We start from the raw sequence: 271,062 nt of genomic DNA on the forward strand, positions 1-271,062 counted from the left end.
TGATTTTTGAAATTCTTTCAAAATTAAAACAAACTGGAGCACAGGTGTGAGGATCGTTCTAGTCAGAGGTCGAAGATGAAGTAGAATTTAGACAAACATGGATTTTGGAATGAACAGAAGCAGCAGTATGGAATCAGCAACAGGACCCTTGGACGCAAACTTCAAAAAAGACGAAAAGAAACTGGAAATCTGGACCAGACAAGAATCCAGATACGAGTATGCAAAGCAAGGGTAGTACAGCTGTTTGCTAAAATCCCAGATCTCCATTTTGTACCAATAAGAATATCATTACTTAAGAAAATTTTATTATACAAATTCATATTTTACATATGTAATAATGTCTTAAATATCAGGTAATCTATTTTTTGTAATGGACAGTTAGCCAGTTATGCTAACATGTAGTTCTTATTTTATTTACATATGTTTGGGGAAGTAAGGTTTTTAAAACTGTAAATGATGGAATAAGGCATCTGTAGATTTTGAAGAATCACTTAGATAGACAATTTCAAAACCTTTTCTTCCCTTAAGTAATGTTCAGTTTACACAGTCTCTACACGGCAGATTTTTGGTGAAACTGCCGCCATTGTGCCGAACTTCACTCAACACTGTTTATCAAAATCTTACCGAAGCAGAAAAGGCAAGAAGGTTTTAATTACAAGACATAGATTTTAGTTTAATCTAAGCAGAATATATCTTATCATTGGGGCAATTTAAATCACTCGGGTCATGGTTATTCCAGTGTTTCCTAATTTGTGTAATGGAGTTAGTTCCCTTATTATGATAAGCCATCCTGTATAACTATCTACTGTAGTTACATAGTGATTGTCGTCTTTGAGAAAACAGAGAAAATAGACCAGCGCTTGGTGAAGCAGACCCTTGCAGTTTTGTTGTGAGCCGTGGTAAGCTGGGTATCTATAGACCACCTCTAGGGTTAAGAAAATGGTTCTGTTATTACTGTATTTTATCTTACAAAATATTCCTGACATTGGAATGTATTGTTTGGTGCATAAGCACTATCATACCAGGAAAGACTACTTTACTGGAAACGGCTGGCCTTCGTCCAAGATCAGATGAGTACGCAGGCAGTCAAATACAAGGCACCACCTACGAGCAATTCTGCTCCGGTTCCTTGCCTCACATTTCTTAAGCTCTGCTTCAGCCATACTTTCAAACAATGTAACTTCAAAGTCTTGTCAACTGAGCAAGAAGTAGGGTAATTATGACATTACTTTTAGCCCAAAAGTACGAGTACATCATATGAGCCGGAGGTAGTTATTTTTAATGGGCATTTACCACCAGTTTTACGAGAGACTATGGTCATTTTTGTGTTTACTTCCTTGTCCATTTATAAACCTAATTAATAAGCAAAACCCCTTAAACTAAAATAACAGACTTTACTAATACCTACAATAAACATGATTAATTACTGAGAGAACGAAACCGATGAAGTTATGAGGAAGTATGACTAATATTAAAACCCAAACGGTAAGTTGTCGATCTATGGACAGAACCTAAAATTATTATAAATGTAATATTATAACGTAAAATATTATAAAATAGTGTGTCGAAGTAGGTTTTGGGGGGTTTTAATATTCTATTTTTTTTACTTGGACAGCTGGTATTAAACTGAATAGCTGGGGAAATGTCTGACGTATCCATGCACGAAGTAAAAATATGAATATGACTTAGATTGCCTACCAAAAGATACTCATCTTCATTGTGGTTGCAGAATAGCTCCGCTTCTTTTATCATGTAGGTAAAAGGTTGCAAAGCTAAAGCAAATGATGACATTTTCATTGTCGTTTTCACTTTTGAGAGTTCTCATTTATTTTTATGTTTTTTTTAACAGAAAAGTCACGCATAGGTTTCAAAGGTACAATGATTCCTGTAAGAATCATTTTTAACTTTGAAATAGTACTCGCTCATACAAGGGCAACTTTTAAAACCACAACCGAAAATACGCTGGTAAAGACGTAAACTCTGAATAATCTATTGAATGACGTTTTTAATCTTGGTACTAAATCTTAACCTTGGTTAGCCTTCCTATTACGTCAAAGCGATATAGAACTAAGTAGTACAGCTTGTCTACATTATTATTAGCACTTCTGTTTTAAAAAATTAAAAACGGATACGGCGAACTTACTGTGATTTATAGGGACATTTACTTAATACTATTTTATACAATAAGTGTTTTTGTATACCCTAAGGGTACAATGCTGTCTTTGGGACTTGGTTCCATGGTCTCCAACTCCATGTTTTAGCAAGTTTTTGTACTCACAATGCCTACAAATCATTCTATCATTTCAACTGAATGAAAACAAAAATATATACTACAAATAAATAAAATCACTGGTCACATGTCATTTGATCACAGGCTTCTTTGGACGACAGCATGCACAGATATGTCACTGTCAACCGAATATCTTAATTTAGGCAGTGCATCTTCTCCATTAAGTCCACTGCACCAAGGCCGTAGCAATGGAGTCAACATTGGTGGTGGGGTGGGGGCGTAATTATAAAATATATTGGAGGACAATTGAATACTGGGGGGGGGGGTGTCTCCTCGGCCTTGCAGTGCACGATTGTTTAGGCCCTTTGCAGTATCCGTGAGCCCTCGCACGGCCATGATGGTGCCGCAGGTGACCGACCCCCCTCTTGCGGCCATGATGGTGTAGGACACGCACGACCCTCCTCCGCCCTCCTCGGCCGGAGGCCAGAGCGCCGGCGGAAGTGTCGCCTCACTCATTCAAGATGGCGGCGTTTATCCGGAAGTAAGAAAACGATTCGGGGCGAGAATTCCTGTTAAAAACCGCCACTTTCCATCGAATAATAAGAAGGGGCAGTGGCGGAACCCGTCCTTCGAAGGTGGCCGAGTCGGATAACCCGTGCGCCGGTTGAGGTGGGTACTTTGCGAGCCTTTCTTCTTAGCCCGACGCGGCTTGCCAGGTCGCTAGCAAACAGCTAGCCCGCTAGCTGCCCGTCTCGGACAGCCGACTTCGGCGAGTTATCCCGCGCGGTACCGCTATTTTTCTGTAAATATAGCCATTTTTACAAGCTGTTCCGTTTTATTCTAATTTCTTGGTGGTTATGTGAAGTAGCGGCAGTCACCGCTGCTCAGGTAGTTCGGGGTCTAACTTTTTCTTTGACGTGGTCGCGTCTCACCTGCGAGGCGGCGGCGGCGGCGTTGTCGGCGGTAACGTGGCGCTAGCGGAGTCACTCCACATTTGTCCTGTAGTTGTGGGTAAAAGTTACCGCCCGAGCCGCGCTAATGCCGAGACGCCGGTGGTGTTAAGTGACAGGGAGCCGTGTGACAGTCCGGCGCAGATCGACCTCCCCGGCAGCCAGTCTACGCTGCGATAAGCGCGGAGGCTGAAAGATTTTAATGACATTTTGTCGGTGAGGGAAAACACTTTATTTCCTTGTCTACCGTACTTGGTTCTTAAGTACCAGATCATTAATAATAATAATAATAATAATAATACGAATAGTAATATTAGTAATAATAATAATAATAATAATAGTTACTATTATTAGCGGTGATGATGGTGTTGCTGCAGAACCATACTTTGTTTTTTGTCCAGTCAGTAAAAGGCATAATCGACAAAGCCATCATTCTTGCCGGTGTTTTCCGCTTGATTTCCTAGTACATACCTATCCATGCACAATTGATAAATGTCACATTTCCTAAAATTCAGACATATAGTAGTGATAGCCGTGATCTGTGCAAAACCCGGGTGGGTATTTTCCCGATTCATTTTGCATATCATACATAACTAATATAATTCGTTTTTTTTTATTGCGTGTTTGCTTTTAGTTTTCCACCACATGCTAAGTAAACGAGGCATTAATGTGATTTGATACGTAAAGGGATTTTACACCCGCAAAAGGTTTATCTTTTTTATGCGCGAGGAAACAGTAAGCTGTTTTAGTTTATCTTCTGCAGGATTTTTTATTAGACGAAATCTGTGAAGTAGCCCAAATTAGGAAGGATTTATTACGAAACTGCAGTTTACTCGGTATGTGCTCAGTGTCAATGTATTTAAATAAATGTAGCAAAAATACAGTCATCTTTTCTGTTCTGCCTAACTAGATGAAAACCAAAACCTTGACATTCAAGCTGAAAATTACTTCTGATAATTGTTCAGAAGTAATTTTCCATCATAATGTTGGTTGTCTTCTACAAGCAAACTATATCTGACAGAAGATGAGAATGTATGGTAGACTATGTAGAAAAAACTTCTGGCTTCTTTCTCATGATTTTCTAGCTAAAGAAAAAATGCGAATTTTCCTTCGAATGCTGTCCTTTTTTTTTCTAAAATGTAAGTGACCTTGGCCTTTTTGTCTTGCTGTGTTTCGCTTTTTGTGTGTTCCTGCTCCTTTTGTCGGATAGGCGGATCCCCACACGGTCATTCTTCTAACATTGAACTTCCATTCAAGTTATGTTTCCGGTTGTAAGCGTACAAGACGGACTGGGATGTGCCTCTGGTCACACCTGCGTGAGATACCCAGATCAACTGTCAGTGAAAAGCTCTGTGGAGGCCAGCGACTCAGCTGGATGTCACGCAGTGCTGGGCTTGCCTGTACTTGCGGGTGTGGGTGTAGTGTGGAAGCCGTGTGTGTACTTTTCCCTCCGCTTGCTTTCTTTGGTCATGGCTTACTTTGTGCTGCTGTCTTGGGCTTCAGCTCCGCTGCGGTGATCCACGTTTCAGACTTGTTGGGGTTCGTGATGACATGGGGGGGCTTGTTTTGCTTTTGACTTGTGCTTACCCGTGGTGGCATGATTTATTTTCACCTCAGCCCAAACCACTATTTTATGTTGGGGGGGGGGTTCTGTTTTGAATTACATCAAATTAAGTGCCATTTCATTAAAAAATCTTTTCCCTACTGCTTATTTAAACCTCCCCCTCCCCTCCCCTCCCCAGTGGGCAGGCAAGAGAGGAGGGTAGGAAAGAAGCTCGGGACAAGTTGTTATGACCTGTTTTTTCAGTTCAGTCATTTCCTCCACCATTGGATTCCATTTGTTATTTATGCGGTGAATGTACCCAGTATGTCGGGTCCTGTGCACTGCAAAGCAGTAGCATCAGCCTCGTGCTTGAGGGTCAGCCTTGTCCTGGGGGTTTGCTGTTCAAACCGGAAATTGTTCAGCTACGGTTTAAACTCATAGGTTTGTCAGTTAAGGTGACCTCGCCATGTAAATTGACAGGAGAATATTAATAACCTTACTGGTCTCCGTCTCAGGGGAGGCTGCCTGAGCATTTCTGTGAAAGATGTCTTGTGAACGAAATTGTCACAGAAGGTGAAGTAAACCGAAAGCGAAGCTCTGCCCATGGCCACGCTCACTTAATTTGTTGAGAGACGCATTACAGTCCTGAAAGTCAGTCAGTGGCATGACGGATGGGCAGAAAGGGGTCTGCGTTTCATTGAAATCATGCTTCGCCGCCCTCTCTCTCTTTTTTTTTTTTTTTTTTTTTTTTTTTCTTCTTCTTACATGGGCACCTTCTCTGCAGCCGGGCCGGTGCGTAAATGAGCAGCCGGCATTGCCTGAGGCGAGTGACGAGCCCTTCTGCCTTTTGATTTCACCGCCCCATCTGCGCCGCGTCCTTTTGTGTTGATACTCTCCACCTCCAGCAAACTGGTGATAAATTTCATTTATGGCTTCTAGGCTGATTGGACTAAGAGAGAAAAATTCCTAAAATGGAGCATGGAGAGTTGTGGTGGTGGTGGTGGGGTGGGGGTCAGGATTGGGTTATGGTCTCAACTACATTTCTGCCTTCCTGGAATCCCTGTCTTCATTAGGTAATGGTTCATGTATTAAACATAAACTGACCCCCCCCCCCAAAAAAAAAAAAGATGACTGTAGAAAAAAGGGTTACTGTTGCTATTTTTAATAAGACAGTGATTTCTTTGTTCAGTGCATGAAATGTATTTTTTCTTTGTTCTGAGAAAGCGAATGTTAACAAAAGGTCTGTGTACAATAATTAAAAAAAAAAAAAAAATCTGAAAGTCTGTAGTAAACATTTGGATCAGATTCCAGGTTTAAATTCCCACACCTTTTACAGACATTGCTTTTGGTGTATGCTGAGAACGTTATGTAAATAATTCAGATTCAGAAACTTCAGATTAGATGTGGGGTGTGAATGCACACACGCTGGTCGAATGCTAATTACTTCCAAATGAGGCTTTTGACACCTGGATTTGTGGTTTCGGGGGTAATACCAGATGTATATGTAGAGGACTGATGTATATGTGTGTGTCTAAGGAGACAGAAAAGTCATCCTTCTTTTTGTCAAACGTTAATTTAGAGCAGTAACAACGTGGGGCGGGAAGAGAGGTGGTTGCTGGGAAGTCGGCTTTAGTCCTTAAAAATGGCCCTTGTCAGTTTTCCCCCGATTTGGAAGGACACCCAGCTGAGATGACACTTTAGCCTGACTCAGAACATCACGTACTGAACTGCGTTCGTACTGATACCAGGACTTTGTTTTTTTCCCATGTGAAGTCCTGAGCTGATTATTCTGCATTTATTCATTTTAAAACCTTGTTGCAGATTTACATGTCGACGTTAGTAGTGTCGGTTGTATTTCTTTCTTTTTTTTTTTTTTAATATTGTCAGCTGTTTAGTGAACATCGCAAGACCGACTTGAAATAAATTTCCCCCAGTGCTGAGAGGTGTTCATGTCTCTCTCACGTCATTCTCTCATTTCATTCACTGCCTGACCTGTAGATGCACCAATGGTGAATAAGTGTGGAAGTTTGAATCAAACTAGTCCAATTTAGCAAACATAGGCTCTCATTTCCTGACTCGGAATCCTAATTTTGTTTCTGTCTCGTTGTGATTTCATTTTTCTGTGTCACTTCTGCATCCTTTTTTCCCCTTTTCTATTTTCAAATTTTTGGTTAATGTAAGACAGTGTTTCTTTTTTAGTCTTTGGTGTTGCAGTTTTTTTCTTGTTTGTTTGAGTGCATGTTGTGAGGCAGCTAGACCTCAGTAACCTCATCGTTTATGTACTGCTCCTGTTTATGATACTTCGCTATAAGCAATGAGCACAAGGGATTCACCATGACTTACTTTCCAAGATTTGTGGGGGCATCCTTTTAGCAACTGCTTGTCGGTGGTATCTTGCTGCACGGCTCTCAGTGTTTGATCATCGATGTTCTGAAACTTTTCACGCAAAGTTCACTGTTCAGTACGCGTCTCAGTTTTGTGTCCACGGTGCAATCTCAGTACAGCAGAGAAGCAGAATTTTATTTAGAAGTCGTCATTAAAACTGCAAAAACAATTAGAAACCATTATAAACCAAACAAGGCAAAATGTCTGTTGACGTGTCTAAATAACAAAACCTGATAGAAGCTTATTTGTAAACTGTAAAAAATCAAAAGACAACCATAACAAACTGAATCCTGTGTTCTCTTGTGTATCTGTAGCAATAAACACTCTAGCCTTAGTAATTTTTTACTAAAAGTGCCTAAAATGCCGTGGGGAGACTAACTTGCAGAGGTGGTTTCTTATTACGGTCTTGGTCTTATCAACTGTTCTCTCCCTGGTGTTGGTGCAATCTATCAGGAAACCAAAATGTTCTTTAACTACTGATTTAAGTGATGTGGGAGGGTCTTTGAGCGCTGCAACACTATTCGTAACCAACCCACAGCCCCAATCACAAGTAGATCTACTTGCAAATTTAGGTTTCGCCAATGTCAAGAAGGGCATTTGTTCGTTTCATTATGCGTTCTGAACCGAAAATGATGTAATTGAATGGCACACAATGACTGCTGTTATTGCCCTATTTTAACATGTCATTTTTTTTTTTTGATTTCTTAATGCAGCCTACAGCAGATGGGTTGTGGTTCTCGTGATTGTGCAGAGAGAGAGAGAAAAAGAGAGAATGTGTGCCGGGTGTATGTATAAACAGACATACTGAAACAGTTCTCGTATTGGTGGTCTATGGGAACTCTTAGTGCTCTTTGAAGCTCTCATCAGTCAAAAGCAGTTTAATGTCAGGGGTCAGATGCGGGCGACTGAGAGGAGCTGGGAAACCAGATGACCCTAAGGCACACCTGTCTCCGCTGCCCTCGGCCTCTCAGTGTCTGCCTGCATGAGAGATGTCCCTTTGCATTAGAAATATCGCACACTTTTACTCTGTGTCAGTTTGGGAGCTACAGAATGGTGGTAAGCGCCTCCCCGTGCGTCCGGCTGGTTTCTGGCGGACGCTTCCCCACCCACCCTTTTCCCATCCTTTAGTGGTAAGTCCCCCCTCCCCCTGCTCCCCGTCAGCCGGCACGGCAGCTCCTCTGGCCATGTGACATCCAAGACCACCTCCAAATGTCACAGGCAATGGGTCATCGCGAAAGTGAAGCACCACACCAGTCTCCTCCTTAATCCGCCCCGTGGCAGGTTTATGGCAGGCAATGTGCTCTGATGTAACTTTAATCTTAAAACTTCCTTCTATTTGCAACATTCAGCTAATCTCAGGTGTTGCCTAATACTGGGATTGCGTCCATATTCTGAAAAGGCGGGTGGATTTTCTCTGCCATCGATGAAGTATCCCTTCCTCACATGTGGCTTCATGTCCAACAGCCTTCCTACCAGTGTTCCTTCCCCAGGCTGTACGTGTGGCCCTCCAGTAAGATGTAGGCAGGAAAAATGAAAGACGAATCGTTCTTTGTTATACGTATACGTGCAAGTTCCCCCCCCCCCATTAAAAATGAATTTCTGTAGAAAGTATTCCTTTTTTATTAAACATGCCAGACGAATCGTTTATGTAAAAACATTTAAATGGGTGTTTTGCATGCAGTGTGTCCGCCAACCGTCTCTAGGAGTTCGGCTGTTTCATAAGGTGCCCGGGGTATGTTACCTTGAGACGTGACAGCTTTGAGTTTTGTGGAATCTCCTTTTCCCAGTGTGTCCATGCTGGACTAATGCTGGAACTATGTCATAAGTACGCGCGATTAGTCCATTTGTGTCCCGATTCTGAAATTTCCTTGGGATTTCAGACATTGTTTATCCTTCTGCCCTTAGTCAGCAGAATGGCATCAGTGCTGAGCGTTGGCAGTTAATGCCTTCGGAGTAAATGCTGTTTTCACCTGCTTCTGGCATGCCGGTTCGAGCAGACGGATTCTCTTTCAGGCTGGCAGGATGCTGATGTATAATTTACATGGTGGGGAAAAGGGCTCCCAATTGAGAATATAGTGAGGCTGCTTCCTGTATCTTACCTCTCAGTTGCTTGTCAGTTTGGAGACGTCTTCAGTGCAGATCCGGTAAGATAAAGGCCAGTAACTGCTCTAAGGGAAAGTGCAATTTGGCAGCTTTTTACCTGCTAGCTGGGAGTCCCTCTTTACTTCTGTGTCAAATATGGCACTGTAATGGGTTGGATGGAATGGAAATCATTGAGGGAGCAGCTTGGTAAAAGTCTGGGCCTGTGGCTCAATTTTATAATTTTTTTAAATGCCCCTTATGATGCTAGAACTTGGGGTATTGTACCCTTGCGAGTTTCTGCTTAAATTCAGCTCCATGCTCCTGCTTATGTATGTTAATCGTTTCTAAGTGTTTGCTGCCTCTGGCCCCCGGTTCCCCCCCTAAATGGATTCTGTTTGCAGAACCTCCATTAAAACACCCGAAGATTAATGTGATACATCTGTGTTTTGCCAGCGAGCTAGCACTATTCTTTAATTTGTCTCTGATGGGTCATCATCATAATCAGGCTTGAGAGCTTTAAGTGTTATTAAAGGTGTGCCTTGATCTTGGAAATCTGTTGCGCGTGTGTTTGACTGGTTCATAAGTGGCAGAACATTTACAGTGCCAGGTTTGGCCCTCTAGAACTGGTGTCTTCATGTACAGGTACTTTCCACTACCCATGATTTTATCATCAAGGCAGCCATTGGGTAAGTCACCATTATAAACAGCATTGCTTGGGTTAGTGTTTCTCCTCGCCAGTCAAAGTCCTGCATGACCAAAGGGAAATGCTTCCGGTGAATGTGTAAGAGAGAATTAGTCTTGTTTTCTGAAATGTCATCCTTCAGTGTCTCTGGGAGACATTAACGTTCTGACTAGTGATTGAATCTAGGACTAGAATTGAATTCCACCTCTGCCCTCCGTATAAACATTCGTCATCATTTACTGCGGTGTTTACTTTAAGCCCATTCTGCCTCTTTCTTATGATTAATTCTTGGCCTGCCCAGTTGTTGGTGTCTCATAGCTTGGGAAATACGGGAATTTTCAGCGCGCGTTTCACTGTGTGGAAAGGAAAACTGAAATAATTTCTGTCTAGCCAGGCATGTGGAACAATGCGAAACGAAAACCTTCTAGTTTGCTCTAAAAGGAACCCCCCCCTGCCCCCACCTCTGGCCTCTTCCTTATGGTGTCTTAACGTTGCAGATTGGAGCAACCCCAGCCCTGAGGTGACTTCCGCGTGCGTCACTTGGCAGGCAGTCATGACATGACCTCTGAATCAAGGTGCGCTACCGGTTTTGTTTGTTTTTTTTGGGAAAAGCACGCACTGCAGCTTCTGAGTGGTGGCGGCTCATTGGATATTTTACATTACAAAGGTGAAACTAGTATAAAAGTTCAGTCAGTGTTATCTTACTGAGTAATCAGCACCGCAGTGTGCTGTGCGTCTTTAAAATGCTGCCTTTTGCACTGCATGTGGCAGTGGACGGCTCCCTACGTGATCGGGATGGGTGGGAGTGTGATTGATCGTGCAGTGAGACATTTAGCCCTGACGACCTGATCATTTCTCCTGACGCTAACCTGCAATCAGGAATAAGGCGTAAGGTTCTTAAAGTCTCGGCATTCTGTCTGTCAGTGGAGCGGCCATGTTTGCACTTCCTCAACACAGGAGCCTAATCAGAGTGGCTAGCAAAGTCTAAACATGGAAACAGTACGGAAATCAAACCAAACGTTTGCGTGAACTATTTTTAATGAATGAATGGTTATAGCTTGACATTACAGACACCAAGGACGTAATGGGAAACTGCTTCAGTTTTATATATATATATATTTTTTAAACGTATTTGGAGCAATATTCCCTTGGAAATACTCTACTGGATGCTGTTTTCAACATTTTTTTTTACCCCACTGTTTACCAGCAATGGTAATACAGCTTTACAGGAAGAAGACATTCCAGAGCCCAATAATGTCCATTATTGATCGTCTGCCTGCAGAAGGACACTCTGTTGTTCTGTTGCACACCCCGCTGCCTGGGGTACTGTTGAACGCAGAGAGGCAGGTGTGGGGGCTAGGCGGAAGATGGGCGGGGGCAGAGGGCTGCTGTTGCAGCCTGGGGTCACTCCGTGTCTGGGTCATGTCGTACAGGGAACTGCTTGCTTCTTCTGTCAAGGCGATCAGATCTCCAGCCAAACAGTCCACTCTCCCTCCCAGCTCCCAATGGACAGTCTGGGGGTCCCTGAGGACTGGGTTGGGAAACACTGGTGTAGATTTACGCCCCGGGCCCATAACGCTGAGAGGTTCATTACAGGCCGGCTTCCACTCTTGCTGTTAAATTTGGCAACGGAGAGTGTGCAGGGAATGTGGGAGCCCCAAGAAGCGAGTGCGTGGCCCTCGTAGCATGGGTGCGATCATCCCCAGATTAAACGCAGCGGCAGGGTCTGTGGCGTGATCCAGCTGGCCCGGTCGCTCACACTGTTTTTTTTTCCCAGCCTCTACCCTGCTCCCCACCCCCCCGTAATTCCGTCAGGAATAGCCGTGTCGAACACAGAGGCTGCTGGGCCAGCGTTAACAGGGCCATCTGTCTTTTGACTGTTGTTATTGTCAGGTATCCTCTAAATGTCCCACTAATATATACCTCAGTGTTGTGAGCTTTTATTTTCATTTTACTGTGTATGACTCTAACTAGGAAAGGAGACCCACAATGTTTTAAAGTGTTAAAAAACATTCTCGTAATACAGCGGAATTCACACATTTCTGTTTTCTAAGTAATAAGAAAGACGACGGTACGTCTCTGTGCTGATGTGAATGAAGTGTTTCTCACATTGATGTCATCTCGTGGTATTTGCTAATTTCCTCTCTCCCTCCTCAAATCTCACAGTGCTTATTCGATGTGCAAGTCTCATGCTCAGTTTCACTATGAGAATTTGTTTACTATTGATGCCATCCTGATTCCCGAGAAATTATGTGTGGGGGGGGGGAGCCGTGACCTCAACATGTCTTTATCTTTCTTAATCGATCGTAGTTTGTGGAGTACAGTGGTAGATCTTTTCTCTGTGCATCCTATACTAACTGGAATGTCACAAGCTCTATGTTCTTCTAAAAACCACAGCTGTGTGTGTGACGACGGTTGGATTCCTATGAAGTCATCTGATGCGAAATGCTTTTGTGTTTGTGTGGAAATTTTACGGCTCGTGCTGCTGCTCAGTGGCCGGCACTGTTGCATAACACCTGCTGTGCTGGAATCCTACCCCCTCTCCATATGTGTTGCATGGGGGTCCTTTCTGTTTCCTCACAAAGTCCTAAAACATGTTTTTCGGTAAATAGCATCCCAAAAACGTCGTGTGTGTGCGTGTGCGTGTGCGCCCTGCAGCAGACTGGCATCTTATCCTTTTGCCTGTGCTTTTTGGGATCAGTTCGAGGCTTTTTGTGATGGTGCACAAGATAACCAGTTGGAAGAGAGATGAATAGTGGAATGTCTTATGTTTTTTTTCTGCTGTTTTAAGAGCTATGATGCTTAAATAAATACGCAGATCCGGGGTTGGGGGTGTATCAAGGGGTGGCTATGGCCACCCTAGACTGAAACCTCCGACATTGGCCACCCCCCCATCGTATTAGCATTTCAGTTACATCAGACTGATTAAAAAAAACCTCTTTTATTACGTAACTGTTGCTCTCTGTCCCTGATGATATACTGATAAAGAATGAGCTCATGGTGCTGCTGAACTAAATGTGCTCTCAGAACAGGAGTCATGCAGAAGTTTGGGAGTCTTGTTCTTAGTGTAAGCCTGTTACCTTCACTGCAAGAAATTTATAAATGAAATGTGTATTTGATAATTCCACCACTGCCTGAATTATCAACAATGTCGAGCTGTAGCGTTTAGGGACCTTAAATATCCCCTTATTTTCTAGGTGCCTTATTTATTTTATTTATTTTTTATTTTATTTTTTCTGACTTAATGCCATGCTAGAACCGGCGTCTCATGTTTCCTGTTCTACTTGCCGCAGGCCATGGATGGTGTTCCGCCACAGTAAGGGCATGGTCTGAGAAGCTCCGTCAGCCAGCCATGCCTCGAGCCGGAGCCTGATGCACATCCAGCCCGCGCCTCCTGTCATGGACGGGGACGACTTCCTGCACCCGGAGGGCCCTCAGCTCGAGGGGGGCCTGTATGGCCTGGCCAGCTCGTCGCTGCTCCACATGCCCATGCAGGTATACCAGGAGTTGAACCATGGGCTCTGTCATGTTTGTAGTTAGAAATTGCAATTGGAAGCTCTTTAATTACCGGTGCCCACTGAAGGATAACTGAAGTGTATTTTCATATATTCTGTTCCTGGGAAGCCACGTGAACCGATTCTGGGTCAGAGTCTTCCTTGAATGCCAGGGGTTAATTTATTGAGCACATGAACACACAATAATGTTGTTTTAAACAATTAACAGAGTTATTCCAGAACCTGGGGTATTTGCCAGCCAAACGGCCTACTGGCCAGACTTTTAGAAGTAAAGGTCATACTGGTATCTTTGTTGTGGGCGCTACTAGCCTCTGGGTTGCGATGGTGGCTCCGAGAGAGAATCTGTGATTTTTTTTTGGGACAAATGGGGGCAGCGTGTGGCACAAGGTCACCGGTTTAAACCCAGCCTCAGCCCGTCTGTGGGTCCTTGAGCAAGGCCCTTAAGCCCCAGCTCCCTGGGCGCCCCAACAGGGGGCTGTCCTTCGCAGACAGCTTGCTCTACAAGAGCAAGTTGAGGGAGGCGTAAAGAATTTCCCCACAGGGACAATAAAGGATTTTTTTAAATTTTTTTTAATTATTATTATTATTATTATTATTATTATTATTTATTATTATTAAATAGCCTGCCTCTAGACACAATACAGCCAGCACCATGAAACAATTACAAACTTAGAAACTCATTTCTGAGAACGAATGCATTGCTCATGCAAACACAGCATAGGTGAACTTTTTTAAACATACTAGAAAATCTCGAAAAGTGATAATCATTAAAATTGCAATACTCAATTTTTTCTGTGACAGTAAAAATGTTTAGCGTAACTCCCTGTGCTGTAATGTTCATATATTGAATAGAAGGTAAGAAAAAGCCTGATCTTAATCTAGCTGACTAACGACATATGAATTGCATGTGCATAACATGCCCTACGATATACTACCCGTTTTTAGAATTCAGTACAAAATACCCCACCTCGCTTTGTGATGTCATTCATGAAGTACCATTTTTTACGCCAGTGGAATATCAGCATCTTGAAGTTCCATACTTCTGATTGCGCAGGATTAAATGCCAGGCCTTGTCTTGGGGCTCATAGTAGGTCAGAGGGTCTGTAGCCATCATTCATCTGCCAAAGCTGAGCTTCCTGGAACCCCCCACCCTGCGGTTATGGCCTGTTTCACTCATACCCTCCCACATGCCCTGGGTGTCCCTTTGTACCCCCTGTGTGCACTCTTCCCAGATTACGATGTTTTACTGCACGCTTTCTCTTACCTTAGCTCTCCCCAGCGTATCCGCAGTCCCAGTCGGTTCACGCTCTCTCTGGTCTTTGCCATGTCGTGCTTTAACCAGCTTTTTTTCCCCCACTCCAGAGTCAGATCTACCCCACTAATTCCTGGAGATTCCCGCCGCAATCTGCATACAACTTGACCAGTTCTATGCAATCTGGAAACCAGTAAGTATAGAGATTGTTCTGAAACTTGCTACCTCCATCGCCTTCGGTCTGTTTAGGGTATCTGCTTTCCCCTGCCTTAGTCTAAAAAACGGCGGCAGTATGAAGAGGTCTTTTTCTTGATGGCTGTCAAAAGCTTGTTTTACTGCCTGCGAACGTTTGGCTTTTGTAGGCGGTGTGAGTTACAGTCCGGTAATCGGCTACTTTTTTTGTGGCACCCGTGTGGATATCAGCGTATTGTCTCACGCATCATGCTGTCTCAAAAGTCTTATTTATGGAGAAAGAATGGGAATTACTGGGAGTTTCTTTTCGTCAGCTGGCCTTCAAGACACAGAGTGTCCTGATGAGCGAACTTTCACGATCAACCGGTCTGACACGTCAGGACCTTCGCTCTGGATACCTTGCAGTGGGATGTAACTACCCTCTTGCCAGTCTTGTGTCTTCAGTAACCTATTTTTTCATGGCACCCTGTCCTGGGTGTGATCGGCGACCTCCCCCACCCCTTCAAGTGGCACTACAGCCCAGTCATGCGATTTCTTCTTCTAGGTATGCGGAGAACATAAGGCCCCTGGTTTTGGGAATACATTAGTGGATTCAGGAGGTGGGCGTTTGTCCCAGATAGAAGAAGCCAAACTAAATGAGACACCAGTGCTTTTGTTCTTTGAAAATCTCCTGAGCTATTTTTCGTATTACAATAGTGATAGTTCGGAATTCTGTTCAGCACGGGAGCGTTTTTTGGCTCTTTGCTGCATTTTGCTTTCTCTGCCCCTGTATCTTCTTCTGCCCCCGCTTATTATTCTGCTCTGTTCTCTCTCAGCCCTGCATTCTCGAAACCCTTTCGGCTATTGGCTACACCAACTCCAGAGACTTAATCTCAGTACTGCATAGGAAAGCGTTTCGGTGAAGCGGCATAGACCTCAACCCAGACTGTCATGTTGTGGCCGCTGGTGTGGCCTCTGGCTTTAATGCAGGGCCTTCGGGTACATTACATTAAAGTGGTGTTCCAAATGCCTGGAGCAGATGGCAGTTTTAGACATTGCCCTGTGGACGTTGCCATCTGAGTGTTTTGACACGTCAGCCCCCCACAGGAACGGTGGCCGTACTGAAGCTGCACTTGGTTTTGACAAGAAGTTCACCAGCCTGACAGGTCAGCAGCGGGGCTGCTTCCTGAACCACAGTTGGATTTTCTTCCTCCTTCGATAATGACTTTATAACGACATTTTACCCCGGAAGAAGGGGGGATTGGCCATTTGTAGAGTTTGTCACAGAGGTAGGAAAGTATAGTGTGAAAGGGGTGTCGTCATTTGCCAAAATTCCTGCCCTTTAATGAAGAGTTATATCTCTAAAGGTTTGCTCAGGAGGTCATTGTATGAGCCAATGAAAAGGACGAGAGGTGTCCATTTGTTAGGGTGCTTAATCCCTATTGTTGTTAGAGAAGAGCCCGCAGACCTCCTCCTCGAGCAGTGCTTAAGCTCAATTTGGAGGCCAGAGAAGCATGTCATGGACCACCTTCAGGTGGAACCCAGAAGCTTGCATGTTCCTCCTTTTTATGTGTGAAGAGAACAACCTTCATGCGAAAAAGCCTGCAGTGTTTCGTGGTGACTTGCAACGCGGAAGTGTGCCAAGTGTAGTGATTTCTGAGCAGTGTTATCATGGTGTGATATTACTACCTTACCCTGATAGGCTTGTTTACCCTGAGTCAAAGCGAAACTACAGTCGCCTAGCTGCCTTTCTGCGGACATCTGACTGAGGTAATGGAAATTGCTCTTTTACGTTAATAAATACTCTGTAAATGGATGTAGGCTGTCACTGTAGCGCTTTGTTCCATCTTTCGGGGTAAAAATTGGACTTTCCTAAAGCTAGTTATTTTCCATGAGGAAGTGATTCTCTTAAACGATGCTGCAATTGTTTTCTGAGATGGCTGTCACGTGACCGGAGTGCTGGAAGATTACGACGTGGGGTGGCTCGCTGTGTGAATGCGAGGGGGTTGTCACAGCCAGAGCCCAGCAGAGGTGACCTCCCTGACCTATGGGGATGGGAAACGGTCATGATAGCATTGGGGTGACCGATGGCTGTCCTTGATTTGAGCCGGCATGTCACGTGACGTTAAGGGCAGAGTGACGTGCGGAATCAATTGGCAGCAATAAACTGGGAACCTTGTGAATCTGCAGTGCTATTTATAGGCTCAAGGCTTCGAGGTTATTGCCAGCCGGCTTGAATATTACGTAATGACAGGCAATAATGTGATGTGCCCCCAGGCTGAATGCTATTGTCAGTCTGGGAGGCAGCGGTAGGCAAGTAGGGAGTGCAGGGGATCGCAGGGGATCGCCTGGAGTCCACGGGGAGCAGTGAGGGCCCACAGGGCTGGCCATGCGGGCAACGTTGTGATGAAGGAACCTCTGTGCGTGTTTGCCACTCCTGCCTCGTGTGTTCCACGAGTTTTGTTGTTGCCAACGAGGGGCGTGTCCATAGGTCACACCAGCGCGACATGCCTGTGTCTGACCAGCTGTTCTGTTATGTGTCTCTCTCTTAGGCAATACCACTCAAGTCCTGCTTTGGATATGCACCCGGAAATATTAGACGACGTGGATTTCACAAACTTTAGCCTGCCCACCAACGGAGACTTTTCTCAGGTGAGTGCTGAGAGATCCTGCTCTCGCTCCCGCCGTCCATCTTTGGTGACTCATAATGCTCACTGACGCTTGCTGTCAGTCCCCCTCCTGTCCCTTGCAGAGAGTTTCTGACTCCTTTTGTTTTTTTTCCCCTTCTGGATTATAGAAGTGCTCTTAGGAAGCAATGTGGTCTGATTTATATTTCACCGCTATCCACCCACCCTCACCTTCCCTCCCACCTTGTACTAATAACGGTATTTACTGTAATAGCAGTCCCCATGCCAGCCTGAATTGTGGTCACTGCCTCTGGTTTGAACTATCTTTTTGCTGGCTTGACTTGTAGCGGTATTAATAGCTAATGTGTGCACGCTGTAGTTGGTCCTGAGCGCTGAACGGTGTGTAGGAAGGGAGATCACAGGGCGCTGATGCAGAGTTGTACCCAGTGCTTAACTGGTGCCAGATCCTGTCAGAATGCAGTCCAACTGCTCAGTTTTTGTGTGTCTGCATTCCGGCGTTTATTTGCATGGATCCAGCAGCACTGTGGTAAAAAAAAAAACAGACAATAACTTAAATAAAATAACCATGTGTTTAAAATTTCAGATCAATTTTCACTCGGTTTCGCATCTTTTATTAGTTTAGATGTATTCTTAAAAATACGTAGCATCTTTTCTACATTGTATTGTACGTGTTCCAGGACCTGTGCTTGCCTCAGTACCCCTCCTCTCTCATATGCTGTATGCATTCTGAATGACAAACGAAGCACTTACCATAGCGGGGGTCCCTCCTGATTGACTCCAGGCCTCCGTCCGCCAGGGCTCGCTGATTTGTGTGACACGTGGCATCATGAATCCGGCAGCTGGAGTCTTGTTTCCTTTCACCTTTTATTTTCTCTTTGCGGTGCCCAATCCGCACTTTAGTTTTTGCCATTTTCTGAGGCTGTATCTGTGATGAAGCGATCTGAATCCCCGGCTCGGTGGATGTCTCCATGCTCCTGCGGGTGCCCCGAGCCACATGGTTACTCCTTCTGCGTTCCCTACTCAAATGGACGCTTGCTTGGCTTGTTTTGTTTGTTGGCCTGCTATGCAAAGTGCAGGTCGCAGATGCACAGCTAAGTGGGTTCTTTTCTCCCAATGCCACCCCCCCCCCCCCCCCCAAGCGTGTCCTCAGAATCCAGGAAGTGATCAGCTGTGTTCTACCATGGGGCTCCGGGGCTCCTTTTGTGCATGGGAGCAACTCGATTCGGAACATGGCCTCGTGTGTATGCAGGTCATAGGGCCGGCCGCAGGGACCCCGACCCCTTTGTGGTTAAGCGGAGGCGACCAGGTTGGGCGTACTGCAGCTCAGTCACTCAGCTCAGTAGCATTTACACCTCTGCTACAGGTGTCGGCCTTTAACCGTCGCTGAGCGCACTCGTCCATGCAGAGGTGAGACCGCGTTGGTTGTGTGTGTTCTGTTTTTGATTCTCGCCCTGTTTTGTCATCTCACCGGTGTGAGAAGTGCACCAATGAATTGTTGCCCTTTGTTGTATGTGAGCGTGATGCTCTATCAGGATTTCCTCTTATTGTGAAGAGCCACTACGCACGCTGTTTACAGGATGTTCGCGCGCGCAGTGAAAACAGCCTCGATTAACCTCCATTTCAGCCTTAAGGAGTTGAGGTCGGCGTTTGCACATTCCGGTCATCTGCTCTCATGTATGTGAAGGGCCTCGCGTTTGCCTGGGAATTCTGGCTTAGCTGCAGGCCATAAGGGCGAGCAGGAGCAAGGCCAGAGGAGATGCCGGGCTGACTCATCCTGCCTGGTCGGCAGGGGGCCCTGTTCCCACCACAGGCCAGCATCTCGCTGCCAGTGACTCACCCCACTTTTCGCGGTATGCCTCCACTGTGTGCCCCTCTGCCCCGGGCTGGCTGTCGACTCCCCGGCAATGGCGAAAGCCACGGCTGATTCATGGTAACGAAATGACGGGTCGTGGCCTGGCGAGGGTGAGCACAGCGGGCAGGAAGCCGCTGAGTTTACCACGGAGGGGAGGAGAGCGAGAGGTAGCGTTTCAGGCAGCGACAAGCAGTAGTAATGTCAATAGTAACCGAGAATAGTGATCGAAAACACTGAGAAGCAGTCGCACCGTGGGAGTAGCGCGCTTGTGCTAAATGGTTTCACTCTGGAGGCACTCGGGTGACTTTCCGCGCACGTGCATCAGGCTTCATACTGCCCAGCCGGTGAAGATCAGGCTTAGGTGAGCCCACTGGTGCCCCCCAGTGCTTCCATCAGAGTACTGCTACAGGTAAATGCGTGGGTGCTGTGCCGAGTTCACGGAAGGTTTCTGGGAGTTCGCTGGCTGCTTGCTGCTGTGGTTTTCGATGGCTGTGATCTTTACGCGGCTGTGATGTTGTTTTCAAGCGTTAACATGAAGAAATGAGCTTTCACAGAGGTCCGGTTCTCTTCTCCCTCAACCCCCCTCCCCCCGGGGACAGTTCCATTGATCGTATGAGGGGAGGCAGTGACTCGTCTGCACGGAGGTTTGGACCGCGGTGGGGGGGGGGCTGCATTCCCGTCCGTGATGCTCCCCCGTCCTCGCCGCTGTGGCGCCGCATCCTGGCCTTCACTGAGTTATCAACTGAAATGACTCTGGCGGACTCTGAAGGGTCCGGTAAATTTACCGCATCTGGTAAATAAGAATCTCCCTCCCCCCAGCCGTGTTACTGGGTTCCCGTCCCTGACACACACACCTTTCTGTTAGGAGGGCCTGTCATCCAGGAAAGCCCCATGAATCCTGGAAGTAGCGACTGACCACGGGATGTGAGGCAACTTTCAGGCAAAGGGCAGCACCTGGCAGAGAGGAAGTCTGTCCCACGGAAGTCGGTGGCACATGGCACGGTTCATGGTCAAAAAGCAGCATCCAATAGGTGCTAAAGGGGTTTCTGACCAACTGTTACACCGTGTAGAAAAGGCCAGCCAAGGGCTTTAAAGATGGCAGAGTCACGCGTGAGGAGCCATGATTTAGGCGAGTGTAGGAGTCACGGGAACAGAGAGGGAGTCGCACTGTTTACACTAATAATGCGGTTGAGTTACACCATATTCAGAAAAATGGGCTTTACTGCCAGTAATTTCAGTCACTTACCAACGAAGGCATCATTTCCTGAAAGCTCCTCCCCTCCCCTCCCTCCCCTCCCTCCTCGGCTCACACTCACTGCCAGCGGGCCAGACCGCGCTCAGAGCGAGCGAGCAAGTGAGCCCCTATGCAGATAGCCGGCACTCCCCTGGCAGCAGGAAGCTTCCCGCAGGGCCGGCGAGGCAGAGGGGCTCTGTGCGCCGTGCGTGCGGCTGCGTGCCTGCCGGGACAGGACAGGACGGGGGGAGGACAGACCCCGGCAGAGAGAGAGGGAGAGACGCATGACTTCTCGCTCGCACTTTCACCCGCAGCTCGGCCAGCTTCCCAACAGCATTAGGACTCATGTCTCAGATGCAGCTTTGGAGTAAACTCTATTCTCAGCTGGGACTGCCTCTCCCTAAGGTACCGGCCGGCCTGCCTGCGGCGGCCTGCACTGCTCTGTCATTTGTGATCTTTCTCTGTAGCTGTTACCATGACGCTGACTGGAAGTTCATTAGGCATAGTTGTGTTAAGGCTCATATTGTGTCTTTTTCTTGTGGGGTGGGGGCGGGTGCTGTTTTCAGGGTTAATATCGAAGCTCGTCCTGACCGCCACTTTACTTCCTCGTTTGCCAGCTGGCAAAGAGCGAAGTTCACACGTAGCTAAATACATTAGTGCTTATTGAGCTCGGGCTACCTGCTTGTTATCGCAGCCGGCCGGCCAGCCACCAGGGGTAGGGGCAGCCGGTGCAGGACAGCGACCGCCGCACTCCCGCAGTAACCGGCCCTGAAAGTGCTGCATGTGACCGAGAAGGGACACGTCCCCCGGTTTTGCCCGTGGTTGAATTCCCAGTAGACAAAGCCTACTTCCCGTATGGAACCTGACGCGGGGAGTGGCCTGCCTCAGGCACGCTCGCTACTGTAAGACTGACGTGGGGTTTTCGTCGCAAATTTCACCTGACTGTCAGTTCTCATGAAGAGGGCAAACATGGGAGCCCCGAGATTGACAGTTGGCTGCTGGGAGGTATGGCCTCACTGCCTGAGAGATGCTGTGGTCTCTCCTTGGGCCTCGGGGCCCCTAAACTGTTTTAGCTGTGAGAGGGAGGAGGGCTCTGCATGTTCCTGGAAGCTGGAGGCAGCAGTTTCCACCGTTCCATCACACCCGTGACAGGGCACTTGGGGGGGCATTATCAAGGGCTGTTATTCGTCTGAGCGGGGGTCCCCAGGAATTCTGGCTGCAGACCTTAATTTACCCATAAAGGAAGCGGGGGGCGGGCATTTGATTTTGTCAATTTACAGTTTTAAGGTGTCATCTTCAGAAGGGGAGATGCAGGTTTTCATTTAGCTCTGGCAGATTTGAAAATATCATTTTTATAACTGTAGTTCTGTGTGTGTGTGGGGGTGGGGTGGATGTATGCGTGTGGAGAAATTAAGTTTCTGTTCTGGTCACTTTACCCATCCGTTAGTTTTGTTCACTTTTTCCTTTCCACTCTTAGCTTTAGAGCCTGATCTAATGATGTGTGTTCAGGGGTTACCTGCATGGAGACCACCATGACAACGTGGAGGGTTTAAAAAAAATCAGTCATGAAACATTGATTTACTGTAAACCAGTCAGAGTTTCCACCCGATCACGTCTTTACCCATCCGGTGGCATTGACTGCTCCCCTGGCCTTATCCGGCCAGCCACAAAGGGCAGCGAGTTCGTGTGTGTGTGTGTGCGCGCATGTCACAGCTGGCTCTGTGGTTGCTGTGACCGTTTGGTTTGCTGGAAGCGGGTCCCAGTCACTGCAGAGACACGCACACTGCGCCAGTGGCTTTTAGGGCTCTGCTTAAGAAGCGTGTCAGCCTGCTTGCCTGATCAAGCTGTCCAGCAGTATTGTCACAACAGCGCAGTATTATTCACTGGTGTCTCGCTGGCACAAAGATGGCAGAACCCGATTGCGTGAAGGAGCGCACAGGGTGATGTCATCAGAGTGCAGGGTGATGTCGCCGTAGCGTCGGTTGGGGAGCTTGTCGTCAAGGGGTGCGGCCTGGCAGCCGGGGCACAAAGAGTGCTCTGTCCTCAAACGGCACCGCTTACCCAGACGTGGCACCCTGGCACTCAGAGGCATGTGGCCCGGTCACGTAAGTGGGTGTCTGCCACACTTTCACAGTAGTAATGAAATGCATTGGCAGCGTTATAAAACTGCCTAATTTTCTCTCTCTATATTTACATACTGCAGACAAATATGTGTCAATATGTAAAATAAATCATTAGCAAGTTATTGTGCTGCCATTATTTTTCATGTGGCCATTATTTTAAGGACTGGATTTTAAAGCTCTGTATGAATGAAATCAGAATGTGTAGCCCATCTCCTGGAGGGGGGGCAGAGGGAGCTAAGTAGTAGCCCCGTAGTGTTGTGCAGCCGGTTTGTAGTCGCTGATCCATTTGGCTGCTTTGACGAAGAGGAGGGATCTGAGTGGGAGGTCCCCTCCGGGTCTTCCACACGCGCTACGTGTGCTGCCTCCCCTCCCCCCAGGGTGGCAACTGCCTGTTTGTCTCGAAGGGGGTGGCTGCTAACAAGCTACTTTCGGCTCCCACTTCCTGGCGGTGGAAGGCCTGGAAGGCGTGGTGGGGCCCCAGCAAGGGGGAGTCTGAGCAGCACTGGACCGTCCTGGTTCCCCATGTCGCCCCTCTGTGTTTTCTGTTTGCAAACATGTTGTCATGGTGATTGTTGGAGCGTAAATCAGTGTCCGTGTGAGGATCGGTGTATAGCTCGTTCGTTTTGAAGGTGTTGCGTGAAGCGTTTTCACTATGATCTCTCTCATCGATCAGCATCGGCATGGCGATTGACCTCTTGCTTATCCCCGAAACGACAGCTCTCTGCCAGGTATAGCCCCCCAGCCTCCCTGTCTCTTCACCAGGGATCGCAGGCTGGAAGCAGAGGGGCTAATGGCAAGTGATGACTTGGGGGAGGGGACAAAATGTAAATGAAGTGGCGATTAGCATCTGTCAGCTGGAGCTGCTTATCTCTCCTTCCCGAAGCAGCTATCATGCTCTGAGGATCTCTGCTCCATCGCTGGCACCAGACGCTTCTCATTCTTTCATTCACGTTTTTTAATTGTATGCAGAAGCCGCGGCTCCCAGATTCTGGGTCTCTTTCGAATCTCCATGATGATTTTTTTTTTTCTGCCATGCAACCACCCCCCCCCGCCCCTCGCCAATGTTTGTAGCATTTGTGTCATCAGAACAAGTATCGGCCGGGGGCAGGGGATGGTGGGGTTGGCTTACTTAGTTATTCCATGCTTCTGCCCTGGCGTCCCAAGTCACGAGCTGCTCCCGGCAGAACTCTGGTTTCTCGGAATGATGGCAGTGGGTCTGGGAAGTGAAGCTTCCAGGAAGACGGGCCTCCCTTCAGCTTCGGAAGGGCTTCAGCTCTCCTCTGAAGGTTGGGCAATATCAGCGGACTGGTCTCTGTCTGCTGGCTGCAATGGGCAGCGTACATGCCGATTGCACAGAGTTTCTCTAAGAGCACTATTGTTGTCTATGAAGCCAGCTGGAGTTGAGAGGGAAATCGTGTGCTTAGGGGAGCCTCGGTCCTGGGCAGTGTGGGCACCACCTTGCCCCTGTGCTCTCATACCGCCTGTAAGGCCTGAAAGCGTGGCTCTGACGTCTGTCTGTGGTGTGGCTACGCCGTATTTTCACTTTGGTACAGAATTAGAAAAGACTTCCAAGTCCCTATGGCAGGTGCTTCTTTCATTTTAAAAATAGTCGCTTGACGGGCTTTTGCTGCATCTTCACCACCTGATGATCCTGTAGGTCTGTCGTGGCACCATGGCAGAAATGACGCTCCTCTTCCTGCTGTGTGAAAGCGTCAGCAGGCCGCGGAACTGCTGGTGGGTCCGCTGGAAGGCAGCCGTGTCCTCAATAAACAGGCAGACATGCCCCCCACCGCCTCCACAGGGCTATGCAGTGTTTTGTTTTTCTGTTTTACCTTGTAGTGCTTAATTTCACATGGCGGAGAAGCAACTGAGCCCGCTGCCTCAGTGTCTGTATTTAAAGGCTGTTTGTACGAGACAGCAAGAGTATTCAACTCAGATTGGGGGGAGGATGAAAGAGCGTGAGCAGTTAACATAGGTGGTTGGGGGTATAAGAGAGTGTGTGTATTGCATGCAGATTGGCGGCAGTGAGAGAGAGCGTGTTAAATGCACGTTGGTGGTCATGTGAGAGTGAGAGTATGTGAGCATGTTCTGTCCCTTTTTGTAAATAAAAAAAATTTATATAATATATTAAGTACAATTTAATTGTTATTACAGTTTATACAGGTCACCTTATTTCGAAAAGATATATAAAAATTACTGTTTTCTCATTTGGTTTATAATTGCCAGAGTAACAAAGCAGGTGGAATGACAAACCATTTCAGCATGAAACAGTGTTTTATTTTTCATTTCAAATAAATCGTGGGGTTGGCAACTTTTGGTCAGCTGACTTGTCTCGAATTGAAAATGTCACGCCAGTATGCACATCCATTTACATGTATGTAATGATTTTATTGTCTAAGGTTTGCAAACTACCCATACGCTTTCGATGTAGCCAATTTTAGGTTTACAATGGAATAATGTAGATTTGACGTAAGATCACTATTGAAACGTACTTTTTTGTTTCACGTATGTTGAAACTGACGAACATGAAATCACCAATAAACTATGCCTATCCAATATTTTATAAAATACAATGTGTTTGACAACTTAAGCTGTACGATTTCATGACAGAGCAGCCACTATGATAGGGACGATACAGCCTTTTGGTTGAGATTTGCTGCTATTAACACTAGCAACACGTTAGTGCGAACAAAAGTGTATTAAACGCAGATAGGTGGGAGTAGGAGAGTGTGAGTATTAAACGCAGATTGGTGGGAGTAGGAGAGTGTGAGTATTAAACGCAGATTGGTGGGAGTAGGAGAGTGTGAGTATTAAACGCAGATTGGTGGGCATGTGTAAAGGCAGACTGGTGGTAACACTTGGCAGTGCATCTGCCACTCTGTTATCTCCCAGCTGGAGCAGCTCTCATGTAACACACTTCTCAGGAGGTATCGACCGGTTGTCTTCAGTCCCTTTAGCACATATATGCATTTGGAATTGAGTGCACTTCACTCGCAGATTGAAAATAAACCCAGTTGTAGGTTGCTCCCTGCTCGGGGGGCAGAATGTAACCCCTGGCTTTGTTTGCGACCTCGTTTGCCCCCCACCTGAAAGCGCATCGGCTGACCGTCTGGGCCTAGCCTGGGTTTTCAAACCTGGCACCGCAAAGTTCGGGAATATCATTTCAAATAATCCTTGTGGTGGGTGATACGGCCTGCCTTCGTCACCTAAGCTGGGATCCCCTGGCGCTGTAGGATGACTGTCACCCTGGTCTGCCACGGGCCGCCGCTCAGAAAGGTCATGCCTCCTATGTCCACAGGAACTCCCCTGCATCAATGACCTCTCCAACGACTCCCTGTTCTCCTCTCCCCCCGATTCGCTTTGCGATTACCCAGACGTGGGCTTCCCGCGGCCTGACAACGCGCCCACGTTATGGGACATAAACACGCCCACGCACAGCCAGCTGCAGGTGAGGCTTTCCACGCACCCGTCCGTACCAACGAAACCTCAAGCCGCAACCCCCCCCCCCACACACACACACACACACACACACACACACGATCCCTCTCGGTCTCAGTTTGGTGGTTGTTTTTTGCCATTAGGTGTTTGGTTCTGCCTCAGCAACCTACACACATATCTGTAGTATTGTATTTTTAACCACAATCCCCACCCCTGACCAGGCCATTAAACCATAACCTGATAACTGTTGCCGGCATCGGTGCTGCTGGTCCTGCTTCCTTCATTCTCACGCATTCTCTCCATTGTATGCATGTATGTGCATGTCAGCAGTTCTGTCTAACGTTTTGTTTCCTGTTTGATTCTGTCCTGTCTTTCCCCCTCCCCCAAGCAGCCAAACAGGTTTCAGGGATTGAACAGTTTTGAAGATGTTTCCGCCATTATCAACACCCCGTCTGTAGGATACCAGGTAACTCTGCCCACCTCCCTGCTGTGACTGTGCTCTATCTGGCTTTGACCTTGACCACAACTAACTTAGCAAGGAAGCCCATACCTTCTTTTTCAATAATGTTATCATGCCCGGGGGGGTTTGGACAGCTAATCGACCTTGGACCCCCAGAGGTTCCTGGTTCCTCTCCTCCATCGTCATCTGTCTCTCTCTTTCATTTCCTTGTCCTTCTTTGCTTTGTTTTTTTTGTGTCATTCTGTCTTAATGATGTTGGATTTATACACCCATGTGAAGCGCCTTGGGACGACTCTGTTGTGAAAGGCGCTATATAAAAATAAGTTGAATTGGAATGGGGGTGGGGGGGAATCCCATACTGGAGATTGAGATGACTTCCAGGGTATATTTATAAAAAGTGAAAATATTCCATTGTAACCACAGCCGTTGTATTGATATAAATCTCATGTACTGAGTAAATGTACTGAGGGGCCCCCCATCGGTTGGCAAAATGGGGGTCGCGAGTCCCTGGCACTGTTATTTTGGGGGGTGTTAACGGAAAATTGGGAACCCACGGCCTATAGAGGTGCCGTCCCTTTCACGATAAGACTGAAGCCTGACCTTAAAATGCCACGTGTTCCCATGCAGTCCCCGATCCTCGAATGCTCAGCTTTAGAGCTCTGTGTTGCTTTATTGCACACTCCTGCTGCCTTTTAACACCCGCAGAATGGCAGGCTTCTTCAGTGACAAGGCCTCCCTTTCCGCAGGAGCCCCCTGCCCCGCCTGAGGAGGAGGAGGATGCTGAGGAAGAGGAGTCTGAGGAGCTCGGGCACATTGATACCTATGCGGATTACAAGCCTTTCAAGTGTACGGCATGCCGCTCCGTTGCAGGCCAGGGGCCCCGTCAGGCCTGGGCCGTGGCCCCTCAGCTCTGTGGCGGGCCCCGTCAGGCCTGGGCCGTGGCCCCTCAGCTCCGTGGCGGGCCCCGTCAGGCCTGGGCCGTCCCTCACTTAGCTCTCTATGCTCTCCGCAGCCACCATCGGGAAGTCCCACCCTGACATTGTCGTGGAGACCAACACCCTGTCCAGCGTGCCGCCGCCTGACATCACCTACACGCTGTCCATTCCCGAGAGCACCATCGAGAAGGGCCTGCTGTCCGCCCTGCAGCTGGAGGCCATCATATACGCCTGCCAGGTTCCCATGGGAGTTTCTGGGGGGTCTGAGCTCTGAGCCCACCCTCACCCCCACTAACCTCACACTCTCTCTCTGTCTGGTCACCTCCAGCAACACGAGGTGATCCTTCAGAATAACCAGAGGGCTGGTTTCCTCATTGGCGACGGGGCCGGTGTGGGCAAGGGCCGCACTGTGGCCGGTATCATCGTGGAGAACTTCTTAAAGGGCCGGAACAAAGCATTATGGTAAAGGCGGCCTCCCGTCCCACAGCCTTTCAGGAAACGACGGCTCTCCTTAGCGAGTTACAGGAGCGAGTGTACTGACACCCCCCCCAACCCCTCCAGGTTCAGCGTTTCCAACGACCTGAAGTACGACGCGGAGCGAGACCTCAAAGACATAGACGCTCCCGATATTCATGTTCATGCCTTAAATAAGGTTGGTGCTCTCAGCTAGTTCCTGTGCCCCCTAGGGCTGGCGAGTGGCCACGCTCACCTCTGCCTCTCTGCACCTCCCAGATTAAGTATGGAGACACCGCTACCTCAGAAGGAGTCCTGTTCGCCACTTACTCGGCGCTGATCGGGGAGAGCCAGGCGGGCGGCCAACGCCGGACCAGGCTAAAGCAGATCCTGGACTGGTGCAAACCGGGCTTCGATGGAGTCGTATCCCTTGCTGATGGTCGCCCCCCCCGATGGGGCCCCACCTCCATCTTTATGACAGAGTAGTTTTCGAGCTTGACACTTATGCCACCCTTCCCAACATGTGTTTTATTCCTTGACCACCTCCTCTGCCAGATCATATTCGACGAATGCCACAAAGCCAAAAACGCCACGTCCACAAAGATGGGCAAGGCAGTACTGGACCTGCAGAACAAGCTGCCGCTGGCCAGGGTGGTTTACGCCAGTGCTACAGGTCGGGCCCCTCACCTGCCCCGTACTGTCCTGCGCTAGCAACACTTGTGGTGACCTTGCTCCTGATTATCTTCCTAACACTGCCTTCTTCCAGGTGCTTCTGAGCCAAAGAACATGATCTACATGAGCCGTCTGGGAATCTGGGGCGAGGGAACTCCCTTCAAGATGTTCGATGACTTCCTGCATGCCATCGAAAAGAGGTTTGTCCCTTGCAATCTGTGTTGCCCTGGCTCTGGGTGTCTCATTGCTGAGGCGCCGCTGACAGGGGTTCCCACCTCTCTGCCGCAGGGGAGTGGGCGCCATGGAGATCGTGGCTATGGACATGAAGGTCAGCGGCATGTACATTGCCCGCCAGCTCAGCTTCCAGGGCGTGTCCTTCCGCATTGAGGAGATCAGCCTGGACAACAAATTCAAGCTGGTCTACAATAAGGCTGCCAGGCTGGTGAGGGCTTCAGGGAGTTTGGGGCCCGGGGAGCTCGTTTTGGTTGAATTTAAACATCGGGTCACGATTTGCCGTCAGGCACTTTGGGATGTCGCTAGTGTCGTTTTGTTTAGCTTTTTGGAATACTGTAGAGAGCTGTTTAATCAGCCTGTCTTTGCTGGCTGAGATCTCATGCTGGTGTCCTTGTAACTAACATTTGTTAGTGATGGGCAAATGAAGCATCATGAAATATTTGCTGTAATTTTTGACTAGATGGTGGCCGTTTTACTTTGGGACATGCTTTGAGGCTTTTATGAACATAGAGCACTATCTAGTGGGGTCAGACAAAGCAGCAAATGGTTCATGAAGTTTCATCCGGCCATCAGTAATATTTATTACCCAGTCAGTGTAAAGGGCGAGCTGCCTCAGGAGGTCGGATTCAGGGTGCTGTATGGCTCTATCTCACTGACGGAGGTCATGGAAGCATCTCCCTCATTTCCCACCCTCTCTATTTATGTGGACCTCAGTGGGCAGAAGCTCTGGAGGTTTTTACCAAGGCTGCCGACGAGCTGAGCCTGGTCTCCCGCAAAGCGCTGTGGGGCCAGTTCTGGTCGTCGCACCAGCGCTTCTTCAAATATCTCTGCATAGCCGCCAAGGTGCCGCGCCTCGTGGAGCTGGCCAACAGGGAGCTGGCGGCTGGCAAGGTGAGACAGTGAGCCTCATTGGGGGAGGAGCTGAGGGCGTGGCAGGAGGGCTGTAACCAATGCCATCTCTCCCCCCCCCAAAGTGCATTGTGATTGGCCTGCAGTCCACGGGCGAGGCTCGCACTAGAGAAGTCCTGGACGAGAATGATGGACACCTGGACCGATTTGTCTCCGCTGCTGAGTACGTACCATCCAGGAGCTGTGGTTCACCTGATGCTTCTGCTGCCAAGTCATAGAGCCATGTCAGTGTGGTGGAGCCCAGCTTCGGCAGAATGGTCACGTTTGTGGGCCCTTGAGCGAGGCCCTTAACCTCCAGCTCCATGGGCGTCACTGCAGCTGGCTGCCCTTTGCTGCCAAGCTCGCTCTCCTCCGCCTGATTTGGGTAATTCAGGTCCAGAGAGTAGAAGTTCAGACTGTGACTGTGACTCTTTATACTCTGGTAGTTGAACCAAAATCTTGACCTGGACATTTTACTCTCTGGACCTGAATTACCCAGCTCTGCTCTCAGCTACATATGTGTCTGTGTCATGGAGAGTGAGATGGGGATAGGCAAAAAGAGAATTTACCCATGGAGATCAGTAAAGTGTTGTCATTAAGAACGTGTGGTGCTTTCCACCATGATTCTAGTGAATCGCTTGTTTTGTTTGAGTGTTAAACCTCAGCCATTGATACGCCTTAAGCCAGGGGTGTCAAACTGCTGTCCTGGGGGGCCAGAGCCCTGTGTAGTTTAGTTCTTTCCTGGTTCTACCACAAATTATTCAGCTCAAGAGCGACGTGGTATTTAGCTATAGGAGTTTAAAAAATGTGCAGGGCTCTGCTCCCCAGGGCTGGATTTTGACACCCATGCCTTACACTGACACAGAGTCACTTGAACGTGAGCTCTTGAGCCCCCACGCGGGTGTGTGCAGCCTTCACAGGTGTCCGGCAGAGACAAAGACCAATTCGCGTGTTCATGTCTCGCCTGAACGAGCTCCCGCAGGCTTCCTTCAGCCGACTCGTGTTTAGAGAGATCCATGGTAACGCTGGCTTCTGTCTTTCAGGGGTGTGTTTCAGTCTCTGGTACAGAAGCATTTTCCGTCCGAAAAGCAGAGAAGAGAGAAGGGCAACGGGAACAAGAGAAAACGTAAGCATGACTACTTCCCTTCTGCGCTAATTTTTAGCAGAGTTGCCCCTGAATGAGAGCGATGGAGTCATTTTGTGATGGAACACGCTGGTATAACATTTTGGAAACTTTTTATGGATTATATAAAATGTTTGTTAAATTAGTACGGGGTTTTTTTTTTCATACAAGAATATTGAAATCTATGGGGAATGAGGATGTGAGATGGTCATTATCAATCTGCAGTGTAATCGGTTTGATCCTCCCTGTGGTGGAGTGTGCTTAGGGCTCAAACCGAAACGTGTTCTCCGCTGGTCTAGGAAAGCCCAAGGGACGGCAGCCCAAGTTCCCGAAGCACAGCGTGGACAACGGGGGCGTGATCAACATCAGTGACGACAGCAGCACTGACTCCGACGGTCTGGACAGCGACTCAAACTCCTCCCCCGACTCCCTCCAGGACAACGATGACGTCATCTTTGTTAACCACACCAACTGTCACACTGGTAGGTTGGACACAGACGGAATGGGACCCCGTGATTGGACACGGCGGCCCAGCTTATGGCCAACCAGCTTATGATTTAGCTGGAGTCCTGACCCTCCCACATACAACAGACAGACAGTGAAACCTTCACTCTGGCCTGCAGCGGACTCATCTGTCCTCGGCCTTTATGCACAGAAGGTGTTTTGCGGATCATGATTAATGTTTTACTTCGCATATTTTCACATTGGTTTGTTCACAGTACAAAAGACAGTGCTCATTTACATGGCCTTTTCAAATGATCTTTTACCTGTTCCCAAGTTTATGAAGCTGGGGGAAAAAAAATCTTCAGAATGTTTTTATATAAATCCAGATACTGAGAATAGCTGGATATGACTTATCAGGAAAGCAGGCACATTGTCAGCGCTGTTAATCTTTCCTTTCTGCCAAGTCAGTGTTTACATGTGCTGTTATTCTGACCTATTCTGATCTGGAAAAAAAAGTATTTTCCTGGAATTTCGGAAGTTACAGTATTAAGGGTGCAGTGCCCCATAGTGGTAGATGTACGTATTGTTTTTTGATGACTAATATCGGTATTTTTTGGATATAAAATGAAGAGTAGTTTATTAGTGGCTATTCATTACGCAATATTATTTCATAGAAAGGGATTTAAACTTTCCAAATGACACAGCGTTAGATACATGCACATTTTCTGGTCTTTCTACTCACCAGCAAAAATTGAAGAAATGAAGCAAGGCCTCCTGAACAAAATTTCCGAGCTGGGAAGAGAACTACCTCTGAACACTCTAGATGAACTGATCGACCGCTTTGGAGGGCCGGACAGAGTCTCGGAGGTGAGCCCCCTGAGGTTCACTGTGTTAGGCTAAAGCAGTGTTCAACAGTCCATTCCTCAGGGAACCCCGGACAGTCCACGTTTTTGTTCTCTCCCAGTTCCCTGCCAGTCAGGAACACCGAATCAGCTGGGAGCTGAGAGGAAGCAAAAACGTGGACTGTCCAGGGTTCCCCCGAGGACTGGGTTGTGAAACGCTGGGAGCTTTCTGGCAGCTCCCGCAGATCCCTAAGGTATTTCTGTCTTCTCCCAGATGACGGGCCGGAAGGGCCGCGTGGTTCGGCGGCCGGACGGCAGCGTGCGTTACGAGTCTCGTGCAGAGCAGGGCCTCACCATCGACTACGTCAACATCAAGGAGAAGGAACGCTTCATGAGTGGGGAGAAGGTGAGGAGAACATTGGGAGAATGTCTCGGGAATGTGAAGAGAACCTCTGGGAAAGCTAGGAAAAAGTTAAAAGAATGTCTTTAACACTGAGAGAATATAAGGGGAGTTTGAGGGAATGTCAGGGGAATGTTGGGATAGTCAGGAGAACCTCATGAGAAATGTTAAGAACATCGGGAGCTTGTCTGAGGAACATCAGGGAACTATTGGGAGCTCGTCTGGGGAACATCAGGGAACTATTGGGAGCTCGTCTGGGGAACATCAGGGAACCATTGGGAGCTCGTCTGGGGAACATCAGGGAACCATTGGGAGCTCGTCTGGGGAACATCAGGGAACCATTGGGAGCTCGTCTGGGGAACATCAGGGAACCATTGGGAGCTCGTCTGGGGAACATCAGGGAACCATTGGGAGCTCGTCTGGGGAACATCAGGGAACCATTGGGAGCTCGTCTGGGGAACATCAGGGAACCATTGGGAGCTTGTCTGGGGAACATCAGGGAACCATTGGGAGCTTGTCTGGGGAAGGTCAGGGGAAAGTCGGGAACCTGTCTGGGGACCGTCGGGAGCTTGTCTGGGGAACATCAGGGAACCATTGGGAGCTCGTCTGGGGAACATCAGGGAACCATTGGGAGCTTGTCTGGGGAAGGTCAGGGGAAAGTCGGGAACCTGTCTAGGGACCGTCGGGAGCTTGTCTGGGGAACATCAGGGGAAAGTTGGGAACCTGTCTGGGTACTGTCGGGAGCTCGTCTGGGGAACATCAGGGGAAAGTCGGGAACCCGTCTGGGGAATGTCAGGAGCTTGTTATGGGAGCTAGAATGTGCGTTTGATTAACGGATAAAATTCTATATGCAGTTTTGCCCCCCCCCCTGCTGGTTTCGACCTGATTTGTGCATCCTCCCGCCACCACATTATTACATCACCCGTTTATGTAAGCCCATGACAGCAGTGTAGTGGCGACTCATTTGAGATGCACCCTGTCCACAGCTCGTGGCCATCATCTCGGAGGCAGCCAGCTCCGGCATCTCCCTGCAGGCTGACAAGCGGGTGAAAAACCAGAAGCGGAGGGTGCACATGACGCTGGAGCTGCCGTGGAGTGCCGACCGCGCCATACAGCAGTTTGGTAAGAGCCACTTCCTGGCCGCTTTGTCAAGGACGCGTGATTCCGGGTTCATCGTGTCTTGCTTACGCTGGTGTCCTCATTTAGAAACCACAGTCTCACTGTGCTTGTCTGCCAGTTGGCGACATCTACTGAGTCAGTTGTAAAGCCACTTGTAGAGTTTTTGTTGTTTTTTTTACTCCACACTAATGCATTGATACTGTAAGGCATAAAGCAGTGTGTTACGAGCCTTTATTTATAGCTAGAGTTGTCTGCAAATGCTCCCCAATTCACAGTGGTTTGTCTTGTGGAATTTCAAGTTAATGTTAATGTGAAAACGGTGCCCATTAAGTCATTTCAATTTTGTTGTATACCTGAGCTAACTATACTTTGTAAATACGCCGGGTAATTGCAGCTGCCAGGCTTCTGGTCTCTGTAGTTAGTATAAACATCTCATAGTGTTTTTTTTATTCTGTTTAACCCAGTTAACTTGTATTCATGTATTTAATGTCCAGCCACTAATACTTAGTACAGTAGTGGTCATCATTTATTCAGTGACAGTATCTGTCTTTCTATATCATTCTGTGTTTCTCTCTGTCTATATCATTCTGTGTTTCTGTCTATCATATATTCACTTTTGAGTTGCGATACTTTCCATTTACGATGGGTTTATCGTAAAGTAGCCATGTCATAATTCGAGGAGCACCTGTATTGTCACCTTTTGGCTACAATAAAGGTTTGCAGTGTTGAGTGCTGCGCCATTGTCTCTGACGTCCCACTGCTTCCTGTCAGGTCGGACTCACCGCTCTAACCAGGTCACTGCCCCGGAGTACATCTTCCTCATCTCCGAGCTGGGTGGGGAAAGACGCTTCGCCTCCATCGTAGCCAAGAGGCTAGAGAGCCTGGTACGTCACCCTCTCGCTCCCAGACCGGCCTGCGCTCTCGCTCTCGTCCTGGTCACACCATGGGCGGCATCTCCACAGTCTAGCAGCTTCTCCTCAAAAACCAAATCAGTGGTTATCAGATGCACAGCACTACAGCAGGCAGTGAAATGTGTCTCCCTGAGAGCTATAGTTAAGGAATCATTTTAAAAAGGTAAATAAAATGGTTAACAAAAATTGGCTGATCTCCAGTCGCGTATACTTCCATTATCGGCATGGTCATTCTGCTGGTGAAAGGCTGCCTCCTTCAGGCGGGTGCCGCGTCAACAACTTCCCTCACTGGTACTTGGCTCCACGCCCCTAGCGGTCTGACTGCACCCTCCACAGACCGCCGTGCGAGTCCTTGCTTAGCTCCTGACCTCAAGCTGTGTTCTGCAGGGGGCCCTGACCCATGGCGACAGGAGAGCCACCGAGTCCAGAGACTTGAGCAAATACAACTTCGAGAACAAGGTAAGGACCCAGCCACATGCCGTGTACTTGAATCGCCCTGTGTTATACCTGGTTAAAGCCTTAAACCTTCTGTGCTCTGTAGTGCTTCCCCCGGTCAAAGTCAGGAAGTTTGGGGAAAGATAGTTTACCATCTTTTCTGGCCTCCTTTGCAGTATGGCACTAAGGCTCTGGACAAGATTACCAAAGCCATCCTGGGCCACATCGAGAGCAAGGTGCCACCTCCCAGGGATTACCCAGATGGCGATGCCATGTTCTTCAGAGGTGAACTCTCTCTCTCTCTCTCTCTCTCTCTCTCTCTCTCTCTCTCTCTCTCTCGCGCGCGCGCTCATAAGATCATGATGCTTTCTTTCAGACATGAAGCGTGGGATGATGGATGTTGGCATCTTCTGTAAAGAGCCTCGCTTTGGTCTCAGTACTGAGAAAGGTAAGGACAAGTGGCCTGCCATCATGTCTTTGATGCAAAATATAGTACACTTTGAGTATTCTTCATCACACCAGTCCTTATTTCACCCCAGAGACAGATCGCGGTGTGCAGCACTCTTTCTTTCTAGAAGCTTCCTTCAGTGGGGCCTTTTTTCCTGTTGCTCTTCACAGACTGCAGCATTACGAAGTTCCTTAACCGCATCCTGGGCCTGGAGGTGGATAAACAGAATGCGCTCTTCCAGTACTTCACTGACAACTTTGACTACTTGATAGAGAAGGACAAGAAGGAAGGGAAGTACGACATGGGGATCTTAGGTAGGCCGCATCTCTCAGGCTGCTCATGGCTCATGAATGTCAGTGTTTACCGAAGCCTGTAGTCTTTGAACAGTCAGTTTCCCGTAACTATATAGATTAGTAAAAGTAATGACCTACATCAGTGTTTCTCGGCTCAGTCCTCAGGAACCCCCCAGATGGTCCATGATTTTGCTTCCTCCCAGCTGCTACTGGGCCCGACTCATAAGGGAGGTCTTGTGGCCTAGTGTAACTGCACTGTGTTCCTCCTTGTAGACCTGGCTCCCGGTAATGACGAGATCTATGAGGAGACCCAGGAGAAGTTCCTCACTGCTGGGAACCCTCAGGATGGCCAGGTGGTGCTCTACAAGGTATGGTAGCTCCACCCATATCCCAGGGCCGTAACACTCCCAGATCTGCTATATACAGAGACGACTCCTTAACCTGCCATGCCTGGACCACATCCTTTTACTTGGCGTGTATGTGATTGACTGAGTTAGACGAGTCTAGCCGGCAGATATTTAGAGGGCTGTCATCCGAGACCCAGATCGCATACTTTTAATAATGAGGATGTGGTCCAGCTGCTCGTAGATAAAGCCAATGCCAGCCCCTGTGTGGGTGATAAGATGGGAGAGGGGTGTCACTTCAGCCAGAGTGACTGTCTTCTATGTCACCAGATCAGGGTAGACCGAGGGATGCCCTGGAAGGAAGCCTGCGACAAGGCCGAGACCCTCCAAGGCCCGGATGAGGGTTTTTACCTGTCACGAAAGGTGAGCCTTTTCATGTACTTGTGTGGGAGAACCTAGCCCTAGTATTTCAGTGCCAGAATTAACAGGAACAACTGTGTAGGTAGTAATAGCACAGCGCGTCTCCCCGAGCCTGGCTGACATCAGCGAATGAATAATAGCTTTTTGGTACTTGAGACAAAACGGGCGCCGTCCTCGCAAGAGACTGCAGCCCCGCCGGGATCCTCGGCGTCACGCACACACCCGGTGCGCCCTCAGAGTTTCCCGGACGGCCGGAAACGCACATCAGCTTCCAGGAATCCCGCCGTGCAAGTTAAGAGAACCTCGCGTATCGGTGACACGGCTGAAAAGGGGGCGGGGAGGACTTGAGTGAGACATGCTTCTGCACCGCTGGGTCCTTCATCAGCCAGTAGGGCGTGGTGGGGCTTTTACCCGAGACTGAGAAGACGGAAATGGTTACCTGAGGTTTTGATGGCTGGGAGTCACTCGTATCGGTGATCTTGGTGCAAAGGAGAGCTGAGAAGGTACCTCCCAGGCCCTCCCAGCCACCATTGGCATTCCCTGGTATTATTGCCATCATCACTGATGTCAGTTACCGTTTTGGCCTTGACGCTATCTTTAAACATTTTTACATTTTGCAAGTTTTTGTAAGAGCTGGTTGGAGATGGTTTCCTGTAACCACTTTTCCACCGTTTTTTCTGGTAATGCATTATTAATCCCACTAGATGGAGCACTTTTTAATGACCAAACTTGTGTGAGGGTTTTATCTGAAACTTACCAAAGAAATGCACAAAATGATAAATAGATTCTAGACAATGGATACATGCAGTATATAATTTGCTTAGAGAGAAATTCATATATATGCTGTTTTCTGTGCAGGTCATTCTAGCTCCGGGACATACATTAATATAATCGAATGTATAAATGGCACCCGGTATCCAGGAACTTCTATGGATATAGTGCCGTTACATGCCGGTAATACTGACCCCGTTGTGTCTTTGGGTTATGTTTGGTCCACTAGTTGCTTGGACCCTCCTCCTCTGCAATCTGATTGGTTATCTCTCTGAACCAATCGTTTTTCATTCTGCCCTCAGAACATTTTTATATAAGTAAAACTTGAGCGTTTAGTAGGGTTTAAACCGTAATAAAGCAGTGTTTAAAGGGGATTTCTGGTGAGTGGGTTGTTCTGATTTCTCACCCTCAGCCCTAGATGTCAGGCAGCAGCGGAGACGACGGTGCAGTTTGTACTGCTGACCAGATGAGGGCAGCACCAGTCATTAAACATACCATAGATCAGCTAGACTGCGTTGACTCTGACATGGTGGCACTCTCTTGTTTTCTCAGATGCGGGGAAACTATCCCTGTGTGCTCCTGGCTGAGCAAGGGCGCAACCGCAACGTCATCCTCTACAAGCCCAACATCGGCAAGCAGGCGCATCCGGAGAACCTGGACAACTTGCTGCGCAGGTACCGCAAGGTGAGCATCCGGCTGACGTGGGGAAGAGACTGCAGGGTCTGGGGGCGCCGTTGTGACGATGCCGCCGGTCTTTCCACACGCAGGTGACTGCAGACGAGGCCAGAGAGCCTTGGGAACATCAGTTTAAGTTCTCCTTCCAGAAATGCAGCCACGCTAATTGGTGAGTGTGCCCACTTGACCCCCGCCCCGAGCGCGGCCCGGAGGTGCGTGCGCCGTCGCCCCTGACCCACATGCCCTTCCCCGCAGGAACGGGAAGTGCAAGCAGATTGAGGAGGGCCACGAATGCTGGCTAGGCATGCGGCTGCGGCAGTACCACATGCTGTGCGGCGCGCTGCTGCGCGTCTGGAAGCGCGTCGCCGACGTGGTGTCCGACGTCACCAACTCCAGCATCCTGCAGATCGTCCGGCTCAAGACCAAGCAGCACAACAAGCAAGTCGGTGCGTAGCGGGGGGGCTTCACTCCTTCATAGCTCAACAAGAAGAGCCTTGCACTAACAACACAAAGGTAGCGGGTTCATATCTCACACAAATTGTGACCCTTCCCTGACTTCAAGCTGCTTTGGGGAAAAAAAGCATCAAATATGTCAAATGTAAGTGTCAGATGAGAGTTTACACTCTGGCGGGTTGAGAGACTGGCCTGGCCTTCCCCCGTTTCTGTGTACTGCTGTCAGTCCATACACATTCATTTTCAAGTCTGTGCCTATACATCTCATTGCTGACAAACCCATGGGTTCTTCCTGTAATTTAATCACCCTTGGCACTATTCTAAAGCACCATAATGCAGTTCTGAAGAATTCCCTTGGCTTTCCCCTGGGTGCCGTTCATTGTGTGATTTCTCTGTTCACCTGGCTTTCTCAATGGCTTAGAGGAGTTCAGCCACGCGTTGCCTGGCATCCACTCGTCTCCCGCTCGCCGTGCAGTAAGCAGGCGCACGTTTGGGGAGCCAGTTCTTGCCCTTGTTCTCCTCAATGGAGCAGGGCTGTTTCTGGGGGTCCTGATAATACCTAGTGACCGGGACCTGCTGTTTGTTCGAGGCGGGATCCGATCCTGCCGCTGGTTAGCATCCTGCCTATTGCTGGGCCTCCAGATGTGGACAGAAGACCTGACTTGTTTGTCATCCTCAGGCATCAAGATCCCGGAGAACTGCGTGGCGCGGGTGCGCGACGAACTGCTCCATATGGATGAGGAGGTGAAGCGCAAGCGGCGGGAACGGGAGCAGCGTGAGGAGGAGCAGCGGCGGGCCGACGACCAGGAGCAGCGGCGGAAGGAGATCATGGTCTCCAGCCTGTGCGGGTTCTCCACCCGGCAGTTCTTCCCCAGCCCAGCCCTGCAATGCCTGCCCGCCCAGAGGAACTCCGACGATGTGCTGGACCTGACCATAAGCAGTTCCTCGCCCTCCCCGGACGGCAGTCTGGGCCTGGGCCCGGGCCTGGGCTTGGGCCTAGTTCTGGACGGCTTCGTAGGCCCCGTTGGCGACGGCCAAGAAGACCTGTCCTTGGATGCTCTGATGCCGTCGGCGGCACTCAGTACTGCTCAAGTGCTGCGCACTCAACACTCGCAGCACTCCCTGCATGCGCAGCGCATGCTACAGCTACCACTTGCGGCAGTGCCACCGGAGGGCCAGGTGGATTACCAGAATTACCTGAATTTTAACAGTACCCCCCTAACCCTAACCCTACCCTACTCACCCATGCCCTCTTCTGTCAGAACCCCCTTTCCCCCTGTGCCCCGCTCCTCCCCCCTGTTCTCCTCCGTCCCCACCCCGACAGAACCACAGCCCCAGCCCTTGGTGAATGGGCACCCCAACACGGAGGGACCCATAAACGCACGGGAAGTTTTGGACAGTATGCTGGGAACCAACCCGAACAGACAGTCTGTCATCCAGTACCAGAATTGATTGGCAGGCAGCCGCTGGGTCGCCACAGCAATGCTAGCGGCGGCCCGGTGGTGTTCGGACCTCCTCCTGCTTCCAGCGCGCAGTTTTAGCTCGGCTCCTAATTTCTATAGAAATGCATTTCCCTCCAAGACAGATTGGAAGGAAACCCCTCTGATTTCATCGCAGAGAAACCGAAACCAAACAGATTCTATAGAACAACGTTGGGTCCAGAAGCGTGCCGCGTAACCTTTGGAGGATTCCCCACCATCTCCGGCAGCAGTCCCATCGGTAGCCCTTGGACCATACCACCAGTGCCGGGCGCAGGGGTCACGGTGCGGTAGCATATCTCTTTGGCCAGCGGAGCGGGTGAAAGTTGGATATTTGATATCGTCAGATGGTTTTGGTACCTCCACTAAGTCAGGCCTGCAGGGTTGGCGCCAGTGAGAAGGTTAAATAGCCTACTGTTGAGGTCAGAAGAGTCCATTTTATCTGCGGATATGTCCATTGCCGATATTGTCAGTTTGGCGTATCCCTGTCATCGCATTCGGTGAGCCTAAAGTAGGGGGTGCAGAATCAGCATTGCCTTCCCAGAAGCACCTTTTCAAATGTAGGTCAGGAGCCAGCTGCACCCCCACGGCGTAAAACCCTAACCCTACTGGTGCGTAGACGGGATGTCGCAAGTTAGGGTCGCGCTGTTTCCCTGCTCACTCTGCAGAGGTTTCTGTGCCTCTTCGTTTGCTGCGATGAACAGATCCCAGATTTGATGTAGTTGCTTTGAGAGAATGCCGCGCCCCCCCCCCACCCCCCGTCTACTCCCTACCTTCCCAACCCAAGTGCCGTGAAACTTAAATATCCCGTCGGAAAGAGGTACACCCACCAACGTGAAATCCCACATCCCGCTTGTGTCGCAATCGGGGGTGTCGGATTAATGATTCATTGGGCCGAACCTTTCATTTCACCACTTGGTATAGAGTAGCTGCGTGTGTGCCCGTCTCGCTTAAAGGGGAACGACATGATTAAACAACCTACTGTTGTAACAGTGCCTTCAGAACAAGGTGAGAAGTGAGCTAATTTAAACACCTGATCTTGTGTATATATTTATATTCTGTGGCATCTTATTTATTGGGTTATATTTAATTAGCCCCTTAGTCATGTGGTGGTGGTCATGTGATTCCCCCTCCTCCTCCCAACCTGAATTACTTCCTGTCATCTGTGTATGGCTCCCCGAATTCTTCCCAAGAAATAAAGTTCTGGTTGTTTAAGTCGATCATTTCACAAGTTCAACATGTTGAGAACTTCCGGTAAACCTTGTTTTTTTTTCCCCAAGTGTTTCGTTTTTTTCCTGCCTTTGTGACACATTACCTGATAATGTGATTCTTTAGTAAACTCTTCATTTTAAATCCTCAGGAAAGTTTCTGATTTTGCGGTCTGAATATACCGGTTTTGGCCCTTAGGATTCTCCATGTTTGCATCTGGGCCTGGCAGGATCACTGCATTGCTGCACTCTTAATCAGTCAGAGGTGGTGGCCCAGATCTCACACTCAGCCTCACCAAAAGCAATAAAATAAACATGGTGTAGAAAACGTGTCTAAGTGCTGTTTACGCTTCAGGGTCAAATTGGACTATTTTCCCCCGATTTATGTGTAGGTTGCTTGCACTGGCTACCAAATGTTTTAAGAAACTTAAATTGAGATCCTTTGTTTTTAGGATCGAGGCTCATGTTCCGTGTTGTAAGACAGAAATTGGATAAAAGCAATGTGTTTTTATGGGTGTTAATATTGTTATTGTTATTTATATTTAAGGGACATTTTAGTGGAAATAGTTTTTAATATTATAATCCGGTTCTGTAGTTGATAATACTTTAAAAAGTCAAATGTTTTGTCAGGGACTTTTTTAAAAAACAAAATTAATATACACAAAATATATCTATCGTAATCTCCCACCAAATATATTGCACTGTTGTGTACTGCTGTACAGGGTCGCTGGTGTGCGTGTGAGTGGGGTTTTTGTTTGTTTTGTTTGTTTTCTTCTGCAGTTTTGTCCTCCTGACTCTTGTACAGTTATTGTGACTGCTGAGTGATACCAAAGTATTTCCGCACCCGAAGTTACCGGCTACATCCGAATCTTAATCTCAGGAAAAAATTCTATATCAAAATATCCATTACAAATTATAATAAGATTATATATATAAGATCTGGTATCTGCGACAAATAAAAAAAATAATTAAATCCCTCGTTCTTTCCACCTCCATTCTGCACTGGAGGTGATTAGTTGTCTTTTTGATGTTTGAAACTTGATTCGAAGGTTTCGCCGTTCGTTACTGTGCTGAGTTCTGGTTATTTTTAAGTGTTTATGCCATCTTAGGGCAAAGATAAAAAGTGGTGTATGAAAAGAATGTCGACTTCTGTCATTTGTGGAAATGGGTGAATTTGCCAGCTTCCCAAAACCGTGGCCGAGGCACGGTCTCTCACGCCAGGCTCCTCCAAACACCCTTTAATGCACACTCGGCGGCCCATAGCAAAACGGAGAGGAGTACCGACTCGCTTCATTTCCGCCAGATAAACAGCCCGTACCGCAAACCAGTGACCACCACCACCACCACCACCTTTTCACAGTCACGCGGGTGGGGAGCCAGCCGCGCCGAGGGGCACATCCTCCTTTGCGAGGTACACATCCTCCTTTGCGAGGCACACATCTGTTCTGGAAAAGTATTATATGTCTGTCGCTCCAGAATTGTTTTCATCGCTGAATAACGAAACCAACTGGTATTCATTTCCCACGTTAGGCACCGTTTTACAAGCCGCTTGCGACTGGAATCCTCCACCCACCCCCGTCAGGCATACTTCCCCCCCCCCCCCCCAATTGGAAAATTAATTGGATAGTTAGATTATTTTGCTGTACTGCTCATCTTTTTAATTTGCACTAAGAATGGCATAATCCATTTACTGTTGCGTGTAATTCATGACCTGTCGTTCCCCCCGCATTCTTCACGGATATTTTTTGTATGCTGTTCCCATGTTAAGTCCCTTCACCTTGTCAGATGGAAAACCACCCCCCCCCCCCCCCGAAGTAATTTATTGCTAATAACAAAATCAACATGCTACTGGTTGTACTTTTTAAAAAAATAAATAAATAAAAAACAAACATGCTATTTTTTCTGTAAAACTGTTTAGCACTTTTCTGGGTTTTGCTTTTGTTATTTTCTATATATTTATAATTTAGATCGAACTGTATATATTGTAAAAATTGTGCCTTTCAACTAATTCTTTAAAAAGAAGTTTTCTACTCATAACAGAGCGAATATATTGTGATGCAATCTTGATTTTGTTAACAAATAAAAACTTGCAGAAGATCGCCGAATTGGATTGGTTTTCATTCTACCACAAACACTCCCTAAGTGCTTTGAGGTAAATAATGACGTTGCTTACGTTTTAATGCATTTTAATTAAGGGCGGGAGTGGTTATTTTATTAGAATGTTATTGAGAATGGAGAGCTATAAGCCTTTTTATGAGACATGGAAATGTTTATATAGGCCTAAATGCAGTCAAGAGCAATATATGCTGGCTAGACGCTTAAAAATACTTTATCATTATTGTATTACAGTGGCATTAATCTGATCATTTATCTAGCATGTCAAATTCTTTTTAAATCAATGAATCGAGTACTGGCTTGTTTTTACGGTGCTATGCCTTGTTCTTGATAAGAACCAAGATATTGTTCGTATTTCTAAAAATAACTTTAAAACGTTTAATCTTGCGCTGTGATGGACACTCTCGGCGCGTTACGGGCGTGTCGGGAAAGTTTCCCCCCGCTTTTAAGTGTAGTTTCAGCGCTGGGAGTAACGGGAGTACGTCGAGGAGCGTTATGACAGCCTGCTGGGTGCACCGCGTCTGATCCGTCAATGGAGGGCGCTATACGTGTGACGAGCACCTACCCACGCTCCTCCCCCGATCCTGCCTTTGCTTTCTGCCTTCAGGTGTGTTTTTCCCCCCAAATAACAGACTGGTAACTAAGGAAGTGCCAGCTATATATCCCTGACAGTGACACTATTCGGTTTAGTTAAACTTTCGGCGAGCGCTTGACGGTCTGTCAGTCAGCCTGCATGTTTTCGTAAAGGAGCCCATCTCGTCGTTTTCACTTTGTACCAACGTGCAGGTGAGTTTCTTTCTTTTTTAACCTCCAAGGCACTTAGTGTTTAAGTGTAACGTTCTATAAATTATTGCAGAAGTTTCCGTTTCTTAAGTACCCGGTTCATGTTTGGCTGTGCCCCGATGACTCAGTGTAATTTAATTTCAAAACTCTCATATCCGCATAAGAGGCACATACAGCCTGAGCGTTTTGTCCTGTTATAATGTTATAAAGGTTATAATGTCGATGGACAGTTAACTTCAAATGCTGTTTTATCGCTAATTGTTGAACTCAATACTTCTTCCTTTTCATCAATAGATTGCGCACCTTTGTAATAGGTCAAATCAGTAAAGACCAACAGGTGTCTCCCAAATATGGGAGAAGTTTAATGTAGCTTAAATGTGATTATACATGACAATTTGGCTTCTTTAACGAAACACATTTAAATGTACGATTAACCTTGGCCGGCTTATAAACATCGAAGAGGAAATGCGAAATTGTGTTCCATGTTTATTTTGTGCATGTATAAGAGGCTTGACTCACTGGTATTGGAACCAGGAAGATTATGGGTCTTAAATGGGAGGTGATTTAAGGTTTAATGAAGACAGTTGAAAAAGACACTTTGGTACTGGAAAAAACGACATAATTAAAATGAGATTCGGTTTATTAGTTTTATCGGGGCTAAGTTGTATGTTTAACCTATACTTGCCTGTAGATCTACAGGTTTTAAGAGTTTGAAATAAGTAAGACCTCCCTCACCACCCACCCACCCAAAACGATGTTACTTTGATTTTGTGACTGATGTGACGTCGCTGTATTCCAGGGTAAATGCTTGCTGTGTGGGGATTGCGGGTGTGGGGGTGATCTGAACATGGTATTCAGTGCCAAAGTGGGCGTGTGCGGCAGAGAGCTGCATTGTCCGGCCTCCATTCGCAGCTCCGCGACTCGCCTTTCAGGTTCCGCTGCTTCGGCGGCTCCCTGCCAATAAGCTGGTATCGCCGCAGTTTCGGCGCACTGCATTCCCGCACTGCTGCGTCTCTCGCTTCTCAATTCCCTTTGGCAATTTCTTTCTTTTCTTTTTTGTTAACCAAGTGTTTCAAATGGAGGGCGATCAGCCATGCACGAGCATCCCCTTGTGGGGAAGATCTGCATTGAAATGCTGAAATGGGTGTTTTTACATTTGTTAAGCAGGCTGGTGTTCGGGGGTCTCTAGTGTGCATAATTAAAGTTTTCTTTGATCACACATCTGCATGTAAGCAGCTGTAGGATTGTGTCGGATGCTGCTTAAAACATATTCAGTGTTTTGATCGGCGGTCTATTCTATGCGTTCACCGTGCATTTTTAAAAAGCGACTTCAGAATATGGACAGTCAGGCTTTGAGAAGCAAACAGCGGTCACTCTGCCGTGCCCTCGGTGCGGATGACAGTAGCTCATTGTGCACGAATGTTTACCTGCCGGGGGTCAATGAACACACCTGGGCGGTGCTGAAGCCGGCCGCTGGCGGCTGTTTGCCTCATGAAATCGGGCTGAATCCTACCTTCGCTGCAGCAGGTGATTCATTATTTAGTATTATTCGCGCTTATTAGTTTGATCGGCCCAGTATGTCATGCATCGGGTGATCTTTTGTACCGGCCTTTTACCGCCTGAGTTTATTTCTCGATGTTCTGAACGCACGATGGACTAAAGGACTTTGCACTTTTTTTGTCGCGTGACCGTGAAGCGTGCCGGAGTTTTGCATGGAGTAGATGGCCACAGTGAGAGGTATTAATGCAAGGCCTACAAAATATGCTTATAAAATTCGAAAGTTTATTCTAAGGGTGACACCAAACGAGGCTTCGTTCAGTGTCCTCAGTCCCAATGTTTTGTTGATTATTTAAGACGGAAAGGTAATGATTGCTTTGGTTAGCACGTGGTTTTTCATTACACGTGTTCCTTAATCTTCTAAATAAGCTGCTGAGAACTTATTTAGATGTAGGATATCGCCACTAGTCTATTCATTATGTCCGGGATGAAAATGTGATACTTTTTGCACATTTACCTGTAGAACATTGTCAGCAAATACAGTAAGCTGGGTATTCAGACCTGTGTTTGCTAGCAGGGGCTGGCGTATCAGTGACTGCATCATGTTGTGAAGGAGCGATACCACAGTGCACGAAACTGAACGCGACTCACCTACTGTTAGGACACCTTAGGATATCTGTGCTATGAACAACAACAGTCCGGTGTGACGTCACAGTACTGACACACGCCGATACTGGTGTCCACATTCCGGGTGACTAGTCTCTGCTACTTTTTGTCATTTTTGTAGAAGAATGTGACTTATGTTGGCGTTTCATGACATGTTTGTATGTTTTTTTTTTTTATTGTTGGGTGTATAGACTTTACCTGTTGACGCACAAGTGTTGATTTTCAGAACAAACTATAGTTGAGTATTCCTCTTGCTGCTAGCATGCTGCTCAGTACCATGGCCCATATGTCACTGAAAGCCTATTTTATCAATTTTGAAATGCCTGCTAAGACCTTCCCTCATGTCTGTGCACTGAAGGTTCGCCTGGATACATTTCTAACCTGCAGATCTTGAAGTTAGCCTGTCAACGATTAACTAGAACAGGATTAAACTATATGCCCTTAGCTAGCTCAGCTCGAGTGACCTATATAATGTTAAGGATTAATGTCAAAGATAACAGCACCCCTCACCCCCCCAGCCCCGCCACCCCTCACCCCCCACTCCCCAGAAAGATTGAATTTCACAATGGCACTCTATGCCAGTTAGAATAAGCAGCCGAGCTCTCTGATTGGCTGAGCCGTCCTTATTGGGCGACGCCTCCTTGGGCGTGCTCCTTTCGCCAGAGCTGGCCCCAGGCGCTCGTCCAGGTCCTGCTTGAGAGTGCCTGGCAACGCAAGGTAAAAGGAAGTGCTTATAAAAAGGGTGGACCTGAGGGTGGAGCTCGCTATTGACTAGGTGGGTTCTCTGCAAGGTGTTTCTGGTCTAGTGAAAACACCGCGCTTGTACCCACCTGCTGCCTTGAAGACAGTGTCCTGTTTCCATTTAGATCCGATTGGGTCCATTCATTTACGAAAGGTCAAAGGAGACATCCTTGGCTTTAATGGATTGTCTCGAATTCCTGGCATTCATTCTTTAATCGTAATTACACTGACAGTTTTTTCTTTGTGAGAGGTCAGCGTTGTTTTCCATGAGGTAATCTCATCAGAGGAATGGCAGTGCGATTCAGGGAGGAGGTGAGTAGATGCTGTTTGGGCTTCTTCCTTAGTATGTTTAGCCTTTTCCCTTAGTATACGGACATCCTGCAGTCTGTCCGTGTTCGGCTGTCCTGTTCGGTACATAGATTTTTGACTTGCATTTTAAATATGCAGTCAGTCTTGACTACACGTTGAGGTCGCTATGTCCCATCGTGCCCTGTTCTTGCGGAAATTATTCTTTGGCGCCTCAGATGCCGTCTCCAATGGTTACCGGGCCGTGCGCAGGGCAGTGGCGGTGTTAGGGGGCTGCCATCGTGCTTCTGTGTGCCTTGTCCTTTCTGCTGTCCTCTCTTCTTTCCATAAGCTCGAATGTTGGCTCTGTTTGCCTTTGAGGCTTTTCTCCCTGGTGCTCGGTCTCCTCTGGCTCCTCGTGCCACATGTGATAGGTCGTCTTCCTTTGTATCGGACAGAAACGGGGGGGCAGCCACACTGCCTCTGACAGGTAACTTGACCTCTTTACTAAGGTTTACATCGTTATTGCGGAGTCACTGTTTACACTGGTGTAGTATTCGATCTGAACAGGTTTCCTCTTTAGGGTGGCTTCTGTAATGACTGTATCCCATGTCAGCTTGGGAAATTAATGGTAATGAGGTGAATTTCATAACTTTTTCCCACGTTGCCTTTTTCAAAAAGCTGGGCCTCTCTGCATTTCACACCTTGCTCTGGTATGGTACAACCCACTGATCTTGCATCCAGCATTTAACCGGTTGGCACACCTTGCAAGTTTTTTTAATATGCCGTTTTTACACTGTAGTACCAGTATAATCTCTCTTTATGAGTTTGTTTTTTTTCCTTTCTCCATCTAGGGTAGCGTAAAAATGTTTCTGTTTATGATTAACTCACAAAAGTGGTCAGGTGGTTGGTGGGGGGGAGGGGGAACGGGGGAATTTTTGGCCTGGAGGAGTAACCTTGCTTTTGGGCCCTTGAGCAAGGCCCTTAACCGCCCATTCCAGAGCCACAGTACCTCGGCTGACCCTGTGCCACATCCCCGAATCTCTCCCCTGTATATCCTGCACTGTGCAGAATTCACAGAACATCTGTCAAGAAATCTATCTCTGTAGTAAGTGTGTATTTGCTTATAAAAATATTTAGCGTTAAAATATATGAAAATGAGCTAACAATAAAAATGCAAATATCTTATGTTACTGCTACCTTGCTGGATGGCTAGATGAACAGCGCTTCAGTTCCCAAACCTCTCCTCAGGGGCACCTCAGCCGTTCTATGGGCAGTAGCAACCGCTTGTAGTGATCATGTCTGTCTGGGTGAAATTGAACAGTACAAGCGGATGATCATTATAACCAATTTTTTCCTTTTTCAATGTCTCGGGTAGATTACAGTGTAATTGACATTTGTATATTTATTACATGCATATAAGGTAATAAAACAGAGTTGCTGTTTACTGAATTTTGACTGAATATTACTAATATTGAGAATAATAGTACAGCTGTTTCAAACGCTTATCAAATTACCGTACTGTACAAATTATTGTGTATAATTCAAATACGCTATAATACAATACAGTACTGTACTGTACATGAAATGTAGTTTTGCTGCTGCATCTCGATTGCTCATTTTTGAAAGTTTATCATAAGCTGTGATAAGCCTATATTTATCATTGAGTGAAAATGACACTCTTGTCCCTGTCATGTTTTCTGTGCACGCAGCATTAGCCTCAGGTAGCTAGCCATGTGTTGTCATGTATAAACTCCCCCAAAATGAACACTGTAATTAGACTGCTTGATTACTATAAGCGATTTGTACAGGATTGATTCTGTCACAAGATTTTTAATCTAAATAAGCAGTCGATGACAATATTTGTTAATTAATTGAGCTGGTGTTGAAATTTATTAACTTGATTAGTAAAATAACTCACTGAGGTAATGAATAGCCAAACAGGGGTAGTAGGCTTTTGCACAGTACTGTATGTCTGTGCCTGTGTGTATAATAAAAATAACAACAATATTATTAGTTGACAACTTGCCAATGTGTCTTCTGATCCACCTGCTGAACAATCTGGCATTTAAGGCTCTCGAGGCAGGCGTGGGTATTGCGATCTGGCTGACTTAAGACAGGGACAAACTCAAACCTGTCGACTTTATAAACATGTGGGAGGGTCGACTCTAGATAAGCCCTGAAAATCCCTGTCACTCGACACCTCCCCCTTACCCTCCTCTCGCAGTCGCTGACCGCTCTGCTCTCTTCTTAAAACAAACAGCATTCCTAGAAGGGAACACAGGGACCCCATTTGCGTAATATTTGGCAGGCCACTCCCATATCCAGTTCGGCAGGTAAATGTCTGCAGGATGTTTCTCTTGGATGTACCTGACATTGTCATGGTGTTTCGTGAAGCACTATAAAACAGGCCTCGTGAAAGGTGGACTATTCCATTCCCTGCTTTTTATTGCTGTGTGGTTTAGGTTTAGCTGTCATATTCAGAGGTGGAAATCCAAACCAGGATTTTGTTTCAGCCAACCAGTTGAGTATAAAGAGTCAGAGTATGCAACTGGTTGGTTGAGACAAAATCTTGGTCTGGGTTTTTACTTTCTGGACCTGAAATTTCCACCTCACTTGTTTTCCACTACAGGTGTAGATGTTAGTAAATTTAATGAATTTATTTTTGGAGCTTCAAGGTTGTGCCATGTGAAAGACTCTGAAAATTCCCTTTACTGCCCCCCCCCTGAATTTTTGGCATAGTTTAGCTTCTTGTTGACTTGTTAACTAGCTTTTTATCTCAAGTGTATGAAGTCCCAGGTTAAACAGGCTGAAGGGTGTGTCTGAGTAGCAGAACCTGTCTCATGCTATTCCAGGCCGTATCCTCTGGAGTGTAAAAGGGCGGATCAGCCCAGCGCTTACCTGTCAGATTGGAGGGCTGTCCTGAGGGGGCTCAGCGGGGTGCCTGGCATTAGTCTGCCTTGGTTAGATTTAATCTGACTGGTGGCAGATTTTGGTGACCATTCAGGGTTGGGGGCTAGGGTTCAAACGTAATTTTACTGGCTACTTACCCGAGATTGGTCTCCTTCCTCCTTTTGTCGCTGCACTTGGGTCTCTGGGACTTATCGGCAATTTGGAAGCCTTGGAGTTACCTCACAGCCATCTTCCAACGGGATATTCAGGGTCAGGCCATGAGAGCCTATTCAAGCAGGACTGGGCACAAGGCAGGGGGCACCTTAAATGTAGTATCAGGTCTCTGTCTACTGAACCCAAACCTTAACAATAGGTAACCAAACATAGTACAAGTCTTTTGGCATTTTTAGCTTTTTGATTGTAATCACAGATTTTTGTGAAATTGAGTTTTCTCTTGTGGATACAAAAAAAAAACAGTCCCCACAAGGTCAAAATAACAGGTTTTTAACGCATGTGCACTGTCACACCGTGGGCAATTCGAAGGTGCCATTTTTCCTGACTGCAGTTCTTGGGAAATCGAAGTGGCCGGAGATCTTGCTCAGCACTTGGAGAACATGCATTCGTACCTCCAACCCTGGAGGATCGAGACAACAGTGCGACCTTCAGTACTATCGTGCTGCTCCCTTACGCATCTGAGTTCAGAAAATTGTTTACACAAAAAGAAGCATATTCACACCCAGGGCTCTACCTGCAGCTGCTTTTCTCCCAGCCCTGCTGACTGATCTTCATGGATTGTCATGCCACACTCTTCTTTCTGCTGGCATCGTTGTCGCTCGATGGCCGACAGGAGACCAACGTCTCCCTATGAAAGCCGCATTGCGTAATGGCAAAATCAAATTTGCTCACAACGGCAAAGTGTTCGGACTTTAGCTATAGATATGTGTTTTCCGCAAGCTGCATACCAAAAACTTTGCAAAGTGTTCGGACTTTAGCTATAGATATGCGTTTTCCGCAAGCTGCATACCAAAAACTTTGCAAAAGATAAGTTATCAAATGATATTTCATTCCGAAGTATGAAACACGACGTTTTTGTGCGACCAGATGTGGGCAGGACATAAGACAATGTCATAGACATTTCTGTGTGAATATAGTTGCCTGATACAGTTTTCTGTAGGTCAATAGGTTTTATTTTGAGCTTTGTTGTGTATTTATGCTCAGATTATTATCATACGGACATTGTCATATGAAACCGTTCTTGGAAATGGAAAACCAAGAGACTGAGAAGCATCTGATCCTGTTTGGCTAATTCAGCGTGTTTCCACCGTTCCGGTAAAGTTGGGCTGCACTCGGTAGGATGCAGTGTAAACCAGCAGCTGTGAGCTGTGTCTTTCAGGGCCCTCACAACTCCACCTGAGGCGTGGCCGGCCGAGTGTGGCGTGACCCCTGACCCATTTTCTGCCTCAGTAGCGTAGTCTGTGGGCTATTGTCCATAACTGCCACAAAGCTAGGATTTGTAAGCATTCTAAAGAGTCTGTATTCTCCCCCCCCCCCCCCCCCCTGCTTGTAACCTTGTTGTTTGAGTCCATTCTCGTTTATATTGCTCCGTGTCGCTGTTTCTGTATGTGGAAATTTGAGGGTTGCACAGGACCTACGTAGTGGTCTATCTCGCCGAACGAGTTTTACGGAAAGATATCTGCTTATCTGCCAGGATGTCTGTGCAGCGTTTGTCAAAAAGGCTTCCGGAACTGATAAACCGCTTAATAGTAGTATTTGCTGGGCTCCAAGCAAAGCATCAGCCTGATCAGTCTCCATGTTAGCGCGGTATATTCTGGCTGACCAACTACCACGTAGGTCTTGAGAGCCTAGGAGGAGTTAAAGGAATTTATAGCCAAGACTCCTCCCTCCCCCAATGGTGCAGGAGAGAACATGTCATAGGACAATCCCATCGAGTCAGTCCTCCTGCCTCCTCACGCTTCTCATACGCAGGTGCAGCTTTCGCCCGACACTCCCCCTGCCGCCGTAGGATCGTTGCTCGCCACCAATACTCTCGGTTCGAGATTTACGTCGCTGTTTCAACACGTCTTTCTGAGAGCTGGTCATTTGGCTGGTCATTGTTGACTTTATGGTTTTTGTGACCTGTGTTCGTTTTAGGAAGCAGACATGGAGGAAATGACCATCTGGGAGCAGTACACGGTGACGCTGAACAAGGTTGGTCTCTCTCGCTCAGCCGGCGTGACGACTTCTCTTATCGACACTGGATCAGTTTTTATGGAAGCTGACGCAAATTCTCGAGCTTTGGAAGAAGCGCAAAGTTTCCGGGGAGTCGTAAGAAAATGTAAAAAATTCTCCCCGTTTTTTATTTGGAATGGAATCCTAGCAGGAAATGAGAGAGCAGAAGCTGTAGACCTTTCGGGTCATGTGACACCACGGGCAGGTGAAGGAATGCACTCTCGCTCACTGCCGCCTGCTTGCTCTACCCCACCCCCACCCCCTGCAGGATTCCAAGGTGGGCTTCGGTTTGGCGATATCCGGGGGGCGGGATAAGCCAAACCCGGACACGGGGGACATGGCGGTGGTGATCTCGGATGTGGTGCGCAATGGACCGGCTGCGGGGAGACTGCAGTGAGTCCCATCCCTCTACGTTTACGGGGCTGGTCTGCACGTACGCTCACAATCTCGATCTGTGTACCTTCGCTGTGTACAGAGAGAAGTCATTTTTTTGTACAAGCCTTTCCCTGACTCCTTATCTAGAACCAACAACGCAACTGAAACTGAGTGGGCCGTTTCTTACCCCGAGCGTTAATTGTACTGTTAATCACAAATGTCCATCCCCGCCCCCTCCGAAAGGGGCTGTAACCCTACACCCACTGACTGGTGCCTTCTGCCCCCCTCCACAGCACGAGGGACCAGATCGTCATGGTCAACGGCGTTTCGATGGAGAACGTGTCCTCCAACTTCACTATTCAGCACCTAAAGGGCTGCGGGAAAACTGCCAACATCGTAAGTGTTGCGGTGTTTGCCCTCCAGCGGCGCTGCAGGCCTGCTGCTGGTGCCCGCACCTGCCTTATTTACTAATTTTTATTAACTCTCTGTGTAAATTGTATGTCCCTTCGCCACATATTTGTTATGAAACCATTACATCAGAAAGGCGCCGGTAAAATAACAGGTGAGTCAGAAATGATGTAGTTGTTTGTTAGCTGAGCATTTATCTCTGCTCGGCCTGTGTTTTGGGGTTGCGTACGTCTTCCATCTGAACACACTGAACTTTTGCCTTCTACCCTGGGTGAGAGCTTCAGGTTGGAGCATAAGGTGAATTTCACCTCCTGGCCCTCTGATTGGTTTGAGGATTAGCTGATTAGATAAAAGAAAAGATAAAAGCCTTCACTCTAATCAATTATCGTGATGTCATCCGCATCATCCCAGAAGCGGCTCTCCGGACACCAGTAATTTTGCCGGATGCTGCTTCTGGGATGCTTCTGACAGTAGTTCAGTCTGCCAATCAGGTAACACTTTCCTCATTAATATTCATGAGTTTTCCCAGCCACCCTGCAAAGCACTCTGCTTCTGAACCGCTTCTGGTGGGGGGCTGAGGACGTGCACACGATGGAGCAAAACCTCGTCGCAGCCAGAAAGCAGTGTAGTTCTGGGGAAAGGAACCATGAAATTTAAACGTGGACCCCTTTGTCCCACTTTAGACTGTGAAAAGGCCCCGGAAAATCCAGATCCCACTGACCAACAGGCCAAACCGTTCTGCCTCCCATTCCAACCTGCTGGATGGCCCGTCTGCAAACAGGGGGCAGCGGCGAGGCTCCGACTCTGGAAGCGAGCCAGGCTATGGCCTACGGGGGCGCAGGGCACGCAGCCACACCCCCGAGCCCAATGGTCACCCCCTGGCCCTGATGTCGGGATTCAAGCGGCTGCCGAAGCAGGAGGGGTCTGACAAGCCCATAAAGGCCACACTGCTGAAGAAGAAGCCCAATGATGGTGAGTGGGGGAGGGCTATGATGACGAAGGATGTGTGACGATTCTGATGCCAATTTCTTTGATACTGAATGATCTCCCCGTCTCTGGCAGAGTACGGCCTAAAGTTGGGGAGCCAGATCTTCATCAAGCACATGACCGACACGGGCTTGGCAGCTAAGGAGGGAACACTGCAAGAAGGAGACCTCGTCCTCAAGGCAAGAGCCCCACTGCCCGTCATTCAGCTGTTGATCCAGTGCGGGAATACATCCCAACGGCCTAGATGGAAAGCCAGTCCATCAAGGGGTGCACACACAGTTGTGGACCATTTGGAGATGCTAGTTTGTCTAACTGCATGCCTGTGGAGAGTGTGAGGAACCCAGAGTACCCAAGGGAATGCTACAGAACATTATGAGAACATGCAAAGAGCAGTGGTAGGGAATCGGATCATTACCCACTGAATATCAACAAAGTCATCTGCCGATTCCCAGGACCAGCTTATCTGGTTTGGGTTTCAGGAAGCGGGGTGAACTGGGTAGGATGCAACCCAGGTAAGGTGGCAGTTCATTATGGGATATTTGCACAGTCACACACAAAGGAAGGTTTTCCATCTGAGGTTAGTAAACATCATGCACACTTGGACGTGGCTGTATTATGATTTGGATATTTAGTTTTGAGGAGGGAGTGATACCTAGAGCTGATGCAGGGCTGGTCCTCAAAGTCTCGTCCCTGCCTGTATGGCATGACCCTCGAACTCACTGTCTTCTGCAGATCAACGGGATGACCACGGAGAACCTCTCGCTGCTGGAAACTAAACATTTAGTGGAGAAATCCAAAGGGAAGCTCACCATGCTGGTGCTGAGAGACCAGAGGCAGTTCCTGGTCAACATCCCTGAGGTGGACGACAGTCCCAACAACAGCGATGACGACGACAGGCGTGATGACAGCAGCTCGGAGCTGGAGGGTGAGAGCGGCTGCCCAGAGAGTGGTCATGTGACTGACCTGCATGGAGTCGCTGGAGGGATGGCATGATGCTTCAAAGACTGTTTTCCTTAGGGTTCACGCTTATGGTGTGTGGGTGTTCTTTCCTTATCAGATATTTCGGATCTAGACATCCCCTCGACCAGGGGCCGGGTGTCCCGCTCAGAGGCCCGAGAGCGACGTATGCGCAGGTAGGCCCTTGTGAACAAATCTGGGTGTTGCGGGGTCAGCCAGATTCCCCCAGGCTCATGCACCCAGCTACCTCTTCTCCTCATTCTCTTAGGTCTCGTGCTGAAGCTGCCCCCAAGATCCGTGACTCCCCGCCCGTCCGGTCCACCGTAAACAGACCCCCCGCACAGGCCATGCCTACCCGAAGACGTGAGTGCCTTAGATGTTGAAGCAGCTGTTTGACCTTGGATTGGGGGCTCTCAAAATGTTTTTATATAGTGGCTTTTACTGAAAAGCTTTATAACATCTGGGGAATGCTGGGAAAGCCCCGCATGCCAAAAAGGATGCCTGCTTTGAGCTACAGTGGTTTACTTCCCTCACTTCCTGTTGTCCTCTTCCACTTCCTTTCTGCATATGTGGTCTAATTGATGGCCGCACAGTCCCTTCAAATCTGTCCAAGTTGTGAATTTCAGATATCCTTTTCAGTCTCTAGCTGAGCTTCCTGTAGGTGGCTGGAAATTAGTAGACTACGGTAGATTGAAATAGTCCACTTTGGGTCCAGACACCTGGATTTGGACGGCAGCCCCATGTTTTAAAGCTGAGAGGGATAAATTTGGATGGGCGTCTCTGTTTCTGCCCCAGTGCCGTCGGACTCTGAATCAGACCGGAGCACCTCGCCCCGCCCCCGACGAGACACCACAGACCCAAAGTACAGGTGATGCGATTGTCCTGCTTGTCAGTCACATGGCAAACTCAACGCCTGTCTTTCTCTTCGCCATTTTGTCCTTCACACTCCGTCTTCCTGCAGGACCTTGTCTGGCATCCCCGTGCCCAACCCACACACCGCCCCTGTCTCCTACAGCCTGAATCCCGCTGTCTGGGCACCTCCCCATGCCGCCTCCTCTTCCTCCAGGCCACGTAAAGGTATCAGATACCAGACATTGCGCCATTCTCACCATCCTTGCACACATGGCCTTTGTTCCCAGGCACATGATAATCACCCCTCTAGGGGCATGGGGCACGCTCCAGAACGAATTCTTCTACAGTCACATTTTTTAATTTAATTTTTTTTTTCCTTTTGTAGAAGTCTCAGAGTCAGACTCGGACCAGAGTGCTTCACCCCCTCCCAGACGGAGCAGCCCCAGGATGGACGATCCAAAAAGATACAGGTAGCTGTGCAGCTAGAGAAGGGGTGTGTGACACCAGGTATATCCCATGTGCTAACAGCCCTCCCCCATTCCTCACACAGGGTCCTCCCTGATATTACCCACCCTGGCATCTCCCTGCGGCCTACCCCTGTCAGCATCTCCTCTATGAGGTCCTCGCCTAAAGGTACATTTCAAAACTGAGTAGAAAACTTTCCACAAACTTTCCATTCTATGGAAAGTTAAGATGGGGGAATTTTCCAAAATTAATGGGTCATAACCCAGCCCCACCCCCCCCCCCCCCCATAAGGTATACACCCCTGGACTTCTAAGCTTAAAGCTAAAATCATGTAAAGTATGAGCATAAGCACGAGATTTAAAGTGTAAGCAAAGCCAGAGTAGGCTTGTGCTAGGCCGGACAGCTGGTCCAGGCCAGCACATCACCACCACCCGTTAATCTCACCTCTCCCCCCAGATGACTCGGAGTCCGACAGCAGCTCCAGCCCCCCCCGCAGGCAGGGTACCCCCACCAGCCCGGACTCCAGGAACCGATACAGGTACAGATGAGGGTCCACAGCCACACCCAAAACTGCCGTCTGAGGACGGAGCATTGGCAAGAGCCCGGAACCGGAAAAGCCGCGTTTGCCAAACTTCTGCTGGATTCATGTTTTTCTGTTTTCTTATCACATTTATTTTGTCTTTGTGGATTTGAAAGCCAGTTTTTTTTTTGTATTACGTTATTGTACATTTTCTGTTTTTGTTTTATATATACTTTTCTCTTTGTATTGTCTTTTTAATTGATAATAGCGTGTTCTGTTTTTCTGTTTCTTTCGTTTTTGTATTCTAATAAAACCTGACTAAACACACCAAACATGTTCCTCCGTATTTGGGTCAGTCTGGTGCCTCGATCTCGACATGCCATAGAGATGAGAAGGGGCAGAGGGCATATTTATGCTCTTTTACCCTCACTGTGCCAGGCTCTATTAAACAACAACAGCACCATTGTGATTTTTTACATTTTTTTTAAATGAAATTCCCAAACCACCCCCATGCCTGAATCAGATCAGGCCCAGTAGATTGAACATTTTAGCCGCAGATTTAGATTTAATACAACGTCTATAATATCCGCTTGTAAAAATGTTTAATCTTTTAGATTAGTTCATTTACCTTCATTGATTAGGTTGACCTTAATTATAATGCTGTCTGCTCCTCCCCACCGGGGCGGCGCTGTTCAGCAGACTCGCCTCTCTCTCACCTCTGCTGTGCATTTGTCTGGCTTTGCATGATGATGCTGCTTAGTGCCACAGGCAGTGCATCAATGGGATGATTCAGTCTCTGCTAAATTTGTGGGCATGATCAGGGGCCGTCGTGCCTCCCTCCTCCAGGGACCCCTGGCATATCGTTCACACTGCCTCATTCTTTTGCAGGGCGACTCCTGTGGGCTCCCCGCTGACCCCCCCTGCAGACCAGCCCCGGTGGATTGCTCCAGCAATGAGGGACTCACCGGTGCCTAAGAGTGAGTCTGCAGAGCATACCAAAAACGTCAAGGTGGGAGGGGGGGTTCGGTGCTGAATACTGCTAACTGCATTCTCAGTTTAGTTCATTTTTATATGGCACCTTTTCACAAAACAGTTGCCCCAAGGTGCTTAGCAAGAGTGCAGCGATACAGCATTAATACATGCAGCTCACAAAATCTTGGGACGCTTGCCGAATTCAGTAAAAATATTGCAAATTTATTGGTTTTATAACAAAAATAACTTTATTCATTTTACAAAAATATCAATTACCAACCAGTAGGTTTAAGTAAAACATTAATTTCAAGCAGTAATAAATTGAAACCCAAATTTTTAGATGATAATTATATAATTATTATTAGATTAGTATTTGGGTAATATAATAATTATCTAATGTTTTTACTTTTCTATATATGCCTTGCTGAACACTGAATGTTCTTTGTAATGTCTTGTAAAAGCACCACCCAGGCAGATTCCTTGTTTGGAAACATACTTGCCTAATAAAAAGGAATCTGATTCTGATTATAGTTCTAAAAGAGCTGTTCTGAGTTAAGAAGTTCATTGACAAGCATCATTGGGTGCTTTTGTAACATCTTTGCAATAACATAAAACACCAAACATTTGTGTTCAGTATCCCTTTGGGAGCCAGCGACCATAATTGTAATTAATAGCATAAATGGCAAAAACAGAACTCCAGTGAGTCATAAACAAATTGACTATAAAAAGAAAATGCTTGAGCAGAAGATAAGTGCAGATATGTTAAACATTATGCAATGGACTTTTGTAATGGAACCAATAAATTTGCAACATTTTTCTGTAATTTAGCATCTCAAGACTTTCTGTAAGCACTTTAGACACTAAATGTTGATACTTTGTGTGAGTCCGTATGTGCTCCGAGATGGACTGGCGTTCCATCCAGGGCGTCCATTGCCGTGCCTTGTGCTGCATGGGACAGGCTCCTGACCCGTGGATGAAAATGATAAAAATGTAGCTACAGCGTTTGTATCCATGTGAGGCACGACTGTATACTGAACTGAACCTTATGTTTATGCATGTCAATCAGGATCCGATTCGGAGGCCAGCTACACGTCTGTTCCAGAACAAAACGCCCCCCAAACAAGAAACGCCTGGCAAGGCAAGGATGGATACAGGTAAGTCTGGAGGAGTAATCACTGGACAGTAAATAGGGTGAATTTAAAAGCCCCCAGATGGGCCTGATAGGCCAGGTATAGATCGTCGCATTTGGCTCTGCCTACTTCATAACAGTGTAACATGTACAAGGCCGTTCTGGTCCAGAGAGTAAAAATCCAGACCAAGATTTTGTTTCAACCAACCAGCTGAGTACAAAGAGTGACAGTGACAGAGCACTCAACTGGTTGGTTGAAACAAAATCTTGGTCTGGATTTTTACACTCTGGACCTGAATTACCCACCTATGGTTAGTTTAATGTTTATTAAATCAATATAGTAATTAATATAGTATTATGTTACATTATGTTATTTATTTCTGCTACTATATTTCGTTGCGCTAATCCACAGGCACAACAACAAATAAAAATCATTGATCTTCATTAGTAAAACCTTCTGCATCGATCCCAGGCTTCAAATTAGACTGGGAGAGTTTTGCTTCTGATGATGCGACCAATTACAGCTTACTGGTGTATGAATACCAGTCCTCTGTCCCAAAGGGTGTTTCCCGAAACACAGTCACCCCTCATGCCCCTCCGACAAGACCCCGTGCGAAGAAGCCCATCACCCGACAGACCGCCCCAGGAAGGTCAGCCTGCACCACACTCCACCCGCTACCCAATTGTGTTGTGGGCAGAATTGACCTGTTGGTCCCCACTAGGGGCATCTTTGCTCTGGTGTTTGGAGATGCAGACGCTTATCCTCACTCTACATGTTTGACTCCACCCCAGATTCCTCGGGGTCAGAGCGTGTTCCCTCTCCCCCTCAGAGGTACGAGAGCACAGAGTACGACATCAGCCCCAGGTACGTGATGTCACATCCTGTTCACATTGTCCCTGTGGGCCTGCTCCATGACACCCCGGGGAGAGATTATGTCACAGGGCCTGGGTTCCGGAGACCCCCCCCCCTCCCCTGCGGGGACTGGTGTTGAGGAATACAGAGAGGACAGGTTTGGCTGGAAGCTTACAGATCGATGCCGATGTCTTTGCAGTTTTCCGGTCAATGGCACCCTCCGAACCAATATGTCTGAGCCACGCAGTCCCACAGGCTACTGTAAGTTCATATTTCATTAAGATAACATTATGTGTAGCTCAGCAGTTTAGTAATCTGGGCCTGTGTCCAGAAGATCATGGGTTCAAAGCCCATAGCTGGTAATAATATCACCGTTGGGTGCTTAAGCCCAACTGCTACAGGGACATTAGCTCACCCTTCTGTCAGATCCTCACTTGTGCATAATCTTAGACAAAACATATTTCTAAATAAATGAAAGAAAATAAATGTTAAATAAATGTTTGTTAGCTCTAGCGACACGGGTGGCACAGTCAGTCTGTTTCCCTACATTTGTGAGTGTGTGTGTGAGAGAGAGAGAGAATGAGAGAGTGAATACCCAAAGAGTACCTTGCCCTTGCATCCTGTGCATCTGAGAAATGGCTACATATCCCAGTATCTCTAGACGGATGAGTGGATGATACTCTCTAGCGCCCCCTTATGAGAACAAAGGAACTGCTATCTTTCATATTGCCTTTTATCTTTTCAGCCAAAAATGAAGAAGAGCCACTTTATTCTTTACCCCCAGATTCGCCAGATATTCCATCCTTTTCAACAGATGGGTGGGTTTTTCATCCTAAACTTTCACACACTGTTGGAAGTGTATAGTGACCCTTCTGTGACAGGTTACATGCCATTGTATGGATAGGAATAATGTAGATTAGTTATACACAATTAACAGCTGCACTATTAGTGCACCATCCATGATTTGCTACAGGATACAACCCAGATAGTTAATTTTCCCGTTTTAAATGCTGGTAGGTTGTGACGTGGCACCCAAACCCACTTTTTTTTCCCACAGCTACAGCTCTGATCTGAGGAAGGTGGAGTTTGTGAAGGAGAACAGCGTGGGTCTGCGGCTCGTGGGCGGCAACGATGTGGGCATCTTTGTGGCAGGAGTGCAGCCCCACAGCCCTGCGCACCAGCAGGGCATGAAAGAGGGCGACCAAATGCTGCAGGTCAGAGCCAGGCTGCATGCGCGGGTTGTAGGCTGCATGCGCGGGCTGTAGGCTGCATGCGCGGGCTGTAGGCTGCATGCGCGGGCTGTAGGCTGCATGCGCGGGCTGTAGGCTGCATGCGCGGGCTGTAGGCTGCATGTGATCTGAAACAGATGCCCATCTTGGGGTAACTTTGTATCAAATCAGACAGACAAAGCAGCCCAATTGTTGACAACTATTCTTGATGTAAATAAAGGTCATCACAGGCCGACCAGATTTAGCCCATGGACGTCGGGTGCTGGGTGGGTCGTGACGGCATATCCTGACAATCAGAGACACATGCAGGATTCACATAACATCATTAAGCACATATTAGCAGGCAGCGTTAACAGGGCTGTTAGGCTAACTAGCAAACATATAGTTTAATTATTTGCTGTCATGTATTAACAGAGGTGTAAGTACAAATAATTTGTTGCTGTACTTTGTACTTTGCTTGTATTTTAAGCCGTTGCAACTTTCACTTTCACTTCAACATTTCTAGGCTAACCCTTTTAGTCTGGTACATTCTACACAACTACTTCATTACTCATCCAATAAAATTCTCTCGCATGCAGGGCACCTGAGTGGCTGTACGGATATTTTTTCCCACTCAGAACTGAGAAACATGATTTTTCTCATGATTCTTGAGCAATATATTAATAACGACAACAAAAATAACAATAAGTATCACAACCTGTCTCGATGGAACAAACTATATCATATTTAGAGATGCACAATGCACAATATATCAGTTAACATACCAAAATTACTGTCCAATACTTAAACTTTGTCAATATTCCGAGTTTGCAGTACAGTTAGGTGCTAGGTGATGATTGCATTGGACCGTCGGCTGAAAATGAAAATGAAATGTTTTATAATGCAATATTAAATCTGGCTGGTAGATCAATCTTTTGTTTTCCACAGTATAAAAAAGTAATTCGGCTAATCTGCGGTAACAACCTCTGTAAAAACCTGGTATTTTTTACTAGTATTTTACTGGATGACTTTTATTTGAGTAACATGTTGGTTTGGTAAGTATGAAAATTGAGTATATTTTCCACCACTGTGCATTAAAGTGTTTTAGTGCATGGTAAAATGCTGTAAATGTATTTTATTAGAAGCAAAATCCACTCTATATGTAAGAGTGAGATGTTTTTCGCATAAATAGTGGATTTCCTGTAGGGAGGCGACCTGTTTCCGGAAAGAAAAGCGCCCTGTGTTTACCTTTCCCTGCTGTGGCTTTTGCAGGTGAACGGCGTGGACTTCAGCCGTATGACACGTGAGGAGGCTGCTATGTTCCTGCTCAACCTGCGCAAAGGGGAGCCAGTAGAGATCTTCACTCAGAACAAGATGGATAGTGAGTACATCAGGCCGGAGGTGGTGGGGGGTGAGAAAGGACCCCATGACTTTTCCCCTTGTGGTGACATCCTGATTCCTCCTCCCGGCAGTTTACAAGAAGATCCTGAAATCTAGCCTGGGAGACTCCTTCTACATTCGTACGCACTTCGACCACGAACCAGAGGGCCCCACCGGCTTGGGCTTCACCCGCGGCGAGGTGTTCCGGGTCGTGGACACCATGCACCGTGGAAAGCTGGGGAACTGGCTGGCCATCCGTATGGGCAACGATCTGCACGAGCTTGACAAGGGAACGATCCCGAACCAAGCGAGGTGTGTCGCTGGGAAACGTGCTGCCCCAGTACACAATGGTTACAGTGGTGACAGTGGAACACTTCTGGAAAGATACTGACCAGCTGGCATTCTTCCTACTGTATCAGGGCGGAGACCATAGCAAACCTGGAGCGTACCCAGAGGGCCAGCAGCAGTGAGCGGCAGGGCTCAGGCCCCAGGGCGGAGTTCTGGAAGCTGCGGGGCCTGCGGGGGGCAAAGAAGAACGTCCGCAAGAGCCGGGATGATCTCCTTCAGCTCACCATCCAGGGCAAATACCCTGCGTATGAGAAGGTCCTGCTGAGAGAAGGTAAGGGCGGAGCTGACGGAGGTCGACGATCGCCGCCATTGTCGCGGAAAGTGCTTTTCATCAGTGTCATCCTGCCTTGTTGTTCGAATCATTAACACATCATTGCTGTTCAATGAAAAATGTCTCCAAAAACTATTTCAGGAGTGTGAAAAAAATGCACTTGCTCAAAACACTGCGTTGCAAATAAAATAATGTATTGAAGCACCCTTAGCACCACAGACACCTATCTTTACATAGCCTTCAGTGGTTTAACGTTGTTAGCAGGACATACACGTCAGTGGAAGTAGATAGAAACTACATTCACAATTAGTAATGCTGTTAGTTAGTTGTTAGCCAGCAATCTAGCTATCAACGTTGTTAAAATTAGTAATATGAAATAATCCATACAAACGACTGTCGTGAATACGAATGTTAATTAGTACAAACATAATTCCTAGTTAATATGACTTCACAAAACTTTTTTTTATTGGTCAATTAGATATCAAACACCCATTCTCTCTCTACTGGTAGTGCATTCCATCTATACTAAAGTCACAATCGTCTAAAAGTGGTTTTCATCAGACATTGACGATATTCTGAAACACGAGTGAGGGACAAAGATGTAATTAAGTGATATTATACTGTTATGCGTGAGAATGATGAAAGAAATGTATACGACGTTATTAAACGTCCATGATTTCTGCAGGGAAAAATGTTATTTAATTTGGTCTGATTATGTTTCTCGCAGCCGGTTTTAAGCGCCCCATTGTCATTATGGGTCCTCTGAATGACGTTGCCATGGAGAAGCTGGCCAGTGAGATGCCTGAGGAATTTCAGCTGGCAGGTATGCAGCCTGTAATTTAGGGTCCAAGTATACATTTCAAATCAACAAAGAGAGGCTTGTGTTTCACATGGGATTAAAGCCCTAACCTTGTTCCACTTTCTTGCTCTTGGACAGACATGGTTCCTCGTAGTGGAGGTGAAGGTTCCTCCTCAGTCATTAAGCTGGAGACGGTGAGGCAGATAGCTGAGCAGGTGAGTGGAATTGAAAGGGGCACTCTGCTGTTTCCCAAATTAGCTGATGTGGGGACAGTTTTGTGGGGTAGCCAGTTAGATAGATAATGACTGGCTATCCATCTGTCTGCCTATCTGCCTCCCTGTCTGTCTGTCTGTCCATTTCACTCTCTTAGTCTCTCTCTCTCTAATGTCTTTCTGATGCTTTTCGCAGAACAAACACCCCCTGGTGGATATAACGCCCACAGCCGTGGAAAGGCTCAGCTACATCCAGTACCACCCCCTGGTGCTGTTCCTAGACCCGCACAGCCGCAAGGATGTGAAGATAATGAGGCAAAGGCTCTGTCCGAACTCCAATAAGAGTTCCCGGCGTCTCTTCGCTCAGGCACGCAAAACGCGCAAGTACTACAGCCACCTGTTTGCAGGTGAGCCCCCGCACTGGGACCGGGGGGGGGGGGGGGCATCCCTCCTGTCTTCTCTGTACATTTTTTGGTCACTTGAATACGTTGATAATGCCTAAATGTTTTGTACTACTTGGTTGCAAGGCATTGGGTGTTGAAGTGATTGATTAAACGCTGATTTTCCTTCTGATATTGCTTCATGCTACCTGCCCCAGAGCGTATTGAGCTTCAGCCCAACTCCGATGTGTGGTATGAAGTCCTCAAGGACAAGATCCATCAGCAACAGGCCAAACCAGTCTGGGTGTCCGAAGTTATGGTGCGTAGGGGTGGAGTCCCTTTGCAGGGAGTTGCTGTGTGGAATGTCTTGTGGGTTCTGCCCTGTTTTGAACTGTCGGCTTGTCTCGCTGTGTATGCAGCTGGAGGGTGGGGAACGGGAGGAGCTAGACACCCTGACACGCACCAACTCCTCCGACTACCTGAGCTGTGACAGCCGGGCCACCAGCGATTACGAGGACACGGACGGGGAGGCCTACACAGATGGGGACGGCTATACTGACGGCGAGGCCTACACCGACAACGAGGACCTGGCTGACCACTATCCCAGACATGACAGCCGCAGAAACATGGGCGTAGCCCGTTCCTCGGAGCCCACTAGGGGGCAGGACAGTCCGACTCAGGACTTCGAACCCATATCGGAGGCTCCTCCCCGACAGCTGCCGCCCATCTTGCATGTGCCCAAGCCAAAGCCTCTCGACCACGCCCCCAGCAGCCCTGTCCAGGCCTCGGACTCCAGCCCCCAGTCTGACGTTCCGCCGGACTTCCGAGCACCGAACCCCCCCTCTCAGGAGTCCTTTCCTGAGCTCCCCACTTCAGAAGACCTCCCAGAGACCCATGAGCCAGCCTCACTCTCGGCCATAGAGGAGAAGCTCAAGCAGGTGGGTATCAGCCACTGTGATCCTGGGCAAGTCAGGCAGCACTTTACAGAATGAGGCGCAGAACGAAAGGCACATTGTCTGAGCTACTTAACGTCTCTTAAATCCTGCGTTACTCCAAGAATCGAGATTCTTCTCATTGCCAGTCGTAGTATTTGGATTTGGAGCATCCCAGTGCAATGACACAAGGGGCCAGGGACGAATTAGTCACGCCAGGACTGACGTCATTGCTGAGCCCCCATCTGCTGTAACTAACAGGGGAAAAAATGTGGGGGTCCTGGGCTACAGGGCCTGTGCATAAGTCTGGCCTTGAAGGGGCATAAGACATATATATATATATATATATATATATATATATATATATATATATATATATATATATATATATATATATATATATATATATATATATATATATATATGTGTATGTATGTATGTATGTATGTATTAAATATATGAGGCATGATTCATGAGTGCAATACCATAATTCAGCGCAGAATGTATTTTTCCCCTTGGGACTTGCCGTACGACAGTGTCTTCCCCCAGGTTTGTGGGCTTTCTCTGTTCAGTTGGTGAATTGCATTAGTAAAATGTACATGTCTGTCTTCAACTTTTTCATAAGTGTTATAAGGTTAATAGTGCAGTATGGAAAGTGTGTGTCTGTAGTGGGAAGGCGGTTGGTCTTTAGCACTTCGGGTCTCTGACTGAAGTGTAAAATATCTGTTTGTAAATCGTGTGGTTTCGCTGGTCAGAGACCGGCAGAGATTTACTCGGCTGTGCCTGTGATGCATGAACTCTTTCTGTGGGTCAAACCTTCAACTCTAACTTTCGTTGCATCCCCCCCCCCCCCCCCCAGACCCGAATGGCAGAACCGCAGGAAAAGAAACCTTCTCCGCCGTTCGTCGTGTAAGTACTTCTTTTGAAAATGTTTTTAAGTTACAGAAAAATTGTTTTTCTTTTATTTGGTATTTTAAGCATGTTGCATACGAATGAGCAGTTGAAGACACTTTTACAGAGACCCATATTAACCCCCACCCCCCCCCCACCCTGCGGTCTCAGGCTGGCCCACAGAGAAGCTGTACAGTGGAGACGCACTCAGATCCAAGGCAGCGACACCTCTGACGACAACGATGAAATTGACGACATCGAATGGGGCCCCGCCACAGAACTATAGACTGTATGCACTCCAAACATCGGCACAGCCTCCTTTTGAGAGAGAACTGAATGAATGTACATAGTTATACTGCCCTCTACGTGTGACCTTTGATACTGCAGCCATTTGAAGTACAGATCTTGAATTCAGATGTTTCATTTTTAATGTAAATTTTTTTTAAATAAAGATTTGTATAAATTAAGATGATCTTAGTTATTGTGGTTTGAAGAATTGTTTTTGAACTAATACGGTAATGGCTTTTAACATCGATCCTCTTTAATAATGGAATTGTGGAACAACTCATTTTTATTTACATTTTCAGAATGTGGATTCTCAGAGATTAAATGTATTTTCACTAAAGCACAGTTGGTACGTAAACTTAAGCGTATTTCTGTTTTAGTTGCATAAAGAGTGAACACTTCTGAACGGCTCTGAGTTGACCCTCTTACACCTAACAAAACGATCGGTCAAATTTATTAAATCACCAATAAATAGCGTCCGATTGCACTTCGGTACTCTACCACTAATTTGTTTCCTGCCACCTCTTGAATGCCTGCTTGTAAAAGCTTACAAACTAAAAGAAATGTAGATTCCATGCAAACCTCTTGTCTGGTAGATAAGGAAGAAGGTTTTGCGCTGCAGGTGAATAACAAATGTATCTGGGCCGCCAAATCTACAACTTTGGGTCTTATTGGGTGGTGCATGCTAAATGATTATTAATAATAATGCCATTAAAAGTCCGGTTGGGGCCGATCAATGCCACACGCTTGCCCGTGTTGTTCAAGAGCGGAGCAGGAAACCCGCAACCCGTCATTTAAGTAGCACTCATCTCTCTCTCCTTCCTTCCCCCTTATGAGCAACTGGGGTGTAAGACGATTTATTTCCGAGTCTCTTCGCTGGTTTCTAGGTCGCATGTCGTTGTATAGCAAATGAGTATTTTGTTGAAACTAGTAGGGTAATTCTCAGTGATGGGCCGCGTTTACATAGAAGCGATGCCCTTTCGGTAGTTGCTGTAGTCCGGCGCTGAGACGGACCGGTGGCGGTACCTTTGTTCCGGACTCCGAGCCCAGTTGCTATGAGGCACTTCACCTCGTCCTGATTAACTTGTTACTTGGCAGAAACGCAGTGTGAATTAACCGCCATGCTGAAACGTGGGGTGGGGGGCAAATCGAGCTATAGTCCGTACTCAGTTACAGACTACAGGAGCAAGAAGAGCGATCCTAAGGGGAAAAGCAAGCTGGACATCCTGCCGAATAAACCCAACGTGTGGCTCAAGCAGGTAGGCGTCCGTAACACTTTGGAGCGCTTCATTTTATTAGTGCGTTATTGCTTGATCTTATGTATTTCCGTTGTAATCCCTGGTGATTTTCTTGGCAGATGTTCACCTTTTAATAAAAACAGATGTTCTGTTTTCATGCCACACCCTTACATCCCCGTTGAATGAACAAAATTTTGCATGCGCGGATAAACTTTTTTTCTTTATTTTTTACTGTATAGAGTATAAGGATATATGTGCATAGGGTCACGGCGAGGCTGGCCTGGGCAGGTGGCCGTTTGCCCCCCCCCCGCCGCAAGAGCCGCATCCCCCCGCCACTTCCCGCACACTAACGCGGTCCGGCACGGTTGTTGGGCGTTTTGCGGAAGCTTCTCGCGACAGCAGCGTCTTCCTGTCACATTGCACAAGGCGACGCGCTTCCACCCCAACATCATTTATTATTAATTCGTTAGATACTTGCACATATATTATATTGACCTTATCCACTTAGTACCGAGTTTGGCTTATGTTTATTTATTATTCTTGACTTATTTCATATTACTTTTATTTATTTATATATATATATATATATATATATATATATATATATATATATATATATATAAAATCTTGTTGCGAACATGCAAACTCCGCACACATGTAACCCAGGCGTGCTGTGAGGTGACAGTGTTAACCACTGCACCACCATGCCGCCCCCCATTTATAATATGTATATATAAAAACCATACTTAAAGTTCAGTTTGTTAAGTATACTTTTTTGGGACTAAATTGGCGCACTTTTAGTTTATATATTTTAAGTGTAAAATTGCTACAAACAGCACAATAGCGATATGACTATATGTAGATTACACTAATAAAAAATTGCAAAACATACTTAGTTTTTTCTCTTAGTCACTCAAAATTTATAAATATTGTTTTGAATGCCACAATTAAACATAAAATACATTTTACATATAAACTAGACTTTTCTCAATACATGTCAGTTTAAGCCAGGTATACTTAAATCAGACTTTGTTTAGCATATCTCTGTTAAGTACGTAAGAAGTTTACTGAGAATATATTTACTAATTTTAAGTTTAGAAAAAGTATACTTATAGTACACTTAAATACTTATTATAATATTGCTCTCTAAAATCCCTCGTTAGTCTTTCATAACATTTCGTTCCTCGGCTGACGAATTTTAATCCAAATCCTCATTCCGTTATTCTGTTGGACGTTGGAATAGCGCTTTTCAGGTTAAGTGGTCTGCTCATGCGCACAACACTGGGGAACGGAAACAACCATTTTCAGGTTTTAACTACGTGGTCTTAAGCGCCCTCTTCCGTGCTGCAGTTTCTCAACCACAAGCAGTGCTGTATTTTGCATCCTTTCCGATGGGCTGATTTTTAGCGTACATCCATGCATCCATCTTATCCGGCAAGTGGGAGCTGTAGAGCAATTGACATCACCTTTAACCTTTAGGTATATTAAAATTGTCATTTGTTGCTCTGATTTAATGATTATTCCCCAAATAGATAACCAAAAATTGTATCGCTGTAAGACTTTTAAGATCAAATAGCACAAAACTCAAATACATTCCATGTACCCCCCCTATACACAATCAATTTGTATGATAAAATGTAAATTTCTCACAATTTTTTGCTACCTTTTACATTTTTTATCTCTGTAACTCTTCCCATGGATTCGATGAAATACTTGTATAACAGACACAAATGGTATTAAAAAAACTGATTAACTACCACAGAGTGAAAATCAACAATTTAGATAGATTCAAATAATACAACTTAATTATCCTGGGCAGATGCCAACACTCACGGAACTACAGGGCTAATTTAGGCACACCGATCAGCCTACCTTGCACACTCTCTGTGTGCACGCTTCCCACAGAAAGGACCTGGGATCAAACCCCGGACCTTCCTGCTGTAAGGCAGCAGGGCTAACCACTGTGTCACCACAGCTGTTTTCAGGAGATCTTCTTTTCACTGTGAATGTCTATATATTGTTTTTAAAAATAGACACAATTTATTGGAACTATCGCAATTGTATAGACCAGAGCTATTCAATTCACGGTCCTCAAGGACTGAACACGGCTCATTTCCCAGCCTTCCTTTACCTGTGAGTCAGGTGTGAAGCCTCTGTGGCCAATCAGAATCAGTAATTATTAAACTAATTACCTGGGAGAACTGAAAACATGGCCTGGATTTGATATGGGGAGCCAGATTTGAAGAGCCCTGCTATAAAGCAAAAAGGGGCGTGTGGTGACGCCCCAAACTCGCACTAACACTCAGACACCATGGACAGTTTCACCAGTTCGCCCAGCAGTATTTCGATCGACTGTGTGACTCATTCCCCCTCCCTCTCCACTGTTTTTCGCAGCTGTCAGTTCTCCAGGAACAGCCTCCCCAGGATGGGCTGGATCCCCTCGACGCTTCCCCCTCCAGCCACCCGAACCCCTCCCCCTCCTGCCCGGGGACCCCCGTGACCCAGCATGCCCGGCTGTCCGGGAGCGCTTCCCCCATGGCCACCCTCAGGCGTTCCTCCACCTGCCACCAATCCAGCACCGCCGGCTTCCCCGTGCAGTCCTGGGTTTTCAGCAAAGGCCTCAGAAGAGCCGCCGCCGCTCAGGACGTCCCCCCAGACTGTGGTGAGGGGCCGGCAATCGAGGCGGAGGACATCCCCACGCTGCTCCAGGAGGTGGCGAGCTTCGCAGAGGCCGTGGAGAAGCTGAAGGACGTGGTGCTGGCAGAAGGTGAGACGCACACGCTCGCCCGTCTCCCTGCTCGTCTTCCCCATCCTGTCAGCGTAGTGGCTAACTGCCGTCAGGGGACCAGGTTGTAGTCCCCACTGTTAAACTCTACATTTACTTTTAGTTAACGGATGATTTTGTCCAAAGCGCCATACAAGTGAGGCAAATGACTGTAAGGGAGGCAAGGAATGACTCATAATAAAGCAGGAACCTAATAGGACTATTCAAGGAGCACAATTGCGACATGAAAACATCCAGGGCCGCAAAGAGAGATGTCAGAACAAAGGCAAATACACAGGATGTATTGTGACTGTAGAGAGCAAACGTCATCATGAAACGAAGTGAAATCTCAGATATTTCTGGCTTTGTTAGGTTCCCAAAAAGAGGACCCATGGTCGCCCTAACCCTAACACCACATGGTGTGAGACCTTTTTACATAAACACGAAGGATGTGCGATTTCGTCCGAACCGCATGCGGCGCGTCAGACTGAGGGCAGGCCGATGTTCCGCGACCTTCCCCCTCACGCAGAAGTGCTTCTGCAGCAAAACCACACTCCTGCAGGAAACCCTGGCAGCTTTTAGAAAACGCCGTGCTTTTCTACGAAATTCGTCATCAGCCCCAGTGTTCTGTTTGCCACGTGCTGCATGTTAAACGAGGCATGTGTGTCGGGCAGGGTGCTGCCCAGGGGTCGAACTTGCATCGCCAACAGCGTCACGGGGGGCTAATACGCTAAACTAATGACCCGACTTCCTAGTTCCTAATATGCCTGTTGCGATTTTGAGGCATGACATCAATGCTACTGTTGTGTTTCATTTGTGTGGCGATTCTAGGATCTGACCCATAGGGGGCTCCGCCCCCAGTGAGATGTAGAAAGCCATAGTAATCCCCTGGGTCCTAGTGTCCTAGGCAGCAGTAGATGCCATGTCACATTTTGATGGATGTTTTTGAAAATTAATGAGCTATTTTATTTAATTAGTGTACATTTATTTGGGGGGGGGGTTGTACTGTGAGGGCTGTGTTTTAAATCGGGCCACCTCATTGTGTCCCAGGGGCCAGATGAAGTAACATGAATGCTGAATGTGAAATATGCCTTTCTATGTGTGCTCTGAGTTCAAGTTAAATCGGCTCCGAGCTGTTTTTTAACGTTAGGCATGTAACATCCTGTAGTACGATGATGAATCATGGTACAACTTCATGACGATTTGAATTGTGGGAATGAAGAATGAAATACGAAACAGCTCAACTATTAATAATCTCGAATAATTATTAGGCTGTATAATCTCTTACTTTTTCTCGTTGTAATTGCGTTGTTTATATAGCAGAATTTGCAATAATTTGGCATGTCCCCCTACGAGCAGCCAGCTAATGCAAACGGGTGGAAGTAGCACTATGGAATTGCGAGAAGGTTATTAAGAAAAGGCCCCATTTCCGAAAAAGTTGTGTAATATGTAAATAAAACAATGCAATGATTTGCAAACCATATAAACCCATATGTAATTGAAAATAGAACAAAGAAATTCTACCAGATGTTGAAATTTTATTGTTTTATGACAAATATATGCTCAATTTGAATTTGATGCCAGTGACATTTCAAAATAGTTGGGACAGCAAAAGACTGGAAAGTTGTGTGATGCTAAAACAAAACACCTGGTTGAATATCTCACAACTAATTCAGATAATTGGACCTGTTTGCAAAGATATTTCACATCCATCAATGAATCCCATATGTACCATTGATAACCGATGTTTTCCAGTTATCAGCACCGTTATACAGTGTCGCTTTAAACAGGAGCTCATGGTGCCGACCTGCAGACTCCCTGAGGACTCAGGCTGGAGGGGGGGGGTTACTGTCCCTGGGGGCCCTAGGCTGATGGAGCAGATTCTTGGAGATGAAAGTGGAACGATTAAAAACAATGAAACAGTAATCTGCGATTTCCCGCACCGTTGGCAAAACTTTCCAATGGGGAGGGTGATGCTGACAGTGAGATTTGCGGGGGGTGGGGGTATATTGCACTGATGGATTGATCATCCAGATTTAATAAGTTAAATTTTTCCAGAAGTAGGGGGGCACCGTGGTTTCCCCCGCGATATAGCCTAGGACACTTTTTGCATATAAGCTGCCTCCTGAGTGGTATGGGGGGGGGAGTCTGAGAGTAGCCTGTTTTCAGTTAGACACAAGCGGAGCAGAGATGTGTGAGGCTGCCCTGTCACCTGAAAAGAATAAAGAAGCAAGAGGAGCAAGCTGCAGAGCTGTCGCAGGAAATGCACAGCTGTTGGTTGCGTGTGGGTTCCAAGCTCTGTGTCTAAGTTTGTAGTCGCAGCTCCGCAGTGCAAGCGGATGCCTCTGGAGACCCACAAGCGATGCCGGTGCCGGTTGTGTCCCACGATTCGTAGCAGCCTCTCGCGGCTCACGGCCTCCTCTCTGCCCTGATTTGCCCGCAGATGAGCGGGAGAACCGGCAGGCCCTGGCTCACGAGTGTCTGGGGGAGGTGCTGCGGATCCTGAGGCAGGTTTTTGGTGCATACCCCCTCCTCAACACAGTGGAGACCCTCACTGCAGCTGGCAGGCTCATCTCCAAGGTCAAAGGTAGGCTGAGTGCAGCCAGAGCCAGTGAGAGGGATGTTGCGTAAATGGGAACGTGATGCTCAGCACCGGCCTGCATCTGTCTGCTTTCAGGGTTCCACTATGAAGGCTGCAGCGACTTGGAGAAGAAGGACTTTGAGAAGGCTGTGGAGATGATCGCCGTGGCTTTCAGCAGCAGGTGGTTGTCTCCGTGGGGCTCCCAAAAAGCAGTGTGGGGTTTATAGGAAGTTAGATACTAAGTACAGGGGACCAGATCTGATGGATGGATGGATGGATTTCTATGAGTATAAGTTCCTGTGCCTATTTGCGCTTTTTCCGCTGCCACCAAGAACTGAGTTGCATGAATTAGCTAATTAAGCTAGCATTTGATGCTAGCATAACACGGTGATTCTCACAGATGTGCTAGAAAATTGGGAAATTAGCACACAGTAAATCATGATGTACCCAGTACATAAGCGCCTCTCTTCGGTTTTACGTTACTGTCACTCTCCAAACCCTGCTACGCCTTTCGGGAGCCGGCCCGCCTGCAGTGGAAAACCGAAGCAAACTGGAACCGCCCCGTAACTAATACCTCTGCTCAGCCAGTCACCCAGCTGGCGGCACGAGGCCCCCTACCCCCCCCCCCCCCATCCCCTAAACAGCAGAGAAAGCCACCGAATAGTCACACACCATCGAAAGAGAGTCCCCACTCTGCCTGCAGCAGAGAGTAAACAGGAAGTGGGCCATGCCGCGAAGTAAGCAGAAACAGGAAGCCTTGCAGTCACTTAGGCACCTTATTAGAAATCACCTGACCGTCTGCTGATGCTTATCAAGCCTTTCTCAGATTTCTCGGTTTATGTCTGTAAACATGAGCAAGCTCTTTTTTTAACGTTTTAGGGGAAATGGACCTCACAAATCTTTTTTTAAAAGTGTGTGTGTGTGTGTATATATATAATATTTAAAAAAAACAGCTGATGATGCTCTTTCGAGGTGTGTGGGACTGTGTACTGAATTGTGGTGAGTGTCAGCATAATAATAGGTGAGAGTGACAGGGATTTGTGTGCTGCAGTGTGTGTGTCCCTTACAGGCGATGTCACACTTCATTCATGGCGTCAGTGACTCTGTAACGTGTACGTACACGGCTGTGACTCACAGCTACTCTCTGCTTATGTTTCTGTGTATGTCACTCTTCCTTTTTTATCTGTTCCTAAATCATTTAACCGTTATTATTTAGCTGTTATTCCTGATTATGTTGTTTGGTTACTAGCAGCCTAACCCCTCTTAAATTATCACGGCACACATACTGTTTAGGGTAAAGAGCCATTGAGAGCAGGATTGTTTAAGATATTCCCGTGCCCAAGATTAAATGTGCTTAATTACTACTTGCGTCTGTCAATAGGCGGATTTTTACCATAATTATCATAGGATTTGGGCACATAATAATGAGGTGGCTGCAGGATGAGATGTGCCAACGGCAGAAGCTCAACGGAGAGTAGAAGGGTGTTGCACTGGATCTGCATGAGGGAAATAAGATGTGGGGCAGCGGAGGGAGGGGGCATGTAAGCAGGGGCTGGTAGACAGTCAGCTGAGCGCTGGGGTCAGAGGTCAGACTGGCCGGAGGGGTCTGTTAGCGTGCCACTCTCACTCAGGGAGTCTTCCTAAGACTGAATGACTGTGGTTCTTTGATCTCATGTCAGCCAGGATCTTTCAAAGCTGGTCTGGCCCGGTTGAATATAAGGTATTTTGTACATTTCGTGCAAAACACTGATGTGCTGTCAGCGGCGTGATGCCTGGCTCAGCCTTAATGATTTCTATAGCTTCTCATCTCCCTCTCTTCCCCCTCTTCCTCTCCCTGTCTGCTTCCCCGTTGGCCTTCATTCCTTATTTCTCTCTCCTTGCCCGCTGCAGTGTGTCAGAGTTGCTGATGGGTGAGGTGGACAGCAGCACCCTGCTCTCCCTACTGCCTTCCGAGAGGAGCAGGGTGAGTTGGTGTTTCTGCCGTCGGCATGGCGACGCAGCACACCAGACTGGCCGTTTGCACGCATGCGGTTTCCTGGCAGTGTCAGGCAGTTTGAAGATAAGAGGCTTCAGTGCCGAATCCCAGTGACTGCTGGGGGGGAAGGCAGGGGGACACAGAAGCTCTGCTTGGGAAATTCTGTTATACCCCATATAAATATGACAAAAAATAATTAGAAATTTGAAGTATTACCATTCTACATTAACCCAGAAGCACTGAACGCATCTACTGTGTGACTGTATATTCACACACGTTTACTGTGTGACTCTGTATTCTATTAAAACATCCTGATGTCCTGACTATTGGAGTTGAGAATGATGCATTAATGATGTTGACATTATATTCAGCTCTGTAGCTCCTGAGATACCAAAATGCTGACCTGCTTCCTCTGTCCTGAAGTCATTGTCTGTCACCCCTGCAGTCTTTGGAGAACCTGTACGGATCCGTGTCGGGCAAGGGGCCAAACTCAACGTTAAGTCCGAACGACCCTCCACATACCAGTAGGAACCTTCTTTTTTCACTTTCCCTCTCTCGCTTTTGGTGTGGGTCCATTCAATTCCTTCTCTTATTCTCTCTCTATCCCTCCTTCTACACGGTCACATGTCCCTCTCCTCCTCTGAATCACTGAGAAAGGGTGGGAGGGGCTTTGGGCCATAATTTCCAGACTCCAAACCTGATTGGCTGGTTGAGATGCAGTGAGGACCTGAGTACCGATGGACCTGTTCCAGGGTGCACCGTAGGTCACTGCAAGCCCGTGTGTGTGTGTCCCACAGCCCTGAGCGCCGAGGAGGTGGACATCGTGCTGCAGCACAGCGAGGGGGGGGTGGAGTCCGCCCTGAGCTATGCCAAGGGGCTCTCCAAGTGCATGAAAGACGTGATTGGCTACGTGGAGAAAAGATCAGCTCTGGGTGGGTAGTTTGAAATCCATCATGATGGAAACTCCCCACTGAGGCAAACCTACCCAGAATGCCATGCAGTGTGCATGATGGGGCAGCTGGGCCCAGTTAGTCAGCAGTTTAACTCAGTGATAGCACAGTTTCCTTCCACAGCCCAGGCATATGCAGTCAGCTGAAATGTCTCTGGATTTCCTGTAGTGTGCATGGTATGTCTGAGAAGGCATGCGGTGCGTTTACTGCTGCGGACTCGCCAGGACGCTGTACTGCACAGCGGTCATGCACTGAAAATCACCAGCTCTGGATTCTGCAGATAATCGTTTATAAACATTGAAATGTGTAAACTTTCATATTTTGCTTTACATTGTAGTATCGACTACAATCAAAACAGAAGCAGGCTGTGCATTACAGCACCTAGATACTGAACGTGAGACTGTAAGCGACTGCAGATATTAGGTTGTGTCAATGACTGTTTTTCCTGTTGCTTCTCCTTTTGTTACGTAGAGATGGAATTTGCCAAGGGCCTGCAGAAGATCTACCAAGCCTGTAAACCAAGCTTTGAGCAGGTAATTCCCTTTTACTAGCTGGTTAGTAGAGCTACCCCAGGCTAAGATGCCCTCCGTGGTGTAGAATCGCCCACAGCAGCGACTTTGGATTTATAAGCAGTCATGTGACTGTCGGAACACGGAACCGGTTTAGCTAAGGCGACAGGGCAGTCTTATTTTCATGTGTCATCACGGCCTCTGTCCTCCGCAGCCACACATGCCATTCATGTCCACCTACAACCTGGCTTTGGAGCAGGACCAGGAGCAGAGCTTGGGGGTTCTGCAGGCCTCGGGGACCCTGCATGTCCAAAACTTCATCCAGGTGAGGTGGGCGTGGCTAATGTGCGGAGGGGGTGTGGCCAATGCGGGACCAATGGTGATGAGGGATGTGTCTCCGCCCATAGCCGCTGGTGCAGCGCAAGTTCGATCATGAGAAGAAGTGCAAGGAGCTGAAGGATGTGTGGCAGCGCGCCCGCAGGAAGCTGGTAAGGACACGCCCACCTGGCTACCTCTGCCCCCCCCCCCCCCACGCCCTGCGTGACAACTACGCATATGCGCCCCCTTCAGGCGGAGGCCGAAAGCAACCTGCGCAAAGCCAAGCAGGTGTACCAGACGCGGTGTGAGGAGTACGACAAGGCCAAGGCGGCGGCCAGCCGGGCCGAGGAGGAAGGTGGCGGATCGGCGGTCAAGACGCTGGACAGGAAGCGGAGGCATGAGGAGGAAGCGCGTGGCAAGGTCACACACACACGCTGCCTACTGGGAAGCCTGTCTGCTGTCTGTCTGTCTGCTGTCTGTCTGTCTGTCTGTCTAGTGTTTGTCTGTCTGTCTGTCTGGTGTCTGTCTGTCTGTCTGTCTAGTGTCTGTCTGTCTGTCTGTCTGTCTGGTGTCTTCAGATCAAAGAATGAATCAAACAGAAAGTAAACAATGCAAACCCCGCTTTACTGGTTCAATTTTAATACAAACTGGGTATAAGAACATGGCTGACAAGTCATTGTTGAATTGTTGTTTGTTGAATATTGTTTGCTGTGTTTAAATGTTAATGTAAATTGTTTTGCATTACTTTAGTAGTCTTACTGCTTACCTTAGTAAGGTGCGGAGGGTAATATTCAGGGCTGTATGTGTGCAGCTATGTGTTCGGGGGACAACATCAGAGATTTGAAGTCCTCCTTAAGCGGCGCCGGTTACACCTGCGTGTTCCTCGTCACTCTGCAGCCGCAGGTCGCTGATTCTCACCTTAACAGCCGCCCGTCCCTTGCAGGCGGAGGAGGCGGAGGCCACGTACCGCACCTGCGTCGCCGACGCCAAAACCCAGCACCAGGAGTTGGAGGACACCAAGGTCACCGTGCTGCGGCTGATCCAGGACATCATCAGGCAGAGCGATCAGGCCCTGCGATCCGTGAGTCCGCCCCCCCCCCCCGGGCTTGGGGATGGGTGGGGCCAAGGCCTCCCCTGACTGACCTGTGACCCCCGGGCTCGCCCCTCCCTAGGCCACTGTGTCCTACTGCCAGATGATGCACATGCAGACGGTGGCCCTGCCCGTGCACTACCAGGCCCTCTGTGAGAGCAGCAGGCTGTACGAGCCGGGCCTGCGATACGCCACCTACGTCGAAGGGCTGTCGGCCGCCGAGGAGCCGGAGGTGCAATACGACTTCGAGCCGTACGTCTCCCCCATGCAGTAAGTGCTGCACTCCTCTCACATAATGAGCCTTTTGTTCCCACTGCAGCTGAGTCACGCTCACAGCTCACTGCGTCCCAGTGGACACCTGTCACTGGTACTCTGTCTCTCTCTGTACTGTTTGTATGTCCCTGTGTCATGTAATATTTAGTATACGAGAACTAACAATGTATTGGAAAATTGTCTTATCAGACGCCTTGCAGCAACCGGTGTCGTGATTTTATATATATATATATATATATATATATATATATATATATATATAGTAGTACAGTATCCTCCAGGGTGGTCTTGTGCCCAGTGATGGACTGGCGCCCCATGCTGAGTGTCCCCTGTCATGCCCTCTGCCTCCTGGGACAGGCTTCAGGCTCACTTTGACCCATAAACGGGAATTTGATGTGACGGGTATTTGTATTCATTGTATTTCTGGGGGTTTTTTTTTGTGTGTCTGAGAAACATGGTCCTTCCCCAGGTCTGGCAAACCCTGCACTGACAGCATAAACGCAGAGAGCCATGATAGTGCTGAATCCTCGAGCCTGGCGGGTCGCGGCGAAGGCGTTTCCGCTGCCGGCAGTAAGCAGAAATACGGTGAGGACCGGGAAACCTCCAGTTCGCCTCCAGTGAGGAGGCTTTTACTGTCATCATCACCACCTCCTCCCTCCTCCGCGTCGTAGGGCGGGGCCACCAGCCCAACAAATCGTGGCCTACGGTAGTGAACGACACAGACAGCATGGGGGAGCGCAGCAGTTTGGGATCGCCCACGAGCAGCACAGGTACTGGGGCGACTCACCCCAAAACGGCAAATTTCCTGGTGCCTTGTACGCGGCCGTTTTGTATTCTCAGGGATTTCATTTGATTCTGTGGAAGTCAGCCGGCACTGACAGAGGTAACGCGGTGCCGTTGTTTTCAGGGGATGTCAGGATGGTTCCCAGGACCCTCTCCAGTGGGACCATGTCCTCCACAGAGGAGCTGGATGACAAAGAAAACAACGTTGTGTCTTTTGAACACAGTGAGTCCGCCGTCGTGCTGTCAGTATAATCCCTCTCGCAAGATCCTCAGCTGGTGAACCAGAAATGGGCCGGAAACCTGGTCTGAACCGCTTCTGTCTGGCAGGCATGAATGGCATCGAGCCTGAGATCGCAGCGCCAACGGGGCCGTTCCGCAATGTGGGCCTGTCCAAGGCTGCGCAGACGCACCGACTGCGCAAGCTGCGCACGCCGGCCAAGTGCAGGGAGTGTGACAGCTACGTGTACTTCCAGGGGGCGGAGTGTGAGGAGGTGAGCTCCCGCCCCCAATGCTGGTGCCCGTGGAGGCGTAGATCACCATTGGTCCATCCTGCCTGCCTATCACCTGTGGCGCTCACCCAGAAGCCCCTCCCCCCCACAGTGTCTGCTGGCCTGCCATAAGAAGTGCCTGGAGAGCCTGGCCATCCAGTGTGGGCACAGGAAGCTGCAGGGGCGCCTTCATCTCTTCGGACGGGACTTCAACCAGAATGCCCACTGCAGTGCTGAGGGCGTCCCCTTCATCATCAAGAAGTGCATCCTGGAGATCGAGAGCAGGGCGCTGAAGATGAAGGTGAGGAAGGTGGTGGTGCTGAGGGGTGCGACCTGACCCACGCGCCGGCTTCATGCGTTCTGCCCCTCTAGGGTATCTACAGGGTGAACGGGGTGAAGACGCGTGTGGAGAAGCTCTGCCAGGCCTTCGAGAACGGCATGGAGCTGGTGGAGCTCTCGCATGCCTTCCCACATGACGTCAGCAACGTGCTCAAGCTGTACCTGCGGCAGGTGTGTGTCAAGCGCTCCTTTCGGTACCTTCTGCTGAAGTCCCCCGCGCTTGAGGAGCATCGTTTTAACACCCCCCACCGATTAACTTTACAGCTACCGGAACCCATCATGCCGTTCCAACTCTACAGCCGCCTGATGGGTTTGGCCAAGGAGAGCCTGCAGGCAGAAGCTCCTGACAGAGAGGAACCTGGGAAGGGCCTGGCGGAGCTGGGCTCAGAGACGGACTCTGACATCCTGCTGCTCGTGGACAAGCTGCGGGATTTGGTGAAGGAGCTACCGCGGCCTAACTTGGCCATTCTGCGCTACATCGTAAGCCACCTACGAAGGTGGGCATCTCCACAGCAGCCGACCGGAAACATCTTTCCATCCAGTCACTGCAGCTCATGGGAATCCCAGGAGAGCCAGCTGTTCCTGAGATGCTAGTGGAACTCATCTTTCCCAGTGATTACACCGCATTCAAAAGCAGTCAAATCCCTTATCTTTCTTATTCTAATGCTCAGTCCAATAGGAACTAACCTTCCTGACTCTGTCTGCTTTATATTTTGAGTTTCAGTCACATGATTCACCGCTTGGGGTTGGGGGGTGGGCCCTTTGCCTTATTGAGCAGGCATGCCTAATTTAGTGGCCATTCAGGGTACGTGGCCACTGTCTTCCATGGTCCGAATGCCATGTAGTTCCTCTGTCTTCCTCAGGGTGGCGGCGTTGGAGGAGCACAACAAAATGAGCCCCAGCAACCTAGGCATCGTGTTCGGGCCCACGCTGATGAGGCCGCGGCCCACTGGGACCACTGTCACGCTGTCCTCGCTGGTCGACTACCCACACCAGGCCCGCATCGTGGAGATGCTTGTGGTCTTCTACAGCTTCGTCTTTCCGGTCGGATCTGGTGACTCGAGTCAGCCCACCTCCCCGATCCACAGTCGCGTCACTAACACAGATCCATGTGGTGAGATTTAAGGGCAAATGTCCCGCTTACATCCTGCCACGTAACCTGCCATTTTTCAGTGGGTATGAAGTGTCACATTTCGATGACACTAATAATGCACATTGGTCAGGCTCTTTGATTGATGATGGGAAATGGGATACGCGGGTCAGCGGCAGATGCTGAAGGGCTGCTGGAGTGACTCATCATGTCCTGCTCATTGTACCGGTGCAGCCATCTGCTAACCCCAAGCAGTGTAATTTACCAAAGAAACCCTAGAACAACATGGGGAGTGTTTGTTGTAATGTGATGCAGCGCCTCCTGTTGGCTGTGCTGGTAATGCAGTCGGATTAACGTCAGAATCGTGCTCGTTTAAGGCAAGCCTCTGGGCCGCGCGGACTCCTGTGAGCGATTCCTGGACTCGGACGGCGACCCTAAACTGGCAGGAGGAGGAAGCCAGGGTGATCCTCACAGTCTGGATGGACAGGAGAAGGTGACGTGCACTGTGGGTGACCCACCAAGTCCCACAGGCAGCAGGGACCTCCCTGGGCAGCCCCCCATCTCAGGCAGCGACCCCCACTGATGATAGACTCATGGGAAGCTGGAGAACCTGCCTCCTTCTTGGGAGAGTGTGAAGTCACACCGCCTGGCCCCATGTGACGCGTGGGATGATTCCATGACACAGGATTGGAGGATCTGTGCTCATTTTCGAGCTGCCTAACAGTTACCAGTGACTTACGCATCATAGCTCTTCTGTCTGCTTATCTTCTGCACCTTGCAATTTTTTCCACATGCCCAAATCCATCCATCAATCTTCCAAAACCATTCATTCAGGACGGGGGAATGTGTCTGGATCTCAGGCAGCACGGAGGACACCCCAGAAGAGAAGCCTGCCTTTCTCAGGACCCCACGCATTCATACCACAAGGACGGTTTGCAGACACTCATTTGATCATCTCTGTGATTTTGGACAGTGAGAAACGTCACACTGGGGGAAAATGCAAGGACTGAACATGCAGTGCCAGGCAGGCGTGGTGTAAAGCACAGTGCCCACTCACGCATCCCAGTGTTACACATCTCACAAATACTCCTTTGAGAACAGAAACATTCTGACATACATCTTCCCAGCCACACAGTTTACTTGACGGGGCACAAATAATATAGTACATATTATGCTATTACTTATGCATTAATTAACCACAAACTAAGTCTTAGTTACATACTAGTGTCATGATAATTCATTAATGAATCAAGAGATGTTTTATCTCAGGCAGTTACTATATTTGTTACTGTACTTCTGTAAATCCTGTGAACTACTGAAGAAGCAACTAATGAATAACACAAGTGAAATACTGATCTCATGTTTGTTCATTAATTTGTGACACATCTTTTATCTCAAGTAGCAACTATATTTGTTCATGATTTGTACTGCAGTAGTAAATTATTTTATTACTTAGTATCTGTGCCCTGTCAAGTAAAGTGTTGGCATCTTCCCAATGCCCTGCCAAAGGGAATCCCGTCTTTTCCCCTAATAATCCTAGAGGCATTGTTAGGTACTCAGTAAAACCACTGTAGTCTTGGCCTCTTCTGCAGTAAGGAGCACAGGAGGCAGAATAAGAATGTTTGTTATACAACTGCAAACTTTAAGTACTTTAAATGGAAAAAGCCACGCTCTGCTAACTGACTGATTTTATGCTGCTAGGCTATTTTTCTACCAGTGATATTGACTCTGTCACTAGTGTGTCCTCATTCACCAGTATGAACTTTGATGAGGTGTTTTCATTGGTTCCAGTGATGATTTACAGCTATTGGAAGCTGGACCCCATGCTGGACAAGCAGCTGTAAGAAAAAGGGATGTATGGACAATCATAAATGAGGAGTTGCAAAATTGCCCATAGGTGTGCATGTGTGAGTGAATGGTGTGAGGTTGCCCTGCGGTGGGTTGGTGCCTCATCCTGGGTCATTCCCTGCTTTGCACCCATAGCATCTGGGACAGGCTCTGAACCCCCAGCAACCCTAAACAGGACAATGGATGGTAGACAGTACCCTTTATGCTAAAATGCAACAACAAAATAAGATGTTTTAGCACGCTTCAAATTCTTTGTTGCTGTAAGCATTTTGTTTTCAGGAAAGTCTGGCTGAAATTTAGTATAATTTGATAATTTACAGTCATAGAGTTTGATCTTGCTGAGCAACTTTTAAAAATCAATATAAAAACTACGAAATTTTTTGCCAGGAATACTTACAATGCATCACAAGGTAAAAGGATGAGTGCATGAAAAAAGGCCATTTTAAAATTTTCCCCATAGCTAAGAACCACCTTAACGTGCATCTTCATCTGCCTGTGGGTAGTGGCAGGTACAGTTTGCTTGTGTAACAAATCAGCTAGTGTAGGTGGGACAAAAGTCATCCAGTATATTCTTCTGCTCATTTCCATCATTTAAAAAAATGGATTAATCATTCCCAAGTGGTTCCCAGTTCAGACCAGTCTGGCGAGCTCATACTGTACATCAGGGAAGCAAATAAGGTAAGTAAACATTGACTACATCCTATTTTTTTAAATTGCCTCTTGAAAATTAGGCTAAAACTTTAGAATCGTTCCATTAATTAGTAAAACCAAATCAAAAAGAAGCTGGGGAAAAGTATTTTGTTACATTGGACATAGCAGCAAAACTGTGTGTGTGTGTGTGTGTGTGTGTGGTTTAGGTTTATGCTACATTGTGGGGACCAAATGTTTTTTTGATATTGTGGTGACCATTTTTCAGGTCCCTTCAAAGATCTGTGAGTGCGATCAAAAAAAAAGTAAAAATGCCAAAAGTCTTGTATTTCGTTTGGTTATTTATGGTTAAGGCTGGGGGGGGGTTAAGGTTGTCATGTTGGGATTAGAGTTTTCCCCATAGAATCGAATGGAAAGTCCTCACAAAGATATAATTACAAACCTGTATGTGTGTGAATGTGTGTGTAGAGCAGGAGAAGGTGTTGATTTCCTTAAATAGCTTGGCTGTCTGCAGCCTGCCATCTCTGCCACACCTGACGTACAGCCTGCCCCCCCCTACATCCATCCATTTTCCAAACCGCTAATCCTACTGGGTCGTGGGGGGTCTGGAGTATGGGCGCAAGGCGGGGAACAATGCAGGATGGGGGGCCATCCCATCGCAGGGCACACTCACACACCATTCATTCACGCATGCACACCTACAGGCAATTTAGCAACTCCAGTTAGCCTCAGCATGTTTTTGGACTGTGGGGGGAAACCGGAGGAAACCCCACGACGACATGGGGAGAACATGCAAACTCCACACACATGTGACTCAGGTGGAGACTCGAACCCAGGTCCCATGAGGTGTGAGGCAACAGTGCTAACCACTGCACCACCATGCTGCCCCCCTGCATCCAATGCTTCTTATTACTGCTGAGGCACTTGCCAAGAGATTTACTCAGGATGATTTGCAACTCAGTTATTTACATATGTTTGAGAAACACGCTGAATTGAATCGGCTTATTGTTGAAATGAGTGCAGGGAGGGAGTGGGACCCAAAAGCAGCACCCATTCGTTTTTTCCATTCAGCCCTGACCTGCTAAATGTGCCGAGCAGCGTATAAAAGGGAAAAAGACACAGTGAATAAACCTGCTTATTGGATTATGTGTTGTAATAGCATTCGGCTATTTAGTAATAAGGGTGTGCTATGCTTGTCCCGCATTTTGGAAATTCAACACGGTTGCATTTTCCCTGGGAGTCCACTCTATTGAGGACACCACGCCGGGCCATACCGAAATAAATGTTCTCATTTAAAAGTGTATAAACAGAGCATATTAACTGAGCTTACTGTACAAGCATGTTTGTTTAAATGCACTGTAGCAGAGCCCTGCTGGATCACGGATTTCTGAGCGCTGTACCATAAATCACACTGTGACAGAGTAATTTGCACCGCCATCTTGAATCCTTAAAAACACTCTGCTGGTGTTATTATGCCAGTGGCTGTGACACAGGGTCCCCTCATCAAAGTTTTCTTCCACATGGTCAATGGTCTGTTTGTCCCCCCAGTGCAATTAATAAGCACATTACAAACACGCACATGGATGGCAATTAGCATGCTGGTAACATTGGTAATGTGCTTAAAAATAGGCTGAAAAAATATGTGTTGCACACCTATATCGCAATCGTTGGAGACGGTAGACTGGAAATAGCTAGTTTGATGTTCCCATTTAATGAGCTGATAGTGTATTAATTCTTGGTAAAAAAATGTTTGAACTTTGTTCCACATTTTCAGCTTCCATCATGACACAGTTACAAGAGTCACTCCTGTTTCAAAATAAACATCGTGCACAGGGACAGCACAGGGAGATCGGTGCTGAGTCTTTGGATGGGGGTACATGTGAGCCTCACTCATACAGAGGAAGTCCAGTTAAGGGAGGATAAGTGAACAGTGAACATTCAACGAGGACCAACAAACTCACAAGAACAAGAGCGCCCACATCCCCCCCCCAGCCTACCCCCATGTTCCCTGTATGTCTCCCCTCCCCTTCTCTCTCTCTCTCTCTCTCTCTCTCTCTTTCACTCTGTGTCTCTCCATGGAGTCTCTCACTCCCCTTCTCTCTCTCTCTCTCTCTCTCTCTCTCTTTCACTCTGTGTCTCTCCATGGAGTCTCTCACTCCCCTTTCTCTCTCTCTCTCTCTCTCTCTTTCACTCTGTGTCTCTCCGTGGAGTCTCTCACTCCCCTTCTCTCTCTCTCTCTCTCTCTCTCTCTCTTTCACTCTGTGTCTCTCCATGGAGTCTCTCACTCCCCTTCTCTCTCTCTCTCTCTCTCTCTCTCTCTTTCACTCTGTGTCTCTCCATGGAGTCTCTCACTCCCCTTTCTCTCTCTCTCTCTCTCTCTCTCTCTTTCACTCTGTGTCTCTCCATGGAGTCTCTCACTCCCCTTCTCTCTCTCTCTCTCTCTCTCTCTCTCTTTCACTCTGTGTCTCTCCATGGAGTCTCTCACTCCCCTTCTCTCTCTCTCTCTCTCTCTCTCTTTCACTCTGTGTCTCCATGGAGTCTCTCACTTCCCTTTCTCTCTCTCTCTCTCTCTTTCACTCTGTGTCTCTCCATGGAGTCTCTCACTCCCCTTTCTCTCTCTCTCTCTGTCTGTCTCTCCCTCTCTCCCTCTCTTTCACTCCCTGTCTCTCTCCCTGTCCACACAAAAGGAAGGCACTGAGCTTACAAAGTGCCAATTAACAGTGAATGTTTGCCCCTCGCACCTCCCTCTGCAAGCAGCTGACAGCTACGGTGTTTGGGTTAATACCAAAGGCCTGCAAAGAATTATAATTCTCCTCCTTTCCCGCTCCCCCCACCCCACCCCTCCCTTCCCCAAACCCTTTATTTTGTTTCAGATGGGGTGCTTTTACAGTTAAATGTACGTTCAAAGGCTGATATAAAATGACTTTCCAAAGAATTTCATTTGGGGAGAGTAGAAGGGGTGATTCTGCGAGGGGCAAGGGCAGCGGCGTGCCATCTCGTGGCCAAAAATAGGTACTGCAGTTTAAAAATAAATGATTTCTTGCCGAAATTGCAATACCTACTTTTGGCCACGAGATGGCAGCAAGAAAATAGAAAAAATATTTTCCCACGGTCTACTAGCAGCTTTGTGTGGTAATTGTTTGCATTAAAAATACATTGGACCAAGGCAAATTATTTTAATTAAGAAATAACATCTAAAAGCTGCTTGTAGACCATGGGAAAATAATTTTTCTATTTTCTTGCTGCCATCTCGTGGCCAAAAATAAGTACTGCAGTTTGAAAACAAATGATTTCTTGCCGAAATTGCAATACCTACTTTTGGCCACGAGATGGCAGCAAGAAAATAGAAAAAATATTTTCCCACGGTCTACTAGCAGCTTTGTGTGGTAATTGTTTGCATTAAAAATACATTGGACCAAGGCAAATTATTTTAATTAAGAAATAACATCTAAAAGCTGCTTGTAGACCATGGGAAAATAATTTTTCTATTTTCTTGCTGCCATCTCGTGGCCAAAAATAAGTACTGCAGTTTGAAAACAAATGATTTCTTGCCGAAATTGCAATACCTACTTTTGGCCACGAGATGGCAGCAAGAAAATAGAAAAATTATTTTCCCACGGTCTACTAGCAGCTTTGTGTGTTAATTGTTTGTATTAAAAATACATTGGACCAAGTCAAATTATTTTAATTAAGAAATAACATCTAAAAGCTGCTTATAGACCGTGGGAAAATTATTTTTCTATTTTCTTGCTGCCATCTCGTGGCCAAAAATAGGTACTGCAGTTTAAAAACAAATGATTTCTTGCCGAAATTGCAATACCTACTTTTGGCCACGAGATGGCAGCAAGAAAATAGAAAAAATATTTTCCCACGGTCTACTAGCAGCTTTGTGTGTTAATTGTTTGTATTAAAAATACATTGGACCAAGTCAAATTATTTTAATTAAGAAATAACATCTAAAAGCTGCTTGTAGACCGTGGGAAAATAATTTTTCTATTTTCTTGCCTCCATCTCGTGGCCAAAAATAGGTACTGCAGTTTGAAAACAAATGATTTCTTGCCGAAATTGCAATACCTACTTTTGGCCACGAGATGGCAGCAAGAAAATAGAAAAATTATTTTCCCACGGTCTACTAGCAGCTTTGTGTGTTAATTGTTTGTATTAAAAATACATTGGACCAAGTCAAATTATTTTAATTAAGAAATAACATCTAAAAGCTGCTTGTAGACCGTGGGAAAATAATTTTTCTATTTTCTTGCCTCCATCTCGTGGCCAAAAATAGGTACTGCAGTTTGAAAACAAATGATTTCTTGCCGAAATTGCAATACCTACTTTTGGCCACGAGATGGCAGCAAGAAAATAGAAAAATTATTTTCCCACGGTCTACTAGCAGCTTTGTGTGTTAATTGTTTGTATTAAAAATACATTGGACCAAGTCAAATTATTTTAATTAAGAAATAACATCTAAAAGCTGCTTGTAGACCGTGGGAAAATAATTTTTCTATTTTCTTGCCTCCATCTCGTGGCCAAAAATAGGTACTGCAGTTTGAAAACAAATGATTTCTTGCCGAAATTGCAATACCTGCTTTTGGCCACGAGATGGCAGCAAGAAAATAGAAAAATTATTTTCCCACGGTCTACTAGCAGCTTTGTGTGTTAATTGTTTGTATTAAAAATACATTGGACCAAGTCAAATTATTTTAATTAAGAAATAACATCTAAAAGCTGCTTGTAGACCGTGGGAAAATAATTTTTCTATTTTCTTGCCTCCATCTCGTGGCCAAAAATAGGTACTGCAGTTTGAAAACAAATGATTTCTTGCCGAAATTGCAATACCTACTTTTGGCCACGAGATGGCAGCAAGAAAATAGAAAAATTATTTTCCCACGGTCTACTAGCAGCTTTGTGTGTTAATTGTTTGTATTAAAAATACATTGGACCAAGTCAAATTATTTTAATTAAGAAATAACATCTAAAAGCTGCTTGTAGACCGTGGGAAAATAATTTTTCTATTTTCTTGCCTCCATCTCGTGGCCAAAAATAGGTACTGCAGTTTGAAAACAAATGATTTCTTGCCGAAATTGCAATACCTGCTTTTGGCCACGAGATGGCAGCAAGAAAATAGAAAAATTATTTTCCCACGGTCTACTAGCAGCTTTGTGTGTTAATTGTTTGTATTAAAAATACATTGGACCAAGTCAAATTATTTTAATTAAGAAATAACATCTAAAAGCTGCTTGTAGACCGTGGGAAAATAATTTTTCTATTTTCTTGCCTCCATCTCGTGGCCAAAAATAGGTACTGCAGTTTGAAAACAAATGATTTCTTGCCGAAATTGCAATACCTGCTTTTGGCCACGAGATGGCAGCAAGAAAATAGAAAAATTATTTTCCCACGGTCTACTAGCAGCTTTGTGTGTTAATTGTTTGTATTAAAAATACATTGGACCAAGTCAAATTATTTTAATTAAGAAATAACATCTAAAAGCTGCTTGTAGACCGTGGGAAAATAATTTTTCTATTTTCTTGCCTCCATCTCGTGGCCAAAAATAGGTACTGCAGTTTGAAAACAAATGATTTCTTGCCGAAATTTCAATACCTGCTTTTGGCCACGAGATGGCAGCAAGAAAATAGAAAAATTATTTTCCCACGGTCTACTAGCAGCTTTGTGTGGTAATTGTTTGTATTAAAAATCCATTGGACCAAGTCAAACTATTTTAATGAAGAATTAACATCTAAAACGGGCAAAAGTCCACAAGCTGCTAGTAGACTGGGACCACGATTACGCTGTCCTCGCTGGTCGACTACCCCCACCAGGCCCGCATCGTGAAGATGCTCGTGGTCTTCTACAGCTTCGTCTTTCCGGTCGGATCTGGTGACTCGAGTCAGCCCACCTCCCCGATCCACAGTCGCGTCACTAACACAGATCCATGTGGTGAGATTTAAGGGCAAATGTCCCACTTACATCCTGCCACGTAACCTGCCATTTTTCAGTGGGTATGAAGTGTCACATTTCGATGACACTAATAATGCACATTGGTCAGGCTCTTTGATTGATGATGGGAAATGGGATACGCGGGTCAGCGGCAGATGCTGAAGGGCTGCTGGAGTGACTCATCATGTCCTGCTCATTGTACCCGTGTAGCCATCTGCTAACCCCAAGCAGTGTAATTTACCAAAGAAACCCTAGAACAACATGGGGAGTATTTGTTGTAATGTGATGCAGCGCCTCTTGTTGGCTGTGCTGGTAATGCAGTCGGATTAACGTCAGAATCGTGCTCATTTAAGGCAAGCCTCTGGGCCGCGCGGACTCCTGTGAGCGATTCCTGGACTCGGACGGCGACCCTAAACTGGCAGGAAGAGGAAGCCAGGGTGATCCTCACAGTCTGGATGGACAGGAGAAGGTGACGTGCGCTGTGGGTGACCCACCAAGCCCCACAGGAAGCGGGGACCTCCCTGGGCAGCCCCCCATCTCAGGCAGCAACCCCCACTGACGATAGACTATTGGGAAGCTGGAGAACCTGCCTCCTTCTTGGGAGAGTGTGAAGTCACACCGCCTGGCCCCATGTGACGCGTGGGATGATTCCATGACACAGGATTGGAGGATCTGTGCTCATTTTCGAGCTGCCTAACAGTTACCAGTGACTTACGCATTCATAGCTCTTCTGTCTGCTTATCTTCTGCACCTTGCAATTTTTTTCCACATGCCCAAATCCATCCATCAATCTTCCAAAACCATTCATTCAGGACGGGGGAATGTGCCTGGATCTCAGGCAGCACGGAGGACACCCCAGAAGGGAAGCCTGCCTTTCTCAGGACCCCACGCATTCATACCACAAGGACGGTTTGCAGACACTCATTTGATCATCTATGTGATTTTGGACAGTGAGAAACGTCACACTGGGGGAAAATGCAAGGACTGAACATGCAGTGCCAGGCAGGCGTGGTGTAAAGCACAGTGCCCACTCACGCATCCCAGTGTTACACATCTCACAAATACTCCTTTGAGAACAGAAACATTCTGACATACATCTTCCCAGCCACACAGTTTACTTGACGGGGCACAAATAATATAGTACATATTATGCTATTACTTATGCATTAATTAACCACAAACTAAGTCTTAGTTACATACTGGTGTCATGATAATTCATTAATGAATCAAGAGATGTTTTATCTCAGTGCATCTTCATCTACCTGTGGGTAGTGGCAGGTACAGTTTGCTTGTGTAACAAATCAGCTAGTGTAGGTGGGACAAAAGTCATCCAGTATATTCTTCCGCTCATTTCCATCATTTAAAAAAAATGGATTAATCATTCCCAAGTGGTTCCCAGTTCAGACCAGTCTGGCGAGCTCATACTGTACATCAGGGAAGCAAATAAGCAATATAAATATAATATTCATATTATATTTTATATAATATAAAATAAGCAAATAAGGTAAGTAAACATTGACTACATCCTATAGGCTGCTCTCCTTTCATTCTGAGGCCGTCAGCTAACCATTAACAAAAGCCTGAGCTTAGCCACCATTCTCATCACTTGAAAACGCATTTCAGTATCGGAGTTCTGCCAAAAACTGTTAACTTTATTTAATATGAAAAAAATCCAGCACAAAACCAGTGAACCAACATAACAGAAATACTTCAGGGGTCTTCTTCCTGGGGACCGGGAGACCCCACTCTCTTTCTCTGGGTCACAGCCCAGTAATCACCATTCGCAGTAGGGGATGGGCCAAGATATGCCGGCTCCGCTCACCTGCAGACCACCGAACCACCTGCAAGGAAACGGCAGGACATCTCAGGTTTCAGTGTCGCATCTTTATCCGAGACTAAATCACTAAGCAAGTGTCTCCCAACCTGGTCCTCAAGGACCCCAAACAGTTTGTCTCTCTCCTCCTTCCCAGCTCCCAGTTGGGAGCAATAATGTGGACTGTCTGAAAGGGAGCTGGGAGGGAGCAAAAACGTGGGCCTTCTGGGGGTTCCACAGGACCAGACTGGCAAACACTGCATGAAGCAACAGTGACACGAGAGAAGTTATCCAAGCAGACACTCACAGCAGTCTCTTTACTGTACCAGCCTATAGGTGATATACCGTCCTGCCGTCTCACTCGGCCTGATGATCTTCACTACCTGGAGGATTAATGGAATAATCAGCACGTCTATGTATCCGTGTTGCCATGACACAATGAACTTGAGGGGAAACCGCCTCTCACCTGCCCCCGTTTCAGTCCGAAGTATCGAGCAACCGGGTCACCAGCTTGGATTCTGGGTAGCTGGCTCTCCTTAAGTTTGCTGAGGGTTAGTGGAGATCAGGAGGTAGCAAACACCTTTGTGGTAGAGTGGAGCACTGTTTCCCAACCCGGTCCTTGAGGACACAGACGGTCCACGGTTTTGTTCCATACCAAGCAAAAACATGCACCGTCTGCATGTCCTCTAGGGCCAGACTGAGAGTAGATTAACAAAGTCAGATGACCAGGTTTAAAACGGGAATGAGGCTGGTCTAATTTGGGGGCTTTAGCTCAAGAGCTCATTCTGTCAGAATGTCAGCCGCTAAATGTGACCACAAGCTGCAGTACAGGTGTCAGTACAGCAGTAATATGCAAACAGTGAGGGGACGGCCAGGTACGGCCCCCCCAATCCTGCAGAAGGATACTATCGCGCCAGGAGCTCGGCCAGCTCTTCTTTGGTCATCACGATGTGCTCAGGAACAAGCTGTCAGGGGGAGAACACAACAAGGCGGTTCCTGTTAGAAGCACTCAGTCACACCTAACGCTGTCCAGGAACTGGTACAGCAAGCAAGGAAACCGATACATCAGGGACTCGGAAAGTACCGTTATCACTCAACGGCTGGTAAGGCAAACTAAACGGGAAGAGCAGTGGCCTCACTAAAGTGGGGTTACTGGCTTATCGGGGTAACTTGTTGGACTTAAGGTACCACAGTTTAAATGGACTTCATGTTCATTCACTTACATTTTGCCCAGACCTTAAATCCAATAAGTCACCCTGATAAGCCAGTGACCCGCTTCATAGTACAGACCACAAACCATGGTTGGGATGAAGAAAAATAAAAAAGAACGATAACCTTTTTAAAGTTTCCATTGAAAAAGATTGGAATTCGCAAAGCAAAACGAATGGTAAACATGAAACTTTCAAGGGGAGGGACACTGGTACACAACTGCTGTTCTTTTTAAAACTCATTCAGCCCTCACTGAGTGGAACCAGTTAAGTGTCAGTCGGCACAGGACTGGACTAATCGGAGACCAGTCCCTAGAATGAAAACCTGCCCCCTTTATCGTCTACTCATGTGCTACCCAATCCACATACCATTGTTCATTCTAATTCTCGCCACACAAAAACCAACTGCGTGAGCCTGAACAATCAGGGCAGACACTAAATCGAAAAGAATGTGTCTATATAAACGTCACTGCGGGTGCAGTGTGTGTCACCCCCTTACCTCGTGCTCTGTGATGTTGATAAGAAGCTCCTGTTGGAGAAACTGTTCCAGGATGTATTTGGGAGCCATGTCTACTAGAGACTAAAGGTAGAAACATGTAGAATTAACCCTTAATCTGCATCTTGCATCCTTGTGGAGAGTAGATGAGACGTATGTTTCAGAGCAGAGCCTGTGTACCTGCTTTGCCGAAGGCGTCATTCCCATCTGCACCACGATAATAGCTCGTGTGATATTCTCCTCTTGCATTCGCTGGCAATACATCTTGATGGTCTTAATGCCCACCTTGGGTTCTTCTGCAGGAGATATAATAGAACTGTCTTAGATCTTTGGTTTTTCATTTACCAGTTGTGGGTGACAGCCCTGCACCATAAAAGTGTGGCTGGTCTAGTGGTTAGGGCGCTTGCCTCTGGACCAAGAGATCCAGGGGGTCTGTCACTGAATTTAGAAAGTGGAAGGGCCGAATATCTAACACAGCTTAAATTATCAATATGTTGTAGCCCCTAGCATAAGACTGAAAAAGCTTGGAAAGTATGAGATATACAAATAATACCCTGTGGAATTAAGAAGATGTAAATTGCCTTCTCTGTTAATGAGAATCACCATAGAACAAAGGAGTGCAGGAAAAAATTTGCCTGTGAATTTCAGGAAGTCTGCAAAGGTGGTTTTAGCACCATGAACATAATGAATGTTTTGGCAAGTCGACAGACAGACAGACAGACAAGACAGGACAGGACAGGACAGGACAGACCGGGTCACGGGACGCAATGCAGTGGCTGACATACCAGGGAAGAAAACAAACATCTGGTCTGTGGGGTCGTCGTTGTGGGCGACCAGCACAGTGAGGTCTGTGCGCCGGGGCCGGCCCTCGCTGGGTTTGTCACCAAACTGGCCCTTGAACTCATCCAGGGTCTGGTCCAATTCATCCTGGGTCACCAGGTATCCACGGTCATGGCACAGCTGAACCACAGAGACAAAATCTGTTATTATGATCGAGAGTCATATTCTGCAGCTTCTAACAGCAGAGTCAACGTATTTCTAGAAATAATACTTTTTACTTAAACTAATTTAATAATAGAAAAATTATACATGAGCGTTTATACGTGTTAATACTTTTGCATATGATTCATATTTGTTACAAAACGCAAAATGAATTATTACACTGGTACACGTTCCGGTGAATCTTATTTTTATATTTCAACCACCAAAAACCACGGCGGCCTACTTTCTATTCTCCTACTAAAGCAAGAACAGGAGGAAAGCAAAACAGTAATAAGATGCCCGACGCAGAAGTGACATTTTCTATTGTTGTATTTAAGAGACGACCGAGAAATCAGTCACTGATGCGTTAGCCGTATTAGATTACGTATAGTTTAACAATTTAATACAACAGTTTTAATATAATTTCAATAACGGGTTACTTTAGTGTTAAATGTCGAATTTACAGTACGGGTATGGTATGCATCTCAAAGTTTATACATCTAATTAGAAAAAAAGTACGTATTTGGATTTCCACAGAAAAAGAAATTAATATTCATAATAAATGTAGCATAAATTATTTTCGTATAACTGTACAACGCTTTCCCCAGTTATGGCCAGGAATTGACCTGCCTATGACAGACAAAAAAAAGAAATTAAAATGAGTCGCCTTTACCCACCTGCATTATTGTTTTCCTAATTTTCCATAACCTATAGGTCTCCTCTTCGTCATCCATAATAAAGTCCTAGGTTTCACGAACTAAAAACAAAAAACCAAGGGAAATCGTACAATTATTGCTAATTTCCTAAAAACATACGCACGCTTCTGGAAATGTAAACCGGCATCCTCTGCGAGGAGATCACGTGATGTCGCGGTTGAGGACCATGGAAAGACGTCCACATTTTTGCCTGTATTTAAAGTGCGTTTTATAAAGTAATTGTAAAAGATATATCCGCTTATGTGATAGAAAAATTAATATTTTTAACCAGATAAGTTGATTTCGGCGAAATACAAGGTTATGCAGTACATGTTATCTCAATTTAGATTAAACATGTTTCTTTTTATAGTCATATTACCTGGTTGGTTTACGGGTAGTATTGTTTTGAACTGCTAGGATGCTACCAAATACCGTATTTTTGTGTGAAAAATAGATGGGAACTTTGCAGAAATCAGCCTTCTTTTGAAAATGTCCATTGATCGAGCCAGCCATCCAACTTCTAACAGTTTGGAACAGCAGTTCGCTTTTCAGCATTTCAGACCTACCAAGGGTGGATGACTGGCAAAATTTTGCTGGAGAACTGGCTTTTTTGGAGGTTGCCATGCCGGAGCTTCTGAAATTTACAAATATTCCCTATTTTAGAAGCCTTTTCTTTTAAGATGGTTAATTTCAGGTCACCCGGGTACGAGTCTCCGCCTGGGTCACGTGTGTGGAGTTTGCATGTTCTCCCCATGTCGTCGTGGGGTTTCCTCCGGGTACTCCGGTTTCCCCCCACAGTCCAAAAACATGCTGAGGCTAATTGGACTTGCTAAATTGCCCGTAGGAATGCATGTGAGAGTGAATGGTGCGTGAGTGTGCCCTGCGATGGGCTGGCCCCTCATCCTGGGTTGTTCCCTGCCTCGTGCCCATTGCTTCCGGGATAGGCTCCGGACCCCCCGCGACCGAATAGGATAAGCTGTTTGGAAAATGGATGGATGGATGGATTCTTTTAATTACATGTCAGCAAAGCTGACCGTTGCACATAATAATTGTATGTTTTGTTATTTGCAAAATTGATTTTGATTGAAAGAGTAACTTTCAGAATTTGGTCTCCATGTTCATGTATAAGTTCATGTAGGACATTTGAACAAGAAAATAAAAAATATGAAGCTTATCAATTAATCAAGCAAACATGGTCTTATATTCAACAGCAAACAGCCATGATTGACCAGAAAGGTTTAAGTGGGAGACAAGTTGTAAAGTTTAGCCTGTAGATGACCCTACCTGTGCCACGTAGCTGTGATAGAGAAATGCAATAAAATGGCAAAACAACTTTATTTAGGGTGAAACTTAAACATGGATGTATGAAAATGAAGGGCTTGTGGGAGGGTGAGAATCATGTGTGAGACTTGGCAGGTCTGGCATCCCCCCCCCAAATTTTTGGGGTGGGGGAGAAAGCAAAGTTCAGTAAAATCTGTGGAACCTGTCTATACCATCTCTACAAACACACAGCCAGGGCTGGAGAGATCCCAGCCATCCTTTTTCTGTAAAATGGGTTAAGGGGGTCCTGACCCTAGCCTGGAGGCTATAAGCACAAGGCAGGGAACAATGCAGGATGGGATAGCAACCCATCACAGGGCACACATACCATTCACTCACACATGAACACCTATGGGCAATTTGGCACCTCCAATTCGCCTCAGCATGTTTTTGGCCTGTGGGGGGAGGCTAGAGTACCCAGAGGAAACCCCACAACGACATGGGGAGAACATGCAAACTCCACACACATGAAATTCTAACAGACGCTCAAACCCAGGTCTCAGAGGTGTGAGGCAACAGTGCTAACCACTGCACTACCGTGCTGCCCCCATTCAAACATCTCCATACATATTTTTTGTATTTAGTTACCTAAGAATATATTTAATAAGTCATTAAAAAAAAAAAAATCAAGACTACTTCCGTTGTACATTCTAAAATACTCAATGGACTGGTTTTGCTTTTTTACCACTTTTTTACTGTTAATGTTGTGAAATGTAATTCCTGATAATGGATCCCAGATCGTCATGCTGATGTGAATTGCTGCCATGGTGATCAAGCTGTTCGGGGGGCTGCATTGTTTTGTGTGTCTACATGAAGTGTGTCGCCATCAATGGAACTGAGCGAGTATAAATATTACAGCAACCCTCGTTGGAAGTGAATTTAAGAGAGATGGATGATGGATGTATGTAGTACTTAAAAATGTTTATTTGTTAAGCATTAACAGATTTTTTTATGTTATTTTTTACATTTGGTGACATATCAACACAATGTAGAAAATATAAAGAAGAATATATCTATTCAATATTGAATAATTTTGTGATATTCTGGCTTAATTTTCATCAATTTTCATATGACTTTACAGGATGAATTTTTCAGGATTTTGCAGAGGACAAATAGGGGATAAAGCTTTTTAAGAAGCGAAAAAGACAGAGAACCTTGTCTAGACAACAAAGATAGGTGATGACTTCCATTGCTCTCCTGAGGACAAACAGAGACTAGTAGACTAGTCTAATAGCCCACAGCACAGCCATCCGCTCTGGGGTCTGACCCCGCCCACAGCACCCTGGAGGCCGTCTTTAATGGGCCACTGTCAGGTTCCCACCAAGTCCCCACCGCAATCGCCTGCCCGCGTCCGAACTGCACCCGCTTGTGCCCCAAGACCGGCCAGAAGATACGGTGACCCAAGGCTTGGAGGTCTGCTGCCACTTCCTCGTCGATGCCGGCCTCCACCAACAGCTGCCAACCCTGGCCTGTGGCACACAGGGCCAGGTCACATGACCGCAAAGCACCAACCATAAAAAAAAGTAACTGAAAAAATTTAGTATTTTTTTTAATCATTATTTTATAATGTTATTTTATAATGTTTATAATATAGTGTATATGAGAATATTTAATAATCATTACAGCTGTACAACAGGAAAGGAATAGTTTCTTTGAGTTTTAAAAGGGTTGTTCCCAGTACTTCAAGCCAGAAATCTCAAACTGGACTCACATTTCAACGCGAGACACTTACCAGACTTATCAAACTTTACAAATATCCTAGGGGCGTCCAGGGCCTCCTGTGGATTCATTCCAAAGTCCAGCATGTTAAGCAGCACCTGCGGAAAGAACATCAGGAAATCTAACGGACTGTTCCTGCTCCATCTGTCTGGCAGGGACGGGATGTGCTGGGGGTGTGGTGTGTGTGCGGCGGGCAGGCAGGCACTTGGCACCTGCACGTGTCCCTGGGGCTGCATGAAACCGCCCATCACTCCGAAGGAGCAGAGGAGCCTGCCGGAGACGGGGTCCGTCAGCAGGGCGGGGATGATGGTGTGATAGGGCCTCTTTCCAGGGCCGATGCAGTTCCTGTGACTAGGATCCAGGGAAAAGTTTGCTCCCCTGTTCTACAAAACGTGACATTTAAATGCAGAAAATGTGCAAGGGCATCAAGAAATACAATGAAACATGCAAACTGTTCCAGCTGTACAAAGTGCTTCAGTGATCCTCGTAAGTCTGCCCCCAACCCCACCCCTTCTCTTTCCAAACATATATCAGCACTTTTGGAAATCATATGAAAGCCAGATAGATGCTACTCACTTGAAGGGAAAATCCACAGCCTTGAGGAACCAGCCCAGTCCCAAACCCCATGTAGTTGCTGTTGACGAATGAGCAGGCGTTCCCGTGCTGGTCAACCACGCTGAAGTACACGGTGTCACCTCCAGGGGGCGCGCCATGTGTGCTGACACAGCTGGCTCTGAGGGAAAACAATACAGAAACTTCTCAGAAAAACTGTAATCGTGTCACTTCAAGCAGCAGAAGAATCCTGAGAGCATCACCTGTTCAATCACTGTTTACTGAAAATATAGCTATATTTTTAAAGCAATTATGTATGTGTTCCCCAAATCCCTGTGAAACACTGTAAGAGGTTCTTTAACCAGGAACAAAAACCCAAACAAGCCACTGCAGCAGCCCTCCTGTATCGGAGACGACCCTTACTCTGTCATGTGTATCATCTGGGCTCGCTGTCGGGCATAGTCCTTAGACAGGAGTCCCTCCACTGGCATGCTGACCTTGTCGGGGTCAGCACAGAATCGGGCCACGTCAGCCACGCTCAGCTTAATGGCCTCGGTCAGGACGTGCAGGTAGGCGGCTGTGTTGTGACCCATCTCTACAAGCCACAGCAACAGCCAACAGTCAAAGCATCACTTTCACCATTAAGGAAAGAACATCTAAACATTCTTCCTTCACATGCAGGCCAAAACAGTATTATTTTCTAGGGCTATTGAAACACACACGTACCCCACGTACAGAAATTGCTAAATGACACTGACCCTTGAATATTTCATTGAGTTTCTCCCAGATTTAAGTGATAGTAAATCATGTTAACCCACTATTAGCGCTTCCATGTCTTCCATGAAAGAAGACATTCACTATTATAATTAATTACCAAGTTGATTACTGATGAATGAGAGCTGTACCTCTGATGGAGAAGTTCTCTAATATATTGAGGATAATGAGAGCTGTTATTCCCTGTCCATTGGGTGGAATTTCCCAAAGTCTTACTCCCTAAAAGAAATCACATGCACATCTACAAGTTAATTTACGGTCCTCTAGTACGACTTGTAAACACACTTTAAATCTACTTTAAACATTAGGTTTCTACATCACTCACTATGACAACATATACAGAAAACAGATGAATGGATTTCATAGAACATTCAAAATAATGGTCAATTTACATTACTATTTGTAAAATTTACATTCTGTTCAAAAATACCAGCTGAGTACTCTGTGACTGAGTCTCTGTACTCATCTAGTTGGGACTTTTACTCCCTGAACCTGAATTACCCACCTCTGCAAATAAATAGTAAAGTAGCTATATGTGTCCTTCAGTTATTGCTACTGCCCAGATGGTGCCAGCCGACACATACTTTGTAATCGGTGAAAATGGGCACGACCTCAGTGCTAGCATGGCTCTTCAGGTCCAGCAGGCTCATCACCCCACCGTTTCTACTGACTACATCCACGATGGCCTCTGCTATCCTGCCTTCATAAAAGCCCAATCTGCCATGTAGCGCAAGCTCCTGGAAGAGAGAATCAATTTGTTTTAGAAGAGGACATCTAAGGAACCCTACGGAGAACCAACACGATAATAAGAGAACTTAAAGGTGCCATATGACGCTCTTTTTAGTTTTATAATAGACTTACATGCTTCAAATGTCCCAAATGCATAATTTGTCTCATACTGTACACCTGTCAGAAATGCTCGGTTACAGCTTTAATCCCCACCCCCAACGAGCCCAGTCTGCTCTGATTGGTCAGTTTTCCCTACATATGGCACTCCTATCTTGCAGTCTGCAGACAGCTTCCAGGTAAGCGGCCAATAAGGATTGTATTATGAGGTGACCTCACCATGTCACGGAAGTAAGGGTTGGAATTCCTACAAGGCATTTCTGGCAGATTAGAGAATAGCAGTAAGAATTACTTCCTTTGGTATCTACTTTGGGCCTTAAGACTTTGCATAATAAGGCCCCTTTAAAGCCAATATTAGATGAGGGAGCGTTTCTTTCATTCAGTCTACCTGACAGGTTCAGTGCAGAAGTCCTGATTACAGAGTGTGTCTCTTTGCCGATCTTACATACCTCTTGGTACCCAGATTCCCTGAAAGCATATTTGTACTAATTTAAGAATAGACCTAGAAATTTGATCTAGGAATCTGCCACTATAAAATCTAATAAATATTAATCAATCAGTCCATGAATCAATGAATTATACTTTGAGCGATTGAGAAATTTATGAGAGACAGCTAAATAAGTCCATTGAGAAATGCAACAAATTACACAAAACTACTCTGAGACACAGAGTATGAAATGTTTCAAGCTGCTCCATCTTCACTACAGTAATACCGAAAACTTACTGTCTACCATCTTTACCTTGAGTGTCTGAGCCAGAGCAGGATTACGGAAAACCTGGCCATGCTGTGGCGGCCGGCCGTTGATCAGGAAGTCTGGACTGAGATCTGTGCCAGAACCCTTTGTCCAGTTGGCCCAGTGGTGCGCTGTGACCTCAGCGACAGGAAAGCCGGATAGCGCCAGGTCAGTGGCGGGCTGAAGGATCTCACCCATGGAGAGCTGTAGTACCAAAACAAAGCATCAGACAGCCGAAGGTCGCCAGGAGTTACAAAAGTCCCCGGTGGAGACAGTCCAGGAACCAGGTTCTGGAACTTCAGTGTGAAAGCGCTGATTATAAACGGTTCCTACTCATCTCACCTAGCAGGTTATGCTGCAAATTTTCACCTGATCGCCCCAACTTGCTTTGCTTCCCACTTAATAAATACAGAAGTTTAGCCAATCATATTCTTCGTGTTAAAAGAAAACTTCAGGAACAAACAGAACATATGACGGCTATCTGACCATGCAGGTCAAGAAAACTAAATGGTGAATTCATCCCTATGAATGATCGCATTTACATGAAACGCAGCGGTGAGGGTGGCCAGGAGTAGAGGGATCCTGGCCACTAGAAGACTGGCCCTGTTACATCAATACTAATTCCACAATATCTCATAGCCATGGTGTTACTGGTGCTGTTCATGGTGAGGACACCCTGACAGCAGCAAAAGTCAGAACACATAAAAGACTCCAGATTAGCTGAATATAAGCAGGTAATAATAAGGTAAAAATGAGTACAAGACATTAATTATTCTCACTAATATTCCTAGATTTTTAGACAATCCTGAAACACTGCATGTACACCTGCATATCTACCTATGTGCCCAGGGATATATTAAAAGAACATAATGATTAAACTTTAAAATGACTTGACTTAACTGTAAGATTACATTATAAAAACTACAGCTGTCTTCCATGAAAATATATTGAAAATTTCCTATTATTTTCATGACAAACACATGCCAGATTGGGGTGGTATAGCTCCACAGTGAATAGCACTGCATCTCATGCCTCTAAGGGCATGGCCTCAGTATCTATGCCCAGCTCTGCGTGCGGTTTCTCCTTGTGTTTCTGTGGGAATCTTCTGGTGGCTTTGGAGTCCTCCCACAGTCCAAAAGACCAGTGCTTTAGATGAACTGGTATCCTAAAATTGCTTGAAAGATTCCCAGCTTTCCACAAAAGCGTATAATTATTGGTAACGCTTAACTTAAGGCCATATTTTTTAGTAATTTATAAACCTGTTCATAATGCATTATAATACATTCATAAAGCATTATAAATATAGTTATAAATATTCATCAAAAGGCATAACTCATTATAGCTTATTGTGCATTATGACTACCTCATGAAGCTCTCGTCTATAATGCACTAGATACCTTTATAATGCAGCTATAAAGCATCCTTAATGCTTATACTAACCATTATAATGCGTTATAAAGGTAATACCCATAGCTATGTGTTGGTGTACTTTTTGATAAATATTTACAGCCATGTTTATAATGCTTTATGAATGCATTATTATCTGTTATGAATGTGTTTATGGATTACGAAAAATGTGGCCTTAAGTAAAGTGTTACCTAATTATTTTCCGTCTTAATTGTATAAATAGTGCACCTTTTTGCTTCCAAAGAATTCAACAGTGTCACACCAACAGGCAGCGGCCCCAGGGACAGTCACATTCAGGGTGTGGAAGAGTGGGGGGGGGCTGGCCTTGTCAAAGCCCATTCCCTGTAGCACCTCTAAGGTCAGCGCCCTGGGGGACCGCCCACTGCAAGAGGAAGGGGTGGAGCTGTCAGGTGATATGTTCCATATTACAAAGCCGCGGAATGATCAGACCTCTCATTCATCAGCCACCCCTCTGACCGTCCAAATATTCAAAGTAATACTATGAAAACACAAGTATAAAACATAAAAATCACAATCAAAGTAACTCCTGACCTGTTAATTCATTTCTGTGCTAGTGCTCTTATACACATGCAGATTACTGAATATGCTAACCAGTAAATACCACGTGACAGAAGTGCATAACTATGAGTTGAGCATGGGGGGGGGTTGTGGTCTCCAGTGATTTAAAAGGGTCCAGGGGGTTGTACTGGCTGGTTTTGATTATCGAGGTCCATACTTTACACTCATAACATGACATTGTGAGAAGGAGATGTCTTCCCTGAAAAGGAGAGAGATTAGAGAAGTGAATTATGGGGGAGATCTGGTTGATTCCAAACTCTGTGTGAATCACTGATCCCCAAGCAAAGTCATTTTTATTTATGATAACAGTGAATGTACAGGAAATAAGAAAGCTCTGTGATGTGTGGGTGTGTACAGAGAACATCCAGATCCCCAATACAATAAAGATGTGGAGATATAGGCCAAATATTGGAGGTTAGCAGTAGTTTCCTTAGAAGGGACATCCTGCGTTGTGTGTTCCCTGCCTGCTGAGACAAGGCTCACACTGCGGAGATCCCCCTGTGATGGGGACCATCACCCCAGCTGAAGGTCCTATTTACCTGCCGTTCAGCCCGCGCACTTGGCCGGTGTGGGCTTCATAATAGAGGCAGAAGCAGTCTCCACCCAGGCCCGTACTGCACGGCTCCGTCACGCTCAGCGCCGCCGCTACAGCCACCGCTGCGTCGGCCGCATTGCCCCCCCGCTTCAGAGTGTCTGCCAAGTACAGGGAAGAAACTCCAGGCTCATCCGCACTAATCAGTACTAACTGGACAAAAGCTGGATGTATAACAGGGCTTTAACGCATTAACATATCGGAAATGGAACGATCGACCCTAGCGATAGGTACCTCCGGGACTGGGGGGGAATGAGTTGGGGTCCCCTTCACAGATTTTAAACTCCAGTTTTTTCAAAAAAATCTTTGGCTGTGTGCCTGATTGGAATTTTTAAATTATTTTAATATATAGCCAGGTGACTGTGGGCTAGTGAAAAATGAATCTGGACCCTGTTCATTTTTTGGCTAGCGGCAAAAATTCCTAAATTCCAGCCATGATTATAGCCCCAAAATGCTGCATGGGTATCCAGCTTTTCGCTGTGCAAAACCTATATATTTTACGTATTGATTATCCATAATCTGATAGTTGTTTTTGCATTAAAGTGATGAGTTCAAAAGGTTTGTCCAAGCATTGACCTTAACAGACATTAATATTTTGTGTTCTCATCCTGCCACGTATAATACTTACCAAGCCCAATTTGCGAGGCGAGCGGCTGGCTGGAGGCGACGCAGCCGTTGAGGCAAACGACTGGGGAGCGACGAGAAATGAAGGGCAGCATGGTCCCCTTCGCAAAACCCACCATGCACTCTGTAAAGCACCGATTTCAAAGCACCGTTTAACTACGAACTTCATTTTTTTGCAGTAAAATCATTTGTAAACATTATTTGCTAGCGAGTCTCACATGATTGTTTACGGACTGTAGAAGTAACCGCAAGCACATGGTCCGATCTTTACGTCTTCATCTTGTCTTTAACTCCGGTCAGTAAAAGTCGTTTCTCCATCCATCTATTTGACATTTGACAAGCTTAGAAACCTACTGAACAAGCATGGGCGTAGTTTTGCGATAAACACCGACAGGAACCAAAATAGCCCCGAATCCCCCCGCCCCCGAAGGCAAACGCTACTCCCCAATGTCCCGACCGTCCATGCCCAAATCTACGTCCGGGTGAGCAAGCAGCACAATAAGTTAGAATTAAACATTATACCAATTTTCCGTAATGCACGCATTAATCCTACCTGAACAACTCTTCAGTACGTGATTATTTTTGTACACCGTTTTTTCCCCATTTCGGCAAAATTCAGATTGAGATGTTAAGTATCTCTGACCAACTAGCCAGATTAATCAGGCTGTGTACAGACTGGGATCTCTTGACTTTTACCCTAAAATGGTTTTATAAGACATTTGATTGATTTTGTATGTAATAATTAAAATGGAACATGGAACTGATAGATGTAACAATCACACAAAATAATTACTAATTGTAAGATTTTGAAATACAGTTTATCTGAAATTTTGCATTTGGTAACTGCACGGGCTGCCAGCTCTGCAGTGTGAGACAGTTTTCTCTGGGAAATCCAACAATTCTATTCCACCGTAATATTAACTATGTGTGAGCCAAATATGTGGTTGAAACGAGTATCCGGTACTAATAGTGTGATTTTGATATTTTGTCATCAGGTGAATATCCGTGTCTATATTCAGCAACCACGCTCATTGGCCCCACGTACGGTCGGTATGACCGATACTGATATACCAATACCCGGTGTTAGCCCAAGTTGGGAGTTAATATTTGCTGGGGTGGCGGGTTGATAAAATTTCAGTGGAATTTGTATGAATATAGTACATTATAAAGGCCGATTCATTCTTCACTATACCGCCTGCGCTTTCGGGTGGGGACTGTCCTGCGCCTGACAGACTGCCTTCATACTGCGCATGGCTGCGGCTGCGGCTGCGGTCGGTGCGCAGACAGCATGCATACAGCAGTAATATTCCACTAGACCAACAGCGGGCAGATGTACTGCAACAAACTCAAATACAAACAGTGCAATGAAACGGGTGAACTTTTATCAAATTTTAAAGTTACTAGTCTGGGCTTGGGCGGTATTACGTTAACATGGTGTACTGCAGTACATTTACATTTACATTTACATTTACAGGATTTGGCAGACGCCCTTAGCCAGAGCGACTTACATAAGTGCTTCGAGACTCTGCAATGAATTTCCGATGCTAGCTCAATAAGGACCCAAGCTATGAATACTATCTCTGAGAACTCCATTGAGTAGTGCAGAATTTTTTTTTTTTTTTTTTTTTTTTTTAAAAAACACACCAGAATAAGAGTCGAGAAAGAATATAGAAGTTCTACGTCAAGTATTTCTGAAAAAGAAATGTTTTGAGTCGTCGCTTGAAGACAGTCAAGGATTCAGCTGTTCGGACATCTAGGGGGAGTTCATTCCACCAATTAGGTGCCAGGACAGAGAAGAGCCGAGATGCGTGTCTTCCTTGTGCCTTGAGGGGAGGAGGGACCAGTCGAGCAGTGCTGGAGGATCGGAGAGATCGTGGTGCAGAGCGTGGTGTGATGAGGTCCTTTAGGTAGGATGGTGCCAGAGAATTTTTGGCTTTGTATGCCAGCATCAGTGTTTTGAATCTGATGCGTGCAGCTACAGGAAGCCAGTGGAGGGAGCGCAGCAAAGGAGTGGTGTGGGAGAACTTGGGAAGGTTGAAAACAAGACGAGCAGCTGCATTCTGAATCAGTTGGAGGGGACGGATGGCGCTCAGTGGTAAACCCGCTAGAAGCGAGTTACAGTAGTCAAGGCGTGAGATGACGAGGGACTGGACGAGTATCTGGGTAGCCTGAGTGGAAAGAAATGGACGTATCCTCCTGATGTTAAAGAGGAGAAACCGACAAGAGCGAGAAAGACTGGCGATATGTGAGGAAAATGACAACCGATCATCTATGGTAACTCCAAGGTTTCTAGCAGAAACCGAAGGACGGATCAGGGAGTTGTCGAAAGAGATCGCAAGGTCCTGGAGGGGGGATGAGTCAGCCGGGATGTAAAGCAGCTCAGTTTTACTAGTGTTGAGTTTTAGCTGGTGAGTGGTCATCCAAGATGAGATGTCTGCCAAGCATGTAGAGATCTTAGTGGAGACATGAGTGTCTGAGGGAGGGAAGGAGAGGATGAGTTGAGTGTCATCGGCATAGCAGTGGTAGGAGAAGCCATGTGAGGATATAACTTCGCCAAGAGATTTAGTGTAGAGGGAGAATAGGAGAGGGCCAAGAACCGAGCCCTGAGGGACACCGGTGGAAAGACAACGTGGAGTAGATGTGGATCCATTCCATGTCACTTGGTATGTTCGGCCTTCTAGGTAGGAAGCCAGCCAGCGCCAGGCCAGGCCACCAATGCCAAGACTCCTAAGGATGGATAGGAGAGTTTTGTGGTTGACCGTGTCAAATGCTGCAGTATTTTGAAATCATTACTACTAAATTAGCCGCGATCTCCCGCTGGGCGAATTTTATCACCAATATGTCAAAATGCTGGAATAGTGCTACTTTTTAAAATACTATATACCTCGATGTGATGTCTGAACAATATTAAGTACTGGGTCCCCCGGACCCTCCTCGTACAGCTGCTCAGCAGAACTATAACAACAACGACTAGTACTCTACCAATAGGATTGACCATCCATTTCTATTACACGTCAGTTAGAATACTATAAGGTAAGACAGGGTTTGTAAACTGCCAAAATTTAAAGACGTGGGGGTATTCCATGAAGGTAGCTAAAGAAAGCCGGACTTTCCCTTAATCCTGCTTCGTGGGACACCCCCCTGGATGCCACTTTAGCACTGAGTTTTTGTTGTATGATGACTGGCAGGGTTGACAACTCATGCTTTCAGACTCTCCAGCACTCTCAAGAAATTTTACGGCAAATCTATTTTATTCCATTATAATCCTATAAAATCAGCTTCACCAAAATCTTTGGGGTAGTTTGCAAATCCAACAGACTATTTACAGAGTAATAAAATTGTTGCATACATGTAAATGAATACGCATATTATAGAAAACCTCACTCCAGCCAGATGGCCACTCCGCATTAGTTAGTCTCCTATAATCATGCAGGTGTCACTAAGTAATAAATGTTCATTAAAATACCTCAGGACTACAAACATGTCAAATGACAAAACTGTACAAAACTTTATTTGGGTGTGTACCACGGTTGTTGCAAAATACTAGTTAATTGCTGCCCATTTTGACACATCACAATGAAACAGTAACAATGAATGAACAGTATCACAAGTAATGATACTATAATTATTTATTTGATTTGAAACAATACAATAGCTACAAAAGTTTTTTTTGCCGATCTTGCTCATTTTTTGAGATTACATTTTTCGGTGTGAACTCCTTGTGAAATTACCATGAGGAATCAAACACAGCTATTGTAAGTGTGATTCCAGGATTCACCAGCATGCCACCAAGAGTAACAATACCGCAAACACAAAACTACACTGAGAAACAGCAACGTAATGTTTCCGTTTAGGAACCAATGTAATACCATTCAAGTTAGTCATACTTTCATAAACGCCACACTACGTCATCGATCATACTGCATTTACTTCTACGTGCTCCAAAACAAACTCCTAAAACTTAATTTATAAATGCAGTTTCTGTTTTGGAAATCGAATCACTCCTCCTGACAGAGTCACCGAAATCCACATTTCAACCTTTTATATGGACATCTTCCTTATATAAACAGATGGGTCCACAGTGTATTGGTTTTACATGAATTCAGTGGTAACACTTTAGTAATAGCTGATCCCATTATTTTAACCTGATGGGCTGATAGAGGACAACGACTTTGCACTGGAGACAGATTCGTAAAAAGAGTCACCGCGTAGCATTCATACTGCCTTGATTGGTTGAACAGAAGCGCCTTCTCTTATAGCTCCTCCCCTCCCATAATAAATCAAACCGAAATGAAAGGGAATACAGTTCAACACAAATATGAATCTGAACAATCAAATGGAATTGCAACATGGTTTTAAAAGGAAACGGCCCCATACATTTCGTACCCTTTCTTTACATATCTCTAGCCAATTTTTGTTCACGTGGCATGAAACACAATACATATTGCCTGCTGTGCAGGTGTTTAAAACATTTGGCTTTAAATCAACCTATCCTGCAATGTGAATATGATCATACTCTTTGTTCATTATATGGATCACAACGTTGCAAAATATTTTGCTATAATATATATAACCTCACTCAGCCTTCTGATTACCCAAATTATGAATAGACTTAACATTCACTTCAGAACTTATTTAATCCACACTTGTAGTGCTTTTAAGTTTACATTTATTAAAAACCCTAAAATCTCTCTAAAGAATCATAACTTCCGATAAATACTAAAATGCAAACTATATTAACAAGACTAAAAAAGACCTTATGTTAAAGAACATATTTGGATAATTTTACAGTATAGGAAAGGAATACTGTAGCATTCTCTATATATAAAAACTTTAAAAAAGAAAGTAACATAAAAGGTTATTTGGGAATTTCTTGGCATATGAGTCTGGTGCAGTGATGTTGCAGTGATGTTGCAGTGATGTTACAGCCGCTAAAATATTAACAGCTTGTGCAGATCTGCTAAAATACCAAAAACCTAAATCGACTATTAAAAAGGTAAAGTTACAAAGCGTGTAATATGTAGCATGTCGTAGGCACTAAGAAAGGCTTGTTTGGTAGCTGCAAACACTGTGTTCTTAAGGCTTCTCAGCTGATTTTGAAATCATAGCAGCCATTTGCTGGAAGACAGGATTTAGCCATTTTCAGAGCAGTGCATAGTCACCACAGACAGGGGGCGCCACCACAATCAGAGCACAGACACTCATAATAAGTCTTTTCTTCTTCTTTTTTTCTTCTTGTCTTTTTTTTTTTAAAAAAACTGCTCTGGATATTGCTCTCAGAAATAGGAATGAAGTGTAAATACTTTGCATGTGGATACAGGCATTAAAAGCAAAGAGCACAATGTAGATCTTCGGTCTGAAAATACTGCATTTCGTGGTGCTAAATGTAATACCTACCAATTGCATATTACTAGACAAACAATGTGCCTTTGGTTAGTGATTTTTTTTTCTCTCTTTTTTTGCTGTTTTGATTTTTGAAGGATCCAAGCATGATCTTTCAGGCAGTTAATGGAACCGAGGCTGGATTTGGGGAAAGCCCAGCCCCCGCTTTGGCCCAGTGCCGAGGCAGATAGGGGAGGGTCTGCTTCAGCACCACTCTTCGTCATTGAGGATCGGAATAAGCTCCGTCTCCTCCAGCGTGCCGAGGTCCACATCCGTGCCGGGCAACGAGTCAAGGAAATCCAGGAAGCGGTTTGTCTGTGGGATACCCATAACACCCTGGTTCAGGTTTTCTCCTGCGGGAAGGCAGAAAGGTCGGCAGGTCATTCAGATGTATGTGAGACCTGAGCTAGTCTGCAAATAACAGGTTTATCTCCATTTACGGTACTTATTTTTTATTAAGTGATTTCAGTGTAGGAAGTTGGTGTTTCAGTACAACCTGCTCAATAAACAGGCAGTACTGAAATAAAATGCTGTTTGTAAACAGACTATCACATGTGTGTGGAGTTTGCATGTTCTCCCCATGTCGTCGTGGGGTTTCCTCTGGGTACTCCGGTTTCCCCCCACAGTCCAAAAACATGCTGAGGCTAATTGGAGTTGCTAAATTGCCTGTAGGTGTGCGTGTGAGAGTGAATGGTGTGTGAGTGTGCCCTGCGATGGGTTGGCCCCCCATCCAGGGTTGTTCCCTGGCTCGTGCCCATTGCTTCCGGGATAGGCTCCGGACCCCCCGCGACCCAGTAGGATAAGCGGTTTGAAAAATGGATGGATGGATGTGAACAGACTATTTACATTACGACGAAATGCCAAAATGATAGATAGTAACAAAAATATGGATACTATTTAGCTAGCTTTAATAATGTAAAATTTTCAAACAAATCACAAAATTGTGAATCATTATTCACTTCTTTGACTTAGGTCTGGACAACCATAAGCCTGAAATGATTTATACTTCATCGTGGCTTGGAATTGAGGTCCAAACTGAAGTGGCGAGCTTAGGTACCTGTGTCCATTTCATCTATGTTCAGGAAGCCCTCGGGTGTGGTGGGGTGGCTGCAGCAGCCCAGGCCCAGGCCGCTGTCGGTACTCTTATCCCGGGAGTGATAGTGTCCGCTATAGGGTCACAAACAGAGGGGCTCTTAAGCACAGTACTCCCTACCACCAGGGGGCGAGACACAGTCCAAGCCAAGCTCAGCATTGCCTTAATGGACAGAGAATAAACTCTATCGTAAATCCTGGGCAATTCACACAACTAGACAAACATGAGCACTGACGTTAAACCGAGTATACTTTATAAGCGACTAAACAGTAGAAGGAAGCATTACCATTTGTGTGTGCTCCTTAGGATTCGAACCTACAACCCTTGGGTTGTTAACACAATGCGCTACTTGTTGATTTTTTTTTTTTACTATGGTATTGCTGTGTAAACTGAGACCAGGCAGCGGCTGGCTCACCAGGGCCTGAGACAGCCGTGCTGGGAAATCAAACCTGCAGACGGAAGACTGATCTGCTACACGGAAGCCCTGGAAGCTAAATCCTCTACAGCTTTCTCATGTAGCAACAAAAAGAATATGGTTCGTAACAACTATACCTCAGCCACTCAATGAACAAAGTCAATGACCATAATTTGTGATTAAAAATGTGAAATATGGCAGAACTTTTTATTTAAAAAAAGGTAAAGATAACAAAAGAGGAGAGAGGCAGAGGCTGAAGAACTAAGAAACAATGACAAACCATTTCCCCCCAAAATTCCCAGAAAAGGTTGAATTGTGTTTCATAATTCTCAGTCCAAACATATAGCAAGCAACCAAGCAAAGCAATCATAAGGTAACCAGGTGATGAAAGGCACTTGCCTGATAGCATCGGAGCTGTTTGTGGGAATGGTGCCCTGAGTCATGGCAGCAGGCGCCATGGTATCGGATTCCATAGGAAGCTGTCGGCACAGTGCCACCTCCTGGGAATACGAGGCGAATTCACAGACAGGTTACAGCTAGCAGTCATCGAGGCCTTTTCATTTCCATCTGAAACTTCACTCCGGATACTGATTCGGGTGATTATAAAGCTAATTACTAAAAATACAACCACTCAGCAGAAAATTGAGGATATACACTTTTGTTTGTTGTTCTTTAAATGAACCAATTTAAAGCATTGTGACATAAATACTAGCGCATCGTGCTGCCTGACCACTAGAGGGAGCTGCAAACTCTCTTGTGCTTTAAAATCTCTTGGTTAGACGTAGGCTTGGGCAGCATTACGGTAACAAAATTAGATCCATCCCATGCCTACTTAGACAGCTCGTCTTTTGCGGTATTTTCAAACTATACTTTGATTTCTTGTTAACGTATAGGCCGGTGGGTGCCTATGGAGTTATATGCTGATTTGAGATGTCCTGCGGCTTAACTACAGAAAATTGTATTGCTCAGTTCTAAATATTCTGCACTGCAAAAAGAAAAAAATACAATTAAAAACAGTTGCAGTGCGATTTTATATTCGCTGCATGTGCTGGACCAATTCTGGGCTAACGAAAATATAGATGGAACGAACCCACAACCCACTGAACAAATGTGACCGACTCTATCTTACCTGATTGCTTATTGGCTTATCTTAGACTGAAGACTAAAGGTGCCCATCCCTGAGCTATGCAGTAAGACCGGATTCACTGTAATCACAACTCGTGTCATGAGGTGTGATCAATAAGATGGAAAGTGCACGTTTATCCAGAAGGCAACTAAGAGGAACCTGCCTCAGATCTGAGCTTTCTACACACACATAAGCATATCCTAGGAGACCTGAAGCACTTGTGTTGTATAACGAGCCTCTATAGCAGTGTTTTCCAATCTGGTCCTTGGGGACCCACAGTCGGTCCATGTTTTTGCTCCTTCCCAGCTCCTTGCAATACTGGCAGGAAGCTGAGAGGGAGCAAAAACATGGACTGACTATGAGTTCCTGAGGACCGGATCGGGAAACACTGCGTTATAGCAGGGGTGTCACACTGCTTATTTTGGAGTTTGACACTCCTGGCTCTGTAAAGAACTGTAGGAACCAGTGACACGGCATGAGATTTGTGGGTGAAGAACAGCATCAGATTGGAAGAGAAAAATCACAGTATTGTGTGCAGTGCTCAGATATTCTTTATGAGGTGTTTTTTTAAAGAACAAACTGTACATTTCTCTACGTTTACGGAGGTTCCGTCGTTTAGTAGATAGAAATCTGGTTCCTGAGTTGTCTGTGGGGACAAACTGGTATCTCAGCTTCCAGGGTACGGCATGGTTGTGCAACAGGTCAAGACAACTACAGAGTGAAACTGGAGACCAGCGAATTTCACGGCTATAGCACTATATCCAAGAGAGGATTCCTTTCTGTGACGCTACAGGTGAAACTGCTGCAAAGGCGTTACTCAGCAGGTAAATATTTCAAATGGAAGCATATATTTTAATAGCTGATAGCTTAATAAATGTTAATAAATCAGGAACATTATGAAGTTCAACTGCAGTGACTGGATACCCAGAAATGCTCTAGACACAATGACAATTTGAAGCATTTCTTACCAGGAAAAACTCCTATTAGATGAGATGCCTGATTAGTGCTCCATTGGTCACTTAGAAAATAATCAAGTGGTCTTGAAGAGCACAGATATATAACAGTATGTCTGCATGTTACAAACACTTTGTTAGTGGGCTCACCCTCCCATGAAGAAAAATGCAAACTGGCAACAGTTTTGCCACTAGAGGGCACTCAGGTTTGCTCTAAGTAGGGATTCAAAATAAAATCTGTGCATGAAAACAAAGGGTAAATTTCAACCATCTGAGGCATCAAGTCATGTCTGAAGGACTTTTTTTCTGCTTAAAAAGTAATTCCAACAGTGCACATCTGACAAGATGAGGATAGTCGATGTTATGAAAAGAAAGAGAAAAATACAACTTGGCATTTATGTGACTAATGGCTGTCTACTTTTTTTGTAAAAGCTGATCGCTGCATCAACCGCATACCGGGCACCACATCGCCCCCTGCTGGTTCATATCGCCAAGGACTACCTGTCTCCTCAGTTCCTCCTGTCGCATTTGAATGCACTCCCGTTCCAGCTGGATTCGCTGAAGCTGCATTTTCTGCTGGTGCTGCTGCTGGGTGGCCAAGGGCTTGGGCAGGTTCATGGCACCGGCCTGTCCGCCCGGCTGGGAGGGGGGGGCGCTGGGGGCCATGGGCGGTGCCGGCGGCTGCTGCAGGTGTGACTGGTGGTGGGGGGGCATCACTGTCAGGGCAGAAGAGGAGAGGAAATGATTCAGGAGATTCAGCCATTCACTGGCAGTAATGTAGGACAGTGCTCTGTGTTCCTTGCAGGAGAGCAGAACCAAAAATGTGCTCAATGTCTATAAGTAAGAGAAACCATCCGCTCACTGTCTGCTGATGCATGGCTGCCTGACAGCTGTTAATGTTTCTCTGTAGCACAGCTGTTCCAGGAACACTAAGCTGCACAGCTCTGGCCTGGGCCTAACTACTATGCAAAGTCCTCCAATCCTGCATGCTTAGTCAGCTGCTGATTTGCTTATCTGTGCATTATCTGCGATTTTGAGATTCACCAAAAATAAACCTATGATATCCAAGAAGCTGAAAGATGTTACAGTTGAACGTTGCGTTTGTCGTTTCTAAGGATATGCCATCAAATATAAATATATATATATATATATTTATATATATCTGCTATTAAATGACCAAAAGTCTATTTATCAGACATTCACTGCAAAGAATCAAGTATAAAAGTTAGTACAAAGTAAATGGACACAGGAACACGTCGGTAACCTATTTACTTCTCTAAGGAACAAATAAAAAACACCACATTTGGCTGAATCTTCAAGTCTCACGGTATCTTGTACACGGCTGTTATAGCTAAGCATTGTGGTTTAGTCTCTGGTATTCTTTCAGGAACGGACAGAGCAAAATGAGTGTGGACTCCATGGACAGCGGCGCGATCCAACGATGGAACAGAATCGTGCGTGGAGCAGCTCGGAGCGAGGCTATGAGGGCCCTGATCGAGCTTCCAGGGGCGCGTCTCACAAAGCAGGATTTCTCAGTTAGCTGGGTTAACTTATGCTAGAAGTCCAGTAGGAATGCTTCTTGGAAAGTCATGACTGTCTAATAAGAGTTTAGGTAAGAAGCATTCCTGTTGGACTTCTGTCTTAAGTTAACCCAGCTAAATGAAGTATAACATGGCCGATGCTGTTTAACGGGAGCAGCACCACTGTGGGTTACAGCTAACCAACACATGTGATGTCAAAGGAGGATCAGGAGGATCATAAGAACCACAAGGACAGTGTCTCCCCCTAGGACAGGGGTGGGCAATCTTATCCAGAAAGGGCCGGTGTGTATGTGGGTTTTCGCTGCAACTCCCTAATTAAATGACTAATTAGAGGACCAACTGGCTGAAGAGTCCTCACACCTGGGTTTGAACACCTGACCTAAAGGTCTCCCCAAAATCCTGAAACACACTGGCCCTTTGCGGATAAGATCACCCAGCCCTGATCTAGCATATACTTCCTGCATGAGGTATTAATTCTAATCTTAAGAACAATAAGTCGCTTATTCTTGTCTTGCAACATCATTTAATTACATGTTTTTTATGTCCGATTTTTCTCGAAGAACAGAAGCTGTCTGGGGAGAGTGTAAAACCCTCCGTGCGTGAAATCGCAATATAAACACACCTTGCACAAGTAACGCCTCCTTTAAAACCAGATGTAGACATTAAAATTAAACAAAAGCCATCTGTCTCACCACCTCCTTCCACCTTAAACCCACCTGCAAGCTTAGCATTCTGATAGTGTTCAGTGTTTCATCGTGTGTGGACCGAACAGTCTGTCCTGAAGACCTTCCATGGTGTGAAAATGCAAACTGTGATGTACAAGATGTGATGTTTCCTGGTACTAGCGACCAAGAAAAGTCAGGATGGTGTCCATACTGTGTCCTTTGTTATTTATCATTAATTCATCTAAATGGCGAGATCAAATACTCTTTGCCGAATAAAGGACTGGAATCAAAGGAGGAAATGTATCATAATGAAGATTCTTACCTAGAGGTTTTTAAAGTCCAATAAAATCCATTGAAAAACTAATGCTAATGTTCATTTTTCAAAGCTTGAGACTGATATTCAAACTGTACCATTAAAGAATGAATCTGACTCCAACCAGGTCAAAACCGATTTTGTAACAGTACTAACAAAGAGTAACAAAGAAGCACGGTGAGTGAGTCCAAAGCTGCTGTCTTTATCACTCACATTGCATGAGCTTCCTGACAAATCTGACCTGGACACGTCGCTCACGATCGAAGCCAAAGCTGTACTGAAAGTAAAACGGAGGAAAGAGATAAAGAAAAACTCGCAGGTATTTTATCACACACGTCTGAAAGTGCTGGCAGCTGTGGACTCAGCGTTGCTAAAAGCCGCCACTAAGGCCCCAGGGCCGGACAGCTAATCATACTGCATGCTGTGATTGTGATACCAAAAACAATAAAAGAAAACCCTGGGTGAAGATAGGAGGGAAGAGGGACGGAAAAGGAGAAAAAGTGAGAGAGGATGAAAGAAGAGAGAGAAAAAAATGGTCAGCGTGAGCAGTCGTAGATCAGCGCGAGAGAGTTGCCAACACAGGCGCGATTGTTTAACCTATTTCCCAGAAACGAGTATTACTTATCCGATTCAGTTGCAAAGTGAAATTTTCCAGACCTAAAAAACTGTAACGTATTAAAAGCTAAAGGTGATCAGCTGCTGACAGGGAGCCTTTGACTTCACTGAGTAAGCACTGAACCCAGAAGCTCCACGTGAGCAGTGCGTGCCGCAAAGGGAAGACTGTCCTTCGTTTTACACTGGAACTCTGGGATGAAGATCTATTGCTTATTGGCTTATCCAAGTGTATGGTTCGTCTTCCTGGGTACTTCTCATGGTACCTGCTGCGATTTTCTCAACCAATTACATATTATTAATTCCACATCCCAAAAACACCTATTAATATTATTTTTAAAATTTTGGAAAACTTCTCTGCCTGTTTCAAATGCCCCAAACTCTCTTCCAATTAGCCCAGTTATAAGTACTTGCTATTAAAGACATTTTGAAACAAATATAAGCTATTATAGGAGAAGTACACTAAGATGTTGAATATCTACCAACTGTATCTTTGGTTTGCATGCTTGTTCGTTTCCTTGCTTGTTCATTTGTTTATTTTCCTGCTCCTCAAGGCTTTGCCAAACTGTTACGATGTGAATTAAGACCTTTCTGAGGTAATTTCACCGGCTCTCATTGAAGGGCAGAAAAGGAAAAGCAGATTCAAGTTAGAGTTTCCATCTTGGATGTCTCCGTACGTAACTCCAGTGGCCTTCTGCATTCACACAGGAACATGCAGGGGCTCCAGAAATGAACCGAAGGAAATGCTGGACCGGTTTGGTGTCTTTAGGTTATCAAAGGGGTAAATGTTGATTCTCAGTCTTGGGTTGACTGAGTTGAGCTGAATCCACTCTTCAGGAACGTGTCTGACCTATATAACACATTGCTAAAGCAGTCTTTAGCAATACTAAAATTAACACCCAAATCTCTCATGCATTTGGGTCTCTTGGTCTGTTTTGCAACTTCGGTCTGTAAATTTACCAGTGAACAGGGCCGGTGCAACAGAGTTCCAGATGGTACTTACTGAGGTGGGCATCCAGACGTGGGTCAAACCAGGATGTGGTCTGAGTTTTGTGGTCAATGAAGTACGTATCTCCCTGAGCGGTTACTGCCTGCTCCCAGTCCTCAGGCAGTGGTCCTGTTCAAACAGCAGCATCACAGCAGCACTGATCAGTAAAAGCAATAGCCCAAAGCCCTTCACCCATCATCAGCGATATTCAAGCTATATTGTTTTATGTGTAGGTTTGCCTGGGGAGGGGACTCTTACGCTATTGACCTTAAAACTCACATCTGGTGGTCACACTATCGTTATGGCAACATCTTCCAGTCTGTTGTAAAAGGTCATTTGAAACAGGTTTACATAAATTAGTGGAAGATTCATCTTAAGAACAGTTACACTTTGCTACATCACTGTGGCACAATATTGTCACCGAAGCCAATGCTGAAAGTTTACCAAAAATAGTGAATCGAAGCACAAGCTCAGGGAGTTGTTTGAGGAATATACTGCTATTGAGTTATGCGCCTGTCACTAGGCAGGCTGGAAAGAAGAGAACAAAGAGGTGGAAAATCTCCATCAGGACAACAAAGGGCGATAGAATTCCCCTCTTGACGAATAGGATTCCTGCCAGCTTTGTTCCAGGCCCAGTGTAGGAGGGAGAGGCAGCCAAAGTGGGCGGACTCAGACAGCTCTGTTGGAAAGCAGTGTGGATGGAGAGTGATTGCACAGTCACGGTATGGGGCTGCTGCTCCCTGCAGCTCACAGCCAATTACATACATTCCCACTTGGGCCAATCCCAGGCTCCACAGCAGGTGGACCAATCAGAGTCGAGGTAGAGGGCTACTGTGTAGGGGGAGTGTGTGTGTTTATGTATATTGGTGGTATACAGAGAGACATACTGAGAAAATAAATTTATTTGCAACTGGACATTGTAAAGGTTCGCTGTAAACAAAGAAAGTGCCAGTTACTCAATCGGCCGGCAAAAGTGGTCGAGATACCCCAAAAATCATCAGCACCGATAATGACAGCATCATGGGAAGCTGGGGGGCCCTGAACCATCACCCCCAATACACAGCAGCCTTGATGACGAATTTCCTACCATTGCAGATAAGGCCAGGTCACTACAGACCCTCTTGGGCCTGGTTTCACCCAGGAACCAAAACCTGATTGGAAAGACTAACACTTTCTCATGATAACACATTTATCATTACGAAGAATATTCTGTGTGCTGCATTTACTGACTCCCAATCCACCAGGTCTCCATTTAATCTGGACACAACCTTTCTTTGCTTTAACATCCTTGATCTCAGACAGGATTGGAATAAAAATTCCCTTAAGAAATCGCAGATCTAATAAACGATGAAATGAAATCTGGGTGTATTTTCAATCGACGTCAGATTAAAACCACTGGGAGCCCTTAGAGTGTCTGAGTTAATCCATTCCATGCTTAACAAAGTATGAAACCCGCATTCGAAACTGAAAAGTCTGAATCTCCACGTCCTCCATCACTAGCGTTAATATATCGTTAACTCCTTGTGCAATCGTTAAAATGAGTTACAATATGTACCGATTTAACTTATCTGGGGCAAAAATACAGGGTATCATTCAGCAGACCTGTAAGGGGTTGTTTACCTTGCCCGGCTTGCTAACGATATCCATGAATACTCCACACTTACGATTATTAAACGGAGTGAAACCTGAGTAGGTATGAGTCCCTCCATCCAAAGCGGGGTGTCACAAACTCCGTCGTCCCTAATGTGAAGTCCCGGGATTCGGGGCCGTATGAGTAGCACCCCGGGGCGTACCGAGGTCAGGTGACGGTCACATGGGAGCACTACCTCCTGAAGACGTGTTGCTTCTTATGTTACCTTAAAGCAGCCACGCTGCATTAGGGGGCAGCGTTGAGAAATCAGTAAACTTTACTTTTGATTGAAAGTAAGAGAAATGGCGGTGCAAGGGGAGGCCAAGAAGTTTGTTAGTATAAGTATAATCATTACTGACTTTATCAGATTTGTACGCCGCAAGGTGAGTGTTGTGACACCAGGCTGTACAGTTACGCCCGTGGGGCAGGTCTCAGAATGTGTAGGCGGCAATTACCAAGGTTTGGCTGTGTCTGGGCCATGGTACGCTGCTGCACGGGTCCAGGGGTGGGTGGGGCATGCAGGCTCAGGTGGTTTATGGCGCCGGTCATGGTCTTGCGGGGGTCTTGCCAAGTGGTGATCTTGTCAACATGGCTGCAGAGAGGAAAAGATTTTGCTGTTCTCAGTGAGGCCCACAAATATCCTTCATTTGGTTCATGGGAGAAACCATCTGAGACCAGGGGGAGGGGCATCAGTTCCATTTAATGACATGCTGACAAAGTGGTACGCCCTGTCATGATAGCACCACTAATAAAACTCTACATCCAGTCTACCACGTTTTTATGATGTCCTACAAAGTCACACAATGCAGCAAGCAGAGGTGGGAGGTTCAGGTTAAGAAAGTACAAATCCAGACCTAGATTTTGTTTCAACCAACCAGTTGAGTACTCAAAACTAAAAAGTCTTGTATTTAGCTAGGTTACTTATGATTAAGGTTAGGAATTGGTAGGAGTTTAGGTTGGGGGGTGGTGTACCTCCTACCCAGCACTAGGTTCTCCTCAGCTGTGCTACAGAGGGGAAACTCAGATCTGCACACAACATGCCTCACAGTAACGCCAAGTTGGCCTGATCGAGTCAAATGCTGTATGGCCAGCCTCCAACTGCCAGGGTGGGGCTGCAGCCAGCTAGGTTATTCTTATCTGCTGCGGTGATGGAGGGCCTGTGTAATCCCTCCAGCGCCCCCCCCCCCCCCCCCCACCACCACTCATTCCAGCTCTAGGCTGGAACCAATGCGCGACTGACCACAACCCCCCCCCCCCCCTCCATCAGGAATGATGGTGACTCCTCCTGCCCACTGCGAACCCCCTCCCCCCCCGCCCAGGACCACACCCCGCGGCTCCCTTTACCTTCGGCTGGACATTACACACAAAAATCCTGTTTGGCGTTTGATGTCGGTTTCCGTGTTTCGCAAATAGTGCTACTGACTTTCAGTGGCATTAATTAAACAGGGTGCGACATGCCGGAAAGCTGACAGCTAGCTCAACGGATTCACTCGCACATTTTATGACTTTGCTTCTGCAAATAACCCAGTGACCTCAAAGACCCAATCTTGGGACTGACTTCCGCCTGGTGAATACAACCCATCAAGTCCAAAAGTAAGATCCTATCGCATTCCTGGTATAGATACAGCACACAGGGAACTCGGATTTACACACTAGCTTTAGGCTTTACCAGAACTTTATCACTGTAAAATGTTGCTTAGCAGATACTCCTGCCAAGCAAAAATGAAAACCAATGAACTATAGCTGTTAAGCTGTACTACATGGGAAACTTAATCCCCACCTCAACTGAGAAGCGGTTGGTAATTTAGAATGAAATCTTCTGAATGGGCTTCTCTCCCCCAAGAGCTACAATGTAAAACTGAAACCAGCAAGAATGCCCTTTACTCACCGTACAGTAAAATAAAATCCATTCATCCATCCATTCATCCATCCATCAGCCAGTTGCTAATCCCAGTCATATGGGCCTGTAGCCTGTAGCCTGGCAGCCTTCAGCTCAGGTTAACCATACACTGGAACTACAAAAATCATAATGTAAAATCAATTCTTTAGTAACAAAGATGGTGCTAAGACCTCAGTCTTTAAGACCACGTCCCGCTAGAGTTGTTTCCTTCCAACAGAACGGGACATTACACGGTACACTAACCACACGCCAGAAAGCGGACTCTGTATGGGCTTGTTTGTACACAAATTCACTTGTGCGAGAATCCAGTGTAGGGTAAGCAGGAAGGCACTGAGTCACTGGGCACAAAGGACATTTCACACAATGTGACTCACTGAGACCTATTCATACTTAACCTAGAAGATTAGCCTCTTCCCGGCAGCCTCCACCCCCAGTGCATTGCCTGGATCATACCAGCGAACGCACACCTCGTTTTTTGGTCAACGGAGCACAAAAAATACGCGCTGAATGGATGAACCAATACTGACAAATCAGAAAAATTTCACACAGCCTGTCTTCCATCTTAGCGTTTAAGCAATGGACTTTCAGCAGTGCCCTGCCAAACGTAAGTATGATGAACAAAAACACCCATAAAATCTGGAAAAACAATATGGGAGACAAACTATAGTCTCAACCTCAAAGCAATTGTGGCATAAACCATCAGAAGTTCCAGAGAAAAGACCTGCAAGAGAGGCTCTAATTGCTTTGAAGACATAGGTAACACTTCTGGAGTTAAAATTATGTACTACAATGGATTTTTTTTCTTCAGAGAAAACATTCATCAAGTGCTTGAGGGTGTCTTTGTACCGGCCTTTTAAGGTTGGCGCTGGGATAGGTGTCCAAAGGCTGCAGAAAAGGCCCCCACCTGAGACCCAATCCAGTAGGACACTTTCTGCACACACAAGGCGGCTAACTCTAGAGCACCTGACGTGGTCTAAAATGGTCTCCACAATGTCAAAATAGCAGGTTTTTATTACACTGGGAGGGACATTCGGTCCCCACAATCCATCCATCCATCCATCCATTTTCCAAACCGCTTATCCTACTGGGTCGCGGGGGGTCCGGAGCCTATCCCGGAAGCAATGGGCACGAGGCAAGGTCCCCACAATGTAATATAAAAATAATGCACGCTGCTGACTCCTGCCTGCAGTAGAATCTCTTCATACTGGAAGCACTAATTCACATATGCAAAGGCGATAAAAAACTGGTCAAAACCTCCCTTAAACATAGTGGCAGGGGGGAAAGGCCTTCCAGAAGACTGAGCAGAGCACTTGCAAAAAGGTGTTGCAGGCGTTCCAGGGTTAGCTGATGGACAGCCCATGGAGAGATAAGCATGCCGGGGAGCTTAATCTGAAAGCAGTCGCTGGCTTTGATCTCTAGGGGCAGAACTCTTCCATATGTTCTCAGCACACTTTAAACCAAGATCAGCCAACTTTGAGAGAGAGACTTCATCGTACTGAGGGCACCTTGCCATCCACACCAACATCCAATGATGAACTGGCCATGTAGTGTATACTGTAACTGCTTGTCCAACTCAGGGTCACGGGGGGGGGGGGAGGGGGTCTGGAGCCTGAACGCAAGGCAGGGAACAACCCAGGATGGGGCACCAACCCATCACAGGGCACACATGCACACTCACACCATTCACTCATACACCATTTACTGACACACACACATCTATGGGCAATTTGGTAACTTCAATTATGGGAACCGGAGTACCTGGAGGAAACCTCATGACAACACATGGAACATGCAAACTCCACACACAGGACGTCGTGGTAGAGACTCGAACCCTATTCCCAGGGGTGTGAGGTGACACTTCACCAGCATGCCACCCAATTTTTTTAAAGAATAAAAAGGTTAAATAAATAATTAAATAAATAAGGAGAAACAATCTTCTAAAACCAACATGGAGCATCACCCACACAGGAGCACAGACTGGCTCTGCGGAAGCTGAGCTGATATCTAGGCAGGCTGTGCTCAGGTTTGCCTTAAATACACGAGAGCCCCGTCAGGATGCTTGTTACATCCCTGGCTTATTTCTGATTGTACGGGGAGGGCCATTTAAGAAGTATCCCTGAGTTCTTCCCCAAGTCTAATTCTGAAGAACCGTGGAATGCGAGGTTGTCTGTAGTCATAGCGATATGAACACAGGGCAGGACAACGCTCGCTCCGTTTAAAGGGCTTTGGGGTTTAATAGCACCAAACCCCAACCACCACTACACAACTATGGGTAGCACACAATGCATGTCCTCAATGAAATGATCTTTTCCTCCTGTAAAACTTAAAAACGTATCCAGTCTTATACACGAAAGCTGTCTTCTACGTAAACTTCACAGTCACTAAATTTATAAACTGAGCTAAGCTCCCACAATAGAAAAGTTGTCCACTGTGCGAATTTTATATCGTTGATGGCAATCAACAGTTTTAAGGATTATACATAATTCCTATATTATAGTGAATTTTTAAATAACAGATGGAGAGTTAGGGAAACAATCTTTCTTAAATATTGGCAAAAAAATCACCAATAATGTAAATCTCTTTCTGAGCTGTCAGACTGATTTCTCTGTCATTTAGGAAAACCAGACACTCATCTAGGCTCCAGAGATCCATCCTTGGTCTTTTCTCTATGTAACTCCATAAAATAACACTGACGTTAAGCGCTCTTTTGACCATGCATCCCACTCTGGTTTGGAGAAAGAGCCCTAAGCAGAATCCCGGAGATGACAACGTCCACAAAGACCCACAAAACCAGAACGACAGATGTGTTTTTACTTTTAAAGGGATGTACCCCTTTAAGTCGTGTAGGCCAATTTCTACAATAACCATGATGATGGTTAAGAAGGCATTTCCTGTATACAGATAGGGTTTGACCAATTAAAAAGTCAAACTGACCAGACTGAGGAATCGTACCACATAGCAGACATTAAAGGAAAAATAAACCAGTACAGATATTTAGTTATTAAAAAAAAGGACGAAATTTAGCAGCTCTATCCCTATGTCTTTCAAGCTGTGGTTGACGATGGATTCCTCCCTATTATGATCAAATACTTCTACAGATTTAGACTTTCTAAACTAACACACACACATAGAGGGGCACCAGCTACAAACTGGGGAATTGGAGCTATTCTATTCACATGCAAAAGACACAGAAAGGACGAGCAGGAAGTGAACTATGTTAATGTTTTATGACTGCCCCCAGTTGACGCTACCGGTGATGAGCCATTAGTTTAACGGCCCTGGGGTCAAGGTGAAAATAAAGAGATTAAAAGAAAACCCATTTGAGCAAGTTAAGTAACTAACCCGAGTCATTGTCAACGCCAGGCCTTGGTGATGTTATTTGTTTTAAACCCCATCGATGGAAAAATGAGCACACCAACCCTCCTTGCAGTTTAGTGCTTAGAACTAGGCAATCCTGACATAAATATTATTCAAAAAAGGAATGAACAAAACAGATTTCAAAGGGTTTAACATGGAGTTGAGGTGTGTTGGACTCTGTTTATTTGTAAACAAACCCAAAAATATACGTGTTTATGGGTTCCCCTTCCCGCTGCCGGACAGGACAACTGCTGGGAAGGGGGTCATCGGTGCTCGGAGGCAGCTGTTGACGGGCCGTCTAACTATAGCAGCGGTGCTGATCCTGCAGCCTCGTTAAAACGCTGGGGGGAGGCGGCTTAAGTACCGGATCAGGGTATGAGTCAGCATGGCTCCAGGCCACCAGAGAAGGCCTACCCCCGAATCTCCAGAACTGCATCCCACCGCACGCCTCGGACGACAGGGGGCTTAATACACGCTGTCAGTCTTTTATCTGACCTTAAGTACGCTCCTGCTCTCTCGCCGCATGCCTGGAATTACAGGAGCGAATTAAAAAAAACACGACAGAAAACACCTCTACAGCAGTAAAAAGTCTCTGTCAGAAATCCTGCTCGCAGCTAATTAAGTTACCATGTGGGAGGTCTGCCTGTTCATTTTAGCTTCCCCGTATTACTTACCAAACTGCATACCTCAAAGCCAATATTACCATATATCAGCTCTCGCAAGAATAAAAAAATTTTTTTTTTAAATCTCGCCTCGCTTTCATTGCCATCTTTATCTCAGTTAGTCCGCCTCGGTTGGAACCCAAGAAAGGTATCACATTGCCATTCTTAAAAGAGGCATTTACAATCTAACAAGAGCAGCCTACAAGCACTGTGTGTAATGAAATAGGAGACCCCATGACCTCAGACTCAAGTCAGACTAGTTCACAGAAAGACTGAAAGAAGCAGGACGCGAACGTCTTGCAATAAAGACCATTGAATAAACGCCGGCCCTGCTGTGCTTGAAAGAAACCTCAAGATGAATACTCAGCAAAGAGTGGATCGGTGGTTCGGTTGCATTTGCTGGACAAACAGCATTAAAAATGCCTATATCATGAGTCCATTCAGGGTCTTTTCAACGACAACGAGGCTAATAAAGGCTGAATTACTCTACGTGAAAATGCATGCCTTCATGGAGAGGAAGGATCAGCAATTTTGGAGTTCTTTTCTTCGCTTGATATGTGCAATGAGCCTGCAGAAAGGAATGGGTTAATAGTATCTCGGGAAGAAAAAGTCACCTGGCACAGGAGGGCCTCTGCCTGAAGTCGTTCGATACATCGATCGTCCCGAACAGATCGGCCTGCGTACAGTGCTTGTGTGACCTTGACTGGGAACCGGGAATGTTCCTGTACAAAAACCTCCCCACAAGGGTCAGGCCAGGACTGCATTCTATATGTAGCCATGGCGACAAAGCATTAGCAGTTAACCATTGACGGTTTGGACATTAACGGAAAGTGACCCTTGCAGAGAAGAGGACGGTCGTTTCAATTAAAACTCTCTGATCTGTTGATCTTAAATGATCTTAATTCCCACCTGGACCAAAAAGTCACCAGCTCAGCTATGCTGTATATGCCTTTCGCAAATAAACAGAGAAAAAAACAAACAACATAACAACACAACAAAGGCCTAAACCACACATTTCCCAACGCTTTGCCTCGGCTAGCCCTGGTTTCATTGTCCAGAGGAGCCATAAATTCTTACTAACATGATAGATTGCAGTCAGCCAAGTAATATTTAACTTTCTCAAGACAGCAGCGCCAAATAAAAAGCAAAGAAAATACTATAAAACCCCCAAAATACACGAGACTGCCATCAATTAGGCAAAGCCTTTGTAGCAGTGCCATGTTGCAGGTGCCTGCTGGGAAATCTCAGATTGGAAAGAGCTGCCCGTCAGTGTTTGCGGACTCCCCCGAGAAATACTCCGCCTGCCATCAAAAACACGTGTCCGGAGAGGACTGGAGAAAAGGCCCTGTGGCTTGTAGAGAGACTTGTTTCTGCTGGCTACTAAGTGACCCCGGCCTGTGAGTGACGCTGTGCCACGGACCTAGAGCTCCAACGATAACCCTCACTGCACCTCACTCAGTGCCAGCTCCCTAACACATCGACACACACTCATCCTTCTCATTAAATAGACTGACTGATTGGATTTCATCCGCCAGGTCGAATCCATCTGTCCACGGTCTAACCGCTTACTGTGGTTAGAGTTGCAGAGGGGTCTATCCCAGGCAGCATAGGGTACAAGGCTGGGGTACCCGCTGGGTGGGACGCCAGTCTGTTGCAGGGTAGCGCAGTTGATCGTGCACGGCTCCCCATATGGGATCGATCACATTCAAATTCTATTTTACATCACAGGATGTTCCTGTATTAAATGGGGGTGGGAGGCAGCTCTAATTGCGGAGGGGAACCTGCATAACTCAGAGAGAACATGTAAACTCCACACAAGCATGCAAAAAAGGCGGGATTTGAACCCACGACCCTGAAGGTGTGAGGTGAGACAGAGTCACCATTTCACACAACCAGTTCAAATTCACAGACAGCATAAGCGTTGCAGGCTCACGCTCGTTTATTTGTTTTTATTTATAGCCCTCAGTGCTCAGACTAGAACCTTTTGTTTTCCCGTCTACCGAAAACCCACTTTAAAAATGTCAAACAGACAACCTAACCACACACAAAACACCAGAATCCCTTCTTGTAGAGGAAAACACAGACTCACAGACACACACAAACCGGAAGACTGACATAAGCCTGAATTTTCCTCTGCAAAGCACTCCTTGTTAACCAGACCTATGGGAGTAAGTTCTGCAAGAGTCCATTCCATTCTCCCACCAGCTTAAAAAAAATATGCATGCATGTAACAGACCTAGCAGTTTCAACAAATGACCATTTTTTCCCCTTACCTGTTCAACCCAGACAACAAATCTGTTCAGCTGATATGGAAAATGACGCAATAACAGCGAGACACGATGGGTTGACCTGTCTTTGCTCCGCAGCTGTTTCGTTTCAGGTATTCATATCAGTTCCGGGACAATCAGTTTAACCTCTGGGCAAAAATTAACAAGACGGCTCCGCAACGGTAGAAAAACGTTCTTACAACGTTCAAGTATTGATTATACCGATGATAAGCTACAGGAGGAACACAGAGTCTTTGGGCGCCACACCTGAAGTTGGCTCAATCTCGGTGTGAAATCTCAGTCCACGTGCACGTCGCATGGAGCGTGTGCTATGCTGTCACACCTGTAACACCAGCCGTGACAGCGAGCGATCATCGTCTGAAAGTCACACTGATACGAGCTAGAGAGCTACAAGCGTGACTCACATTTCGCAAACGCGCAAAAAGGTACATGACCAGAAATAAAGGGGGCCTGAAGTTATGTTTCTCATTATCTAACATTCTGGAATAACTGCGCGGTGTTGTACACTCAAAGCGCATCGAGGCCTCATCTCCAGAGTCATAGAAAATGGACACCTAACCATTTGTAGAGTAAACCTCAGCTGACTTGTGCCCAACGAGAGGGAAAGATCAAATTTAATTTCATCTTAATTTCATTAGTCTATCAACTGCATTTTTGCTTTCGGTCATTTTGGCCCGCAGCTCCGCGGCGGATCGCAACGGGGCTAACAGGAGATTTTCCCCATGCTGCTTACAGAAGATAATCCTCACTTGTGTCCTAATTCCAAGTGGAACAATAAAGCCTTCAAATCTAAGTTTGTTACATTTGCATAAAAGTCCCAATTCAAGAAAATTCATTCTTGGTTATGGCAAGTTCCTACCTTGAAAACGTAGACCTAGAAATTCACCTACGAATACATAGCCACAAGGACCACTCTTCAACGTAGGTAGGTAAGATGATCAATCATGGGGTCAAAACAGATGGCCTCTATCTGAACGGCACCTTCCTAAAGCCACGGATTGATCTCTTTGCAAGATTTATTTGTAAAGCAGTCACATGTGATGAAGGGGAATGGTGGACGAAATGCCAAAGGTTCAATGCAACAGCTGGGGCTTAGAGAAAAAAAACTCCTTTCTGCTGAGTATAAGGGTGATGCCCACACAGCACTGCTCACATTCAAGGGGAACAAGCAGCGATCGTGACTGAGGGATATGAAAGTGGGGTCTAGTCGCTGAGGCTGTTGGAGGAGCAGGACGTAGGCCTAAGAGGTTCCGATAAAGATCTCCACCCAGTGGGTCCACTGAGACCCGGCAAATGGTAGAATGTCTGTCGCCATGCCGACGAGGGGACCATCACGTCACCTATAGCTCACTCAATCAGTCTTGGCAAAGGAACGCGTGCCACCTCTATTGTTCCCGCGTGTCTCATGGACTTTCCCTAACAGAACCAAGGTCTGAATGCTTAAAGTGATATCAAACATTCTCAAGTGATGATATTACGGAGAGTCTCCTCCAGCAGCTAAGATTATGCACATTTTGATGGGGGCCAACAAACATCAGCGTATCGTGTCCTGAGAAGCCATTTCTTGGCGAGCCTCTTCTAGCTCTTCAGGAATGTGAAAGCCCCAAGAATGATTTTCTGGATAATTACACTCATTTTGTCTACAAAACAGATGTGAAGGCCCCTTCAATTACAAACAATTCTTTGTGTTTTAAAGTCTGGGAACTTTCCTTTCATGCCATTTGAGAGCGGCTTTTCTGAGGTCTCGAGCTGTATAATGTCATTGTGAACAAGAAGCGTGCATTATGAGCCGTGATTTGCATTTCAGAGCTATGTGATAGTCTAACCCTACTTGACTCACTGTTTTTAAAACACGTCCCCGACGGCCCCCCCCCCCCCAATACCAGTGAGTAGCACTCACAAGGTGCACTGGACTGGACAAACAAGAAGCAGAAAGTATATTTAAAATTATTTTGCGAAACACCTTAATCATTTAATACACTGTCGTTACTTTAATTTCTATTCCTGTAAAAATCTACAGGACTAAAAACGCCGGTTTATGTTACCTCAGTGCTGCACCTCTGTCAATGCAAGGGACTTATAATGGGAAAAGCTTATATATTTCATAAGAATTCTATTTTACTGCTCATGCCTCCTTTGATGTCTGTGAGTCATGTTTTTGTGTTTTACTTTAAAAAAAAAGTCTCTCTCTGATGCTGAATATCTCCCCAAACTTAAGGAAATGACTGTATCTATAAACTCAACACTGAGGCACCTATTTAAACGACTTACTGGAAAGAAGAGGAGAAAACATTGCCTTGCCATAAACAACACCATCGCCCCACACTTCCATATGCACACTCTGGCAATAGGTTTTATTTAAGGCTGTAAAACGGATAGATACACTGGGAGGAACAAATGGGTCCTGTTTTGCGAGTGAAACAGGCCGGAGAGGACACAGATGCTGGAATGCAATGAGGGCGTACTGAGAGCAGGGCACAGGGGGCTGGGAAAATCAGCCCGTAAAAAGGAGGCAGATAGTGTTGGTTTTCTGCTCCATCCAAGAGAAAAGCTCAGATTTTTACGTGTTGGAAAGGTGCTGGACTGAGATGAAAACATGCAGGGCAACACGACGACGTAAGATGTGAAATTACGATGCGCAGACTGCATTATGCAGCTTACGTCTTTTTGGAAAGCTAGTCGCACATCTGTAAAATACACGATATTATCACCACTGAATGCTGAACAGCCAAACTGCAAGAAAAACGAGCAAGTCTGAGAAAAATAAAACGCAAAGCAGTGGGATGAGAGTCACAGCGAGGCGGTCGGCTGGCGTGACTGGAAGGGGAAGGTGAAGAGCGTGTGGAAGTTTCCGGTGTCTCGCACTTAAGTCTTACAGCTGTTTTCCCATAAGGGGCCTCAAGGGGCGACTGCAGCAAACACACAAGAAATTGGCCGTACGGAACAGTCGGCCGCCTACGTGGGGAATATATCGATAAATAAATGAGCCACGTACACAATCACACACAGAAGCCTGCTGCTGACGGCTGTCTCTTCATGAAGAGCCTTCTTAACATGTAGAAAAAGGACTGACTACACTGCCGAATTTGAAAGAGAACGTTATTTTATATTGGAATATGTCCAGTGGTGGTTTTTCTGAGACCTTTTCATGTTGCAAATTGAAAAAGGAAACAATGTCTGACTCGCTTAAGTGCCTCCATATAATACAAGTAATTTGTGCATAATTTCAAAGGGTATTAAAATAATGGCTCCAGAGCAAGACGTAAAAACCCAAAATCAACTGCCAATGAAAACAAAGAGGGAAGAGCTGCTTAGCCAAGCTGTTCCTTTGTAAGGGTCCTGAGAGGTCAGATATCAGGCAGGGCCTGGCAGACTCCCTCTACTGCCTGGAGGACTGACGCAACAGCCCCAATGCCCTGGATAGGCTCCAGCTTGGGGGGTGGAGCCACATCAGCTGTTGTGATGGCTACAGGCAGCTCCACACTACTTTCCACATCACCCCACAAAATCCATGCCTGATCTCACCTCTCCGTAAAAGGCAAACACAGACTGGTTTGACTGTATGATGCCGGGGACCCTTCCAAACAGCAGTCTGCACTATGGCAACCAGTTTCCAGATAAAGATTTAACCACAGGTATAAAATCTTTCTCTCCATGTAGACGCATCTCCTTGGGTCTGACCATCATGTCTTCTCAGAGAAAATGAGAGCCTGTTTAGTCAAGGCCATAATTACGCAGGCGTCCAATTTTGTGCCTAAATGGAGAATTCTAACCATAAGGAGTGAAACTTTAATAGGGGATTCCATTTTATTTCTAGAGTAATTATACCACTACTGTGGTTTGGAAGCATTTGTTTTTCTGGGAAATGGTAGTTAGGAAGGTGATTTAATTGAGGAACTTCTGCTTTGCTGACAGGTCGGAAGATCTACTGTCCAGAGCAGCCCACACCGCTCCAGATGTCTCAGGAACCGCTGAGGGATTGCATCCAGGCAAAAAGAAATACACAAGCTCCAAACTTGCTGGTTTTAAATTCAGCTCACATCATATTTCCAGTCAGTTTAATTGCTTACATACAATTCATATCTGCAATGCACGCTAAACCTCAGAAGGTAGAACACACTCCAGCCATGTCGAAACCAAAGCCACCCAACATGGCCCAGATGTGTGTTCCGGTAACGCAGAACCATGAAGGGTCCATAGACACACCTAGATGAATCTTGAACACAGCTAGTTCCACTCTGTAGACTCAGCACCGGGTGTACTTGATGTAGGCTACTGTGAGAACGCTACGGCAACCCAGCAAAACCATTGACACCAGCACGTGACGTTTCATCTCACCGTTGAGAGGCAACTTAGCTTAATGATGTTTATTCTAAATGGCTCCTGAGAAACACCAACCAAAGTGAAAAGGCATGGAGACCTACGTCTGCCAGCTTAACCATCTTGCTAAAGATATAATCACATAGGTATGGGCACAGGGGGTGGCACAGGGGATGGCAAGGGGGGGGGTGGCACACAGCTCAACTTACACACCTAGTCACCATGCTATTGATCTCCGTTTTGTGAATTACAGCTTGTTAGTGGAAACCAAAGGAAAGACATAACTCTCAAGCAGCTCCTTTTTTTCCTCGTTCATCCAGCTGCCAACTTCCAATCCTGGACAGGGGCTTTGGGGGGGAGGGCTTAGAGAAGCATTCTCCAATTCCAATCCTGGGGGGCCAGTCTGCAATGCAGCTTGCAGATTTCCCAGCTCAAATGCACTTACTAAACCTGGGAATTGGCTAGTGAGATGAATAAGGTGTGGGTGTGTGTCTGCGTGTATGTGTGTGTGCATATATTCATTAATTCATTCATTAATTTATTTATTTACTTTCCATGGCCTAACATCAAGTCATATTTCCCTTTGTAGATCCTTTACCAGTAGAATGAGCAGATCCTACATTATCTTGGCTGTTCATGAACATCACTAGTACCAGTGTCGGTCGAAGCCATAGGGAAGCACCCAGCCCTGCTAAACTTCACTGCACAATTTCCCACCATCTAAGTGGTGCACACTAGGGAGTGGGGGGGGGGGGTGGTTGGCGCCGGTCTCCCCTTCAAATCTGTAATGCGGAATATTAAAATATCACTACGTGTTTGTGGTCTTTTACTGCAGTCCTGACATAACTCAGATACTGATTATTACCATTGAATCACACTTTGACGGAGGCCTCCATTTCATCACCAACCAAGGTCCTCAGGAAATGTAGCGTATTGCCAAGGACTGTATGAAGTATACAGCGATGTGCTGGTGTGAGACATGCAGGTAAGGAGGTTCTGAGGGACTCTGATACAGCATTAAAGGTCCTCATTGGATCCTGCATGAACTCAGACCCAGCCTCAACACCCAGGAATTCCAGGCTTTTCTCACGCTTCACCGGGTGACATGAAGCAGCAGCTTCTGTCAAAAGTCCAGCCAGTGAAGCACACTGGACCCAGGCACACAGGACTGAAGTGGACTGCAAGGGCTGCTGGGGGGGTTGCGGGTGTGGGAGGGAATGCTACATAACATAGATCTGATTTTATTATCTGTTCCCATTTTCCCTTGACCTCCCCCAGCCTGGCATGCCAGAACGAGCTGTACAGATCCCCCCCACCAATGCAAAGTCTCTGGATAACTGCAGAGTCCCCTCCCCCCTTTTTCCAATTTTCCATCAATCATTGCCTTCTACTCTGCTCTTTATAAATTAAATATAATAAAACAAACAAACACGCCTCCTTTCAATTGCCAAAACAAGCCAGGGTGGATACTGGAAAACTGTAGATTTCTCAATTTAAAAATATAATTCTAGTTACACATATTAAAGCATAAATGCGTCCATGAAAGGTGAAGAAATGTGCTTAAGTTAATAGACCGCAGAGATGTTAATATATAGAGTATCAAACACAAGTGTGGCAGTTTACCTTTCATCCTATATAACCAATCTTCACCCTACTGTATGTTTACATCACAATACAAAGCGACAGCCAATGAGAGAAGTGTAATCCATCATCAGTAAAGTGGATATAACTGTATTTTAAGTCATACAAGTGGTGAAAAACTATACGAGAAACCTCCAGATAGAGACTCCCTTCAATTATACCATGCGGACACCACATTCCTTGAGTGGTTAAACAATGTATCAGACAGACCTAAGGTTGCCTAGCACTACAATATTTATGAATGTTTGGCTTTAGAACGTTTTGCAGCAAATACTGTAAAAGCACAATGACTGCTGCCCAAACAAATAATTTCTCAGTGGGACCAATCCAGTGCGTTTTGGTTTTGCAGCAAACGTGAAACTGAAAATACTTCTGCATTGTGTAAGTTCCCGGTCGTTCACTTTTTCACACTATATCACCACCACAGTCAGCAAGCTGGTCCCAGTTGTGATAGAAATAATAAACAGAGCCTGGTTCTTCACTGCGTCTTGCAGTGACATTGTAAATCCAAAAACAACCAGTATTCAAGACTTTGTGACGCTTCCCTGCCAGTTATTGACAGATTAAAGAGGCCCAAACCACAGAGGATGTCAAGGAGACGTGTTCCCAGAAGGCTCTCGAAAACCCAAATAAAGACACATGATTGTTGAGTACATCACTGGAGGATACATCAGTCGCTTTCCTCCTTGGCTCAGAACCCACAACCCAAATCCCTTAACCAGCCCACCACCAGCTGCAACCAGGGAAAATTTTAACCACTGCACCATCTGTAACTTTATATAGGCACATAGTAACACAAACCTCTAATGTTGATTTAAGTCATGTCTCCTAACCAGTTTCACCACCTGTGGCTATTAATGAATTGTAATTAGGCAGTTCACGCTAATTATGTTAGGTGTTAGAAACTGAGGAAAACTCCTTTGCGTGCAAGGGGTGCAGAAGTCATGGAAGATTGACTAAACCTGCACCTTCTTTAATTCAAGGCCTCCGACATTAGCAATGATAGATAAACCAAAAAGCTTGGTGTATTATGAAGGAGGTAATTGGCCCATCATCTGAACTTATTTTGGATGATTAGGTAATTGCAGGGCGGGGCTTTGGCTGGCATGTCCAACCTTCGGATCACGACAGGAGCCGACACGCTCAGAGGGTTGCAAATCGAGAACCGGGCAGCAACGGCTGATGACACCAACGCCGACACTAATGGAAACGACGTAGTGCAACCCAATAGAATCCAAAGCCTTTTCTAAGGGTAAGATCTGACCTATTTAGGTTTAACAGAAGCCACACACAGCTGCAACAAACTTTTTCTTCCTTTAGCCCAGTGAAAGTCACAGGCCATGGGCTCTGGGTAACAGACTAGGTCTGGTAATACGATGACTGTTCATGCCAAATAAAACACCGCTGTCATCACAAGGAAGCAGGGACATCATCCTGAACTCATAAGACTGAAAATGAATTAGATTTTTTATATATGAAAACCAACATTGTACATAACAAGCAGACAAGTCTTAAGTTTTAGTTTCTTAAGCTCTTTAAAGAACTAGGTTAAGGTCACAAGAAATTTGAGTCTCGATTATGTACAGACTCTTTCCAGAGTAGATACTGGGAGTCACTGTTACTCTGGAGCTATGATGGTATGTATCCAGATAACAGTCTACAATACTGTCCCTGCAGATCACATATAAGTGACCACAGCTCTGCTGAAATCTCCCATCGACTCCAATATGATGATTGCTGGCTAGGAGACAAAAGAAAAGTCTTAACTATTGCCGTCCTCTACGAAGCCATATTGAAGCACTGATCTACAGCGCGGACTGTCCTGGCCGGCAGAACCAGAAATAGCGAGAAATTGCTCATCAATGAAATGCCACCTTGGTTAACTTGACTGACAGGGCAATAAAAACGTAAGCTATCAGGAGTCCCCAGAGAGCTGAACAGTCAAAATTTTAACAATCCAGACAAAAATATCACAAAATATGGGTGAGATCTACTAACATTAAATATATTGTTACGGAAATGTCACTGGAGATGAGCCGGCTTAAGTGACTGGGGTACTAAGAGCGAGGCTGTAAAAATACCGACCAGCTCTGCGCAGCAGAAATGAAAGTGCAGCCATACCAGCAGGCCAATACAGTTTGGAGCCCATGTCGATTTGGGGGGAAAATGCATTTATACACTTTAAAAGAAATTAAATCAAATCAAAAGGCCACTTTAGTAGGAACTAGGTAACACTACGCAAATCATCAGCCCCTGGAAACCAGTTAATATTAAACGTGAAATTACGACGCCAGAACAAGGTGCATAAGTCATAAATTATGCGAGGTAATTTACCGATATTAGGTTAATCAGGGAAACGTCGCTACAGCATAATGGGTTGCGGCTGACAGTGGCTAACAAAGCCACAATAACAGTAAAGATCATCAAAACGCTCACACACTGCTTGCCAATTGCCTCGTACGTAATATGCGGTGAAGCAGCGCCATTGTGATTTTCTAACCAAGTTAGTCAAATTACATCCAATTGACAAACTGAATAGTAATTTTCCTAGCGTGATTAAATATAATGAAGGCGCATTTGTCCTAGAGAGCAACACAAGGGAATAGTGTCTTTACCAGCAGCGTTAAAAAGCATGTAGCCCTAAAAACCAGTCACACCAAGAGACAAAAAACCCAGTTTCGATTGGTATCGCTGCATTTGATGAACATGAACATGAGCATTTTGTAAGAGCGAGATTTTAACCCGTGATTCTGTGTCAATGGCATGAAGGGCAAGTCAACTCATAGTGGTATTTATTATTATTATTATTATTATTATTATTATTATTATTATTATTAATAACAATAATAGTAATGATAATAATAATAATAATAATAGTAATAGTTATTATTACTAATAATACTCATTGTTATTATTATTATTGATGATGATGATAATAGTAATAACAACAATTATTGTTGTTAATGTTGTTCATGATGATGATAGTTATAATAATAATAATAATAATAATAATCATCATCATGTTTGCTTCATGTTATTTGAACACTGAAGTTTGTGAACACTCACTTAAGAAAGTATCTCTGACCAGAAGACGTAAAAGCCATCTCCCATCCCGGCGGCAGGGGCAGCTCGCCAGTGACATCGACAGACTGGTGCCGGGGGTGGCAAACCGGGCTGCTGGTGGCACTGGGTCCGGTTCCGGTTCCGACCTGTAATGAGGCAGGAGAGGAATACGAGCGGACGTGCTGCGCCGTGAGCCGGGCCGGGTGGGTCCCCGAGTCGGTGCTGGACTGCCGTGAGTGCGACCCGGAGTCTGGCTCCTTGAAGAAAGACTCGGGAAGGACTTTTTTCCTCCAGGAGCTCGGCTGTGGGTTCATAACGGAGTTAAAAAGAGCTTCCAGATCTGTGTCAAAGTCCTTTGCAACACGTATAACTTGTTGTCCAGGAAAAGGTTGCAGATGATTGTTACTCATTTTCTTAAAATGAAAAATACTTGACAATTTGCAAAATGACAATTGAAAAGAAAAAGTCTACCCCAATGACTTCTCAATACAAGCTTCTTTCTGGTTTTAAAATAGCCTTATATGCGTTTTTGGAAGACCAAACAACCAAATTAATCGTTTTCCCTGCATGGGAAAAGTTCTCACGAACTTTTCCTTTCCGCGGTGCGCGTCGTACTAATCTGTCTGCCGTCACAAAGTTTGCAAACTCAACTTTGCAAGTGATCAGCGTCCGCCATCTCTTATAAATAATTCATGAGGCAGGAAAGCGGAGGCGCGGCAGGAGCGCAGATATATTCAGTGTTTTTTCAAGAAAAGTAGAAAAACGATACATATAAGGTGGTGGGGACGAATTATATCGTATTCGGAAATGTTTAACACCGGTTCGATTAAGAATAATATAGTGGTAGGCTATAACAGTATTGTGTTATAAAATGTTAGTGTTTTGAAATGTGCCTTCGTCTTATTCAAAATTTAAAATTCATTAGGTGAGAAAACAAGAAATGTTTTGTATTTTAAAATGCGCTCCTACAGTCTTTGGTTTACAGGTTGACTGTCGCACCCACGCATGGGACTCGGTTTCACAACAACAGCATAATCTGATAGTAAAGTTTATTTGACGGCTGATTGCATGTTACCTTCACATAAATCCCCCAAGTGAAACCGTGCAAGGAAAGGTTTGATATATGAAAAGTTGAACTATATGAAGCCTGGTTGAAAACATGTGGTTCTCTACTTTATACCGATAAATATAAGAATGCCCCTAGCATTTAACCACTCGCTTTACTCGCCTTACTTAGTACTTGCTGTTTAGCGAGGCAGAATGTGTGTTAAAGGAAATAATTATTAAAGGCGACCCTTTTGTTTGATGGCAGCAGCCATTCTAAGATTTGACCCTTAGGAGGGGGGGGGGGTCAGCCCCCTGAAGAAATGCGGGACGCCACCCCGTCACCGAGGGGGGGGGATCCCGCGATAAAGTTTGCCGAGCTGGGGGTATGACATGCACACGGAAGTCTGGGACAAATCGCTAAATGATTTTAGATAGTCTATTTTTGGGGGGCTGAAACAAAAATAGGGTGCCGATGCCCCCTTAAATAGCGTCTAGAACCGCCTATGTTTATTGGATTTATCGTCTGAATTAAATCGTCTGAATTGAAGCGTAAACCTGACATTAGCCCAGGTAGTAAGAAACAAACACTAAGACAAAGGTCATAGGTACAACCAGATACCTTCTTTACATTATCTTTTTTACTGATCAGTTCAAACAAAAAAAGCAGATACCAAATAATTTAAACTTTGCTCTCCATTAAATACATTAGCTACATAATTGAAAAACATTCTGAAGTAAACGGATGTCCTTTCTTCTAAATAATACCTATAGTTGAGGACAGATTTAACGTGTAGGCCTTGCACTGTCTACCTTTCCACCAAGAAGATATGAATCATAGACTAATTGACCATAACGTTATAAGGTTAAATGTCGGGGTCAATTTAGGAGATTTGTCTGCCTTTGATAAGTACTTCAGTTTCAATTAGTATAGATGGGTAACGTAGTAAAAATTTAAGTAGCTTCTGGCGTATAATAAAAATTGTCTCATGTTGTCCATAAACTCATCCAAAGGTATGAATCCCTTCCTGTGTCAAAGTAAATGATAAATAACTTGTGGAAAAAATTAGGTTTTTATCTCCAGTGTATACTCTCACTACTGAAAGCTGTTTTCTAACAAGAGGAGTTATCGCGGCAGGAATAATCATGGGTCAGGTGTTTACTCATGGGGACAGTCATCGTATATGCAGGCTAGGACAGAGTGATTCTCTTAATCAGGAAATGTATCATTAAGCACATTTGCCGTGAAAGACCAGTTATTCCAAGCATATATATTTTTTATGTAAATCACACATTTCTGGACATCATGAAACCAATGTAAATTTATATTTTTCATTACAGCGAGTATATTAATAAATCATAATAAATCATAAAATTTTAAACTGTGAAAAAAGATAAAAGTAATATAATCATACTGCCCCCTTGTGGTCATGTTATAGAAAATTAGTAAAAAGGATCCAGTCAAGTTAGTACAATTGAGTTAATAGTTGTATTCAGCGGCACACTGGTATCAGAGGTTGTACACTGGATTAAAATTGCGTTCTTGTTCTTTCTACATAGATTACCAGTTAGAGAAGGGATCGTGTTCACTTATAAAAATTTAGTTCTCACCCACAATAACTGTAATATATGTTATGATACGCAAAAAAACAGATAGTTGATGGGTGCATGTAGTTTTGTTACCTTTCAATAAGCAGGATTTGACCTACAATGCCCTCCAAAATATAAGGATATACGGATGGTCACGTGAAATCACACCAGGAAATTGCATTTTTAAAAATGGTGGTAGTCAGCCTAAAAATTGCATTGTGGGAAATCAAGTAAGAATACCGCCCTAAGGTGAACTGATCTGGAGATCTAAACACATTATATAGGAAATTCTTCACTAAACTTGTTAAATATACACCTGTATGTGCACATTTGTCCGACTCATGGAGAAAATGTGATATGCAAAAACCATCACCCAGGAGTTTAACAATATTACAGGCATACGAGTTATAAAAAACAGCATGCTGATGTTTACCAGGTCTGAGAATTACTCTGCAATGTATGCAAGAGATCTACAAAAGGTAATGAAAAAAATTGCACGTCCAAACACTTAGTTTCCCTTCAGTATTTTTGCATTGCATCCCTCAAACGTGCTTAAAAATGAGGAAAGATTTTGTACAAAAGCCACAGACATGCATGCAATTTAAAGGCCCGAGGTTTGAAACTTACCCTCAGACTGGTATTCAGAATTACCATGTCTCATAAATAACCTAATAGGGCAAAAGAACCCCTGCATTACATTTAAAGCAAGACAGTTTTTCTATATATTCTCTAAAAGTTTTGATATTTCAACCCTGTGACAGGAAAATATGAACAGCACTTATAAGGACAGCTGGCTGGGAAAATAAAAGCTAAAATTATACCAGTAAGATGATTACAATTATGTTTATTCAAAATTTATCAGATTATAACAAGTAGGAAAAAACTCATCAGAATTACAAGCTGCTCCGAATACCACTGACTTCATACAGACCATACAAAGCACAACTTACAAACATGCAGTGCTCACAGTAAGTCTTTGGACACCTGCTCAGTTCAGTAAAAATATAGCAAATTTATTGGTTTTGTAACAAAAATCATTACGTTACTCATTTATTTACAAAAATATATATATCACATTCGAAACCAGTAGTTGTAAGTGAAACATTCAAGTAGTAATACATTGAAACTCAAATTTTAGTTCTAAAAGAGCCTTTCTGAGTTAAAAAGTTCATTGACAAGCATCATTGGGTGCTTTTTAATTAGCGATACCTTCAGAATAACATACACCACCAAACATTACTGTTCAGCGTTGCTTTGTGAGCCATTTGGGAGCCAATGACTACAGTTGCAGTTAATAGCAAAACGGCAAGAACAGAACTGAATGATTCGGTCAAGAAATTAAGACACTTAAGAATATGTCTGTTGGAAAGATATGTGCAGATATATTAAACATTGCTTGTCAATGGACTTATGAAACCAATTTGCTACATTTTTACAGAATTAAGCAAGTGTCCCAAGACTTTCTGTGAGCACTGTATCAAATATGCCTCCAATATAATGACATTGAAGACAATAGCATGTTGTATTAATCTGAGTTGTTCTTCACAAATGAAAAGCTTTTGTTGAGAATGTACTAACTTTAAAGAGAGGGTGGCTCAGCGGGTTGCACTGTTGCCTCACACCTTCAGAAACGAGGGCTTCAAATATCACCTCTGCTCTGTATGTGTGGAGTTGCACGTTCTCCCCGTGTCACGAGGTATTCCTCCCAAAGTCCTAAGACACGAGTTAGGCCACTGACTCCCAACCCAGTCCTTAAGGACCCCCAGATAGGAACTGGGAGGGAGTGAAAACATGGACTGTCTGGGGGCTCCTCAAGGACCAGGTTGGGGAACACAGAGTTAAGCTAACTGGCATCTATACATCCTGGACGTAGCTCAGCCTTGTGCCCTCTGCCATCTGAAACAGGTTACAGCCCCCCCACCTTAGAATTTTGAATGAATCGATCTGATATAGTAAACAAAAGATCACACAAACAGGGCTATTTTCAACCATCTTAATGTACGAGTTCTTCAAAGTGGACACATACTGTTGGTCTTGATTTTAACTAATTAAACTGATGTCACTAGCAGCACTGATACTCAGTCTGCCCTGTGCAATGTACTATGGGAAATATTTACAGCCTTACATTTTACAGGCCACAATAGTTAGAGGTAATAGCTCCCCCTCCTGCCCCTGATACAGGGTGTGGTAGCTTTGTCCGGGCCCCGAGGCCCCCAGTGGCCCCCGGCAGGCACTATTTGATGTTGCGCAGGATTCTGCGACAGTGGTTTGTCTTCACTTCGGCTAGCGCCCGTTCCAGCTCCTGGATGAGGTGCAGCAGAGTGGCTGGGTCGGTCTGCATCAGATGGGTACGCCTGGTCCCATTGTCGTCCAGCTGCAGCTTCAGGTTCAACACAGGTTTCACTTGCTGCCGCAGCGCCCTACTGGCCAGCTAAGGGGGGACATATGGTGGTAATCAGTCAAGACAGCTCTCACTGGACCGGCTAGACCCACAATGGTTGGAAATGCACCTAAAAGGAGTTACAAGTGTTGTTCACATTCCAAAGAACTAGAAATGCTCATGGATTAATTCCATGTGCGAATGTACCCGGTACTACATATTAGTGATGGTCAAATGAACCACTTGCTGTGTTTTCTGTCCCCACTAGATGGTGTTTGTTCAAAAAAAGGGCTCAAAGCATGCCCCAAAGCAAACCAAGAGTGCCATCTAGTGGGGGCAAAAAACACAGCAAATGGTTCATGAAGCTTCATTTAGCAATCACTAAAACGCAGATTAGCACAAGCAGTGTACTGAAATTTACTGGGATCAGGTATTGCTGGTAGGGCTCTAACAGGTTCTGTAAACCTGTCTCTATGGTCAGCCTTCTATAAAGAATTTAATGACAGAATCCTGCTATGGAGATGTATAGGCAAAAACTCTCTATAAGGGTATGGAGTTTTTAGAAATCGAATTCCTGCCTCGAAAGTGGAATGTAATGCGTGTACCTGCACATCCAGCCTCCACTCCAGGTTATGGTAGTGAGGCATCGATGGGGCCAGCTCGCTCAGGATGAGGCGGATTTCCTTCCTGTTTTCTAGGTACAGCTGTAGGAGCAGTTTGTTCAGCTCTTCCGAGAATCCCAGTACCAGAACAGAGTCCTGGAAATCCACCTCAGAGATCTGAGGCACACAAACACTGTAGTCAGTACAGCTGTACCAGCTCTCACAGAATAATAATCATTTCCTTTAACACACTTTCTGCCTCGGTAAATAGCAACGCATCACCATGAGTTCTTACCATGAGTTTAGAGCTTTCGGAAAGAAGGTACATAAGTCCCTCCACTCCATGCTGCACGATTTCAGCAGTCACATTTAACTTTCCTATAAGAGTGAGACATGTTTGCTCAGGCATAATTATAGGTTTACAAGATTGTGGGGGAAATCTGCATGACAAGAATATGGTACAGGAATAATTTAATACATATTAAGGAGAGACTGGATGACTTACTAGCTGCCCCTTCGTAAATTTTAGGATTTGATCCTTTCTTCAGAAATTCCACGGCGATTCGTCCAAACTCGCCAACAACTGCAGGCACAAGGAGAATTAAATTTGCCTTATACAGGGTCGCCAACTTCAGTCAGCTAGCTAGCGTGAGATGTTCAATTCGAGACAAGCCTGCACACATATTTACGTGTATGTAACAGTTTTATTACCCTGCAAATACGCTGTAGGTTTGCAAACTACCCAACGCTTTTGAAGTTTTAGGTTTATAACAGAATAATGTAAGTTTGGCGTAAGATTTCATGAGAGTCTTAAAGCGTGTCAGCCCTGCTTTAACATGATCCCAAAATGAGAGCTGGTTAACTTACAACTGTAATACGCGACGTGTCAAGATACAAAACTAGTTAGCGAATCTCTCAACTACAAAAATTACCTTTTTTGACAAGGCAATAATGGCAAGTAAAGCTACTCTATTTCCCAGGCATCAAGCCACAAGTTAGATTCTTCCAAGATAGTTACTTCACCTGCAGAGTCCACTTCTGGCAGGAACCCTAAATGTTCCTTATGCTCGTCGCTTAACACTAACAACATTTTATTAATTTTTTTACAACTGGAGCACCTAAACGCAAGCAAACTATATCAGATTAGCTAGCCAGCTTAATCAATTCGGCCTCTTGTCACATGACCGTGCCGTTTCCTAAAGGTTCCGGCTGGAGCAGAATGCCGGACAATGTGGTTCCGCTTGTTTCGAGCCACGATAAGTTTTTAAAAGACTTAACATTATGAAAGATTATACTTCTCCAGTATCATCATCGGGGTTGCACACATGCGCACGCATTTACATGTATGTAACAGTTTTATTACCTTGAAAAGTCTGTAGGGTTTGCAAACTACCCCAATGCTTTTGATGTATCTAATTTTAGGTTTATAATGAAATAACGATTTATTGTAAGATTTCTTGCATGAGTGTCACGTCAGATGCGTGAGAGTTGGCAACCCTGCATCATGAAGATGTAAATAAGGCGAGTATACTGAACTGTGAAGCATTAAAGACGCTAAGGACGACTTCACGTAGCATGTCACCATCCAAATGACCTCCATGACATTCATCTTAGGAATTGCTTGGAAATCAGACGAATTTTACACTTTGTATCTTTTAATGTCATTCACAGCAATGTATAAAAGTATTCTATGGCACAGACATTAGGTATCAAAAAGTACTTCGTTACGAAAGAGAAGAGACACTGAGTTACAGATTTTATTATGAAGTTTATTTTTCACGTTATATAATAACGCTCTTTTAGGAACCTTTCCTGCAGATCTACTAACGTCACATTGTACTACATTTGGTTTGCAATGTTCTATGCTAATAATGTCAGCAGATCCATGTTGTCATAAACTTTACATTGTAAGCTCTAGCATACTCTTACAATTAATTTTCACCTTAAAGGGAGTAAGAATTGTATAATATATGGTGGTTCGGTGTCTCCGTGGTGAAAGAGTTTCCAGATACATCCAGGGGTTGGGGTGGGGGGGAGTAGCTAGACATTCTAGACCCCCAGACAAATATCACCTTGCCCCCCACCCCCTTGCATTATATAATTTTACATATTCAATGGATCCATGTCCCTCCGACGCCCCTGCCTCCAGATACTCATAATTGATTAATGATGAACAAGCATGGGATCATTACGTAACTAACACTTAGCTACTGGTTAATTAATGCATTAAGTAAGCGTGTTCTGCTACATTATTTGTGTTCCCTTTAGTAAAGCGTTACCAATAATAATGGAGTAGTAAGTTATGCTTGCCGGCACCAGTGGGTCAGTTTCATTGGAGCATGACAGTGGAGGGCATTGGGGCAGATAGTCTTTACACATGTGCCTTTACAATGTGTTTCCAGCGGTTCTTTTGGTCAGTATCCTAGCGATAGCTAGCTGCTGCAGCCAGGACCTCTCCGTGAAGGAACTGCAAAAAGGACAAGACCAGAACAGCCGATTAGCTCACCACCCAGTACTAATGTACTGTACCACAGAGAAGCGTGAAAGGGTGACCGACTGCAAAATGGCCGTATTATTAACAGGCAGAGTAACTACAATGGACAGGAGCAATTTCATTTCAGTAGCTTATATATCAGGAGTTCCCTATCTTATTTGTATTTTCTAATATACAGGGTCAGTGCATTTCAAGAGGGTAATTAACTTGGTATATGCAGAACAACTTTAAGGGCGCTTCCACTAGAGCAGGTACCATACTTTCACTACAAAATATTTGTTACTTTCCCCTGGGGTACTTTTTCAGTACTTTGGAGTTGGACTCCAAATGTGTTTATTGTCGATATTAATATTGCACATCACCAGCCTTAAATACTACAGCCATCTTTAAAATTTAGTAACCTGCAAAATATCCTGCCTCATGTTGTGATGATGTCATTTAGCGTCGGTACCAGTTTTTGCGCCAGTGGAAAACCAGCACAAGAAGTGCCATACTTTTTTGGAGTGCCAAAAGTACGGTACCTGGGGTGGAAAAGAGCCATAATAGGGCTCACCTTGCTACAGACAAACAGTGAATGGCATTCTCCCTGGGTGTCCGTAGTCTTTGTTGTGAGAAGGAGTATGTGGAGGAAGTCAGGCTGAGGGAGGTGCTAGGCAAAGTGCAATTTGATTGATGTTGGGGGGGAGTGTCACAGGAAATTGGAACTTTAGTCGCCCAAGTCTTCCTGTCCTGATCCCCCCTTCCATCCAAATAGCTGTTCCCCCTGCTACCCTTGTTGGGTCTATTACTGTTTGCCATCTCAGGAAGCAGCTGAGGCAGCCGCACTGGTGCATCCTGGGAATCCAGGCCAGCAGGGTGATCAGAGGGTGCAGCTAGATCTTTGCTTCTGGCCAGATCTGGGAGAGCAGCGTCTCTAATGGCACCTTCCTTAAACACCTTGTTTCTGGCCTTGGAAGTCATCATTGGCTTGCTGAACCCATCGACAAAGACAATGCTTCCAACCATGGTTCTAAACGATGCTCCGAACGCCAGGCCCTGGGAGGAGGAAGCCTTCTTCTGGGCTTTTTGGGCCCAGTGCTTTATCTGGACATAAATCCACATGGGGAAGGTGAAGCCCTGGAAACAAGCGACCGACCACAGCTTGGAGGCGAGGTAGCACACGCACTCCTTGTGCCGCTGCCGGATGGCTATCTGCAGGGGGGTACGGCCTTCAGGATCCAGGCAGTCTAGGCTAAGTATGTTACCACTGATGAAGACTTTGAGGATGAGCAGCTGGCCAGCCTCGGCGGCGCTGTGGACGGGACACTTGTTGATTTCTGGGTGGTCTGCCTCCCAGCACCACTCACGGTAGGGATGAGCCCCCACTGGCTCGTTCGGCCGCACCCCTCTTTTCAGCAGCCAGACCGCCAGATCCAAATGTCCAAAAAATGCAGCCATATATAGAGCCACTCGCTGCTGGAACCTGTGACAGAGTAGACTTGTTTTCACCCCTATAGCCACTCCCCTGTGTTCTTACTGGTTGGGTTCAGACAGCACCCTAACCCTATAGCCACTACTCCATGTTCTGATTGGTTGTGCTCAGACAGCATCATCATACTGATATTTCATTTGCAGGCCATTCGATGGTGAGCCTCAACTCTTATTATATATATTCATACAGATTTTAAGCCCAATGAGGTGAGGAGAGTGTGGGTCTGACCTGCAGTGTGTGAAATGCTTAAGCTGATCGTATCTGAAACCTTAGAATGGGCGCATCCTCAGAAAGGTAGTGCTGGACTGTGTGCTTGTCACCAAGGTGACAGCCTTTCAGGAGCTCCACCCACCCGTCCCAGACATCAAGGTGAAGAGTGGCTCCTGGAACAATGGATTATAATCATCACCACTGGGCCATTTAGTCGTTCTTCTTGCTATAATCCATTAAGAATGCATGCCTAGTCATATTGGGTAAAATGGGTTATCTGTCCAATGTAATGTTAGGCATTATAATATCTGAGCTAGCCAAAAATTTGGACTGCTACCAGCCAGTAATGTTAAGATTAATATTAATAAGAGGAAGCATGTTTAACCTTTCTAGAACATTCCATCAAAGTACTGCTTTGCGTTTCAGACTTGAGTCAGTCACATGAAATAGATCATACCCATATCTTTTGTAGCTGTTAGCCATTTTAATGTAGCTGTTACCCATTTTAATGTAGCTGTTTAGCGTGTTGCAGTGATAGAGTTCCAGGCCTGTCTGAGTGGTCAGCCTGAAGGTGCTGACTGGGAGGCCACTCTGAAGAGACACCAGGGATTTCAGGCTGGAGACAGAGGCGCCCAGGTGGATGATGTTTCCCATCAGGGGCAAGGTCTCCTTCGTCACAGAGCAGAAGACATAGAGGATCGGACGGCTCTCCTCCTGAAACACGCAGAGATGCCGCCTGTTAGTGAAGCCCTGAGTGACAGAGTTATTCACTGTTTACAAACTGAGCTCATTCAGAAGGACCTTAACCTGAGCTGGCCTGTTCCTTCTAAATGCACCATTCAGATTCATAGGGCTTGTGGGAATTTTACTTACGCAAGAATGTTCTGAGAGCACAACAAAAAATTATTGGTTTAGAGGGAGCACCAATCAGATTGTACAGGAGGTTTGTCCAAGATATCTGATTGGTTGGTTTGGCCTCCTCTAGTTGCTTGGACCCTCCTCCTCTACAATCTCTGCCATGGCTCCATATGTGTGAAGGTTTCATGTTCTCCCCGTGTCACCCTGGGGTTTCCTCAGGCTCTCTGGTTTCCCCACACAATCCAAAAACAAGCTGAGGTTAATTGGAGTTGCCAAATTGCCCATAGGTGTGAATGGTGTGTGTGTGCCCTACGATGGGTTGGTGCCACATCCTGGGTTGTTCCCTGCCTTGCCCTCATAACCACCGGGATAAGCTCGGGACCCTGAATAGGATAAGTGGTTACAGAAAATGGATGGATGGATAGATTTACTATGTCAGCTTTTATTAGAATGTCATGATTGTTTTTAAATGTCTATCTCTTACAGTCATCGCAGTCTACAGTACAATATACTGGATAAATCCACTGTGAAGTTTTCACTACAGAGAGACTCTGTGTGACAGAGAATGCATGTGAACATTCCTTTGTTCACAGTAAGAATGATATGTGTAAAAAAAACACACCGGAAGGACAGTTTGCTTTGTCTATCTCCAGTGACAAGAAATGCAGTAAAATTCCTGCAGGGTAAGGTGACTGTTTACATTACAAATCACATTCCAGTCTCAGCCCCTGGCCAATGATAACATACAGTTGTCTTTATTTTAGTAACATGGCATTATAATGTTTAAACACACGTACTTAAAATAGAGTCTCTTAGCTGGGAACAAAACACATGTTGAGAATGTTTTTTGGGGGCAGTAATTAGAAGACCTTTCTGTCATACAAATAGCTGGGTGTGCAGCTTACAGTGCAAAACTGTTATTGCCATTACAACAGGCAGCAATTTTAATAGTAGTCTGCCTAAAATTCCAAATGAAATGTACAGTTTATTGTTCATTAGATAAACATAACATACGGTCCAATTAGCCAAATTAAGGGGAAAATAAACATTGATTACACTTCAAAATGTCTGAGTTTTTGGGGCTGTTTATTTCTGTGACAATGACATGTAAAGGTTCCGAGGTTGACTGTGATGGACCAGAACCTGCAAAAGACAGCTGATGGTGCTTCCGGGAGCGATGCCAACATCGGGCAGAGTCCAGCTGTCCTGCAGGGTGGCCCCGGCGAACCTCAGCTCCAGGAATCGCCGCACCCGTCTGTCGTTTAACAGCTGCGTATGAAAATGGTCCTGAACAGGACGAGGTTAACACTTCAGAGCCGTTCAGTGCTGGCAGACTGAGTGCTGCTTAGACTCCAGTTAGGGGTGGGACACTCAGAAATGTTTTAAAACCAAACTGAAAACAAGCCACACTCAAAAACCATGATCAGCGTAGCATTATAATATATGAAAAAAATGACAAATCAGAGTCACTTTATTTTTGAAAATCCCTCAAAAGTCTGTTTCATTCTTTTTTATTACTTTGATTATTTTATGTTTTGGAAGATTTAATAACAGTCTATTATACTCACGTATTTATATACTATTTCATGAACAATTATTCATTTAATACTGAAATGTGATGACAAATATAATTATACTATTAATATTATTTATGTAAAGTAATATTGCAATGACTACTATAAGACCAAAGCCTTAGTGAGAAGAATGCTTTAATTAAATATGATCTATGATTGACTGCTATGAGTTAAAAGCTTTAGTGAGAAGAATGTTTAATTATGATCTAAGATTACAAGCTAAAAAACGTTGATTAAAATTTCTGAAATGGATTTGAATCTAGGTATTGAGGTGAAAGTAAGGGGAAATGAGTTGCTGTTTCTGCAGTATTATGACAACAGTTTTAAAAGTAACATCTCACAAAGTATTTAGAAGCTTCCTTACCCTGATTATGGCCTTTATGGTCCCAATAGTTTGGTCTTGGTTGATATCAAAAGGCTGACGGGATCCTTCAAAGGCGATGAAGATTCTCATGGCTGAACTGCTTTTCATTACCCCGGTTGGTCAGGTAAGAGGATCTACATTGGGTTTCCAAAAGAACACGACACGGTGAGCAGAGAGAAGACGGGAGGTTGGTGTGGTTTCGGGAAGCCTGGGGACAGAGGAACCTCGCAGAGAATGAGGAACAGAAGACGGACTCCTGGAAACACATGCAGTCGAAAGTATTTGCTTATGTCTCTCGAAAAGCGTGTTAGCTTAGCCTGTCTTCACAATGGTGCCTGGGCTGATTCTGACCCCCCCAGGCGTGTTGAGACTTGTTTGTAAGAAAGACATTAACATGTACTGAATAGAAGGTTTTGAGAACCACAACAAAGATTTTTTTTTTTATTTTATTTACCAGAACGCATTTTCTTTTTTTGATCCAGGGACTGACTGTCTTGGAATGTCATTTCAAAATGGTTTCCTCATCAACATATAGATATTTCAAGCCCGTTATAAAATGAGACACATTTTATAACTGTGAGTAATTAACATTAGTTGTTATGCATGATTTATTGCTACGTTAATTTAGCAATTTCAAGGACTCAAGGATTTTAGTTTGTCACATGCAAGGTATACAGTCAGACAATAACCTGCAGTGAAGGGTAGTCAAATAATAACAAATAATATAAAGGAAAAAAAAGAATATCAATAAAACAGAAAAAATTTCAATATAATAAATATGCAATAAATAAGGAAAAGAAAGTTGTATTTAAAAAAAAGAAAAGAAAAAATGAAAAATACGTAGCATGGCTCAAAGTGTCTGGTGCATGTGTGAGGAGGGAGTATTAAATTATACCTGTCCTAGGGGTATTTAGGGGTACTTAGGGGCAGAAGTGCTTTCCAGAACTTAGCCAGGCGAATTAATAGATGCTCTGCCATTACTTTTATAAATTACAACCTGAGAAATAAGGATTTTATGAGAAAGTAAATTATTTATTGGAATATTACAGTAGTCCAAGGGAAATTTTCGGGCCCGAAATGCAATGCTGTTTTGTATGTAATCCAAGATATCCAAGATTCAGTCAAATGAAATATTACAATTATTAAGCACAGCTTTTAACAGTATATTGGCTATAAACAGTTTTTACACATAGTATATTCTACTATTGTTTGCTTTTCCATTCTGTTAGGCCTGTTTTTATTGCTGTTTACACTTCTAGTCACTTAAACTGCAACAAAAATATCCTAACAATGATAATTATGGTGGTCGGGTCAGTGTGCAGCCCCCCCCCTCCCCCCCAGAGTTTGCCTGCTCTCTCTGTGTTATGCTGGTTTCCAAAGATATTGATCTTCATCTTTGTTCTTTGACCAGTTGAGGTCTTCTGCGGAGAGACCCAAGAGTTTGGTGCTGCTCACCCTTTCATGGTAGTGCCATTTATGGTCAGCAGGGGGCGTTTTGTGTATGATCTCCTGAAGTCAACTACTCCTTGTGGATAAACTGAGTAAAGACTGCAGATACTAGAATTAATGAAGTTTCAAAAAGTTAAGATTAGTTTGCATTGTGCTAATATTGTGCCATTACTTGATTAATCAGACTTTTTCAGCAATTTATTGTCATTGGTTCACACTCTCAATATTACTGTACATAAGATAATTGTCATTATACTGCAGTAAAATTAAATTTTGTTGACCTCTCGACTTGCAGCAATTAAAAAAAAATTGCAACAAGATAACAATAGAAGACAGTGATTTAAGACAATAATAAGACAATAAAAGAGGCAATTCCAAAATAAAATGCAGACAATGGAGAGAGCAATACAAACAACAACAGGTACACTGGAATTTTTCCCTTCACTGACCCCATCTTGCTCTTCGTAGCCTGGGGGTCAGAGCACCAGGCCAGACAGCATGCAGCACCCCTGGAGCTGGGGATTAAGGGCCTTGCTCAAGGGCCCACAGACATGTGACTGTTCTGCCGAGGCTCGAATCGGTGATCTTCCGATCACAGGCACAGAGACTCAGTCTGCAGAGCCACTTACCGTAATACCATTGTACACTAGGTAAAAAAACAATTAATTTAACATATAAATATGCAGACGTGGCTGCGTGCGTGTACAGTGCCTGTATTTGTGGGAAGTTGAGAGATCTAGGGAGTTCAGCTCTGTGTATAACTGTGAATGAGGGATGGGATGGGTCCTTGGTTGGTATGAATTCTTGTGGTTCTTATTTGAGAATTATCATCACCTTTGTTGTGAGTTAGTGGCAGGAGGAGCTAAATGCAATAAATCTACCTTTGTTTGGTTCCCATAGTGACATGGAGATTCAGCAGACTGATGTAGGGCAAGCCAGCTATGTAGCCTGGCAATGTAACACAGAGGCCGATCCTGTAATTGCTGGGAAGAAAGAGCAATGACGTAAGTGCTGAGAATTTATAAGCACTTGAGAGTGAGTGTGGTTAATTCCTGAGAAAATAAAAAACAAAAAAGAAGAGGTGCGTAACAAAACAAGCAGATTTTATGAACACCAGTGAATCTAGGTGGTGCGTTTGGAAGGAAAAGGCCTGTTTAGGTTAAGGTCTCCATTTAATCAGAGTGTGCATTTTCCTTTTGTGAAGTTTTAGTAAATATCCCTGAGATTAAAGAACCTCATCACTAATTACCATTTTAACAAAAACATCACATATATATATATATATATATATATATATATATATATATATATATATATATATATATATATATATATATATATATATATATATATATATATATATATAGACTAAATGGCACATTTTCAAAGACGACAAACGTTCTGGTGTCTTAAGATGGACTGACATCCCGTCCAGAGCGCCCCATGCCTTTTAGCGCCGTACTTTCATGGACGTGGTTCTGGCTCATCGCTACCCAGGACTGGATAAGCAGCTATGAATGGTTGGAGGGAAGAATCCTTTCCTACAGTTATGACAAACTATCACAAGGTGACGCCTGTGAGTAACGTATTAGGATTTACTTAGCGATACTCACTTTTCTGTGAAGCCAATTCTTCATTGAAGGCTGTCAGACTTTAGAAAGACTCACATTTCAAGTAACTGATCGTGTTTTCGGGGGGTCAAGGCTGCAAAAAAACTCATACATTGTATCAGATGACATAAAATATGTTTTCAATTTTAACTACTTAAATAATGCTGAAACATAGTTGGGGCATAGCTTAAGCATTTGAGGCAAAGCATAAACACCAGACAATTTCCAAGCAGTACTCAAAACTATTATAGAACAAAAACATTTAATATGCTTCTAATTGCAAGGCTGTTTGTCCAACGTTCCACCAGAAACTGTCTCACCCCCTAATCAGCCCAACTTCGGAATCGGGATCCAGCCCAGAGCAACAAACAGCCCTGATGCTAATGGCTGGTTTTCTAAACTGATGTGCCAGTGACTCTGCTATTAACACAGCGGACATTTGTATTTATGGAGTTTTCATATTCTCAATTTTTTTTTTGCGAAAAGATCCTACAGTAACTACCTCCAGTATCATTTATACATATCAGACAATAACTCATCAATTCTCAATACACTAGGTGCACGTTATAACATCACAGGACATAATAAAACATGTTTTATTAAGTGACGTATTTAAACTTCACATCATTCATTTTCATTTAAGAAATAACACTAAAAAACAAAATTGAAATGATTACATATTAAAATACAATAAAATATCATTAAACGCAAGTAAATTTCATAGTAGCCTAATACCTTTCTCTCAGCGCATGTTCTCCTCATATTGAATGCGTTTCCTCTGCGTCTAAGTAGGCGAATTGGCATCTCTAAATTGCCCATAATGTGTTTGTGTGTGTGTGTGTGTGTAAGCTGTGCGATGGACTAGCATCCTGTCCAGAATGCCCCCTACCGTCTACCCTATGCGGCCTAACATAGGTACCCCTGTACAATGTACAGGATGAGCAGGAGGCAAACATAAAAGAGACATTTTTTAGTGTTTCATGTCTTGAGAGTGGAGTTTCCCACATTATGGAAATGGCTTGAAAGTAGCCTTCGGTTTATTAAAACGCCCTGCAAGACCGTATTGCGTGCAGTATTTCGCTTTCCATTTCGAATCACGTGTATGTGGCTGATTTTGGACCCGGGTCCAGAAGTGAATGGCTGCATAAGCATCCAATCAGTGGTGTCGTCGCGGGAATCAGACCAATGGCGAGCTACTTCCGGCCGCTGAACCCACACTGTGATTATTGTTGACTTTTTAGCTGTCCTAATGCGCTTGACTGGGAGAAGTGGTGTGTGATTGGTCTCGATCATGAGCCCGAACTGAAAATCACTGTAATGCCCCGGACAGTTCCGCGATTTTTAAGGAGAAGATTACGTCCGTCTAAAAAGGTAAAAGCAAAAAGAAAAACACATGTATGTTTGCTTTCTAACCGTCTTTAGCAGTTACAACGGGAAGAACAGCCCCCAGATGGCGAACTGTGTAGATCACACGCAGAAACCTAGTTTGGTCTCGTCGATCATTTAGTCTCCTCGGTCTTTTAATTAACCGGCCGTATAATAATCGACACTGCGTTACAGGTAAGGCTGAATATTTTTTCAATACACTTATTAATTTACTTAGCAGATGAATATGATCTGCACGTGCACACGGTGTTATCATGCTACAGGATTAGGCAGATTGCTTTTTAATGAACTATTTTGCTAACTCAGAATGAAATCGCAGGCCGGTGAGATAAGATTGTAAGATTATCCAGCGTGCCAGACGGGTGGAGCGGGCAGCCAATCAGAAGCGGCCTTCTGACGAGCCTGCTTGCTTATCCCTGCTGATGTCCTTTCATATGTTGCACTGCAGCAAAACAGCCCAGATCTCAAGCAATACTGACGATGCGTTTATCTGTCATAGATTGGATCCTTCCACTCAGATTAGGGACAATTTGGATTTGCCTTACACCAGATCTCAAGTAAATAAGCAAAATCTGTCTCCCACAATATAATACCCTCTGTCGACAGATTATATTATTTTTTGCCAAGTAAAAATGTATGCCCTTTACTGTTAGAACAGCATGAAGTGTTGGGTCTTTATGATGTACACTGGAACTAGATAGGGGTGTTATAATCAAAGACTGCCTGAGAGGGTCTCTGATCAATGATCTCCACAAAGATGACTGACGAGGCCTTAGTTTAAGGAGAGACCGGTAAGGTCAACGCTGAGCATTGCTCTTAGGTTAATGCTCTCTGAAGAATGCATTGTGAAAATGGAAACTAACTAGTGAGCTGATTAGATCAGAGCAAAGTAAATCCATTCTTACACAATGGGGGGGGCATTTGAACAAAGCCCTTCTTCAAAATACTTTAGTTTAATTTCGTTTGGCATTAGATACGTGAAGGTGGCTTAGTTATCTTTTTGACATATACAGTGATCCCCCGCTATATTGTGCATTTTCCCCTATCGCTGATGGGTCTGGAACGTAACTTCCGCGATAGGTGGGGGGGGGGTCACTGCATCTATAAAGTTAGATGATTACTAGATATTCTGACCTTAAACTCGTGTAAAAACAGGTGATGGGTACAGTTGTTTTAGCTATATAACAAAATAAATCTAGATAAGATTAGATTATATTCAACTCTTGTCAGTGTGCAAAGTACAGTTCAGGTAGTGAAACGAAGCAGGGTTTTTAAAATGAATGTTCAAGATAGTGTAAAGTGCTAGAAACAGCTGTACAATAGTTTACTGTGATAGCTGTACAATTAGCTTACTGTTGCTAAGCCATTGAAATGCCCATTAGCATTTTTGTTAGTCATGCATGACACTCAGATTTATGGTTTCAATTTCCTTCTTGGCCTTCATGTTGGGTTCAGTGGCTGCTGGAGGCATCCTTGCGTCGTAAATGAAGGCACCCTGCAGGTCTCCACAAAAATCCAACCAATATGTTACACAGAGCCATGGACATGCAGAAAGTCTATTAGCTTTTGAGGGATCTCATATTGGTGTGTCATGGTGTGAGTTCAGGGAACATACCAAGCTGAGGTATTGGCATCTGTGGATCATGGTCATTCACAGTGTTTGGGAGGTAATTCAGGGTTAACCTTCTTCATTTTAGTGCTACCATTATGGAGCTTTTGGCAGGAAAGGTAAGATAGCCTTTGCAGGATTCGGGGCCATGTTCTCCAAGGGATTCCTCCTCCTTTATTGGTGCAGACGGAAAAGGAGCTTTAGACAGATCTGGAAGGACTCGTCAGCAGTATGGTCTTGCCTGCATTGGTCCAACGTGGCCTTAAGTGGATCGCTGTAGAGCAGTTTTTTCCCGATCCAGTCCTCGGGGACCCACGGTCGGTTCATGTTTTCGCTCCCTCCGAGTTCCTTGCCAGACAGTCCACGTTTTTACTTCCTTCCAGCTCCCTATGGGAAGCTGAGTGAGAGCAAAATCATGGACTGTCTATGGGCCCCTCAGGGCCAGATTGGGAAACACTGCTTTAGAGGACCACCAATGCTGTAGCTCAGGGGGGTGCCCAACTCCAATCCTGGGGGGCCAGAGCCCAGTGTAACTTAGTTCTTTCCATGTTCCACCATAAATGATTCAGCTCAAGAGCTTTGTAGTAATTAGCACAAGGAGTTGAATCAGGTGTGTTAAATGTAAAATGTGCAGGACTCTGCCCCCCAGGACTGGAGTTGGGCACCCCTGCTGTAGCTTAAAATTGGAACTTTGAACAGAACACACCTAATTCCTGTGTTTCTAACTGCGAGCAAAGGACCTAATCTGATTGTTCAGATTGCTCAATTGTTGAAATTGTTCATGTGCTTAACCTTCTGTACAAGTAGGGGAAATGTCCCCCAAATTCAGCACATTCTTCAGCAGGAAACAGACTTCATTTTGTTTACTGAAATGAGGAATACAGAGTAAATGAGGTTCAAATTCAAATAGCATGTGATTAGAAATGATCATTAAAGAGTCAAAATTCTGGAGACGACTAAATAATTAGGGGACAAAATAGGACTTAATACGTGAACATGAATGACCTTGCAAGGAATTTGGTGTGACCTAAATATATCTGTGTGGATCTTCAAGTGGGTTTTAAACATCAAATAAAGATGCAGTTCTGACACCAGTTCTGAAGTATGTTTATTCATAAAATGTAATAATTGAAAGAATGCCTTGCAGTTTGAGGTAACAAAAGCCCACAAGGATTGACTTTTAATGTGTTTCCAAGTGTGAAGTTCAAGTTTATTCCGTGTGTGGATGGTGACTCCTAATGATTTTACTGCCACGTAATTGGTTTTATTGCTGTCGTTTTTAAATTAAAGGTGATTCTCAATCATTTTCCTTGTATGATTGGTGACTTTTTTGATTCAATATTAAGGAATTTGAGCTTTAAATGATTCAGTTGGAGTCTTAATGGCTACAATATGTCTTTTATTTCGATGCGTTTTTATTACCTTTTGAGAAGATTCAGGATCTGAAAGAGTGGAAGTTTCAGTTTATTTCAGCACTGTAACCAAAGTCGGGAAGCTTCTCACGGTTTAACGTCTGTAGATCTAGATCAGTGTTTCCCAGTGCGGTCCCTGGGGACTCACAGACGGTCCATATTTTTGCTCCCTTCCAGACAGTCCACATTTTTGCTTCCAAACCCAGCTGCCGTTCATACGGTCCACATTTTTGGTCCGTCCCAGCTCTTTTCCAAACAGTCCGTGGAAAACGTGGACTATCTGTGGGTCTCCGCGGACCAGATTGGGAAACACTGATTTAGATATTGAAGTGTACCTGACTAAGTTCCTCCCTCACATCTACTGATCAGACCTATGTTTGGATTGTGAGAGAACTCAGACAGAAATTTGCTCATGTCTCTCAGGAATTGCTATCTGAACAATGCTGCTGTCCTTGGCAATGCTGATGCTGTCCGCCACCCAGATCTACACCATCTTCACGGTGCAGCTCCTCGCTCTCCTCCATCTGCTGCCTGTGGAGGCCGACATCTCAGTGGTGAGCAGAGCTTCTCCTTCCGCAGGCTCAGACTGCTAGAGTCTGGCCCGGCATGGAGTGGGATTATCCACGCTGAACTTTACTGGCTACTTCAACCCACTTCACATTGGGGTTTTTTTATCGGCTTTCGTTGAGTCACACAAGGAAAGATGTCGATATGATTTAAAACAATATTGTGTAAAATTGTTTAGTATTTACTTAGATTGTATTGTTGCATCGTTTTTAACACTTCTGAAAACTTCTTTATTTCAGTATTCCTTTGACAACAAAACCGAGAACTTTGATGATTTGCCAGCTAGATTTGGTTACAGGCTGCCCAGTGAAGGGCTTAAGGTAAGGTTCTCTGTTGGGGGTCTGTTTAGGCATTCTGAGTCATGTTGAAGTACAGTGGAACACTGCAGATGTCACGTTGTTTTCATGAATAATGAACGGATGCTGTGTTAGCAGATACAGGGCTAAATGGAAAGTAGTGCTTTGACAGTGTTTTACAAGCTCCTGATGGCTGTTCTTGCCCCCCCCCCGACAAACATTCCTCCATTAACCACCTTTCATCAGTGAGCAGGATTTTGGGCTGGTTCTTTTTTATAATGAATTAAAATGCTAATGTTTTGGTGCTATGGAGACCGTATTCTGTCCTCAAGAACCTGTGGGGAATGCACACAGTGTTACAGTTACAGAGTAACATTCAATAGTGTAGATTTATGGAAAGCGTGGTATGAGAGTCAAAACACTCAGGTTGCATTAGTAGAAATGTAGTATATCGGTATCTTTTCAGCACTTCGTTCACTTTAGGGGGTGAGTTTAAACACATCGGCACCCCACCCCCCCAATTTCTGTCTGTCGAGCATGATGAGGCTGAACCCTAACATCCTTGATTATTGGTCACCGCCTCTTCATACAGCAGTGAGCACTCGGTCTATTACACGCTTTCATTTCGCATTAAATGGACTTGGAAAGCTGGAATTACATCTGCCTTTTAGTCTCCGAAGAAATTAATATACCAGGAAGCTCTGCAGAAATAAATGCCCTTCTGTGCGTTTGATAGTAATAATATTATGGTTTTGTAAGAAGAATAATGTGTTTCAGCGCTCAGGTGTGTAGTGGGGATTAGAACTTACGTCAGGCAGGTACGAAGGGGAGCGTGATCTATCACCTGATTTTTTGTTTTTGTTTTTGAATTTGAATCAGTGGGTTTGGATCCTGCAGCTTTCTGCCGTCTGCCTTCGATTTGTTCTTGCCAGTTGCCATTTCTCTGTGGTGCCGATCAAACCCGGAGCCCCCTGGTCGGGCAGGCCGCGTTTCCTTGGCGACCGCCGTCTCCCATAGGAGCAGTAGCTGGAGTTAATCTCGGTCATGCGCCTCTTCGGATGATACTCCTTGGCTCAGTTGGTGCTGAAAATCTGAACTTCAGCTCTGTGTATTTGCCTCCCTGTCGCTTTTAATGATCTTATGTAGACTGTGTGCGGAGTGGTGTCCGTGTTTTCATATTCCCAAAAAGTTACCCTGACTGCTTGTTGAACAAATTATTAGCTTATTTTTTTATTATTTCATAACTCTAGCTTGTAGACAAAAAGGAGTGAGTTGTTGGGTAACTAATGATTGCAGTCACTGAAGAATTAAATCAGAGCACAGAACAATATAAAAAACGTGGTTTGTTATTATCAGTTCATCCATCCATCCATCCATCCATCAAGCCATCCCCTCGCCAGCCCCTGTTTTAGCCGCACATTTTGGTCAGGGTCACTGGGTGCGTTAGACCAACGTGACTAAAATCGACAGCATTTTGCATTTAAATATGAAGCATTTAGGTTGTACTGCTGTAGCCGTTGTGTTTTGGTGGCTGCTCTTTGCAGAATGGCTCAGGAAGACCTTTACCTGCACTGGAGCACAGCACCGATTTAAACACCAGCAGAGGTCCTGTTACCCTGTGCTTCTAAGGTTTTGGGTAAATATTGGCATGTATGGCAAACTCCAGGCTCTCAGAGAGGCTAAGAGGTGTTTGGCAAGAGGCAGTTAGTCCATGACCGTGACCTGCACATCACCTTTAATATGCATTAATTGTTGTGATTTTTTTTTGGGGGGTGGGTGGAGAGCTGTATGGCCCTGTTTGTGAAGGGGGGGGCAGGTATGTAATTTGGTGGCAGATTATCAGTTAAAGAAGTCAATGTGTCCAGGGGTCCCAGTCCTGATCCTATTGGGAGTCTATGGTGAAAAACTGTTGTTTCAAAATAATGTTTTTTTTTTTTTTTTTTTTAGCAAATCTGACCAGGCTGGGGAGGAAATAACCTAGAAGTTGGTAATTAAGATGCCAAAGGCGTCAGCAGTGTGTAGGGAACCCAGGGGGCTGAACACTTACGCAGTCTGCATTTCGGTTGGATGCTGTATAATAGGCGCTTGTTCTGAGTGGCCACAATCAGCCTGTGGATCTGTGCAATATGCAGAAGCTTCTATAATTTCCCTGTTTTTTTTAGTCTTTTGTCTTTGCTGTCCTGGAAACACAGAGAGTTTGGCTCACTTTCTGCCGAACGATATCATGTATTCATGAACAGTCTCTCAAAGTACGACAGGAATTAAAGGGGCAGCTATTCACAGTCACTGAAGCTGGGGGGAGAGTCACTGAAGCTGGGGGGAGAGTCACTGAAGCTGGGGGGAGAGTCACTGAAGCTGGGGGGAGAGTCACTGAAGCTGGGGGAGAGCTATGTGCAGAAGCAATGTGCAGTCCACATTCCCCCAGGCAACCGGTCATTTCCTTAAACACCTTGCACTATTGTCATGCTTGTTCTTCTCGATTCGACTGGTATTTAGTGTATAACCTGGAGAATAGCCATTTAGGGGTAAGGGGCTTATTTATTTGAGTTTGCAAGAGGAGCTAATCTGCTAGCTGATATTATCATTGCAGCATATACAGAAAACTTTACAAATGTGAACCCCCAAGAACAAATATAAACCCTGGCCTTTCTGTGTGTGGCTGGTCACTCATGATGATGTCTGTGTGAATCTCAAGGAGTCTCATGTCAATGACCTTCTGGAGAGCTAGGATTTATACTACCAGCAGAGGGCAGTGTAAGCAGTATAATTCCCCATGTGGTACTTGTGTTTTTTATGTTGAACACTGATCAACGTGAGTGTCAGATGCAGAAGCTGATTTGGGTTGTTGTGTAAATCCCAGAAGGAACCCCTCTTCAGATACCCTTCATTACCCATGTTTATAGAGATACAGATTTCAGCTGGCGTACTGGCAAAGAAATCACTTAATAGAAAGAACAGGTGATACACATGACATTGTGGAGGAAATCGGGCAGAAAAGACCCCTTTCATCCATCCATTTTCCAAACCTCTTATCCTACTGGGTTGCGGGGAGTCCGGAGCCCATCCCGGAAGCTATAGGCACAAGGCAGGGAACAACCCAGGATGGGGGGTCAGTCCATCACAGGGCACATTCACACACCATTCACTCACACAATTTAGTAACTCCAATTAGCCTCAGCATGTCTTTGGACTGTGGGGTGAAACCGGAGTACCCGGAGGAAACCCCACGACGACATGGGGAGAACATGCAAACTCCACACACATGTGACACAGGCGGAGAGTCTAACCCGGGTCCCAGAGGTGTGAGGCAACAGTGCTAGCCACTGCACCACCATGCCGCCCACGACCCCTTTCAACTTCCCATGATTTAAAATAAGCTTTTATTTATGGAAACTAATGCTTGCACTTGTTTATGGGAGCAGATTGTATTTCCCATTTGCTATCGCAAGAATGACTGAGTTCTCTTGCTTGCATGGTGTGGATTTCAGATTTCTTTAGGGCAGATGTTGAGGTGAAGAATTTACATAAAGTATCTGACCGACAGACAAGACATGGATTACTTTTATCTGTTACATTTATGAAGGTTTTGTGCCAAAGTTAATGTTTTTAACATTGTTAATGTTGCTAAACTTCCTGTTTCCTGTAAATTAGGATGAAATAAAGCGGAAGATGACAGGGAATGATTGATTTTCAGAAGCGAGCGTACGCTGATGTCCCAGTTAGCAACTCCATTCGTTTTAGAGAGACCCATTGATTTGAGGCTGCCGTTATTTATATATTTACAGGAAGCCACCCTATAATCTGCATGACTTCTGCCTGATTTCATAATATCAGTCTTGGTAGAGTTGCTGCAGCCGGTAGGGGGCAGCGTGGCCTGGATAATCCGTTCTGCTGTCGTGCCTTTTGAGCTCTGTTGCCTTTCAGATGAGGCGCGAGGGTCTTAGTGACTGCTGACTAGGTGCAGCTCCCCATTGGCTACCAGAGGCGGCCCGAATTAAGGCGCTTTTAGCTTTTATTTCAGGGCCTGAACAAAATTCAGAGCAGAAACGGCCGACTGCTGAGGGATGCGCTTTGGTTCTACTGCCCCCCATCCACAATCCATCCCAGTAAATTTATGTGCTCACAGGTCACTGCAGGGTTATTACTGTTAGTGAAAACTAATCTAGGGTTGGCACGGTGGTGCAGTGGTTAGCACTGTTGCCTCATACCTCTGCGACCAGAGTTTGAACCTCCGTCATGGCTTCATGTGTGTGGAGTTTGCTTGTTCTCCCTGTGCTGTTGTGGGGATTCCTCCAGGTATGCCGGTTTCCCCATACAGTCCAAAAAAACCCTTTAATTGGAGTTCATAGGTGTGCGTGTGTGTGTGTGTGTTCCCTGTCTTGCGCCCGAAGCCTGCAGGATAGGCTCTGGATCCCTTCAACCCTGAATAAGACAAGTGGTTTCAGAAGATGGATGGATTGTACATAACATGTGCTGTGTATCTGTGTAGGATTCGTTAACAGCCAGACACAGGAAATAGCTCTACAGTTTTGTCTACCCTTAGAAACACATTTTAAAAAACTTTTACTTAAATATATAAAAACTAAATAGAAATAGAAATACATTTAAAAAAAAAAAATCCACTCAAACTAAATTGGGTTTCAAATGAAAATGTAAAATAACAATAAAAAAAAAAAAGAAAATCAAAATGACAATAACGTTGGTTGACAGCCATACCCATCCCCCCCCCACTCGCTAATTGCCTTGCGTTTTCCGTTATCTCTTCGAGATGCGAGAAATGTGCGGCAGCAAAATAAACTTTCATTTAGCAGTTTTAATACGAATTTTAATTTCCTGACTGTTACAGATCAGTGCTGATATTGTAGGGGCCATAATTCCTGATATGCTGCATGCTGTCGGTCGACCCAGTAGGATTTTGCTTGGTGTGGAAGTTCTCCCTGTTTCCCCCTTATCATCGCGACAGCTTATTGATGGGCAGATTTCAGAATCACACGGGTCTCTGTTGATCTGCAGTATAATTTCGTCGTCACATCAAAGGTGGACTCGGGCAGATTGTCATTGGCTGAAATGAAGATGCCTCCTGATTGGCTGTCCCTTTGCAGGGCTTCCTGATTGGTGCGCGGCCCGAGAACGCCTGCGAGCCCATCGAGCCCCCACCAATGAGGAGCAACTCGAGTGGCGCCTTCGTCGTGCTCATCAAGCGCTTCGACTGCAACTTCGACGTCAAGGTGGGCGTCTACTAGCTGCTGCCGCATCTGGCCTGACACCTCTGTGGTCTGGGGGTCTGGATTCTATGTCTCTGCGGTCTGCATGCTCTCCCCATCTTTTCTTCGGTTTCCTCCAACAGCCCAAACACAAGCTGTTAGGTGGATTAGTGTCACAGTTGCCCGCAGTGTGCACCCTGCGATAGACTGGCATCCTGTGGTGGGTGTCCTCTGTCCAGTGCCCTCTACGTCCTAGAATAGGCTGTGAGACCAGTGCAGCCTGGTACTGGAGCAGGTGATTGACTGATTGTAACATAGTTCTTCTGCTTACTTTAATCCACATGGGCGATTGACTGAGATTTTAACTCAGATATTTGTTTACCTCACAATGCTTGTGTTCTGTCAGTCGCAGAACAGGCGGAAGGAAGCGTGCTGCTCTGCAGGGAACTGACACAGCCTGTGTGTTACACAACGCTTTTATTTGCTACTCTTTAATATTCTTAGATGGTTTGCTATCAGAAATTCATAATAATAGTTAATTTCATACTGATTGCTGGTTACTTGAATGCTGGATACGAGAGCTTTATGGTGTAGATAGATTTTTGTTGTGTGCATGTGATCACAACAACTTCTTCACTTTTCCCAGCATTAATCTCATTGTGTTTTTCAGTTTCCCTCCCCCATATTGCGATTCCCTTAACGAGTGACTGTAACTGAGCCCGTCTCTTCACGTCGATACCAAGCCAAGCCGTCCTTATCGCACTCCGCCTTAAAGAATCGCCGCGTAATGTCACCCGAGCCACGCCACTGCGGGGGATGTGTCAGCGCACAGAAAAATGTGGCAAAGCGTTTTTTATCTCCCCCCCCCCCCAGTGTTTCACCTTCACAAGGCAAGATCTCATTTATGTGCAGCGCCTTACGCGACAGTGAGAGGGATGGCAGGGAACGTAGATTCCCCTCCGGGCAGGATCTGTCTGGGGCCGTGGATCTATGTGACGTGCGAGCTGCAGCCAGGGATGGTGGCTTTCAAGCCGTAAATAACGCATGCAGGTTCCGCACAGTGCGAGGTGTCCCGCAGGCAAGGTCAAGATCCGATTTACTCTGGGTGTACTGCATCTGGGAGCGGGGTCTAATCTATGAAGTGGGCGGAGCTATCATACAGTACATTCAAAGAGTTACAGGTGCCCCCCCACAGCCTCTACAAGGTCTAAACAGCAGCACAGAGGTTTTATCGGCATAACACAGGAAGTAATCTTTGTGTTTGGGTCAAATTAATGAGTGTGGAACCTGTTACGATCCATCTATTCATCTTATACTCTGCTTGTCCAGTTTAGGGCCAAAGATGACCCAGGAGCCTATGCCAGGAAGCAAAGTACACCCTTTCAGCCCAACCTGGATGTCTGTGTCATCTATTTGTAATTTAGTGGTGGTTTATCTTGGTTAGTTGACGTGCGGGTCCCCGAGCGGTGATGTGTTGGTCTGGAGGGTGTCTGTCACCGGAGACCGGGTGGGACGGGTGGGGCAGGTACATCCTGTCCTCTGTATGAGTCTCAGCTAAGCGCCCACTGCTGGGGGAAGGGGTTCAGGACAGGGAACCAAGGAGCGTGTCCCTCAGTTCACTGGCTGAATAGATGTGGGCGGGGTTTCGGTTGGCCCTCCCACTGCCCTCCACGTCTGAGCCGTGACTGGGCACATGCACGTTCCCTCCCAACGCCCGTCTCCTGGGCAACCAGCACTGCGGGGAGCGTCTGCTTTGTGGATAGATATCTTATTGTTCTTCGTTGATATTAAACCTGGTTCAAAGACCATGACTCAAAGCTGGCATTTCTCATCAAACACTGTGGCATAAAAAAGGCCTTTGAGACCAGAGCTGGGAAAAGCATTTATTCTGTGCCTTTGGGTGTGCTCTCAAATAGGTGAGTCGCAGTTGCGCCAATACATGGGCGTAACGCTCTGCAGCTGGGGTGTAAAAGCCATGATGATGTACGTTTTATGTCACAACTGTAATATCCTCTACACTCTACTGCCGTTGTCTGTATCCTACGCACCGTCTGACTCAGAGAGGGGAGTAAAACTGAAGTGGTGGTTGTGATCTCACATAAGTGTCTGTGTATATGTGTGTCTGCCTGTGTGTGGGCCTGCATGCCTGTGTGTGTGTGTTTCTGTGACTGTGCCTGTGTGTCTGTGTATCAGTGTGCCCGTATCTGTGTGTCTGTGTGTGTTTGTGGCTCTGTTAACACACACACACACACTTTTATCTTTGTGGGGACCGTCCATCCATTTCTATGGGGAAAATCCTAATCTCACCATGACGATCTTAAGCCCTATTCAGTTCTAACTTTAACCATAAGTAACCAAACAGTCACATATTTCTATTTAATTGAGTTTCACCTTGTGGGGAACAAAAAAATGGTCCCCACAGTGTCAAAAGGTCACAGGTTTTTATCTGTATGCTGTACATGACCACATACACACTCATACACACACACACAAATCTAGCATCCAGTTCAATTTTGAAACAGCCCTAAATTATGATTGGTTTCCTGCTCGCTGACTTGCCAGGTTTATCTAATCTAAGGGGCTGCCTAGCTGGTCTACTAAGGAAATTCATAGAAACTGGGGGGTGTGTCCTACAGCCAGTGGTAATGGGGTGGGGGGGAGGCTGGTGGTCCCACATGGCAGGAAGCATATTTCAGGACAGCAGTGTTCTGTGGTGCTTTCTTTGCATGCTCTGTGCCTGCGGTTTGCCCTGTATAGCAATGCTGTAAGGCACTGCAGTAATTACTGATGCTATCAGCCAGATCCATCTTCTTCTGAGGAGCCTGCAAACAGACTAATGATTTGCTTTAAATGCTGTTTTTAGAGGGGGTGGGGAAAGTTAAGTGCTGCCAGGAGTGGCCCTGAGTTTGGTATTAATACCCATTTTTCAGGCATTTGTGAAATGTACAGCAATGCTGCAGGACATACTTGGTGATCTAGTCTTTTTAGCAAATGCATTATGGGTAATTTGCAGAAGTTGCTGCAGTTTTCTGTATAACACAAATGAGATTAGGGGAGGGATAGGATCACCCTGCAATTTGAGTTGGCAAACTAAGTAAGCAAACTAACTTGCCAGGCAGGTCGAATTACATTGATATAATATAATGTAAGCTCCCCCCCCATATAAAAGGCCTGGGTCATACTGCCATGTCAACAGCGTACATGACGTTCGAATTTCTGCCTGTACAAACATCCTCCCCTGCAGCTGGGGTACAGTTTTACCTAAGCTGACCTCCAGCTGCCGTTTCAAATGTTTCGCTGTTTCAGTTGTTATGAAATGGAAACCCTCTCCTTTTAGAGGTTTAATGAGTTTGAACTCGCATTTGGCTCTGTGACGTGTTAGCAGATGTACAGTGACATCTGTGTATTTTTAATTTAGTTGTTTAATGAACTGAATTAAAACGACAGAGTATTTAAATTTTTGCGACTAATCAAAGGGCGGCACGTTCATATTCAAGTTAAATGATCGCTTGAAAAAAGCAGAATGTCTGCTTAACGTTCCCACTCGTCTTGGGAAACCTGGAAACCTGTAGATGTTTACATATTCAAAACTTCATATGGCAGTATTATTTGTTTGCTGACATATTTTTCCAGGACATTTTGACTTTTTCTCTCGATTTCCATGTGTTTTCCATAACTGGAAAGTTGCTTGACCATTTTCCAGGTTTTCCAGGACAGGTTGGACCTGTGTTAAGACGTATAAATATGATCGGTGTGTTTTTTTTAATTTTTTTTTTTTTAAATGTATGTATGATTTTTTTTGGAATAAAAGAAATGAAAATGCCAAAAATCAAAGCATTAGCAATGCCGATCCCCCCCCGGCTGATTTTGACACGATCGTGCAGTTTGTCCACTAAGAAGTCTCTTGGGGCAGGGCCAATGGAGGGAAATCTGGGTAATTTTCAGTGCCTGGGTTCTGACGGGCGTCGTTAATCTGTGAATGCCGGCGCTCAGATCTCCTGCAACATCACCCACAGAGGCGTGTAGGACATAAATCAGGGGAACGCATCTGTTTACATAAGCCAGTGAAAGCATTGCGGATTCCAAGGAATTCTTGGCTGCTAATAAACATTTTACGACCAGACGCGTGGAGGGAGGTCACATGACGGGAAGTCGGAAGTAGGCATAATGAGATGTTTGGTCTCTGGTAGCGGCCAAGGCTCCACAATGCCTGTCAGTGCACCCTAATTGGTGGCGTACTAGCTACAAATTAGCCATAAAGCTAATTTGCTTCTAATGGCGACCACACTGTCTGAAAGAATCAATGACCCTGTTCAGCTATAGACATTCTTTATCTTCTACGAGAGTGGCTTCTGCTGTAAAATGACGAAAGCACCGCGAGAGACCTCAAACGAAATTAACAGCTAAATGCTTTTTTTTTTTGTTGTCGTTAGCAGTATTATAAGTTAATATAGCTGATGTCAGTGTGCTTTATTTTCCGGCGTATTCCTGTCACAATCTGCGGCCTGGACGTGTCTGCTGTGATGTCGTCGTCATTGTTAACCACGATTTATCACTTTGGCTTATGAGTGCTGCTCGGGTTCACACTGAGACCACGAAGGATTCACAGTAGATTCTGAACGAGCCTGGGGGGTCACATTCGCTTGTTAAATTGCTACAAATAAATGCATTATGTTTGTTGATGAATTACTGTTCGCTGACATTAAACTTGGGGGGGGGGGGGGGGGAATTAAGATACCTACTGATTTATATTATTTCTGGAGAACCATTTTATTTCTTTGTCATTGTATTAAAATAAGTGCTCTTAAGGTCATCATTGGACTTGTAATTTTTTTTATTTATTTATTGGGCTACATGAACTGCCAGTTATCGGCGTGGGTGAGAAAGCGTTGGGACTTCGGCGCCTGTAATAAAGCTCTCGTCCCCCTCCAGGTTCTCCACGCGCAGAAGGCCGGGTACAAGGCCGCCATTGTTCACAATGTGGACTCGGATGACTTAATTAGCATGGGATCCAATGACTGTAAGTGCTCCAGAACACACAAACATGCACACGTACCGATTTCATTTTACTGGGGCTTTAAAAAGGGGCCAGATCAGATCGCGATCCACATCCCAAACAAGCAGACGATCACGCCTCCAGTTCACTGCTGAATGGTTCTAAGTCCTAAAATGCTGCCCCCCACAGTACCTATTCATCTCGGACTGTTATTCCTTCTACCTCCCGCTTATATTTTATTGTTTGTTTATATTTCTACTTGTATACTATAATACACCATTGATTTGTAGTATTGAGTACTGCCTACTCCCATAGTGCATTGTTGATTGAGGCTAAATTGTGACGTGACAATGAATCCGAATCAGCAGTGCTCATCCATCCATCAACCAGATATGTTGATTGAAAATAAGAATGCATATTTATAATATGCAGTGCAGCGCAGTGCTTTCCAAGACATTTCCCGTTAATTGGCTTATTTCATTTCCAGACAAACGGCCCTCCCTCTCTGCCTTTCTCACTATCTCACGCTTCTGTTAGCGTATTGGCAGCCTCTGCATTGTGGTTCCTCGGCACGTTCCCGGCTTCTTGCTCGCATATGCTTTTCCACGGCGGTGAAAGAACAGCCAAGAGTGTAGGGATCTGACAGTGACAGTGAGAGCGCCACCCTGCTGTGACAGCTGCAGGACCCACGTAAACAACACAACTGTGATGGCTGTGAGCCATCCAGACGCATATGTTTTTCAGAACACTTCATTAATAGAAAACCCTAATTAGCATATGTACGTGATAATAATGAGGAGTGATGGCTCGTATGGTTGCTATGGCTTCAATTTCTGAAATTATTACTATAGACAGACTGTGCACGAAGTAAATCTTGTGTTAAGTATTGTGTTATTTTAACTTAGCCAGTATCACTAATGGGGTGATATTCTATTACAACTGCTTCCCTGGTTGTTCTTTCAGTGGATATTTTCAAGCAGATAGACATTCCGTCGGTTTTTGTTGGCGAGGAGACAGCCAATTCCCTGAAGGAAGATTACACATACGACAAAGGGTGAGTGGCTTTGTGTTTTCTGTGTACGTGGAGCTCCGAACACGGTGTGCTGTGATGTTGGATTAAATCTGCTGAAACTGCATAATTAGATACCTCCTTCCGTATCTGTCCATCTTCGGACTGCTTTTTCTGGACAGGACTATGGCAGGCCCATAATCTGCCTACATTATATGGCCAGAAGTATGTCGACACCAAGGGCATGTGGAAATCAAGGGTCCGGTCAGCGGATTATTGCTATGATAGCATGTAATGGAAAGCCTTCCCAGAAGAGTGGATGCTAAGACACTCCTAGTGGGATCTCCTGTCAGTCAGGTTGGGTATAGATGTTTGGTGATCAGGTCCCTTTTCGGTGAATTTGTGTGACCCACCACTGCACAACTGATCTTGCTCCCAGACCTTTTGACCTTCACAAGCGGTTCCCTTGCAGTTGACTGGGGCAGCTCTAACAGGGCAGAAATGTGGCAAATGACTTGTCAAAAAGATGCCATCCTATGATGGTGTTGAGCTGAAAGTCACTAACCTCTACGGTACAACCACCCACTCTGTACTAATGACTGTTGCAGGTGACTATGTGACTGGGCGCTGAATTATACACCTGTGTTAGTGGGAGTGCCTTAACTAGGCAGTTCCTCTAATTAATCGGGGTGTCCACCTACTACGGCCATATAGTTTATTACCAAGTATGACTAGTATTACTCATTGCTTTATATCTAGACCATAACCTGATATACCACAGTATATTGCTTTTCACTTATAAAAATTGCATTGAAAGATTGAAATTAAAGTGTTGAATCGAACTTCCTTGATTGCATTTAGTAGGAAATAAGTGTTTTCTGTCCTTTTCATTCAGTACATTCGCTGGGTTGTGCAAACATGCAGTATTTCTACACCTTGCGCGGTAAATTGGTTCCGCAACCCACTGCGATCCTTCAAAGCCGCGTTCATCGTATGTAAGACCATTAGATAAAAATTGGCTATTCCCAACCTGTCGTACACTTTAAATCATGCCTAGATTACAGAACTGCACCTATCCGATGTAAATTCAGTGCAAAAGCAGTACAATAGCTGTTGGAATGTATTGTTTTGGGGAAGAATGAAGACGGAAAAGTAGGTGCAGTTAGGGTGCTGGCCAGTGCACAGGCACGCCTCGCTCAGTCCACCCTTCAGCACTTTGTGCACCAATTTGAAATAGTGCATCTCGTTTAGTTTTTTAAGCATTTTTTAAAAAATATATATTTTCGAACCACGATTGTTCAGAACTGCATAAGATGTGGGCTCGGGGTATATGGGTTACATTATAAAATGCACTTACCCTACAAAGCGGTTACATCAGCAGTGCTATCTTTAATGCCCTCCAATCGCTTTTTGTTCATACTGCCCCTAGTGGCCACATTATCCTCATGCCCGAATTCACCCTGCCTTTGGAGTACTACCTGATCCCCTTCCTCATCATAGTGGGAATCTGCCTCATCCTCATCGTTATCTTCATGGTAAGTGGCGAGCGTCTGCACCGTACCCATTCAGCCAGGAAGCCCTCGGCTCCCACAAGCTTGGCTCCCCGATCGACTTCCTGGCAGGAAGGCCGGCTCTCATCTGCGCCTCCTGTGTTTCAGATCACCAAGTTCCTTCAGGACAGACACAGGGCAAGACGAAGTCGCCTCCGTAAAGATCAGCTAAAAAAAATCCCCATTCATAAATACAAGAAAGGTGAGGGGGGGGCTGTGCTGAGGGAGGGGTGATTAACATGAATCGCAGCTTCTGGATGGAATGAGACCAGTCGGTTTTACTCAGCCACGTCATTGACTGAGGCGTCGTTCGTCGTTTCCTGTGTCCGGCTGTCGACTTCAGCTTCCTGCGATTCTGTCAGCATCGGATTATAACCTACACTGGCTTCCCACACGTAGGGTTCATGGGAGGCATTCATTTCAAGGTCACACATTTGAAATACCGACCTCTAACAGGCTAGGTGTCCCATTTTAAGAAGCATTTTTCTTAGAATGATTTGGCCTGTTTTTTTTATGTGAAATGTCTTTATCCACTGATGTAAGACAGCCCCAAGTCCCAGGAGGCTCTGCTCTTACATCCTTAAGGTACTTAATCTGAATTGCCTCAGTTAGAGGAAGAAAAACAGTCTGATCCCTCTGCGCAAGGGTGGGTGGGGCTGAACTTTTTTTTTTTGCTGCTGAATTCTCATTGGCTGCTTTGACTTACTGTATTGCAGTACCACACTGCCTTGTTTAAAGTAGAACCTGTTGTACCAGTCACATGACTCTTTTATGGAGTGACTGGATTGGGGTGTAAGAGCAAGAGCAAATTGCTGCTCTCTTGGCTGGAAGAAACCAGAAAGCAGCCAAAACAGAATAGTGCTGCCTTTTCGGGTGGGGGGGGGGCACATGGCGAGTGGGCCAAATGAGGATCACCGCGGTAACCTGCGCCTCTTCCCGCAGCCAGACGACAGCCCTTCCCTTTAACTCGCGGGACGTTTTAAGGGATGATGTCAACGTGAGCTGGCAGCTCAGAGGTGGGCAGTACGCAGAGTTTGGCAGGAGGAATGTAGCAGGCGTTTTCAATGGCACTCTGGAGTCTGGCGAGATTGCCATCCTCCTCTGATACCCGAACGCAGAACTCCGGCTGGCTCCGTGACCCGCGGGCGGTACCACAGGGAAAGGATCCAGCCCAGTACCCATCTGCAGGTGGACCGGCAGTGGTCCATGTGCTCTATGGACTCAAAAACACCGGTGATATGAAGCTGACATTTTGCAGATCACACGTTACTGGGTGACTGTTTTGCTCCCTTGCTGAATAATGTGATAATTTAGGACCCCTGCCCCCACCACGCATGGCACCACGGCACATCCATACACATCCACTTATGGTAACTGCAACCCCCGCCCCCGTTGGAATACTCAAATAGCCGTCAATCCAAATTAGGTTCCAGATTCATCATGAGCCAGTACTGCGTAAGCGGTAATGGAGCATGAATGGGTCAGTCAAAAACAGCATCTCAGTTCAGTCCTCAGGGCCCCCCCAGACAGTCCACGGTTTTGCTCTATCCCCATTCCCAACACACGCGAACCAAAAAACTGAAGAACATTGAATACCTGGTTCAGATGTGCTGATAGCTGGCTTCCCTGTTGACTTGTCTCTGGGCAGCCGAGAGGAGTGGATTGAGAAACACTGGTCTAGATCGTACACAAAGTAAAGACTGAATAATTTTAATACCCAAAATGTTCTTCTGGATGGTTGTAGCCCAAAACCAGATGGCTCATGATTTTATCGATTTAATGGCAGCAAATTCAACTGGACACATAGATGTACACATGTACTGTCAGTGTCTGAGCATTAGGTTTTAGAGAAATGTTTTTCCAATATATAGAATATATTGAATGGCGGTTAGCCTAAATGTTCGGTTAATTCTCTGCATAGAAGAATGTTTAGCGTAATTCTCAGCAATGAAGGCTGATGTTAAAATATAGGTGTGCCTGTATTTATCGACAACTGGGCAGTAGTGTGTAAGTTAAAGTAAAATAATCTTGACTACACTTTTGTATTCTAACAAGTTAATAGTTTAATAGTCTAGGTGGTGTTACAGCGACGCGCAGAACTGCTTCACGGCATTTTCCTGACGTGTCCTCGCCTGTTAACGTGTCAGGGTGTTCCCTGACTATGCTGTTCTTTGGTGCGGGGGTGAACTCCACTCCGCTGAGGCCGGGCTGTGACTCTACAGCTCCGCAGCGTGTGCTGTGTCGACAGGAAGCCACTCTCTAATTAAAGGCTCGGGAAGCCAGCTGCTGGCACTCACTGTCTGCCCAGAAGACCCAGAAGTGACCTAGACCCCCTCCCCCCCCCCCGCTTAAAAGCCTGCTTTTCCTGTCTGATGCTCACCGTGATCCTGCTGACACCACTTCCCCCATCCACATCTGCCTGCCCCCCCCCCGCCCCACCGGGACGTGTCCGTTACTGCGTCTGGTGTGACTGTCTCCTTGTTATTTGCACCGCACAGCCCTCTGCTCGGAAGATCTGGGCCACAACAAGACATTAGCTCGCCTCCAGGTCTGTCGGCCAGCCCCCACCCCCACGTCACTATTTCTCATAAGGCCTTTGCTCCCGAGGATGTGGCCGTGATGGGACCTTTCCCTCAGGCCTCAGAGTGACAGTTCGGAGGGGGAGTGGCTTCAGACTCCTGACCCTAGATGGAAAAGACAGTCTGCTTCTCTAAACACCGAGCGGTGGCTCTTCCCTCACCAAAAATAGCACTGTTCAGAAGATGTGCTCATTTCAGCAAACACCTGCCTAATGTATCTGGACGCAAATCTGTGTAAATATGGATGAACGCCTTCTGCTGTACCATAAGCAGAACGAGGGCTGGCTGATCTGATTGTTCGGTTTTTGGATCATGGAGCTCCCTGTGTTCCCTTTTGTTCTTTGAGGTGTCTCTCCTGCCCCGATGCCTTTTTGGAGTGTAGTATGAACCAGAAGAAAGAGTAGTAAATGTGTGCATGTGGGTAGGATTGGGGCCAGAAGTAAATGGAAGTTTAGCGTTCTGTGAAATTTCACTGAGGTGTTGCCCGACTTGCTTTGACATTTCTAAGTTCTCTTGACGCTTAGAGCTCTTCTAAGGTGGCAGCTGAAAGCAGTCTTGGTCAACTTTTTTTTTTTTATAGAACTTCCCTTCTCTCTCAGCATCTGCAGTCCTTGCACTTCTGTTGAGATGGTAGCTGCATTTCATTGCCATTGTACTTGTGCTCTGCATGATGACAAAGTTGAATCTGATCTGAACTGCACATTTTGGTGAATTAGGATTTTGGCTCCCACTTCCGGAGTCAAATATATGGAAGAGCACATTGTAGCTTTTTTTTTTTTTTTTAAGTTTACGTGGTATTACCACTAACGCTTGGTTGATTTCTGAATCTGCCGTAGTACTGGAAATGCCCAAAATGTCCTCCTTCAGATTACTTCTAAATATAACGGTTACCCTCAGTATTTCCTGTCTCTGAGCCGCTGTGATTCCTTTGCAAACTCCCCCACCTCCTTTCCAAATAATTTCTTTCCACTCCACAAAAGAATCACATTCAGGGACTAACATCGAATTCCTAATGCAGAGGGAACTTGCAATTAATGCTTCGGCCATATATGGTCACATGCAGTCTTGGCCTTGTCCCTGAGATGGAGGCAAAGCGCATTCATTTATAACTTGCATAAACACCGAAAGACATCAGAGAGCTGCCTCTGCTGGGGAAAGGATCAGGAAAAACATTCTGGAATTTCTAGGGAGTGCAAAGTGAATTCCGGCGTATCGGTGCACGCAGCATTTTCCTGTGTTAATCCAAGGCCTCTGGAACTTAAAGAACAGACAAAATGCTAATGAGATCCACTCGCTTGTAGTCTGGAACTTTCAGAGGGAAATGCTTAAAATACTTCTTGCTCACTTCCAGTTCTTTCCCATCATAAATAAACAAACTCCTTTTTTAATAAGGTGGTCTCTTCGGTAAGGTGATTTTGTGCTTGTTAAAGTTGAAATTAACGCAGTGATTACTGACGCATCTCTCCTCTTGCAGGGGATGTATATGATGTTTGTGCCATTTGTCTAGATGAGTACGAGGAAGGAGACAAGCTACGCATCTTGCCCTGTTCTCACGGTGAGGACAACCGTAGTCGTGTTTGTCACAAAAACATGCACTTCCACTAACAATAAATGGCACTTGATATTTCTTGTTGAATTAAGGACATTGACACTATGGTCAAGGGCATTTTGAGGGGCAGGGATACCCTGGCAGATTCGTGGGGCCCAGGACTCCAGTGGGGCCCTTGAATATGTAAAATTATATGCAAAATTGGGTGGGGGGGCCCAGAATTTCGGCGTATGCTCCTGACCAGAGGTGGAAATTTCCGGTCCAGAAAGTAAAAATCCAACCAACCAGTTGAGTACTCTGTGAATGTGACTCTTTACACTCAACTGGTTGGTTGAAACAAAATCTTGGTCTGGACTTGTATTCTCTGTCCTTGACTGTTATTTATATTGACTGATTTTGTGCCTTCTCTGCACAAACACTTCAGCTTACCACTGTAAGTGTGTGGACCCTTGGCTGACCAAGACGAAAAAGACGTGTCCAGTATGCAAGCAGAAGGTGGTGCCGTCCCAGGGAGACTCGGAGTCCGACTCGGACGAGGGCGACAGCAGTCGTGACGACAATGACGAGGCGTCCGAGAACACGCCCCTGCTACGGTCGTTGGCCTCCACCAGCACCCAATCCTTTGGCACCATGTCGGCCTCGCTCTCCTACCACGAGCGGGACCTGGAGTCGTCCGAGTATGAAGAGGATGACGATGACGAGATGGACAGTAGCGGCAGTGAGGAGGTCACTGTGGAAACCGTGGTGGTTCAGCTGCAACAGTCTCGGCACGGGCCGGGGGAACCCACTGTCTGACCCCGAAGAAAATCTGCCATCGACTTTAGTGATGTCAAGTAGGATTCCGATATCCATACTACAATCAGTATTTTGTTTGCCAGTTTTGTTTGTAAATCACTATTTGTGCACATCACAGCCTGGTCGCTGGACACGACAACAAACGGAGGATCCAGTGTAGTAGTGACAATTTCTTTCCCAGGAATTTCTGTAATTTGAAGTATATGGTTACCAAAGATGGTCATTTCTGTAGGATGCTAAAAAGAGTTGCATTGCACATAACAGAAGAATATACTTCAGCTGTGTTGTACGAACTGTTTTTTATATGCTGTAAATTTGATGAGCTTTTATCTTCACTGTGAAAGGAAAGTCACGTAACACTGTGTGCTTTTAAAAGCATAGACCTTTCCTAACACTTGTCATGAATCATGAAGGATCACAATGTGTACATATAATGTATAGAATTATACAAGAGACGGAATTACAAAGCAACTTTTTCAAAGCGACGATAAACTTTGTAGTCTGTAAGCGTGAAAGCCTCTGTATCAGAAGGTAGGGATGTTTTAGAGAAACGTAAAAAAAAAAAAGATTAACTCAATGAATAAAATCTTAATGTACTATGCAGTGTTATTTTGTAAACTTCAATGTAATTTCTAATGTAAAGCAGTTTTAAAAGTTGGCATTATGAAGACGCTTATGTAAATTTCTGTGCTGTACGACGTGAGAACAGATAGCCATTAATAGATCAATATTGTACTTTGACGCTGGTAAATGCTGTGGACCACTCGTGTAAGTCCAGCCAGTCAAGACGCGCTGTGTTTCCATTAGAGCATACTTCCTTTCTGAAGAGAAATGGAGAGACGTCATGAAGTTCAAACACACCACTTTTTAAGTTATTTTTATTAGTGGGTCACCCTCTCGCCTCAAGATGTCACCGTTAGCAGGAATGTGCATTTGACACATCTCCGCTTTATATGTAGTTTGCCAACAAACTGGAATATTCTAGTTGACTTTTATATAAAGATTATGCATGTGCAATGTATTTGTGCGCTTAACTCCATATGTATTAAAGTCACACTTTCACTTGAAATCCTGTTCATGTTTTTTTAACTTTAGCCAAATAGGCCGACTGAGGTAAAACCTTGTAATGTGTATTTTAATAAATTGTGATCAAAATACTACTGTAACAAGTGGCCAGCTAATATGAAACGGATACACCGACACTTTTTTTGTGTATGAAATTTAAACGCAATGATATGAAATGGATTTTGGGTGTCTTAGCTTAAGATATCCTGGTTAATACAGATTTAAAATGATCATTGATAAGTGGTTGGAGTTGTGCAGTTGGTGACTGAACTGCACGACTGTACACAATAGCTTAGGTTTCGTTATGAAAATTTTAACAGATGCTCATTACTGTAAGCCTACCTTAAAACTGTCACTATTACCTATGTCCCATATAGACATTCCTAAGAAAGGGTAACAGTGGTATATGATTTTAACAACTAAATAACCTTTTTCAGCCATCTCCATTTCCCCCATATTATAGAATGGACTTTTTCACGTTATCTTTTACTCTGCTTTTCTGATTATTGTGGCAAGAGGCTTAACGTAGCTAATGGAAGATGATTTCACTGCTATTGTCAAAGTCTCGCTTCATCGAAATGCTTTCTTTGTTCACTGGACGAATCCAGACTCTCAAGCTATTCTATAAAAGTAATTTGCTGTGTATGACTCACTGGTGCTGGAAATGTCCACGTCATCAGTTTTGACACTAGCGGCTGAGCCTATCAAAGCTCTGTACTTTTTAACAACACAACACTCTTAAGGAAATCCCAGTATGAACATTTGTGGTGTCAAACACTAAGACTGTATGCTGTATCAGATCAGCTGTGATGTGCGGCACCTTTAAGGCACGTGGAAACTGCTACGGCGACATTCAGAGGACGAGGGGATTTTGTGTTTCCTGCTTTCATTCAAGAATATGCATGTTTTGGTTTTGAACAGATCACACCACACTATATGCAGGTGTGATTCATGAGTGCTACGCATGCAGTCAAAAAAAATTTGTACCCTTCCACTTTTTTAAAAACAATCACAATTCTCTGTGAAATGTTGAAACTGGCAAAAGTAATCGGCATCCACTGTTTAATCCATACTCCACTTTTGACATATCATTGTAAACAAACATACCAATACTTTTGACTGCATCAGTATGTGGTCGTACTTAGCTTGCACTGCTGATGCAAAGTCTGTTCTTCTTTAAGCTGCCCATGTTCTCCTCCCAGGGTGCTGATACAGGATTCTTAAAAGCAGCACTGAATTCTGAACAGAAATCTGCACTGCCATGTCACCTTATAGCCAGAACCTGAATCAACGCATTCACAACGTCTCTCCCATTTCCCTGGTACAGTCGTGCAGGGTGCAGTTCTGAGTTGTGCTCGTCTACCCATGGCCTGTACGAAACTGCACCACCCGCGGTTACTCCCTTGACCCATCCCGGATAGTTTCATTTGGCACCCAGACTGGCACCCAGACGACTTCTGGGAGGTAACCGTATCCACACACCAATCAAATGGGAATACCGTAATGCGCAGTGTGTTGCAGTGTATTAAGTCAACTTACTATTTAAAATGCCAGGTTTTTTTTCTTGTCAACAACTGCTTTTGGTGACTATCCACATTTTAATGAATATTCTGAAAAAGCTAAATTTGTACGAGTCATTTTAAGAAATGTCCCAAAACACTGACATAACACAAATTATTCTGCATAGTGTACCACTGGCTCATAACATTGTTTGACGTTAGAGTACAATGAGCAATTTAGAGGAAAAGGCATTAAAACAATTTTACAGTATTAACCTGCGGCTCTCACTTAAGAAAAAAATCTGAACTATTACCTATGTATTTTTTAATTAATCAAACGAGAAGCAATCGTCTGTTACATGACGGAAACCAAAAAGTGAACAAGACAGACAGAAAGCAATAATTAAACGAGTGATTGCTTAATGGAATATTGTATTTTTCTAACAATACTTAACAATGTATTTCCCACCCAGCATATTTAAAGATTTCTCTCTTCAAATACCAAGGCTGATATTTTATGACTTGCAAATCATCCTTTAAAGATACCTTTGAAAACACTTAAGCACATCTTTATACATCTTTATATATCTTTATTTTGGCTAAAATAAGTTCTAGTACATTTAATGCAGAATAGTTCAAATTTTCATAAACACGAAAATACAAGACTAGGAATATGTACTGCTGACAAAATATTGAAGTTATTTTTCTGGAGATAATTAAAATACTTCCTACTGCGGTTCAATACATTTAAAGATTTCTGGGAGGGAAAAAGACTAGCATATAAAATTTTTCATCGCACACCAATGTAATTATTTGTTTTACAGACCAGAGATGACACTGCACCCATAACTCTGCCTCATTTAATAGGGCGGGCACAAAAGTAATGTCAAAATATTCAAATATGTTAAGGGATTTTGAAATTTATAAAGGAATCTTAAAACAATTTTGGGTGAAATGCAGACGTAAACAATCCAGAGCTTCACTCAGTGCTGTACAGTCAAGAACTGCCTGTCTCTCATGCGCAAGCATAGCTACATGTTAATGCGGCGTGAAATGACAACTTTGTTTATTCAGTGACAATTGTGACTTCACCACTGCCCACAATGAGGGAGTGCCTTGTGTCTTTTGTCACAGAATATGGGACAATTAGTTTGTAGCATGCCGTTTTTGAAAATCGCATGCAGATCATGCATGATACAGCCAGACTGAATGAGTAATGTAGCTGTAGTGCTTTTCTTAGATCAACACCCAACGATTCTCACAGCGCTGACATCTTCTAATGGAGGCGGAGTCTATCCAAACTCTGGATGAGATCACCCCATACACACACAGAATTTGAGAGACACTGATTAGTCTATTAATGAAAATCCTACAAGACATGGGAAGAACCTGTGCACTCCACAGACAAAGTAGAGGCTGGCTTTAGACCCCCCCCCCCAACCCTTTAAGCGCTGGGTATGGGCGGTATTTGCCTCTCAGCTGCCCTACCTGAAACACCCACTGTCATCAAGGAACGATCAGAGTTAGGAAATCAAAACAACTGCAATTCATCTGGTTGGAATAAATTTATTTGATCTGTGTGTAAACAAGGGTAATACCCCCCCCCCCAATTTTATGGCATTTCTTATGCATATTAAATCTGATGTTCTACCATATCCCAAATAAGAAAAGGTTTAGGGAAAGAACAAAAAAAATAAAAAATCAGCAAGATTAGATGCAATTGGGACATACTCAACAAGGCCTTAACATTTTGAGCTCACACTAAGAGCTCTTAAGTGCCATTCGATCTCATCTTTTTGGGCATGGGTTAAAATGCAATCCGAAACAGCAACAGACCATCTCGAAATTATGGCACGGATGCACAGAATTTGTATAAATTTCCACAAAACAGCAAGGCTCTATTTTTTCCAACCAACACCATTTCCCTGCAAATGTAAGTGAATTGCTTTTCTTTTTTTTATTTTTTAATTTTTTAAACACATTGGGCATGTTTAGTACCATGCTTTGACAGACATTTTAGTATCACAGATGAATAGAGCACAGAGCACTTTATTCCACAGTTCTCTCCACAGCAAGGGATTACAAGGTCAGATGCAATCGTTAATTTAAAAAAAAAAAAAAAAAAACGAAACAGTTGACAAAGTGAGGAGACTGCCGCTCCATCAAACTAATGCTAAGTTCAGCAGCAAACACATTACTGTCATTTCAATATCAGTTATTGTTTTGGAGTTAGCCAACAGTCTTCCTTTTCAATGCTTAATGCCTTTGGACAGTTGTTAACTCCCAAGTTGCAGCTAAAATTGGTCCTATGAAAAATGTTTCAATGGGATACACTCCAGATGGTCATGTTGGGATATCTAGTGTCCAAAATGGCAGCCTTTATAATAATAAAAAGTACAGGAGCTTGTGAAAATGACCTGACTCTGCTATGTAACAGTGGAATGTCCAGGGAGATCATATAGTCAGGGGTATGGCAAAGAGGTTATTAAAGAAAAGTCTACCTGCAGCAACGATGACGTGCTTTTAGATGCAGAATACCACCAGAACTACATCCAGGTAATAGCTGAGAAAAACCAAATTGACACAGGATACAGCAAACTCAAATCAAATCTTGCAAAACAAAAAAATATCAGATAGCTTACATTAGGGGCAAGCCACAATGTGATGGAGTGCCATGAATATAGTGTTCAAAATGAAGAAAAATTCTAAGGTAATAATGGAAAGATACTTAAGTTTTGGCAGGAGTTCAACAAATGAAAAACCAATAAAGGTAAGACAGTGTTTCTCAACCTGGTCTTCGGAAACCCCTAGACAGTTCACTATCTAGCATGGAGCGAAATCGTGAACTGTCTGGGGGGTCCACGAGGACAGGCATGGGGAACACTGAGCTAGAAGATGTGCATGCAGTTTCCTTCCCAGACATTCTCTAGAAAAGGAAGACGGTATGAGCTTAATTGCTCAAAGTGCTCAAAAAGCCACTGGTCAATCCAAGGCTACTACCTTGGATATACTTCATATACTACTTCATATGGGCTCGTCAGTTAAAAATTCCTTCACTAGCTATTCACCAAGAGCCCTGTGTTTTGCTAAGCAGCACCCAGACCTGTATCAGCTTTCGTTTTAAATAAAGTCATTGCATTATGATAATAGTGTGATATACTAAAGTGAAACGATGATGCCAAAGCAGGATTGGGTATACAGTGTAAATGCATACAATTTAAAGCAGTACTTGGGTGGGAGGTTAAAGGGTGACAAAAACAAAAAAAAAAGGGGGGGGGGTAATAAAAAGGGGAGAGGGAAGCATCTACCAGCTACATCAGGTAGTTCTCTTGACGCAACAGGGTGATTATGAGCTGCTAGATGAATGGGAAGAGGCTGCTTAATATCCAGACTTCCTCAGGTACTCAGCCATGAGATATGCTTTCTGGTTGAGCTGCCCTCCATGGATACCATCCTTTCCCATCACTAAAACCAATACTGGAGCACACAAGGAAAAAAACAAAGAACAAAAAGTGAAACTTTGGAAAGGAGAAAAAACAACAGCATCCCCCACTACCATAGACACATCAATGACTGTCACCCCCAGAAACATTGGTTGGCTATTAATGTTAAGACGTTAATGTGACTTTGACAGGGAAATGTAACAGCATTTTTTCCTCCTTAATTTAAATTTTTTTTTATTATTTTTTTTTCTTAACCAAGCCTGACTAAACTAGAACCCAGAATCCCTTAAGTATTTTGCCATTGAATATGCCTTCTTATTCAATCCGCCTCCATGGACCCCCTCCTTGCCCATTACAAGAACCAAGACTGAAAGAAAAGAAGGAGAAAGGGAAGTTTAGAGAAAATGCAGCAGATAGTTAGTGCAAAGGTTAAGACAGCAAGACGTAAAAGGCTTAGAATAGTTAGTCGAGATGTGGTTCATAAATCGCCTGGACAGACACGGAATCGAAGCATTCATTTTCATGCCATCGACCCGACTCAAGGCGCCCAACGGTCTTCAGAGATTCAACCTTTACCTAAACTACAAAGAATGCCATTGAAAAAAGTAACAAAGGCTCTGCTCTGACTTCCTTAATCACACTAAACACTTAGTGAGTGACGTTGGTGATGGGAAAAATCATTCCATTTTTATATACAAATAATAATAATAAAAAAAACCTGACTAATTCTTCAGGCTTATCGTAGATCAGATGACGCTTTATACTGAAGCATACTGGAAACTATTTAACAAAAATATGCATTTAAAACTTCCAAGCATTTAGCGAGGGGAAAAAATAACCTTAAATACCATATTACATGAACAGCTGCAAAACTGTTCCCAGAGAAGGCTGCTGTGGGCATGCCACACTGTTATTGTTTTAGTGACAGTGGTTGGCTTCTTCGCCCAAGTAACTCACAGACTTGTGCCATTTCCCCAGAGCCACCCACTGGAACTATCCTGCTCATCCAAAACTACACTGAGCGGTGAAATTTAAGTGCTCCTTTCAAATCGTTACTTTGCAAGTAATACACCACAAAGAAATGTGCTTGTTGATGGGGTATAAAATGTTCAGTTATACGAATATCTGATTTGGAAATGAATTTACCCAACACACTACAGAGTGGTACACTAGGTCTGTAAACCACCCATACCAAAACTTTCAGATCAGTCACTACCAGTTCACTTTATCAAGTGACTAAAACTGACCAATAAGAATGATCAAAATCTGGGATACGTTTTGGTTTTCCATTAAAAAAACTGCCAAGATAAGTGCCAATCGCCTTTGCTATAAAGACTATTGAGGAATGCAACCAACTGCGAGTCCACTTTACAAAAGGTGTTCCCACCAACTTTCCAGAATCTCTAAAGGGTCCCAATTAATACATAAATGAGGCTCCTCTTTGACATCTTTGAAACAGGCTGTAACCAACTCCGGTTACATATTATGGGTATTCAGCATAACTGCATTCTTTGCCATATCTGAATAAGGCTCACTCCCGATACAGGTTCAGTAGGGGGCATAGACGTTGTGTTAATTTGTTATTTAGGGTTACAGTTTTAGAAGTGAAGAACACTCAGTTATGTTGACTGAATATTAGAACCAAGACTTGAATGTTTAAATCAAGAGAATCAATTAGGGCCTGGAACAAGAAAGTGAATGCTTCCGTCATAGACAAACATTTCCCACACGTGTATTTATAACAATGCATAATCTGATATCTGGCTAACACTTACCCATTGATGAAAGAACACAGGTAGAAAACTCATGACAATTACCATTGAAGATCATGCAACATTTACATCATCATTTTCAGATTTGTTTAAATTACACTGAATATTCTACGAAAAGTAAACTGGCATTAGGTTACCTTTCAAAGCTCTGCCTACAGAAATATTATACGTGGCCTCGCCGCTGTGACTCTTTGTCCTGATGTCCATTGTCCAATCACCATCAACTAGAAGGCTGTCTCTGATCACGGAGCACTTCTTGTGACCTAAAGTCAATCCACTGGTGAAGAAACTCTCTCGGTCCTTTCCTACTATGACTTCAATTTCTTGAGCCTTAAAACAGAGAGAAAAAACAGGACATTACTCTCCCACAGGAACTATTTAAAAGCACAAACGTGGCAGCAAACGAAGCTCCTTACTATCTGCATGCCTCTCCAGGAAACAGCATGACATAAAAGGAAAAATAGCAACATGTGATCAACATTTATGATTCTAGAGTGTTTCCTTGCTTTGCATTCGCCATGTAGCCATGAATCTAAAGTGCAAAGCGTTTTTATTCTATACAATTTGCTTGCTTTTTGGTCTACAAACACACACACTAAAAGGACATCTAGCACTCAAAACTGCAAGGCGACAGCAAACTTTCGAAGAATGACATCTGGCGGCTAGCTAGCCAACAAATTCTTTTCCTGTGCTGATTTTACACTGCGAGAGCGAGCCAGCTAATGGCTACCAACGCTCAGAATACCCTTGCCAATAACCTCAATAAACCCTGAAGTTTAAACCACTACGTCCGTCAAATAAAAATCATATTACACATTCGATTAATGCTATAAAACATTCACTTGGTGACCCATCATGGAAAGTTTGTAGGATTACTTTCACTACTACAATCTCACCAGATCAGCTCCTGTCAGTATGATGCAAGCAGAATGTTATGTACTTAGGCACCATGTCATTAAATTCTTTACCTTTATTTTCTTCCCCCAAAGGATAAACCATACCCAGCATCCTTTCCATCTAATAAATACCCAAAAATAAAAACTAAAATCTACTACAAAAAAACCAGGGCTTTGAGCCAGTACAGAACATAGCCAAAACATGAACTGACCACACAAAGTTCAGGAATCTGGTTTATTCCTGGAAAAGGAATGCACTCAACGAAATTTTTTTCTAAAGAGGGGGGAGAAACAGTACATTTGAGTGTACTTTTCAAATAACTAGCTACAAAATGCAAAGAACATATGATCAATTGTAGTTTGTTGCTGGATACACACACACACACACACACACACCATCTGAAGATAGCCCTTTGGAAAGTTTACCCAAACACACATCTAGCAGATACATGACTGATGCAGCAAACTTGTATTTAAAAGGTAAAACAGCAATGACTAACAAATAGTTTGAAGAACGCTGGGTGTTGTAGGTGTTCCACTAAATCACGAGTAAATTTCGACTGTGCTATAAAAGCTTATCCTACGCTAGGATCTTACACATATTTACTCTATTTTACAAATGTGTCAATAAAGTTACTATCAACGTTTCCTGTTAAAGATCTGAAATGTAGCTGCGCAGAAAAAATGAACCATGCCAAGAATTTAATATTTGTTGCCAAACTAAACGGCATACTTAGTTATAGTCATAGTTGGGGGGGGGGGCAAACAAATACCAAACAGTACTGATATCCAAGAAATCATAAAATACGAGTTAGCCAAGAACATAATCTAACAAAGGGATTCCCCCATCAATCAGCCAAATGATGCGAGTGAGTTTCCCGAAACCTTAACGCTACGTCGTTCCTAAGTTCTATGTTAAAATTCACCCCTGGGTAATAAGTGCTGATTTTCTTGAGCAGCGTTGGTAGGTTTGGTAGTGAATCAATATTAACCTGTAAGGATCCCTCCAAGCCGTGCACTACAAAACTATGTAGATAAAAACAACAGTACGATAAGACAATGAAAGACACTACAGGAAGCTTTCAAGGCCATGTGTACATTTTCCCTTCAGCTGCTGCTGTTCGACTGGAAGGGCCACGGGTGAACGGGGACTGATCTATTAATAATAAAAATCAACACTGTCACACCGTGTTAAAGGTCGGTATACTTCATTAATTCCCCGTAGAACATTCTAGAATTCCCAAAACGGGGAACATTAAAGTCATGATTAATATTTTTTGAAAAATTACAAATATGTCGGCCCGCACGAATTTTCACCGCTAGATAAAATCTTATTCAATGAGAACTGCTTTCAAAGTTTGTTCGTCGGCAAAACTGCAGACCCCATAAACTCCGCAATCTCCTAACTTCTAATGCATTAGTGCCATGCCGCCCGTCAGAAACAACGGGCATAACCTGATCGCGTTATGACACATACGTTTTAATATGAATAAACACTGGCACCGGCAAAAGGAAACGTGCAGCATATGGCTAAAAGGGGAAAAGCTAAAAGGAAGCTGGCTGACGGCACTGCGGAGTGCAGGCAGGAAAAGGCACGGAGGGAAACGCCATCTTGGAAAACGTGAGGGGGGGCATCTGCGAATCCAGCATTATCCTCTACGGCAGATACCACTATCCAAGGCCAGCAACTATGCTGCTTTTCTAACCGGGGTGGGGACAAACCCGGGAAGCAGACACAGCCAAGCAACGTCAACTCAGAACGTCCGGCTGGATTTTATCCAGTTATCAGCCTCCTCTCTGCGCCTCCTCTTCTCGCCGCAAAACCGCACCGCAGCCGACAACTTTTTAATATCACAATACAATCCCGTCACCGCTATCCTCGGTCATTTCAGGCTGGCGAAAAAGACAAGGACTTAAAATTAACTAATTTACAATGAGGCGGCCCGTCCCTTAAGCAGCCGCCCGGCTGTAACGGCACAGGCCTTTTCGGGCTGTATTCCACGCCTTGCCAGCTTCATGTTCCCGGGACGGTTACCTACATACAAGAATCGCCTTTAATGAGCCCGCAAAAGCAGCGCACCTTAAGGCCGTAAGCCGTCACATCCACTGTCTGGGAAATCGGTGTCGGTTTGCCGAAAATACTCCTACTTCAGTCAGCCCCCGATCGGCGGGGCCTCCTTCTCAAACATCCCCGATGATGAACGGGCAGATATCACCATTACCTTTAGCTTCATTATTGTGTCTCATCGTGTCCGCTCTCCTTACCGTTATACAGCTAAAAGTGCCACCGGGAGGTGCTGCCCAGACATATTTGGCGTCCGCGTACCCAACAATGGCGGAGTCCTGGCAGCAGCCATCGGCCATCAGGTTATCCACGTAGCCTTGCCAGGACATAACTGCGTCTTTTACTAAAATGCGTTTTTTTTACAAAATAAAAATAACGGGAAAAGAGCTTCCGTCGTTAATACTGCGGCAGCGTGGTTGTTTCGCGCTTCCGTGGAGCTGCGGATTCTCCGGCGATGACCCTAACTCCGAGCTCCGTGGCGTCCCCGCTTTAATGTGCTTTTTCGGTAGGCAGTCAGAAGGACCCTAAGCGATCGGTCGCCGACTGGGTGTAGTCCCATCCGTATCATTCCGCGCAACCGCTATTCGTCTCTTCCTCATGGGAAAGTGCATTGGGAGGCGGAGGAATAAACGGGATCATTTCAGCGAAAAGTCTGGATAATGTAACCACCAAAAAGGCTTAACTCGAAAGATTTTTTTAAATGTGCCTCCGTAACATTGTATTTTACCATTCCCTAACAAATAATTATTTTGCTATAACGTAGGTTATGAAAATTCTTCCGCTCTGCGTATTCACATTATTGTTTTAAACTTTGCTGTTTGCCAGTTCCTATATTTTTCTGTTAAAAAAAAAAACAGAATAAATCTAGTGATTTGTCTCACTAAAACTCATCTGTAATAACACCACGACTTGCTTTTTCATACTTTTGTGTTTATCATGCACAGCTAGTAGGAATTAATACAGACATTCCATCTTTTCACACTTGATTTTCAATGAAGACCAGTGTTGAGTAGACGATGAAGTTTTCTCAAGTGGGTTTTTTTTGCACTGCATTAATTATCACTAAATGTGGTATTGATTTATCCTGAAAGACATTTTATGGCAAATAAACCAGCTGGTATATGTACTAGGATAAGTAGTTTTTCATTAATCAATTAGAGGGTGTTATGATATGTCACTTTAATAGTGATAAATAATGTTGATTATGCATAACATAAGTTGAAAGTAAATATTAGTAAACAAATTAATTAGAAATTTTATGAAAACCTGTGTAAATTCATGAAATGGGCACATTAATATGAAAATATTTCATTGGGCGCACAGAATTATCAGAATGAGTCACGTGATTAGCTGACTGATTTCTCTCTGTTCCGTTCTACTGGTGTTTCAGAATGGTGTTCCTTGTTCTGAACATAAAGACGTTTGTTTCTCTGAGGTTCATCGGTGAGGTAGTGAAATTCAAGCAAATACTCAATTACAAAGACAAAGGAGCTTTTAAAGTAATTCAGAGAAAACAATGAAAAAGCACAGATTATGAGAACGTCCTTCTACCCACTTACCCAGAGTCATCCATCCTCTGACCATTTATCCTAATCAGGGTCATGGGCAAGAATGAAAAACACTGAAGTATGAATATAACACACTAGCAGCCGGATGCACAAAACTGGCAGGTAACGTGACAGATGACTATACGTTCTATCATAAAGAACTGGACCGCATATCAGGCTGTTCTAGATCAGGTAATCATTTCAAACTGGGCACCTACACGAGAAGGAAATATTGCAGTCTGTCAGGCACCCGCCCTTAAAATATGTTTATATTTGATCTAGTGTTCACATTCCCTCTCAACCTTCAAAAATCACCACAAGACCCAGTTGCTGTGGGAACACCTTCACTAGCCCTCACCACTCTCCTCCTCTATGGTTACTAAACTATTCTCCCATGCACCCTGAATGTACGGAGTTACGCTTTTTCATTGAAAAGCTGCATTATGTTCTTACTGTTTGTAAGTACTGTACGATGAATGAAATGAGAAACATTTAATTATTTCCGATTGCCTTCCCTTTCTTGCACTGCCCTATTCAATTACGTCAGCCCATATTAATCTCGCCTGCTCATGTGTTTAATAAGAGCACTGCTGCTACATACCGGCATGTAATATTGCCAAAAATAAAGGGATGAGTGCTTTCCCTAAGACTGTACTATGGACATTCAGACTTTTTTTGACACATAGGAAAGCACAATGCTGAATGATGCCCCTTCCAATGCTACGAGCACAGGACCAAAGTGATGGTGCTGCTGTTTCTTGCAAAATCATTGTAACAGATACAGAAAGTGCAGTGTCCATTGTTTAAGGATATCGTTATAATCCAGAGTTTCGTGTTATATAGTGTATGTTGCATGGACTTTACATACACATTGTGTATTGCCTCTTGGTGTGTAACTAGAAAAATTAAATGATAAGTATCGTACTTAGGATGTTAAATATGAAGGACTGCAATGTTTTCATTTCTGCTCATGTCACAAAAAAAAAAAAACAGACTGCATAATTTTGTAACACCTTATGTGGAAAGCACCTAATCATTGCTATAAACTAGAACACCTTATGTGGAAAAAGTACATGAATGATCTTTGGGACTCTGTAATGTCATTCTTGACATGAAATAACTGTAGTTCTCTTTGTAAGTTCCCATGAAGAACCAGTGCTTCCAGTAAACCCTGCCTCGCCTCCTACTGGTTGGAAAGGAACAGTCATGTAACATTCCTGTCCATGCTCAAAACCAAACAGCTCCCTTAAAAGATTGTAATTACACTGCCCTGTGTCCAAAGGCAACTTCTGAGTTTAACCTAGCAGCTCCTGCAGGCCACGTCACTATATTCTATGTACCATTTGTCACTAGGCACCACACCTTGTGCATATTTAAATAGTAATGAAGCTACATAGAGGAGACATTTTTTTTTGTGCCCTTGAGTGATGTCTGTGAGCACAAATAGCACCACCAATGAGGAATATCGTTTTATTTCTGACTGTATATATGACTACAATATTATATAGGATTTCAATGGAGAGTCTTTACTATAGACTATTACTATGGAAACCACTGTAAGACACTGACATACAGTTATGATTAAATTGACATTTTTGTACATTGAACCCATGGAACCCAGTCTTCCCAGAATCCCCTAGTCAGCTGTATTTGGGCTCAAAAGGTTAATCAATTTAATTAGGGCCAGTTGATGTTTATCAATCACCATGGCAACTTGTGATTCCCCCAAACATAGCTTAGCTCTGTCCACTAAAAAAACACTTCTTTGTTCAACCAATTAAATTCAGTATGAAAAATTAGTATCATGATATTGCTTGCTAATTACCCTGACATGCGCAACTATATTTATGAGGTACTAGCATTAATTTTAAAGGTATGACATTCTCTTTAATATTGTCTTTTCATTAAAAATAATTGCCAGCTCTTCCAGAAAATGTGTCTGGCATTGACTCGGATCACATGATTCTTGGGGGCACTAGATAAGTCAATTAATTTTCCACCTGGTTAGAAGCAGTAGAGATTCACTATGTTGTCAGAGCCATGTGGCCAAAAGAATGTCAATTTTGCAGTTCACTGCAGCACAGAAGGTTATGTAAGTTAAAATATGTACTTCCTGTGTAACTTAGTCCCTGGTTTGTCAGATTTCAAGGTCAGACTCGCTAAGGGATAAACAAATACAATTTGGTTAAATGTCCCACATTTGGTTACCCAGGACTGAAAACGAGTCACTTTCTGTCTGCCAACATAACTAAATATTATGTTATATAAATGAAAAACATCCACTTCAAGACTATTGGACTTTTTCCTAGATGCTTTCATATTTTATTTTCATCTATCAAAACAACTCAATTTTCCCATCTAGGAATTCTTTTCCAGATTTTGCTTCCATGACATTTTTTCAGGATATTCTATATATATAAAGATATATCATTTTATTTTTAACATTGATGAAGTTTGGGACCAACCCATTCGTGTTTGCTGCCCCAATGACACTATACATTGCCCTGACCTTTCACCCTGTTGGTGCTGAAGCCCCCAAATGGATCCACATACGCTATTTTGTCATTTTGTCATAGTCATTTTGTGTGGGTTGCTAGGTTCTTTTGATGGGTACCAGTGACCCTAGTCCTACCAGGAGATCAAACGCGGATGATGTAGCTGTGTGGATCGCTGATGCTACACAAACCCCTTTGCCATGCTAAGGTAGGTGAGTGTGAAGTGGAGGAGATAAGAATCATCATCTTAAAATCTGTGGTCCAAGTTCCGATGGGGTCCTCTCTGAGAAGTGCAGATAGCTCTTTCCAGGTGAGGGATCTTAACATTCGTGAAGGAGCTGAAGCACCTCAGCAATCATTTTCATGAGTAGTGGCAGGAGCAAAGTCACACTGACGGACAGATCAGTTTCAACGGCTGCAGTCTTTTGGTCACCGAGTGGGTTTATGGCGGCGAGGCAGGAGCGGACGAAACCCGCGGTTTACCAGCCGATCTGTTTCCTTATCTTCACCTGTGGTCATGAGCTGTAGTAAATGATTGAAAGAAGAACTGCAAGTGGTCAAATTGAGGTTTCTCCATAAGGTTGCTGGGTTAAGTCTTTGGGACAGGATACGGAGCTTTTGGGCGTGAAAGAGGAATCCCAAAACAGAGATCCTGTGTATTGAGAGGAATCATCTGAGGTGGTTTGTGCATATCATAAGGATGTCACCTGGTTGTCTGCCAAAAACTGTTCTTGGCGTGGTGTGCTGAGGAGACAGACTCTGGACACATTGGTGGGATTTTATCTCCTAGTTTCATAGAGAACATTTGGGAGGCCCCCGGAATGAACTAGAGTCTGTGGCTTTGGAGAGGAACATCTGAACTGTTCTGCATGACGTGCTGCAAACATGAATCTCAACAGTAGAAGCAAGTATGAAGATGATGAAGATGACAATTATGATTCATTGAATGATAATTAGGGGTGTCATGGCCGTGCAGTGGTTGGCACTGTTGCCTCACCCCTCTGGGATCCGGGTTGAAGTCTTCACCAGAGTTCCATGTGTGTAGAGTTTACATGTTCTCCTTGTGTTGCTGTGAGGTACTTCAGTCCTGCCCCCTGCCCCCCCTGACACACACATAGTCCAAAAAACATGCTGAGGTTAACTGCAGTTACCAAATTGCCCATAGGTCTGTGTGAGTGCAATGGGTTGGTACCCCACCCTGCACCCTGGGTTGTTCCCTGCCTTGCACCTGTAGCCCCCCCCCCATTGTAATACCATTGCACCCATCTGAAGACATATTGGTTATATACTAATCTGACCAGATAACAGATGTATGTAACAATGAAACAGACTATAGTTTACCTAGAGACAATTATGATATTTAAGATATTATATATATTTTTTAATTATGATATTTTTTCTCAAGCAGCAATTATATTTGTTCATAATTTGTACTTCAGTAGTAACTGAGGTATTACTAAGTATTTGTGCCTCATCAAGTAAAGTGTTATCCTACATTCTTTTGAAAACTACACTTCCATATACTGTTACTAAATGTTTTCAACTGCTAACGCATTTGGAGACAGAATAAAGCAGTTCTTTATCCATACGAAGACTAAATCTCAAACGAAAATGTATACTCACTTATTTACTTTCATGTAAGCTCACTTCAGCATTCCTTTCACCGTTTTTCATCAGTCATAACAATAATAAATTTGATCTTGGGTTCGTCTCTTGCCTGCTATTTCAGGATTTCCTGCATTCTTTACAGTTTTCACATATCCCATGTTATTCTCCTATAAGATGGACAGATACAAGTGGGAGAGAGAATGTGGGGCATGAGAACATGGTCAGCGTTCTATCCAGCACCCCCAGAGCAATTTTCACGGTTAAGGGCACAATAATGATACAAACGCTCTTCTGGCTGTGGGATTCACACCAACAACCATCTGATGATGGGTAAACAGTGCTAATCTGTGTAGCCAGACTTTATTCCTTGACTTGTCATCTATCGCTAATGACAGATTGACACAGTAACACTAGACGAAGGTGCAGGAACAGCTACAGAAACCAAAAGGCAGTTTCACTCTCTCCTCTGGTGGTTGCTACGTTAATATGCAGACACAGTAGTAGCGGTTGGTGCCAGGTGGATAGGGCAGACATAATCAACTTCCACTCAAAGAAACTATGACTGTTATTCATTAACCAACATTGCTTTATTTCACAGTTCAAAGTCTGCAGGGTGGAGGCACCTTTGCTTGATTACTCACTCAAGGAAACCGTGGCCAGAAGTAAACAACACAGTAACAATCAATTCTGGAATGAGCACAAGACCATTTTTCGTCATTGTTTGGCAGAGGATTTAATCAAAAGATACTTTCATAGATTATTATTTTTAAGTGGCTGTGTATCCATTTATTACAACTGCATGATTTCACATTAGCAATTCAGCTTAAGCACCTTTTTTTATAAGGCGCGACAAGTTCTTTTGAGGAGTTATTTTAATTTAGATTAATCTCGAGCAATTTATAGATTACGATACTTATTAAGGATGGTTTGTAAGTAGCATTGTTTCTTCCCATCTCCAAGGCTGAGGGATTAAATGCTGGCTCTGCTGTGTGGTTGAGAGAAGTATGCAGTGGGTATGTTGCACAGGATTCCCCGTGCACTTACATGTCTCAAACCATAATGTTTGTCTGTATATTACCCTTAAGGGTATTTCCGAGCCTTATCCCCAAGGCTGCTTGGGACAGGCTCAATCCCTTCCCTCACGAACCTATCTAAGATAAGTAGGTAGAAGATGGATGGAAAACACAAATGACCAGTTTAGAGGTTTTGATAGTTTGTTGTAATTTAGTTTTGCTTCTTTTAGCGGTACTGAAAAGCTTTCCTGGTGATTTGTCACTTAAGTGCTTAGTCCAGCACTTTCCTTTGTCTGCTGTCGAGTTACTGTAGTTATCATGTAGAAGATAAAAAAGAAATATGTGCGTCAATAGTGCTACTTGCTCAAAATGCCATTTAATGTAGGTATTAATCAGGCAGAAGTGGGGAAAGGGCACTTTATGCCTCTTGGAATTTATTATAAGAATTTATTGCTAATGCATTTTAATTTTGTTGTTATTGTCCTAGAAAATCAAGGAGAATCACAATGAAGTAGTTTTCTTTGTAAGGACCAGCTTCCTAGTTTTAGCTTTCAGGAACCACTGACTGGCACTGGATTAATTTCTTCATCAGGAAAGTTGCTGCTCTGCAAATCTGAATGGTATGCAAAAGGCTTCCTCTGAAGGCTTCCTCTTCGAGAAATCACAGTTGATTTTACAACTTTCAATATGTTGGGTGCAAAAAAAGTGCATATATATTTATATATATGTATATTTATAAGTGTATATATTTTATGAACCGCAGGTACCACTGTACTTTCAGTTGTATGACAATTGTCATTTGCCATCTGCTAGAACTACAGTTTCAGGCTACCGCATTATGTAACTTTGAATTTTTAAGTTATATCGCGTACAATATTTGGTTGACGAACACATTCCTCGAAAAGATTCCATCCATCTATTTTCCAAACCGCTTATCCTATTGGGTCGCGGAGGGTCCGGAGCCTATCCCGGAAGCAATGGGCACGAGGCAGGGAACAACCCAGGATGGGGGGCCAGCCCATCGCAGGGCACACTCACACACCATTCACTCACACATGCACACCTACGGGCAATTTAGCAAGTCCAATTAGCCTCAGCATGTCTTTGGACTGTGGGGGGAAACCGGAGTACCCGGAGGAAACCCCACGACGACATGGGGAGAACATGCAAACTCCGCACACATGTGACCCAGGTGGAGACTCAAACCCGGGTCCCAGAGGTGTGAGGCGACAGTGCTAACCACTGCACCACCATGCCGCCTCGAAAAGATTCATTTTTTTATATATTTGTGTAGCAACAGCAGGTCGCATGTTCCAGCATGCCATTGCAAATAGAAGAACTACAACAGGCACCCAACGGGCACCGAACCCAAATACACAGACGGGAAACACAAGGTTGTCCGATACCGAACTGCAAGATGCACACATGGTAGAAGATTTACTAGGATCGGACCGGGTACACACAAGACAAGGTCAAACACAACCGCGACAATAGGGAAATGCAACCATTTACATTACCATTAACAACAACAACAACAACAATACAAGGGTTAAGGACTGTTAATAAAGAGCGTGATTTCCCCGGCAAACAAGTCTCCATGTCTCTCTCTGCTCCTGCGATGCCTCGGTCCACCCGTCGCTACACTATATTGTTTTTCTTAAAATGTTTACTATAAAACAAGAAAATTAATTAACAGAAATTATTATTTGATAGGCTTTTGAACAAATTAATCGAATTTCAATGCTTTCTTATGTGGAAAGGTGCCTTGGTTCCCGTACAAATTGGTTCACGACCACTTTCCTGGAACGGATTGTGTTCGTGAACCGCAGGCACCACTGTATATTTAAGAGGCATTTATGCTGTGAATGTTTAAAATGTCACTTCTTCTTAAAGTTCCGATTTTTCTCTCAACATGCTAATATAATTCTGCTTAAATTCTGCATATCCATTTAAGAAACTGTTGCTATACGACAACTTAACATTACAAGTATTTTCCCAGTAGCGCTATAACTCTATGATTAAATGTTTGGCACATAGAGCATTAAAAAAAATCAAAGCTACTGTTGCTGTGTGTCCCATATACCTGAAAAAGAAATTACGAACCAAGCCAGAGCAGTGAGGCTCTCCTTCCTAGACTTAAAAAAAGAACTAAATTCACTACAGGGTGTATTTATACCACCTGCTGGACACATACTGCAACTGCAGAAGAATTTGTACTGTAGTAGGTCTTTCTGCTTTAGATATCAACCCCAAAAGAAATTCCACATGTTCATATGTTATTTACTAGACACTTTTGTCCAACTCAATGTACAAGTGAGGATCAGAGATCAGGATCTGTCAGTATTCCTGGAACAGCTGAAGGTAAGGGTCTTGCTTAAGATCCCAAGTGATATGACTACCCTGTTGTGCATAGAATTTGAACCTATGACCTACTTCAAGCATGTCTTATGAGGAGAGGTTAGCTGAGCTGAATCTGTTCTGCCTCGAGCAAAGGAGACTAAGGGGGGATATGATCCAGGTATATAAGATTCTAACTGGTCTGGATGCTGTTCAGCCAAATAGATACTTCAATATTAGTTTAAATACCAAAATGTGAGACCTATAAGTGGAAATTAGCAGGATTTAAGCTGGATTTAAGAAAGCGCGTCTTTACACAGTGTGTAGTTAGAGTATGGAATAGACTTCCTGATATAGTGTAGCGCAAGCTAAAACCCTGGGTTCCTTTCAATCAGAGCTAGATAAGATTTTAATAATTTTAAGCTATTACACTAGTTGAATTCTCCCCTGATGAGCTTGATGGGCCGAATGGCCTCCACTCATTTGTACATTTCTTATGTTCTAAACATGAACATAGATCACTAACCTGCTAAGACACACACCTTTCCAACACGTAAACTCCATGTAAACAGTGAAGGCGGGGTTTAAAGACTCAAATCTTTTGGTTATGTTCTTTAGCATAACACTTAGCAATAACTGCTTTATTACATTTCAACTTACATAATAAAGTAAAAATGTAAATATGAAAGTTGCAAAACTCTAGACTGGTGTGTCCACTAAGCAAATGAATGACGAATGTTCTTTATGAGTCATTGCAATGTCATTTGTCTAAAACATTTTGTTAACAAAAACAAATATTGTAGTGATTATTTTTTTTTTAATAATAATATTCAGCCATCAATGAATAATTTGCTATATTTATTCTGAGAGTCATTGTATTACACAAATGAACAAAGGAATATTATCACAAACTGAAAGTTACAGTGTGATATGATCCAGATTCATGAGTCAATTTATCTTTTAATGTATAATATATGATGCATGGACTGATACAGTGAGCTGAAACGTCGTTCATATTGTATTATGATAAAATCTGGAGATAATGAAGGTCTATTACCACTATCTGAATAGTCATCAGTTTCAGTCATCAGTCTCAGGTATATACAATGACTATGGAAATGATACATCTATCCATCTTTCTTATCTGATTATCCATTTCAGGGTTGCAGTTAGACTGGACCATATGGCGGGAAAGTACCATCAATGTAGCAGGGGAGAACCTGGGTGGGAACATGTACTATAGGTATTTTACAACCATCAAGTACGCTCACCAAAACCCCACAAATTCCACACACACAGAGCCATATGCATATGCAAACAACAATGTATTATATAATACCAGTCAAATCTGGACACACCTGTTTTTAATGCATTTGCCTCTATTTTAGCTGTCATTCATCTAATAGTAAAAGGCCTCTAGGCAATGAAGTAACCAAGAGATGTGTTCAACATCTTGAGATTTTGTCATATTTTAGTCCCTACAAAATAGCCCCCTTTTGCTTCAATGCCAGCATTACAGACTCTTGGCATTCTTTCAACCAGATACCTAAAGGAGTTTCAACAAGTTCTGGCCACAAGTTGGCCACCTTGCTGTGATCCTTCGATTCAGTTCATCCCAAAGCAGCTCTAATACGTTTAGGTTGGGGCATTGTGGGGGCCAAGTCTTCTATCACAGCACTCCATCTCTTTCATTGTTCACAAGATAATATTTACTATATAACCATGAAGTGTGCTTATGGTCTTTATCTTGTTGAGAAAAAATGATTTTCTGCAGGTGTGTCCAGACCAGATTATTGACTGGCACTGTATATATTTTTTATGAATTTAATTTTAAGTAGCTGAGAGGATAGCAGTTGAAATTGAAGTTCAGTTTTAGTACTGAGAAAACCAACTCATCAGTCACCTGTTTTGGAATAGGAATCAGCAGGGGCATCAGAAGCATTTTGAAGGTGGGGGTGGGGGGACCACAATGGCATAAAACCAATATATTATGTTAAATGTGGGGGGGGGGGGGGGTAGAAATGAACAATTATGAAATGTGAGATTTAATGGCGGCGATGCTCATGGGAATCAGGGTAGAATTAATTGTAGGAAAATTGTAATAAAAGGGTTTTTCTTCCATTTCAGAGCATTTAAAATCAATATATTGTTCAGAGTAAGAAATATTTCTGGAAAGAGAAACGAATGACTACAAAATTACTGTAATTACGTCTAGAGCCAAAGACCATTCACTGAATAAAATCAAAAAGGGTTTTAGATACTAGGAAAGCATAAAACTGAATATTTATCTGTCGAACATGTACTGAAACTCAGAAGATCTTTACCAAATAAACCTATGTACTGTACATCTGCATTCTGTTGAAGTCAAACCTAACAAGTTGTAACTTAACAGATCAGGCTTCAGGCACCGTTGAATCATTAGGCTCAAAGGTCTATATGGTAAAGCAAACACATTTTTTTAAATCAAAAACACTTCTCAGACTTTCATAAACAACCTAAACCAACTATGAAACACCCTTTCCGCCCAAATTAGATGAGCATTGTCACAACCTGTTGAGCAAATGGTAAGATATAAATAATAAAAAAAAAGTTTCCTGATGTTCCATGCTGAATGAGGTGTGATCAGATCAGACATACCGTTCTCTCCAGTATCCTTTAGTGGCTGTAGTCATAGCATATGTCACAAGAACTGCAACTGGGTTTCTATTTCCAATAAAGTAAAATTTGCATTCCAAAAAAATTATGTATACAGTTATTATGTATAATTATTTACCAGAAATACTTTTAATGTGGTGCAATTTAACTTTTTCAATGTAAATCATAAGCACCTTTCGTACGGATGATATAGTAGTTACTGTAATTTTAATATGATATGTTAATATGATGATATAGTTTTAACCCACATGTAAAACTTCAGGACTTCACAGAAGACTATTCAAATTCATTGGACATGGCAATTGTATGCAGTTTGGTTATGTCCAACAGCTTACAAACCTTTAACTTAGTGGCTGTTTCCTATAAGTGGTCAGATATTAATCTTGGGTATTTCACATTCAATGTTGCATAATTATTGTAAATGAGTGTTGCATGAGCAATATTGGCAAAGGTGAGGTGCATTCTGGTAAATAGTCAGTCATCCAGTGGTTTGCAAGACCTCATTCCATGAGTACTGCACCTGTCACGCCTGAGGCTGGTCTTGCAGCTCAGCCACAGATAAACGGTTCAGCAAGTGTTGACATGCTTGAGGTAGTGGGATGAAAGGGAAGACAAGCTGAGAGTAATATGAAATATTGTAAATAGTAGAACGGACAGTCACACCAGCAGGTCCAACTGGAAAGATAAAATGTCTTCAAATCAGATATTATCATGAGTCAGAAATACCTAACAGAGCTCAAATCACAAAGCACAGTTCACACTGAAAGTAAGGAGTGTATATTTCTCCCTTAATATACCTCTGAGTAGTAGGCTTTTGCTTTGATGGAATGCTGAAACATTATTTTCACTCAATTGCTTTGATATACTGCATTAAAAATATATTGCTAAGCAGGCTATAGATTAAGTCATTAGACTGCAACAATAAACATATAACATTTCTCTGCTTGCAGTTTTCATTAACATAAAAATTTTAAATTGTCTGGGTTGTGTATGATGTGTCATAATGACATCATGCCCAGACAGAACAATGTAACAACGCAAGATTAAACACAGTAGGATTTAATATTAGCAAGTGACAAAAAACAATAAGTACAGTTATCAGATTTTAGGACATACTGAGAATTATGTGACGAATCATATACAAACTATGCAAGGGCTAGTCGAGGTGCGCCAATATGTCTGTATAGCAAAAATGTGTAATCAATGACATGAAATAATTTGTACTGCAATGTTTTTAAGCAGTTTGGAAGGGGTGGGCTTTGTTTTAGAAAACTAACATAGTAGCTCCCTGGCAGTTAAAACGTGATGCTTTCTCGACAGCCACGCAGTTCCCACAGTATATTATAACCGCGGGCAAAGGCCGCGTCTTTGGAGACGCACCAAGTCTATATCACGGAATGTAGCCGAAAAGAAGTCCAATGGCATGGAACTGTGACGTGTACACATTTTAGATCAGCATTTTAATGTCATACATAATGTTTTGTGAATCATACGTTTTATTAGAAACATAAGATAAAGGTTACATATGATGTTAAGTCGGCTTTAAGAAACTTCAGCTTCCAAACAGTTAAAATACGCAGACAATGTGCCAATTCATCCAAATGTATCTCTACTGTTATAGTAACCACCCAATGTACCTTCACGTAACGAAGCCAGCCAAACATTAAAACAGAAATTCACTGGAATTTCCAGTGAGGGTGGCATGGTGGTGCAGTGGTTAGCACTGTTGCCTCACACCTCTGGGGCCTAGGTTCGAGTCTCCACCTGGGTCACATGTGTGTTGAGTTTGCATGTGTGTGTGAGTGTGCCCTGCGATGGGCTGGCCCCCCATCCTGGGTTGTTCCCATTGCTTCCGGGATAGGCTCCGGACCCCCTGCGACCCAGTAGGATAAGCGGTTTGGAAAATGGATGGATGGATGGATGAATAATATCCAGTGTTGCCAACTTTGATCATCTGGCTGGCACTGAGATTTTCAATTCAAGACAATTCAAGACACTCATTTACATGAATGTAACAATTTAGTTTTATTACCCCGTAAATAGTCTGTAGGGTTTAAAAACTACGCCATAGCTTTAGATGTAGTTAATTTTAGGTTTATAATGTAATATTAGATTTGCCGTAAGATTTCTTGTGTGAGCAGGAGAATCAGAAAGCGTTGCACGCCAGATGCGTGAGAGATGGCCATCCTGAATATCACAATATGGAAAACTGGAATTGTTTTTTATAAAATTATAGCACTTAATGATTGATTTTAAGTAAAAACAACATAAAATAAAATATAATTATGAATGGCTAATATGTATATTTAATAAATTTTATATACGTATATATATATTTAATGTTGAATTCCTTGGTCCTACTGAACTGATGAATGACACATGCAACGTCTACTTCCTCTTCCGGCTTGACGTCACCCAATACGAACGTTTCCTACATTGCGTATAAAGTGGTATTCCTCTATGGCTTTGCGTACGTCAACGCGCAGTCCTCCCAGAGTGCATTGCGGTGCTTCTCATAGCCATCTTATCGAGCCGGAGAGGAGGGGAGTAGGTCTATGAATTTCAGCCCCCTGGATGCTAGAGAAGAGAAGAGCGAAGCTGGAGTGCGGGAAAGCTTGAGCGGATACCTTAAATCCATTTATTAGACATAGTCTTTCCCTTATAAAGCGTAGCTGAAAGACGTGCTTGTCATGATACGGAACGTTCTGGTTTCCAGGTTTAAAAAAATGCTCATTTAAAGAGTAGTGGGGAACAGGATAGCCTCAGACTAAAGTAGCGGTAACGGCTGCTGAGCCGTATCTGCGACAGCGGCCTGCTCTTAAATCCGGAGCCGGAACGTTAGCTGCCTTGTGGAGCAGGCCGGTTCTCACGAACCGGAGAGAGACTCGAGTCTGCCGCGGAGAAGCCGGTGTGTAGCTTGCCGCGTTGTCGTGTCTGCGCCGTTGGAGTTGAGAAGATTTGCTGTTGCCTAACTATGTTAAAGCCATAAAATGCGGCCGGGTTGGAGAGGAAGGAAGATGACGCATAGTAGTCCCGCTTACAGTTATAGACTGTGAACTTGTTACCATACCACCGTGTTTCGTTCTGTCAGCTCTGTGTTAAGCGGATACTTCACAGACGGCTATTCCAGACAAGCGAGTGTCGTTATCAGCATAAGCGTCTAAAATGTCTAAAATGCCGGTGAAAAAGAAGAGCTGTTTTCAGATCACCAGTGTGACACAGGCTCAGGTGGCCGCCAGCAGCATCACCGACGACACTGAAAGTCTAGACGATCCGGACGAATCGAGGACCGAGGATGTTTCCTCTGAAATATTTGATGTGTCACGGGCCGATTTCGAGCCGGAGGTTTGTGACCGGAGTTCGTCTGAAGAAACCCTAAATAACGTTACGGAGGCTGAGGCCCCCGGCACCACGACAGTACATATACCTCAAGATGGGCATCTACAGACGGTATCTGGTCCTTTGAATGGGGGATTTGGTTTTAGAAGCACAGCAATGTCTGGTGTTGCACATGCCGGTGGACCCCCCAGCCAGCCACCCTCAGCGCCAGTGGGGGTCATGCAGCAGCCTGCTTCTCTTGCGGGGGCGGCTCACATGACAGCGCCTGTTTCGCAGCCAGCCGCTGTGACCCCTGCCGCTAGTTCGGTAGCTAATGCCAGCAGCTGCAGTTCACGGTTCAGGGTCATAAAACTCGATCATGGATCAGGAGAGCCCTTCAGAAGGGGACGGTGGACTTGCACAGAGTTTTATGAAAGGGATTCGGAAGTTATCACCCGGACTGTGGACAGCATTAGGCATGGCAACGCCCTGGATCACGGCGCGGAGAGGGACAGCGGATTGGGGGCCACCGGGGGCTCGGTCGCAGCACTCGCTGCGCACTCCACCCAGGGCCCTGACTCTGCCACAGATAGTTCCTTTGCTGCCCATCTGCCTCCTGCGGAGCTAGGTGTTGGGCACCAGCCTGCTAGTGGGGTGGTAGGGCATGGCTATGGCATTGTCCCCGGCGGCAAGCCGATAGCGGTCTCAACTCCCCAGCAGACGCAGGTCTCAGTGACGCCTGTCGCCCCGCCGACCCATCTCCTGCCTGCCCCCAATGGTATGCATGCGAACGTGCAGCAGGTGCAGCAGAAGTCCCCCAGCATGCCGCCCGTGACGCAGGCCCAGCCGTTTGCTTATCCAACACAGCCGCAGGCGGGTCACCACCTGCCCTCTCTGATACCTGCCGGTCAGGCGGATTACCGGCAACAGCACCTGTCAACTGTGCAGCCTCCAAGCGCCGCTGCCCCTGTTTCATCCCTCCCGATTGGGCCGTCGGTCAATCAGGGCCCGTCCCCGGTCATGACGCCCGCCTCTGGAGGGGTGTTGGGTCTCATCGGGCCCGCTGGAGATTCATCGGTAGGCTCCACCGGCGTGGCGCTGCCGGGTGGCCAGTCTGCGCCCGCTCAAGGTCACCTACCACAGCAAGGCATTTTGGGAAGCGGGGTGGCCCAACAGCAGCAGCCTGCTGCAGCTCCACGCCAGTCTATGGGAGTGGCTGGCAACCAGTCCATTTCCATCAATTCCCATGCGGTGGCCTCTAGCCTTCAAAACGTGCCTGCCGCGGTACCTGGCGCCCCCAGCACTACGTTGACTATGGCAAATCAGACGGCGCCCACTCCAGGACCGTCTCTTCAGAGCCAGCCGCAGGTGGTCCCTAGTGGAAGTCTGTCTGGGGCGGCCGTTCAGAACATCCCTGCCACCTTCAGCCAGGCCCCAGGCAACCAAGTGGAGGAGAACCGGAGGAAGTCTGATGCGCTACCTCAGCCTTCTGTCATCTCTGGAAAAGATGTCATGAAGCCTCTGATCCCAGAAAGCCTACAGTTAACGACACCCTCTGTGAACAGCCTGTTTGGAATGTCCATCACCATCGATGGAGATGATGACAGGTAAGACCCAGTGGGTGTATATCCCAAGCAGCGATGGGAGGAATCTCGGCAGCAATCAGACCTGCCTGTTGTCATGACACTCCTGTACACTCCAGGGTAAACTTTATTGCAGAAATTAGTTTACATGTTTTAGCAGGTAAGTCGGATATATTAACACTCAAGTGACTAGGTGGTAGTGTCACTAGTTTGACAGATATACAAAACATTTTTATATGCAAATAAACATAAATATATCTTGTGTGTCTGTGTATGTATTTGTGTATGTGTAGATATAGTTTGTATTCCATTTTAGTTTTGTATAAAAGTAATACATACTATTTGTGCCAGTATGTGCCTTATATTTTAGTAGTGTTGTGTGTTTAGAATCCAGAATGCCATCGTTAATCATTCCTAGATTTTATTAAGTCCATTTCCGGTTTTGGTGAGGCAGAGATGCATTGAAAAAAGATTCACCACTGTGAGCATCCTAAAGAGAGGGAAAAATGGCCCACTGGCATCGAGCGGGTGATCCCGTTCGGAGGATTCGGGTGACACCAGTTGCCGTGGTATTGCTGTTTTAATAGCACATGGAAACGGAAACCTGAGCCGTGCTTCCTCCAGCTTGTCGTCGTAGAGGAAATCTGGAATGGGAACAACTGGGTCAGACAAGGAGCAACTGGCATACGGGAAAGGAATGTGTGTAAGGGCTAAGGACCGTTTTTCATTAGGGGTGCTGCCGTACAGACCTCTTGATGCGGGCACGCCTTGCTGTCCTGTGATGAATCTGTTCCATGGGGTGGTGTCCTTGAATAATTTATGTTAAGTTATTGCTCTAGTTCCCTTTTTATTTTGAAGTTGGAGGTTTCTGCTATGTTAAGATATAGCTGGAAATTGTATGCATTGCTTTTGCCAGTAAGGAAGTCCAGTGGGTTGCATTATCTCCGGTCCTTTTTAGTTTCTTGTCAGTTCAGTGCAGAACGTTAAACCCGCCAAGCAGGCGTTATAATTATTCTTCATGACTGACTTCTTTTTTTGGTTTAAAGTAAGCAGCAGTTATGCGTCCTTTGTGCCTCATTTTTGTGTTTGTCTTGCTGAGTGCTACAGAGGAGAAGCAAGAGCTCAACACATTTATGATGATGGGGGGGTGTGTGTGTGTTTGGGGGGGGGGGGGCGTGTTCACTTATTCCAGATGTTTGTTGCCAAAGGAGTTGCTGATTTGCATGAGGGGAGCTGCTGTTCTCTGCATGATGTGGAGGAGCATGCTTCCTGTTCCCAGTCATGACTTCAGTCCCCGAACATTAACGATACGTTTGCGATATGTACCCTTCTAACCCACCTGGCTCTGGTTCTTGGCTGTGACTGCATTTGTAGACTGAGTAAAAATAGAATATCCTTCCAGTATCACATGGGGGAAGGGTACTGCAAAGATGTATTCACATGGTGATTTATATGTATGTGTATATGTGCATGTGGCTATTTCTGTGAATGTGTTATCGAAAATGTTTAATCATGCACATGCATGGAGGTAATGAAGCAGCTGGGTGCAGCAGCTGTAAAATACCATGCAAAACCTTAAATTGTAGATTTTACCGTCTTGGTCACAAAGCGTCCTCTTGTGTTATGGGCAATATCTATTATTACCATTGAGGTGTTTTGAGCAAGTTTTAATCACTGTAATATGTAAAGCATTATGATCTGCATTTAATTAAAATACACAATCGTGAGCTGTAACACGTTGCAAGTAATGATTCAAGTACGGGATTCCTGCAAGCTAGTAAAAGTGCCGTAGTGCTGTGCTATGAAAGTTAACGGTCTCACCAAAAATCCTGCTCATGCTGTGAGTATTGTGGATGGTTTTTTTTGTATTTTTTTTTGTAAGTTTTTATGAGTTGAATTTACAACTTTCCTTGGGGAATTCTTCTTTGCCCTGTAGTAAAGGTGGACTTTCCTGAGTCACAAGTAGTAAACGGCTTCCTGTAAGTTTAACTGCCTTCCATAAAGTGAAAGAGAATGTCGATAATTGACTTTAAGATGTTAAAAAATCTATTAATGTGGTCGATGACATTTTCTTTTTAAAGAACATTAAGTTGGATGTCCCCCCCCCCCCCCACACAAAAAGGTCCTGTCACATTATGTGTGACTGTGCAATTTGCATGTTGGAATTTTTGACTAGAGGCATCTGTCAGTAGCTTCTGTGGACACCTTTTTCAGTTGATTAGCGAGCCCTTTCCTACTTGCCCTATCGGGTATCGGCCAGTAGTCCTTCCCTAGTGTTCTGTGAGCTGATAAGCTCCACATGAAGTCCTGGAGGGTTGTTTTGTGTTGCATGTTGTTCTGGCACTGAAGCCTTTATTTTGTGAAGTTTGGTAGTAAAAAAACTTTCAATATGCATACATCTAGAAACAGGATTAAATTAATTGATTCATTAAGGCTCATTAGATGCATTATGAGAACTAATTTTATATGGATGTTAATGGGGTGACTGGTCCCAAAGTAACATGTGAAAAGTTCAGTATTGAGTACTTTTTTTTTGGGGGGGGGAGGCATTACCTCTGATAATTCTTTAGTAACCACTGTGTAGGATTAGGGTCAATGCTGTTTTTACATCAGGGGTAACACTGCAGGATTCTTCGTCATGCATGCATGAGGATAAGAGAGAACCACGTGGGCACTTGGAATCAAAAATCACAGGTGTACAAGTCCAGGGACAGTGCCTTCATGATCTCACATTGAGTCAGTTATAATTACTTGAAATAGAAATGGGTAAGAGCCTTGCCGCTGTAGTGATGCTGACTGGAATGGCAGTATTTTTGAGATAGAGAGCTAGTATAGTGTATGAGTAAATTCATGAAAATCACCACAATCAGTTCAATGTCTGATTTAGATTATATGATTTTATTTGGATGCAGAGAATGTGAAAACATTGAATTTACCATCAGTAAAACGGTGCTTTTGGTGCCCCCTCTCCGTGTTTTTAAGTGTAGGAATCGTTACACATTTTTTCTTCAGAGTTCCAGCGGCTTGTGTGGTTGCTTGAAAGCTCTCGAACCACGCGTCCAGAAGGGATTTTCCAGGGCCTTGGAGATGAGACAAGAGCAGATCATTTTTCCACAGATAGCTGACCCATATAAACTTCCAGGGCTAAGTTCCAAGAGCTGCCTGAATGGCCCCGATTGTACAACGCCCTCCTGCAGGAAGCTGCCCGTCCGCCGGGCTCTTGAACACCGCTGACCTGTTCTCTGTCCAACGTGGGCTTCTTCACTGGAATCTGTTTCTACAGTCGTGTTTATTGCTGTGCTGGATTGGAGCCTTCAGACCGATAATTAATGCGAACATTAAAAAGTTGTCTTTTGGTTGACTGATCTTCTGATAGCTTTAATGGACAGTGGGCTTATGTACACATATAATAATGGCATGAACAAGTTTTCTTGGTCTCTCTGCTGAACACTTGATGAAAATGGTTATCTGGGCTTGCAATGTGTTTTTGTTGGATATGAAATTTCAGATCGGATATTGGGATTATTCATGATTGATTGTTCAAGTTTTTTGCGTACATTATAAATTCATTCATTATTGTCCTTTAGAGAAATAACAAAATATACATTAGGTGTTTATGGTTTTTTCCATGTTGCTGTTTCTAAATGGTTCTAGGATTTTTGCACGTGCATAATCTGTGAAACTTAAGTTCATGAAACGCATTTAACAAAAAGTCATCTCAGTTTTTATGGTAAAGTTAGACTTTTGACTGTCATTAATTGGTGGCCATAAAAATGGTCTTGGGTGCTGTGCGTCAGTGGCAGGTGTGCCTGTTCCACCTTGACGAGGTTTGCGGTGTGGTAATAGGATGGGCTCTGCTTGAAAGTACACTGCGTAGACATGAGTAATGGCAACTAGACAAGAAGCACCTTCAGGTGTGTCTGAGTCACCTTGGGGGGCCTCCACCCCCCATGCTGCTTATGGACTAGTTCCACGTTATATGCATTTGTCCTGATATGTTAAAGCGAGTTGAAGTGACTTATTAATGTTCTAGCACCTCTACAAGTGTGCGAGGGGTTTTGGTATTTGACTATGCTTGGGGAATCGGTGGTTGATTCTACAGCATAGTAAGTCAAAGGGTACAATGTAAATGCTGGCCTGCTTTAAATTAAAGTGAAGTGCTAGCATTTTATCACTTGCGGACGGGAAGCCCTGTATCTTCCTTAAGATGGTGCCTATTAACATCTGCCCCGGATGCCGTGCAGCTAGCAGGCGACCTGTCGATCTGGTGACCGTTATCGTTTGCTTCATGACTTCTACTTCTGAAACAACTATAATCTTTTTTGACTTGTAGGTGTCTTCTCCCCGAGCCAAATGGTTATATAGGATTTTGTTTCCTTTGCTGTTGTCTGGTTATTCTGCTCAGATTTTTATTTATTTTTTAGTGCAGAGTTACTTTTATTAGTTTTGCACATCAGTTGTATTAGTTTACATCTATGTGGTTTGGGCCAGCTATGTTGTGAAGGGTGCTATATAAGAAAATTGCTAACTGAAAACTTTTAAGAACTAATCCTTGAAGGGATTTAATTTAATTTGTCTTATTGAATAAATCTGACTAAAATGAATCGCAACATGCTCATTCTCAAAGAATGTGTGTTTATAACTTTTTAGCTAGGCATGTGTCCACTGTTGTGGATTGTAACGCCTTTTGATTATTATTGTCAGATTTTAATTTAAGTGGTTTGAGGGGATTTTGGTTCTGGTATTATCGTCTTGCCACTTCTCTTAAATGGGAACAATTTTTATAGTGAAAGTGCAGTTTTATCACGCATCATGTTTAGTACTGTAATTGTGAAATCACCATGGCCCTTACTTACAATTCTCCTTTCCTGTTTGGGTTTTCCCTCATTGCCTTACAACGTTCCATTTTTGGGTGGTTTTACGCCCACGAAAAAAAAAAAAATCACATTTTTGGTTTAATTGCATATGATATGATTTCTCAGATCATTTGGGTATCTGAGTTATTTAAAATTATACTGCTGCTGTATGCATATCTCTTTGTATTGATGCATACAAATGCAAATTCCTCAATTTCTGACAAAATTTTAGCATTGAATATCCCATAGTAGGGCTGCTCGGTTATGGCAAATATCATAATCACTAGAAGTGCACCGATTCTATCGGCCAGCTCTCAGTATCATGCAATACAGCAACAATCGGCTCTTGGCCCATGCTTAATAATCGGCCTATATTTACTGCCGATAATTCCCTTTAAAATGGTGACTCTAATTGCTTTGCATACCCACATACTAAACGGTTAGAAAAATGTCTGCTGTGTGGAATTATTTTAATGTTAATGAAAATGTTGGAAATTAGAAATGCATTTTGCAAACATTGCTCTGCTAAAATGTAAAGAGGTGGATCTACTATAAGCATTTCAATACAACAAATATGATTGCTCACCTTAAGGCGAGACATGAAGTATTGTAGTATGAAGAGTTTCTGAAAAACAAATCAATTCCAGTAAGGAAGGCTGCAGCACTGCCGAATAATGCTAGTCTGTCAGTAGGCAAGCATTTCATAGCAAAAGAAGTGCGATATCAAAACATACTACTCAGAAAATAATGTAGTTTATCAAACTTGATCAGCCTATCTCTGTTGACTGAACGATTATAAATTAAGTTGTGTCAAATAAAACAAGTTTCCTTCATAACATGCAAAGAGTATGTGACAGTGCATGTCTGACATCCTATTACATGGTTGGGTGGCGGTGTCATAGTCTCATTGTAGGCTGTCCTTTAACTTTTAAATGTACTAGTTAACTTTTTATCCCATGAAACAGAGCAGTATTTAATGTCCCTCGTAGAAAGAATGCCTCGAATATTCTCTGCTGTTATAACTGCTAGAGGAGGTTATTTTTGAATCAGAGACGACATTTTCTTGCTAATAAAGGTACTCATGGTGAACATGATGTAAATGTATTTACTAAAAACACACTTAATATTCTTTGCTAAGTGTTAAGTGAATGACATGCAAATGTAGAAAATCACTGTGTGCGAAAAACCTTTTGACGGGTAGTATATGTATATCCCTGGGTATAAAACACAGTTCTCTGGGACTGTTGTATGCCAGAGTTGGTGTTTTCTTACCAAAAAATAATTTTTTTCACAATTTGCAATCAATTATTATATAAGATTTTATTTTGGATGGAGTATCTCTAAACCTATTTAAGCAGAACTTCCCAAACAATCGGTTTTTGTGTCAGGTTTCGAAACAATCCAGGCCTGTTAGTTTTCAGGATGGAGTTTGATATATGTGTGGATATTTGTCTGTCTGAATTAATATGCACATTTTTAACCATCCTGTATGTGACGGGGATGATTCTAATCAAAGGCCAGAAAGATTAAAGACCTGACTAGCTGTTTCTGTATTGGACATTCTGGGACTTTAATGAGGTAGTCATTTGGTATGTAGTCGGGGTTGTCCGACTGAAAAAAGAAGAAAAGGAAAAATAAAAAGTCGACAGTTAAGCTTATGCAGTGAAAGTCGAGTCCACGTCAACTAATCGCTGATGATGTCATTAAATCCCCAAGAGAAGGGAATGCTTTGCTGCAGAAACTTTTTCGTTTAAGAAAAGCGGTCATACTTTGTTCAGTAAACCACTATTAAAAAAGCCATTTTTGTTACTTTTACCCTTGCTGTAATGAAAACGCACCGAACCGAGGCACATACCGAACCGTGATTTTTGTGTATTGTTACACCCCTACTGGGTATGTATATATGTGAGAGCGCATCACCCTCGGTCGCAGCATCTTCCACACTTGGAGATTCCTTACAATGTGGGACGGAGACGTTAGATTCACAATAAGATGTGAACGAAAAGTTGTCCGTGGAGGAACTACCCCAGAAGCATTTGGAACACCCAGTTTAATTTGACGCTTGTGGAGCCCTTTTTATTTGAAAAGGTTATTTAAAATATTTTGCTTGCAGAAAGCTAAGTTCATTAAAGGAGTGTTTTTTTTTTTAAAAAGGTTTAGTCTGCTAAGTGTTATTAAACTAAGAAACTTGGGGTTGGCCAGGATCGGTATTGGTAGGTGAGGCTTAAAAAAATCGGGATTGGCCACGTAAAATGTAGTCGTTACGTCCCTAATGCTGTGTGTGGCCGGAATCCCCCTATGGGCATCATTGCTTGTTGTTAGAATTTAAGTCCGTTGAAGGCACATTTGAAGGCAGGTTTTTGGGTGGTGTGTGTTTGTAAGCACACACATGTGCGCGCTTCAGTAGATTGGTGTCCTGCCCAATGTGTTCCCCAGCCTTGCGTCCCATGCTGCCTGGGATAGGTTCCAGCCCCCGCCCCCCCCAACGTGGCCTTTTCCTGGATATCCGGGTGGGAGATGGATACTTGGATAACCAGCTGTAATAAGTTGTCAGTGTATCTGCATCAGTATTTGTTGGTTTTAATGCTAAATGAAGACTTCTCTGTCTGAAAGTCGGTTCTCGGGTTAATCCAAACTCTCTCTCTCTCAGATTTCCAGAGTGTGGCAGCGGTTTTCTTTTGTTGTGTGATGATTCAGGTTGTGTACGTTATGGATGTAAGCAAACATAACACCTGACCTATTCCACAAGCAAACTGGAAGGGACATATTTAACAAGGCAGCTGTAAAGAAGCAAATCCACTATCTGGAAAAGTAGTGAAAATGGTCATTTGAGCTCTTGTATACCTCCTGTTGTCGCTCGTTTTGTTTGGCTTTTGTTTATGTCGTGACTTATAACTGTCTGCTTATGGTGATGTTTTTGCGATCATTGCATGGAGAAATTACGTTGCAATTAAGAATACATATGATTCTGAACTTTCATGAATGGCCGCCTTTGCCAAGACCTGGAGTACAGAAATGCAGCCTTCTAGTGCTGTAGAGTAAGCCGATAAGCTGCCGCAGTTCATGGCAGGCTCTGAAATGCTCTCTCCTTGCCACTTGTGGGTCATGCGTCTCATGTTCTGAATCTTGATTTGTGCAGGAACCCCTCCACAGCTTTCTACCAAGCCTTTCCCCCTAGCAAGTTACGGGACTCTAAGAGCCACAGTCATAGGTATGATCCTTGTGTGTGAGCTAGCACCGAGCCCCTGTGTGTGCATGGTACCAGCATGTTTGGGATGCCTCCCTAGGCAAATCACACCCTCAACAGCACATGCTGTATGACTCTCTGGCATTCATAACGCCTCATTCTTAAAGTCACATGGCTTATTTTTTTCATGTTGGGACGCATTAACAAATAGCGTTGTGGTTTTGGTGCTGCTAATGGAAGATTACTAGCGGGCATTCTTCTTACGATCCAGTGTAACTTAACCATGTTTACATAAATCGTATTCGTAAGTATTCGTAATCGTATATTAACAATCGTATATTAATAGTTAATCGAAAGCAGATTGGTTTCCATGTTTTTCCAACATGGCAGTTTTTATGCGAAAGCTTAAACACCTTTAATAAAATATGGGTTGCATATTCATGAATGTCTTGACAGTTTTTGACAAACCTTGACAATATTTTTCAAGATGCTTATCCCCCCCCCCCCTTCTTGTTTGTGTGACTAACACACACTTGTGGCTGCTGACTAATGGGAGGCTATATTAAAATTAACTGGGCTTCTCACTGAAGAGAGAAGGCTTGTATGGGGTAGTAGGGCAATTGTTACTTTTGGTGCTGTATTATGTGATATGAAACTAGGTTGGAGTGTCCGTCCTTGCGGGTTATCACAATCACCAGAGGGCGCTATTGACGCCTTTAATTAGGACCATCCCCCGAGTTCTCGCTACTTATCCTGGTATGGGTATGGATGTGATAAAACTGCGTATGTTCCTGGGAATTTGAGCACTATGAGTTACTTGATTGATGCATTCATTGGAGATGGGGAAGGTATTATGCATAGTAGATATTAGAATGCATAGTAGATATTAGTGTGTAATGTGCGGTGAGAGACGGTTGCTTTCCATAAGTGTACGTTTTGACACACATGTCATTGTTGACAAACCTAGTTGACATGAATCATCAGCATCTCAGGATATCTGACTCTCCAGCAGTACAGTGTCTCTTTGCTTTTAATACTTATTGCTACTTGTAATCCATAAGTGTCGTGTAGTTTCACCAGGTCTAGAAATCTAAGAATCACTGTTGCTCAGATGCTGTGGGTCACTTGTTTTTTTTTTCTCCCTCTATTGTACTGAACAAGTCCATTCATCCCCCTACATCGTTTATATAATAACTTGATTTTTGGTGAGCACTTTGAAAATGTATGACTTACGGAAAGCGAAATGCCTGTCATCTATGCAAAATGTTGTCCAATTTTAGCTGAGCGTGCTTCCTTGCTTGTCCGATCTGTTTTTTTGCCTAATGTTGGTGTTGTCACAAACAAGATTTTCTTCTTTGCTGAAAAATGACAGGCAGTGTGAAGTAACTCCTCGCTGTTTATAACCTTGCTTCTCTGGGGTTGTGGAATGTGATGTGTAGTTTGCACGTTCTCCATGTTTCGATGTGGATTTCTTCTATGGGTGATCTAGCTTTCCCACACAGTCCAAAAGACATGCAGTTTGTATGCATTGATTTTGTCTGTTTTGTCCTTGATGTGTTTGCTTGTTCTATGGCAAACTAGCATCCCATCCAGTGTTTCTCTCTCTCCTTGTACAATCCCTCATATCCTGTGCTTCCTGCAGGCCTGCTTTGGATAAGGGGTTCTGGAAACTGGGTGGATTAAATCATTATATGATACTAACTTCCTTACTGAATTTCCTGCAGCATCACCACAAGTTTCAGCTTGGGGTTATATGAGACACCTTATACAAAGAGTACTTGTCGAGGATTCTCTCTCATCTGACGTGAAAGTGTCTGTACATTGCCACTAGTGTGTGTTTGTGTTCCTTGAGTTGCCTTGGATAGGCTTTGTGGTTAACCACAGCCCTGTATTGGATAAGCAGTTATTGAAAGTGGATGGATGAAATATGACAGGACATTTGGATAGAACAGTCTTAAAGGACAATGTAAAAATTCCAGTGCAACCAAGCTAAAATGGCAGTCTTCTGGGCCTCTTTCTTAAAATAGTTGAAGTACATGGAAGAATGCTTAATGTGCTGTCGTGTGTGAAAATTACGATTCCATCCTGCCATCAATTTTTGTTTTCAGGGATAGATAGTTAAGACTGAGGTTGAATCCCCAATACGGTAGGAAGTTGCCACATGATGTGTGTAGTATTACTCTAAAGCACAGATCTGCCGCATAAACAGGTTTGTACCCTGGCCTTAAGCAACAGCCTAAAGTGACATAAGATGGGCAGGCCTTTTGGTCTTGGCTCACCAGAGACATCTACACGTGAATCAGTTCTTTGGTTCTGCAGTGTCTCAGAGAATCATCGCTTGCACTTGGTCACAAATCTGTTTTAGCAAACCAAGGGCCTGCAGAAAACTTTTGCCGTTTTATTATATAAATAATTCTAGTTATCACTTTTTTTCTGGGAATGTTTTGTCCTTGCTTGGAGGAGAAAAAGAATATATAAATCTTCCCTAGGTGTAGGTGCCCCGTCTCAGCTGCAATTCCTTGGTTCGACAGATTAAATGTGCAGTAGACCTTTGCCATCTGAGTAAGCGGAATACAAATTCAGGCATTTCTGCTATAATATGACAGATGTCTTTCTGTAAAAACCTTGAATTATGCAAAATCACGCAACAGCAGGGTTCTCCAAAGTACATCATTATGTTCAACACTCCATAATATCCCGTTTGTTTTTCCCTTCAAATGTTAGTGGTCTAGATATGTGGTGTAGGATACAATACAGAAACCTTTAACATGGGGATTTCATGCGGCTCTATTAATCTGATTGTACATGATTGATATTAGTATTGAAGTGCCTTAATTTTGTAATACACCCAGACTCTAGGCAACTAAAATTAAGATCTTAGCATGATAAAATCTTTCAGTGATATTCAGTAAGTGATGTGACAGGCCCTGTGATTTATGAATGCTTAATCCATTTTTGGATCCCCCCCGTTTCCCTCGTTAAATTTGAGCTCAATTGAGGGTTTTGAATCATCGTTGCAGACATATCGTAGAGATTTGGACTGGACTTCCCATTCTGATTTGTTTTTCTTCATTAACCCCCTAAAAATTAGCACTTCCGAAACGGAGCATATGGGTTAGCCAAATATCTAGTGTACTCCTCCATGTTCAGGCACATTACTGTACTGGGCGCAAAGTCGACACGAGTAAAGTCACGTACAAGTGAACGGAAGGTCTGCTTTATACAGGCATCTTTCGCCTGTTTACCAGTTAGCATTTGCATTTAAATGAAAGCTTCATTATAAACGTGTCCATCTCCAGACTCCCTAAGGCTGCTTATCTTTGTTTTGCAGAAACATTACTGAGCAAAATGTGGCTTGGAAAGGTTCAGTATAAGTACTAAATCCCTGTTTAGACTGGGGCGGCTCAAGGAATTTTGTTACTTTAACCATTCTCTTGCATATTTACACTTGTCATGAGTGTTTAGGCATATCTGCCTCAAGCTTTGCAAGTTTTGTTCAAACGATTTCCATAAAGTTTTCAACTTAAGCAGTTAAATATGCTCCGTTAAGCGAATAGTTTTCAGAAATTGGATATATCACCAAATTGGTTTTTGTAGTACTGCTGGTTTTCTGTTCAACTGGTGTCACGGAGAATTCGTTTCATTCTTACCGTTTCATTCATTTATTTTATTTTATTTTAAAGTTGTTTTGCGGCTCGGTTTTAGTAAAACTTGTTCATGGTAGAAATAAGTTGTTGAAACGCTTGTCGGTGTTTATGCCATACATACATTCATACATAATTAAGACAGCAGATGGCTGTATTAATTTTAATCACATTGATCACATGGATTGCTTTTCACGTGGTATAATCAAATCCCCCATGCTTCGGCTATGTAAATCAGTATTTCTCGCCATCTTCTGTCAGTAACTTTCAGCGACCAAATATTGATTCTTGCTTTTCTTTGTGGGGTTGTGTTCATACTGGTTTTCTGAATTCTCTTCTCCGTTTATTTTGGTCACTTTTTTTGTGAAATGCAGGCAACCCTGAAATGTGGAACAATAGGGGAAAAATCTTTCCCTTCTGCCCTTTAATTGGGTTACTGGAATGACAGTGAGTTGAAATGCCTCCTGACAGACTATTTGACCACGGGGCACAAAGAGGTTAATGTCACCTTAACCCTGACAGATTTGCAGAAGTGAAAGGGAGATTTGGAGAACGACTTAATAATTGAAATATTTGCATTGGTGCAGAGCTGTTATTTGCTTCGATTGGATTTATTTATTTTTTTGTTATTGTGAAAATAGAACTACATTGTGTATTTCCTGTTTTTGTCACTCATTTAAACGTTTGAAAGGAGGACATGGCAACCTGGGTTGAAGTCGTAAGACTAAATGTAGTCTTTCGTGGTATATATTTTAGTGGAACATTTTTATTCAATCAGTCCTTTTTCCCTGAACGGGGAGATTTCAAGTTGACATGGGAAAGATGTATCCATGCACATTTTAAAATCGTACTTTTATTGTGATTATACAAGTATACACGTGAATAAAATGGAATGTGTAGCTCAGCTGAATTGCTGTTAAATTAAGAAAATGTAAACGTGCAGCTATTAGTATGTCTTGGGACTGTGCAGTATTTTCGTCTCCGTAGACGGCGTTCACGTGGTGGGGGCGTGGAGCAGCGCAGCAAACCCCTCCCGAAACTATTTATTTTGTTCATATGACTCCTTTTAAAATAGACGAGTTGTTCCCTAACGTCATAGTCTTCTACAACGTTACCAGCAGCACTTAGTGTAATTTAACAAAATCTGTAAGCGGACCTTAAAGGTGAATATGCGCAGTAAGATGAGTTACAGATTGACTTGTTCACCTGGATCCTCACCCACTTATTCAGGGAACTTTGGCTCATGCAGAAGGCGGCTCAGGTATTTTATTTCTATTTTTCTCACTTTAAAAAAAATAATACATTTATTATTTATTTATTTATTAAGTTTTACGACTAAAATGAAGAAGTGGTCTTTCCAATCTTAAAACGCGTCGACTGAAAACACGTATTATTGCATTAGTTACCGTTAATTGTATATCTAGTTTTTTTTGTAATATATAAAAATAAACTATTAAGCTTTAAAGACATAAGTCATGTTGCTCATAATATTGGGGTCTCTCCACGTGTGCGCTTCGGGCTACCTGCTGCTCGTCACGTACGGAGCTCTTGGCAATGCCGTGTATTTTTGTTGAATTTCCCCCTTAGACTTTGTTTTTAAATATATGCATAGTGTTGCTTGGTTCCGCATTTTAGAAATCAATACATTTGTGCTTCAATTCTCTTACCTGACAACTTATCGATATCTACGCCCGCTGCTTGCCCGACTAATTCAACGTTTCTGTTTGAAGTCTGCTTAAAACCAATCATTTATACAATAACATAGCAAATAACTTTGTTTGTTAGTTCGCGTAAACACACTTTCTATCGCTATGATTAAACGTCAGTGATCTTTTTTTAATTGACGGACGACCCCAGTAGTATTATATCCATGCAGCTGTGGCGCCGCCTACCGTTTTGCGTACAGTAGGGCTCTTTGTTCGGCGTGAAATGCGCGCTTCTCTGTTCCGCCAGAGCAAAGGCCGATGAACTGGAAATATCAATAAGAAAGGTGAAATAAGGGAGTCATGCCGTCATGGCTGACCGTCTGCCTCATAACCTGGATACCGAGCACCGTAAGTTAAACGCGTCATTATATGGGGTGCCAGAGAGAGCTGCATTTATCTGGCGCTGTAACAGCGGTCATCCGTAGAAACACTGAAATGTAACCGATGCCGTCGCTAAAGGAATGGATTTTTAAAAGGGATATTTCAATACTGCTTTTAAGACCCGAAATCGATGGGGGTCAGTGTTTTTGACGAACCGGGAGGGAAGATGGAGAGATTATTTAACGACGTGTGGGGCGCACGATCTTAGTTGAAATCAATTTGTTCCTGCGGTGTTGTGTTGGCTGATTAGTTGGCATTAAAGCAGTACAGTGTGGGGTTTTTTCGTTTGGTATAGATTCGGTTTAGTCCCAATTTATTATGTTAGATTTCTTCTTTCAGGAGCCTGTGAGCGCCCACCATTAGCACAGGCCGTTTTGCGGGAGGTGCATCGCATAGATGACAAGCATCGGTCATATGTCGGTCCTTGCGATATTTGATAAAACTTAATTTATCCCCCAGAGAAATTGTTATGCCAAGGTATAGTTCTCAAATGCTTAGTGATATTAAAAGCAAAAAGACAATATAATATTCCCACATAATGTTGATCACTATCTGTATTTGTAATCGCTATTGAAGCTGCACCCTGCTGTAAAAAAGTGCAGAACGCAGCAGGTGAAGTGAGCTGAATAGTTTTGGGTTTTCAGCGAAGATGGACAAAACCAGTCTGTATAGAATTCTAGCATTGGGTTTGCTGGCTGTTTTACTGTTAACCTGGTGCACGTGAACCTGGTCTGACAGCCCAGGATGTAATATCCACATGAGATTTTTAGAGTTTAATGTGTTTTTTTTCTTCCCTCTTCTAGTGCATCTGGAGCAAGTATTGTAGCCATTGATAACAAAATAGAGCAAGCAATGGTAAGTTGTATTTGTCAGTCATAATTGGCTTTGTTTGTAAACAATGCAACTTTGCCTGCTTATGCTGACTATGGTAAACTTTCCTTCTGTTGTGTAATTAGTAGTTGTGATTTTTTTAAAAAAAAATTTTGATTGAACCTTATGTGATTGTTGCTTATGTTCCTGTCATGTTTTTATAAACATTTATGTTTTTCCCCTTCACATCACAGGATCTGGTGAAAAGCCATTTAATGTATGCTGTTCGCGAGGAGGTTGAGGTGTTGAAAGAACAGATAAAAGAGCTCTATGAGAGAAACTCTGTGCTGGAGAGAGAGAACGCAGTGTTGAAATCGCTGGCCAACAATGACCAGCTGTCCCAGCTCTCTGTCCAGCCGAACAACCCATGTAATAGCATTCCTCCACAGCAACTCCCAGCCAGCGTGGCCCCCCAGGAAGGCGTTCAACCGGTGACCCTCCCCCAGCAGCCTAATGTCTCCTCAGCGTGAAGTGCATTTTATTACCCACAGACAAAATGTGGGCGAGGGGGAAAAAAAAAGATTAATCTGCAATTTAAAAGGAAAAAAAAAAATTAAAAAGCCTGTCTTGTTTGCCATCAGTCTTCAACCTGTGAAGAGCTTCAGTGTATGCTGTTTGTCAATCCCAGTATTAGACAATCATTGTGTGAGAGCTTTCTTTTGGCTTAACCTCACGCTGGGACAGGCCTTGTCCAAGGGGTGTTCACTGCAACACGGGATGAGGGCTGAGCAGATGGCGATGGGAGAAGACACTGGGCCTGGATCATGGGGGCCAGTTATGGGACTGTCCCGGTTGGCTGCAGAGAATGGTCACGATGTGCGGGAGAGCAATTACCAAGGTCAAGACGAGGATCCGAGCGAGATGAGAGTCCCATTTTACATGGAGGTCAACTTTGAGCCTTTCTCTTTCCTGAAGAATTGAGATTTTAGGGGCCACTATGTTTCACCATGAATCCAATCCATGAAATCCATAGTTCAGTTTTACTCTTTGTTTTATTTATTACTGGGCTGCTATTTTCATAATGTAAATGAACAATGTCACAGAACCATTCTTAAAAATATTGGATTTTGAACATTTGATACGCAAGACAATTGGTTATGCATTGATATGGCGGTGTATTGCATAATCTATTTAAATATCTGGGCAATAAAGTAAATCCTGGCATAATTCTAACACTAAAGGCAATTTGACTGGGATAGTTTAACAAATAGTTAAGATCCAGTTTGAGTGTACATTTTGTATAGTATAAAGTATTAAGAACATGGCACGTTTGTACATTAAACACAAGTTCTTGTCACACAAAATCTTAAATGAATCTTTGGTGAACTATTTTGATAAATACGAAAAAGTTCATTTCTTTTGCTAGTTTCTTTATCTATGGAATGGAAAGGTAATCGCCATACTTCCCCGTCTTGGAAAAAAAGACTTGCGCATAAGTAAACTACTTGTGCATATTATTCGGGTGGAGGGAATTAAAAAAAAAACGAAAAAAAAGCTGTGAAATTGTTCAGCCTACTTTGTAACCAAAGAAGCAAAGCTGTGTAATTCAGTTTTTACTTTGTAATGCACATCCTTTATGTTGCTCTTTTTATTGTTACTTTTTGTCTTGTTTTTCTTTCCCTCTTTTTGCCGTTTAGCATGCTCTGCATGATCTATAATCTTCAATCCATTTTCTTACCTCATGTTTTGGTTTAGCACTCTTTATTGTAACAAAGTAGTCTGTGAACAATGGAAATGGATAGACATTAGAGCGAAGAGCTGGCATCGATGGAGATCTTGGTGGAGGAGAGTCCTGGTGTTACAAACGCGCTCGATGGAGAAAATGAAGTGAGCCATCTTTTTGTTCATGTAAATTGTGTTTTGAATTTCATATGCAGAAAAGTTTTGTTACATTGCAAATTTTAATGTATTTAATAAATGCAACAATCAGAGTTCCAGATGGTCGTTTGTGTGTTTTAAAGGAAAATCACGATATCTGTGGTATCGAGCACAGTGTTTCCTAAATGGGGAAAATTTAGGTATATCTTCAGACATGGTCTTTGTGCATTTTAACACAATCCTTTGCAGTAAACCTGTTAACCCAAAGAGTAAACTGGTCACTGGAGACACTTGCCTGCTTGTTTCATCAGAATGTAAGGCATGAAAGGTGTAACGTCTGTCTTAGCTATTCACCCAAGTGTACAGTTGTGTTCAGAATAATAGCAGTGTGTGTGAGAAGTGAATACAGCTCAAAATGGTTATAATTAGCTTTTATTTCCATACGAGCAAATGTATAGGAAACACTGCACGTTCCGTTCCAAATCAAAACATGATTTATCAAATTTATTCCTTTGCAGAAAGTGATTTTCTGCACTTTATATGTTTTCCCCTCTCCAATCAAAATATGCTGTTATGCACAACGTCTGGACTCAGATTTTCAGAGAGAATTACGCTATGACCAGCATGTACAGCATCTGCTGCCACCCTTCCTTAAGTAAGGGCCGTAATTGACACCTGCTTTTTCAGAGAATGAATGACCTCACTAACTGAACTCCACACTTCTGTTATTTTGAACACACCCCTTTCAATTAATGATTCGGTTACACAGAATCAGCTGCATGCATGTCATGACCCTTGGGTCTGTTGGTTGTCTATTACTCAACTACACCTGCTAGTAAATTATTTGCCATGTAAATATAATTTCTACCAAAAACCGTAAATGATCAGGTTAGTGATGTTGGACTGCTATTATTTTGAATACATCTGTATGTCGCTACAGCTGGAAGCAGAGCGTCGAGTGGGAGGGGCAGTGTTGAGTACGAGGGGTTTATGGTTGGGGTTGAAGTGTCACATGATAACGGTTAAACTCCTCCCACATTGCCCCGCCCACTTGGCATTCGACTAATGGCTGCAGCAACATGCTTCTCTTTATCTGTATTAGTAATATTAACATGAAATAAGGGTTTAAGAGGATCATACAAAGTGAATCATATGACGGCATATTTTTAGTTTACTTTGAGTAAAGTTTTCCATTGTTAAAAGAAAATACTACCGACAATAAAGGCAGTTTATGGATTATTTATTTAAAATGGTTATGTGTGAATCTTAAATTTTAGAAAACAAATACTATTAATTGATGATAGCATGCAGACCTTGTACTGTTAGGTTGAATAGTTGGTGTCATCCAGTTAAGTATTCTATAGAAATGCAACAGCCATTGATGAAGCGATTAAATATTTTTTTCCGCTGCTAATTTACTACTGTTCATCCTACTGGGTCAGTTGCCTTTCTTCGCATCTATCAGTGCTTTGCCAACACACTGAGTTAACCATAACTTGAATCACACAAACAAATAGACGGTTAAATGTAATCATATGGCTAAATAAGTAAATTAGCTTACGATCATATTATACACCCTTGAAAAGTAACACAGATATAAGAAGAATTTTCATTCGCCAGAATACAGCGATGTCAGTCACGTAATAACCTTAGTCAGATACGACAGCTGCGCAGCTTAAATCTGAGCATGAAAAATTGTGTTTGTGCGCCACCTAGCGGCTGTAAGATGTATACCATCTGTATGACATGCTATTCTACTGTAACTCGATATTACCTTCCATCAAATATTTTTAGATTTTATTAGCTAATATGTCACTTTCGTGTAAAATTTTACCTGAAAAGTAGTCTCAACGGTTCATATTTTTATAGTATGAATGTGGTACCATATAAAATTTTGTTTGCAGCTGGATATAGGGAAATAGATAAACAATGTTGAAATCAGGATTGTGTACCATTTAGAATGACCTTAAAATTCCAATTCAATTTGTGAACTTGAATTGAATTTGAATTATGGTTGAATACAGGATGCAGAATTGTAATTTGAATTTGAATTTAATGATGTAGAATTAAAATGGAATCGAATTCAAACAAATTCACATACATACAGTGGTGCTAGAAAGTTTGTGAAGCTTTTTTCTGTTTCTACATAAACATGATGTAAAGAAATAGATTTTCAAATACATCCTAAACCTAGATAAAGAGAACCCAGTTAAATAAATGTAACTAAAACGTTGAAGTTGTTCATTAATTTATTGAGGAAAATAATGCACCGATACATATATGTGTTGTTAGAATCTAAGCCCATTCCTCCTTACAGAACAGCTTGAGCTCAGGGATGCATGAACTGCTCGCTTGAACTGCTCGCTTCAGGACCTTCCACAATACTCTAACAGGAATAAGGTAAGGAGTTTGACTTGGCCATTCCAAAACATGATTCATCTGCTTTGAACCATTTTTGTTAGAACGACTTGTGCGTTCAGGGTTCGTCGTCTTGCTGTGTGACCCACTTTCTCATGAACTTCAGCGTAACTGAAAAACAGCTTCTTCCTTAGAGATGCAGCTTCCATCTCACAACCCCCAATCGCCACTGAAGACTGAGACTGCAAAGTTCTTTCCAGTCAGTCTCTCCCAACCATTCCTCACTGCTGTTAATATGCTTTGTCATTTTACCCTTTTATATTACTTACAGTAACATAGAAACAACAAGCCACAGTGCATCAATGTAGCAACAATATATTAATCATTTCAGTGTGTGGCTCAGCGCATTAAGCCTCTGTTCCTGTGATTGGAAGGTTGCTGTAAACATGTCGCTAACTCTTCCTATTACAGTGTCCTAATTACTAAGTAATTACCCAGTAAATAAATTGTAAGTTACAATATATTATTGGATGATTACCACAAGTATTAAGTAGGTAAATACAGAGAAACTACAGCTGAAATACTAAGAAAAATCTCCACTTTTACCTTTTAACCCAACCATGCAGTTGCGACCGTTTTACGTTGGTAATAACTCAGATACTTACTGTACTTACTACCTAGGCAACCAATTCTTTGATACACCTCCACTAATACTCATCAATTCAAGTTACAATTGGAGATATTGAAGGTTTATGTTTGTCAAAGGCGCAAGTGTAATTACATACTATCTATGTTAGCATACACATCGTTATACTGTATTTTCGTTATAAAAATGTCATGTTATTCCCAACGAAAGAACACAATATCTGAACTTTCATCTAAATAAGTTACTTATCTGTCATTTTGCATATCATGGTGGGTCTTCCCCCAAAACTCAGTGCCGGCTATGCTGATTGCAGTACCCAACAGAAGAAATGTCCCAAACTCTCTATTTACATGGAAAGTCAAACTAGTCCCTAACCTGTTGCAAAGCAACATCAGAGGGTGCCAACCCTTTGGCGTACTGGATTGGAAACCAGAGCAGCTTTCTGAGGTAACACAACCTGCCTGCAAACAAGCTTTCTCAACACCTCAGGCCAGTACATTAAAATCTAAATGATAAAACCTTTGAAGATCCTTTACTGATTAAATTGAACACTATTGAACAATGAGTTGCATGCACTGGAATAAACCATAACTGGATTTGCCATCATGTGGGCAGTGGTTAATGGTTAGGGAAATGCACTTGTATTTAAAAGACTGCAGGTTCGAATTCCCTTCCAGCAAGGCACCACCGAGGTCCCCTGAGCAAGGTACCGCCCCCAAGCACTGCTCCCCGGGCGCTGAATTAGCTGCCCCCTGCTATGTCACATTGTCACATATGAGATAAATATATAGGATGCTGTCTTATCTTATGTCATCTACAGGACAGGCTATAAGTTATGAACAATCTTTTCCTTACAATCATGCAAATTTAAAGCACAGTTTACTTACTCTGCACTTTTAGGGACAGTATATAGATCTACCATTTTGGCAGTAAATGTATTATATATTTCAATTACTTATGTTTTTCTATATTAAATGACATTCATGTGTTTCTCCGAATTGAAATGAATTAAATTCTCATATCATTCCAATTCAGCATCCTGTGGGATGTGGCCTCAGACCCCAGGCTCTCTATGCATGTGACCTTCTGCAGTCTGCTTATTGGGAGAAGGTGGGTGTGGAGGGTATGATCCTCTATCTGCTGCACAGGGCTCCCTCCCATATGGACAAGGGAAGCGGTGCTGTGAGTATTACGTTTTTTGATCTCTCCTTCAACGCCATCAAGCCCCTCTTCCTGAGAGATAAGCTTACGGAGATGAGGGTGGACTACTTCCTGGTGTCCTGGATTACAGACTACCTCATGGGGAGACCACGGGATGTCAGGACTGCTCTTCAGAGACTGTGGTCAGTAGCACTGACGCTCCACATGGAACTGTGCTCTCCTGCTCTGTTCACCCTGTACACCTCAAGTACAACTCGGAGTCATGCCACATACAGAAAGTCTCTGATGACCAAGGAGATGGTGGTGGACTTTATGGAGGACCGGACCTCCTCTACAGCTGGTCCCCATCGAGGGGGTCGATATGGAGGTGGTCAGGAGCTACGAGTGCTGCAGTTGGACGATAAACTGGACTGATCAGCCAACACCAACTCACTGTTCAGGAAGGGGCAGAACCAGCTCTATTTTCTCAGTAGGCTTCGATCCTTCAACATCCATGGGAAGCTTTTGTCCCCTTGGTGTCAGGACTGGTTACTGTCTGGCCCTGTCCCGTGTTCCTTTTCCTCATTTGGCCAGCAGTTCCATTTCTCCTAGTGTTGATAATCGTTAATGTTAGTGGTTCCTAGTCTCTAATGTCCATTCATTGTAATGTAGCCCACCTGTTCCTTGTTGAATTGGTTACAGTTCTCACCTCTCCTGTGTCATAGCTTGTTAGTAGTATATTTAAGTGCCTGCTCTTCTTCTCTTCCTCAGTGATTCATTGTGGCTGCTTCCCTGTGTTAGCTGCATAACCATTAGTTATCTCATGTCCCTTCCTGCTTTTAGTATTGCTGTTCCTGATGTCACTCTCTGCCTTAGTTTGTTTTGCCAGTTTTGTTCTGACTCCCCATGGTCCCCTTATTTTCTGCTTCTCCCTTTCTGTTCAGTTTTGTTAAATAAGCCCCCTTCATCATGCCCCGCCATAACACCCAGGCCAAAAGGAGATTCGGCTCCTCAGCTAAACTGACTTAACTTCTCTCTCTTCGTTGGCTATATCAGCCCCAGACAACATCTGCATTCATACAAATGTATATTTAGCTATAATTTATACTACTACAGTATTTATAGCTTTTTTAGTATGTGTATTATAACTTTTACATTTACAGTATGCAGTAATTTACAGTATATTTCTTGCACAATCCCTTGCACTTGCACTGCATCCATTGGTGAATACTGTACCTCTAAATAGCTACCCTGTAGTGATTAGTATTCTTACTACCTTACCTTTTATCACTATTATCCTTAATTATTGTTAATATTGCCAGTTGTCAGTTGCTTCTCCTATTATTCCTATTACACTTCCTCGTATTATTCTTTTGCATCGTGGTATCATATGTTGCCGTTATATAGTTTAGTAATTAAGCTGCATTTTCCTCACTAACTATCGAAATCAGCAGCAACTTGATTCAGACGTGAGCACGGAGCAGAAAGATTTTCTGGTGATGCACAAAAAACAAGTAGCCTAACGAAGGACCGTATATGGAAAACAACTGAAATAGATATGTGAAACATCTGACAGATGTAATAAACAACCTACAACAAGATCACGTGGCGCTGAGCTTAACGCACATGGAAGTTTCAGTTTCTGGCGCTTTTGCCGGAACGCGCGGAAGCCAGTGTACTTACTTTATCGCTCATAACATCCTAAAATCCAGCAGTGGTTGGACTTAGGGGACAATCAGTTTTAACGTTAGCATGTAGAAACCAAAGTCGCATTTTAATTCTCTGTGAAAATAAACACATTTCTGGCTGCCAGTAAGCAGTCCAGTCTGGCAGGAGGAAGTAGGAGGTGATGAAGACGGGCGGAGCAGAGTTTTCCTTCTGGGAGAAGAGCAAGGAAGAAATTATTACTATAATAGTCACTTAGGAAGACACAGGTTAAACGATGACATAAATGATTTTATTTTACTTGCTCATGTTTTGGTACCCCAGTCCACGGTAATGGAGACAGAAAGTGGCGAAGGCAGGTACGTCTGCGCCGTAGCGCATTTCAGCTCAGTGTCATTTCATGACGTACTTACGGTAGCTATAAATTATGGTCAGGTTATTAATTTATTTAAGCCGATTAAAGTCCGACCTTTTTGATATTATTTGTGCGGCAGAATTACTTACGGAAAAACATTAATAATTTTTGATTGATCATCCAGACAGTCAGCAGATTTTAAGCAGGTTGTTGTTCTTGAATTAAAGCTGAAATGATTGCTAAAGCTGAAATGAACGTTTAGCATGATAATACCGCGTTACTGCATTGGCTGCAGCCCGGCATATTCAGTAACGTAGTTTTCCATTAACGGTTTGGTCTGAGTGTTTTTCAGGGTAATTTTAAACAATTTAAAGGTAAAAAGTCTCAGTAAGATATAAAGACTCTTTCGACAAATTTGCTAATGCAGAGTAATACTAAGAGAGCAATATGGCTTTGAGAGTTGTACCCTGGAGAATAAGCGTGGAGGTGGTTGCTAGCCACTTAGAGAAGTCTGGATCTAATTTTAGTTCAGAGTTTCACCTTCAGTCCCAAATTAGGCTTTTTGTCTCTGAAAATAAAGTTTTCTTTTTTTCCTGCCAGTTTTTCTTCTTGGGTTTTTTTACTAAGTTTATGAATCTCTGTGTGTGAAGTGTGCTGGGAGTTGATCTTAATAAAGGGGTTAATAAAGGAGCTGAATATTGACCATAGCGCACTTTGCGGGTCAATGACCAGACTTTGCACTGTGCCGCAGTGTATATGAACATGCCATCTGCACACTTTAAACCTCGTCTAGGCGTGTCTGTATTTTATGTACGTCAAATTACAGTTTAAAAGCTGGCCCAGCGGTTTTACCATCGAGGGTCGCCTATATTTCTTAGTTTACTTCTATTACTTCTATATGCACTATTTAGTTTACTTTTCTGCAAATGTTTTGTCATCATAAACATTCACCTTTTTTCCAATACATCTGGTTATCTGCTTTTTTTAAACATGTAAAGTTTCAGCTGGTGTTACTCAAATTACAAAATATTATTGCAATGGGTGTGGATAGGAAAACAAAAGGATGGGGTATCAGTGCCAGGGTCACAAAGCCAGCACACTTTGTTTCACAACTGGTAGATTCAGGAGTAACAGTATCATGCTTTAATGGCTTTTTTAGATTTGGCTGAAGTGTTGTAATGCTCTGATTCATTACTGCTTCAAGTTGCACATGACACGTCATCACGGTGGGTGGCCCACACCCGGCACAATAACCTCACCTTAATTTAACTTTTTATCATGACTGCATACACTCGCCTTTGCAACTTACAGAAGAAACACATTAATAAACAGGAACAAACCTGAACAAGAATAATCATAAACACTCATAACTGAACCAAATGGCCCCCGAGGCTCATGGGAACCCAAACTTAACCCTATCCTTACCCCGTTCTTCCAGAGCAGGAAGCATTGCCCACGCACACTAACCTGTAGCAACCGATACAACATATTTGTACTATATATATTATTAAGGTGTGACACAGATGTTAACACTGTTGCCTCATAGTTCACAATGGCTCCAAGTATGGGGGTTTGCATGTTCTCACCAGGTTGTTGTGGGGTTTTCTCTGGGTACTCCGGTTTCTTCCTACAGTCCAAAAACACACTGAGGTTAAGTGAAGCTGCGAGATTGCCTGTATGTGTGAGTGAGTGGTGTGTGAATGTGCCTTGGGATGGGTTGGCGCCCCATCCTCAGTTGGTTCCTGTGCCCATAGGCTTCAGGACCCCCACAACTGTGAATTGGACAACTGGTTGTGGAAAATGGACGGATATATATTGCTAGTTTGTATCAAAATAAACACTATAATTTCTGTAGTTACAACTTTGGTTAGCAAATGTTAACTGCCAAAGTTTGTGTATGAGTAAGTGTAAGTTGGCTGTACTTTCTGCTGTACATTTTGTTCCCTGTGGAGGATGTTATTTACCCTACTTGACTTTAGGCAAGAGCACTGGAAGCTCCTCCTAAGCTTGAAGACCACGGTGGAGGGGCTGCTGTCCACCAACAATCCTAACGTCTGGTCCCACTATGGCGGCTTGCAGAGGTTGCATAAGGACATGAACAACATCCTCAGTCACAGCCTCAAGAACGACACGGTGAGGCGCCTTCGAAAGTCGGGTGTCGGGGCTCGAGGGAGATACATGAGTTTTCCAGTTCAGTTTCTAGTGTATTAGTGAGGAGCCAAGTTACTTATTGCAGAGGACCATCAGCAGGGCTTATAGAAATTCTTTTATTCATTGATGTTATCAGTAGCCTAGATATATAGAGACTGAAATTCTTTGGCAAGTAGGACATTAAGGATGCAGAAATGTAATTTAAACGTCACATCATGCAATACAGAAACACGGCAAAAAAAAAGAAAACGTGTTACTCGGTTACGAGTTCATTTGATGTGCCGCTGGTTTTCCAGTCACCTCCTGTTGAAAGTGAATGGACACTGTGAGATTACCATATCCCTTGTATAAATCCCTCAATGAGCACCTAGCTGTACGTTACCCATGTAGCTAGCTAATGTCGTCTAGCTAATGTCAACTAGCTAAAGAAATGCACTTTTAATATATTTTGATATCATATGTAAGGTAACTGTGCTTCATAAAAAAAATTAAGCTCAAATTATCAAGATAGCATTAGTGCTTTCAACAAAATGGCAAGCCAAGATGTAATAGTTCCTGAGATTGATCCGATTCCCTTTGCCATAAACAATCAAAAGAATTGAGACACCAGAGCTAGGAGACAGTGGGTGTTTCTCAATACCAAGAAAGCAAAGATCTTGTTTGTGGTCTCGGCAAGAATGGTCATGCTAACTTACCTTCCAGGAATGAACTTGAGGCACAGTGAATCATGGGATACAGTAGGTCTTGTTTGGGGAGGATGCAACCGATGTTTCCTTAATATTTGGGGCGGAGCAAGAATGACATCTGGGGATTTTTACCGCCCTCTGTACTTCTGTTCCTAAGTATTGGAACTAGTCTTCAGCAATAGAAGCTGATGTAAAACAGATACATGAAAACACAAGTATGGTCAAGTACGCATATTGAGAAACACCCAATGACAACTGACTTGCGGTCTCCAATGTGACTGGTCAAACATTTCACATATCATATGTTTGACGTGTTGTGTCTTTGCAAGATGGGCGTAGCAGTTTTATAGTAAATCATCTGGGGAGGGGGGTGGTAATGTTCTGATCCATCAGTGGGTGCAATTTTGCAGAGAAACAGTGAGAAAGAATAAGCTTAGTAATTAATTGGTATATTATATTGTAGGGTACATGTTACTCCCCATTATACCTGTAATTGAGAGGCTAGTTATATTATTCTGATTAGTTTCCATTAAGAATCAATGCTCTGCTGATTATCATGGAAAAGGGATCATGTGCATGCATTTATTTTGTATGTAAGTTTTGCAAATGAATGGGATGTGGTAATTATTGTTTTGTATGGCAGAGAAAGAACTCCAGGAATGATGCGACGTCTTGTCGTGTTGCAGGTCTACTGTAAGCAGAAAGACTACTGGCCGTTCGTTTGGTGTGTGCGCTACATCTGTCCACAGCTGGCCTCGCACGTCGAACAGGTGCAGTGTGACAACTCCCCAGCAAAGGATTCGTAGGCTATGACTTTAAACAGGAATGTTGCCTGGTGACAACCAATAAGATTTAGTGTTTCTGAGCCGTGAAAGCTCAGTAGCCAGTAATTTTGTTGCCATGACATGTTATATCATGAAATGCGGAATGAGGAAATGCCATCATAATTACTCACTAATTTATGTTACTTCTTCTACACCCTTGCTTGGCTTAACTAATTTGTTTTAAGGATCGCGGTTCATATTTATATTTTCTAGTAAGACGATCTATTTCTGGGAGTTTATGCTGCGTCACTATAGCAGATTAACATGTTTTCTGCTTGTATCTTTTCTGTAGTTTAATCACTTGGAGCCAGTACATAGTAACGGGGTGGATGCGGGGGAGGGTCACAAGGCAGGCCGTTGGCTGCTCCACAGTCTGCAGCTTCACTGCCTGTCTGCGCAGCTGCAGCCTTTACTGAAACACTACAGTCACACCCGCAAGTTCTATAATGGTACGGCCGCTCTTGCATACGCTTGCCAATTACGTTGGTTGCTTCGGGTCTAATGCGCTCCTTGAGTTTGCAGTCGCCTATCCTGAAAAATGGCACTGGTCTGAGACCAGTGTTGGCCTGTTACCTCGCTACTTCTCATTTCTTCAAACTGTGCTTTGAGCTCACCTCGCCTGTACGGAGCACGGTGTTTACTTCCTCTACCTGCTCTGGTGCAGATGACGCTTTTGTCCTGAGTGAGCCCTATGTGTTGGCCATGCTGCAGTGTTTGGAGGCCGTGGAGCAGAACAACTCTCAGCTGCTAGTGCTCATCGACACTGCCAAGGTGAGCACTGAAACGTACATCCTCAGCATTTAAAGATAGACACGACACAGACAAGACAAGATAAGATCCCCCTTTATCGATCCCACACCGGGCAAATTTACTTGATCCAACAGCCTAAAAAATAAAAATAAAAAAGATACTATAACAAAACATAAATAAATCAGAAAAATTTGTGCAGTTACTCATATTACACTTATGCAGTGGATAATTGCACAGAAGTGCTGTAATGGCACATATACTGATATTACACATAGTGGATATAAATATACCAGTTACATACATACAATGGATATTGCATAATGTAAAGCACAGTATAGTGGACAATCAGTAGGGGAAACTGGTGAATTTAGCTGAAGTGAAGTAGCTGAACCTGATTAATAGTAGTATTATTGGTGGTAGTAGAAGTAGTAATGGTACTGGTAGTAGTAGTAGTAGTGGTAGTACCTGTAGTAGTAGAAGTAGTAGTGATACTGGTAGTAATAGTAGTGGTAGTATTAGTAGTAGTAATATTAGTGGTGATGATAGTAGTAGTGGTAGTACCTATAGTAGTAGTAGTGGTACTGATAGTAGTAGTAGTGGTGGTACCTGTAGTAGTAGTATTGGTACTGGTAGTAATAGTAGTGCTAGTATTAATTGTAGTGGTGGTGATAGTAGTAGTAGTGGTAGTACTGCTAATTATGAAAAATTTGTGTAGACAATTACACATATTGCACATATGATGTCAGTAATTAGTAAATATTATTTAGTAAATCTATTTTGTTAGTCATCTGCCATATCTATTTATTCCCAAATTTGTATTCTTATGCTATTTAACATGCCAAGCAGTAAGCAGAGCCTCCCCTGGACATTGGCTGTGCCCCAGAGGAGCTGATCATCAGAATGTGTCCTGCCTTTGTGCCGCATTGCTTGTATAATTCGTTTTATCAGTGATACGTTTGTCTATCCGCAGGATCTGGCTGTTTGCCGGAGTCTAAATCTGGCATTTTACCTCATATGTTAATGGCCGCTGTGGCCGCCCCTGGCAGACTTCATTGTGTGTACTCTGTCTCCTCAGCTGTGGCACCTCAGCGAGTCGAAGGGGGCGGAGCTCCAAAAGTCACTCATCAGACAATTCACTGCATCCCGAGGTCCTCAGACAGATGGTTGTCCAGGTATCACTTCCCAACATAACTGTCCCAAGGTGGAGAAACGGTGGTGCGAGTGAATAGCAGAAACACAGGGGTGCAGCGAGTGCTAGACACATTCCACTGTAATTAAGTTGACTGGTAAATATTAGTTTTTCTCAATTGCTTTGCAGCATTTCTCAAGTGACAATTAACATTTGCAAATAACAAGTGTAATCCCTACACCATAATGTCACTTCTGCACTGCAGAGCATCATTTTTCATTGTTTCACAGACATTTCCAAAGGTTTTAGTACATGTACGCAGATGATTTCGTACAGTTGTCATCATTCGGCACAAGTTTCAGTTGCATTAGCCTTGTTGGTCAAAATAAATTATGTAGTTTCCCACGGAAATAATTTTACACCCAAAACTACATATGTATGTGATCATCATTTTAATCAACACATGCAAAACCGTTAACCAAGCTTTCAAAATGACTTAAAAACATATTCCATAAAATGCAGTGCTGTGGCATTGTTGTGTTTTTGGTTCCCACAGTACCTGATTTTGTCTCTCTTTTGTTGTTTTTCTATTGCCGTTTTGCTGATTTTGTGTTAAACAGTGCTGGGTGACTTTTTTGTTTGTGTGCTGTATGCATGAACTGTTTTAAGAAATGCTGTAATAGTCTTCGGAATGTTAAGCGTGTTTTATGAAATGTGCCAAAGCAATTGAGAAAAAGAGTATCGAGTATCATTATGAATCACAAAGTGTAGGGCTTTTGGCACACTATTTGTTGTTTAGACTACTGATGAGAACATTGATAACTCCATGACTTGACAGAGAAATTCTGGAAAATTGATGCGCAGATTTACATTAGCGGTGGGTGGTATGGCAAAAATATCTAATTCTTTTTAGGAACCAACTCCTCCATGTTGTCCATGATGCTACGTTGTCAAATAGGAAATGTGTAACGTGTTCAGCATTGCATGCTGGGACAAGGATGTGAAAGGAAGAGAGGAAGACATCCAAAACCACCTGTTGTTAGCTATTACCGGTTTAATGGTTTGTCGAAATGCATTTGTCTGACGAAACAGCTTTAGATTCATGTATGAGCCATAAAATTACAGCTGTGTAGCACGGCACTAATAATTTCTTCATAAAGGGAGATTGTGGAGACGTTTTAATAGTTTTAATCTTCTATTATCAAATTGCACATCACTAATTTACATCTAGTCATTTAACTTACAGTAGAGGGAAGAATTACAGTTTTATCTGTGATCCCTGGGATGTGACCCCATGACGTTTGCATTGTTAGCACGATGCTGTACTGTTTTTTTCTCTGTGTGCCTCTCACAGAACCTCCAACCTCTGCTGCTTCGTGGCCAGCGCTGTGGTCTCACGATGCCGGTGAAAAGGATTCGCCAGATCTCGGCGCTTTGGCGACAGCAGCCCAGATGTCTCAGTCAGGGCCCGGCACCTTGGCAGAAGTGGAAGTCGCAGATGCAAGGGGTGGGGGTTTGGAGGATCGGCCGGCCTACCTTGCCATCAGCAGCCGGGCCCACCAGCTCCTTCAGAGCTCCAGAAGTTCTACAAGTGCCAATGGACAAGTGGTACCTTCAACCACTACTTGGGATAGCAAAGGCGTGGCTCTCCGCCGCCGGTCCTCGTATTCCGAAGGTCAAGGGGAACCTGGCCGGTCCTACAAAGGTCACTGCAGGTCATTTTCTGATACGGGCCTGGTACGGCAGCGCAGTCAAGGTATGGGAAGGAAGGACTGCTGATTTATAGATGTGTGGTCTGGTTTGGGTCTGGAGGTATCTGCTATGCGGTGGTGTGTTTCCACTCATTCTGAAAGATCACTTCCCTTTTTTATTTCAGCTGAACGCACAGTTTCATTCTGCATCACTTTGTTTTCAGCTGCCTTTCCTCTAATCCCCATTTCTCCCTCACAGCTGGTAAAACACGTTCTTTTTTGCTTAATCTGCCTTTATCCCTCCTTCTCCTCCATGAAGGCGGGGGAAACAAGAGCACCATTATAATAGGGAATGCAGTAGCAGGCCGGCCCGAGTCCACGCAGTAATTCTCTCTCTCTCCATTCGGTATGACTGCCGTGCATTTATTGTGACTGAGTCGTCTCTCCCATTATGTTTGTCGTTTTTTCTCAGATTTATGGATTTGGCTAGTCGAGTTCCAGTTGCATATGTTATGTTTCTGACTGTCTTCTTTTTGTTGCATAGGAAATGTCGGACTAAGCCAGAAAAGTTAAATTTGGCATGTTCTGCTCTTTGTGCTCCATCCTCACGTCTCCGTGTGATTGTGTGTAATATGTAACAAGATACAACACGCAAAAATCGCATGGCAACAAACTATTGGTTATGTTGGTGAAGAATGCCACTGTCTTGTGATTTTATTTTATAGCTATTTTGAGCATTTTTTTGCTACCTTCACTTGATCATTTGAATGTTTCATGTAGAATATGCTACCCACTTCTCTGGTGATTACAGTTGTCTTTCTGTGTCTTTTAGGATCAGCTGATATTATGTACCCTGAAAAAGAATATGGCGTCACTCCTTCTTTTTACTTACAGCCTGGTAAGTAAGTGTCTGTACTGACAGGCCAGGTATGTGTAACTGTCAGCGTGGTGGGTGGGAAGTGCGTTATGTACCAGTGTTGACGGCCGCATGTGTCTGTGTGTACCTGTCTTTTTAGATGGCTCGCAGTACGGTAGCCTGTCAGAGGGAATCTTCCCAAAGCCGTCGAAAGGGCAGAGTCTGGTCAGCTTTCTCAGTGAGCAGGACTTCGGCAGCTGTGCAGACCTGGAGAAGGTAACATGAATACTCTGGGGCTTGAGTCCCCCCAGAGGACACTGGGTTTGGGTCTGAGCATGGCAGGGGTTTGTGTCCCCTTGCACGAGGACCAGAATGGGTGGTCCCTTGCACGAGGACCAGAATGGGTGGTCCCTTGCACGAGGACCAGAATGGGTGGTCCCTTGTGGAGCATTTGGGTGGTGAAAGTCCTGCGTTTTTGGTGGTGTTTTATTATATCTATCTATCTATCTATCTATCTATCTATCTATCTATCTATCTATCTATCTAGTCTATCTGTCTGTCTGTCTGTCTGTCTGTCTGTCTGTCTTGATTCTGTTTTTATTTTTTGTGGTTTATTGTTATGCTTATTTTAATCCCCTTCTTTTAAATGTCAGAAAAGTACTTTGTAAACCCAGTGGTTAGACTGATAACTAGACAGATTGATTGACTGACAGTAGACTAGCACAGGGTTGGTCTTCATTCTATACTCAGCTGTTTTGTGAGTTTTTAAGTGTCACGAGTTCGAAATTCTTCTTTAGGAGAATGCCCATTTCAGCATTTCGGAGCTACTAATTGCCGCCATCGAACTGATGAAGTGCAACATGCCCCGCGGCGAGGAAGAGGATGAGGAGGAGAATGACGACGAGATTCAGCAGCTGAAGCAGAAGATCCATCTGCGCAGGCAGCAGATCCGGAAGAATCAGCTTCAGTGTGCTGCTCAGACAGTGGAAGGTGAGTGTAACGCCTGTCTGAAACGCTCACACTTTTATTATCGTTTTTTTCCACGTGCTGTGACAGAAATGCTCCTTCCCATAGCTGCTTTGTTCAGTGATGCCCCAACAGGTCGAGGAAGGCATGAAGACAATTTCCCCGTGGGGATCAATAAAAGTATCTATTATTGTTTTATTTGCCTTTCGCACAAGTACGAGTACAGCTACATTGGGCTCCACCTCTTTGCCCCCATCCTGCCCTCCATAGCTTGGGGGTCACAGTGCAGGGTGAGCCATCATGTGGGCCCCTGGAGCTGGGGGTTAGGGGCCTTGCTGAAGGGCCCGTGGACATGTGACTATTCTGCTGGGGGCGGGGCTTCCGATCACAGCCATAGAGACCTCATGTACTGCAGTAGTGGTTGAACTCCAGGTGTCGATAAACACGCGAAATTTTTTTTTCTGTTTTGCTCTTTCCCATCAGCTTTCCCCTCCACTGACAGCAGCGGATCTGGACAGAGTTCCCAGTGTTCCTTCCTATCTGAGTCTGGTTCTACTGAAGAGGGTGAAGAGTGCGAGATGAAAGGTAATGAGAGTGTGAGGGGCAGGCGGGCACTATTAGTATTGTTGACCATTTTTAAGGAATAAAGGGCATTCTGTGAGCAGCTAAGTGATGCTCTTTGTGAAACTATCCAGGAAGACAGTGATCACAGCATGTATCGTGAGTTCCAGGCCGAGGGTAAGATGTGCGACATTTGAGAAGCTCTGACAACCCTTACATTATCCACTAGCTTCTTCCCAGACATGGTGAGACGGACTGTAGTTATGGGGATCACACAGAGCTCTGTTTGTTTGCGAAGCATCACGGTACAGGGGTGGACTTCATCACTGCCCTATTGTTGGAGTCTGTGGAATTTGTTTCATGCATGGAAGGCATGTTGCATTTGGTTTATGAGAGTCGCTTTTTTATCCAATCAGGGATGCCGGCCTTGGGATGCAAGGGTGCCTTGCGATTTTCATTTTTAGCTAAACGAAAAGGAATGCGTGAGCAAAATTTCAAGAATTCAGTTTATACAGCGCATTGTTTTGTCTTTTGCTCCAAGTTAATATAAAACTTGAATTAAACTTGCCCCCACGGTTCAGCCACTGTATCTTAGTGTTACTGTATTTTTATAACACATTAAATCAAACTTTTCAGCCCAGTACCAGAGACTCAACGTTGCCCTTTTTCCCGACCAGGGGGTCCTTTGCGATACAGTAAATTTATCGTAATTGACTGCTTTCTGCTATGGTATCTTTAAACGATCAGTTTTTTTATCAACTTACTCTGGAAATCATCTCGTGACCCCCACTTTGGAAACCCCTGCACTAGACCATGCTTTAGGATCGAATGCAGATTGAGTCACCGTGTTTAACGAACATTTAACTCAGATGTTGTGGATTTACAGAAGCCTGTAACCAAATACGGCCCTGAAACAGCTATATCAGCAAATTAATGATCGGTGTGGTTTTAATCTGCTTTCAGAAAAGTTCCTGTGCATTAGATGGTGCTGAGTAGGGGTGTAAATCATAATCTTTGTACACGATATGATTTGATTTTGAATTTGTATAAGGTAGCGACTTGATATGTGACGATATATGAAATGTTACTCTGATACAATGCGAATTGGTTCGATTCAGTAATACATGATCAATATTTTCAATACAGTGAAACATGAGATGATTTTAGGGGAATTTTTAAACGAAAGATATACCAGTAGGTCTAAATGTTCAATTTTTCATTTTAACACAGATCAATAAAGAGCATGCAGGCGATGAATTGTTACACCTCAAGTGCTGAGGGCAGGTCACCAATACTGTTGTCTTGGAACAGGCTGTCCCTCTCTCTCTCTCAACCTCATCTCAGCGGAGAGGGAAGGTTGAATGGCATGGAGGTCCCGCTGGTCTGACTTTAGGGGGTTGGCAGCCTATGCTTTTTGGTTGCTCTGTCTGTATATGAGCTTTGGCCCGGATGCACTGGCCTGATTTATGCATGTACCCAAAGGTTGTGATCAGCTTTCCATTGTCACGTGTTTGAATGTTGCTTGTTGTCAGCTCTTTAAGTTTCCCTTGGAAAAAGGTTTGTACTCCTCTTGCTTTTACTTCCCCTATTTGCAGCCTGCGGTTTAGCCCTCTGCAGCTGTAGTCGCAGCCTTGCCTGCATTTGTTTACCATTAGCTATTATTATGAGTGGTACGGACTGGTGCTGTAGGCATCGCACATCAAAGATGCCCTTTAACACAGTCTGAAACCCTGACTGCTTTAGTCGACTAGCTCAGTGAATTAAAGCATGTCACTGTCGTAGGATGCCACCTTCGCGATGTCAGTTCATGAAGTTTCTTAGCTGCTAGATAGTCCACTGTCAACTGTAAGTGGTATTGTTGCAAAATGGAAGTTATAGGGAACAACAGAAATGTGAAGTGGCAGATAATGTAAAGTTAAACTTAGTCCTTGAATTCATGTCATGTCACATTTCTGTATTTGTTGTTATATCCCTGTATAGTATATTAAATATTACCTATTTGTAATCGGGGGCGGCATGGTGATGCAGTGATTAGCACTGTTGCCTCACACCTCTGGGTCCCAGGTTCGAGTCTCCGCCAGGGTTACATGTGTGTGGAGTTTGCATGTTCTCCCCATGTCATCATGGGGTTTCCTCCAGGTACTCCAGTTTCCCCCCATAGTCCAAAAACATGCTGAGGCTAATTGGACTTGCTAAACTGCCCATAGGTGTGCATGTGTGAGTGACTGGTGTGTGAGTGTGCCCTGCGATGGGCTGGCCCCCCATCCTGGGTTGTTCCCTGCCTCGTGCCCATTGCTTCCGGAATGGGCTCCGGACCCCCCGCGACCCAGTAGGATAAGCGGTTTGGAAAATGGATGGATGGATGCATATTTGTAATCTAAATTTGCCTTGGGTGAAATTGATTAAAATCCTTTGTTTGTGATTAAATGTAATGTTTTGGCCTCATTCAGAGGTGGGTAATTCAGGTCCAGAGAGTGAAGGTCCAGGCCAAGATTTTGTTTCAACCAACCAGTTGAGTATAAAGAGCCACATTCACAGAGTACTTAACTGTGGGTTGTAACAAAACCTTGGTCTGGATTTTTACTCTCTGGACCTGAACTACCCACCTCTGCTGGTGATATAGGAGCACACAGAGGTCAGTTACTGCAGCAGCTTCTAGTTAGCTCTCCCTTTGGAAATAGTTTACATCTATATTGCTTTCTGATTGTAAGGAAAAAACACATACATTCATCTTGGTTGGGCCTTCTCATGTCGTGGGGAAAGTTCTCCATAAACAAGATCCAAGAGTGTTTTTTCTTCTGCTCCATCTTCTTCATGGCTTCCTTCCAGATGGAGATACCACCTGGTCGTGCAGCAAGTCGCTCCTGAGTTCCACCTCTACGTGAGTCTCCCATCAGTCTTTATCCCGCTTTCTCTCGTTTTCCTCTGGCTGAAGGACATGCAGGTGCATAGACCCTCTCTCTAGAGCAGTGTTTCCCAGTCCGGTTCTTGGGAACCAACAGTCAGTCCATAATTTTGCTCCCTCCCATTTGCCACTAGCAAAAATGTGGAAAAACTGCCCTATAGAATCTCTTTCCCGTTCCGCCTCTGTCCTTACAGCACACACTCCTTCCTTCAGTCCGGTTCCGCCGAGGCAGTGGCCATGGGGCTCCTGAAGCAGTTCGAGGGCATGCAGCTGCCCACCGCCTCTGAACTGGACTGGGTGGTCCCAGAGCATGAAGCACCCCAGAAGGTGGGGTGGGATGGAGCTTTGGAGTAACGTCAGAGTGTTCTTTAAGCAGTGGTGTAATCCTGATGGCATTCTGCCAAATCTGAATATTTATTAAAAGCCAAAATTTGTAATTAGTCAGTTTTAGCCCACAACCGAAGAGCAGATTTTCGAAATTCACTTCAGACTGTTTCATAAGTACTTTGTTAGATTACTTGAAGTGAGTTTTGGTTCCCAAAACGGTAACATATGATGAGGAAGCCTGACTTTAAGTCATTGGTTGTCATCTCTAAAATAACAAAAAACTGAATTTTGGAAATATTCTCTTCAGTAATATGAATGAGCAGTTCTCCTTTACTGAGTCTAAATTTAGTCAGTTCTTTAGTCAGGTCTTGCTGCTAATACTCACTGCGCATCTCCTCAGCTTCTGCCAATCCCAGATTCGCTTCCCATCTCCCCCGACGACGGCGAGCATGCCGACGTCTACAAGCTGCGCATCCGTGTCCGTGGTAATCTAGAGTGGGCCCCACCGAGACCCCAGATCATTTTCAACATACACCCAACACTGAAGTAAGTCACACTGAAGCAAAATATCTCCCTCGTTTATCGTGACAGGCTCGTCCCACTTTCCTCTGCATCACATCCTGTTTGTCCTGTTTCCCAGGCGGAAGGTGGTTGTGGCCAAGCAGAATTACCGCTGCGCTGCCTGCGGCACACGTGCAGACCCAGGTAGCGCGCATGGCGGTTACAGGCTGCACCTGTGCCTTTGAAAGTGAAACCATGCGGTTGTTAAGAAGTTTTATTTGATCTGCTATAGACCTGCATTGTCAGGAGATGAACTTCTGTGCTAGTTCTTCAGCTATTTTTTTTTCCAAAAAAAGGTCAGAAATTCTCAGAAAACAGGTTGAATATAGTTCAGGAGAATCTTCCTTCAAAATCTGCTTCATTATATATTATTACTATTTAGCTGTTTTTGATACTGCTGTTGTCTCAATGGTAACACTGTAAGCTGCATAAAATGAAAATAGTTCGTTTTAACTTCTAATGTCCATCCATCCATCCATTTTCCAAACCGCTTATCCTACTGGGTTGCGGGGGTCCGGAGCCTATCCCGGAAGCAATGGGCACGAGACAGGGAACAACCCAGGATGGGGGGGCAGACCAACGCAGGGCACACTCACACACCATTCACTCACACATGCACACCTATGGGCAATTTAGCAACTACTATTAATGTCTTCTTTTCAAAGCGCTATATAAATGAAACACATTATGATTTGGTAAAGAAAATCTTTTTGGCTCCAAGAGACCTGAACTAGAATAAGAGGATGGATGTGTTTTTGCCAGTCAGTAGTCATCCAAGTCAAAACAGAGTCCATCCATTCATTCATCTTTCATACAACTTATCGGTTTGAGGGGACACAAATTATGTGTTAGTACACTCTTACTTAATGTATTAATGGACCAGAAACTAAGTGTTAGATACGTACTGAGCCCATGTTCATTCATCATTAATCAGTCATAACGGTGCATGTGTTTCATGTTGTTGCTATAGTTGTTCACGATTTGTACTTGAGTAGTAACTGAGTTACTAAGTTACTTGTGCCCCCTCAAGTAAAGTGATACCAGTTTATGAAGTATATGGTCAAGGTTCAGTGCAGCCCTGAATATAGTATCTTCCTTTTTGATTTTGATATGAAGGGTACATTAAGAGACTGCGGTACTGCGAATACGTTGGTCGCTACTTCTGCCAGTGCTGCCATGAGAATAAGCAGGCTGTGGTGCCTGGCTGGGTGCTCCGCAAGTGGGACTTCGCTAAACATCCAGTAAGCAACTTCGCCGGGGACCTGCTGGCTAAGATCGCAGGCGACCCATTGTTCAACCTGAAAGATATCAACTTCAGCCTCTACAAAAAGGTCAAGACGCTGGATGCCGTGCGGGTGAGTCTGCCAACGCGTGCGCCAAGCACAGACTTTCTTTGTGGCTGGTTGATGGACACATGGATTCAGCCTGAGCCTGGAGACATGTTTGCATGCTTTGTACTTCAGCTGCTGAGAGTTCAGCTCTACCACATGAAAAACTTGTTCAAGACTTGCAGGATGGCTAAAGGGTAAAAATTCTCCTGTTCATACCTCTTACTACATTACTGGGACACTGGACTTCCTGTGACTATTGTCTTGTCATCTGTTTGATTAATTGATAGGTTGCTGGAGCTGTTTGATGGCATCCCATGTCACCTGACTGAGGACCTGCACCTCTTCTCCATTAATGACCTCAGTGCGGTGCGTCGTGGAGAACTAGCCCCTAAACTGAGGGAGTTGCTGCGTTTAGGAAACATGCATGTTGCTGTTTGTGTGGTAAGACAAAAATGACATGATTTTCGCCAGCTACAGCTACCCTGAGCTACCTGATAAGTCAGTTTATTGATGCCAGAATTCTGTCACATATTTCTTGGAGCTACTGCTTGCCTTGCGTAGGGGAGCATTTAAAGCAGAGTTCCCCAATTCCAGTCCTTGAGGGCAGGAATCCAACATGATTTGCAGATTTCCACGTTCAAACACACTTACTAAAGCTACTAATTAGCCGATTTAGATGTTTGTTGAGCAGGGAAATGAACAAACTGTGTTGGTCCTCCAGGACCAGAATTGGGGAATCCTGATGTAAAGGAGCATTCTGCAACATTCTTTATTCTGGTTTTGTTTGCGAAATTGCAAAGGTTGGCAGATGAAAGTGAAAATGTCGTGTAGCTTCTTGTTCGACAGTAGTATTAGAAGAATGCAGTTATAGGGTAGCAGGATAAATGTCACAATTAAGTGTGTTTGTTTCGATTCCTCACAGCTTTGCCAAGCAAAAGGGTTTGTGTGTGAATTCTGCGGTAATGAAAAAGACATCATCTTCCCATTTCAGCTGAATAAACGTCTGCGCTGTGAAGGTGAGCGCCCCCTGCTGGTCACCGCAGTGCATCTCTGTGGGGCAAAACAAGGAGGCTAATAAATGATCTCAGGAAATATAAAATGGCAGTGTAGGTAGTAAAGGAAGAGTAGAGGGCGCAGGACAGGGTAAATAGAGAAAGAGCAGGAAGAATTAGATGGATGCAAGAATGAGGGAAAGAGATGTGGGACAGTCAAATTATTTTATATGCAAACATTTAAAAAAGTAAGGTGTTCTCAGTGTGGGGAGTATGAGCTGAAAGGAAAAGCTGGTGACTAAGTATGAAAAGGACAGGATGGAAAAAAGAGTCACCAGAGAGTGAAAGAGTGGGTGAGATATTTTCGACTGAATAAATTTTTTGTCTAAAGGGGGTAAAGGGGAACTGAAAGATGTGGATGATAAAGCAGAAGGGGAAGTCCATTTATCCAACTTCTGGAACTTCCTATACTCTATATCAGTGTCTTCCCACCCACTCGGGGACCCACAGCTCACTCCCACCACCCTAAAAACATGGATTGTCTGTGGGTCCCTGAGGACCGGATTGGGGAGCACTGCTCTGTACGGTGCATGGAGTCTAGAGTCTACCGCTGGACTCCTGGACATGAGGTGAGGGACACCCTGGGCAGGATTCCCACCCATTATTAGGCGCAAACACATCCATTGATCCTTAAAAACTGCGTGTTTTGAGTGGTGGGAGGAAGCCCAAACACCCAGGTAAATGTGAGGAGAACAAGCAAATGCTACAAGCACCAGTGAGGGGACAGAAATCAGAGCGACAACCCTGGAAGGGTGAGGTTACTGTCAATCTCAATAGGGAACCTCTGTCGGGGGGAGGGGCAATCATTAAAAATAGAGAAATGGAGAGTCCCTTATGCAGATACTTAGGGGATATTCCAGATTTTGAGCAGGTGTGAAGTGCACTGCTAGGACCTTCGGATCAGGCTCTTAGAAGCAGGACTGAAATCTCATAAAGCAAAGACAAAGCCCTTCATTAATGAGAAACAAGGAAGATCCAGGCTGGAGTTAAAAAAAAAAATATATATATTATTCACACGCAACCATAAATTGAGAAATGAGTGAAACACACTGTATGTGTGTGTGCGTGTGTGTGAATTAGGTTGATATTATATTGTGGGGAGCAAATGTTCCCCACGATGTTATAAAAACCTGCCATTTTAACGTTGTGGGGACCATTTTTCAGGTCCCCATAAAGATCTGAATGCAATCAAAAAAGCAAAAATGTATTTCCTTTGGTCATTTATGGTTAAGGTTAGGGCTGGTCGGGGTTAAGGTTGTCATAGTTAGCGTTAGCATTTTTCCTGTAGAAGTGAATGGATATATAGCTTCATGTAATGTGTGCAGGCTGATGGTTGCACTTTCACAATAGATACCCCTTACTCGAACACGCTACACGGTTCTGTTCTTTGCCCCTCACCTTGCATAACCCACAGTCTGAAAACCTCTGATATATGACCTGTCATTAGTCCATTACAGTTCTTTCATGTCACTGAAAAGTTTAGTCATAGTGCAAAAACGAAATATATAGAATATAAATATTGAAATATCCATCCATCCATCCATTTTCCAAACCGCTTATCCTATTGGGTCGCCGGGGGTCCGGAGCCTATCCCGGAATCAATGGGCATGAGGCAGGGAACAACCCAGGATGGGGGGCCAGCCCATCGCAGGGCACACTCACACACCATTCACTCACACACCATTCACTCATACATGCACTATGATGAACATGTGTGTCTGTATTTTACTGCATGACATTAGAAGCATTTTTATTCATGCTTTGGTCAAACACCAGAAAGATAATGTCTAAGTGCCTGACATTGCTGATGGTTTCCCTTATATAATTTTATTTTTGGAGAAAGTGAAAATCTGCCGTTAGAACTTTTACGTTAAAGGACATTGCGTTTTTCTGTATTGTTTACCATGTTTTCCTCTGATCCTGAAGCTTTTTCTTAGCCCTATAGAATAAATGCACACAGGCATGATCTCTGACCTCAGGTGTCATTACATTGATGGTGTGTGTCTCCGTAACTCTTTCAGAGTGTAAGACCTGCTATCACAGAGACTGCTTCTCCGGTGGGACCGAATGCCCAAAGTGTCGGAGACTTTCGGAGAGGAGAGAGCGTCTGGCTCGGAACAACATGGAGGAGCAGGAGGAAGAGGGAGGAGGGGAATAACCGATAGGAGAAAACCAGCCCCACCGTCTAAAAAACTCACACTTCCCCATTTATCAGCAGTATTTTTCTTCGTGTAAGTTTACATAGATGATGTTTGGAGCGAAATATTTAATATTGTCAGTTACCATTTTCTTTCAGAAAATCACATGGTCTTCTTTAAGCATTTGGTCATGTGCATATTTGTAAGCCATAAGATATTGTTTGTGTGTCACTCCAGTTTTATGTAGTTTAAAATAATGTGAATTGGTGCCACGTTCATTGATGTTCATTCCAGGAGTATTTAAGACAGTGTGATGTAATGGTTTTTCTCAGGCAGCACTGAGAAGCTTTTTGCAGCTCAGATTCTTCTAGGAAGAGTGGGAAGAGGAGCGGGGCCCTGTTAACTAGGGTATCCTGTAACTCTGTTCTTTGCTTGGTTTTACCAGTCTCTTTATTATCTTCTGCCTTTCTTGGCTTGGCACGAGTTTGCACATGTACAGAACGCACCATTAGTTGAAATAAAACCCTTGAAGATCTAAATATGTGTAGCTTAAGGCAGATTTGAGCAAGTCTAATCAGACAAATGTTGGCAGTTCTGCTTATGGCATCATAATTACCCTGTTGAATGTAACCATGCACTCTTATGTTAAAAGAATGATGTTCCATTTGTTATGTTCTATTTTTGATATTCTTTATAAATAATCCTTAAAAATCATTGACATTAAAAGATCGATCTTACTATTTTGAGGATGTTTCTGTCCTGTTAATTTATCACTGAAATTATTATTTTTGTTTATGAATTTGTACCTTTGTATTTGAGAGGTTCAAATGCTATTTCAGCTTTGCAGTAATATGTGGCTAACAGCAATTCTGGAGCATGGTCCTGGAAAGGAAATTAGTTCATTAAGGTTATGATCCATTAGAGCAGTGTTTTACCCCAGTCTGGTTCTCAGTGATCTGCAGGTAGTCCACGTTTATTGGGAGCTGAGAGGGAGCAAAAATATGGACTGTCTGGGAGAGAGCTGAGAGGAAGCAAAAATGTGGACTGTCTGGCAGAGAGCTGAGAGGGAAGAAAAATGTGTACTATCTGGAAGAGAGCTGAGATGGAGCAAAAATGTGGACTGTCTGGCAGAGAGCTGATACGGAGCAAAAATGTGGACTGTCTGGCAGAGAGCTGATACGGAGCAAAAATGTGGACCATCTGTGGGTCCCTCAGTGCTATGTTGGGAAACACTGCACTACAGGATTATTTATGAGGGTAGATATTACATCAGAATTTTCAAACACAACATTGTCATATACATTTTATCACGCGCAATGGTAAAACATTTAGGATTTATTTGCTCATTTTACTCATCACTACATAGCAGTGACTCAAATAGTTACTATTTTTGCTACTTTGACATAATTTCTAAATGTGTTGACAAAGTATTAAAGGTATTACATTTGCATATACGAGTACAGTTGAGTGCTTGAAGCACATTTGTTACGCAAAAGCTGTAATGATTTCGCTATGTTTTCAATTTAATTTCCTTTGTACTTCAGGATTTGGTCATTAATGATACGTCAAATCAAGGAACACAATTAATGTTCTATTCAAATATATAAAGTATTGTTGATAACATTGTTGTAACAGTGCAAATGCATACTTACATACATTTGTGCTGATATGAAGAAATTGTTGTGCATTATAACCTTTATATGCTGTTCGTACTTCGTTTACGGTATAGAGGTTAAAATACACTGTAATTTCCTGTCATCTGTCATAGCAGCACATAGCAAATGCACATACGAAACTGGACATATTGTTTTTAAAGGTCAATTCGTACTTGCATACCAGTTATGTACCTGTTTATAAATATTTATACAGTATTCTACTGTATAGTGTAATAAACAGAATAGAGGAAATCAGCAGAAATATACATTACTTAGGCCTGCACGCTGTTAAGATGGGTTATCATTTTTATTCCGAATAATGAAAAGGTAGGAAGGAAACTCCAACTTGATAACTTTGTTTTAATTTGCGTAATTGCTTGACACCGAGATGCCACGCTGCCATTTCCTTGGCCAAAGTCCTTCTACAATACCGACTGGTCGGAGAGCTGGTCCGGGGAGTCGTTAAACAGGTAGGTCATTAAGTGATTACTGTCTGCATACAGTTGTTTGTCTTTGGTGATGCCTCCATACCCTCAGTAGTAGTGGTGTCGATATCCGTATCTTGCTTGCTACATTTTCGAAGGAAAGCGAACAAGACAGGTCAGGTATTTCAAAACAAGGATCTTCACCCGGTGAATGTTTTATAATACAAAGTTGCTTACAGAGAGGCACAGTGAAAGTCAACAGTCATTTATCACCAAAGAACCACAAACGTCGGCAAACAGGCCAATGCAAATGAGGTTGCATGCTTTGATTTATTGAACTAACACAGGTGTGTTGTCTTTAGTGCAATTTGGCTTGCATATCTCACAATAAAGCAGTAAAATGAATGTTGATGTGAATAGCACAACCCAATGACTACTGTATTGTTTGTGCAAATGTAATGGGTACATGGGTGAGTTCAGAAACAATGCCAAGTATTTTCAGGCCTGGTAACTAATGTAAAGTCTATTTACATGGAGTTATGATACACAAAATATTACCTCCCAAAATCCGGTGAAAGAGCCACAAGGATAGTCTTGTTGTACACCCCGCCAATATAATTTATAATAAGTCTTCACACTTAAATAAAATCTTCACTCTGTTTACAGTTGAAAGCTAGAGAAACTGTATCAGAAGCTGTCACTCAACATTAGTTGGGCAAAAGCTTAGTGGTTAGGTCACCCACTTCAATTTAAAGCATTCTCTAAAGAGAAAGTTGCCCATATTAGGTGGAGACCAGCACAGCACTGTGACAGATATGCTGTACTTCTTGAGCTTCCTCTGCATTTTATTGCCCCTATACCAGGGGCTCTCAAAGGCCGGACCAAGGTTCAGATACGGACCAAACCGTAAGTCAATTCAGACTCTGCTGATAATGCAACTTATGAATCTATATGGTTAATGAAAAAAAAGGCTTAATGTGGTTTGAAGTACAAAGCTACAATGCAGAACCACTAAACTTTGCACACACATATAATGTAACTCATCCCAATGAGACAGTCAAAATGATCAGTGTACGTTAAACCAGTCACTTTGTTAAGATCCTGTTATTGGTCTTATATTGATGTCTAATATCGAAAGTTGTTGTCAGTTCTTTAAAGTTCATAAAATGCTGTTTTGTTATTGAAAATTGTTAGACCGCTGACATTGAACAAAAATCTTATGTAGACCTTTGATCAAAACGTTTGAGATCCCCTGCCTTATACTAACAAGAGTTACACAAAATTTATTAAGAAACCAGTTACATCCAGCATCAGTCTGTCACAGATGATATATTTCAACTTTTCCCAATTCATTAGTGTGTATACAGTCTTCCTGTTTATATGTTATCTTTCCATTTTTTTCATATACCTACCATTTCACAACATCAAATTCTGCTTCAGTATCAAGCTTTATGGCGGGTTTGAATTGAGTAATCCAGGTAAGTCAGACATACACAAATCATTTGCAAGTGTTTTAAATGGTTTACACTGACATCTCTGTAATTTCTGTGACAAAACATGAACATTCATCTTTTGCTAGATTTTAGATTTTAGAATCTTGGGGGCAAGTCAAGATGTATAACTTTAGAGATTTTTAGAATAAATTTAATACAATATTACCATGCAAAATTTTACATTTAAACCTTGTTTGGTGCATCTTCAGATGTTATGCAGATCATAATGAGTCTAAGAGTTGCTAAGACAACTTTTTTTCTTTCTTTTGCCTTTTACACCCAAATAAATTTTATTTCTATTGTTTGGATAGATTGTGCAATTTAATAATGTTCTTGTTATTACTTATCTTATGGCATTGAAATGATACACATACACTATATAGACAACACTACTGGGACCTTGGTGTGCATATCAAGATATTTTGGACAATTCAAAGAACTTTGTGGGAACAGTTTGGGGAAGGTCTTCACATCCAACATCAGTGCCTGACCTCACAAATGCTCTTCTGGGTGAGTGGGCAAAAATTCCCACAGACACACTCCAAAATCTTGTGGAAAGCCTTCCCTGAAGAACGGCAGCTGTCATATCTGCAAAGGGAGGACCAACTCCACACTGATACCTATGGATTTACAATGTGATGTCATAATAGTTACTGTGGGTGAAATAGCCAGGCGTCCCAATACTTTTGTCCATATGCTTTATATACTATGATGTTTGAAAGTCTACGAGTCTCATGATTTTATACAACTTACTTTTTTGTCTATCATTGTTATATAATCTGATTTTTATTAGTAAAATAACAAGTTTACATTTACAGATTTCATATGTTTAAGAGACGGAAATATTTTAATGAAAATGTTAACCGCTTGTTCTAGATAAGTAGAATGAATTAGGTCAATAGTTAGTTAATTGGTTTCAGAACAGTTTCACAGCTAGGGTACCACTCTCATACTGTAAGTATATATAAAAAGATTCTGAAATATAAATTAGTAGGACTTGGATAACTTGACATAATGCAATAAAGAATTCTGAGAGATGCAAGAAAATTCTTGAATAGAAGCTCAGCCCAATTCAAAATTTTCATTTAAGAATGTTTTTGTCCTGCAAAAAATCCAATCAGACTTCAAGTTCGGTGTTTGTATGCAGATACCAATAGAACATTATTACCTGTACTGAATTTTATTTTTTTTTTACTTGGAGCCCCCTCGTGTTTGCACACTAAAATAACACTTATCAAGGCACTGCTTCACTGTAGACAGCTGTTCATGCCAGACAACAATCACACACAAAAGAAACGTTGAACAGTATGTGTCTGGAAAAGTACGTGGAAATAAATGCACTAGAAAGAAATAAAATTTGAAGAAAGTGTCAGTTAGACACAAAAGATGGCATGACTGCAATTGGTGGAATATTACTGCTTTTATTAGATGAGTACCTTCTTTATTAGATGACTTGCATGTGTAAATGGAGGTATAATTGGCTAGGCTAGTCGAGACCATACATTATGCTTAGCAGGGGTTGTACATGCAAAGCTACAGAATTTATTTTCCAGGTATATGGCTCTTTATTTTAGCATCATTGGCCAGCTATAGTCACTATAGACACACTTGAAGCTACGTAAGCTGTCTGTAGTAAACCCAGAATGTAGGAAGTGTGTGAACGCTAATGTATGTACTTTTAGCTACTTTTAGATAATAGTTTTTCGACAATCCAGGGCCACGTGTATCTTTGCGCTAATTTGTCATTAATGACCACACTTTCACATCAGTTTAAAATCAGTTCAGTGAGCTAAAAGCCCAAACACCCAGCTAAGAGATGGCATAGAACTATTTTCTAGATTCCATAGGGTTATTTGTGAGGGTATTACATCACTTTTTTCAAAAACAACATCGAGAAGGCTGTCATAGGGCTTATGTCAAAATGACACCAATTACAGGAAAACCAAAATAATGCAACTGAATTGTTGCACAAGTAAATGTAAATCCTGCAATTAAGATTTTGATATATAATGGCAATCTACTGGGAAGACCACATCACCCAAAAAAACGTGAAAGTGATAATACTAAATAAAACGAAAAGGACATAGAGGATAAACAGAAACCGATCGATGATGTGTGCAATTTGGGTCCACTCGTCATCAGCACGGTCGTCTGGGAGATGTTCCTCTGCATGACTGCGAATGGCCAGAAGGTGCTGACTCAGTTTCTTCAGCTCCTCTACAGCTGGATCCGCCAGTCTTGTCCTATCTTGGGCCTCAGTATCCTTTGCTGGCTCCACTAATTTCATGGCATCATGCGAAATGAATAAGGCTGAGGAAGCTAGAAGAACATAAAAGTTACAAAAGCCATAGATATACAAACAAATTAGAGTATGGTCACAAAGAGTGACCACCGACTCCCTGTCAGTGGGGACACGATGAGCTACTTCAGCTCCTGTGCTTGGTTAATCAGTTCAATTCTTCTTGTGCTTTTACTGGTTTGTTTCCTTGATTGAAAGACTCATCCAGCTGTTTCACATTAACATTAGTGACACATGCATGGTTGTAGGAGACTGGCCAATCAGCACGCAGCAGGAAATCAGTGCTCAAGTGAAATCCAAGTCTTTTAAATTGAAATGGTAGTTTACAAACCCTGTCCTAACTCATAGTGCCCCCCCTGACATGGATTAGGTGGCCACCCTAGAGCAGTATTGCTCAGCCCAGTCCTCGTGGACCCGCAGATGGTCTGTGTTTTTGCCAGGGAATTAGGAGAGAGCAAAAATGTGAACGGTCTGGGGTTCCGCAAGGACTGGGTTGAGAAATCCTGCCCTTAAATAATGTCTTATTATGCAACACATAGCTTATATACTGTAAATAATCCCTACATTAATAATTGATGTATGTGACGTATTAGAGAATTACACTTCTGTTGTTTGCATGATGTCTTTGATGTCCTCATACCCTCAGTAGTAGTGGAGTGGGTATCTGTGCCCTGATTGGTGAGTTTCTGAGAAATACAAACAAGCCTGGCCAGGTATTTCAAAACAAGGATCTTGACCCAGTATGGTACTGCAGAGTGGTTGGATCTGCACAGGATTTTGGTAATGATGATAGTCTCCAGAAGGCTTGCTACCATCAAAGCCAGGGAGACGGAGAAGACGACATCTAAAGACAGAAGAAGAGAAAAGGTCTAGTAGCTAAATATGTGTTATAGATGTCAAAAAACAATGTTAATGAAATAAACTTAAAAATTTACTAAGTAGTGGAAGTCTATTTCCGGTAATAGGTAGCAAATCATTCATGATGAGTAGGAATACAGTGTAGCCCAAGATGATAGTCATCTTGAAGGTGGCACGGTCTACAGCCTCTGGTGGCAGAAGAAAACTTATGAGGTCCACGATCATGAGGGAGCAGCTGGGGATCAGGAGGTTGACGACATACATGGTGGGCCTGCGTCTCATGACGATCTGAACAGAAAGAGTAAGGAAGGAGCCAAATTCTAATACTAACATATATCGAGAAACACGTTACCCATAAACTGGTCTACACACACGAAAATCAATCTCAACAGCTTTCCAGAATTTGAGTCTGATTCCTGACGTTTCCTAATATACCACATTTTCACTTATAGAATACTCACATGGTAGACAATTGTGTCATAGGTTTCATTGTAAAAATTAGATCGAATAACTTTAATAGCTTTGATGTCTAGTAGTTCCCACTCCCCAACAGTCGTCATCACCAGCTTGGAATGCCTCAGCATCTCCTCGCCTGACATGGCCATATCCACCCGAAGGTCATAATCTGCAGAGTCAGAAGAATCTTTTCTTACACAAAAAATTCACGGAGTTAGTAGACATATGCATAATTCAAGGTGATATGCCTTATATCTCACTCTTTTTTTTACAACTGCAATATATTGATCAATGGCAGTCGCTCAACCAGTAAACACCATACTGGCCACAATAGGAAGATTAAATGATACTGTAATCAGTGGTAAGTCATGATGAATTAAATTTTATACACTCTCTGACACTGGCACACATAAAACAAGTAAATCCCCTGTGTTGGTAATACTGGATGATTTGTTTCTAGTACTTGACTAATCATTTTCCAAATTGGAATAACTTATTTTCTCCCATAATTCTGAGTCTGTCCACAATTTACGGGAAATGTTTCTTTACTGTGGCCCAACAGTAACTAATGTCAGTCTTTGTCTATTTTGTCAGTACAGATGTTCTTCTACTTACGAACTTTCAGACATACGCACGAAAAAGATTGTGTTCATTAGGCTATCGTTTCCTGTCTGCAACATAATTTTTTTTTCTGCATGCATGCCAGTTCCACCTAGTACGATGTCTGGCCGCTACTCCCACCGCACAGCAGCGTAGCGTGCGTGCTCCCAGCATCCTAGTTCTTTGTACTTGTATATACCCTTAAAACGATGTTGAATAACGACTTATGAACATTTCATTTTATTACCAGCCGTTTGGAACGTATCATGTTCGTAAGTAGAGGAGCATTTATAATCAGTCGTAAGTGCATTGAGTTTAAAACAAATGGCATAATACTTCTATGATGTAGCATTAGAATTATGATTGGAATAATAACTGAAACTTGTTAATAGAAATATTCTTTGAAACTGTCTAATGTTTCACAAATATCAACAATTATAAATTTACTGCTTTTTTAATTTTTGATGTGACTTTGGGCTCTGAATGATGCTCTGTTATTCTGTGCTAGTTAAAGTGATTTCAAAATATTAAGGAAATTCTATACAATGCACTTTACATATAAATACATATATATTTTACTGATTTAAATGCTACTAAATTGTATGTAGCTCTTCTGATTGATAGTGTTCTTTTCAAGCAACTACCCGACATCTTCTGATTTTAAAGAGGTTGTGAAACAATGTGGCTTATATAACCTGTGTGTCTCTCACCAAGGTGCGTGTAGGAATTAAAGGTCAACGAGCAGTTCTGGACATCAAACGGAAAGGTATAGATGTCCAGGTTACAGGAGCTGATGGCTCTCACTGGCCGGCTGTCAGATACCAATCCAGAGGAGTACAGGTACACGTATGTAGTTTTTGGGGAAGTGTCATCATCCATGCTGCAGGAGGAGGGGGAACGACGGTGTTATTGCTGGAGAACAAAACAACCGTAGAACTGGAGAAGAGAGGAACACAGTCAATACCCATAATCAACCAATTTCTGCTTATGTTATTAACAGATATTTAGCTAACTTTATTAAACAAGAAAATGGAAAAAGGCAGATTTTTCTTTACGTTGATCCAGAATTTATTCGGCAAAGCACAGTCCAAGACACCAAAGTCCATCCTAGTCCACTCATATACAAAGATATGGTGGATGAACAGACAAAGAGAAAACAGACAAACAGTCATATTATACTGTAAGCTGTAGGCATACAGGCACTTACCACTCATTAATACCAATATCTGGCACCCAAAGCTTCTTCCTGGGGAGAGTGATGAATGCTGTTCCACACTGCACAGGGTCCCAGCTCAGATACTCAATGTACCATTCCTTTATGGTACAAAATAGACTTAAGAGGTTAACACGATTAGGACTTTTCATGATTAAATATACATGATTAATAAACTTACATGTAAAATGATTATAAAAATGTTGGTAACATTTTACTTGAGGGGGAACAAGTGCTGTAATGCAGTACTACACTCTTACTTAATGCATTAATTAACCAGAAACTGTTAATTACACACTGATCCCATTTTCATTCATCATTAATTAGTCACAGTGGTTCATGTATTTCATGCAGGAACTATATTTGTTAATGATTTGTATTTAGTAACTCAACTACTTAGTTACCTACTCATGGTCCCTCAAGTAAAGTGTTACCAAAATGTTTTATGTTTGTATGTTGACTTTTAGTCATTTTGTTCTTTATATTTTTCCAATTTCTGTGTATTTCATTTAACTTGCAGTATTATTTCGAGTGATGTTCATAATTAAGGATAATTCTCACCAGGTTAAGCCAAAGGTAAGTTGTTAATATCTGTGTCTTTTCATCCTACAAAAGATAATAATTTTAATCAGTCTATAAAAACAAAAATAAATCCAAGAAAAATGATTTTATGAAAAACAGTTTTTGCATGCTTTAAAGTTACAGAATATTACCTAAGAATGTGCTACAGAATACAGCACATCCGGGCATACTTAGGTTAGGTTTATCTTCTAAAGTTCTGTATTAGGCAGCTGTATTTCACTCACCACCCCGAGGACACTATAGAGTGTAAAAGAGATAGAGACATTAGTGGGTGTCTTCAGGCTGTAGACGGGGCGGATGGCGCTTAGGTTGAAGGTCTTTTCTATTTCCATGTAGAGGGACTTGGCATCCGGGAGGGAGCAGTTCAGCGTTACAGCACACGTCATGTTTGGAGCTACAGAACAAGAGTTTCCATTTACCATCCCATAATTAAATATGTCACTCGTCCTTTTATTCACCAGTTTTACCGAAAATCCAGTAATGTGCTTTTCACATAAAATATTTTGCGGGTGACAGCAATTATTATTATCAGTTATTTTAAACACTAATTCGCTGCATAAGTAAAAGGAAAAACCGCCTGTGGTTGCCATTTTAATAGACGATTTAAGGGTTTTTCTATTAGGGGGTCCCTATGGGGATATGTGGTGAATCTTACCATAAATAAAGAGAATGCAAATGGAAAGCACCAGCACTTCCCTGCCGTTCAGCCCAGGGATACCCGTCTGAATTCTGGGAGCTGCTCCCTCCTGTGGTTTTATGTGGAATCGAGTCCAGAATCCAGACAGACAGAGATACAGATAGATAAATGGTAGTTTGTCTATAGTTTTCAGTTTAACCTTATGTTCATATTTTAATATTTACTTTTCAACGATTTAATAACGATGAAAAGGTTAATTTTGACTTTACAAAACAATACATTAAGACAGTTTGATATTATACAACTTTGTATTTTAACCATTTATCTTATTAATTTGAATCTTATGAAATAAAACTCACAATACCTGCACTCTGCACTCTCTTTTGTCCATTAGAAATGACGTTCTCTCAGTTAGTTACTGTAATCTAATTTTTAAAGTCAGTCTTTGATATCATGCAAATTATGAAGCTGTTGAGCAATTGTGGTTCTTATGGCTATCAGAAGAGTGAATCCTATTTTAAAAGTCCACTCATTGCCTTATATAATTTTTACTTGGGGGTGGGGTTGTTCAGTCCTGATATAAGATATTTGCATATCGTTTTACCTATTTATATACAACAGGTGTCTATGTTTAAAAATAAGATGTGTCCCCTGAGTTTTGATTGGACACATAATTAATAGCTGCTTTGCACATAAGCTCTTCCTTCCTTGGATAATGTCTAAATGAGTTACCATCCATTTTGATGTATTCATGATACTGTTAAGGTGGTTTCATGGACAGCACTGAATCACCATTGTTGCCTCACATCTCCAGGGCTTGGAGCTTTGAGTCCTACTCCTAGTCTGGGTGGAGTGTACATATTTCCCCATGTCATGCCTCGGCCACAGTCCGGAGCACCTAATGGGGATACTCGGCAGTTATAAAATTGAGCGAGTAGGAAACAAAATAATTTTACAACTTTAAAATTTTACAACGACGCTTCAGAATGTTAAATGGTGAGTTTTCTGGAAACATTCTGTAGAAATAACAACTGACGTACTTCATCCCCATACTGACCTTTTGACCTGGAACACAAATTTTATGAATATATACCATAATAATCCATTTATATTTCATTGTCCTAATATTTTTGTTTTTCAATTTTGATAGTCAAAATTGAACTGAATGTTAGATTGAAAATGAAGTTATTAAATAGTTCAATAATGCAAAGCATACCTGGTTACGGTAGCCGTTTAGCTCAGATTTGCAGAGTGCACCTGGAAGCTGGGTCAGATTGAGGTCAGATGTCTGCACAAACGGACCACTAGAGTTGTTTGAGACCAGACCGAGACCAGCTCCTGTCTAAGGTCTCAGTCTGGTTGTTTTGGTCCACACCAGAGTGCAATTACTGTGTTCACACCTGCCCAAACGAATCACACCAAGGGAGAAATCGAACCAGTATCCATTTTAACTGGACTAGATAGTGTTGGTGTGAAAATACCCTCAGGTTGTATTTGGTGAATCCCTCTCTCAAAGGCATATTTGAAACTAAAGGCTTATTACTCATTACAAGGTTGCCAAGTTTGGTCAGTTTCAGGCTGGTGTGAGATTTTCAATTCGAGACAAGTCTGCAGACGCATTTACATGCATGTAACAGTTGTATTACTCTGTAAATAGTCTGTAGGGTTTACAGTCAACCACACAAGATTTCTTGTGTGAGCATGAGAGTCTGAAAGCGTAAGTGTCACGCCAGATGCGTGAGAGCTGGCAACCTTGACAATATATCGAAAAAGGAGTCAATTGTTTTGTGGGTACTGATAGATAAATAACCCTTTGAAATATTAAGGAAAAGTGTCATAATCAAGTTTAAAGTTTCTCAAACTAAACACTGCTGAGAAAACTCCTCCAAAAAATTGAGCACGCAAAGAAATTTTTTCAGTTACTATGTTTTTGAAACAGTAGACCAACATGTGAAACAAATCTCCAGCATTTTTTGCAGACATAGGTCATTTGGAACAGTCGGTGTTCCCTTTTTGACACCATTGTGCCAGATTCGTGCCAGACCTGGGTGATGCACCAAACCACCCAAAACACAGAAACAAAAGGCAACACCTTGCCAAACGACAGTATTTTAAACTATTTACAAGCACTTAAATTGCTCTGAGCTCTGTCCATTGACATATCCATTTAGCTCTCCTGCTGAAATTCCTTCAAGAAGTTTCTGCAAGTCAATACAGGATATGAGTCAAGCGTGGATTTGAGTCACTCATGCGCTGTTGAGTCGACTGTGTTAAAGTATTAAACTGTTAAACTATTCAAGTAATAAAGGACTTTGGACCATCTGCCAAACCAGCACTCTTGTCAGTAATTGGAAGTTAAGGGTTATTTGCATGAACTTTCATAAATTGGTTCACTACCTTTAACTGTCTGTATTGAATCTGACAAAGTCCTTCACAGGAACTGGACATATATGATTATTTATTTATTTATTTATTTGCCTTGTTTTTACTTAATTTTCAGTTTCAGTTATTTTTAGTCTGTTATTAGTGCTTTTCTACTTGGCTTTCAACACTGGTGCATGCACACTTCAGATCCTGCACTTACTGACAAAGCAGAGTGACTCTTGGCAGAATATGCAGAACAGCAAACTTTCATCCACCCATCCATTTTCTGTAACCGCTTGTCCTGTTCAGGGCTATTCAGTCTGTTCCCTATCCCCAAGGCTATATGCACAAGGCAGGGAACAACCCAGGATGGGGTGCCAACCCATCACAGGGCACAGTCACATACCAATCATTCACACATACACACCTATGGGCAATCTGGCAAACCTCAGCAAAAACAGAAACCTAAATGATATATTTGAAGGGCTTTTGTATTGCACTAAATACCAGTTAAAATGCCTTTTTCTTCCCATTCTTTCAGAAAAACAAAAAGGAAGGTCAGTGACAGTGTGTGAGCTGCATTTGTAACTTAGTGTTATATGGGAGAAAATGCAGTTCAGAAAGACTCATTACTCGATATTTTTTAACAGGCTACTATTTTACTTCAGTAGTTTTCCACTTCCCAACCTCTTAGGCAGTACATGACCTTGGGGGAGGGGATTTATACTGTAAGAATCAGTTTAAACCAGCAACAAAAGCATTTTTTAAGATAAAAGCTGCCATTGATTAAAGATGAAAACATGGCATTGCTTTAGAGAGGTATATAATTATACTGTATCTGGGTTCCTCCTGCAATATGGTACCAAATAAGTTGCAATTTACATGCTGACGGGTTTGACAAGTGCATTGTTTAACCAAACATTTGATTTAAAAACTTTAATTCATTCAGAACAGTTGTTTCTAAATTAATTTTATGCATGGAATAAAATGCTTCTAAAACAACTATTTGACATTGATCATTGAAAAATGTTCAATTTAATACACAAACGCCATCAACATTGCTAGAAATATTGTATATTTTATATATTCCAATATGCTGAAACATGTGACATTGTTAGTGGCAATTGGGTGCCGAAACAATATTCAGAAGTCAGGTTTTAGTGCAGACACCTTGGAGACAGGCCTCACAATGTCTGCTCTCATGCGGACCATCTACCTTCCCATCAAAGTAGAAGAACTTTCCCTTCTCGCCACAATCCTCTCTGTAGCACTTGATTAGAATTTTCTCCATTAGCTTCTCCAAAAGCAGGTCTATGTTGTCCCTTCGGAATCGGGGCTCCTCAAAGTCAGGATCTGCACACCTCCTGCACTTCTGTTTGTAGAAGCGCACCTTCACGGTGCCACTCTCTTCCCGAGTTCTCAGGCGCATGTGGAACACCACCATCACCCGTTTTGAGGGCCACATATTCCTGCATATTGAGCATTTGAACCTTGGTTTGGAGAGACATGGGCACAGTTATTAAGGAACAATACAGCAAGCACACAGATAATTATAACTTCCTAGAGTGTGAGAAAGGCGCTATATAAATAAAACATTATTATTATAAATGGTTCAGAGAGTGCATGAAGAGCTCAGGCAAAAACAGGATTAGTATACTTCATACAATTTTGAAAAGGGACAATTATTAGAATTGCAAAGCTTGCTAAGTTTTCTATCCTCTCACAGTAAAATTTTTGAATTGATAATCTTGATAAACCAGGCTTGTGTAGCATTACTGTTATGCGGTTTACCACCATATTTTGAATCGCAGTTTCCTCATTTGGGTGTGTAAGAATCAAAACTGAACATAATTCAATAATAGCAAGGAATCCACCATTACCACCTTATGGGCAGTCATTAAGTCAGATAGCTGGACTAAAAAATACAAGTGTTCATTTTTAATCGTACAGTATGCTTCTATCAGGTTAGAACATGCTATAAAATATTACTTCCTAGCTTGAAGAGCATCATGTCACCCATACCTCCCATTGGTGTTGCGGATGTACTCCTTCCACCCCTGTTCTGGAGCGTTTGCTACGATCGAATCGTCACGCTCTATCTGCCAGCTATCATTTTTCCCCAATTCTTCTATCCTCTGTTGGAAAATTTCCTGCCAGTCTCGATTCATGATTTTTAAAATAGATTTATTTATTTTAACTTGTATTTCAGTTTCTGGACTTGTACTGTTGCTTGCTTGATTCTCTCCTGCCTATATTTCAGTGCCTCTATTTATATGCCTGTGTCCGAGACAGTGAACCCCAGGAAAATGAAAGTGAAACTCAGCTTTTATGAGCTTGTTCAGCCTGTTTCTAGTGATACTGCTCTAGCTATTGAAACAGTGCACTGCAAATCTTTTATTTATAACCATGACCAAGTCACTTTGTAGCATTAATTATGAATAATTATACATTTTGATTTAAAAAACTATATTTAATTTTTTTTATAGTTTATTTGAATAATAACTATATAATAATAGTCATTTATATAATAATAATAATAATAATAATAATAATAATAACTGTTCCCTGGCAGACATACATTCTTCAAAAGACAACAAAGACCTTCTTCAAAAGCATCTTGTGCTTGTGCAGTGGACAGCCTAGGAATTGAAACTGCCTGCCAGAAGATCAGTATATTCTACTATTCCGTGGGATTATGAAACTGCTATTTACAAGAGGGTAAAATTGGTCAAAACTGAAAATGATAAAATCGTCATGTGTTAAAAATATCACACTCCCTAATGCCGCCTCAGAGGATGTACTACTTAAACAACTTTGTTTGCAGGCAAAAAATGTACCGTTGCTAAATGCATGTTAAGCAACTAAAAAAATGAGAGAAACAGGAAATGATCATGCAAGCTGTTGTGCAAAAGGAAAACTGGATGAGGAGCGAGGTTTGTTCACTTCATTCCTTAGAAACCCTTAATCATTCTATATCTTTCAGTTTTCTTGGTGACAGTTGTTGGGAAAGGAAACAGAAAGCAATTTGAAAATAGCAATGTGAATACTATCGCCACCTTGTGGATGAATCGTGCAGTTTTGTACATTTGTAGACCGAGTCAGACGTGGAGGTGATTCATTGGGTGGTACTGTTCTCTCAGCCCTCCGGGGTTGGGGGGTTGAATTCCTTCCCTCTCTGTATGTGTTTGCTTGTTTTCCCCTTATTGTGGTCATTTCCTCCTTCAAGCCAAAGAAATACATTTACTGTACACGAATTTCAAAATTGGCTGTAGTGTATGAAAGTGTATGTGCCTGCAATGGACTGGCATTCCATCCATCTGTTCATCCTGCTTTCTCCCTGTACTGCCTGGAATAGGCTCCAGGCCCTTGATTATGATTAATGATTGTTATTTAAGTGGTGTAACAATTTTGTTTACATCACAGCAGTTTACTACTGGAAGAATAACATGACGGCACATTGACCACTATGCACAATCATTCATTTTAGTCTTTCATTCTGATATCTTCAGACAAATAATGCAATTTGGCTTTAAATATTTTCATTTTGATGGCATATATATTAGCTGGGCAAAGATGTTTGAACACATGCAGCAATTTTTGTCCTTGATATCAAGTTCATGCAATTTTAAAAACAAATAGTTTTATCATGTTACGATATTTTTATGGTTTTGCATGGGTTATGCCACCTGACATGGAAAGTGTGCAAGCATAACCACGAGTTGAAAATGGCCGTTTTTGTAAAACTTTGAGTTAGGTCTATTGACTTTTTCTCTGCACCATGGAGAACACTTGAGTTCTCTATTACTCTATTACACTGTTTTCTAAAACATGTTTCAAATAAAAAAACCCTCTTTCCAATGGTTCATTTGCAGTTTGTGGACAGTGATTTATTTTTTTAAATTACTTAACTACCAATTTTAATAGACTTCTCACTCTGCTGATCTGTTTTGGTAGTTGCAGCACCTGGCATTTAAGGACTCCGCGAAACAAAAATGTATTGAAAATATTTGCATTAAAGAACTTCCAAACAATTACGTATGCAATGCTATATATTCATTAAAGTTGTGAAAAATGTCAGACACCAAACAAAAATGCATGTCATGTCATTTACCCGCTTGCATTTGCTTTGCTATATGGCTGGAAACGCTGCAGGGCTCTAACAGAAAACTTGTTTACAGATGGAAGGGACGGAAAGTGCTGACGTGGAAAGTTGCGGTGAGCAAAGCGCACGTGACATCCTCGTATGCAGCCTGTAGCGCTTCTCTTAACAGCGTTGCCTGTTTGTGGAGCATAATGGCACTGTATCGGTTACAGAGAGTTAATGGTTATTTTTTTTGTTTCTGTGCTTTTTTTCCATCTGCCTTGGACAAACACAGTCATTCTTAATCTGCTGTGTGGAGCATTTTGTGACGAAAACAAGTTGCTTGAGCAGTGATTGGTGATAAATGGTAAGAGTAGTTTGTTATTTTCTGAAAAATACATGCTATGTTTCCTTTATTGCTGTCATTTTGTTTAGTTGAATCAACATTTTTACACAAACAACATTTTACAGTTGTTTGAGGGAATATACAGTCTAAAATGTCATTCCTCTTTGTTATAATACTTTAAATATGCAGAACTGTCAGTTATAACTATTAGCCTATATCAGATTTCTTCCAGCGGTATTTCAGAATATTTTCATTTCATATTCTTTGTCAGATCTTCAGATTTATGTAAAAATGCATTTCACTCACAACATGTACAATGTACATGACAAAAATTTTATACTAATCTTATAATTCTTTTAAGCATTTTAAAACTGGCAAATAGCTGCAATGTTTATTCACTTGTATCCATTAATCCAATTTCAAGTATCATGTAGGTTCATAAATCCAGAACCTGTATAAAAGTGGCTCCCTGGACATCTTTAAAACAATACTGATGTAGTTCACATAGTTCAGAAAATTTAAGGGTTATAATATATATATATATATATATATATATATATATATATATATATATATATATATATATATATAAAACTTCATCAATCTAATGATCATTTGGTACAAATTAGATTTCAACATTAGCACGGACATTAACAGATAACAACTGATGGATTGTTATTTATCCATCTTGCGGATTAAAAATAAATCAGTAATTTTTTTTATACAAATCATTTACTGTTTGTCATTTTTGCAAATAGTGTTACATGAAGTTTATATACAAGACAGTAGCACCTTATTTCAAGATAAAATACGTATGATATCTGTAATCACCTAAGTATGCGTTTAGCACAGGGGTGGGCTGCTGTGTGTGTGGGTTTTCGCTGCAACTCCCTAATTAGATTACTAATTAGAGGACCGACTGGCTGAAGAGTCCTCACACCTGGGCTTGAACGGCTGACCTAAAGGTTTCCCCAAAATCCTGCACACACAGTGACCCTTTGCAGATAACACTGGCCACCCCTGTCTTACCACATGTCATTTGTCTCCCAAGTATTGCTTTGCATTACAAAGCTTTTGTACCGTAAGACAACTCGATTACATACTTCAAGTAGTCTGTCAGTACCTAATCAATAGTGATATATGTCCCTGGGTTAGTTAATTTAGATCCTACAGCACCGAGACGATAAGAACACATCATATACAGTAGCATGTGAAGCGGTTCAAGATGACAGCACTTTAAGGAGACCAACGTCCTCCTGGCAGAGTATCTCCTCTGTGAGCAGCATGCACTTCTATCCCTGAGGGACGATGATGGTGGCGTACTCCACCGTGTCCTGGAGCATCACTGCCTTTCGCTTCCACTTAGCCTTTTCATCCACATTCAGGCTGCTGGGAAAATCCAGAGTCACATACTCCATTGGGCACACAGACACGGCCGCCTCACTTGGGACCTACAAAACACCAAGGTTTCTCAGTAACAGGCCATACGCTGCACACATACATTAGATATGCATTTTTTAAAATGTATTTCTATTTAACCTTAATAAAAAAAAAATTTATTATGATAAGTAATAATTTCCCATAGGTGTGGGTATCACCCTAACAACAGACTCATACCATGACAGAATTTGATTAAAATAGTGCATTATAACTGCTAATTATGCAGGAAAACAAGTGTTACGGTAACACGGTATGATATTCAAATTGGTGATGGTATGAATGTTCATAATCACGATATGATATTTTATTGATATATTGCCCAACCCTGCATTACTGTTTATTGTATCCCTTTTAATTCCATTTTTTTCATATTAGGTTCTTATTTTATCATGTCGTTAACTGGCGATAGCTATCAATTTGGGCCTATTCCTAGACACAAGACATTAATGATCTTTGACTTTGAAAAATTCATTTCATGAGGTGAAGCTTTAAAAAGTTTTAATGCTATGAATGGCCAAAATTTGGATTCTCACCTGAAACTCATTGCTGGAAGAAGGTCTTTGGTGGTGGTCTGTAGGTATAAGAATAGTTGTTCATATGTTTTTTCTCTTCACAGGTTTTCTTCTTCAGTTAATGACATGAAAAACATTTAGTCATGACGCAGGAGTTTTTTCGCCACTTCCCAACAATACAACTGGATGACTATGAAGAGCCAGTTAAAAGTGATACTGTGCATTTGTTATGTTTTGCATAACGATGTACTGTGTCTTAGGCAGTCAAAGAAAATGTTGTTTACACAATCTTCATGTTGGATGTCAATGTGTGGCAGCTTCACCATTTTGAAACCTCTACTAACATTGATCCAGGATTTGCAGCAATTCACCCATGTATTTTTTCGACTTTTGAGTAAGAAAGATCTGTTTTGATCTGTTTCGCATTAGTATGTCCCGAGGAAGAATGTCGGTGTAGATCAAAACCACCTAATCTATTTCCTCTGCCTTCAGAAAAGGCTTCTCTAGTTTTCCAGTAATTGGTGACTGTCAGCTGTTTAAATATTATTGATTTCATTGTTTTGTCAACTGGAATAATGGTACAGAATGCTTGTCTTAGGAAAGGTAAACATAACTGTTGCAGGATGCAAAAGTTCCCCGGAAACACGATTCATGAGACTGTTTTTGATGTTCACAAACAAATCATGATATATTTTTCCACACATAGTTTCAACCACCCACAAACTGCATAATTAAGAAAGGTAATCTTTCAGTTCAACTGGTTTCATTATGCATACAATCCAGTTCCCATATACCTCTGCTTGAGGTCCATTCAATTCATTCGAAAAAAAAAAAAAAAAAATTATAATAATATATTATAGTAGCCCATTGGCAATGATCTCTTCTCATGCAAGCTTGGCTGGACTGGCTATCTGGCTTATGGTAATTTACTGGTGGGCTGGCAAAATTTACTGAGAGGGACCCCATCCACACAGCAAAATATTATCCCCATAAATGGTCTGACGATGCCCTTCTCGTGGGGCCATCGGAGACCCCAAAGTTCAGGGCCACATCAAGACCAATCCTGCGCATGAATTAAGGAGGAAGCTGTCTAGCTTAACACTTTGAAGTGGTGCGTATGGATTACTGAAACCCTGAAAAAAAAATGGTTGGTCTTTACAGCCTTTTTACTGATGGTGTAGCTCAGCATTTCCCAACCTGGTCTTCAGGGACCTACAGACAGTCTAAGTAGTTCAATATTGGCACCACTCTGAGCTAGCGTGTCGTCTCTTACCTGAGCTCCTCTTGGGGGTCTGATAGAAAAAGCTCAGCAGCACGGATGGCATCATGACGGAGATGAGGCATAGAGCAATGATGATATACACATACAAGAAGGATTCTGAAGTGGCCTCCTGGAACTCATTTCCGTTACTTCTGTATGGTGGAGAAGAATCTGAAGATCACAGGTGAACAAATTGTTAGGGAATTTTAACGTCAAACCATTTTCCTGTACTGGCTCAAGCTGCTGCATATTTAGCTATTCATAATCATCTTTAAAACAATACTGTTTTTATATAATTTAATATTGTACAGAATTTTATAAAGTATTAACAGTACATTTAACTACATCAATCTAAATGATCATTTGGAACAACATTTAACATTTACATTTAACACACTTAGCAGATTACTATTTATGAATCTTCCTAGCTTGTGAATTGAACTCAGATAAACCCTTTTCCCCAGTGTGCACTTCAGATACTTGTAAAGTTAGTAAAATGTGAGTGTTATATGGTCTGTTAATGGGGAAATTTGACATACCTGTCGTAAGCTCTTGGAAATGGACAACGAGAGACACTGAATTGCTCTCATGAAAAAATGGCGAGTTGTAGAAGAAAGTGACAGAGTAATTCCCAGAATCTGCCATAGTCAGATTCGAGATGCTCACAATTGCTCCTTGGGAATTGTTTGTCAATAAACCACGTGTGAAAATGCAGTTAGTGTGTGCATGAGAGCACTCTCCGATCTTCTTGCCGTCTTTGTACAGGCTAACTGTCTTCACCACGGTGGGCATGATCTGCCTGGTAAAATTAAGTCTGACCTCCTGACCGACTGTTCCTGTAATTTCCTCTGCCTGGAAGACTTCTGCTCAGAGAAATAGTTAAGACAGGATATTAAAACAGAGGCCCCATTATGATTTGACACAGATTCACCATAAAAAATAAGTTTAGTACACAGCATATGTGTTAAAGCTTTTGTGCTTTTTTTTCTTTAACAAAAAGTGTTTTTTTTTGTCAGGCAGCTATTTTGCCAGAAATTTATTGAAAGAAAAGTGCACTATTAATGAAAAGTTCATCATTAATGAAGATCATAGCTATTGCAATGCTATTGTTAATGGCCTAGTCTTGGATGGAACATTTGCAGTAGGAACCAAAATATTAAATATTAAGTCATAGACAACATAAAATCCAGTAGCCAGAATAATGTTTTGTATTTTGGAATGCATATGTATACATAAGCAATTATAACAATGAATAAGTAAATAATAATAAAATAAATAGAAATGACAGCAGGAGTAGTAATGGAATATATTTGTAACAGCTGAAAAAAGAAAATGTATTATTGCTTGGTGAAACAAGAATTTCAGGGATGAAATGTGGAATTTGACATGGCTTCATCCAAACTTCATTGACGTTTATATAATGTTCTCTTGTCAAACTATCAATGCAGTGAATCACAAAAAATGCCATCTATTGTGTGACCGGCAGCTGTCATTTAGAAGTCCATCTGTGGCACTGAGGTTGTAGAATGCCCTCCCTGACTACCTGAGAGCCCCACAGTCGACTGATGTTTTAAAACAAAATCTAAAAACCTATCTTTTTAGAAAGACATTTAGTTAAGTATCTTATAGTATAGTCTACTATTTTTTTATTTTATAGTATTTTTATTACACTATTTTTTTTTACTTTGTAGTACTTTGTGATTGCTAAAATATAAAGTGCAATACAAATAAAATCTATCATTATTATTATTATTATTATTATTATTATTATTATCATTGTCATTAATGTCATAATACAATGGTACAAAATTACAAAAATCACTAAATTTCCCCCCATATGAAATGAACTGTATTATTACTAATTTTACAGTTTATATAATGAACAATAATAATTTAAATGACTTAGATGCATAGAAATATATTTATGAATTGTGAAAAAGACAACTATGAATCTATATTTGATATTAATAAAAGCTTTAAATAAAATGACACATCTGAAGCAATCTGTTAAATGTGAATGGATTATTTGTTTGAAGCCCAATTTAGCTAGAAAAAACTTCAATATGCAATAGTATACTGGTGGATATCAATTAGTGTGTTAAAATTACAGGTCATCAGCATTTGACTGTTTTGGTTACCAAGTAATATATTACTACTGATGTACGGTGGAAGCAAATTATTTATAATATCAGTGAGCTTCTTGATGCACAAGATAAGAAATATAGTATATCTGTCCAGAAAACTAAAACTCGAGTAAGATGTGCCAGGTCTGGGGGAGGGCCGCAATTGGGCCGTCAAGGTCGAAAGTGATCTGCCTTTGTTTTCTGTTTCATTCTCCACAGATAAACAAGCTCCCTACTTGAGATATAGCAGACCTATGGCTCGGAACCACGTTTCCGAGACTTAAATATCTCATCCACTCAGTTTTTCAACCTCTACTGATTAAAAGTTTTTTTGTCATTTGATTTTACGTTTACATCGCTTAGAAATTCAAATGTTGCATATTTCTCCCAAGGATGAAAGACGCAAGATTGGGATTCACAGTTGCCCCGTTCACTGTTTAATTTACCTCGGGGGGTGCTGTTACGACACGGAATTAATAATCACTACAGTCCCATAATTTCATTTCAGAGAGGCTTTTCAGTCAAATGGAAAACCTGCTTCACATATGTCCAGCAGCCTATAACAGCAGATAATAGTAGTATGAGTCAGAGAAAATTGTGAAAAAATAACAAAAAAAACGTGCATAGACCACATTTTCCACAAGGGAAAATTCAGACGGAGAGAGAAAGAGAAAGATGGAGAAAGGTGTGGGTATGTTTTTTATGGTACTTTATTTAGTTTCATTCTACCTGGGGCACCCCCTTCTTTCAATCATATTTTGCAACGCCTACTGCTTCAACTAAAAGTTCACATGCATTTTTAGTATTACTGTTTTAACCCGTTCTTCTCTCTTTTTCTTTAACTCAATAGGAGGGTTAAGATTACTATCATTAAATAAAGTGGCATTACTATGTTGTCAACAGCATTACTTCAACACAAGTGCATGACTGTCAAACATTATTTCACAATCACTATGTATGAATAATAGAGCAACTATGAAATCTTACTATGAATTATCTGTTTGGACAAAATATAATACTCAATTTTTGCATTTTTATAAAAATCAAACTTTTTACAATAGGAGGGCCTTACGCTGATTATTTAAGTGTTATTGTTATTTGTGGCATTTATTTATTTGTTTGATCCCCTTTTGTAAATTTGATTTTGGAATTATTCTCTCGCTTTTCCATCAATTAGCATTTTTAAATAGCATAATGTCCGCATAGAAGAAAGCCATTTATATTACAGTTGCTGTAATAAAAATGAAACAATATCATCTAACATCAAAACAAGAAAAAAGTCCAACATCTCCGTAGTATCGATAAAAGTGACATGTACTTACCATGACTGAGTAACAGCAATGACATATAGACGGAGAGGAGTCGCTTTATGGAGTAACACATGACCCTTGAGAAGCTAATATATAAAAATTAACGTGGTATAGTCTCTGCATCTGTGTCTCTGTCAGCTTGCTTTGCCTTGCTAACCCATTCTCTTTTCTTCTAAGTCTGTGGAATCGTGGGGGTAGATCTCATATTTGCGACGTCACAGAAGGCCTGTCTCAGTATACAGCAGGTGATTTTTTTTAATCACCATCGTTATTAGTAATCTGTGAAACTACAGGAATACATGACACTATGTAGACGGTTGTTTTGAAGGAACAAAGGTTCCAGTTTGCATTTCCTCTAATTATATGCAAGATAACATTTTAACCATTGCCATATCTACATCTGAAGATCATATGAAAGTGAGACACATTTATGAAAATGTACCACACTGTGAATCCATTTAAAGGTGTCTTTTTTACACTGTTCTCTATAGATTAAAAGTTCCAGGTGGGATTATACTTCACTGTCAACCAAAGAGAACTGTTGTGTGTTATTAAAAATGCCTGTAGCGTTCGATAATTTGCTGCATCAGTATGCCTGCGCTGACTCAATAGATACTCTTTGTCTATGCTTTCATTTTTAGCTGAGGTGGGCAACACAGTACACAAGGTCATGACGCATCTCGTCTTGAGGGTCCTGCAAGCAGAAAGTGAAAGTGAAACCTTCTCTCAATATCCTTTAACGGGGTTTTGTTAGCCTTGTGTCGTATTGACTATATTATTCATGTCTGGGAGCTTCGTAGACACATCTGAGGTTTTGCAACCAACTTAAAGTCAGAAAATATATTATTCAAAACAGTAAACTTATAAATTCTAGATGGGAATTAAGAAGTCCCCATAACATGAACGGGAAAAAATTAATGGAACAGAAAAAAATGATGAACAAATCTAGATATAGTTAAGAATTGTTAAGGAGGTGTGCAGTTCTGTGGGCTAAGCCTCTGGGCCAGTGGTTTGAGTGCAGATTGATGCCTGAATTTGTCAGTTATGACAGCTTTTATTGGGTGGTGTGAAACTCAGGCCTGTGACCAGAAGGTCACTGGTTCAAATCCCACGGCTGACAGAGTAATTTTATACATTGGGCCCTTGAGCAAGGCCCTCAATCCCAAGTACTCCAGGGACTGGCTGACTCTGCTCTCTCCTTCTGATTCACTTGACAAAGGTTTTTGCCAAATAACAGTTAAATAGAAACGATACTGAAGAATGGACTTTAGCATTAACGTTTGTAACAAAACACAGACGAACTGACATCCTCATCACCTGACCTCCATCTTACATTTATAAAACAGTTGAGATTATTAAGGCTATTTAGTTTTAATGACAACCAGAAACCATAAATTTTATCGTGCAAAGCTATTGGTAACATTAAAAAACAAAGTACACAGAGCACAGTCATTTGGAAACTGTATCCTGTTCTGCAAAGTCGCCCTTGAATCATTTTCCATAAAAATTGTGAATCATACATTGACACTGTGGGTTTCTGCCTTTTTATTCTTAATGAACATTAAAATATTTTCCTTTCTCGTTTTCGTTAAAACAGCATGTTGTGTCATACTCTGATACACTTTCCAAGCATACACCAGTGACAACTGAATGATAAATGTTTTTTCGTTTGGCCATGCTTCTTTTAAAAGTAAAGTTTTAAAGTACTGTATAAAGACACCAGTGCAGTCACCTGCTTTTCTTTTGTATATACTGTATAATGTTTATTTCTTAGCTCTGTAACTCTGAAATGATCGAGAGGGCTGTGTATTACCCTTACTTATCTTCAATTTCAGTGAATGTTTAAAGAATTAACAACTCATATGGTAACTACAGACTAACCTGTGATACATGAACTCTTCAGATGACTTTGACATCCCTTAAATCCATCTCACTCTTTTTCAGAATGATGAATACTAAAAAACTGCTATTTACTTTTGAATAGGTGCCATTTTCCATTGCTTCAAAAATAACTTTTGTTCACTTTGTCGTACACATTACCTGGTAAATCATCATTGTCGTACATGAAAAATAAGAATAATATAATATATATGCAAACACATTTATGTACACACACACAGACACACACACACTCTGAAATGAATAGCCCAAAAGCATCTCGGGGACAGTTCTCAACTCCTTGTAAACTACTGTCCTCAAATAACAGGTCAGACCCACATACACACACACAAACACACACAAACACATTATACATAATCATGGTCTACATGATCCTGCAGAAAGACAGCAGGACATATCACATTCACCATTCACTAAATAATATGCAATCTGTTTTAATTAACTATATTCTCCAACATTTACACACAATTCTACTGAATAGCTAGAAGTTTAAAAAGACAAACTAGTGACCATCACACAATTTCAACATTTACATTAACAATATGATGATATTTTGTACAAAAAACACCCTCACTGCCCTGCGAATATCTGAGTGGAATAAGACACTGCACAAACACTGCACTGGGAGCGGCGCTAAAGATCTATGACAATGGGGACTGATTGAAAAGGCAACACTATTTAAAGTAATGTTGATTTATTGATTTATTTATTTGTTTGTTTTTTTGAGGGGGGGGGGGCAAAAGAACATTTTATTGGAGCTAATTCCCCCTAAACAGCCCTAGTGTCACCCCCACACAATGTTCTACTTATTCAACACTCTTGTTATGGTTGGCCAACTTAAGGTATGTTTTTGCATGGTTTTTGATAGTTTAGCTAGTTGTACCAGCTTATGATAGTCATTCTAGCTGGTTTAGCTGGTCAAACCCGCATGACCAGCTTGACAGGCTGACCACACCAACATGAACAACTGGTGACCCACCCGGGACATGATCATCTGAGACCAGCGAAAACCAGCTGCAGTTATTAGCTGTTTTTTTTTTAGCCAACTTAAAGTCGCCAATCAACCCATCATGCACACTGGTAAGTTTTAACGCCTGCAATTTTGCGGATTATCTGTATTTTGCTTTTATGTGCTTTTCAGTTTTTTTTCTGATAATAAGATTCCCTGCTTGAAGCCATGCATGTTATTTTTTAGACATCACTCACCTGGTACCAGAGAGTACCAAAAAGCCGGCATCGGTACTCATAGTCAGTCAGAAAAATTGGTACGGATGCATCCCTAAGGATGTAGTTATGGTTAGGGTTGCCTTTAGGACTGGATCAGGGACTAGGGTTAGGATTGTAGCTAGGATAAGGGTGGCCTTTATGGTTAGAGCTATAGTTACAGTTAGAGTTGTATTTAGGGCTGGAGGTAGGGTTAGGATGGTCTTTAGTGGTGGAGCTGTGGTTCGGGTTATGGTTATGCTACATGTCTCTATTAAAAATCATTGCTCAACTTTGACAGCCCTAATTTTAAGGCTCAATAAAAGTGTCAGTGTAAAGAGTATTGTCTCATCCAGAGGTGGAGATTTCAGGTCCAGAGAGTACAAATCCAAGGCAAGATTTTGGTTCAACCAACCAGTTGAGTGACTGTGACTGTGAGTCTTTATACTAAACTGGTTGGTTGAAACAATCTCAGGTCTCATCATACAATATATCAATGTGCCAACAACTTTGATATACCACCCAGCCCTAACACTTTATTGCATAATACAAAATAAAACACACATTTTAGGTTCGTATTAAACCTCACTGCATGCCTTCTGACGTAAACGTCGATAAGAATCCATGCTCTCCGGCGCCTGTGACTATGGAAATGCTTCACAGTCACACCAACAGATTTACCGCCATTTCGGCAGATAATTCACTTGTCATTCCACAGAGCAATTCACCATATATGTAGACAGTAATAACTTTTATTTTATGTGTGTTACGTGCCATAAGAGTTTTGGATATGTCTACAGCTGGTAAGTTTTAACGCCAGTCTTCTGCCCCAAGCTCCACTCACCACTTGTTGCCCGCCTCCCAGTTTCTGGCCACGCCCCTTCCGCCCTCTGACCTCTGACCTTGTGTTCTGGTTGAGGATAAAGCCTGCTGATCGCATCCAGCTCGAGCTCTTGCTCAACATTTGTCTTTTGCTATTACTGTGATGGTTTGCTGTTTCTGATTGACTTCTTGTGTATGACGGTTCTGATCGTTTGGTTTCTGGTTTTCTGCTTCGCCCCTTTTTGTACTTTTGCCTTTGGTTTGTTTGTCTTCTGGTTTTGACCTCTCGCTTAGCTCCTGACTGCTCTCTTTGCCTCGCCCCTTCGGATACTGTGTTTCGGCCTGTGTGTTTTCTGTATATGTCTGTTAGATGTGTAAGGAGTGACTGCCTTTTTGTTTATACGTATGTGGTGTTTACTGTGGTTTTGGTTAGGGAGTTAGATTTTTGTCATTTCCTTTCCTCTTGTTTTCATTACCTATAGAGTTTGGGACGTGTTCGTTAGCCGTTTTGCTTGTTGTTTTGGCCTGGGTCACTCCCGAAGTTTGTTGCACCTCGTGTTTGTGAAAGTGTCTGTGAATAAACATAAAAATACAAAAAAGATCCCTTTGTTTCCCGTGTTCCCTTTTCCCATTCCTTGGTTGTCTCGTCTTCCCCTCTCCTTTTCCCTTTACCTTTCTGTCGGTCCTCAAACCTAGACTGGGGATCGTAACACGTGAATATTCTCATTGACAAAGAAAGTAGCATAGACTCCCAAGAGTTAAAAAAAAATCACAAATGCACATATTTAGGAATAAGTACATGGAAAAAGAACTGGGCACATCTGACTTCTGTATGTCACCATCTGGCCAACTAAAATAGCAAAGAAAGAACACAAACAGAAACCGCATCACTGTCCACTGTACAGTATGTATGTAGTATAAAAAAGTACATTATGTTAACCAGCATAAAATATCTAGAAGAGAGACACTGATGTCATTAACAGACAGTATTACTGAAACTTGGAAGTGTTACTGAAATCTTTACCTTCAATATCAAGAGAAGAATCAGCCCACTTGAAATTTGTTGTTTGTCTGTAATTAAGGTGAGATCAATAAATCATCATCCCTGAATAGATTTTATTCTATGCTAGTTACACCACTCACAGCTGTATTCTAGTGTCAAAAACGTTCTCCTGGGAACAGAATGGCTAGAGATAGGATGGCTGAATGATTGTTTGGATTTTTAACAGGGAATGAATGGGGATTTAGAGCAAAAGAATATGGTCATGGTTCGTAGCCAGCTAATTTAAAACAACAATCAAAATTCCTTGTGGATTCTTCAGAAGTAAAATTTAAGCCATAAGTCTCAGTATCGGTATTCTGATATAGCTCTTAC

General features: G+C 43.5%; 15 protein-coding genes and 2 long non-coding RNA genes across 32 annotated transcripts; 7 read left to right on the plus strand and 10 right to left on the minus strand.

The window, feature by feature from the left end:
* The first annotated feature begins 2,734 nt into the window (after nucleotides 1-2,734).
* Nucleotides 2,735-42,251, plus strand: LOC125727598 (protein strawberry notch homolog 2-like). 4 transcript variants are annotated; one of them, XM_049004434.1, is made up of 32 exons: nucleotides 2,735-2,899; nucleotides 13,166-13,367; nucleotides 14,750-14,832; nucleotides 17,363-17,462; nucleotides 25,966-26,115; nucleotides 26,494-26,571; nucleotides 27,312-27,411; nucleotides 27,578-27,738; nucleotides 27,829-27,962; nucleotides 28,062-28,152; nucleotides 28,233-28,376; nucleotides 28,509-28,626; nucleotides 28,720-28,825; nucleotides 28,914-29,067; nucleotides 29,574-29,750; nucleotides 29,834-29,931; nucleotides 30,791-30,873; nucleotides 31,170-31,352; nucleotides 32,060-32,181; nucleotides 32,431-32,562; nucleotides 33,543-33,678; nucleotides 34,447-34,559; nucleotides 34,974-35,045; nucleotides 35,198-35,306; nucleotides 35,398-35,469; nucleotides 35,640-35,783; nucleotides 36,036-36,130; nucleotides 36,437-36,529; nucleotides 37,850-37,981; nucleotides 38,065-38,141; nucleotides 38,228-38,418; nucleotides 39,105-42,251. In XM_049004434.1, the coding sequence occupies exons 2-32, from the start codon at nucleotides 13,245-13,247 to the stop codon at nucleotides 39,875-39,877; spliced, it is 4,344 nt and encodes a 1,447-aa protein (XP_048860391.1). In that variant the 5' UTR covers nucleotides 2,735-2,899; nucleotides 13,166-13,244; the 3' UTR covers nucleotides 39,878-42,251. The 4 variants fall into 4 exon arrangements, with proteins under 4 accessions (XP_048860391.1, XP_048860392.1, XP_048860393.1 ...); XM_049004435.1 differs by having other exon boundaries at nucleotides 26,497-26,571; XM_049004436.1 differs by lacking the exons at nucleotides 2,735-2,899; nucleotides 13,166-13,367; nucleotides 14,750-14,832; nucleotides 17,363-17,462 and adding an exon at nucleotides 20,635-20,949.
* Nucleotides 42,252-43,832: 1,581 nt separating this feature from the next.
* Nucleotides 43,833-66,901, plus strand: tjp3 (tight junction protein 3). Of its 6 annotated transcripts, none has more exons than XM_049004407.1 (32): nucleotides 43,833-44,012; nucleotides 47,164-47,225; nucleotides 52,242-52,298; nucleotides 52,588-52,712; nucleotides 52,988-53,090; nucleotides 53,786-54,074; nucleotides 54,165-54,268; nucleotides 54,822-55,014; nucleotides 55,147-55,222; nucleotides 55,315-55,409; nucleotides 55,842-55,914; nucleotides 56,008-56,123; nucleotides 56,284-56,368; nucleotides 56,449-56,531; nucleotides 56,820-56,901; nucleotides 57,772-57,860; nucleotides 58,922-59,009; nucleotides 59,546-59,634; nucleotides 59,777-59,849; nucleotides 60,037-60,098; nucleotides 60,583-60,655; nucleotides 60,895-61,051; nucleotides 62,318-62,426; nucleotides 62,518-62,737; nucleotides 62,845-63,044; nucleotides 63,772-63,867; nucleotides 63,982-64,058; nucleotides 64,252-64,462; nucleotides 64,654-64,754; nucleotides 64,855-65,373; nucleotides 66,227-66,276; nucleotides 66,430-66,901. In XM_049004407.1, exons 2-32 carry the CDS (start codon nucleotides 47,202-47,204, stop codon nucleotides 66,542-66,544), a joined length of 3,834 nt encoding a protein of 1,277 aa, XP_048860364.1. In that variant the 5' UTR covers nucleotides 43,833-44,012; nucleotides 47,164-47,201; the 3' UTR covers nucleotides 66,545-66,901. The 6 variants fall into 6 exon arrangements, with proteins under 6 accessions (XP_048860364.1, XP_048860366.1, XP_048860368.1 ...); XM_049004408.1 differs by lacking the exon at nucleotides 43,833-44,012 and adding an exon at nucleotides 45,543-45,746; XM_049004409.1 differs by lacking the exon at nucleotides 47,164-47,225 and having other exon boundaries at nucleotides 43,834-44,012.
* Nucleotides 66,902-67,029: 128 nt separating this feature from the next.
* LOC125727586 (rho GTPase-activating protein 45-like) lies at nucleotides 67,030-90,806 on the plus strand. Of its 2 annotated transcripts, none has more exons than XM_049004413.1 (22): nucleotides 67,030-67,802; nucleotides 70,176-70,548; nucleotides 72,989-73,132; nucleotides 73,223-73,307; nucleotides 75,017-75,089; nucleotides 75,547-75,625; nucleotides 75,899-76,033; nucleotides 76,523-76,584; nucleotides 76,775-76,885; nucleotides 76,968-77,048; nucleotides 77,131-77,298; nucleotides 77,822-77,959; nucleotides 78,051-78,238; nucleotides 78,711-78,826; nucleotides 78,913-79,011; nucleotides 79,149-79,247; nucleotides 79,352-79,515; nucleotides 79,625-79,813; nucleotides 79,885-80,022; nucleotides 80,116-80,348; nucleotides 80,715-80,965; nucleotides 89,725-90,806. In XM_049004413.1, exons 1-22 carry the CDS (start codon nucleotides 67,665-67,667, stop codon nucleotides 89,928-89,930), a joined length of 3,270 nt encoding a protein of 1,089 aa, XP_048860370.1. In that variant the 5' UTR covers nucleotides 67,030-67,664; the 3' UTR covers nucleotides 89,931-90,806. The 2 variants fall into 2 exon arrangements, with proteins under 2 accessions (XP_048860370.1, XP_048860371.1); XM_049004414.1 differs by lacking the exon at nucleotides 89,725-90,806 and adding an exon at nucleotides 81,319-83,765.
* Nucleotides 90,807-91,002: 196 nt separating this feature from the next.
* On the minus strand, nucleotides 91,003-94,737 carry LOC125727588 (DNA-directed RNA polymerases I, II, and III subunit RPABC1). The gene is made up of 8 exons (XM_049004415.1): nucleotides 94,547-94,737; nucleotides 93,674-93,848; nucleotides 93,069-93,184; nucleotides 92,892-92,972; nucleotides 92,091-92,149; nucleotides 91,651-91,729; nucleotides 91,492-91,567; nucleotides 91,003-91,212 (listed from the first exon to the last, which is right to left on the minus strand). The coding sequence occupies exons 1-7, from the start codon at nucleotides 94,601-94,603 to the stop codon at nucleotides 91,502-91,504; spliced, it is 633 nt and encodes a 210-aa protein (XP_048860372.1). The 5' UTR covers nucleotides 94,604-94,737; the 3' UTR covers nucleotides 91,003-91,212; nucleotides 91,492-91,501.
* A 2,086-nt stretch (nucleotides 94,738-96,823) lies between these two features.
* On the minus strand, nucleotides 96,824-104,167 carry LOC125727608 (glutathione hydrolase-like YwrD proenzyme). The gene is made up of 12 exons (XM_049004455.1): nucleotides 103,930-104,167; nucleotides 103,716-103,835; nucleotides 103,035-103,188; nucleotides 102,145-102,298; nucleotides 100,516-100,713; nucleotides 99,514-99,666; nucleotides 99,061-99,148; nucleotides 98,579-98,750; nucleotides 98,180-98,336; nucleotides 97,816-97,986; nucleotides 97,617-97,701; nucleotides 96,824-97,353 (listed from the first exon to the last, which is right to left on the minus strand). Exons 2-12 carry the CDS (start codon nucleotides 103,828-103,830, stop codon nucleotides 97,112-97,114), a joined length of 1,689 nt encoding a protein of 562 aa, XP_048860412.1. The 5' UTR covers nucleotides 103,831-103,835; nucleotides 103,930-104,167; the 3' UTR covers nucleotides 96,824-97,111.
* A 3,158-nt stretch (nucleotides 104,168-107,325) lies between these two features.
* On the minus strand, nucleotides 107,326-136,351 carry LOC125727609 (WW domain-containing transcription regulator protein 1-like). Its single transcript, XM_049004456.1, has 7 exons — nucleotides 135,664-136,351; nucleotides 118,885-119,021; nucleotides 116,815-116,928; nucleotides 113,182-113,396; nucleotides 111,001-111,101; nucleotides 110,151-110,260; nucleotides 107,326-109,446 (listed from the first exon to the last, which is right to left on the minus strand). The coding sequence occupies exons 1-7, from the start codon at nucleotides 136,068-136,070 to the stop codon at nucleotides 109,298-109,300; spliced, it is 1,233 nt and encodes a 410-aa protein (XP_048860413.1). The 5' UTR covers nucleotides 136,071-136,351; the 3' UTR covers nucleotides 107,326-109,297.
* A 2,770-nt stretch (nucleotides 136,352-139,121) lies between these two features.
* Nucleotides 139,122-142,451, minus strand: LOC125727618 (COMM domain-containing protein 2-like). The gene is made up of 5 exons (XM_049004463.1): nucleotides 142,300-142,451; nucleotides 141,782-141,859; nucleotides 141,572-141,654; nucleotides 141,280-141,453; nucleotides 139,122-140,725 (listed from the first exon to the last, which is right to left on the minus strand). Exons 1-5 carry the CDS (start codon nucleotides 142,364-142,366, stop codon nucleotides 140,528-140,530), a joined length of 600 nt encoding a protein of 199 aa, XP_048860420.1. The 5' UTR covers nucleotides 142,367-142,451; the 3' UTR covers nucleotides 139,122-140,527.
* Nucleotides 142,452-143,342: 891 nt separating this feature from the next.
* Nucleotides 143,343-148,651, minus strand: LOC125727621 (protein ANKUB1-like). 3 transcript variants are annotated; one of them, XM_049004466.1, is made up of 6 exons: nucleotides 148,248-148,651; nucleotides 147,453-147,578; nucleotides 145,952-146,165; nucleotides 145,510-145,624; nucleotides 144,324-145,232; nucleotides 143,343-143,743 (listed from the first exon to the last, which is right to left on the minus strand). In XM_049004466.1, exons 1-6 carry the CDS (start codon nucleotides 148,353-148,355, stop codon nucleotides 143,662-143,664), a joined length of 1,554 nt encoding a protein of 517 aa, XP_048860423.1. In that variant the 5' UTR covers nucleotides 148,356-148,651; the 3' UTR covers nucleotides 143,343-143,661. The 3 variants fall into 3 exon arrangements, with proteins under 3 accessions (XP_048860423.1, XP_048860422.1, XP_048860424.1); XM_049004465.1 differs by having other exon boundaries at nucleotides 147,453-147,596; XM_049004467.1 differs by lacking the exon at nucleotides 147,453-147,578.
* Nucleotides 148,652-152,531: 3,880 nt separating this feature from the next.
* LOC125727592 (E3 ubiquitin-protein ligase RNF13-like) lies at nucleotides 152,532-175,327 on the plus strand. Of its 2 annotated transcripts, none has more exons than XM_049004421.1 (10): nucleotides 152,532-152,677; nucleotides 156,137-156,267; nucleotides 156,520-156,600; nucleotides 161,679-161,804; nucleotides 166,713-166,800; nucleotides 167,740-167,830; nucleotides 169,215-169,320; nucleotides 169,444-169,537; nucleotides 173,389-173,469; nucleotides 173,888-175,327. In XM_049004421.1, exons 2-10 carry the CDS (start codon nucleotides 156,154-156,156, stop codon nucleotides 174,256-174,258), a joined length of 1,152 nt encoding a protein of 383 aa, XP_048860378.1. In that variant the 5' UTR covers nucleotides 152,532-152,677; nucleotides 156,137-156,153; the 3' UTR covers nucleotides 174,259-175,327. The 2 variants fall into 2 exon arrangements, with proteins under 2 accessions (XP_048860378.1, XP_048860379.1); XM_049004422.1 differs by lacking the exon at nucleotides 152,532-152,677 and adding an exon at nucleotides 152,717-152,866.
* A 2,064-nt stretch (nucleotides 175,328-177,391) lies between these two features.
* Nucleotides 177,392-185,550, minus strand: LOC125727593 (profilin-2-like). Of its 2 annotated transcripts, none has more exons than XM_049004423.1 (3): nucleotides 185,199-185,545; nucleotides 182,175-182,367; nucleotides 177,392-180,299 (listed from the first exon to the last, which is right to left on the minus strand). In XM_049004423.1, exons 1-3 carry the CDS (start codon nucleotides 185,325-185,327, stop codon nucleotides 180,202-180,204), a joined length of 420 nt encoding a protein of 139 aa, XP_048860380.1. In that variant the 5' UTR covers nucleotides 185,328-185,545; the 3' UTR covers nucleotides 177,392-180,201. The 2 variants fall into 2 exon arrangements, with proteins under 2 accessions (XP_048860380.1, XP_048860381.1); XM_049004424.1 differs by lacking the exon at nucleotides 177,392-180,299 and adding an exon at nucleotides 180,306-180,632 and having other exon boundaries at nucleotides 185,199-185,550.
* Nucleotides 185,551-199,130: 13,580 nt separating this feature from the next.
* On the plus strand, nucleotides 199,131-218,129 carry LOC125727590 (TSC22 domain family protein 2-like). 2 transcript variants are annotated; one of them, XM_049004419.1, is made up of 4 exons: nucleotides 199,131-201,578; nucleotides 209,550-209,621; nucleotides 216,132-216,183; nucleotides 216,393-218,129. In XM_049004419.1, exons 1-4 carry the CDS (start codon nucleotides 199,819-199,821, stop codon nucleotides 216,666-216,668), a joined length of 2,160 nt encoding a protein of 719 aa, XP_048860376.1. In that variant the 5' UTR covers nucleotides 199,131-199,818; the 3' UTR covers nucleotides 216,669-218,129. The 2 variants fall into 2 exon arrangements, with proteins under 2 accessions (XP_048860376.1, XP_048860377.1); XM_049004420.1 differs by lacking the exon at nucleotides 209,550-209,621 and having other exon boundaries at nucleotides 199,132-201,578.
* Nucleotides 218,130-223,354: 5,225 nt separating this feature from the next.
* LOC125727589 (run domain Beclin-1-interacting and cysteine-rich domain-containing protein-like) lies at nucleotides 223,355-242,848 on the plus strand. 2 transcript variants are annotated; one of them, XM_049004416.1, is made up of 20 exons: nucleotides 223,355-224,184; nucleotides 226,160-226,313; nucleotides 227,704-227,787; nucleotides 228,134-228,290; nucleotides 228,506-228,612; nucleotides 229,667-229,763; nucleotides 231,075-231,476; nucleotides 232,244-232,309; nucleotides 232,428-232,543; nucleotides 233,065-233,257; nucleotides 233,717-233,818; nucleotides 236,624-236,675; nucleotides 236,894-237,026; nucleotides 237,427-237,572; nucleotides 237,667-237,731; nucleotides 238,704-238,942; nucleotides 239,051-239,112; nucleotides 239,206-239,359; nucleotides 239,841-239,934; nucleotides 241,992-242,848. In XM_049004416.1, exons 1-20 carry the CDS (start codon nucleotides 224,159-224,161, stop codon nucleotides 242,126-242,128), a joined length of 2,586 nt encoding a protein of 861 aa, XP_048860373.1. In that variant the 5' UTR covers nucleotides 223,355-224,158; the 3' UTR covers nucleotides 242,129-242,848. The 2 variants fall into 2 exon arrangements, with proteins under 2 accessions (XP_048860373.1, XP_048860374.1); XM_049004417.1 differs by lacking the exons at nucleotides 223,355-224,184; nucleotides 228,134-228,290 and having other exon boundaries at nucleotides 226,264-226,313.
* Nucleotides 236,387-237,541, minus strand: LOC125727591 (uncharacterized). The gene is made up of 2 exons (XR_007388801.1): nucleotides 237,412-237,541; nucleotides 236,387-237,105 (listed from the first exon to the last, which is right to left on the minus strand). It is a non-coding gene; the product is annotated as an uncharacterized LOC125727591 (long non-coding RNA).
* Nucleotides 242,849-247,110: 4,262 nt separating the features above from the next.
* Nucleotides 247,111-252,469, minus strand: LOC125727599 (5-hydroxytryptamine receptor 3A-like). Its single transcript, XM_049004439.1, has 9 exons — nucleotides 252,345-252,469; nucleotides 251,914-252,083; nucleotides 251,669-251,713; nucleotides 251,102-251,208; nucleotides 250,605-250,774; nucleotides 249,300-249,463; nucleotides 248,916-249,126; nucleotides 248,621-248,824; nucleotides 247,111-248,000 (listed from the first exon to the last, which is right to left on the minus strand). The coding sequence occupies exons 2-9, from the start codon at nucleotides 252,073-252,075 to the stop codon at nucleotides 247,699-247,701; spliced, it is 1,365 nt and encodes a 454-aa protein (XP_048860396.1). The 5' UTR covers nucleotides 252,076-252,083; nucleotides 252,345-252,469; the 3' UTR covers nucleotides 247,111-247,698.
* Nucleotides 252,470-255,706: 3,237 nt separating this feature from the next.
* Nucleotides 255,707-256,976, minus strand: LOC125727601 (receptor-transporting protein 3-like). Its single transcript, XM_049004441.1, has 2 exons — nucleotides 256,713-256,976; nucleotides 255,707-256,180 (listed from the first exon to the last, which is right to left on the minus strand). The coding sequence occupies exons 1-2, from the start codon at nucleotides 256,856-256,858 to the stop codon at nucleotides 255,841-255,843; spliced, it is 486 nt and encodes a 161-aa protein (XP_048860398.1). The 5' UTR covers nucleotides 256,859-256,976; the 3' UTR covers nucleotides 255,707-255,840.
* A 1,945-nt stretch (nucleotides 256,977-258,921) lies between these two features.
* Nucleotides 258,922-263,044, plus strand: LOC125727620 (uncharacterized). Its single transcript, XR_007388806.1, has 2 exons — nucleotides 258,922-259,138; nucleotides 261,174-263,044. It is a non-coding gene; the product is annotated as an uncharacterized LOC125727620 (long non-coding RNA).
* On the minus strand, nucleotides 259,742-265,947 carry LOC125727619 (uncharacterized). The gene is made up of 5 exons (XM_049004464.1): nucleotides 265,776-265,947; nucleotides 262,870-263,193; nucleotides 262,343-262,501; nucleotides 261,091-261,128; nucleotides 259,742-260,568 (listed from the first exon to the last, which is right to left on the minus strand). Exons 1-5 carry the CDS (start codon nucleotides 265,834-265,836, stop codon nucleotides 260,410-260,412), a joined length of 741 nt encoding a protein of 246 aa, XP_048860421.1. The 5' UTR covers nucleotides 265,837-265,947; the 3' UTR covers nucleotides 259,742-260,409.
* Nucleotides 265,948-271,062: the final 5,115 nt, after the last annotated feature.

Source organism: Brienomyrus brachyistius, unplaced genomic scaffold (genome assembly GCF_023856365.1).
Source record: "Brienomyrus brachyistius isolate T26 unplaced genomic scaffold, BBRACH_0.4 scaffold104, whole genome shotgun sequence".
In the NCBI taxonomy this organism is placed as follows: Eukaryota; Metazoa; Chordata; class Actinopteri; order Osteoglossiformes; family Mormyridae; genus Brienomyrus; species Brienomyrus brachyistius.

Coding starts and splice junctions, on each gene's coding strand:
- LOC125727598 (XM_049004434.1), top strand. CDS start 13,245: ATGCACATCCAGCCCGCGCCTCCTGTCATGGACGGGGACGACTTCCTG. Junction 14,833..17,362: donor TCTATGCAATCTGGAAACCA/GTAAGTATAGAG, acceptor TCTCTCTCTTAG/GCAATACCACTCAAGTCCTG. Junction 32,563..33,542: donor GCTTCATGAGTGGGGAGAAG/GTGAGGAGAACA, acceptor CCCTGTCCACAG/CTCGTGGCCATCATCTCGGA.
- tjp3 (XM_049004407.1), top strand. CDS start 47,202: ATGGCAGTGCGATTCAGGGAGGAG. Junction 55,015..55,146: donor CAGCAGCTCGGAGCTGGAGG/GTGAGAGCGGCT, acceptor TTTCCTTATCAG/ATATTTCGGATCTAGACATC. Junction 55,410..55,841: donor GGCCATGCCTACCCGAAGAC/GTGAGTGCCTTA, acceptor TTTCTGCCCCAG/TGCCGTCGGACTCTGAATCA.
- LOC125727586 (XM_049004413.1), top strand. CDS start 67,665: ATGCTGAAACGTGGGGTGGGGGGCAAATCGAGCTATAGTCCGTACTCA. Junction 76,034..76,522: donor GGAGAAAAGATCAGCTCTGG/GTGGGTAGTTTG, acceptor TTTGTTACGTAG/AGATGGAATTTGCCAAGGGC. Junction 79,012..79,148: donor ATCGCCCACGAGCAGCACAG/GTACTGGGGCGA, acceptor CGTTGTTTTCAG/GGGATGTCAGGATGGTTCCC.
- LOC125727588 (XM_049004415.1), bottom strand. CDS start 94,603: ATGGATGACGAAGAGGAGACCTATAGGTTATGGAAAATTAGGAAAACA. Junction 92,973..93,068: donor TGACGCCTTCGGCAAAGCAG/GTACACAGGCTC, acceptor TTCTACCTTTAG/TCTCTAGTAGACATGGCTCC. Junction 91,568..91,650: donor TCGGACTGAAACGGGGGCAG/GTGAGAGGCGGT, acceptor TTAATCCTCCAG/GTAGTGAAGATCATCAGGCC.
- LOC125727608 (XM_049004455.1), bottom strand. CDS start 103,830: ATGGTGGGTTTTGCGAAGGGGACCATGCTGCCCTTCATTTCTCGTCGC. Junction 97,702..97,815: donor AGCCCCAGGGACACGTGCAG/GTGCCAAGTGCC, acceptor TTCTTTCCGCAG/GTGCTGCTTAACATGCTGGA. Junction 97,354..97,616: donor TGTAAAGTTTGATAAGTCTG/GTAAGTGTCTCG, acceptor TGTGTGCCACAG/GCCAGGGTTGGCAGCTGTTG.
- LOC125727609 (XM_049004456.1), bottom strand. CDS start 136,070: ATGAGTAACAATCATCTGCAACCTTTTCCTGGACAACAAGTTATACGT. Junction 116,929..118,884: donor CCAGACACAGCCAAACCTTG/GTAATTGCCGCC, acceptor CTGTTTGAACAG/GACCACTGCCTGAGGACTGG. Junction 109,447..110,150: donor CATAGATGAAATGGACACAG/GTACCTAAGCTC, acceptor GCCTTCCCGCAG/GAGAAAACCTGAACCAGGGT.
- LOC125727618 (XM_049004463.1), bottom strand. CDS start 142,366: ATGTTGTTAGTGTTAAGCGACGAGCATAAGGAACATTTAGGGTTCCTG. Junction 141,454..141,571: donor CCGAAAGCTCTAAACTCATG/GTAAGAACTCAT, acceptor TGTGTGCCTCAG/ATCTCTGAGGTGGATTTCCA. Junction 140,726..141,279: donor AGTGGAGGCTGGATGTGCAG/GTACACGCATTA, acceptor GTCCCCCCTTAG/CTGGCCAGTAGGGCGCTGCG.
- LOC125727621 (XM_049004465.1), bottom strand. CDS start 148,355: ATGAAAAGCAGTTCAGCCATGAGAATCTTCATCGCCTTTGAAGGATCC. Junction 146,166..147,452: donor CCATCAGCTGTCTTTTGCAG/GTTCTGGTCCAT, acceptor TGCGTGTTTCAG/GAGGAGAGCCGTCCGATCCT. Junction 145,233..145,509: donor GAGGATGCGCCCATTCTAAG/GTTTCAGATACG, acceptor ACTCTGTCACAG/GTTCCAGCAGCGAGTGGCTC.
- LOC125727592 (XM_049004421.1), top strand. CDS start 156,154: ATGCTGCTGTCCTTGGCAATGCTGATGCTGTCCGCCACCCAGATCTAC. Junction 166,801..167,739: donor TAGCATGGGATCCAATGACT/GTAAGTGCTCCA, acceptor TTGTTCTTTCAG/TGGATATTTTCAAGCAGATA. Junction 167,831..169,214: donor GATTACACATACGACAAAGG/GTGAGTGGCTTT, acceptor TACTGCCCCTAG/TGGCCACATTATCCTCATGC.
- LOC125727593 (XM_049004423.1), bottom strand. CDS start 185,327: ATGTCCTGGCAAGGCTACGTGGATAACCTGATGGCCGATGGCTGCTGC. Junction 182,368..185,198: donor GCACTTTTAGCTGTATAACG/GTAAGGAGAGCG, acceptor CTCTGTTTTAAG/GCTCAAGAAATTGAAGTCAT. Junction 180,300..182,174: donor TGTAGGCAGAGCTTTGAAAG/GTAACCTAATGC, acceptor TGTGTGCTCCAG/TATTGGTTTTAGTGATGGGA.
- LOC125727590 (XM_049004419.1), top strand. CDS start 199,819: ATGTCTAAAATGCCGGTGAAAAAGAAGAGCTGTTTTCAGATCACCAGT. Junction 209,622..216,131: donor TCTAAGAGCCACAGTCATAG/GTATGATCCTTG, acceptor TCCCTCTTCTAG/TGCATCTGGAGCAAGTATTG. Junction 216,184..216,392: donor ACAAAATAGAGCAAGCAATG/GTAAGTTGTATT, acceptor TTCACATCACAG/GATCTGGTGAAAAGCCATTT.
- LOC125727589 (XM_049004416.1), top strand. CDS start 224,159: ATGGAGACAGAAAGTGGCGAAGGCAG. Junction 232,310..232,427: donor TTCTTTTTACTTACAGCCTG/GTAAGTAAGTGT, acceptor CTGTCTTTTTAG/ATGGCTCGCAGTACGGTAGC. Junction 232,544..233,064: donor GCTGTGCAGACCTGGAGAAG/GTAACATGAATA, acceptor ATTCTTCTTTAG/GAGAATGCCCATTTCAGCAT.
- LOC125727599 (XM_049004439.1), bottom strand. CDS start 252,075: ATGACGTGTGCTGTAACGCTGAACTGCTCCCTCCCGGATGCCAAGTCC. Junction 250,775..251,101: donor GATATTGGTATTAATGAGTG/GTAAGTGCCTGT, acceptor CTCCTCCTGCAG/CATGGATGATGACACTTCCC. Junction 248,825..248,915: donor AAATAGACTTCCACTACTTA/GTAAATTTTTAA, acceptor TTCTGTCTTTAG/ATGTCGTCTTCTCCGTCTCC.
- LOC125727601 (XM_049004441.1), bottom strand. CDS start 256,858: ATGAATCGAGACTGGCAGGAAATTTTCCAACAGAGGATAGAAGAATTG. Junction 256,181..256,712: donor ATCCGCAACACCAATGGGAG/GTATGGGTGACA, acceptor CTCCAAACCAAG/GTTCAAATGCTCAATATGCA.
- LOC125727619 (XM_049004464.1), bottom strand. CDS start 265,836: ATGTGTTACTCCATAAAGCGACTCCTCTCCGTCTATATGTCATTGCTG. Junction 263,194..265,775: donor ATTGCTGTTACTCAGTCATG/GTAAGTACATGT, acceptor TTCTCTGAGCAG/AAGTCTTCCAGGCAGAGGAA. Junction 262,502..262,869: donor TTTCCAAGAGCTTACGACAG/GTATGTCAAATT, acceptor TGTGATCTTCAG/ATTCTTCTCCACCATACAGA.